A 266,838-nucleotide genomic window follows, 5' to 3' on the forward strand; every position below is an offset into this window, starting at 1 on the left:
ATAACAATACATAACTCAAACAATAACTTTAAATTAAATTATTTAAATTATAATCTAAAGATCTGTGTAATTAACCAAATTGTGTTGTAAAGTTCAAGTAAATACATAATAATAGAAATGTTTACATAAATTCGGTGACAATTTTATTATGTTGGGATCGAACTAAATAAGTGATTAACGTATACCCATAATTAATATAAATATAAATTCAAACGTGAATAGGAACGTTTTTTAAATGATTTAAATGGCAACATTACAAACAAGATGGCGACAGCGCGCCATTTTTAGTAGTTAGAACTTGGATAAATGCAGTTGTCTCTGTCTAACACTTTACTTTTTTAGTAAGGAAGCTAGCGCTATCGCTGTTACGCATGTTAAGTAAATGTATAGACTTATAGAGGCTGGCATTGTAATCTGTGGAAAAACAAAATAAATTTTTAAGTGTGCGGATCGGCCGTGTGTCTGGCTTATTTTATTTTCCTTTCGAAAGCTTACGTTTTTGTGTAATATAATGAATAACAATAAGATAAATGATAATAACAGTAAAATAACTTCAGACAATAAATAATTATGTGCTTAGAACTAAGGCGTTCTAGTATGATTTAATATTTCGAAATTTGACTTCGCTTGAGCTGTGGCAAAAACAAATGAAGATTTAAGTTTCTGGACAAGAAAATAGACAAATTGGACGACACTCAGTTAACTGGTAAGTTAAAATGTTAATTATTTCACATAAAGTCTTAACAAAAAGCGATATCTTTACAAGCAAATTATTAAATACAAATTCACATTGCGAAAAACCTCAAGGAAAACTTAACTTTTGTTGTTAAAATTGCAATGATGCACACCTAATAATTTTAATATTATTTAACAAACGACGCAAGTGTTTTGTTTTTTTTAAAACATGCATTTGAATTTTGAGGAATAAAAATTAAAATAACAAAAAAAAACTCCTGAGACAACTTTATTAGAATTTTATAAACATTATTTCTATGCCTTGTTAATCTCATTAAACTTTATAATTTACACTGAATTCTATACATATTCATGGTATTAAGAACTGCTATTAAATTGTCTCTTGGAAACCATTTACTTAAACTGAACCTCGACTTTTACCAAATTAATGTATCAAAAAGGACTTACAACATGTAATAACTAAAACAATTGCCAAATTGGAAGTAATTCCAGTAGTTACCTTAAGAACTTGTTTTACACTATTGATAACCCCGTATGAAATTAACTATTGCTTGCATGAAAATTGCTGCCCTGATTTATCAGTCTGATTAAATTTTACTTGGTTCTTTGACTTATCAAAGATCACTCTGTTGGCAATAAGTTGACTAACTTCCAATTTATTGTTATAGAACCTTCAATAGCTCAATGGTCAGGAAGTGAACTGATATTCAAGTTCATAGATTCAAAACTCATCCATTGCATTGTTGTTGTATGACCTAACCCATGATGATGATTGAGTCCTTTTACTGGAAGAGAGATGAACTTAAGGCTGAATGCCTGAGAGCTGTCCACAATGTTCTCAAAGGTGTGTGAAGTCTGCTTATCTGTACTTGGCCAGCGTGGCAGACTAAGGCCTTTTCATTCTGAGAGCAGATATGTGTTCAGTAGTGGGCCTGTGATGGGTTGATCATGATGAAAGGGTTTTGATTTACAGCCAAAGACAGGAACATTTTTTTAATTTTAGGAGCAGCTGTGTTAAGAGGCAAATTATTGTCATTTTACCTATTTATAGGTGAGAATAATATATTAAAAAACTGTCACTTATCTTTAAAAGACTTATGCCAGCTGGGCGTTATCACAGCTTGATTCAGAAAATTCTGAATTAGCTTACTGCACATGCACATACAATATACATATTGTAATAGAATTTTGTTGGATCAGATGTTCGCTTCTAACGTTCACAGAATGAGTGTGTCAAAAAGTTTAAATAGAAAATTTCTTATCTTCTACACCAATGACTTTCTAAGCATGGACACATCACGGCATACAACACAAGAGCCCAAACATGGCACACGTTTCTAAATTCACCTTATGTAGCTTCAACTGCTCCATTTATACATTCCCGCTAACATTCAAGTCCTGTAAACTAACCTCAGTGATTAAGCCGCAATGTAAATCGATAAGCACTCGAAGCTGAATAAGGTGATTTTAGAAGCAAACTTGAACAAAAAATGGAATGGAGTAGTGTAGCACTATTAATTTTTGTTATTTCTTTGAGAGATTTTTCGTTTTTGTAAATATGAAACTATTATACTATATCTATACTATATAACTATTATACTATATCTCCTAGTGCTGATTCACTGACTGACTGACTGACTGACTGACTGACTGACTGACTGACTGACTGACTCATTTGATCACCTCTTTGTATGTTTTTTTTTACCGATAGTTTCGTATAGAGGACAAAAAATGATTTGGAGGAAAAATATGGATAGAGCTGATGATTGAGGATTTCGGTGAGGAGCACGGTCAGGGTATTGAAGATAGGTGGGGGGTGCTCGAACAAATGTCACTCAGAACTTCATCCAATAGACAGGGAGCTGAAAAATAAAACCAAAATGGCGGATTCAATATGGCGGCCATACAAATTTCGCCGGTGTCTATCTCGAAGATTATAAAAGATGGAATGAAAAGATGGATGGAAGAGTGGTTTCTTGGCAAAAAATGATCAGGACCCGAAATTCAACTTGATGAGCAGAAAAATTGCGGTCCGCTTGCGGGCCACGAACTCACGCGCCCTACTAGTTATATGTATATGGTTTTACGTGGGATGATTTATATTTAAAAAAAATTAAAAGCCCTAGATTGCAATCACACCTGGTGGAAAGTGATGATACAGTCTACGGTAGTAGCGGGCTAACTTGTAGGGGTGGGGTGAAATCCATACCCGTTATAGATGATTCTATATGGCATCGTACCGTATCGTAGAGTGGTAAGTAGCCACGGCCAAAGGCCTCCCACCAGCCGACCTAAACCAATTAAGAAAATCTCAATCGGCCCAGCCGGGAATCGAACCCGGGACTCTCGTCATACAAATCCACCGCGCTACCACTGCGCACCGGAGGTCGTCAAAAGATAATAAAATAAATGTGATACAATAATGGCCAATAGATTTTACATTGAACAAAAAAAAGCTACTCCACAGTTTTGTTTTTCCGACATTCGTGACGCGCCCTTCCATCTGTCTCTTTCCGATGTGCGTGAGAGAAAGGAATGGGAACATTGTAAATAATTTTAGATATTTCTAGTGTTTTCAATGGTTTTACTAAGTATTTTACACTTTTTCGCATGTTATCTTACGTAAATAAAATTAACTTACCGGTGGTAAGTCACACCATCTCTTTTCTTCGTCGTTAACGTATTATTTCGGCACTTTTTGATCGCGCATTTAGGCATCTTGAAAGCTTAGCAGTCAACATGCGACTAATGAAGAAAGTGTGCTTACACCGAGTATAAGCACACTTACTTGGTCCCTTGTTATGCGCGCCAGTGCGATGTCCTTGCTTAGAAAGTCATTGTTCTACACTAATAAAGAGGTTTAAGTTTTATTGTAATATTTTCATGTATGCTATACAAGTAAAAAAAAAAATTAAGAGGTAAAGTTTTTAAGTTTATTTGTAGGGCGTAATTTCTGGAACTAGGTACTGAGCCGATTTTGAAAATTCCTTCACCAGTAGAAAGTTACATTATTCCTGAGTGACATAGGCTATATTTTATTTCAAAAAAATTAGAGACTCCTACAAAAATTGTAATAAGCTACCTGTGCGAAGCTGGGGTGGGTCGCTAGTAAGTGATATTTTGTACCTAGCAGGGTTTTGGGTATAATATATACAAAATATTACTTATTATTTTAACAGAATATACTTTTTAATTTAATTTATTTAATTTAAATAACGAATACTTACATCTATTTACAGAAAGTAGCTATATGAATAAGCAAGTATAAAAGAAAAGTATTGCTTATTATAAGGTTTTACATGGGTAAAAATTACAGCTCACTTTAACTTTTTTAAATTAAAGCTTTAAAAAAGGGTGGGAGGTATGTGCTACTTTTCTACTGCATTATAGACTTTCACTGTAAAACTGCTAAGATGTCTAACTTTATCTGAGCTTAGAAAGTTTGTATGTATAAAAATCTTATTAAGTAACCCTACTTGAAGCAGTAATGGCCTAGCTAGTTAGTGGCTGTCAAAAAATCGGTCAAGTGTGAGTCGGATTCGTATACGAAAGGTTCCGTACCATTTTACAAGATGTACTTAACTCTTTAGTTTGTTTGCATTTGTATGGCAGCCATTTGGAAATCTTTATTATTTGCTGTTATAGCGGCAATAGAAATACATACTGTGCTACCTATTACGTTTTATGAGATACAGCCTGCTGACAGACAGACGGACGGAATAGGGTCCCGCTGACACCTTTCCGGTCGGAACCCAAAAACCAAAGTCGCGAACATCATGTACATAATAGTATTTTAGGTTACGTTTGCGATTGTTTTGTTTTACGCCAAATAAAATAGGTATAGAATAATAGGAAAAACAATGCAAATTATCCTTGGAATAGAGTGATGAAATATCAATTGGCCGCGCCGCACGTGCGCTCACCCATTAGGTCATGGACCGCATTTTTGTGGTCCGCACTAGGGCTTGAAAATCGGACTATTTTTCAGCTCCAGTTTCGATGGTTAGCTTTCTAAGTCCGGAGTTCCGGAGTTTCATAACTTCATTGAAAAATTTGAATCATCTGATTCAAATGTGATCGTGTGTGCGTAATATTTCTTGAGCTTTAATCACGCTTTAATGAATGTTCAAGTCTGTTAAGCATGAAATAAAACAAATTAGTTAGAGAAATGAAAAGGAAACTTTATTTTACGACTTAGTACAATTAATTATGAACTTAGTCAGATTTTTCTTGTACTTTTTTTTGTATTATTAAAATTTTTTGTGATAGTCTTTTTAACCTACACTTCAATGATTTTTCTAAATAATCTATACTAATAAATAAAATTGGAGTGTCTGTCTGTAATTTCGAAATAACTACCGCATATTAAGGTCATATGGTTATTTGAACGATACTATAACTGAATCACACGTTTTTAAAATTTTTGTCTGTCTGTCTGTCTGTCTGTCTGTTTGAAAAGGCTAATCTTGGGAACGGCTGAACCGATTTTGACGGGATTTTCACAGACAAGTAGAGAATTGACCAGGGAATAACATAGGCTACTTTTTTAACCGACTTTCAAAAAGGGAGTTGTGTTTTTCTACCTATGTACACCGAAATCTCCGAGATTTCTGAACCGATTTGCGTCATTTCTTTTTTAATCGATAGAGGAACTTTGCGACATTGTTTCATAAAAAATTTGGAGTCCAACTCCTCAATCCTGATGCTGCAGCTGATCTGACCAATCCACGCGGGCGAAGCTGCGGGCATCAGCTAGTTTTTAAATAAATATCGAAAATTGCAGAACCGTCAGGACTAGGACCTTACGCAGGACTAGGACCTGCGTAACCCTGGGTGTCGTGCCCGGAACGCCGTAGACCTCTAGACTTTTCACTTCACTTTCACCCACATTCAGTACCGGAGCGACTTTTTATTATGTAGTCCATCGATAAAATTGGATAAGTTTTACCTTATTGCAAATGTACAATTTATGCAGACTGTACTGTATGTATAACCGCTAAAAAAGCTTGAATTTTATCTAAAAATATAAAAATTGAAACTCCGGACAACTCCGGTCTTATAAACAAACATATAAAATCTTTCGAAACTCCGGAGTTAGGTACAACAAAACCGGAATTCCGGAGCTCAAGCCCTAGTTCAGACCGTATAATTTGGTCCATCCTGCTCTCGCTTTAATCACCTTTAATGGCACACGGGCAGGGGCGGTCGCACTTGATTTATTACAACTAACAACTAGATTAATGCCCACCATACACAGCACCATTTATGTACCACCCTCAATAGATATGAGGGATCAGGAGTTAATGGCCGAGAATGCGTTTAGATTGGAATGCGCTAATGGTATGTTTCGTGGTTTGGACTTTGGATGATGTTTTGAAGCTAGACTGCGGCTTTGATTCATCTCATATCGTTATTAGATATTTGGAACTATCGAGTATTTTTTTCTGGGTGCTTCATTCGACTTGATATCACAAATCATTATCAAATGAGGGCTAATTACTTGGTACTTACTCTACCACTAGGAAATGTTACGTAAATTCTACAAAGGGTTGGGGGTGGTACACATTGGCGGTACACAGCTATTGTCGCGCTTCAGAATCGCGTTCGAGATATCTCGGATAGATACAAGAAGTCGCGGCTGTATCGCTACAATGAGGCTAACATACAAAATATAAAAGCCTGTAAATAAAAGGTTAAAAAAAATTCACCGTGGGCGATGCCCAGCCTTTGTTAAAACACATAATTTATTTCTTTTGTTTATTGACAAGAAAACGCTCGAGGATGTTCGCAATGCATTCTGCCTCTGTGTATATGTAACAGAACAACATATATCGACAGACGCACTTTCGCATTTATTATATAAGTATGGATTTCGCTGTCATTTCTGTCGAGCGTCTGGTCTCTGGTAGCCATAACAATATAATTACCTACTTATAAATAAGTATTTATAAGGTCTTAAGGACATAAAGCCAGATGGCAATATAATTTCAGAGCCCTTTACTGACACAGCAAAAGGTAATTAACATAAGCGTCAGGACCAAACGGGTCTCTCGGTCAAGGCGAGCAGCATTCAAGTGCACTTGTATCAGGTTCCCAGCATAACTGATCGGCTGAACTTCGCTGAGCTTAGATTACGTATTATGCACTAATATTGGGTAAGCGTTTATCAGTACTTCGTCTAACGGACTAAGTGCCCGGCATGGGCGGAGCCACGCCAGTCGCTGGTGGAAATTATAGGGTACGACCTCTCATTGCCTGTCGTGGCCAAATCCATGGTGGACAGTGACAGGGTTTGGAAAGCGATGGTCTCCTTCAGCGAAGAAGTAGTGACGTAGAAGAAGGCAGCGGAGAGGTTGGGAGAGGAAACCGAGAACTCTCATCCCATGCGCCTCCATCCATGGAAAATCGGGCGCATGCGAGCGGCGTATAACAGTCGCCTGCTCCCTTGAATAGGACCTCCGGCTAATAAGTACGGGGAGTTTGTTGCCCGCTGGAGAGTAGATCCTTGAGTTGGAAGGCAAGACCTTGTTCCCGGCGAACCTTAAACTGTGTGTTGGGGATCCTTTTAGTCCCAGACCGAGGCCTGCTTTTGCGGGTGCCGTCAGCTGGGTTGCAGTTGAATACGTTCGTGTCCCTCTGCCCAGCTACAAAGAACGAGATGGAAAACCGTGGGGTTTTAGTCGGTAAGAGTCCGACATAACCACCGCGCTTCCCCGAGCGCGGTAGTATCCATAAAGATTTCCCCGCGTTAAAAAAAAAACGTTTTCAGCACAACTGATCGGCTAAACTTCGCTGAGCTTAGACTACGTATTATGCTGTAATATTGGGTAATGGTTTTTCAGCAATTCTTCTAACTTCTTCCTGCGTCGCTCTCTCATTTTTGAGGGTTATGGCTCCACTTTTCAGTATAATAGGATACTATCTTATGTATGTAGTAGTACCGATCCAGACCTACGATAGCAGGCGTCCCCTTCCATACATGCAACCACTATACAACTTCCTTTACGGAGTTTCTGGTTGACGTTTTCTGACTGAGTAAAATCCCTACAAATAGATCCTTCGGGAAAACCCTGTAAAGTAGCTATTTGAAACTAAACTTTTTCCTGAAAGAGAATATATACCTATGGCTAGCAGATGCAATATCTTTTCCAGTTAAGTATATGAATTTCCATTTGCTTTGAATGAATCAGCATTCATCACATTCAAATGAAATTATATCTTCCCTATTACAACTTGTAATCAAGTTAAGGTACATTATGAATTAAGTCACTGAGAACAGCGCAAAGTGCAGAATGTTGTTATTGCCAGAATTTAGGTAACTCTTGCCAAAACTGTGCAATTTGCCGAAAGTAGTTGAGAGCCAATCAAAAAGCATTGCTATGCAGCGGATCTAGATCTGTTCGATAAGTTGTTTTCATAATTGGCTCCAATGAATTCAAATAAAATGCGTTTAACGTTAACTCCAAAAAAAAGCCGTTTATAAAAAACTTTCGCGATTTTGTGGCTAAAATGATCTATAATTCGAAATTTGAATTGGAGCATTTTAGATGACAATGACAATACACTCGACAAATACTATTTTTTTTTAAAGTAAAATGTTACAATGTGTAAGATTATACAATGCAGTTATAAGCCTGTAGTTTTTTTTTGTACCTAGATACTTTTGTGGACTAACTGATCCATTCGGGTGGGATTTCTGAAAATCTTTTTTAGTGGGAGTCTATTTTATAGAGAATTTACATGAAAAATCCAGTCATTTGGACATTTTATCTTTTTATACGTAGAAGCCATGTGAGACAAACCGCAAGCGCAATCACACTAATATTATAAAGGAGAAAGTTTGTATGTGTGTGTGTGTGTGTGTGTGTGTGTGTGTGTGTGTGTGTGTGTGTGTGTGTGTGTGTGTATGTTTGTTACTCCTTCACGCAAAAACTACTCGACGGATTGGGCTGAAATTTAAAATGGAGATAGATTATACCCTGGATTAGCACATAGGCTACTTTTTATCCCGGAAGTTCAAAGAGTTCCCACGGGAATTTAAAAAAAACCTACATCCACGCGAACAAAGGCGCGGGCAACAGCTAGTATACAAATAATTGCATGTTAGGTACCAATAAATATACCGTAAACGCAATTGGAAATAATATTCAAAACAAGATTCGCTTAGTGTCCTCATTAATATTCATAACGCACATAATAAAGCTGATGACGTAAAAGCTTGAATTATATTGCACCTAACTTTAAATTCTGACAAATGATTCTTTAATTGTATGAAATAACAGGAAAATGTTAAATTAAAGATATATCTGAATTACGGGTAGCATTGTAATAATATGTCGTCTTGGTGATTTACCGTAGCGAAGTTACAGTATCCCAGCTAACTAACGAGTTAAGAATGAAAATTGTACGAGGTGTTCCTTCCCCATATAGTTAACTAGCTAATGCCCGCGACTTCGTTCGCGTGGATGTAGGTTTTTTAAAATTCCCGTGGGAACTCTTTGATTTTCCGGGATAAAAAGTAGCCTATGTGCTAATCCAGGGTATAATCTATCTCCATTCTAAATTTCAGCCCAATCCGTCCAGTAGTTTTTGCGTGAAGGAGTAACAAACACACACACACACACACACACACACACACACACACACATACAAACTTTCTCCTTTATAATATTAGTGTGATTTTCTTAGCATAAAAGGAAAAGGTGATTGATTGATTTATCAATGTACAGCTTAAAGTATTGGACGGATCGGGCTAGAATTTGACATGCAGAAAGCTATTATGACGTAGACATCCGCTAAAAAAGGATTTTTGAAATTTGTGTAGTCCACGCGGAAGAAGTCGTGGGCGTAACCTAGGGTTTTTATAAAAAGCCTTCTCAATGCGCTTCTGAAGAGGCAGGTTTCTCTAGAACTTCTATTGAAATAAGCCTATCGCTTCTTATGTTCTGACTGCCATATTTTTTTTATGCTCTCCAATGTTCTGACTGCATCCTTCAATATTGCAGGTTCTTCGTTTATTGGGATTTTTAATGCAATTCTCCTCACAAACAGGTGCTTGAAGATGTCCAGGATATAATTTCGATGACACCAACTTTACTATCAATCCATCAATAATATTTTTTCGTTGATCTTCTATTTAACAAATCAATTTACCCCCTTCCTACTTCTTTTGTCTCCGATTCTGAAGACATATTTTATTCAAACACAAGTGTAAATTAAAAATTTATAACACCCCCGACAAGTGAAGGTTACAGTAATAACTAGAAAAGAGCTGATAACTTTCAAACGGCTGAACCGATTTTCTTGGATGATAGCTAAGAACACTCTCGATCAAACCACCTTTCTAACAAAAAACACTAAATTAAAATCGGTTCATTCGTTTAGGCGCTACGATGCCACAGACAGATACACAGATACACAGATACACACGTCAAACTTATAACACCCCTCTTTTTGGGTCGGGGGTTAAAAATACAACAAACAATCGTGAACGAACTACGAGTATGACTAGATGCAGTTGTCACCTAGTGTTGAAAGTTTTCGTTAGGAATGACATGTATTCATAAACATGTGATGCAGTGTATTATTTGATAACAAAATATGACTCTCTGTTCTTAATTCACAATAATAACTAACCTATGCCCGCGGCTTCGTCCGCGTGGCCTACACAAATTTCAAACCCCTGTTTGACCCCTTTAGAAATTGAATTTTCAAAAATAATTTTTAGCGGATGTCTACGTCATAATAGCTATCTGCATGCCAAATTTGAGCCCGATCAGTCCAGTAGTTTGACCTGAGCGTTGATAGATCAGTCATTCAGTCAGCTTTGCCTATGTATTTTTCCTTCCCATAATCCTAAGTGTATGTTACGTTTTTGAGGACCTCTTATTCATTTTGCGGTCAACCGAATGATTTTGGTTTATTGGTTTTCCTACATATATTGTTTTTTAAGAGGATTTACCTTCTTACATCACTTATTTAGACTTTACTAAAATCTAACTTAACCAGTCATTTTATGAAGCTAAAGCAGTGAGTTATGAAGCGTTTAAAATGGTTTTACTGTTTCATAAATTACTTAACTAAGATTTAACTTGCCTTTGTTGACCTTGTCTTGAAGTTTTTACTTCTTTAATATAGTATTATAAATTGCATAAGTATTCCTACATAAAACCTTCAGCCTCAGCCTCAGTCCGTACGGGTGGGATTTTTAAAAATATTTTCAAGGTGCTCGTTATAAAGCAAACCTATCTAAAGTTTCTAGGCCCAGCAATTTAATTTCTAAATTTCTGGTCTGGTCTGGTGGGAAGCATCCGTTGTGGCTAGTTACCACCTGTGCCTCCAATCGATTTAGCGTTCCGGTACGATGACGTCTATAAACTAAAGGAGTATGGGTTTAATGAAAACTACCATACTCCGTCCAGGTTAGCCCGCTTCAATCTTAGGCTGCATCATCACTTACCACCAGGTGGGATTGCAGTCAAGTACTAACTTGTATCTGAATAAAAAAGCTAATTTTATATACCTAAGTAATTATGTCATGAAATGCCGGCGCATCGCGATTGACCTAGGTTATCCTCAGGAATGGCTTAGTCCAAAGCCAAAACTTCAGCTTCTGCCTAACAAGACGGCCTATCGGCTTTGACGTTTCAGCAGGCTAAAATTCCGCTGTTATAAAAATCTACTTCTTCAAACAATCTACTTCTTTGTCTCGACAAAACAGCATTACAACATTCCACTCTCCTGGAATTTCTTCCAAGTTGTAACATCGCTCCAAGCCCATAAAAACCGTGGATCAAACGCAACACAGATAAATACTCACGTTCCCTGCGGCTGGTTGGTGAATGGCAATTGGGACTGACATGACAATTGGCCAATTTGGGGCGCCCTCACCAACACGAGCCACGAGTCTAGATGTACCGTACTCTAAGGGTCTTTACACACTATGCCTTCATTTATTGTTTCGATGTCGTTGATATAACATTTAAGTACATATAGCGAGCTTCGCGTAACAAACAAAGTACCTAGTAGATTTTTATAGTATTATATCATCTTTTGGATCCCTAGTTTTATAGGTGTTCAATGTAGTCTGTTCATAAAGTCTGAAAATCACAAATGTTAGATTTGCGGAAGTCCAATGATACCAAGAAACAATTTCAGTGTCGGTATAAATCGTACGTTGTTTTACGCGCGGACTTTGACCATACAGATTTGTCTGTTTTGGAGAATTGTAACAATCCTTTTGAAAATTACTGCAAGTTTGGTAAGTTGCAATGATTTTCTAAAAGAATAATAAGCTCAATTTGTTATAGCAAACCACGACGCTATAAAGGTTTATAGATAGCGTCGAGATCTGCTTAGCTTGAGTGCTAAGAACTTGGAATGCTTTAGCAGAAGTTTTGGAAGGAAGTTAACGTGTTTTTTGTCTGGTTCATATTTCCTTTTTTTCCTGGCTAATGGGACTTATATTGTGATTTCTCCTTCGAGAGTCTCGTATTTCCTTTTTAGGTTAATGCAATAATTGAATTTTAGCCAAAACTTTCAAAATTTTTAATCAATTAAGGTGATCTTTATCTAATCTCTGATCGATTTTAGATAGACAAATGAATGAAAGCGGTTTCTTTACGATAATTGATTGGAAAGAGACAAGTGGACAATTTAGGGCACCCTAATCTCCAATAGACGCAGTCAATGGCCAGCGCATCGGTTTCTTGTTACTTCAAATAAATAGATAGATAGATAGATAGTGTTTATCACACTAATATTATAAAGGCGAAAGTTTGTATGTGTGTGTGTGTGTGTGTATGTTTGTTACTCCTTCACGCAAAAACTACTGGACGGATTTGGCTGAAATTTAGAATGGAGATAGATAATATCCTGGATTAGCACATAGGCTACTTTTTATCCCGGAAAATCAAAGAGTTCCCACGGGATTTCGAAAAACCTAAATCCACGCGGGCGAAGTCGCGGGCATCGGCTAGTTGCACAATAGTTACGAAAATCGGTCACGATACTATAACTATTTTAGATTTGCCAGTCCTTACTTTTTCTGCTGACGGCAATTACTTAGGTACACATAGCTACAATATTTTGTAATTAAATATTTGAAAACAGCAATCGTCGATTTTCTAGCTGGTTCTCGGTATTCCGAGATATAGATTCACTTAACAATTCGAAAGCACTAAAAGTATACTTCTGACCTTATTGCCCTATTTACTAGCGAAACACGACCTTCTGGGCTCCTGAATAAGCCGATTAATTTTAAGTTGCATAGAAGCAATCGGCTTATTCGGTCAAGAAATTCGTCGATTGTATAAAAACCTCGACTCGACAATAATGTTGCTTAATATTTTGATAACTTTACTTCAGATTCTATTCCGAGAAGTAGGTATAGACAAGTAATTCTGTTGCAATAACATGCCTACAAAATCAGTTTATTCGCAAAATAACCGGTCAAGTGCGAGGCAGACTTGCACACGAAGGGTTCCGTACCATTCTGCAAGAAATACTGAAAATTTTTATTTATTTTTATTTACATGTCGGGCATTTTGAAATTTTTACTACATAATATTTGTTGTTACAGCGGCAATAGAATATACATTCTGTAGAGATTTTGACTCTCTACCTATTACGGCTCACGAGGTACAGCCAGCTGACTGACAGACAGACAGACTGATGGATAGCGGAAGCTTAGTGATAGGGTTCCGTTGGCACCCTTCGTTACGGAACCTTCAAAAATGACAATTTTCTAAACAGCCCGATTTTTATTGCAATATTAATTTAATTTTTGTACCTAATCGTAATTAAACATCTCAATGTCACATACCGCAGTCAATTGTAAATGGAAATTAATTCATTGATACAATAGCGAAATAAGTAGGTAATTGTACATTTTCCGGGTCATAAATGTATTTTTTGTATTGTAGTTATGTACATAGATTAGTTCTATTGACCTCGGCTGCGTCATCAAACGAGGAAACCGGTATTCGGTACCTTTATGTAGTAGGAAAACAGCTGATCCGATCTGACCATAGGAAATCATAACTAATATTATGTGAGGAAATAGTAGAAATTTATTATTCATATTATTTCTATTATCGTGTTGCAAGGGATCTTCAAGGTTTGCACCCGTACGTAGTCGAAATTCATCGAATTCGACAGACGACAAGATGATCCTATAAAGATTCCGTTTTTCCTTTTGAGGTACGGAACCCTAAAAAAATAACGTCGATCCGTTGCTCCAGGTCTTTAACTATACCCATGCAAAAAATCAAAACGATTCTTGCTCCGATGCGCCATGATTGAAAGAAAAACAACAAACTAATAGACCAATAAACAAACACAGTTTCGGATTTATGATATGGATCCTGACAATATTATTTGTTATATCAACGACCTTAACATGCCATTATTAGAAATATATTTTTAATCGGCGTTTAAAATTTTTCCTTTGCTGTCCCATTGTTCTTATCAAGGCAGGTTTCTGATTGAGGAAACTTAGAACAGATTTATGGTAATACTTAACTACATAATTAAGTTCTTTCTCTTATGGCTTACGCAAATACTTTACGCTGTTGCTTTATCATTGTTTCTCATTGACTTATTGTCTATCTATTATTATAACTTCTTATTATTCTCATCATGATTTGACAGACTAGAAAGAAATCTGTTAAAGCGGTTATGCACTCATCCGATCAAAGTCCGAAAAAAAAACCGACTTCAAAAACCACAAACACTAAAAAGTAAAAAAAAGAAGATTTGTTTTTACACGTGTAATGTACTCGTATATGTATGAAGTCGAGCGAGCATAATAAAATAAACTAGAAATCTAAGTATGAAGCTCACCCGACCCGAAATTATTGTTCTTTGTACCAACAACACTCAACAGAAACTCATAGACTATCTATCAGTAATTAAATCAAACTCCACTTGCAGACAAATTCATTCAACACAGACATTTACTTAGCCTACATACAGATTCAGTTAACAACGGTTAACAGTTAACACATTTCGTCGCCTGTTATAGTAATTGATATTTTCGGTATGCCGGTTGTTCTTTCCACATAAACATCTTGCCTGTCTCATCTAAACCTTGAGTTATCTGTCATTGTTCATTCTTGGCTCCATATTCTTGTGCAATATTTTAGTGCTTTGGGGTTAATTACCTGACTAAGCATAGGATCTATTGTCAAGTTTTTTGTATTGACTATTCTATTAGTGGTTATATCTTACTTCTTTTTGTCTAAAGCTAGGCTAGTTATATAGAAATATTTATAAGAAAGGTTTTCGGCGCTAGATTGTTGCTGATTACGGTCTGTGCTGCTTCCACATCATAGCCTGTGTCATATACACCGTGATATTTTTAACCCCCGACCCAAAAAGAGGGGTGTTATAAGTTTGACGTGTGTATCTGTGTATCTGTGTATCTGTCTGTGGCATCGTAGCGCCTAAACGAATGAACCGATTTTAATTTAGTTTTTTTTTGTTTGAAAGGTCGCTTGATCGAGAGTGTTCTTAGCTATAATCTAAAAAAATTGGTTCAGCCGTTTAAGAGTTATCAGCTCTTTTCCAGTTTTCTTGCAGAAAAGAAGGTTAGATAACCGTTAGGTTCATAATATTATGTCAATAGACAAATGTCAAGCTGTCAAGATGGACGTTGCCTAAATACATAATTAATTATTTATTTGAAAATGATGTTTTGGAAAACTCAGATACTTTGGATCGTCGGGGGTGTTATAAATTTTTAATTTACACTTGTAGTTATTTCATCATTGTTCACTTTTGGCATTGATACTTGTGCAATATTTTAGTGCTTTGAGGTTAAGAGGGCTCTCTCCGTCACTCGTTTCCACTCGTTTCATACAATCGTAGTTCCAATTTCATTTGAATATTAAGCAACCAAAGTCCATGAAATTTTGCACATATATTCTAGAAACTAATATCTATGTCTGTGGTTTTCCAGATTTCTGTTAAAATATTCGGTTTCAAAGTTACGCGGTCTTAAAATTTTCATACAAATCTTTGAGCCCCTGTAATTTTAAAACTACATATTTTTAGAAAAATCTAAAACACCACAGACACAGATATTAGTTTCTAGAATATGTCTGCAAAATTTCATGGACTTTGGTTGCTTAACATTCAAATGAAATTGGAACTACGATTGTATGAAACGAGTGGAAACGAGTGACGGAGAGAGCCCTGTTAATTACCTGTCTGGGCATTGTCAAGTTATTTGTATTGACAATTTCAGGTAGTGGTTCCCTTTTTAGTCTAGAGCTAGGCTATCTATATAGAATCAGTTGGAAAGATAGGTTAATGTTTTCGTCGCTATTGTTGTATTTTGTACATCTGTGAGCTGTGCTGTTTCCTCATCGTCTTGTTTGTCTCATCTAAACCGTGTGATAAATTAGTTATCTGTCATTGTTCACTCTTGAGTTTTAGCTCTATATTGGCACTATATTTTAGTGCTTTGGGGCTAATTATTATTTACTTGTATAAATATAGGTCTATTGACAGGTTATTTATATTGACTATTTAGTGAGTGGTTATTTTCTCTTTTTGGTCTATATAAAATTCAGTTACAATTGACACGGTTGCGTCGCTAGAAATTCTATTTTCGATACGATGCTACTGTTTACACATCGGCACCTGAGCATTTCGTCTGTCTCCAAGTTAACCGTTATAAGTACAGTTAGTGAGTGATATAACATTTGTAACTTGTAGCTCCTTTGTGGCTCTTCGTTTTGCTCCTTATCACTAATGCTATTTTTTAACCCCCGACCCAAAAAGAGGGGTGTTATAAGTTTGACGTGTGTATCTGTGTATCTGTGTATCTGTGTGTCTGTGTATCTGTGTATCTGTGTATCTGTCTGTGGCATCGTAGCGCCTAAACGAATGGACCGATTTTAATTTCGTTTTTTTTGTTTGAAAGCTGGCTTGATCGAGAGTGTTCTTAGCTATAATCTAAAAACATTGGTTCAGCCGTTTAAGAGTTATCAGCTCTTTTCTAGTTTTCTTGTAGAAAAGAAGGTTAGATAACCGTTAGGTTCATAATATTATGTCAATAGACAAATGTCAAGCTGTCAAGATGGACATTGTCTAAATACATAATTATTTATTTGAAAATGATGTTTTGGAAAACTCAAATACTTTGGATCGTCGGGGGTGTTATAAATTTTTAATTTACACTTGTCTATCGATTATTTTGTTGTATTTCATTGTAACAAATCCGAGGCCGTTTTAAAGTTATCAGCTCTTTTCTAGTTTTCTTATAAAGGTTTTTGGGTCGGGGGTTTTTAAATTTTGAGTTATTAATTATCAAAAAACAAATTGAGTTTTTAAATTCTGAGCATGTCATTAATTAGAGTTTCTAGGTCATCAAATTTTTTCATCGGTGTAATTTTGCCTTTGTGCCGAGTGAAACAATGTACTTACTGATTAATTTAGTTAGGTGACACAGTAACACGCTTGCTACCAAAACGGTTTTACATTTCGTCTGTTTTTATTATTATAAATCGCTTTGTGATCTTTCTGGCTTTTGTCACATTGTGTTCGCGTGAATTTTTCATATTCTCTGAAGCAATTTTGTTCAGTACACATGACACTCTCATTTGTTAGCATAGTGGTGATTAAGGTCGGCTTTGTTTAAACTGTCAAAAATTTTCACTGTTCTAAGCATCGATTTTGGAGCGCCATTTATATGGTTCTAAGCATATTACTTTGCTTTCAATTTTTAGATATTAATGGACCTCAGCATTGTTAAATTGCAGTGCATTTCACAAAAGTTGCAATAGTGAACGAGATACCTTAAAATCGACTTCAGTAAGGTCAAGTGTCCAGCTGGGCCTACAGCCATAGAATGACAGATCGTAATAACCTCTGATTGGCCGACACTCTCTTGGCACAGTTCATGGCACTAGGAAACTTGTACCAAAACGTCGAGCTATCCTGCACCGGGTTAGAGCGAGGGCTATGCGGGTATGCAAGGCGTCCCCATCCCGATTGCAATCTCGACCTGTCGCGTATTTTATATACATTGGCAGGCGTCACATGTTACCTACATTTGACACTAGGTAAACTATAAAACGACTAGGTACTTATCTTCGAGATTACTTCACTTCACCTATAGCCTAATATTTGATAGGTCGATTCAGTATCAAAACTAAGTCTCCTCACTCCAGTTTACTGCTCTCGGTATTTGAATTGATATTGATGCAGATTTTCTGGAATCTAGAAAGCTTTGCTAGAGCTGTATCTGTAGTATATCAATAGTTTTATAAACATGAAGCTTTTATGTTATGGGGAGGTCTATTCTTAATATCTTACAGATAACGTAGTGCGTGAACGATTGCAATCGGCTATTGAGCAAGTTGTTTGCACAACTGCACCAATACGCTAAGCTCTAAAGCACCGATCCGTGATACGGCTAAGCACCATCACACGAGTGCTTGTCTTTGTACTCGAGCAGCTTGAGTATTTGAACATTCATGTTACATACTTCAGTAAAGTGTTATGCAAAAGTGTGCAAACTTTTTGTTCGGCTGTTTGGGCCTTTGCCGAGTGTAAATATTGTGAAAAATATATTATGTTCTGTTTATATAAGCAGTAGTAAGGGATTCGCCGGTTCTGCCCCAGGCCCTGGCCCCCTCCCATGCCTCGCTGCCTCAGCCCCCTCCGTGCCTCGGTCAAGATCGAAACCTAAAAAAAAAAAAAAAAAAAAAAAAAAAAAAAAAAAAAAAAAAAAAAAAGGTTTTGGGGTACGCTGAATCGATTGCGCTCACTCCCGACGTCGTATCTCTAACGGTTGCAAAGTTAGCTTTTCGAAAAACTAATCCCTAGTTCGTTATCTAATTGCTTAATCACCTACTAATGACGCTCTATTGTTCGCGAGCTCGTTGCTTCATTGGGTTTTAAAGGAAAGTCGTGAATCATAACTACTCTTTATTAGCCTTCGAATATTGATTTAAATAACTCACATAAAAATATATCATTCTCTACTGTATTTCCATTGAATAAATCTAAAAAATCTGAACTTGTATAGTAACCCGTAAACATGAAATACAAATACATTATACAATATTCTCCACAAACTGATGTGTAATCGTTCTGTATCCGCCTTGTATTGAATTGCCATATTCTTGTATTTCTTTCCAAGAACTGCTTATGATATTTTGGTGGTGCTCGTCCAAATGAATCAAAATATTGTCCAACACCATTTGTATCTATATATATGGCTATCCAATGCGATCCTGGTTTATAATCGGGGTCTAGATTGCTTATTAAATAGGCGGGTGTTTCAACATAAATCGGTAACCGGTTTGCGGCATACACATTGTCTTGCAGACTTGGGTGGATTCTTCTTAAATATGTCTTTATCCCTATTGTATTCATATTACTTCAATACTACTGATCTTATCGCTGCCGAGGATCATACATGAATGGGACGTAAGACCATGTTATTTCAGATATATTATAAATCATCATCATCATGATCAACCCATCGCCGGCTCACTACAGAGCACGGATCTCCTCTCAGAATGAGTCTACCACGCTGGCTGAGTGTGGATTGGCAGACTTCGCACACCTTTAAGAACACTATGGAGAACTCTCAAGCATGCAGGTTCCCTCATGATGTTTTCCTTCACCATTAAAACAGTGTTATTTAATTAAGTACTTGAAACGCACAAGACTTCGAAAAGTTAGAGGTGCGTGCCTGGAAGTGCGTCTTAACCACTAGGCTATCACAGCATAGTCTTATTAAAAATAATGGTCCATAACTTAAATAAAAACAAAAAATATTTCTTGTATCAGTGTTTTATTACAAACCTTAATAATAATGTAGGTACAAATTATAACTTAATCTATTTACAGAAATTAGGTTTCTTAGCTGCTATAGTCCACGCTTACATTACGATTTTTATCAATTTCAATAACATTGTCAAACTCTGCATATACGATGCAGTTTATCGTTTCAGGAATAGCTGAATCAAAGCGAACTTCTAGCCTCACACTACCGTGCTTTATAAGATTCCAATGACTAGAGTGAGCTGATAAATCAGGAGTTAAATCGAATGCTAAGAGACAATAGCCTTTTGCATATTGTTCCCTAGATATTCCGTTCCCTTCATTTAAAAAATGGATTCCCGTGCCTGAGAATAACGTATGATAGGCTGAACTGAAAGTATTATCATCGAATGATGGTTGCAAAGCTTTTGAAGGTATTTGTTGGCCATCAATATATAAACTAAATGTATTCATATGATAATTTTCAAAGTTGAATGGATTTTTCGTAAGAGTTCCATTAAATGCTGCGTTGTTAACAAATCCGACAATACATCTTTTAGGAACTTGACCAAGAAAAATATTATCGAGTGTTTTACCCTGAACCCCTGAAGGAATTGTTAAAACTTTAACTTCCGCTCGAGTTATTGGATATTTTGCAGTAGTAGATGCTAAAACTTTTTGATGTGCAAGTAATACAGTCGGATTGATCCGCGCGCGTCGAACTATAAGGGTTGCATCCGTGATACACACTTTAAGTTTTAAATCATTTGAAGAAGCCATAAGACTGAAAGTTTCCCTTGAGCGAATTAATTTAACACACATCTCAACACCATTAATCAAAAATTTTTCCTGGTTGAATATATCACCATGTAAGTGTCCAATCATTTCTATTTCTTTACTTTCGGCTGCAAGACTCTGTCTTTTAGTAAAACCTGTATTTTTTTCATCTACTGAATCCATATTCCCCGCAGTATCTTCATACCAAAGACCGCAAGTCAGGTGAGATTCTTTTGCTGCTGGCGCATAGTTTAATAATGTCTCAATGTAAGCACGGTAAGCGTATGTATTGTTTGGAGGTGAAATGAGTTTTTGATTCAAGTATACATCCAGCTGACTGAAGACTGAATGTAACCAATTGTTAATTGGAGCTACAACTGCAGATGAACTAAGTTTTGATAAGTCTTGATTCACTATCTTAGCTTTTAAATGGATCAACGTATGAGACAAATCTATGTAGTCTTCGCTCGTTCCAGGTATTTGAAATTCTATCGGTCCATCATCAGCAAGGGATGAAATGGGTTTGTAATGAATCCATAATCCATTTTCTATACTTGTTTGCGTTGATGGCAAAGCAAACAAATCTAACTCTGATTTAATACACTCACATGAATGATTATGTAAAAAAGACATAATTAATTAGAAAATATATCTTTTATTTTATTTTGACTGAGCCTTGATTTTTTAATAGCTTTCACTTTAGCTGTCAGCGGTTGAATGAATGAAGATTGTCGTTTTCTTTTAGTTATATATCCTGAGCCAGACATATTAATTCTGTCTATCTTGTCATGAACTTTCCTTTTTAAGTTTGAACTAGCTTCCTTAAGACGAGTTTTGATAGAATCTTCCAAAGGTCGTGCGCTAACCATATCCGATAGAAGACCAACACCTGCATTTAATGCTTCTTTTCCTACAGCTCGAGCACCACTAGAGAGTAGTGGTAAAATAGACCTAAACAATCCTCCAAGAAAACTCCCAATACCATGACCACGTTGATATGGTACACCTTTATAAATTACTCCAATACCTGACCCAGCCTGATGTGAATAATATTGCTCGTAAGGACAAGTTATCTTTTGATAAGGATCCATTATAATTTTCTAAAGTGAAGTTTAATACACACAGTTCCAAACTGGAATGGGATTTTATTGCCTGTGCTTGACCTTATATCTATTTCAATAGTATCAAACTCCCGCCGCATAACAGGTAAATAGTGAGGTGGTGAGAAAATATGCATTTTATTTGCTCCATATACATATGTTGCCGTATCTAAAGGTACAATTCTGAGAAGAGGAGCCATTACATCCCCCACAATTTGCGGTTCTATTATATCACAATAAACAAACAATTGAGATGGCAACCCTAATTTTAAATTAGAAGGATAGCTCCCAATTTTATTTACTGCAAGATTTTTGTTTGGTTCAAATCCAAGTTGTAAACATAATTTGGTTGACAACTTAAGTGTGTCAATTGAGTTATCCAAAATTGATACTGATACGTGTTTGGTTATTTCATCATAATGAAATACTATTTCTTCAAAAGTATATCTATTTAAAGTTTCTATAACATGTTGAATGCTGTCATAGTTCATGGCCGGAATCCGTCCTTTATAGTGCACTAATGAATGTGTGTCATCATCAGGCATCAAAACCCATTTAGATGTGTTAATAACATTTTCATGTTCTTGAACAGTAAATACCGTACAAGGATATTGAATTTCTACAACTCCAACAAACCATTCACCTTCTAATATAAGGGATTTTGGTAACTTCGTTGAAAACATAGTTGTTTTGTTTTCCGGGAAGTATTCCATTGAACTATTACTAAGTAAAGTCAAATAAAAGTTTTCCTTTATCATATTTGATTTAAATTAGACTCTAAAACCCAACTGTTAAATTTATCAGGATAACCTTTCCACTTCACTAACACTTCTTTTCTGTTGCCGGAGTATCGAGAACTAATGATTTTATCTATTTTATAATTTGAGGAGGGGTCATAAAATACTTTTTGTAATTCTTTTTCATAAAAAGTTCCAACTATAGGTTCGTTTTGTAAATCTTTCAATGTGTAAACTACATGTGGGGATCTATCTATTATTGAAGATATAACAAATATTTCATCACTCCAGTTAGATTCATAACCTTTTTGAAAAATGTGTTTATATTTTGAAATTCTAACATTATCACCAACATGAAATGTAGGTAGTGAATTTTGTGATGATGGTTTGTTAGTTGCTTTTCTATCATATAAATTTCTCCAAACAGTCATTATATTGTTAGAACTAACATCACAAGGACACATCTTAATACTAGAATGAAAACTATGGTTATATGAATATACCAAGTCTTGTAAAATATCTATGTATTTATATGTATTTTTGTATGTAAAATAGCGCCACATTTTAGATTTCAGAGTTCTTTGAAACCTTTCTACAATACTTGCTTTTATATCAGGATTATTTGTAGTGTAATAATTTATATTTTTGCTTTTAAAATACTTTTTAACATCTTTAGAAACAAACTCAGTTCCTTTATCCGATTGTATGTGTGTAGGAGTCGCATTAGATTCATTAAATATACTTTCAAAACATTCGATTATTGTTTTAGAGTTTTTCTTTTTCATCGACCTAGCATAAGCATATTTACTAAAGACATCAATAACACACAATATATAGTTAAAACCATCATTATATTTCGAATAAGTTCTCATATCACTAAGATCAGCCTGCCATAATTCATTGAGATTTGATAATATGTATTTGTTTCGAGAAAACTTTCTGTGAACAGGTTTATGAAGAGTATAGGTTTCTTGTGATTGTAACCATTTCTTTACATCCGTTTTACTCATTTTACCTTTCATGGTCTTTGATAATTTATCAATGCTACTAAACCCAGCTGGGTGTTTTGGATTATAATATATATTATTAATTTCTAATAAGGGGTCCATTTTTCCCAATCAATTTTCTTCCTAATTTTTTTAATATATTTATCACCACTACCTTGTGGAGTATTTAAAGTTCTTTCATCAGATGTAGAGTTCCCTTCGAGTGATTTCATCTGAAGTTGATGAATAAAATCCGACCTCTTAGAATTTCCGATGTAAGTCAATGGTACTTTGATTGCATGTAATGCCTTGGCAAACTTTTCCCAACCTATTGGATCACTTTTTTTTAGTGGTCTCAACGAATCATTAATTAGATCAACAATATTACTTCCAGGGACTTTTTCATTATTAATTATCACTGTACCATCATCATCATCCCAATAAATTGTATTTTTACTCAAAGAAATCAAGTTTAATAACAGCTCACCTTTTTTCAAATATGATTTTGGTATAAGACTTAGTATTTGAGTTGTTGAGTAACGTGGTTGACTATGTTCATTCGAATTTTTATTTTCCTTCACTTCAGCTGTTGGTGACTCGAACGATACTAAGTCTTTATTTTCCATGTTGTTATTTTTATAACTCTTAGCTTCATTTATATTGTCAGTAATGATTGGCAACTCGATAGGTTGTCGTTCTCCTTCGGTAAAATGTAGGTATCTTTGTAGAATTTGTAGATATAAAATACATTTTTTCCGATCTTCGATATTACTATTTAAAATCTTTTGCATTTCTGCATCTAATCGGGACATAGGATTTTCAGTATTGGTATGCTGCTTTAGTTTTTCTATAAAACTAGGCTCAACAAGCAACATTTTTTTAGCATTTTCCATTTTAAACTATAGATGATACTAATCCACTCAAAATAGAACCCAAAATTAAAGGTATAAATGCTCCTCCTTTTTGAATCAATATCTTTTTTCTTAGTTTATTTTTTCCCTTGCGAACCAAAGTGCGAAGTATACTTTTAAATTTTTTTAACTTTTTCTTTCGTCTATCTTCTAGTGGAACTTTACCTTGTAATACGTTGTGAATGCACTCACAAATGCAATTTATCTCTTCTTCTTCACAGGATTTTAATAATGCTTTTTGATATTTAGGTTTAAGTGTATGCAACGCTTGTAGCAGCTCTTTATGTGTCTTTAGGCTTCGATGCATTATTTGTAAATGATAGGAATTTGATGATTCTTTAAATATTTATAATCTTTTGGTGGGATATATACGACGCAACATTCATCAGAGGGAAATATTTTTGACTTAATTCGACACATGTCATTTGTATCTTGTTTCAGATCAATCATCAAATATCCATGTGCTTCTTTTGTCGCATCCTTATAGGCATCCTCAATGAATTTTGAATTTTCTGGTGACACTTGTCTTGATAGGTATCGTATTTGTGTTTTATCACGAGGATTTTTAAAATAAATAATGTAACTTGAATTCAAAGATATATCTCTTTGTCCTTTTCCCTGATGAAATAAATTTTGAGTAATATAAAAAACACTTAAGTTTCTGTGATGACTACCTTTAGTGAAAATATCTACAATACGACCATCAGATTCTCTCATAAGATCATCAATTATAACAAGGTGAGCATCTTTGCCATCAAACATTGTAAGATCAGGAATTCCTTGATGATAGTTAACATTTGATAAATTATATAGTGGTTGCATTTCATCATAACACCAAGTAATTTCAGCAAAGTCTCTACTGCAAATTTCTTTCACATATTTTATGAAATTTGTAACAAAATTTGATTTTCCACAACCACTTGGACCAGCTACGATTGCAGTAAATGGATGAATAAAACACAACATTGTAACGTGTGTTACTTGAAAGGTTTAAAAAAAGACTGAGACATTTCAGTGACAGTATAACATTTTATTTTACTTAATATACATTATATACAATGGAATAAAAGTTCTATGAAACAAAATAAAAATCAAAAAGAAATAAATCACATTAAACATTTTTTTTTTTAAATCTATTTACAAAAATGAACTAGAGGAAAGTTGTAATAAAATACATATAAAGACGAAAGTTAAAATCAATTTCTTAAAACTATATAGTATTTACAAGTAAAAAAAATAAAATAAAAGACACATCAAATTACAATAAAAATTCCTTAAAATATTTACAAGTAAAAAATAAATAAATTAAAGACACATCAAATTACATTAAAAATTCCTTACACTACATTTCTTAAAATATCTCATTATTACTAATTTTATAATGACCCCAAGCTAATGTGTCAATATCATTTTGTAAAATATACCGCTTGGTGTCATTATACGACAGACAAGTTTTATTAATGTTTTGTGTGAAAATCGCATGTTTGATGGATCGAAATCTTAGCATATTACAATACTGAATTTTTTTATCAAGTAGACACGATCTGTAATTTTCCATGGACATATTTTTTGTGACACTTTTATTTACTCCTTTTGCTTTTGCAAAAGTTTTATGGTCCACATCCAGTGCATACATTTTTGATCTTAATCCTACGAATTCTCTTAAAATTTTCCCATTATTTTCATCTTTAAAGAATCCTAACTTTTTTTTATTTATTTTTGGATAGCCGTAAATATTATCTTGTGGATAATCGGATGTATCGAAATAATTAATTAGATCACATTTTATATCTTCATAAAAATTGTCTGTAAAAATTTGATAAATTAAACTATCTGTATCTGTATACAATAACTTAATATTCTTGTTAAATTTTTTTATCATATAATTATAATGGAATTCATACATTAAAGTTTTAGAAATGTCTAAAATACAAAAACCCAAATAAATTGGTTTGTTATAAGTTAATTTGGTTCTGCGCAACTGTATTGCTACCAAGTTATCGTTGAAAACGGCTAAGCTATGGAATTCAGGTTTAGCAATTAAGTCTTGTGCCCCTAAGACTTTACCACGATTTTCCCAATGCGTTAACATTTTAACATTGACTCTCTTTTCGATATTTTCCATAGTCTTGCCGAAAACGGAATTGTTCATTAATTTGTAAAAATCTTTCTCAAAATCTGAAGTAGCCAAAGTTCGCATATTCGTATTTAAATCTATATATGTTTGTAACCAAGGACTTTGGTTAAATTTTAATATTCTATGAATTTTAGTTAACTTTATACCCATACTAAGACATTGTTTTAGATTTCTATAATGAATTTTATATTTCGTTTTATTATTAAGATTGGGTACTAACTTGATATCTTTAGAATTCCCGATACGAAGATTTTCAGGGCATAAAGGTAAGTCGGAATGCAAATCATGAAGTTCATTAGGATACTCCAAATCGACTTCAAGAATAAAGCCAATATCCGATGTGTCTGATACTTTAAAGTTTGTTTCAGTGTTTACCCATTCAAACCCACCTGTTGGAAGATACTGGGACATGGCCCAACCATAAAGATTATTAGCGTCTAAATATGTTAGATACGATTTGGGTTTTTCCTTATCATAATCTTCCATAAACTGATTATTTGCTTTTGCATAACGATTGCTACATTGAGATATGCCTCCTCTGATCCCAGTTTTAATAAAAGCTATTTTATCATAGTCGGTCAATAACTCTAGCTCAATTTGAGTATATTTAAGCATGGCATCCCAACTTAAACCTGGAGCTGTGTAATAATGAGCTGGATCTAATCCATATGTTTTGATGCAAATATCACGAAAATTTTCATATATATCCGTTAATAACAAAACATCCGTTTGCAAATACAGATTCGAATAATCTAACATGTTTTGACAAGAAAAATGACTCCAAATATCTTTTGCATGATTATAGTCATCATCGGAAACATGGGAATTAGACAGCGAATTGTAAAATTGAGGTTGAGATGGGAGTGATGATGATTTTAAACATTCAATGGAAGTCATGTATTCATACGGATAAATACCTTTTCTTCTTAAACGACTAAAGTCATCATTATGAGGAAAGTTTCTTTTTAACGATCTAAATTGATCGTCATTGAGATTTTTTGCTAATTGATCAAGACTGCACGGCAAAAATTTGAAAGAATCTATGAATCTCAAACTTATCTGTTGGTTATTAACATTTAATATTTTTGAAAACGAAATATATCTTTCTTTATTTTGAGGTATTACTTCGATTTCACCTTCCGTAAAATTTAATGAATGAACAATGAAATGTGCGTCATAATTACTAAGATTATGTAAAATTACAGGAATATGACGGGGAGCGCGATATTTTTCCACACATGATTCATGTGCTACACCTCTTAGATTTCCAGTATGCCAGTCAAAGTCCAGAATGGATTCTCCATTCAGTCTTGATTCGCATATGTGACAGTTATGAGAATTTGCAATAGTTATTTCATCATCTTTTGTTAGTGGGTTTGGGCGTTTTTGAAAACTATTTTTTCTGCATATTAGTTTTATGTCCTCATAGAGTCGTTCCATGAATACTTTAGTGCAATCTGGACCGCTGTATGTTTCATATTTTGAAAGGCTATCATCGTATGAATATTTAATATAATATCCAAAACTATACACTTCGTGTTTCTGAATATTCTCAGTAAAAGGTTTAGAGGGATCGTTTGAACATGAATTTATTGGTTTTAAAAACGCTTCGAAATCAGCATATATTACAAATGGTATTCTTAACTTTTTATTAAACTTATCAAACTTTATTTTATTGTTTGATGATGGTTGTCCAAACCAATTTTTTTTAGATAGTTCACTGTTTGGTAATTCTGTAATGATATGAACGCAATCATTTTGTTGGTGGGTTTCTAATCTCTCCTGTGTAGGAAAATGTAAAAGACACCCATCACATAAATAAATGGCATGTTCTTGGTTTGAAATTTGCTTGCTAACTAGTCGTGACATGTTTTTAATATAGCAATAATGCGAGTTTGTTTGATTTGAGATTAATAATAAATTAACATGAGTACTATTTCGAGATTTTGTAAAATAGAGGGGACCTACAATACTATGATTTTTCTTTTCTTTATTATATTCTAAGCCAAAAACATTCACACTTATATTGTTTTGCTTTTCAACTTTAGGTATATCTGTTAATTTGACTGGAAATGATATACCATCAAATTTAAGTTTATCTGAATGCATGCTGTATGACGAGACTCTATCGGTTTTGTTATTAGCAGGAGGATATAAAGCAGAAAGTAATGCCCATTTGAAACACATATAATCAGCATTTTTAACATTTATCACCGCTTTTTTTGCTCTAATATCTTGAGGTAAATCAATATAAGATGTACCACGAAGCGGGTTAAATTTATTTACATTCATATGTAAGCATTTTATGTTTGTTAAACTCCAGCCACTGTCTTTTCTTTCAAAAGAACTAATTTTATTTTTAAAAGTGTCACATAATGATGACAGGAAAATATTTAGATCGTCTCCACGGAAAACTATATAGTTTGATGTTTGAAAGTCAAATGAATTTGTCAATTGTTTGGTTTGTTGTATAAAGTCTGCGTGTAAAATGAAGTTTACCTTAAAAACTGTATGTTCTTTGATCGACTCTTGAACTAGGAATAAAATATCATTTTTTATTGAATTCAAAAATGATTCAGGGGTCTTAAAAATCGATAAATCATCATTTTTACTATTTATCATGTACGTTATTATTCTTTGTCCAAAAGCTGAATCAATAACAGAAACATTCGATAATGATGGGTGCGACTTTAAATGATTATTTTTATGTAAATTACTTTTTAAATGATTAGAAAAATACCTTTTGGTTATAAAAATATTGCAAATATCACACTTCACTTTATTACCTTCTGAATATGCAGATGGTGTAGTGGAGTTATTTTCTGAGTATTGAACAGATGAAGTTGATGCTCCCTCATTATATTTCACTCTTTTCGCAGAGTTGTTCACTGTGGAATCATTGGACCGCTTTAAAGCTCCACCAATTTGAAGTTTCTGTTTAGTTGGGCTAGAAATAAAAAATAGAAGCATATAAAAACAATAAATAATACACATCATATAATTTTAAAAAGAATAATGCTTAAATACTTACATGATTGAATCAATTGCTTCACACATATTATACAATTCATTATCATATGCTGGATCCAGTAAATCACAATAATCCAAAGCCTCAATGAGTTCCTCATCATTAATTGAAGTGTTGAAAAATGAGCTAACACAGCTCTCAATTGTATCTTCCATTGCTAACAGTTTATAAGACCACAGAGGGAGACTTATACATTAACAGCACCAGGTGGCTTACTGACATTACTATAGGATTTACAATGTGTTTTTATACTGCTTGTATAAGTGTTACGTCGAATTAATCTCACAAATTAAATTATGGTAAGTATTTATGTGAGGTAGTTTACTAATGACAGATTAAGTTATTAATTATTAAATGAGTATTTTTTACAACCCTCTGTTTCTGCGATTTCTTTTGTAATATTATAAATTATCTCATTCGTGTTCGCAAAATTTCCATTAGCCTTTTCTGTATAATATTTGATTTTTACATTAGCATGTTTCCAGTGTTGAGACTGAGGTATTTTGGCTAGTTTTTTTAGGTCATACACCTCTAATTTAATGAGATGTGTGGCTGTCGCACCATCGTTGGAGTTCGTAGATATATATGATATACTGCCATCTTTGTTAGCTCGAGCTACTGTTGAACTAGTTTTGTTTTTATTTTTTGGGGATGACTCGAAAAAAATGTCTATATTTTCAGATTTCCTTTTCATTTTCTTTGATGGCATTTCATGATCTATGAGCAAATTTTGTGTTTCTTCTTCTACCAAATTCGCAGGAAAGTAATATTGCTTATATGTATTGTTTTCTTGACTGTTGCAAGGGGAGTACGATATATTCTGTAACAATAAAAATAAACTATCATACTGATATCATAAATATTTACATTAATTTAAAGGGAACTACAAGAAAATAAATTACACACTCACCTCCATTGTTTATCACACGACACTTCTTAATCACACACTGCTAATAAACACTTGTATGAACACAATATAGATTTAAAGTCAAACTGTACTCTCTCAGTACTCTTCAGTAGAAACGAGGTAGTAAATGTGACAGAAATTATTTATTTTGAGCTTATATAGTAAAACCAATGCCATTATCGTTAGTGAAGAATGTATTTGCACCGATAACAACTAGTTAAACAGCATATTATCGAAAAAGGTTTTGTAATCAATATTTCAAAAAGGTGGTTAGTGATTGTAACGATTATTGAACAAAGCCAAAAGTAACGTGATAAGCTAACTACCTAGATAAAGATGTATTGTTGGAATTTTCTAATGACGCACCTACAGAATTTCAAATACCTGGAATGAATAATGACTAATCGACGCGCGCGGATCAATCCGACTGTATTACTTGCACATCAAAAAGTTTTAGCATCTACTACTGCAAAATATCCAATAACTCGAGCGGAAGTTAAAGTTTTAACAATTCCTTCAGGGGTTCAGGGTAAAACACTCGATAATATTTTTCTTGGTCAAGTTCCTAAAAGATGTATTGTCGGATTTGTTAACAACGCAGCATTTAATGGAACTCTTACGAAAAATCCATTCAACTTTGAAAATTATCATATGAATACATTTAGTTTATATATTGATGGCCAACAAATACCTTCAAAAGCTTTGCAACCATCATTCGATGATAATACTTTCAGTTCAGCCTATCATACGTTATTCTCAGGCACGGGAATCCATTTTTTAAATGAAGGGAACGGAATATCTAGGGAACAATATGCAAAAGGCTATTGTCTCTTAGCATTCGATTTAACTCCTGATTTATCAGCTCACTCTAGTCATTGGAATCTTATAAAGCACGGTAGTGTGAGGCTAGAAGTTCGCTTTGATTCAGCTATTCCTGAAACGATAAACTGCATCGTATATGCAGAGTTTGACAATGTTATTGAAATTGATAAAAATCGTAATGTAAGCGTGGACTATAGCAGCTAAGAAACCTAATTTCTGTAAATAGATTAAGTTATAATTTGTACCTACATTATTATTAAGGTTTGTAATAAAACACTGATACAAGAAATATTTTTTGTTTTTATTTAAGTTATGGACCATTATTTTTAATAAGACTATGCTGTGATAGCCTAGTGGTTAAGACGCACTTCCAGGCACGCACCTCTAACTTTTCGAAGTCTTGTGCGTTTCAAGTACTTAATTAAATAACACTGTTTTAATGGTGAAGGAAAACATCATGAGGGAACCTGCATGCTTGAGAGTTCTCCATAGTGTTCTTAAAGGTGTGCGAAGTCTGCCAATCCACACTCAGCCAGCGTGGTAGACTCATTCTGAGAGGAGATCCGTGCTCTGTAGTGAGCCGGCGATGGGTTGATCATGATGATGATGATTTATAATATATCTGAAATAACATGGTCTTACGTCCCATTCATGTATGATCCTCGGCAGCGATAAGATCAGTAGTATTGAAGTAATATGAATACAATAGGGATAAAGACATATTTAAGAAGAATCCACCCAAGTCTGCAAGACAATGTGTATGCCGCAAACCGGTTACCGATTTATGTTGAAACACCCGCCTATTTAATAAGCAATCTAGACCCCGATTATAAACCAGGATCGCATTGGATAGCCATATATATAGATACAAATGGTGTTGGACAATATTTTGATTCATTTGGACGAGCACCACCAAAATATCATAAGCAGTTCTTGGAAAGAAATACAAGAATATGGCAATTCAATACAAGGCGGATACAGAACGATTACACATCAGTTTGTGGAGAATATTGTATAATGTATTTGTATTTCATGTTTACGGGTTACTATACAAGTTCAGATTTTTTAGATTTATTCAATGGAAATACAGTAGAGAATGATATATTTTTATGTGAGTTATTTAAATCAATATTCGAAGGCTAATAAAGAGTAGTTATGATTCACGACTTTCCTTTAAAACCCAATGAAGCAACGAGCTCGCGAACAATAGAGCGTCATTAGTAGGTGATTAAGCAATTAGATAACGAACTAGGGATTAGTTTTTCGAAAAGCTAACTTTGCAACCGTTAGAGATACGACGTCGGGAGTGAGCGCAATCGATTCAGCGTACCCCAAAACCTTTTTTTTTTTTTTTTTTTTTTTTTTTTTTTTTTTTTTTTTTTTTTTTTTTTTTTTTTTAGGTTTCGATCTTGACCGAGGCACGGAGGGGGCTGAGGCAGCGAGGCATGGGAGGGGGCCAGGGCCTGGGGCAGAACCGGCGAATCCCTTACTACTATAAGCATAATCAGCGCTTTCAAATCAGATATCATCACCATTACTTGCCAGCAGGTTTGATTGCAGCCAAGCGCTAGTCTTAATTATTAAAAAAAATTAATTAGTCTTATTAAAAAAAAACCGAGCACTAATATGAAAATGTGGGTGTTCGTCATCATAAATTCAACAACATATCTGAGTCTTTAAAAGCTTTTTGGGATGAATTTCTAAAAATGATTCTTTTGATCTCTAGTAGGTTTTCTACTTTTCATCTTTTGAAAAGCGGTAATCATTTCTAATACATATTGTACAATTTTCCGGTATGATTTCTTATATTCTGCAATCGCAGGTGTAATATTATGAGTTATGACCTATAAAATAAAGCAAACCATTTATAGGCGATAAAAAGTCGTTGACCTGAACTTAAAACATAAACATAAATTCAACTTCACATTTAAGACATAAAAACGATGTATATTTCCTTCTGCAAAAAGCCTAAAAATGGTTTTAAAATTGTTAACAGTTAACCAAAAATAGTATTTGATTGTGTTAAATAAACGTGCAAATGTCCTTCCTTTTGAGTTAGAAACGCTAACATGTAAATTGACCCATCACGATGTTGTTAGCAAAACCTACATACCAATATAGACATCGTGTATTTGACACGTTTCTCTATTGATACCTATAAGTATTGATATAAGGATTACTGAAAATTATATGTGAAAACACAGAAATTATAATGTGATGAATAATTGAGCAAAAATATAGATAGGGTCCAAATAATGTTATGGAAAGATAAAAAATGCATATTATAATCTCTGACGTATATCCCTAAACTCTAAAACCTGATAATTTTAGCACTGAATCTGAAACAGTTGATTTATCAAGGAACTGGATATCGATTATTTATAGTAAAGAAAGTACAAAAAAAGCTTTAGATGTAAGATCGTGCTTAGAAAGCGTTAATTTAGAAATCGCATGAAATCAAATCTTATATTCAGTTAGGCTTTTTTATGTCATTGGTATTTGTCACGTATTTATCGTATTAGCTTATTCTCGCGACATTGTTCGTTTGGATTTACATTTTTAGGGTTTCATCATCGATGGGTTTCATATCTCCAAAGAAAGAAAGGAAACCTTGTAGGATCACTTATTTGTCTGTCTGTTGAGATCTGTCACGGGAATCAAAATCTATAGGGTGTCATGAAATTTGGCAGCTACGATTAGCAATGTCCATTGCATAAGTAAAGGAAACATCCGAAAACCATGAATTTATGGTTACCATTCAATATCAATTGATAGACGCCCACTAGTGGACATAGGTCTTTCTAGTGACTTCCACGCGCCACGGTCTTGTGTCACCTGAATCCAGTGGCGACTCTTGAGGGCTTAGGTTATGTCTACCTGATAGTGAGTGCCTGTACTCGTCGTCACGTCCATTGCTGGACTCTTACAGAGACTTGCTTTGCTTGCCCACGTGCTGCGGTTTTGCGCCGCCTGGCTCTTTGCTTCTCGTTTCGATGTCGTCCATTCACCTAGTGGACGATCTCCTAGTGCTCTGCTTTCCGGCTACAGGTTTCATTCCAGCACCTTGTTACTTTAATGTCGATCGATTCTTCAAACTATGTGCTCTACCAATTGCCACTTCAGCTTTGTAGTATGTTGGGCTATGTCATGTCGGTTACTCTAGTAACTAGTTATTTTACGGGTTTCCTTACTTCTAAATTGTCACGGTACTTCTTCTTCACGGTTCTTTATTCGGTTTGTTCCATACTTGACACAGTTTATTCTGTCGCTTCTTCTGCTTGAGGCATGTTGGCTTTAATTCCCGAATGGACGAGGCGCCGGGACAACCACCACTTAGGTATAACATGTGATGTGTGGTAAACTTTGAGAAGTATGTAAACGCTTTTTTTTTCTTTCTTTTTCAGGGTTCCGTATTTCAAAAGAAAAACGGAACCCTTATAGGATTATTTTGTTTCTCTTCTTACGTACACGGTACGATTGATTGATGACAAGACGATATTGGAATCGCAATTGGTCACTTAAGCACTGATGAGTTCGGGTCTAAGGTGAACTTCAATTGGTTTCAATCTTGCGACACTGTCCGTGGCGGGAATTTAAATTGATTCATTTTGTTCATTGATACAGTTGTACAAAATTTTGGTGATGACCCAGTGATCTTGAAAACATTTAGAAAAGGTTATTAGTAAGTTCAACACGTATCGGTTTAGTTTTCTTGATTCTAGTTTCACATTTGCTTCTTTTTTTTTTAACCCCCGACCCAAAAAGAGGGGTGTTATAAGTTTGACGTGTGTATCTGTGTGTCTGTGTATTTGTGTGTCTGTGTATCTGTGTATCTGTCTGTGGCATCGTAGCGCCTAAACGAATGAACCGATTTTAATTTCGTTTTTTTTGTTTGAAAGCTGGCTTGATCGAGAGTGTTCTTAGCTATAATCTAAAAACATTGGTTCAGCCGTTTAAGAGTTATCAGCTCTTTTCTAGTTTTCTTGTAGAAAAGAAGGTTAGATAACCGTTAGGTTCATAATATTATGTCAATAGACAAATGTCAAGCTGTCAAGATGGACGTTGCCTAAATACATAATTATTTATTTGAAAATGATGTTTTGGAAAACTCAAATACTTTGGATCGTCGGGGGTGTTATAAATTTTTAATTTACACTTGTCTTTGATAGCGCTTTATGAAAACTTGTTCTTTTGACTCAACTAAAACTAGTCTTCTAGTCTAAAAGGTTTCACTCTTGACATTTTGCTGTAGCGCTTTATGCTGCCTCAAAACAACTGTGCTGTTTGGCGGCCATTTTAAATACGAAAGGATTCAACAAGGAAATAATCTGTAGCGCTAATTGCTGATATTACGCGCGAGTTTTTATTTTCTATAGCGCATAACCTCAATTTAGTGGTTTTATATCTCTTTGAAGTAGGTACTTTAGGTGTAAGATAACACTCTTTTACACATTTTTTGCCTTGTCTTTGTGATTTTAACACAATTTGTGACACGCAATATTACTTATAGATATTGATTAATTATTGGATCTATCAATCATTTGCGTGCTATTGATATTTCATCATAAATAATAATTATTATGCTGATGGCTAAGTAGTGCTAAGTAACCATTATTGCCGTTTTAATATTAATTCAGATTTGTTATTTGTAGTTTTTCCCACAGAATAAGCAAGGCCCTTTTTTCTCACGAATAAGCGATGCAAATTACATGTTTTGAATATTAATTAAAATACGGTTTATTGTGAATTTTTCAAAGTGCAACTTTGTATGGAAATTGGTCATTTGCGGGAAATGTCAATTTGTGTAAAGCCGGCTCTACACTCGGACGCGAAGTCGCGCCGTTATTTCACGCCGTGAATGTATGGCGCGATCCACGCGTGAACTGTGTTCCTCCACACTTGCAAGTTTTGTTCGTGACGTTGACGATGCGTTCACGTTCGCGCCGCAAACCCTTTGTCGCGGACTAAAAACCGACACTGAACGGGGAAAGGCGCGAAGGGCGAACGCGAAGGCGTGAACAACATCTACACTCGTGATTCGCAGTTGTCGCGAACTTTCGCGGCCGTTCGCGCCGCGAGTTTTGGGAGTTAAAATGGTTCTATTAGGCGAAAATTGTACCAGGTTTTTAGATTTAAATCCGCCTTACTGATCCGTCTATCGAAGTGAACTAATTCGTCTTTCTATTGTTCCAGATGCCGACGACAATAAACTAGAATATCGCAACGATACATTCCGCGATATCGAATCAATTGAACAAGACTGATTTTAAGTAGTATACGCACATTCCTCAGCAAATAATGTTAAAGTAGGAAAACACAAACATGTTCAAGTTACTCGGAGGCTTGAGCGTTTACTTCAAGTACCAGCCGATCAAGACAGATAATGCTGTGTTCAGACTGCACAATGTATTCACAACAGTTTTACTTCTGACCTGCTCGGTGATTATAACCGCTACGCAGTATGTCGGGCAGCCCATCCAGTGCATTGTTGGAGGAGGGCTCCCAGCGAACGTTGTTAACACTTTCTGTTGGATCACATCTACGTTTACGATGCCGGATGCCTTTGCTAGAGAGGTAAGTTTGTGATTTTTTAATTTTTTATTTAATATTATCATTTATATTCTCTAGGAAAAGTGACTTCACAAAGTCATCAAAAATGGTTACAGCGCGACATTGAACTAAATTAGTACCTATAGAACGGCTATTTCACACAAAAATCGTGTTCTAAAAAGCTGTCAAAATAAGTAAGTTAGAAGCGAAAACAAGTTGCAGCCCGTAAAAATTTTTGTCTGTGAGTAGAAGCGTATTGAATACTATGAAAAAGGACCAAATATAAGATTTGGTCTTCTTGAATCGTGTAAACAATACATAATTTTAGACTTGATAAATGGAAACGGTACAGTGTTACGTTACTTTTCGCAGATGTGGGCGCGGTCTAAATAACTTGCTAAGCAGATATCAAACTTTTTGGTGTTTGTTCTTCCTACGCGAGGTTATTATGTTACTCGGTAGACGTTAGTTATTTTTTAACCTCCGACCCAAAAAGAGGGGTGTTATAAGTTTGACGTGTGTATCTGTGTGTCTGTGTATCTGTGTATCTGTCTGTGGCATCGTAGCGCCTAAACGAATGAACCGATTTTAATTTAGTTTTTTTTGTTTGAAAGGTGGCTTGATCGAGAGTGTTCTTAGCTATCATCCAAAAAAATTGGTTCAGCCGTTTAAGAGTTATCAGCTCTTTTCTAGTTTTCTTGTAGAAAAGAAGGTTACATAACCGTTAGGTTCATAATATTATGTCAATTGACAAATGTCAAGCTGTCAAGATGGACGTTGCCTACATAATTATTTATTTGAAAATGATTTGTCGGGGGTGTTGAAAATTTTTAATTTACACTTGTAGTTTACTTAAGTCTAGTTGCGTTTTAGGCGGTTAAAGTTCCGTTACAGGCAAAGCTTAACCACAATTTGCATGAGTTGGCATTCATAACTTCATGATGAAAGTTAAAGGTTAGTCTTTATTCTTGACTCAAGTCAATGCGAAGAGTCTTGTTTATAGTTTCTAAAAAAAAATTCACCATCAACAAGTAGTTCACGATACAGTTTTGTTGTAGCTGAAAACATCGTAATTTTATTTTTAGAGCTACTTAGAAGAGTAAATATTTAGAATAGCACCTCTTAAGTTTGCTAACCATTTTAAATTATCGATTCATTAAACTTTAACTTATGAGTTAATAACTGTCAAAGCCTCCAACTTTAGATAAAAGTTATTTAACGATTGAAAAATATGACCTTAATTGCCTTAATTATTAAAAAGTACATCAAATTTATCGATGTATAATTGCGTCAAATGTTTATGACGTCACATCTATGTATTTCATACAAGCTCCTTTACTAAGCGAGCGTTTTGACGTTTGATAAAAAGTCGCTGATTTGACTAGTAGTCTTCATCCTTATTACATTATCAACGTCTATTCGTCTGTCGAACGTCAGTCTGACTGTCCAAAAGAAGATGTAAGGAAGACGGCGCATGGCGGCGAGAGTCGAATGACCGCTATAGTCTTTAGAGGAGTCTAGGGAGTAGTAGAGCCACATGTTGATAATGAAAATGATTGTAGTTTTTGCCAGAATAAGGCAGATTTGAACATTAATACGAAGTAATTTAAGTTGATTGTTTTCAAACACAAATGCAAGGGATACAGCTGTCGCAGTAAACAATATTGACAGAGCGAAAGTTTCGCTAAAATAGCCAAGCTCTGGCACGGAGCCAAACGCTGAATTTGAAACGGATGGCATGGTAGTAAACGCCCATTGTGAAGTTATGTTGTTAGGAGATAAAGGTGACTGTCTCTTATGCCTACCTTTGTGAGGACTCCATAGTAAAACAAGATACTTACCCTTTGCGTAGGAGACATCGCCCACGGCGATTTTTAGGGTTCCGTCCCTCTAAGGAAAAACGGAACCCTTATAGGTCTGTCTGTCTGCCTGTCCGCCCGTCCGTCCGTATCTTAGTTAGTTAAGTTATCAAACGATACAATAATCGTAACATGCCACATTTATGTTCACTTAAAACTGTCTGGTCACGCAGATGACGTCATTTAGATCGCCTATTAGCGCTTGATTGTGATTGAAATCACTGGCAATTACCGCTTCAACACTTCCAGATGTGTCATTATGAATCCTGAAGACAACTCAAGTACTTATATAGACACGGAGTTGCATGTATTCACGATAAAGAGTAGGTATATTGATTAGCATTGTGCCAGAAGTCGAGTAATTTGCGATGCATTGTTAAGTTTTATCGTGTGTAACATTGGTTCAAGAATGAGAAATATTTTATTCTTTGTGACTTTGCAATTCCCTTAGTACTTACTTTTATTACTTTACTTTGCAATTAGACATTGTAAGGTCTACATCTTCTGAGGATGCTCCGGTGTCGGGGCGAAACGCGCGTCGAGTGGTGTTGGAATTTGTGTGGTGCTGCGTACCATACAGATTTCGTTGGTTTGGCGGATTATAGCAAATTAAGCTTTTGGTTCCTAGTGTATTATGGACTTCCGCAAAATAACGCCTGCTTCTCGGCTGCGAAGCTTTCAAATACTAAGGGTATACTATAGATACCCTTAGTATTTGAAAGCTTCGCAGCCGAGAATATTTTTCGTGATTTGATTACTCATTACTAGACTTAGTGAGAAATATCACTATTACTTTAATGGCATACATACTCGGAATAGGTAGTGTCTCTAGCGGATAATAATAAAATTTGTGTAACTTTCACGTTTTTGATGTGTTTCTACTGTTAAACTCTTTTGTTTTCTTAAAAATCTCCGTTCGGTCAAACAAATAGAGATTCTAATTTAAAACTTTTTACCAGTTTGAAATTTTGTTCGTATGTCGAAATTGATAACTGATTTTGGGCTTGAAAGGTTCAAATTTTGCACACACTTGTGGACTGTAGTTTAGATGAAAATAGATGATTATGGCACCATTGAACGTGTTTGATAATGAAGGTGAGAAATGGACATATTGGAACTCTTTGATGGCATATAAAAAAGCTCTTTTTTTAGTAATTTTAACTTATTTTCTGGTTCTATGCACAGTTTTGTTTTAACTTAGATTTATTTAAGCGTTAAGTGTAATAAAATGTCCGTCCGATAACATATCAACATGGTTGGGTCAAAGCAATCAAGATAACAACGTAAATCGGGCCATCGGCACCGGCTGATAGTGCAATTGAAGATCAACTGTCCATTTCCTCTTGCATGATCGTTTTTGTTGCTCTGTAGATTATCTTTTTCACTATAGAGACTGGTTTGATCCGAACTGCAATAATTTGTGTGTGATTTAAAAGCTGTTTACTAGAAAAGCGTTTATGCCCAATCTATACACATGTAGAAACCAAAGGGGTAGGGTTGGGTTTGGGTTTAATAACAAGTGTAAATTAAAAATTTATAACACCCCCGACGATCCAAAGTATCTGAGTTTTCCAAAACATCATTTTCAAATAAATAATTATGTATTTAGGCAACGTCCATCTTGACAGCTTGACATTTGTCTATTGACATAATATTATGAACCTAACGGTTATCTAACCTTCTTTTCTACAAGATAACTAGAAAAGAGCTGATAACTCTTAAACGGCTGAACCAATTTTTTTAGATTATAGCTAAGAACACTCTCGATCAAGCCACCTTTCAAACAAAAAAAACTAAATTAAAATCGGTTCATTCGTTTAGGCGCTACGATGCCACAGACAGATACACAGATACACAGATACACAGATACACAGACACACAGATACACAGATACACACGTCAAACTTATAACACCCCTCTTTTTGGGTCGGGGGTTAAAAACTGCAATTCAATCAATACCCAGTCTGAACCGCTGGGGATGGATTTTGACAGTAAGTGACCACTCACAAGTGAATTTTAAAATTTATAACACCCCCGACAAGTGAAGGTTTCAGTAACTAGAAAAGAGCTGATAACTTTCAAACGGCTGAACCGATATTCTTGGATTATATTATTTATTAGCTAAGAACACTCTCGCTCAAGCCACCTTTCAAACAAACAAAACTAAATTAAAATCGGTTCATTAGTTTAGGAGCTACGATGCCACAGACAAATATACAGATACACACGTCAAACTTATAACACCCCTCTTTTTGGGTCGGGGGTTAAAAACGGAGGAGAAGATGTACAACAGGACGAGTGACAGTTCAGCCGTTTGAAAGTTATCAGCTCTTTTCTAGTTACTGTAAGCTTCACTTGTCGTGGGTGTTATAAATTTTTAATTTACACTTGTTGATATTACAATGTTCAGCAATTTTAATTTATTTTTTAAGTTAACTAAGGAAAACGTAAGTAGGCAACAAGGTGTCTGTATTATAAAAGAAAAAAACTGACTGACTGACTGATACCTATATCAAGGTACAGCTCAAACTACTGGACTGATCGTGCTGAAAAGGCATGCAGATAGATGACGTAGAAAGGAAATGGAAAATTCATTAGACATAAGCTAGTTAGGTATTAGGTACCTATTCAAGCAATTTTATTCAATAAGAAATTAATTGATAATATCCTGTTAAAAATTTTCCCGCTCTTATGCAAGACAGAGAGGTCGCAAATCACAATTGCTTAAGAACGTGGAAAAGAGACACTAATAAAATTAATACTTACTTACAAATGTGCACCAAGGTCGGCAAGATCTAAGTCATCTTGCACAAGTATGTCGTCACATGGCGTCACATACCGTTCCTTTACGTAAATGAATAGGTAGATATATCTAATGACCAATGAGATGCTGAGACGCATTGCAATACAATAGTTCATTAGTTAATAATAAGTATAGTTGCGATTGTCAAGAATTCATTTTCTTGTAACACCGTATAAAAATTAGGCTGTCAACAATTCAGTGGCGTGCAACTCATAGAGGCATAGAAACACTGTTTACCCTAGTCGAATAAATCGATGCCTATTTTGTCATCATGACTTGCCAGAAAATAAGTTCATACTTACTTAAATGCATACCTTGGCTTCAAAACCTGTGCACGCCACTGCAATACCCTAACTTTTGAAAAGCGCGATTACCTTTTGAACTCCATAACCATAACTACAATAAGTACATCAGTAGGTTGGTAGGTACCTCGATGTCGTTCGATTTGATTGGAGTTAGACGTGGAATGACACCTATCTAGATAAACTTGAAAAGTAAAACGTATTTCTGCCAGTTCCCTTATTAAATATCTCAAATGCACGTATTACCATTTTTTTCCAATATCTGCCGCTTTACCCTATAGCAAGATCATTAAATTATTGTCACTTGTGGTCTTGGTATTTTTCTTTGCTTTTAAACCAGTGAGTGAGTGATATGAGATTTTTTATGGCATTATTACACATAATAGGTTTGGTGCTCCTTATAGAATAAGGTTACTTTTCTTAAGAATTAATTAAGTTTTGTTCATAGCTCAGAGGTGACCAGGTTTGGGATCCCCGACCTCTTGGTGAATCTTCACTCGTTAACCTTGGCCTTGTAATTATTGTCATATCTCAGTAAAATCTTGAAATGTATACGGATATTATGCAAATGAGTTCGAGATAGAGACTGATTCATTCATTCACAGTGACGTCATCTAACGTTTTATGGCGGATTCCCACTAGAATATGGTGTCTAACGGGTGTTGCACTGACCCATTGATCTACTGACCGTTTTCTTTTATTTCTTTAATTTCAAGATTTAAAAAAAATTATGCTCTTGTTGCAGGGTCCATTTAGATATAATCATTTTCAGATCTTTTTAAATCGATTGTTTGAAAGACGAAATGATTTTTTTAAGAGATTAGGCAAGAGTGAGATATCTAGGCAAGCTCCAATCTAGACATAATTTCTATACTTAACTAGCTTATGCCCACGACTTCGTCCGCATGAACTTAACTTTGAAACCGATCAATACACATTTATAGGTGCATCTAGATATTGTCAGGCATATTTGTCGCAAGTCGACTATCATCACTTATCATCTATTTTACGATAAATGATAATTTATTTCTTGTTAACGCATAACTGATTTTTATCAATGACAAGATTTTCTAAATTGGTCTAACATTGGAACCGGTTATCAAAGTCGTGACCTTTGAGTTTGAGTATAAACACCTATTAAAAGGTTAAAGTCAAGGTCCAAGTCAACGTTCAATGAACTTCTTAATCGTGCCCTCTTGACAGACTGGTCGTGGCTATGAACTCTTCACTTCAGTTATTATCAGATGTTAGTAATATTAACCGAGACCGACGGCTTAACTCGCTCTCTGAGACACGGAGGAAACTGAAAGGCCAAATTCGGACCTCAAATCAAATCAAATCAAATCAAATTATTTTATTTGCTTAAATGCGGGTTAAATAGGTCTTACAAATTCATATTGGTATCACCACATTTGCCATGGAATGGCGTACAAATTTATGGTTAAAATCACTCAAAGTCCATAACATTATCTACTCTATTTTATGTCAAAAAATTCTTTAAGTTCATAAAAGTTGTACATGTTAAGCCATTAAATAGCTCTGTCCTTTAAAGTCGGTCACCCATCTAGTTACCGACTTGGGTCAATGTTGCTAAGCAATAAAAATCGATTGATATGCGTTGTCATAACTAGGCCACACGTCCCTCCAGCGACTTCTGTTGGTGGCATTAGTGATTACGTACAGGATAGCACGGATGACGTGCGGGTGTGCAGGACGTCCCCCGCCCCAGATTGATGCCATGATCATAGATTGCCATGTCGACCTGTCGCGTACTATAATAGGGGTCGCACGTGGACGTGTGCCCTCCATTCGACCTTGTACCATGAGGTATTCATGGTACTAGTCTTCCTCGTGATGTGCCCAAAGAACTTGACGATTCGCAGTTGTTCAAGCAACGAAAGCCTTTGATTTATAAATCAATGAACTAACAGAGTGTTTTATATTGCAGATGGGCAAAGAGGTAGCGCATCCTGGCGTCATGAACGAGTACGACAGCACCCAAGAGAAGAAGTACTACACGTACTACCAGTGGGTGTGCTTCGTGCTTTTCTTCCAGGTTTGTACAACGACGCTTGTTATCATCACGTTGTATCTGTCAAATTTTGGTGCTAGGCCCGCTTGTAATGTCATGCCCACTATCACGATTAAGGCTGGTAACAATCGGAACGTCTCTAACGGTGCCAGTCATGCTAAACAGCTGGGCCGTTGACTGTTATGTCGCCACGGAACTTGACCTACTGAGGAAAATGCGGCGCTAAATGATTAGTGGTAACTTACGTACTGGACGATTAGTCGGAAATAGATTGTTGAGGTCGTTGAACGATAACGACGTAACAGGCCAAAAATAGTGACACCCGACTCGTTTTATACTTTTCGGTGTATATTATTTGCCCTATGTGTAAACCGTCATGTCAAAAAAAAAAAAAAACTCATTCTGGAAGGCTACCCGTTCTCAGTAGTGGGCTGTCGATGGGTTGAAAAGAATTTTACGATTTCGAAGAGCTGATACACGAATTCTGCCACATAGGTCACGTAGTGTGCTGGAGTCTGGCTAATGTGACTTGCAAAAAAGTGTGCATTTAATTATATGAGTATACTGGTTAGTCATTTTAAGTATCCTTTTGGATGCTCAAGTATTCCTACCTGTTTTGCAGTTTTAAATGAATCATTACTTGCTTTGACGATAAAAAAAATACATCGTAAGGAAACCTGCACGCCTGAGAGTTCTCCATAAAGTTTTCAAAGGTGTGTACAGTCTCCCGCAAATTCGTACTTGGCGAGTGTGGTAGATTATAACTAGACCCTTCTCTTTTTGAGTGTCCTACCCGTGCTCAGTAGTAAGCCGGCGATAATTGAAGATGATTGCTAAACAACTACATTCTCTTCCAGGCAATAATGTGCTACACACCCAAATACCTGTGGGACGCCTTCGAAGGCGGCCTCTTGCAAACCATCGTCATGGGGCTGAACGTCGGCATCTGCCACGTCGAAGAGAAGGAGAAGAAGAAAGATGTAATCATTGGATACCTTCTCAGGCACGAAAGGGTGAGTGATGTGTATTAGTTTTGTTTCTTTTCAGTAATTAACTGAAGCCTCAATAGCTCAACGGTTATAGGAGAGGACTGAAAACCGAAAGGTCGGAGATTCAAACCCCACTTGCACTATTGTCGTACCTACTCCTAGCACAAGCTTAACGCTTAGTTGGAGGGGAAAGGGGAATATAAATCATGATTACAATGTCTAATATTCTTTAAAAAAAAAAACAAAGTTTGACGCGTTCGGAGGCGGTTTTCTGTTTGATAGTCAGTTGACTGAATGTCGGCATCTGCCACGTCGAAGAGAAAGAGAAGAAGAAAGATGTTTTCAGGAATGAAAGGGTGAGCTTATAGGCTTGAATAGGTGTGTTATAAATAAAGTTCATTACACTACATTAGACCTACCTACTATCCAAGGGATTTTAAAATTGCACATTTGTTGCAAATCTTAAATGGACAATTCGGTGCTCATGGAGTAACTGGTCACCACTGAGCCAAGCTGAAGCCTCCTCCATACCGTCTGTAGGCTAACTTGAGGTCTATGAGGTTTTATTGAGGTCTATTAAGGTACTCTTTCGGTTCCTTAACGCCTGACTCACTAAAAGTTGTCCCGTGGCTCAGTGGAACGTTTTCTCCCAGATCCTTGCCTCTTTGGAAGAAAACCTGCTTCTTGATATCAGTCCAGATGCTTTCTATCAAGTTATTTCAGACCCGTAACACATTTTACACATTAAGTTTCAGTAAATATACAAGGACTATTTTAGATTATAAGACCTTTGTTAACCACCCATATTTAGCAAATAAATAAATTTCAATTTCAATTTCCATTAATAACTTGCCAAATAAACAAAAAATCAGAACCGCCCATTTTTTTTTGCAAAGGGGCTTTAAGTATATTGTCCATTTTCTAACGCAGCCTTTGTACGATTTAGTTAGAGAAAGGAATATTTATTGTGTTAAAAAAAAAATCATTAACTTCTACCGGTCGGCAGGCAAAAGATGAACAATCGCTAGTTGCGAGCACTAGGGGAATACCAAGCAGCGCTGGAAACGTGAGGCGTGCGCTGCGTCTGTAATGTCGTGAGTTCAACGCTTCTGCTCATTCTTGGACGCTACGAGCGCATTGTGCATTGCAATCACAAACGCATAGGACTTAGGACCGCGACACATTACGCGGCGTCTCTCGCACCACGCACCATCACACGCATGTGCGGTCCATATCTAAAATATTGCTTTCTTCTTCTTCTCAAACGTTCACTCTTGGTAGAGTGGTCGAGGCTAGGAATTCTTCTTCACTGCTTCTCGTGCGATATCCCTCCAGCGACTTCTGTTGGTTGGATTACGTGCACAAACGGAGACAGGCGCGTTCGTTCCGGAACCTATTAACGATAGTCCACCCACCTCGTTGGCAAACGAGAGTTCGATGATACCACTCTTTCTTATAGAAACTGCTTTACATAAGTTAATTTTTTTTTGTATATTTAAAGTATGCTTCTGAAAAAAACATATAATCGAAGATTATGTAAATGATAAAAAAGCATGGATTTGACCCGCAGCTCGCTCCAGCAATGCGTGGGACTGCAATTACTTATATGGCATAATATTGAATTTTTGGAAAGAGCCAAGCTTTATTCATTTGGATTCAAAAGTTTATTTGAATAGAAAATCTTTGTATTTTTTTACTACTGCTTTTATTTCGTCGCAATTAATTGCCTTGGTATATTACCGCACCATGCTACGATGGCGACGACGCGCGACGTCGCGCTGAGATGATGTGTCTTGGCCCTTAGTAAACCTTTTTAAGCTAAGCTAAAGTGACGTGTGCGTTGGCGTATACAACATACATGTCATTGAATATGGAACAGAAACCTCGTGGTTCGAAAAATCCTATCCTGTATACAAAGCGGTTTTCATTAAAGGTAATCGGGCATTTTGGATTCGCCTTGCGAAAAGTTGCGGACATGGACATGATAGTTTTAAATCAATGATAATAATATTGTAAACCTTTCTGTGATCGATGGGAGAAAAAAGTTGAAGAATACTTATAAATCAATAGGGTTTTCTTTCTTGGTACAACAATTATTTGAATTTTTCGTGATTCCCATGACCCACAATAAAGCGACCTATGTCAGTGTATGTAGATTAAAGGCGTATTTGAATACATACTGCTTTTGTTTTTAGTATGTTTGTGGTGCAATAAAGTATATACATTATACATACAAAAATACATACTGTTAATTTCGCATGTGTCCGCCGCCGCGGGTATGGTTTCCATACTAAAGTGCCCATTTACCTTTAATGTACAGAATGTTCCAAACAAATGTCGTGTTTCACAAAGCTGTCAAACCAAACAAGATACTGGTACAGTTCACTCCTTGTTCACTCTGACACTGACCATCAACAGAGTGAAGTGCCATTGAGTTCTAAACCCTAAACAAAGGCATCCATAGATGAAGGCATTGATGGGTCTGAGAAGATATCAAAAACACTTTTTTTTTGAGTGTGTTTAAAGTGGTCAATTATGTGCATAGTAATACATAGAGACCGTTGATTTAATTATCAAGGTTACTTACATCCTCATTAAAAGATTTTTGTTTTTTTTTTTTAATTCACATAAACTTTTACAAGTACATCCTTTTGAATCGTTAAATGGCACCACTGGTTCGGAACACCATTGTTGTCATCCACTGCTTGACTTTGACATTCAAAACGTAAAACGAATTTCGCTTACGTTTGAATGTCATAGGCATAATCAGGAAGTTTAATAGGTCGCTGGTCATAGACCATCCGTAATAGCTTTTCATAGAAAAATATTGTTGAGAAAGCTTGAAAAAGATCCATGCTGAGCTTTTTAATAAACTCTACATAATAAACTTTGACGTCTCTTGTAGGGACTTCCGCACGCAACAGTCTTCGCCGGCGCCGCCTGAATCCAGTCAGAAACCTAGATATTGATTGCGAATGCATTTTCTAAAATTCGTTCATAATCTTGCAGGCTGCGGCAATCCTATGTTTCAAGTTTATAACATAGCAATTGATAGGTATCTACTGGTTTATATAATTTGAGATCATTATAGATTTCGCTTTTCGGTGCGCGTTTTTTCTCAAACGTCTATTGGAGCGTGGCAAAAAGAGATCGGGCTATCAAAATTGCTCCGTGGTTTTTTTTGTATCCGGTCATTGCCCACTGTACGTTCAATGCTCGGTTACGCAACATACGAAGTTAACCATTACCTGTTTACTATGTACCTATGGCTGGGTAACTGAATTTTGTCTGCAGCTGTCTTTCTCCCTTGAAAAATAGTACAATGTGGCTAATTCTGTTGTACACAATCGCTCTTGTCGTACTCAATCGTACTTTTACATATTTATTTTGAGAAAATGAACATGTCCGCAAAGCGGTTCAATTATGACCGATTACCTGAAATGATTAAAATTTATAGCTGCAAAAATTCAAAAGCCCAGCATGAATCTTCAATGTAGCTTTCTCATCAATATTTTTCTATGGAAAGCTATTGCGGATGGTTTATGACCAGCGACCTTTTAAACTTCCTAATGCCATGCCTATGACATTCAAAGTAAGCGAAATTTGTTTTACGTTTTGAATGTCAAAGCTAGTACCACCCCAGAGACTGGATGTAACTTTTAGCGTGAAAATTCGTCATTGAAGTTAACGAGAAATATCAAAAATAAGTGCCATAAGTTGGCAAAAAATTGATACTTTAAATTGATAAAAGCGCCGTGAAATTGCAAAACTTTTGTAATAGAACTCCACACAATCGCTGTTATCATCGTAAATTGTACTTAATCCAGTGACGCGTATATTCACTTGAAACTTACACTCTGAGCTTTACACTATTTACTGCTCGCAACCACAGTTCACGACCGTTATGAAACTTGAAACAAAACCTCGAGACTTCAAATGTAGGCTATGAAACGACTGTGTACGTAACATGGCAAAGAGGTTTAAATCTTTATAAATATAAAAGGAAAAGCTGACTGACTGACTGACTGATCTATCAACGCAAAGCTCAACTACTGCTGGATCGGGCTGAAATTTGGCATGTAGATAGAATCTACATGCAAAATCTTTCAAAGCTTAGGAGTTCAAGCCTTAGATCAAACCGAGAGTTCCCTCATTCTAATTCACTCTGCTTTAGTTCACTCTCTCGTAACTTTTCGGCTTTGAGGTTCTATAGACCGCTCGGTCGGTATACGTCTTCCGGTGTTCAAAGCGTGCTTAGTAGCTTTTGTTGGCTCTCCCGGCTTTTCCGCGTTTATCGATTTCGTGACAGCTGTTTTACTGAGTCACTAAATGAGTTTTGTTTCCCCGAATTTTTCCCCTATCAAGGTTTTCGAAAGTCTTCAATTGATCAAGTTTATATTGAATAGCAGTTGGCTTTGCTGTTGTAATTATATCGCCCATGTTTTAAGGCTTATTTATCAATTTTGTATGTGTAATAGTGGGTCTTCACTCCTCGCTCCGTGAATCAAAAAGACAATGTCTTTATCAACCATTGAACCTCTCGCATCCACTGCTGCACGATCTCTTGCCAGCGGCTCCGTTCGACTCGTTTGATGTCGTCTGGCAACCTAGTGGGGGACCTTCCAACGCTGCGCTTCCCGGTGCGAGGTTGCTACCCCTCCCCCAACCCCCTGTTGGGGTTGGGACCCCAACGTCTATCAGTTTTTCGAACTAAGTTTGTGCCCTGTCCATTGCCACTGTGACTTCGCAACCCGTTGCTATGTCGGTTACTCTGGTTCTCCTACGAATCTCCTTATTTCTGATTTGATCACGTAGGGGAAACTCCAAGCATAGCCTCTCTTCATCGCCCGCTATGTGTCTCTGAGCTTTCTTATGAGGCTCACAGTTAGCGACCATGTCTCGAATCCATATGTCATCACAGGCAAGACAGGCAGGACTGTTTGCACGGGAAGACATCTCGAAGCTTCCCGAACGCTGTCCAGCCAAGTTGGATTCCGCGGCTGACCTCTTTCTCAACACTATAAAGTAGTGATATGGAGAATACAAAGTGCGTCCAACCTGGAAGCCACTAATTTTGAAAAGACAATTCAGTTGAGTTAAAAGATGTTTTTCACGAAAAATTGCTAGTCTTTTAGTGTCTATAAAAGTCTACATTATTTCCATACGCACATTTTACTTTCAAATATTTTTTCGCTGTTGTAACGATGTACTTGCTAACGTCCGGTGTTAGTACACTGTGTTTTTGTCATTCAGCTTTGTTTCTGCATTATGTATTCATATTCATAGTGATAAAATTATTCCGCGCGCTTCCGTAGCCACACAATTTCTCACGTACTTATGTTACTTAGAACTCGACTTACTCGAGCGTGGAGCTTTCATTAGAGAACCATATGTCACTGTGGTTTCTTTCAACTGTAATTGGTTAAAGTTGCCTTTGTCAACCTTTACATCGGTAGAAGATAATGCCTGGTGATTTCGTTGGCGAAGATTTACCTACATTTTTGAAAACTCCGTGGGAGTTCTTTGATTTTCCGGGATTAAAAGTGTCACTCTTCAGGTCTTTAATACTATACCTATGCAAAAATCACTTAGACCCGTTCCTCTGTTGCACTTGCGACGTGATGAATGATAATCCAACAAACGAAACGTTCGCATTTATAATGGTGATCTATGTCTTTGAATATTTAATCGGGTTAGTAAAAAAATCTACTTAGTTAGACGTTCTGCATTAATTTTTGGGTTGCCATTTATAATTAGACTAAATTGAAAATGGTCGTCATTGGACTTCCACTAAAGGTTAGAACAGTAAATAATACCGGTCGGTAATTTTTCTAATCTTAAACATGGACGTACCTACTAATCTATAAAGAACAATTTAATTTTGTTAAATAAGTAATTCAATCATACAAAAGAGCAGTGTTTGGTTTTTCTTTTTTCTTTTTTGATTAACTATGTAGTAGTATTTTCAAGAACAATGGTCTCACATCCACATACTTTGTCATTCATATGTCGCTATTCTATTCTTCACATTCGTGTTTCCTTCGCCGTACGTGCTTACTCGAGCGTGTAATCCATTCAAGTGGCCACGTGTTTTCATGTAATTGTCTCGCCGATCGTTTGTTTTGTGTTTTTTATGCTAATTGTTTCGGCTGCATGCATCTGTGTTCTCAAGTGATACTTGGATTCGTATTTCTCACGTTCCTTCTGGTTTTTATGGATTTGTTTGTATTATTTCTACCGATAGTAATAGTTTTCAGCAAAGCCTACTTTGTCTTACGTATGTACATTATGACCTATGACCGGGACATAGCCATTTATTATGACTTATGAGTGACGTATTGCTTCACTGATACAAAGTACTTTCCTTATTTACATTATAGTACTACGTCGCTGCTTTTGGTAGGTATCTATTATTATAACATTTAATTGTTTTCCGTAAAGCCGGCTCTAACTTTGCGATTTTTTGTTGTTGTATTTTGGATATTGGACTCAAATTGTTATATCGTCCGGTTCACGTTATTCTGTGAGAAGTGAAGTAGCCCTATTATTATCAACTACACTCCACTGTTAGATTAAGTCTTTTTAAGGTGGTGCCAACTATTTCTGTGATCGGCTTTTTGCATTCAAATCCCAATCAGTGCTAAAATATCGTATGTCGTCGATCCACTTGATCTTGGGCGAACTACAGACCCAAAGATATGCCAAGCATAGCTATTTATATAGTACGCTGAGCGACTTGCAAGTCTGCTGACTTAGGACTAGCTTCGCTGTTAGTCTAGTTGTGACTCTTTCCTATGAAGCCCATAGTTAGCGACCATGTCTCAGTCCATTTATCATCATTGGCAACATGCATGGTTGGTGCATGCATGCAATGCTTTGGTCTTCAAGCACCGAGGAAGGCTATAATGTGGCCGTACATTATGTATGACGTTGGCTACAGTCTGAGTGAACTAATACAATGCCACGGTGGCTGGTCGTCGCTACTTTTTGCCTCACTAACGGTACTTCATACATGTCGCTGTGAGTCAATGCACGCCGTGGAATTGATTTAATGACTTGTGTCAATCACTTCCTTGTATTACAAATAATTATGAAAAAAACGTTGGCGCAAATGATTGCGTCGTTAACCAAAAATTTAAAGTAGGTACCCATACAAAAGTATGAACAACACGAAAATAAATCAAAAACCTGACTTTTTGTCTAGTTGGTCACACCAACCCAGAGTGCGCGCGTTTTTCTTATTTTCTCATATAGGTAACGTCTTCCCGGCGTGTTTCCTGCACTTGAACACGTTCAAAGCACGATTGAAAAGGCATCTTCGAGGCAAGAGCGTTCGAACCCAGACTTTCTTAGATTAGGATTGATTTCCACTGCGATCGGAGAGTAGCGGAGACCAATCCAATCTCAATGGCAGGCAGGATTATCATCAAGTGCAAGTTTATCTTGCAAACTAACTTGAAAATTTAACATACAGTGGAGAACGCTACTTCATGGTCATTTGAAATAACTGGAAATTTGACATTTGTTTGTCCTTGATAGCAGTGTAACACAATCAGGCAGTCGTGGTAACAGACGCATCGGCTTACCTTCCATTCAAAACACGATTGAATACCAGTACCGTGTGTAAATTGACCCTCGCTCCGTTCCAAGAATCATTCAACTGAATTAGCTGTGCAAAAGTGGGTTATTTACAGTTATAACACAGAGTACGAATAATATGTTAAAATTGAAAATAGCAACCGCCGAGTTTCTTGCTAGTTCTTCTCGGTAGGAACGGCATTCCGAACCTTGTACGGTCCTGCGATAATTCAGGGGTGCGGGAGGGGTGTGATGACTTGACGCGAGAGCTCAGTAATTGTTCAACCAGTGACAACTGTCACCCTCAATGTCTATATTCTTCGATATATTAATTCCCTATATATTAATTCTTCAGCTTCGAGACTCGTTGAGTTATTCTATTATTTAGTACTACTACTTACCTTAGTATAGTTTCTAAATGTATTCTCGTCCATTAGTTTATCTTTGACTACTTCGTCTTGCTATGTTATCAGTTTTTAACTCAATTATAAACTACATTATTTTACATGTTAGTTTAAGCAAGATTTATATAAGTACTATTTAAGTATTATTTAAAATTACAGATATAAAAAAGTTGATTGTAATGGGTTTCTTATCAATAGCGCTGTTTTAACTGATTTCTGAAGTGTTTCTCAATTCGACGTGCTTTTTCGCATCAGCTTTCGTTTCCCGAATAAAAACCTGTACCGTATTTAAATTGGCTTTCGTTTTATTCCGCGAAGCAACTGTGTCTGAGTTCACTACTTTAATTTGTGTCACAATACCATTTTCATCATTATTGTTACGACTATAAAAGCTAAGTTCCACTGCACACGTCAACAAGTAAATCTGTGCCATGAGATTGTGATCACTTGTTATTTTGAGCAATTGATGATATAATTTTATGTGGATACGGGTTTTCGTAGATAGCAAAAAATTTTGTTTTGTGTGGTAAATGTTACCTACTTATTAATATAACCTGATGCAAACAAGGTGAAACGATATTATGGTCTTCCTTCTATTTTTATACTGCACTCCCCACTACCAATGGCAAGAAAATATTGACCAGGCCTAATAGTGAGGCATCAATGATACAGAGTATAATATAGATATTGGCTGGAACCCGACTACATGATGCAAAAAACGGCACAGCCAACAAAAACTGACCATTGGTTACAGCTGGGCTCGGAAATCAGCTTTCGCAAAAAAGTTTCGAAACTTGTTATTTTTTGTATATCTTAAAGTTAAGTTTTTGCTTCTTTTCATATTTCATAGTTTACATATAGTTCTTTTAGATGTTGGAGAGAAATGATGGTCTTATTTTTTTAACTTTTATTTAAAACAGATATATTTTTAGAGTTTATACAGTTGCGATAAAAGCAAACGACTCCATTTTAATGCATTAGGGAAAAATAGGAAAAATATACTATATAAACTATATAAAAATATAAACTTGAGTAATATAACTTGTATATTAGTAGTACTCTGTAAGTACTCTGAAATATAAATATCAGGGAGGGTGAAAAACAAATTTTTGATGAAAAAACCATTTAAGAAGTTAAAAAATGCCAAAACTAGCACTACTTTCACGAGGCATTTAGTCTACCCTAATCTTCATGGTGAACAGGTATCCATTATTCTTCAGAGGATCAAAGAACCTTAAGTACCTTCCATATCCATACCGCAGTAGATGTAGGTATAACATTCAAATTGGGCACTCTTCAAGTATTCACAGATGCGGGTATAATAGCAGAGACACGGTAAGGGAAAAGCGTGGGTGTCCCACAAGGTACTCTTTCGGCCCCAATCTTTAGAATGTTCATAGCAAGGGCTGGACTGAAGTGACACTTGAATCAAAGAACTTGGGGAGAGGGAGCATATTCGCTTAGCTATTGTAAAGATATGATTTATTAGTACTTTGTGGTAGGTAGACTTTTTGACTCTGACTTTTGCAAAATGATTTGCATAAGTGAAGCTTATATAATATGAATACTTGGATTTTTTTTGCTTCACCGCTTGAGCAAGTGACATTTAAGGCTGGGACACACCAAGCGCGTATGCAGCACGTAAGCGTAGACGTAGCGCGTACCATGACGTTGTAATGTATGGAACTGTATGAGATATGGCATACCGCTTGCGTGACGTGAACGTTCGCGTAGACGTAATGCGTGCTGTCATGTCTATGGATTCACGCGCGTCACTACGCGCGTGGTCACGTGTACGTGCTGCATACGCGTTCGGTGTGGCCCAGCTCTTAATTGCTTTAAATGCAGAACTAATAAACTTTGAAACGTTAAGAGGTAAAGCGCGCTCACCTTAGGCTGGATCATCACTTGCCAGCGGTCTGCTTGCAATCAAAAGATAATCTAGGTATGTTTTAAAAATCTCACCAGTAGGCTAGTACTACATCATTTTTTTCCTTACCTGAACCATCTTAAACTTTCAACGTAGAGGATAGAACTAAATGTTTCTTCAGGTAGACTGTTTAACTTGTCTTTTGGTTGGTCTTCGGTTATAGAATCTTATTACAAATTTTAATTATATAAAACATCCTACGCAAGCGAGGGCAAGTAACAAAAAGGCGTCTCTATTCTGTAACTATTCATTAGTTATTTTACTGCAAAGACGTAGGTAGTTATCAAAGTTTAAGGATGCGTAAAACATGCTTGAAACAATCACACTGACATAATTCTATACTATATGCAAAAGATGATTGTAGGTTCGATTGGTGTCAGCAGTCAACACGCAACAATATCGTGGCTTCTGTTGATGTGGGTGTTTTTACGAGCCTTCTAAATATACCTAGTTTACTGTCATACATAGGAGTCATAGGACATTACGAAGCTTTGTCACAATAACCATTAGGTAATCTATTATCCATTACATTATGTAAGAGGAATTTATTGGCTAAAATCCAGTATTACCAAGTATAAATTCAGGCACTGAAAATATCGACGACAGCGACGCTATAGTTCGAAATGGGTTCCAATTTCCAACTATTTGAATAGTTTTATTATAAACACATCTACTTAATAGATACATTCTTATAAATCTGTAGGGCTCAGGTATTTACCAAAAGATTATATAATACTAGAGGATGCCCGCGACTTCGTCCGCGTGGATTTAGGTTTTTAAAGATCCCGTGGGAACTGTTTGATTTTCCGGTATAAAATGTTACAGGGACGCAAGCTACCAAACGTACAAATCGGTTAAGTGGATGGGTCTTTAGGAATCCCGCGGGAACTCTTTGATTTTCCGGGATAAAAAAGTAGCCTATGTCCTTCCCCGGAATGTATCCTAAGTCTGTACAAAATTTCATTAAAATTGGTTCAGCGGTTGAGCCGTGAAAGCGTAGCAGGCAGACAGACAGACACATTTTCGCATTTATAATATTAGTATGGATGTAGAAGTAACCTTTGTTTCCTATGTTTTGCTTGAACGAATTGAAATTTATTTGTTATGCGTCAGAGTGCAATCTCATTACGCTCCTTTGCATCCTAAGTACACTCGACAACACACGAGGTCCACATTTTATTTTAATGTGATGTTTAGACTGCAACTAAAGCTAAACTTTCGTGCGCTACTGTACGGGAAGTCCATCTATCAATCGTTGCAAGGGTAGCACAAAAAGTGCCAGGTGCAGCCTCGCTACAAAAGGACACGGGCATCTGCCATCCGCCTGCCCTGATTGTGATAATACTGAGCCAAAGAATAGTGGTAGGTCTTTTATTTTTGGGGGCTTGGGGTTCTTTAGTTAATTGTTCAGTTATGATTTTAGCGTACTCTCTTTTGTTACTATTTTTAACAGGCGATAACAGGCGGTTTTTATTTTGTCTGCGTATAGAAATTACTGGATGATGCCTGCGATTTCGTCCACGTGGATTTGGACTTCAAACCCCATCAGATTTCTATCTATGTTTGATTTTCCAGAATCGTATGTAAGATTTATGGGAAACTATAGTTTTCAAGCCAAATAATGGCTAAATATAACTTGTTTGACGTTTTACCTTATTTACAATTCGGTTTAGATTGCGGTTTGTACCCAATGTTTTATTTACATGTTTATGGGGTCCCGTAGTAGTTGCTATAGGAACACTTATAGTTTTGTCTCCCTTAGGAGGACTTATAGTTTCGTCTCCCGTAGGAGGACTTATAGTTTCGTCTCCCGTAGGAGAACTTATAGTTTCGTCTCCCGTAGGAGAACTTATAGTTTCGTCTCCCGTAGGAGGACTTATAGTTTCGTCTCCCGTAGGAGGACTTATAGTTTCGTCTCTCGTAGGAGGACTTATAGTTTCGTCTCCCGTAGGAGGACTTATAGTTACATCTCCCGTAGGAGGACTTATAGTTTTGTCTCTCGTAGGAGGACTTATAGTTTCGTCTCCCGTAGGAGTACTTATAGTTACATCTCCCGTAGGAGGACTTATAGTTTCGTCTCCCGTAGGAGGACTTATAGTTTCGTCTCTCGTAGGAGGACTTATAGTTTCGTCTCCCGTAGGAGGACTTATAGTTACATCTCCCGTAGGAGGACTTATAGTTTTGTCTCTCGTAGGAGGACTTATAGTTTTGTCTCTCGTAGGAGGACTTATAGTTTCGTCTCCCGTAGGAGTACTTATAGTTACATCTCCCGTAGGAGGACTTATAGTTTCGTCAGTTCATCGGTCCGTCTGTCTGTGTCACAGTCATTTAAAATAAAATATAAGGCACACTTGCACGAAATTGCTTAATCTGGTTTAGTTAAATTTTGTAATGCTGTCAGTTTTTGTTAAGCTTCACAGGATTCACAAGAGATTCAGCAGTTAAGTACTTTTACCATACCAACACAGATGAATATTAGAATCTTGAAAAAAAGGTGTATCCTTTCAAGTGATACATTGTGAGGTTTTTTTTTAGAAAGTTTTTAAAAGTAATAACCGCCAAAGTTTTTAGCCACTAGCTACAGAACCCTACTTCTGACACACACTTGACCAGTTTTTGCATTATTTGCTCAAGGGTCTCGGGGCTTTATGTTTTATTCATTCGTGTTGTTGAATTAATGGAGGCTGGGATGTAATGTCGGGTTTCTAGAAAGTACTACGCCATTAGCAATACTAGGAATACAGCTTTCATGTCAACGTTCGTTTTTATTCTATCTTCAATAGCCTTGCCGTTTTCTTGCAGCTTATTTGGACTTCTTTATTTGTATCGCCAAAATATTAGTTTGGATCGTGAACTGAATAATTAGACGTTGTGATAGCAATCACGCTCTAATTAAATTATTTATTTTGCCACTAGTTTTCTTAGATTAATACTCTCATATAACCTCTACGGGTTGAATCTGTGTTCTTCTCGTAGGTTTTGGGAGGACATTCCAATAATTCGATGAAAATATTTAAATAATAGGTACTTGCTTTTTCTGACCGACGACGCTTATATGAGTTTCTGCTGTGTGTTCTGAGAATATCACCAGTTCGGATGTTACTAAGCATTACCTAGTTATACATAATGTACGAATTTTAATTACTATGCAACGGATTTTATCAAGAAACAAAGCAGAATTACCATAATACGGTGTTACACTACGCCTCACCTTGAAGTTTGCATCCATAGCCTAATACCGCTTCCCATATAGATATGCTGCCTTTGTTTAATAAATATGCCTACGAAAGTTCAAATTACAGTTTTTGTTCTCGTCTGCAGTATAAATATTTTTGTTAACAGATTAAACATTTCGGTCTTATGAAACAGAATTTGATATCCAGTTCACAATATTTTCATCTGTATAATATAAAAGTGCGTGATCTACATTATCAAATCCGAAATGAGGAGGTTCGTAAATAGCAAAGTAGAAACCGACTAACCTGTTGCGATGCTGAAGTGGTAATTTTTTCATAAAAGGTAGGTATATAAAGCAGGGACCCAGTACGTTACCACAGTATAAATAAAGAAGATCCTTACTCTGTGACTTTAGCTTGGGTCCGTGCGCTATTTCAGGCAGAAAGAGGCAGAAATTCTGTTATCCTTCAATTTTACCTAGCCGAATGCAGAGAACTATCTGATGTTCTGGGAAAACAAAAAGATCCTACTATTCCCATCTAAAGAGTAGGTACTTACATAATTAAGAGGGCTCTCTTCGTCACTCGCTTCATACAAACGTAGTTCCAATTTCATTTGAATATTAAGCAACCAAAGTTCATGAAATATTGCAGAAATATTCTAGAAACTAATATCTATGTCTGTGGTTTTCCAGATTTCTGTTAAAATATTCGGTTTCAAAGTTACGCGGTCTTAAAAATTTACATACAAATCTTTGAGCCCCTGTAATTTTAAAACTACATATTTTTAGAAAAATCTAAAACACCACAGACACAGATATTAGTTTCTAGAATACGTCTGTAAAATTTCATGGACTTTGGTTGCTTAATATTCAAATGAAATTGGAACTACGATTGTATGAAGCGAGTGACGGAGAGAGCCCTGTTAATACTCTTGATAAGCTAGGTCGTAGTTCAGTCTCACGTAGCAACGCATCTTAGTGGGCGGTAAGACCCGCATGTTTGCGTTATCTGATGACAGACATTCGATGTGTGCACCATTATGTTCTGAAGGTGCCATTGTTACAGGACTTATCAGAGAAGCTTCCAATTGCGGTCAACCGTCAACCATCCGATACTGTTTCCGACACCAATTACTCGAATGATCTTATAGCTGAATGAAGTTCTTATTAACTCTAGTGTCTAATTGAGGGACGTGTGGCCTAGTTGCGTTTCGACTAATCGATTGCCTTGGTAACGTTAACCCAAGACGGTAACTGATTAAACTTTGGAGATCAGAATTAATAGCTTCCGCTTCGGCCCTTTCTTCCCGGTTATAATCACCAAAATATTTGGTTTGGTTAGTGATTGCTGACCTATTACATAATGATGTAATAAGTCAGCCAATCACTACCTCCTGATACCTATTTTATAAGATTTCTTATGTCTCTCGAAAGTCAAATTCGACGATCAGATTTGACGTGATAACTTCATTGACTTAGCTGAGCATGGGTGTGAGGGTACAGGAATCTTTCACACCTATCCAGCTCATCGCTGAGGGTCATGATCCATGGTCATTAATCACATAATGTCAGCGGTTTTCTTGGGATAATAATGCTGTGGGCTCCCAAATCCTTCTGCATACTCGATCTACGAAAAAATACTAATTGAATGTTCACTTTCAGACGCACAAACTGTACGCGCTGAGGTATTGGGGCTGCGAGCTGCTCTGCCTCATCAACATCGTGCTGCAGCTGTGGATGATGGACGCCTTCTTCAACGGCGAGTTCTTCTCCTACGGCACCAGGGTTCTGGGCTACAGCGAAGTTCCGCAAGAGGAAAGGTATAAACAAATTTGTAGATCGCTATTCGCTACTAGATGGCTTTAACAGTTGCTAAGTACTGAATTAAAAAAAACATACCTAAAATTTGGCACTTTTGGAATTTTGCACACTTGGCACACACAAAAAACCCTGGCACTAGGCCACTGTCAAAGGCGCCTAGGACGCGAGGATATGCAGGTTTAAATCTATGAGAGACAAACCGCAAAACCTCATCGATTCATGGCCAGTTAAACAACTTTGAATTCGTGGTGTAGGCCAGCTCTCTTTGTCCACAATTTTGCTCCACTGGGAACTATTCTGACACTGACATGGAGCTTTAGTTTATGGATTTATTTATCAGCCACTGTTTTAGTAATTAAGCCTTAAGCTTTAACAAACTGCGGTACCAAATCTTTTAACTTTTGTTGTCTTGTGTTCCCATTTCAGATATGATCCGATGATCTACGTGTTCCCGAGAGTTACCAAGTGTACGTTCCATAAGTACGGAGCGTCGGGCACCATCCAGACTCATGATTCGCTCTGCATCCTACCGCTCAACATAGTTAACGAGAAGACCTACATCTTCCTGTGGTTCTGGTACATCATACTCGCATTCATCCTAGCCCTACTCGTCCTCTACAGGTAAGTCCACTAAGTATTTGGCGCTCGCTTCTCTTGCGCTTTTTGGTTCACCTTCGAATAAAAAACTATAGAGGCGCTAGTCTTACTTTGCGCAAAAACTTTACGCCAAGCGGCCCTGTACTTGTTAGCCAAGTCCAGTAGCAAAGCTTTGGATCAATGTATTACACAATAGATTTCAAAAATTAGTCATAGATTTCGCGATGTCCTGTACAAGTAGAAAATATTGCGCTCTTCATTTTTAAAGCAATCCATACTAATATTATAAATGCGAAAGTGTCTGTCTGTCTGTCTGTCTGTCTGTCTGTCTGTCTGTCTGTCTGCTCCGTTTTCACGGCCCAACCGCTGAACCGATTTTAATGTTTGGTACAGACATGGGATACATCCCGGGGAAGGACATACGCTTTTTATCCCGGAAAATCAAAGAGTTCCTACGGAATTTTAAAATGCCGCGGGCATCCTCTAGTACCATATAATTATTGCAAATTGTGATTATTCTTATCGTTTGCGATAATTTATTCACTAACGATTACATAATGTTACCACGATAAGAAGCACGTCATTCACCTCAGCAGATCAAACATTTCACTTTGTTCTCTTATCGCTGACTGGTTGTCCTTAATTACTGTTTACTGTCTACGACACCAGCTCACAGTTAAACCTAATGAGGGGTTATTGATTACATACCCTGAGTCACAAGTGCACTGTCTATATTTGAATGCTCGAGATCGAAATATGTAAAGAATCTTCTAGTCAATAATGGATTCATTGAGTTAATCTTTTATACATAACTTTTATGGATTGTGGATTCTTAGTAGTCTTGTTGTTTTAATTTGAGAATAGTGTTAGTATAGTAGCCCCTAATTAATGTTTACTATGTATGAATTAACTTACAGTTAACAGAATTAGTACATCTAACGAGGGGTTATTGATTCCCTGAGTCACAAGTGCACTGTCAACATATGAATACTCTAGAGTCTAGATCGAGATATATAAAGAATCTTCTAATCAAGAATGGTTTATTGAGTTTACCGTTCACATGACTTTTATAGGTTGCGGATTCTTAGTAACCTGTGTATCGGTTGTTTTAATTTGAATAGTGTAGAATAAGAATTTAGTTATCCTATCCCACTTCCTGGCTATAATGGCCAGAAGTATTCTTGAGTATCTCAAATGACTTACCACAATTCCTAGAATTTCTCTTAAGATTTACTCTGATTTTCCTTCCTTGTTTTTGCGTTAATATTTTTTTTTAAAAGCTCTGTTCCATCTTAAATTTGACCAGACCACAATGAATCCTATGTCCTAATCCTATAATCCAGGATGTATTTCCTGAATAAGATTCCATCCATCCATCTGACAGATCAAAATAGAGATAGCCTAACTACTTGATAAAAAAACTGATTACAGCAAGGCAATTACGATAAAATGAAAAGTCATCCTAGATATTGGAATTGTTCTTTGGACCTTATAACCTTATTTCCTGATTGTTGTATGTTGCAGACTGATTATAATCTTCGTGCCATCAGTCCGGCCGCGTCTGCTGCACGCGCGGTCGCGGACGATCGCCATGGAGACCGCAGTGATCGTGTCGCGGCGGACCGACGTCGGCGACTGGTGGCTTCTGTACATGCTCGCTAGGAACATGGACCCTCTTATATACAGGTGAGTAATATATGCCTGCTAGAAACAATGACCCTCTTATATACAGATGAGTTCCATAAAAACCCTCGCGCCATCAGTCCGGCCGCGCCTCCTGCACGCGCTGTCGCAAACTATCGCCCTTTATGCAATATCCGTATTTGATTCTGACAAATACTTCGAACGAAAAAGCGCACTTTGTCTCATTATCTTGCAATGTGTTCCTGGTATGAGACTTTCTCACAAATCTCACCAACGTTGATAGAATTCAAAGGTTGAAATACATTAATCTCGTAATTCTACTATTGGGACCACGAGTCACGAGTACATGGTGGTAACTGGGATCCCTTAAAGTTTAGACTCACCAGTGAGAATACGTGTACGCGTGGTGATATATCGTAGACCCGTACGTAGTGTGACCACGTATACTGACTGGTATACCGGTATACCGTAGACTCATCAGTACGACAAAGTGATGGGCCCACGGACTTGAGACGATATGGTGGTATACAGTAGACCCATCATTGGGACCATGGGTACGTAGTGGTATACCAAAGACACACCAGCGGGACAAAATGGTGGTAACACGGACCCGGCACCGAATTAAAATCTTTCTATTACTGCTTGTTTCAGAGAGTTAATATCGGAGCTGATAAAGCGTATGGGTGAAAAGAGTGGCCCTCGCGCGTGACGAGCAGCCAAGCCGGAGACGAGCGTTGCCATCGTCGGGGACTGACCGCGGCCTTCTCGCAACTCTGTATATAGCAAGAGTATTACTGTAATTATACGAAACGTATTTAATTGTTACTTTTCAGTTGCATGAGACAACACGCTTAAGGCTGTTTTGCGCCGGAGCAATGTGACAATGCGGCATGCTATAAATGGAAATATCAATTTTGCGGCCTTAAGCAGCATGCGACAGTCATTTCGGTTCAACATCGTGCTGTAGAATAGGAATATTATGATTCTACAGTGCCAGATTCATGCTTATTAAATTTTATTGTAGCCTGTGACATGCCGCAATGTCGCTCTTTATGGCGTAAAACGACCTTAAGGTATCATCCAGAGCCTCACTCACTTTGATAATACTATTTTATTGTTTGGTGATTAGCTAGCTCCAAATCGATTTTACAAATCATTAGTTCCAAATAGACGAAATATGGTATATCGACAGTGAACTGGCAACACGGTACTATCTCCGTTTTAACAAGTTTACAGTAACTTATTTCCTTCAGCTAAATCATTATTGTCATCGTCAATCGATATAGTCCACCGCTGGACATAGGTCTCTTGCAGGGATGACCACACTTGCGCCGCCTGAATCTAGCAGCTCCCCGTGACTCATTTGATACCCTCTGTCTGAACTGTCTGTGGAGTTCAAAATAGCATGAAGTGAAATTGTCAATTTAAGATAGGACATGTTGCCAGTTCTTTCACAATCGTTAGACCCAGTAAATTATTTGGAGCTCAAAAATGTTTTTACGAATCGTCATATAAACAACATTACAGAAATGAGTTTTTGTTATGTTGGTAGAACTGTAAGCATCTATTCATACCGACGCAGAGAAGCGTAGCGTCTTTTTTTCCTCGGTAAAAAGTGCATTATGTCAATAGTGATAAATAAGTGATAAGTGATAGAGGTCAATATCATACCACTTCCACTCCGTATAAAGGAACTGATTTAATTACGTTTTCCTACTACCGGAACACCTACCTGTCTGCACACGAACTGTTTGTCTGGGTTTGCAGCTAAGCCGCTTCGTCAGTGTGAATCGATCCTAAAAGATGTGACGTAACAATAAAGCAATGTTTAGAATTAGCAAAACTAATATTCCTAAGTTGCCGTCACCTCGTTTTCTATATTGATTGGTTTATAGAAACGGTGACAGAGGCGACAAAAAAATCGTAGATCTTTAAAAAACTAATTTAAGTAATTTTTGAAAACCAAGTGATGCTACTAAATTCTTATACTAAAATCACAGACTAAAGAAAAAAAATGACGATAAAATGTGAAGAAGTCGATATTACAAAAAGAAGCCAATTTTGCTGAGACATCGTTCTTTGTGACTTACCTACATGTGACCTTTTTTACCTGACCAAATCTCGCCGAAACGATCCGAATTTTGATGGAAAGAATAGAACGAATGAGTGAACACGCGCTAACTTGGCCTATAATCATTGTTTCGTTTTAACTCTGAGATAAGTCAAAGTACCTTCTATAGATCTAAGCCTTAAACGGCGCGCGTTGTCATAATATCAGACAAAGATTCTCACTTCTCACCGTTTCAAGTCGACCAGTGTTGGTTAAAATCGGTGTCTGACGAAAACTTCAAACGAGAAAGTTCAGTGCGTAAAGTGCCTTACTCAAAGCGCATACGTATAATTATTTACTATCGACCTGATAAAAAATCGGTGCGAAATAGACACAGACACTCTACAAAGGAAGCAATTTTAAAAATTTTGAGTAGGTATGATCAAAAATTGGAGTATGATCAACTCTTGCCAATCAAATCCGATTTTTGACAGAGGGATAGAACAAAGAACAAGTTGACTGTATTAGGCCTTAAAACACGTTTAATCCGAGAGGGCTCCGTCGCATCGTTTTTCTTTAGTCTGTGGCAAATCTTCAGGCCATGATTACTCTGTAAAGTAGGTTATAGTATAGGATAAATTGACTTGCACTGCCAATTTTAATATTTAAACTTTTACCGTGAATGACCGTTTTGAGGCTAGACGCGCATGAGGATTTTTGCTATGCGCCGATTTTAAAATCGGTCGATCGTAAAATCGGTCATGCCGTGTACCTATGCCTGTATTTATAAGGGAAACGGACTAGTGATTTTGGCCTTTTCATATTATTTCAGTTTACTTTTCTTATGAAATTCGCTACATCATTTTTTAACTAAAAGGAGAATGCCATAATTCTTAGAAAAACATCAAAATTTTATACGTAGTTTGATATGGTATACTATGTATAAAAACACATTATACTATTTATAATATATTATGTATGATAGTAATAATTGATTTTTTAGGAATCCTCATTTCAACTCGTCTCGAATATTGAGTCTCAAAAAAAAACTACCTATCTCGAATATACCTACCTATACAATATAATTTATTTATTTATACTGATGTTTGAAAAATGGTTGTAATATTAATGTGACAGTTAATTTTATTCAAGTTAGTAGACTCGGAATTTTGAGGGACCTGATGTTTTATTCAAATTAATAATTTGTATATTGTAATCATTTTGTATGGTACGTTCGCGTCACGAAAGTTGATACTGCTTCGGTGTATTCATTTTTGTGATACCGCGTACTGTAATATAGTTTCAGTGTTGCCATTATGTATGAATTCTACTTTTGAATGTAATATTTAGCAGAATTTTTAGAGGGTATATTGATTCTGAATTTCGTTATATTAAGTATGTAATTATGTAAGCCTATGCAAATAGGTTTAAGACTTAAGTATCATGTTTTGTATGTTAGTAAAAATATGCCTAATTAAAGTGGCATCACACGTAGGCCATAGCTGAATATTGAATGGCTTCTTAATATTTGAGGGTAGTTTAAATATTGAGCATATTTTTAACACATAAGAAACAAGCTCAATTTGCTACGCCCTACCACCGGATTTAAGCAGCTTTTCATTATTTACGGGCTAAACATTTTTTTATCTGTTTTTGTACAAAAAGAACTCAAAATAAATATAAGTTGTACTTTTTCCATAGTTATGTAATAGCGAGTGCCAATAATAAAAATAAACTGATTTTTGAATAGACATTTTATAAAGACATTTTGACTTTAGGCTATGGATATCGTCTTTTAAATGAATTTTATTTCGTTTATTGCTGTATTTCAAGTAATTTATCATTGGCCGATTCTAAAGATCTTAAAAATATCATGAGCGCTTATTTTCGGCGCAATAGTACATTACGACGCGTGTGACTTAAGTAATCCATTATTGCACTTTCATACGAGCGGCTATACCGCACCTTGCAGTAATAGACTTGGATTTGCTTAAGTCACGAATATCATATATTATTTTATAGCTCTGTGCGACCTAAACCGGCGTAAAGATTATCCGTGACTTAACTAAACCATTTTTGCATACTGTAAAAATGACCTCCTTTTAAGTCATGGACCTGAGACCAGGCGGATTTGTACTGTAGCTTTAGTTTTAAGTTTAAGTAATTAATTATTACCATTACATCAAATTCAATATTTGATAAATACGGCTTTGACTTTGACGGATAAGCGCTACTTAAGTCACGAAAAAGCACTACGTAAGTCACGGATAAGCGCTACTTAAGTCACTGATAAGTGTTACTTAACTGGGCTTAGGTCACGCGGTGCTATAAACACAGCTATTTAGGTTTGTATTGTAAAAATTTCAAAATTAAATTGGGATAGACTGAGAATGCCTTAAACGTACGAGGTAGTTCGTGAGTGAAGTATGATATGGATTCCATACAATTGTATGGAAGATGAATATGCATGAATACATAATTTAGTAACCGGCAAGAAAGATTACATATTAAACTTGAGAAAGAAATAATCATCAAGTTGGCTCGTAGAGCGTCGTCTCTGTCACTATTTGACGTTTTGTCTCAAAGAAAGAGACAACGCTCTACTAAACAAAACTACGTATGAGTGACAGAGACAACGCTCTACGAAGCCGAAGCTGCTCATTATATGTATTAGGTATCTATGTCCAAAGTTCGACTGTAATCTTTCTCGGATCCTGTATGTAAGATGAGTGGGTAGAGTTCTAGAAAGTTGACATGAATATTATGTAAAGTGTAGAATTTTTAGACTTAATTTGAACTTGGATTGGCATCCTTTATGTCATAAGCGTGATTTATTGGGATCTCAGAATTAAAAATAAGGTAATAGAAATGGTCTGCTGTCTTTATTTGTGGTTAATACAGTTGTACCTACTTTTCTCCAATATAAATAATTCTAAATATATTATTATCTCTTTCATAATGCTCCTTACGGAAAAGGAAAGCGCTAGATTTAGGCCTATCGTTTTAGTTTAGAGCCATTATTCAGTTGATGGCGACCGTTAGCATCTGTAATATATATGCAAGTCGTCCTGTGTATTAGAGATTGGTACAACAGAATTGCCCATAATATCGGTGATTCTTAGCAACTCACTATCATACAGCATAATTTGAAAGTTTGAAAATGTATAGCAATTCCAAACAATGTAAAATATGCAAACTCGGCAGTTTTTACAATGTCGCGCACTTGATGTTTCCTTAAGGTACGTTTACCACTTCATACCTGTTTTGAATTCTGTGATCGGGGCTATATTGTGTAATAGTATTAATTGTAGTGTGTAAAAGTAAATATCGGCCTGATACGTGTTCATTTTTGAAATGCGCCTCCCATTTTGAGGTCTTTTTGATATATTTTACAAAATTTAAAAGCAGTTTTAAGCGTTGATAGTTGACTGAGAACTTGTTAAGTTTTCTCATGTGTTGTCATTTCATCGTTCACTTAATGCAGCGAGATTTTTGTAACCTTAGATAAAATTTAAAAAAAAAAACATTCTTCGTCCCTTCTAACTAAGGCTCAATACACACAGAGACGGCAGCAGCGCGGCGAGCACTGTCAGTATAAAAACGCGGCTGCGCGCGTCTTTTTAGTGGCCTTGTAAAAGCGAGGCCGCTCGCGACACGTCATGGACCCACACATCTCTTTTTCTTTTTTCCTTTTTTTGTTTCTTTCTTTCTTCTCAGAAAAATCATCATTTTCAATCCAAACACACGAGATAGATAGATGGATGGATGGATAGAAAACTTTATAGTACACCAAACAAGAGAGAAAAAATCGAGTACACGAGTATTCCTTGCCGAATTTAGGAACTATACCCTATCTCTCTCTGTTACCTAATCCCATACATATGATAGAGCAAAACAGAGAGAGCGCTGTACTAACTTCATTTAATGGATTGGGTATAGACTGGTCAAGAGGAGACTAGGCAATTAGTGACGTGGCGCTGCGCACGGCCGCTTGTGGTGACGTGAGCCCTGCCTATTGGCAACGTCGCGTTGCTGCTGGCCGCTGCCATCGCGGTGTGAGTTGAGCCTAAGCTTAAATATCTAAAATTCAAGCTTAATAGCTCGTTCACACAGACTGCGTAAGCGTATACGTAAGCCATTGGTAATGTATCAAACTGTATGAAACATGGCACACCGCTCGCGTAAAGCATGGACGTAGGCGTAACCACCGGGTTACGCCTACGTCCACGCGCGTAAATCCCTAACACACCGGTGTTAGGGATTTACGCGCGTCACTACGTACGTGTCACGTGTACGTGCTTGGTGTGAATCGGCCTTAAATATTAAAAATTCATTGTAAAAAATAAAAAGTTCCATAATATATGTAATTCCATAATATATATAATATATAAATTCTCGCTGCTTTCTCATCTCATTTGTTGTGTGCTTGTCGATTGTTTCTTATGATGTGCGAAAACTTTGATACTGAGCGTGTTTATCGTGCTGAATGTAAGCTGAATTTGTGGCCCAAGCATGATCAGTGCGACTGTGCGATAACTTTGTCACTGATTCTGCTTCGGCTACTGGTATGTACATTGCACAACTTATAAGTAATTCTCGCTGCTGAACTCAGCGTGAGGGAGATAGTAAAACATTTATTGTAAGCGTGTGACAGAAATAAACAATACTCTTTCGTTGCGACTGCAAATGAACTGTAGCCATGAAAAGTTGTCACAAATCTGTTCTTGAATATAACATAGACGTCCATAATTCTTTATCTTCATAACTTGTATATATTATGCTATGTTTTACTGACTTGGTTAGGTCGAATTGGCACCAGAGATATCAAATAAGTACCTAACTACTAATTATTATTTATTGTTTATATCATTGAAAGAGATTTTTTAACATATTCTTCTGAATTCGACTTAGGTACGTACGTTAAAAATCTAGCAAAACAAACTCTGTAATGAGCTTTTAAAAGATTGTTTTCAAAAAGCAATAAGAGAATCATTCCAGTGTCAACAATCTTGATGCCTGTATTCTGTTTTCTATTTTGCACTTTTATTTCATTTACGTCTCGTTTTGTGTATATTGCTCAAATGTATGTTGAATTTATGGTACCGTTTTTTAAAGGGGGCCTTTTTATGTGGCGTAAAAGTGTCCATAGAATTGTCATAAAAGAAATCGCGATTAGATGATGTTTGGTGAAAAAGGTAAAACATCCATTCGCTCACTATGTTTTATTAATTTTTAAGTTAGTTAAATGAAAGCTCGCATTTATTTAATTTAAGGAATGGGCTCTCGAAAACGTGTGAAATCTCACCTGTTAAGAAGTGATCTGTATAAATTACGTCAATTCGAATATTTTAATCGTTTTCCAGCGGTTTTATTAATAAAGGTATAGCAGGGGATTATTCACACCTTAGTTAGTCATGAAGTAGCGATAAAATGTGAAGGCTTTACTTTTTTTTGTGTAAAAGAGCCTCATTTTCAATAAGGGGCCTCATCAAAAATGAGGCGTATACCTACCTAAAATAATTTTAAGAGGGCTTCGTGTTTACAATTTACATGATAGTTCCACACACACATACATACACAGTACATGGTAGTTAGATGTTTTTATCAAAACATTCATAAACTTAATCTCACGTTATTTACTGGCCCCCCTGCAGAAAATGAGGCCCTCACAAAATTATGTAGTAGAAAAATCGCAGTGTTTTCAATGATACAATTCAAACTTTTCCGTCAAAAGAATCGTCTGGGCCTGCGTTTATTAATAAAACCGTGATTATAATTTTAAAGCGTTAGTGACTTTGTAATACTTTATTTATTGTGACAGAGCTATTATCTGTATGTATTAGGTAATTAAAATGATATTTTTAAACTTATATAAGGTTTTCAGTTGAAAGCGAATTATATAACATTGATTTTTTTACTCTGTCGTTTTATTCCCGTCTTGTCATACCTAAAGAACCTTTATTTCTTATACTACATTAGGTACAGAAATAAATCATGTAAGAGCAAACGAATCGAACTCGTACGAAGCGTTTTATTCAACGACTCTGATGTAGGTAGAGGTACTAAACACCTCTTCTATGCTTCAGCCATATTGGATAAAGAACTGCAAACTTGACCGGTAAACTTGATCGTGTATGGCCAGCGTAACAAAGCTGCAAAGTTGCCTCTCAACGTTTGGTAGACATGATACCTTATTTTGGCAAAAATCGGTTTTTGACTAGGTACCTTGAATATCGGCTGCATTGCCGCGCTGGACAGCCAGGCTGATTATTTACACGCAAAAGATGAGCCAGCCCTTTTGTCACCAGAATCTAGATGAGGTTATCAACCACGGTGAAATGTATTAAGGTAAGTACTATAAGTATCTATAGTTCTGGTAGTAGTAGGAACTTTTCAATCTTGTCCCACTTTTTACCACCGAACCACAAGATGTCGGGCAAGTTTCCATCCTCACATCGTCGACATTCCATCTAGATGCGCGAAACTAACAAAACGGGCCACGAAACGTTATGCGTTATCATTCCTCAAACGCATGCCTAAGGCTAAGAGCAACCGCCGAGTTTCTTGCTGGTTCTTCTCGGTAGGAACGGCATTCCGAACCAGTGGTAGATTATTTTGACGATTCAAAAGCACTTGTAAAAAGTTTATTTGAATAAAAAATAATTCTATTCTAAAGTTTGAAATAGGTACTTTTACGTGATCTGTGTTTCCTGCCAATTACATGCAATACAATATAAGTAAAAATTCCTGTACAATATAAGTAAACGAGTGCAAATAGGCATTAGGCATCTTCTAGGTAAACGTGTCCTATCTTAGGCCACAAAGACACTTTCCATTAGGTGTGATTGTGGTCAAGCGTGAGCATATCGTGCATTAAAAAAAAGATAAATACAAGAAGCAAGAGCCAAACAAAAATGTGCAGTTTCATTTTTCATTGATCGAAAACGTCCACGATATCACAATAATTTGGCCGTTTGGCAAAGAAGCGCGTTCGAGCTAACTCAATTATTGGATCGCAGAACTGGGCCAGACACGTCCGCTCTTTTTATTCTGATAACAACATTTACAAGTATTTACTACTGACTGCATGCTTTTATCTTCCGCGTAGGCAAAATAGTGCTATAAAGTAGGGGAGTGACAATTTTTTTATCTTTAGCAAACTTTTTAGCTTCGATTGGTCCTTTTGGGTACGGAACTTTATGCTTTTTCTTGTAAGTATAAGTAAGTAATGCGTGGACTTTCACGATCCTTCAACAAGTTCAAACTGTTATTTTATTATATTAAACGTAAACTTATTGAAAAATTCTTATATAGTGTTAATAAAGGATTATTTAAATGATAAGAAAGCTTGGGAATAAGTTGCTTAACAGCTTTGATTTAGAATACCCGGCTGAGTTTTTTGTGGGCTCTTCTCAGACCTGGGCGCGTTAGCAACCCTCGTAGCTTTTGTTTAGTTTAAATTACGTAATTAATTATTCATCACTATACTTACTATCATCTTACAATTCCAATAATTGTGTAAGTAAAACAAAAGGAGTAGGTAGAAATAGTAACCTCCATCCATCCATCCATCCATCAGCCTGTAAGCGTCCACTGCTGGACATAGGCCTTTCCAAGAGCGCGCCACCAAACACGGTCCTCCGCCTTCCTCATCCACCTGCTCCCCTATTAATAATAATAAATAGTAACCTAATTTGAATAAATTATTTGAGTTTGAGTTTTGAGTTCTCCTGCGCAGTCAATCTAGCAAGTCAATCAAGATAACTTGCATGATCTAGCAAATCAATCAAGATAACTTGGTAATTATCATTATTATCAACCGATAGTGACCACATCTGGGCATAGGTCTCTTGTAGAGACTTGCACACGCCACGGACTTATGCCATCTGAATCCAACAGCTCCATGAGACTCATTTAACGTCGTCGCCATTACAGCATCTTGGGACCCCAACGACTACTTATTGGTTTTTCGAACTATGTGCCCTGCCCATTACCACTTCAGCTTCGTAACCCACTGGGTTAAATGTCGGTTACTTTGTTTCTCTTATGGATAATCTTATTTCTAGTTTGTTTTGGTTTGACTTTAGAATAAAAGAAATTAAAGTAGGATATTTTTATTAAAATTATCTTCAACCGAGTATCATAAATATAGTACTAAGATAGCTGTTAAGGGTGCATTAGTGCCTGTTACCACAACGCATTTGGGGACAGCACTCGGGGTACGGCTTGCTCAGGTCTTGCACCGTGTAGCATGGCGGTGTCACCACTACGGTGCCGCAACTGAAATGAATAGATATAGAATAGAATAGATTTTTATACAAATAAACTTTTGACAAGTGCTTTTGAATTATCAAAATAATCTACCACTGGTTCGGAATGCCGTTCCTACCGAAAAGAACCAGCAAGAAACTCGGCGGTTGCTCTTTTCAAGAGTTCGATTTACAATTTACAATAATATGCCACAATGTACCTACTATACAAGCAATGGCAGCCCCGCGCATTGCTGGAGCGAGTCGAATCCATGCTTTATTCACAAGAGCATATTCTTTGAGCTTTCGTAGAACTTTACTTAGAAAAACCGAGACGGGCCAACAAGAATCCCGCTTACTTATATTTTTAGTTTCTTTTATTATGCTCGCCCGATGTTTATAGACGTTTAGAAACAAAAAATATTTTTTTTTACTCTGTAGTGGTTTTGGAAGTCGATTTTTTGATATTTTTTAACCCCCGACCCAAAAAGAGGGGTGTTATAAGTTCGACGTGTGTATCTGTGTATCTGTGTGTCTGTGTATCTGTGTATCTGTCTGTGGCATCGTAGCGCCTAAACGAATGAACCGATTTTAATTTACTTTTTTTTGTTTGAAAGGTGGCTTGATCGAGAGTGTTCTTAGCTATAATCCAAAAAAATTGGTTCAGCCGTTTAAGAGTTATCAGCTCTTTTCTAGTTTTCTTGTAGAAAAGAAGGTTAGATAACCGTTAGGTTCATAATATTATGTGGATTGACAAATGTCAAGCTGTCAAGATGGACGTTGCCTAAATACATAATTATTTATTTGAAAATGATGTTTTGGAAAACTCAGATACTTTAGATCGTAGGAGCGGAATAGTCCAAGAAAATCAGTTCAGCCGTTTGAAAGTTATCAGGTCTTTTCGGTCTTTTCTAGTAACTGTAACCTTCACTTGTCGGGGGTGTTATAAATTTTTAATTTACGCTTGTTTAATTTTTAGATAGTTATAGGGAAAGAAAACTTACGTGACAAGCCGCACACGCGTCTTGCCGCAACGGTACTCCATACAGCTGTCCTTAGAGGGCGCCGCTTTACCGAACGGTATCACCGCGTCCAGTTTCGAGATGTAACATCCTTCTGTGCCCTTTGGAATTGGAACAATTCAACATAACAAGCACTAAAAAAATAAGTGAAGCGAGTTGGACTCGCGAAGAGTTTTTTTTTAAATTTAATTTGCATGGCCAGCCATTTTGAATTTTTAGGGTTCCCTACCTAAAAAGGAAAAACGGAACCCTTTACATTTTGTTGTCTATCTGTGTGTCTGTCTGTATGTCTGTCCGTCCGTCGTGTCTGTCAATAAAACCTTTAAGGTAGGTACTTCCTGTTGACCTAGAATCATAAAAGGCAGGTAGGGAGGTCATAATATAGCACAAGTAAAGGAATAAATCCGAAAACCGTGAATTTGTGGTTACATCAAAAAATAATAATTTTCAAAGTAAGATAACTGTACCAAGTTGGGTATCATATAAAAGGGCTTTACTGTACATTCTTAAATAGATTTTTATTTATTTTCAAGCATAATAGTTTTTGATTTATAGTGCAAAATGTCGGTAAAATACCCGAGTACGGAACCCTCGGTGCGCGAGTTTGACTCGCACTTGGCCGGTATATCTATCTAGCGTATTGCGAATCTCCTTGAACTATACTAATCTGTCTTGACTTTTGACTTGTTTTGAGGACTTTGACTTGTCTTATAATATGTAGAGCATGTAGAGATGCCTATTGATTGAGTAAATAAAATATTATCTAAGTAGTTAGGTAACATGAAACTTACTTAAAAATGATATTTTACATTTTACCGTTACTAGTTAATTTAATTATTATAATTATTTTCGTCCACAAACTAAAAGTCGCTCAGCGCGCTATGGAGCGAGCTATGTTGGGTATTACTCTCAGGGATAAAATCCGGAACGAGGAAATTCGCAGAAGAACAAAAGCGACCGACATAGCTCAAAGGATTAGCAAGCTGAAGTGGCAATGGGCAGGCCATGTCTGTCGCAGAACCGACGGCCGATGGTGCAGACGTGTTCTGGAGTGGAGACCGCGTACCGGTAAGCGCAGTGTGGGACGACCTCCAGCCCGCTGGACCGATGACCTGAAGAAGGTGGCGGGGAGCGGGTGGATGAGGAACGCGGAGGACCGTGTTTGGTGGCGCGCTCTTGGAAAGGCCTATGTCCAGCAGTGGACGCTTACAGGCTGATGGATGGATGGAATTATTTTCGCTCAAGCATGTCCTGATGAATAGGTAGGTTAGTAATTAATAATAATTAGGTACGTACGTTACGTACTAGCTACGTATTAGCTACGTAGGTTAGGTTAGGTTAGGTAGGTACGGCTATTTAGCGATTAGACTGCCTTTTTATATCTACATTTACGTTTTCTTTTTTGTAACCTGCCATTTGTGGTACATTAAAGTACTAAGTACTCAGTATAGAGCGCGGAGAACCTTCGGTCAAAATAATCCAAAGACCTTACATTTACTAACTAGACTGTGTACCAAAAATTTTTGTTAGGCTAAAATGAGATCTATTACATTATCTTAGGGTAGCTATTTCCATTATGATCGGTAGCTATCTAAAAGCGGTCCTGGTGAGAAGGCTTCCGGGGGTAGTGTGTCCTTGTCTGACGTCTTGCCAGCTCAACTAATTTATTGGGTTTGGTAGTAATGGTAGAAAATTTTATATTTAGTATTTTTATGATTTACCAAAACGAACAATCCATAAACTTTGCAACTCAATTTTAATATTTCTACAGTTTATATGAATAATAATTATCTCGTTGTATTTAGAAAATAATCTAATAATACTGAGTAAAAGTAGTACTTAAATGTTTGGGACTGGTAATACTAAATGCAATATGGTGGTTTGTTTACTTGGTTGTTTGGTTGATTTTCGTACTTCGATTTGCGATTGTGTACATTTTCATAATAAACCTGTTTGTTTTTCATGAAAAATGGTGAATTCAAGTTGTGTGACAGGTGCAAAAATGAGTTTTATCCTGGTAGCAGCTTTTCTTTCCACAGGTAAGTAAAAACAACAATCATATTCTTTAGGTTAACCATGAATTATGTGGATCAAAGATTTTTCTAGTTTCGTAAAAGTAGGCAGATACGTCCCGACTGACTTAAATTGGAGATTTATACTAATAATCTACTATTATAATAAAAATGAATCTCTGAAATGTTTGTACGCGCATAGCTTCCGATCGACGGCACCAAATTGGATATTTCATTTTTTATTGTGTTTGTTAGTATCAGGAGATGGTTTTATAAAAAATATTATTCGAAATTCCCGGGCGAAGCTGGGTCGGGCAGCTAGTTTTTAATATAGAAAAATCTTAGTTCGAAGTTGGAAATACTGTCCGACGAACGGCGAAGCTCTTGACTTGCACACTATTACTTACGGGTCCTAAACATAGCTGGTGTAATGTGGGTGATATTCACCTCTGCATACACCTTTGGGTAGGTACCTACATAACATGGTTACACTATGTTATGTTAACTTAAGTTGACTCGAAGTTTTGTTAGTAACAGAAACTTAATCTATGTTAGTCATCATATTTCTTGTATTGTAGGTTTCCGAAGAATGAAAATCAGAAATTGATGTGGGGAAATGCAGTGCCTGGAAAAATCTCAAAATCGTCTGTTATTTGCAGTGCGCATTTTAAATGTGACGACTTTATTCCTGGTTATATTAGGAAAATGCAATGTATAAAAACAAATCATTAAATAATTATTGCAATTTTAGTCTTTTTTTTCGTCTAGAATATGCATGACGTTCATTTGACATATCAATCATTTAATAATAATATTATGTAGCTTTTTTGTACGGACTCAATACGGAGTGAAAAGTTAGTAAGGTTGTTGTCAAATTAACGGTATGTCAGATGATGCCTATTGTACAGAGAAGAAAAAAGTACTTCTGACCCTTATGAGTATGCAATAAGCTCGACCAAAGCTCAGCCGTGGCTCGCGCTGACTATTGGACCTCGCGCGCTCGTATATTTTTTGTTGCGATGGTACTTTAAGAATTTAAGTATAAATCTACCCACTAGTGTAATATTATAATATTATTATGTATTAGAAGTTAGAAATTGAAATAACATATCTTAATTGTCTACTAACACATCTATAATAATTGTGCGCTCTAAAATGTAATTTTGAACTCTGTAACCATAGCCTGTAAGTTTCATATAAGTGGAAATTCCTTTATGGAACTAATAAAAGTCTTAAACCAGAAAGTTGCCGGCGCACGTGGGTAACGGTGTAACCTGCTTGCTATTTCACCTAACCTAATATTGTGTGAGAAACAGATAGACTCAGTGTAGCGAGTACATGCGTACATAATATTTTCAGTTATTTAGGTGTAAAATAGGAGATTTATTGGAGTTTAGTAAAAAACGAAATGTCATTTTACTGCATCTAGTTAAAAGTCGGAGTATACAAAACAATATGTCCTGTGTTCTGTTTTATCATGGTCACCTAATTAGAAAGGGACACACTACCAACGGGAGCCCTCTCATGCGGACCGGCTTTTTCGCCATGGTGCACAGTCTAGTTAGTAGTGTAAGGTCTTTGAAATAATCACGAGGCATAGACATGACTGCGCAAAAATTACGCTGATCTCTGTAACTAAATAACCAACAAACAAACACACTTTCGCATTTAGAACATTAGTATCTAAAGAAAGAAAAAGAAAATTCACAAGCTGTGCCTTCCTTTTCCATCTTACCCGAGAAAGTTAGAACGCGGCTGCTCCACCACCTAAACAATGGTCTAAGAAGCCAGAATGACACAAGCACAAAATACCTAGGATTTATTTTTAACCCCCGACCCAAAAAGAGGGGTGTTATAAGTTTGACGTGTGTATCTGTCTGTGGCATCGTAGCTCCGAAACTAATGAACTGATTTTAATTTAGTTTCTTTTGTTTGAAAGGTGGCTTGATCGAGAGTGTTCTTAGCTATAATCCAAGAAAATCGGTTATGCCGTTTGAAAGTTACCAGCTCTTTTCTAGTTACTGTAACCTTCACTAATTGTCGGGGGTGTTATAAATTTTTAATTTGTACACTTGTTTGAGTACTTAAGTAGTTAAGTTGAGTACTTATATAAATTACTTACCGAACCTCTTAGGCTTTTCCTCCAAGGGCGCGAATGCAAGGGCCGCGAAAGCGACGCAAAACAACGACAACAAGACAACTGTTTCCCTCAACATGTTTTTTAATATTGATAAAATATTTAATAGCTTCTCTATAAATGCGCCTATTTAGAACTACGATACGATTACTGGCTTTACTGACCTTACTATCAGAAATATGTATTTATATTATCAAGAAGATATTTGAATTTGTTTTTGCTAAGTAATTATGCTTTTACGATGCAACTATGTAGGTACTTACTACATTATATGTTATGTGTTCGTAAATAGGTAAGTGTCATAATTTAAGAAGAGTTCCAAACTGCTTGAAATAAAATTTCTTAATTAAGTATAAGTACTTAATCATTATTTTTATGAAAACAATGATAGATAGGTAACACATCTAGGCCTTGAAATATACTTACGTACCTAGTACGAGGACTCACTTCGCTCGCCATAATAATTACTAGCCGATGCCCGCGACTTCGCCCGCGTGGATTTAGGTTTTTCGAAATCCCGTGGGAACTCTTTGATTTTCCGAGATAAAAAGTAGCCTATGTGCTAATCCAGGATATTATCTATCTCCATTCCAAATTTCAGCCAACCCCGTCCAGTCGTTTTTGCGTGAAGGAGTAACAAACATACACACACACTCACACACACACACACATACATACAAACTTTCGCTTTTATAATATTAGTGTGATGACTCTTATTTAGACGCCAACTCGCACAGCGCTGTGGCCTAAAATTAACTAAACGCCTTTCGTTCTATCTTCTCTTTTTTCTCACTCAAACCTAATACACAGCTACTTTGGATTAGTACTACAGCTATTGTTAGATTCGGATCGGATGCAGTGAGTATAGAACCTGGAGTAGGTCCAGTGGTCGGTCTGAGGTAGTCGTAGTAGTCTGTAAATTAAAAAAAAAAATCTGCCCAGAAAAGGGAGAAAGACACAAGGGACAAGGACAGATATAGTGAGCTTGTAAGGAATCAACGCGCGCCCGGGAAACACACCAAGAGCAAGTATACCGGGAGGGCTCTCCTGCCATTCTGCCCAAACCAAGAGTTTGGTGGGGCCATGGGCGGTTTAGGGTTAGTCGGGCATTACCACATAGTCCCATAAAAACATGAATATATTTTTATATTTATATAATGATAGGTATAATCATATGTACATAATACATATATTTACATACTAACAACAAAAGTATGGAAACAAAATAATTATTATATATTCTGAGATAAGGAACTATTATATATGCTGTGGCCTGGATCACTGCTTCTAGTCACATCGTATAGATGCACAGCAGGCAGGGTACGTCTTGGTCTCGTCTCGCACCTTATAGCATGGGGGAAGCACCATTACAGTGCCGCAACTGAAACAAGTAGGTATTTTACAAGATAAAGTCAAACAGCACTAAATCCCAACTACTACCCGCGAACTGTCGATAGATACCTAGCGATAAATATAGTAAAATAGTTTTTCTGTCGCTTGGTATATTATAATGTTGTAATTGTAGTACATTTGTATTTGTGAACTCAGAATTTTCTCCTCTTTCATTTGACACCCCACTCGATACAATAGCAAAACAAAATTTTGGAGACCCCCACTTTTTTTCATAACATTTCCTAACATCCGTTAGGTCAGGTTTTTTCGTATAAAATGTAGCCTATGTCACCCGGACCTTTACGACGAATCGATTGACACCTCATTCATCAAAATCGGCCCAGTAGTTTAGGTGCTACGGTGGAACACACAGAATCTGGATACAAACATACACACACACACACATATATACATACATATACTGCTAAAATTATAATTTTGCCGCAGTCGGGTAAAAAGGGCGATAATGGCTAGTAGTAAAAAACTTACGTGACAAACTCCACCATGGTCTTTCCGCAACGATACTCCATACATCCCGTCTTCGAGGGCGCCGCTTTACCGAACGGCACCACGGCGTCCAGCTCCTTGATGTAACATCCTTCTATACCCTCTGGAATTAAACAAAAATAAAAAAGATTCCGACGAATTGAGTACCTCCTCCTTTTTTGGAAGTCGGTTAATGAATCGGTTATTGTTCAAAAAACCGGTCAAGTGTAAGTCGGACTCGTACACGAAGGGTTCCGTACCATCGTACAAGATATACCTAACGCCTTTATGTAGTACTCTGCAAGTTAATAACGCTCTGCGCCATCTATATGTGATTTAGTGAATTAAATTTATCGTGAACGTTTTAATTTTTTCAATTCACCGTTTGAATTCAACACACAACCTCGAGGCCCCAAGCCAAGGAGGCAGGCCTTAGCCGACAACGGCTTAAAGAACATTACCGGGGAAGTGTTTTTCCTCGCGCCACACCCGGGCAAGAAGGCCATGCCTCGAGGCCCGTACCCCGTCAAACCTACCTACCTAGGTCAAACGGAGAAGACCCCGCTGCTGTTTAATTATTTTTTTGTGATATAACCACAAATTCACGGTTTTCAGATTTTTTCCTTTACTTGTGCATTAAGACCTTGGTCTCGGAAAATCAAAGAGTCCCACGGGATTTTTAAAAAACCTAAATCCACATGGACGATGTTTGTACGGACATTCTCGGGAAATTAAAGTTCCTACGGATTTTTTAAGGATTAAATTCATGCGAGCTGAGTCCCGGGAATCATTAGGTATTTAACAATTAAATGTTTGTTAATATGTCTAAATAATAATATAAAAGAGAAAGCTGGCTGACTGACTGATCTATCAACCCACACCTCAAAGTATAGGACGGTCCATCGGGCTGAAATTTGGCATGCAGATAGCTATTATGACATAGCCATCCGCTAACAAAGTATTTTTGAAAATTCAACCCCTAAACGGGTAAAATAGGGGTTTGAAATTTGTGTAGTTCACGCGGATGAAGTCGCTGGCATAAGCTAGTAATTTTAAGAATTACTTACCAAATCTCTTAGGCTTTTCCTCCAAGGGTGCCAAGCCAACGGCAGCGAAAGCGACGCAAACCAACGACAACAAGACGACTGTTTCCTTCAACATGTCTAATATTAATAAAATATAATTAATAACTTATGCATAATATAGGTATTAGGTAGGTATATAATATATGTATTGCAGATATGATACGAATTTACTGGTCATTCTGACCTAGTTATCACTAATATTTACGTAATAAAGAAGATGACGACTTTCCTGGCGCAGTGGTGAGCGTTGTAGTCTTATAAGTCCCTGATTCGATTCCTGGCAGGGTACTTTGGTAACTTATAATGTCTAATTGTCTCTCATCCTGTCTGACAGGAGGTTTCGGCCGGGGCTAGTTACCAGCCTAGCGGCAAAGTAGTGTATTAAGTATTGAAGTCAAATCCATACTTAACAATTATAAATGTAACTGTCTGTCTGTCCTTAAGCTTTTCACAGCCCAACAGTTTAACGGATTTTGATGTAATTTGGAGTTAGCTTACATACCGGGGACGGACATAGGCTACTTTTTATCCCGGAAAATCAAAGAGTTCCCAAGGGATTCTAGAGGCCCATCCATATAACCGAAATTAGGTACAGAGGTAGCTTGCGTCTATGCTATTTACATAGGCTACTTTTTGTCCCGGAAAATCAATCAGTTCCTACGGGATCTTTAAAAACCTTAATCCACGCGGACGAAGTCGCGGTCATCATCTAGTCACATATAGCGGAATTAAGAACTAGGCATGTTTGGGTGGGTATGCATTATTGATCGAGAATGTCCACGATATCACAATAATTTGAATGTTTGGCAGAGAAGCGCGATCGAGCCAACTCAATTTTTAAATTCTGTAGAACTGAGCCAGGCACGTACTTTGGTATGACTCTGGTCTTTTCATTCTTACATAGGTATTATTTATTCACGAGCGCAGGCTTCAGAATCTTGGTAATTTAAGGTTTTATCTGTATAGGTAAGGTATATATGTAATTTAAGGGTATATTTACCCTATAGGTTTTCTTGACAGACACGACTGACAGACAGACAACGAAGTGATCCTATAAGGGATTGCTTTTTACCTTTTGAGGTAAGTAGGGAAGTGGGAACCTTAAAAATATCGCAATAAAATAATTAACATGTTTATTAAAAGTTTCTAAAACAAGAGCATAATGAATATCGATTACTGATGGTTAGTTCAACGTTGTTCATCACATTCGACGGTGGGTGTGCAGCAATCTGGGTACAGCTTAGTGTTGTCATAAACTGCACGGCACGGAGACTTCACCGCAACGGCCCCACACCTGTAACGAAGAGAAATAAAATTGCCACTTGCTCAAAAATTGTTTGTTTGGTGAGACGCTTCGGTCGTGGCTAGTTACTACCCTATCCGCAAAGCCGTGCCGCCAAGCAATTTAGCGTCTCGGTGCGATGCCGTGTAGAAACCAAAGGAGTTTGGGTTTAAGGAAAACTGCCATACCCCCTCCAGATTAGCCCGCTTGCATATTAGACTGCATCATCACTTACCACAAGGTGAGATTGCAGTCTAGGGCTAACTTTTATCTGAATATAAAAAAAGGATATAATTCATTCTTAATAGTTATTAACGTTCACACAGGCTGCGTAAGCGTTACGTAAGTGTAGACGTAGTGAGTACCATTGCGTTAATATAATGTATGGAACTCTATGAAATATGGCACACCGCTTGCGTAAAACGTGGATGTATGCGTAACCCGGTGTGTTAGGGGTTTACGCGCGTCACTACGTACGTGTCACGTATACGCAATTGGTGTGAATCGCGGGCCTAAGGCCCATCCGCTTAACCGATTTATATGAAAAGTACAGAGCTAGCTTGTATCCCGGAAACTGACACAGGCAACTTTTTATCCCGGAAAATCAAAGAGTTCCCACGGGATTTTTAAAAACCTAAATCCACGCGGACGAAGTCGCGGGCATCATCTAGTTAAAATATAATTTATACATACTCCAATATCTGCACCATGGTTTCTTCGCAGACGTACTCCTGGCACGAACTCTGTGAGGGTCGTCTTTCACCGACTGGTATCATGATGCCCAGCTCTGATATGTAACATCCTTTGACACCTTCTACAAAAAAAGCGTTCATACAGGCAATGAGGCGCTGTCCAGCCAATAGTAGGCAAGTTTCCATCCTTATGTTGTCGACATTCAAATGATCTACATTCTACACGCACGAAACGTTTTGCGTCATCATTCCTCATACGTATGCCTAAGGTTTGGAATACTCTTCCGCGATCTGTGTTTCCTACCAATTACAGTCCGGGTATCTTAAATACAAGAGAGAATCTTCTAGGTAAACGCGTCCCATCTTAGGCCACATCATCACTTTCCATCAGGTGTGATTGTGGTGGTGGCCTATAATGAATAAAAAAAAGAAAGTTAGGTACCTCGTACCAACTGATTTGGATGGCAATGGAGTATTCGCATTTTTTGGCTTATGAATGTAATAAGAACAGAACAGACAAACTTAATTTAGTTAAGAACTGTCAAACCTTGTGACTTTATGAACTAAGAGCCCGTGAGGTCAAACCCCTCAAACTTTTATAAAAGCTGAAAGTTTAGTATGCGCATTCCAAGTGCAGACTGGCAAACTGAACTGGAAATATTATCAATTCCAGTAATAAGGGGAAAAATCTTACCGAATTCCTTAGGTATCGGTTCTAGAGGTACCCTAGTGACAGCTGCGCAGGCGACGCCAACCAGCGCTAAGAGGACGACTGCTTGTTTCAACATCTTTAATTATACTTACAAGTAATTAAGTATGTTGAAAAATACATTTATAGTTCAAGCAAGTGACAAATCCAGTCAAGAGCGAGTCGGACTCGCACACGAAGCGTTCCGTATATTATACAAGATATAGTTAACACTTTTTTTTAATATGCATGACAGGCATTTTGAAATTTGTATTTGGTGTTATAACAATACCATACTGTGTGAAATCTACCTATAACCTATTTATGAGATAAGTAGGTACAGCCCGCTAACAGACAGACAGACGGACAGACAGATGAATGGTCAGTGGAGGCTCAATAATAGGGGCCAATTGGCACCCTTGAGTACGGAACCCTAAAACTGTGTTTTACTTTCCGTATGGCCTTGTAGTGCTAAGTAAATTATTTAAATTATTTTCTTTTTGATTGCTGTTTGAACAGTCTGCACCGATATTATATGGGTAGGTAGTAGGTAACTACCTACTCCTTTATACTTAGGTTAGGCGCACATTGGCTTATCCGTGAATTAATTTTCAGCAATTTTGACCCCTTATATTTTGTTAATCCCTACATCTACTTAAAAACTTATTTATGCTATATCGTAGAAAATTTTCTGTTTTATTAAATTGGAAGACAACATTTTGCAATTTCTTGATAGTTTTTTTCTTATTGCCTAAAATACCAAAGGCGATTATTGAATTTTGGGTTTTGTGTAATCTTTGACGGTGAAGGAAAACATCACGAGGAAACCTGCATGTCTGAGAATTCTCCAAATTGTTCTCAAATGTGTGGGAATTATATATACTATATTATATACCCTTCTCATTCTGAGAGGAGAACCGTGTTGATCATTATGATGATCGTGTTCTTAGTATCAGCACATCGGTCTGGACGCAGCGCGCGTAGCACATTTTTCTACGAAAAATATGAATCTTCTACTCGCACATTATTCGTCTTTTTAGGTCTGTCTCAAAAAACAACAGTAGGTACCTACCTTTAGTAGAAGTCTGTACATCGCGACGCGTTGATAGACTTCGAGTGTCAAAACGATATAACTGGAAACTAAAATGGATCTAAGCTACATCGTTTTAATGTTCAAGTTCGTTCATACACCTACAGCCAAGCGCCCCATGCGAAAAGTTTGCGACATCAATAAATCACGGTGTGAATCCGTGAAAATCCGTTCCGAAGTAGTCATAGAACTATTTGTATGGTAGCTTACGCACTAGTTCCGACTTCCATCATCCGTGAGAATATCTTGGATTCAAATCGGACATAATATGACGTAGATCTATGACGTAAAAGATAGATTTGGATCAGAGATCGGATTAGCAGGGACAGTCTACCTAAAAGCATGTACTTTTCTGTAAAAGTTCTGTAAAAATAGTAGGTAGGTACTTGGGGCGCCAGCCAGGTAACCTCCCAGTGTGCCTGGATGCTGCTGGTCCCTTTTGGATGCGTCCGAGGGGAAGAGCAGTGTTCGGGCCGGTGCGCCCCGGTAGCATTAGTAGTACCCACTAAGCCCCGCTGGGGTTTAGTGGGTATTCCGGTCGCCTCTCGGCCGGCGAGTCCCACATACCCTCCCTCAGCTGGCTGGCTAGCTTCCGGGGGGGATGCGTAAATGCATTCCCCAGCGTCAACAAAAAAAAAAAAAAAAAAGGTAGGTACTTACTTAGAAAGCAAAAAAAAATCGTAATAAAATCAATATAATGTTTATTTAATTTTCCTATCAAGAGTAAAATTAAAATTGATCACAGTTCGATCACAGCAGATCCTTTCTTCAATCACAAATCACATCCGGGTCGCAGCATCGCGGGTACGGCCTAGTATTGTTAAATACTAATTGACATCCCTCTATCGCTGGTACGAGTTTGCATCTGGAAGGAAGTAGAATAGAATAGAATAGAAATATTCTTAAAAGAAATAAACTTTTACAAGTACATACTTTTGAATCGTCAAATGCATCTACAACTGGTTCGGAATGTTTTTCCACCGAGAAAAACTACCAAGAAACTTGACGGTAGCAGTTTTCAAAGGTTTGATTATGTATGATACAGGGTGTAATACTAATGATTACTGATAGGATACTGAAAACCAACTACGACAATTAAAAAAAATCCTCTATTTTTAATAGTTCACAATATGTTGCTAATAAAACATCTGACTGATACTAGAGGTCAACGAACGTTTCGTAAATAGGCTACTCGTAGTCAATGCCTACAAGTCAAATCAGCAACTTTTTACCAAACGTCAAAACGCTCGCTTAGTAACCAGCTTGTATGAAATGCATACATGTGACGTCATAAGCATTAGACGTACTTTTTTAGTCCAATCGACAATTCCAAATGGTTAGCAAACTTAAAACTAGCAGCGAATGTGGATTTTATAATTTTAAAAGACCCTCTATTTAAAAAATAATTATTTTTTGACATAAGTAGGCTCCCTAAGACCGTCTCAGCTCCCTTACCACACCCTTACTACACTTGGTAGGTAATAACATACTATCCTTAACAAACTACTCCGCCTGGACAGAGGTAAACTTAGGAAGGTGATGGTACTCATAACAGCAACATCAAACAAACACCTTTTCGTTATAGGTGTCACCGAAAGTCCTCTGTGCAGGGCCTGCATGGAGGTCGATGGAACACCGACGCACGTGCGTCTGGAGTGCACGGGCGTGGCAGAACAACGAGAACGCCATTTTGGATCCCCAACATCACTTAATGAAGCCCTCAGTAACCTGGACGGGCTACTAGGTTTCTGGAGCGAGCTTGGATGGCTGGAGTGAAGACTTCGGCGGGGAGGGGTAACGCACTCACAACACAGAAACGTTTAACAGGGCTCTCTCCGTCACTTACTCCATACAATCATAGCCCCAATTTGAATATTTTACAGACATATTTTAGAAACTAATATTTGTGCCTGTGGTGTTTTAGATTTTTCTAAAAATATGTAGTTTTAAAATTACAGGGTCTCAAAGATTTGGATGTGTGAATTTTTAAGACCGTGTAACTTTGAAACCGAATATTTTAACGGAAATCTGGAAAACCACAGACATAGATAAAATTATTAGCTCTTGGAACGTTTCTACAAAATTCCATTGAGTATGATTGGTTAGTATTCCAATGAGACACGAACTACGTTTGTATGGAGCGAGTGACGGAGGGCCCTCTTAGGTGCGGAAACCAGCCCAGAAAGAAGAACATACTATTCTTACTCTCTGGTAAGGTGAAACATACCCGGCTATCTGCAGCGAGTCTTCTTGGCAGGTGTACTCGGCGCAGAGCTTCTCAGATCGTCTCGTTTCGCCGACGGGTATAATGTCCTCTATCTCTGCGACGTAACATCCGGGGACACATTCTGGAAATCGAACATTAGAGTCAGGGCGTTTGTGCACTCATTCGTATTCAATTCGAATTTCTCGAAGACTTTTAAATATTATATTTTTTGTGATGCAATCATAAATTCACGGTTTTCGGATTTTTCCTGTTACTTGTGATATAAGACCTGCCTTTCATGATTCTAGGTCATCTAAGACTTTTGAACTAGAATCATGAAATTTGGCTGGTAGGTATAGCATAAGTAATAGAAAAATCAGGAAGCCTTGAATTTGTGGTTACATCACAAAAAAAAATGTGTTCACGAAGAAATAGTTCACTAAATCACATATAGATTGCGCTGCATGTCATTAATTTACAGTGTTGCATGTGTTTTTATCTGGTGGGAGGCTTCGGCCGTGGCTAGTTACCACCGTACCGGCAAAGCCGTGCCGCCAAACGATTTTGCGTTCCGGTACGATGTTGTGTAAAAACCAAAGGAGTATGGGTTTAATGAAAAACTGCCATATCCCTACCAGGTTCCAGGCTTCCATCTTAGACTGGATCATCACTTACCACCAGGTGAAATTGCAGTCAAGGGCTACCTTGTACCTGAATTTAAAAAAAATGTTATATCTTGTACGATATGGTACAGAAGTGATAATATTTCCTTACTGAGTAAATTAGGCTTCTGTTCCAAAGGTAAAGTTGTGATAAAGCCTCCGCCGGCGACGAGTCCAACCAACGCCAAAACTACGACCGTTGCTTTCAACATCTTTAGCACTTAATATTACATTAAACAATAAATTGTAAGCTCCATATAGGCAGTATTTATATGGAAATCTCGCTGCTCGTTTGACCTTGTGACTATAGAAATAATATTTGCGAAAATGTTTTCATTATTTTTCTTTGCAGTGTTTGTGCAGTCTGGTATAAGTACGCACCTACGTATGCACTCCTTTATACTTAGGTTAGCGCCACATTGCGCCGAAATTCCGCCGCCGTTTTTCCGCGCCTGAATGTGACTGCTTTGTATTACATACTATTATCGGACATAATTTTTTTTGTTCGAACCCAGGACCTCTGATAAGACCACCAGCCAGGGAGGTCGTCGACATTTTGCAGATTACCCAGTGTGCCCCAGTAAATTATAACAGTAAATTATAACAGTGTGTAACAGTAAATTATATGTAGGTACTTAGCTAATCAAATGTAGCAGCGTTCTGCGAAAAATTGGCGACGGAATTTCCACGCAATGTAGAGCCGGCCTTAGGGTGCGTTTCGATTGAAGTGAAGACAAGCAAAGCGTTGAAAGATGTTTGTATATCAATTTTCAGCCAATCAGATTATTGAAAAATGAAAAGAAAAAATTGTCATCTAACGATAACCTGATTGATCGAAACACTTTCTAATGTATACGTCTCCGCCCTGCTTCGCTTCAGTGCAATACAAGCTTAGGATGCATTTCCATTGAAGCAAAGCGGAGCGGAAAAGTGTCATTTCGATCAATCAGATATGAAACGTGTTACGTCATCCTCTCACTCGTTACGTGACCGGAGTAATTCGCTAACTCGGTGTTCATGAAACAATCAAACTCATTTGATATTGGTTGGTTCTACATTGCTGCTTTACTGAGCGATATAAAAGTAGTATTTCGTAGCAAACCTTCAATGGATTATAAATAAATGTCAAATGAATTCACTGTTGATCACTGAGTTAGCGAATCATCTCACTGTTAGCCAATTATATTTAACACGTCACCGCTCCGCTCCGCTTCAGTGGAAACGCAGGTTTCCCTTGGGTTATGCCTAGGTTAATTTAATTTTATGTAAATAACCTAGGCATAAAATATGAAAACGGTAGATCTAGATACTTGAAACTAAGTACCATTGAGGTGCAATGAGAAAGTATTTTGGGACCGTAGTTCTACGCAGACAAAGTCGCAGGAATGCGTTAGACGAAAAATTCTGATAGGTTACGGCTGGTTACGGACGTCATTATTAGGAAATACTGTTGAAATAATATCATCGAAACAAAGAACTACCGAGATATAATAAGCGAAAAACATGTTGTATCTATATTTATTTAGGTGTCACATAAATAAATAAGATACAAAATATCCAATTAAGAACCTATTATAATTTCGATCTTATCATCATTATAATCAATACTTTTTTTCCTGACTACTCTAGTCAGAGCAAAATGATACCCAATATTTTGTCATAATAGTGGATAGTGAGTTTGACTGTATTTCTGTCTTTCAAACGATTCGAAATAATCGATTTGATTTAAACAAGTGTAAATTAAAAATTTATAACACCCCCGACAAGTGAAAGTTACAGTAACTAGAAAAGAGCTGATAACTTTCAAACGGCTGAACCGATTTTCTTGGATTATAGCTAAGAACACTTTTGATCAAGCCACCTTTCAAACAAAAAAAAAAAACTTAATTAAAATCGGTTCATTAGTTTAGGAGCTACGATGCCACAGACAGATACACACGTCAAACTTATAGCACCCCTCTTTTTGGGTCGGGGGTTAATAAAAATACTGAAAATATTTTTCATAATTTATTTCTTCCTTGGTAACCTTCTTTTCCATTACAAAGTCGTTCTTCACTATTACGAGTATTTTATTATTAGGTATATTAGAACTTTGGCACAATATTTGGCGTTTAACATGTCGCTACGATACAATACTGATTTGCTTTCCTTTTGGCATTATAAGGCCTCGAGGGCTCCTTCACATTATAAGAAACCTCTCATTAGTCTCGACAAACTACAAACTTTTGTTCGGCAGATTTGAGTAGCAAGTTAGGGTTCAAAATGACATAAAGTAAAGAGAATCGAAAAGAGAATGCACTTACTGAGAAAAACGGCGAAAAATTCACACATTCGCGTTCGTTTTGTCTTGTTTCGATTTCAATCTAAAAATTTTAGATGTCATTTTGTCGCTAAGGGTACCTATCCACTGAAGGGGCGAGGAGTGGATATGTGTTCAGCAGACCAATTATCTGTTTGGTCTACTCCACTTAAATGAACAAGCACCCTTAGGACCACATCCACCAGATAAGCTTTATCTAATGGATAAATTTAACATTATGACAGATTCCCAATACAAAGTGTCTTAACGTCTAATTTCGTTAGATAAAGTTTATCTATAGTTCTGTCTACTAAACTAATAAGGCCTTATACGACTGGCTTAATCGATCTTGATGTATGCCAAATACTAACAGCCGATCAAAGGTCTGGTTTGTCGGGGCCTGGACATAACTCATCTATTGAGTAAACTAAGTAGAGATTTTCACATTTTAACCACGATATCCGAACTAGACAAGCATTATTTACAACTCCCTGGCAGTGGTGAATGCTGTGGTATTTTAAATGGGAGGCCTCAGGTTCGGTTCTCTACAGTAGCAATTTGGAAATTTATAATTTCTAAGTACTTAGTAGAATGGGACTGATTAAGATTATGGGGTTTCTTAAACTGCCATTCCCCTTCTAATTTAGCCTTCTTCCATCTTAGACTGCATCGTTACTTCACTACTAGATAAGTGAGACAAGAAGAGATCGCAGTGACTTCACTGCGATTATTAAAATCTTACTACTAGTACTTACTTTATCGATAAAAGTTGTTATTTAAGTAATTCATTTTATGAAGGAGCCCTTATGATGCCTGTTCACTGGAGCGGAGCGGAGTGGAGATATTGTGTTCAACAGGCTATTATTAAAATACAAAGCGTTATTGAAAGGTGACGTGATGAAATTACCACGTGATCTATCAATAATCTGATTGATCCGGTGAACATGTTATCGTTTCGCTCAGCTTCGGTTGACAGGTAACCTTAATGATTTGTTTTGGCGAAAACAAAACTTACCACTACAGTTAAAATCTACTGTTGCTGTTAGAATAAAAAACTCTACCCATTGAAGAATCATTTTAAAGGATGATCCACACCTGCGAGCTGAGTGGCTCATTGTACGTGGATAAAGTTGAACATCTCGTTCCACGCTGCGCAAACGAAGCGGCAACTTCAACTTGATCCCCGTACATACCATATCATGAGCAGCTCAGTTCGCAGATGTGAATCTTCTTTATATCGTTTCGTTAGCTACAAACTGGCAGCACCAACTCTAGTGGTAAGTTTTCTTTATCGTCATCTAATTAAAACATACACTCGAGGCTCAGTTCAGCAATTTTATTTGTCGCTTAAGAAACATCATCGTTTATCAGTAATGACTATATTACATTAAGGTACAAAAAAAGGCTAGATCCCAGAGCCATAAAGCCAGATGAAAAAAGTACATTACATTAGTAGACATGCAATCAAATAGCGACTTAAAAATGTTGCTATTTGTTGAATTAAATATCTTGTTATAACTGAATTTTGACAGTAAAAGAGTGCACATAAATTGCTTTACTTTGCTCACTAGGTTTTGGTTTGACCGACAGAGCGCGCTGCGCTACCTCGATTAAAGGATATTTTTTTGCCTTAATCAAGACTGGCTACGCTACCACGCAAACCAATGCCTCGTTAGGCTTCCAGTATCTATCAACTGAAGCGGAGCGGGGTGGGCATGTGCTTCGTCGACCGATCAGATCTTTGAGAGATAGATTGTTATAATTTAACGGTTCATAACACATCTCCGCTCCAATCCACTCCGCTTCATTGGACAGGCACCCTAAGGGTAATGCGGACTGGAATAGAACCATTTGAGCGACGACGTGATAAAATTATCATTTGACAATACTTGATTGATCGAACACGTCTCCGTTCCATTCAGTCTCAGTGGAAACGCACCCTTAGCGGCGAGCTACCTAATAATGTGTGTTATGCAAGTGAAAGGCATAGATTACGTCATCATAGCTAAACGAACATTTTATTTTAAAAACTCTTAAAAGTTAAAACAATAGGTTAAGTAACAATATATTTTTAAACATCATATTTCTCAGGTAGGTACAATTTGAATAAACAAAACAAGCTTTTACAATAAAAAATTCAACCAGTATGAATACCAGCGTTTAAAAATAATAAAGTAAAAATAAAATAACATTATAAAAAACCGTTAATCAATGGTTTAAAACCTAATGAATATTTTAATCCATAGAATAAACAGAATAAAATATCCGGTGATGTTTCTTAGGCGATGATTTACTTCGGATCTAAAAGGCAATGAATGTAAACAACTAATCATAAAACGATTCGAACGTTATTTATTTCATATTTATTTAAGGCCTTAGCACACTCGATATTTTCAGCAAAGGCGGAGGGACATCGAGAGATTTAGAAACTTTTTGCAGCCATAGTCAAAGTGTGTAGTAGACTGTAGACAATCAAAAGAAGGTGCAGAACGCAATATTAGCAGCCACAGCTAAATAAACTTTATACAAGTAAAAAAGTTCACCTCTATCAGTAAATATAAAAGAAAAGACTGACTGATTATCAACGCATATCTCAAACTGGTCTAAAAACGTGTCTAAAAATTTGTAATCACCACTAAGGATTATGAGAAATTTTCACCCGAACGAATGGCATCTAAAAGTCATAGCTAAACCAAAATTTTGAATTGAGAAGAGTCGCCAAAATGAAAATTTTCATTTTAGCAACTTGGAAATAAATTTCTAAATAAATCACGCACAACGCAACCGTGTTATATCTAACATCAAAGTTTCATTAATATGCTTTCTAGAGTAAAACGTTCAGTCGCTGCTTATAGCGACTAAATCGTCAACCGCTCTTGCTAAAGTATCGTGTTTGCTTAGGCCCTTAGACAATCGTTTGCATTCATGCCATTATTTTAATGACTAGATAAATGGGTGATTATTTTAGCCGCGTAGACAAGAGTCAATCACCGTGGAATTAAATAAATGCAATCATAAAAGCTTACGTCTTAAAGATATTACGATAAAATTGGGTTATTTAGAGAAATAACATCAGAATTTTAATCTCTTAGCGTTTGAATTGTTGTGCCCTGAAATGTAACGTGTGTTGAAATTTTTTAATCGAGACAGTGGATGGATGTTGCGTTGCCCCCAGTTAAGCGTGGAAACGTTTTAATACCAAGAAAATACCATCGTCTTCGAATTCGTTTTTTATATCATTTGATATTTTTTTTGTCTTTATTATAGCCTCCTTTATTTGCTATGTTTTATTGATATGACTGATTGAGAGTGATTTATTAATATTCTTTTCCTAAAAGTCACATTTATTTACCATTTCATTATGAAATTCTGATGTTACTTCATTGATTATACCAATTTGTACGACATTAAAGTCTCATAAATAAGTATTGACTGTTGTCTACTGGCTATCATTATATTTAGCAACAATTTATCTTATCGGAACATATAATATTATAATATATAAAATAAATAATAATTATAATTTACCTATGCTGAATAAATAATTAAAAACAATTTATTCAGTGAACACGTTATTGCTATTAACAATAATTTATATTTTAAGTATCATACATCATCATACGAGGACCATGTTTTCTATGGATGTATTACAATTTTAGATACAGTTTACTTAATTCTGCACTTGCTGATTCAAATGGTTTTGAAGATCATAAATAAGATGATTAATTAGATGAATAAAAATAAAAAATAAAATTTTTGGTCTGAAGAATGCAAATAAAACCGGGCTAACTTCGCTGGCTTAGACACAAAATGAGAAAGAAGAGATATCATTCAGTGAGAATCACATACAGATGCTTTATGTATGACTGAATTAACGTAGAGACTAGAGCTATGTAAGATACAAGCCCTCGGAAGAGCTGATTGGCGTAAAGTTATTGCCGGCTCTGCTCAGTAGAAACTGCTTTCAAAACCGGCGGCAGAGCCTGAGATACATGAAATAAGTTTTTCATTTTTGAAAGTAGTACAAGACAGGCGAGAGGCAGGTTCTTGTAATGGAAGCCAAGATCCTCTCTTGGTCACTGAACCAGCGAAGCAGGTAAATAATAATTATATTACTGTTTAATTTGTTTCAGACAAGCAACCGACACAGGAATTTTCTCTACCAATAAACACAACAGTTTTCCAACAACTTTACATTTCCTAATACGATCCAATGTATTACTCACAACTAATCTCTCTTCAGGTTTGCGTCTAAATTCTAAATCATTTCGGAATAGTTGCCATACATTTTAGTTCCGAAATTAGATGATTTAAATTCCATTAAATTGTTATCATTAGTATTACTTTCGATGACGTAGAAATTATAATTTTTAAAGCGTCAACGTACTTATTCTAATTCATTTTTATTGCTGCATTTCTGATGTTATTAGTCATCATTCATCCTCTTTCACTAAACGATCCACTACCGATGAATCATCTAATTCCAGCACTAAACGATCCAAAATAAATCTAAGAGTGATAGCTTTGAGTTACGTTTAATTTTTTACAATTTATTGTTACAATTTCCAAAATTTCAGTCGTTTATCAAAACGTACTTACTACACTGAACACGTATGTTAAACTTTAAAGGAACTTATTTCAATAGTAAATTATATCTATCATATTATTGATGCTGATAATATTGCATTACAAGTACAACTATGTTCATTTATTTGTCTAGAGTTTAACGTAAAATGTCTTTTGGCGCGCAAAAGGTAAGTACGTCAGTGATGCATGCCCAATAGGAACGCCCGATTTGTAGGCACTCGCTTTGGATAACGTATCTAGGTATATTATGTAAGTAATTATTATTGTATTTAAACCCCAATTACGATTACTAAGCCTACATTACTTATTAGTTCCTTTAATTATTGCTTTATTTTCCTTTTTGGTCTGTCAAATCCTTGCAAGTGAGAAATCGTGTAAAAGATAAACGATGTGCCATCTGTGCTTTTTCTCGAATATTAGCTAGAGTAGAAAAAAACGAAGCGGTCCTGACAAACATTACTACGAGCAGCGAAACTATAAGTAAAAATACTTCTAAAAGTTGAACACTAGATATTTCTAACGGGATAGCCGTCACTGTCGACTTCGATAAGGCTTTCGATAGGATTCATCCTGAGATCACATTCTTAAACATTAAGTACAATCTATTATTGCATATTTAGAATTGCACTGTAACGATTACATTATCGTCAATTCAAGTCTTTGACATGTATCTTACACTCCGCGTAGCAGTCCGGCCGGCGGCATCGGAGCGCCGCAAAGCAGCTGACTTGGCCCGATTTATTTTCTTACGTACGAACAATGAGATTGTTCCCGTTGAAGTCTGCAGACTTCTGATGAGTTTCAGCGCTGTTTAGACGGGCGGGTCCATGTCGCGCTGCAACGACGTCAGTCACGTGTGGAACACCCAACCCGGGATCGGAGGTCACGCGTCTGGAACTCCGTGAATGTGGTGCTGGTAGTTGTGATTCAGCTTGTTAGCGAACTCGTGCATTATATCTCTGAATATCACGGAGTCTAGATTCTCTCCGAGGATGTAGAGTAGGTACCAGTCACCCATTTTGCTTCTTCTGACGATCGTGTCGACGTTGTCCCGCCGCACTAGCCTGAAGCGCATCCTCATCATATACACGCGCATACGTGGCGAGAAGATGATAACTATCCGGTATATTAGGGTGATGAATGTGAGGAACCCGAGTATGACGAACCAGAACCAGAGAAAGACGTAGATCTTCTCGTTGACGACGTTAAGTGGCAAGATGCAGAGTGCGTCGTGTCGCTCCACCTCGCCTGATGACCCGAATTTGTTGAAAAGTGTGCATTTGACCATCCTATAAACAAAACAGAAAGTTCAGTTAGTTCATTCCATATTAAACATGAAATATTATTTTATATTAGGTAAAGAGAGAAGCAACATAATTACGTAATTTTCAAGTTTTATAAACCTGATAGTTTTAATTTTTTTTTACTAGTCATGCTAATCGTGACTAACACTCCCCTTTCCCCTCCAATTAAGCGTAAAGCTTGTGCCAGGAGTGGGTACGACAATAGGGTGTGAACCGCCGACCTTTCGGAATTCAGTCCGCTTCTCAACCGTTGAGCTATCGAGGCTCGAATTTCACTCTAATCTCTTATAGCAAATAGCTACCTGCCTTGGCGCCTGCACGGGTTTACAATTATTATTATTTACATTGTAGAAACCGTCATCGAGAGTATGTATCAATAAGTGTAACGGATGTGAGTCTTGGCCTCCTCCACAACCTTCTTCCACTTATCACAGCCATTCTTTAGTTTGTTTACCCATTATCCTACACTCCTCCATTTTTCTTCTACGCATTCTATCCAATGCTTTTTGGCTTGCTTTTTGCTCTTTTCCGCTCAGGCATTCACCTGCTCTTAATCTTATGATAAGGTATTATAAAAATGTTGGTTACCTTGGAAATATATAGATCATCGGATCGATCCGGTCCTCCTGGTCAGACTCCATGTACGCGATGACGTCCAGCCCGAACGTCATGAACTCACCGTCGAAGAAGCGGTTCATGAGGAACATTTGCCCTGTAGTACAGATAACATTAAATAAGTAATTAATTTAAGACACATATCAATTAGTGGTTTTTTCGTTGTGTCAAAAGCAGACTTGCTAAGCATTTCCTATAATTATGATAATTTAAAAAAAAAAATTGAATTTCTAGTCCGCTCTTCTCAGTAGGGTAATAAGTACCAAAAATCGGTGGTAGAGTTTTGACAACTAACATAATGATTATTTATCTTATGAGCCATAAGATGACTTACATAAACATTTCAATTTTCAACTCTCTACCTATTAGGTAAGGTTCATGAGATACCGTACCGCCCATTGACAAACAGACGGACATATGGACAGAAAGCAAAGACTTCGTCATAGGGCCCCATTTACCCATCAGGTACGGGACCCTAATAAGATCTCAAACAAACAGCTCCTGTCATGACGTAGCCATATGCCAATATAAGTGCATTTAATATCGGGAGAGGTGTTCCGAAAGGCCTTCAAGATTATTATTCCATGTATGTATGCCTCTGAAGCCAACTTCCGCTGTTCCAATAACAAATACGACCCCCTGCGGTGGGGCCGAATTTGCTGGCCATGCAATCCCTAGACAATTGGAGCCATGAACGTAGCGATTGATAAATACACGAAAATTGAAAAATATTTTTATATTGTTTTTTCAACCCTGTTAACGGAACGTCATTTTTTGGAAGCATGGTCGTCTGAAAAGATTCATAAACAACATAAATATCTAGATATTGGCACAAAATACCTAGGTATTTGTACGAAGTATAGGTATATGCGCGTATGTTTCACACACGCACAAGCGTACGAATTTGTCTTAATTTTTTTAAATACAATCGTATGAGCTTTGCTTATCTGGATTTTCATAGAATTTAATATTTTAAATTGTAAAGATAAACAAGTATATTTTTAGAACAAAAAAGTATGTATCACCGTAAGTCGTAAGGTTTGAGAGTTGACACTACTATGAAATCAATACCAATATTAAAAATGCGAAAATGTGTTTATTTGTTGATTTACTGATTTGTTTTCCATCATGCCGCAACTGAACAACGGGTCGACGAGATTTTTTTGCATGGGTACAGTGAAAATCCTTGAAATAAGATATAGGCTACTTTTTATGGTGGAAAATCAAAAGATTCTGCGGGATTTGTCCAGAATAACCACTCTATCTAATTTTTAATTCAATGACTAATTTGAACCATTTTGTCCAAGGTTATTTCCCGCTAGTTTCGTGGTCGTATGTTTTCACAAAGTGAAATATCAGCGTAGCATCTGCCGCGTGCGTTGCTCTGAATCGTCAACTAGACGCGCGATTGTAAATCAAAACAATATCTTGATATTAGAAGACAGTCTGCCCTTAGCCTTACCTTCCAAGAGACACAAGGCCATTAACGTACTGTTTGAGTTTTGAGATTTATGAAATTAGTCTCTCTCTCTTTCATTATTTCCCTCATTGCTGAGGGTAATACTATAAGAAAACTCCTATATATTATTTAAAAAACCGCCCAAGTAATCGGGTATTTTTTCGACATTTTGCACCATAAATCAAAAACTATTATGCATAAAAATAAATAAAAATCTGTTTTAGAATGTACAGGTAAAACCTTTTCATATAATATCATGTCACTTGGTATAGCTATCTTACTTTGGAAATTGAAAACATTAATTAATTGTTCATGAACACATTTTAACTTTTTTTTTTGTGTATGTAACCACAAATTCACAGTTTTCGGTTTTTTTTTACTTGTGCTATACGACCTACATACCTGCCAAATTTCATGACTAGGTCAACGGGAAGTACCCTATAGATTTTCTTGAGAGACAGACAGACAACTCAGTGATCCTATAGGGGTTCCGTTTGTTCTTTTGAGGTACGGAACCCTAAAAAAGCGGGTATTTTTTGAAAATATCCTGTTACTTCTTAGTCTTCTTCTCTAACTGTCTTCTGTTCAGAAGTGGGTTATACGCTATAATAGGACTCACCTATAACGTTAATAAGAGCGAGCCCCTCACACAGGTAGTAGCGGTAGGCCCACCAGTTGTGGTACCGCAGGTTCTCCCACAGGTAGTCCAGAATGAGCTTCTTCTTCGTCTTCTTCTCTATCTCGGTGCAGACGCCCACGTCCAGGTCCATCATGAGCGCGCGGATCTTCCCTCCTTCCCACGACTTCCACAGCCACCGCGGCGCGTAGAATAACATCGCCTGGAGAAAAAAATACGATTTTCATCCCATCTATTCGAAAAGGACGACTTGGTTCGCCTTTAAGTGTACCCAAAGGTGGTGTTTTCTTTAGGGAGTAATAAGTGCGCGGAAAAGATAATTCCCGCGCACTCGTAAGTGCGCCACAATGCCGCGCACTTTTTGAATTTGAAACATCTTAGTGTTATATCTCAGTGTTATATATATATTTTTTTATTATTTGTTTAGTAATAGACTTAATTTAAAGAGAAACATTTTTCACCATTTTTTATAGACCAAAGCACTAGATAAAGAACAGACTGGTGTTTGGAATTTTGCAGTCCAAATAGACCGTAGTCTGTGCTAGGGCTGACAAAAAAGAAAAAAAGAAAAATTTATTTTATGATTTTACGATTAAAAAAAAAAAAAAGAGTTAAGCCTATATTTCCATTTTTTACAAACAAAAGAATAAAAAATATATATATGGTTAATAATATGGTTGTTTATTAATATTAATTAACTCGTATACAACTGAGAACAACAACGATTCTTGTCTCCTGTATGTTTTATTTTAATACAACTCATTGAGTGGAGTAAATAAAGTCGAATCAAAAATGATGCTGCACTTCCATCCCACAGTCCAGGAGTTGAATGTCATAACGGAATAGACATAATATAATAGGTATGCAAATGCGACTTGTATTGTGGAATTTCTTTTTGGATCTTTAATCTAATCCGAAAACTGATCCAAATATCGGTATTAAATTTTTTGTGTAATTTTTCCATTATGAGGTTAATTACAATTTCCAAAAATAAAATCTACTTAAATGTTTTTTTGATTAACCACTAATTAATTTATTTTAAAACTTTATAATTCGACGTTTTGTTTTCGTGGCGGCTTATTATATATTCTCATGCCAAATGCCGGCCGCCATGCTATTGCATTTCTCGATAAAACACAGTGAATAAATCTATCCTTCTTACACTTTTGGCTTAGTTCGGGAGACCTCAATATTACATTTTCCATAAATAAAAATCGTCGAGAATTCTTCAATTGATACTATGGAAACAAAGTAGGCTACAAACTACAAACTAACTCGGGGATCAGACAACGTATCCCTGACTCATCCGTACTGTGAAAGAGCTGTCGAACCGATATGAGGTGGCGTGGAAATCTTTATGGCTTCATCCCCACTAGTTGCGTGTGAGTGTCGCGGCACACTCGGCGGAATAGCTATCTATATCTGAAATTCCTTTCTTAGGCCCAATATCCACCTAAGCTCTTAGCAGGGTCTATGTTATAAAGAAAACATAGACGAAAATCTGAATGTTTGAATAAAAGCAGGTGTTACTTTGCGGAAGTTCATAATATACAAAGAACCAAATGCTTAATTTGCTATAATCCGCTAAATCAGACAAATCTGTACGGTGCAACTTTGCAATTGTGAACTGTAAGGTTTACACCTCCTGAGGATACTCCGGTGTAGAACGTGCGTCGAGTGGTTTTGGGATGTGTGTGGTGCTGCGTGGTGGTGGTGCGTACTGCTTGCTTGGTGGCTGGCTTTTACCTGCATCTTTAGCAGTGGGAGGACGGGCAGTGCATATCGCATGCTGCATGTTGCACCATACAGATTTGTCTGGTTTGGCGGATTATAACAAATTAAGCTTTTGTGGTTCCTTGAAAAATCTGAAGTTTTTAGGCTTAGTATTTAAGAGGTGGGAATAAATAAAAAAATAATATACCTTGGTAGAGACAAGTGAAACAGGCCAATATGGTCAGTCAGTTGTCCGTTAGTGACGACACAATATCGCCTGCTTATCGATCTTTTATCGGATAAATTTTGGTACAGCAAGAAACCGTGAACGTTGGCATCCTAAGCAACATAATCCGCCAAGTAACACCTCTATTCAACATTTGAAACTTATTCTCATTTCAGGATAAATGTGGATATACCTCTACCCTAAACGCGGTATTGAGCACAAGTTGTCGTATTGGCGAATGCAACAAGTGAATCACTGGGACGGAACACGCAGCCGAGCGGAAAGATAACAGATATCATGAAAATGCTACGTTCAAGCTTTCACGAAAAGATGCTTTAGTTGCTTGCGAGTGAACAATGAATTTTTACCATTTCACCCAAGAAGCAAAAGATTAGTTATTATATTTTTAGAATTAGGTACTTATACTTATTTATTAATTGCAAAATTAGTTCCATATGCCTGGACTACGGTGACGGTGCCAGCGACCAAGATCTGCATTTATGTAGATTACTCTGGTTCTTCGACGGATCTGATCCATACTAATATTATAAATATAAAAGTGTGTCTATCTGTTTGTCTGTCTGCTAGCTTTTTACAGCTCAACTGTTTAACGGATTTTGATGAAAGGTACAGAGTTAGCTTAAATCCCGGGCACGGACATAAACTACTTTTTATCCCGGAAAATCAAACTGTTCCCACGGGATTCTTAAAGGTCCACCCGTTTAACCGATTAATATGAAATTTAGTTCAAAGGTGACTTGAATCCCGGAAATTAACATAATCGCGGAAAATCAATGAATCCCCAAGCGATTTTTAAAAAGCCTTAATCCACGTGGACATCATCTAGTAGTAAATATACTGTACTGTAATCACAACTGTAATGTAAGAGGAGTAGTAAACACCATCGCACACCAGCGGAAGTCGAATTTGAATAGTACTTAATATCCGCGCTAGAATATATCTCGCGCCGTCAATCGAGGCAGGGCGCAATAAATCTGCACTACTAATAAACGACGACTGCTCATAATTTACTGCAACATTCGCGAGTTACTACTGTACGCCGCTTTATGACTGTATGACCGTGAAAAGTCACGATTTAGATATCAAATTCAAGCCAAAATACCATTAAGTACCCACTTACTTTAAGTAGGTAGGAACTAACTGAAAATCCTGAGTCCTAGCCAACTATATTTAAAAAAAATCGTAATTAAAAAAACTGGACAAGTGCGAGTCAGACTTGCGTACCGAGGGTTCCGTTTTCGAATATTTTTTTCGATATTTTGCTCTATAATGCCACTTACGTATAGGTATTGTAAGGTTATTTTTAAAAACCATCTGAGATTCGGACCGATATCGTATATTTTCGGTATTTCGATTGTGAACTGGATAATTAGATGTTGTGATAGCAATCACGCTCGCGCTCTAATTAAATTATTTATTTTGCCACCAGAGTTTTCAGATTAAAACTCTCGGATAACCTCTACGCATTGAACCTGTGTTTTTGCGTAGGTTTTGGGAGGACATTCCAATAATTCGATAAAAATATTTAAATAATACCAGCTTTTCTGAGCGACGCTTATAGTATACACACTATTGTATTGTATTGTAACTTGAACAATTATCATCATATTTCAACAAATTAACACGAAAAAATATTAAACTACAAGTATAAACCTTCCTCTTCATTCTATCTAATTGATCAAAACCGCATTGAAATCCGTAAGATCCAAGCCTACAGAGGGCCAGACGACGGGATGAGACTGTTATACTATGTAGAAATTAATGTGGACTGTGTTAGTAACTCGAGTTGTGTCGCAGTCATAACTCTGGCAGTCGGAAGCGTTGGCACTAGTGGCACGAGCGATATGTTGCTGAAGTTCGCGTATGATGGATACGTCCGTCCGTTTCACGTTCGACTAATGTTAAGCCGGCACCACACATGATAAGAGCTTCAATGGTTTCAACACGTGTTCACTTTGAGAGGGTATAGTAAAAACTTTACACACGAAAATCTATTTTTAGGGTTCCGTACATCAAAAAGAAAAGCGGAACCGTTATAAACACAGGATTTAAAACACAGGATTTTTATTATTATTTTTTTTGCATTTTTTTGTGGTGTCTTATCAGTAATCATCAGTATTATGACCTGTCTTCGTTTTTGCTAGCGTTCTAGTTACACCCTTTTTCCACCACAATTCTCATATTTTCACACGACATAATATGGATGGAATATTCAAAAAAAAATTCAAGTAAGTATTCTTACGGTAAATAAAAGCTTGTTAAAAGTTTCCAGGAATTTTCTCAATAAATTTCATGCAACGAAGCACGGGGGCTTCTTCATCACGTCTCCGCCGCAGCGCAAGAGCCCTCCGGAACGAGTGGAAGCAAAGTGAACCGTGTTCACAGCGTGGCCTGCTTGCTTAATAGATTTGAACTGTAGTGCATTTGAGCAATTCTTTGACCTGAGCTTTTTTGGGTTTCGTACCTCAAAAGGAAAAAGGGAACCCTTATAGGAGCTTTACGTTGTCTGTCTGTCTGTACGTTTGTCGTGTTTGTCCAGAAAACCTATAGGGTACAACGGGAAGTACCCATTGACCAAGAATCATGAAATATGGTAGGTAGGTCTTAAGCACAAGTAAAGCAAAAAATCCGAAAACCGTAAATTTGTTGTTACTTACATAACTAAAAAAAATGTGTTCATGAACAAATAATTCGTATTTATAATTTTCCAAGTAATATAACTATAGGTATATACCAAAAATTAACATGTGTTCATAAAACAAATAATTAATATTTTCAGTTTTAAATGTAAGATTATACCAAGTAGAATATCATATGAAAGCTTTAGCTGTACATTCTAAAACAAATTTTTATTTATTTTTACGCAATAGTGACTTTATCGTGCAAAATGTAGAAAAAAATACCCGAGTACGGAACCCGCGGTGCGCGAGTCTGACTCGCACTTGACCGGTTTTTTTTTATAGGAAACTAGCTGACGCCCGCGACTTCGTCCGCGTGGATTTAGGTTTTTCGAAATCCCGTGGGAACTCTTTGGTTTTCCCGGATAAAAAGTAGCCATGTGCTAATCCAGGATATTATCTATCTCCATTCCGAATTTCAGCCAAATCCGTCCAGTAGTTTTTGCGTGAAGGAGTAACAAACATACACACACACACACACACATACAAATTTCGCCTTTATAATATTAGTGTGAAGTGTGATAGTGTGATCTGTCAAAACGTCTTTATTCCTCAGATTAAAGTTATTTGACGATTGAAAAATCGGCCCTAAAATAAAGAAAGTTACTCTGCGCTGCCCATACGAAATTACATATACCTATCTAGTACTAGTTCTACATTCCCGCTCTTGAACAAGTAGCCCATGGTAGCAGAGCACTCGCGAGGCGACGCGACGTGGACGTGATGAAGTTGCGGCGCACCTCAAGGATGTCGTGTCGGATTGAGGGGGTTGAAAGTGAAACCCTGGAAAATCCCTTTGAAATTCTTTAACTTACATTGGTAACACGGTTCACTACCCTTTTTTTATTCAGACACAAGTTAGCCCTTGATTGCAATCCTGGAAGGGGAATGGCAGTTTTTATTAAATACCCTTTTGGTTTCTACAAGGCATCGTGCCGGAACGCTGAATCGCTTGGTGGCACGGCTTTGCCCATAGGGTGGTAACTAGCCAGAGCCAAAGCCTCCATCCAGACCAGACCAGAGATTTAGATAGTCTATAAAATTCCAAACTCCTACCGGGAATCGAACTCGTGACCTGCAACTAATACGACCACAGCGCTTACCACTATACCAGGGAGGTCGTTAAAACCTAGTTTTTTTCCTAGATAGAAAACACTAGTCTAAAGATGTACCTACACGACTTCGTCAAATTTCTCGCTACGCGCAGGGTTCTATTTTTGAACAAATTTTTCAACTTTAGAATTTCTCACTTGGTCGGAATTCAAAAATCACTTGTAAAAGTTTAATTGAATAAAAATATTTAGAGTTTTTGAATTTTGAATACAAATGTTCGCGCCAAATATCAAATCTTTGAAAAGAGCAACCGCCGAGTTTCTTGCTGGTTCTTCTCGGTAGGAAAGGCATTCCGAACCAGTGGTAGATGCTTTTGACGATTCAAAAGAACTTGTAAAAGTCTAATTGAATAAAAATATTTTAGAATTTTTGAATTTTTTAAATAGTAACAACTTTGCAGTCTTGTATTACAAGTAAGTATTCTAGGTTACAAATTAACCCAGTAAACTTTGTCAGATCACCAAATAGCATTGAAAATAGAATCAATGCGAAAGCCTCTATTTCACGTTTCCCACGCCCATTAAGTACTGTACAAAATAAACTATACGAATCGCAAATTATTTACCGCTTCATTATCGAGCCAGTGACTTGGGAGCCAATACCTCATCGTTTACAGTGCTAAGATTGTAAACGTTATGTGGGAATACAATGTACGAGTATGTATTGCATTATTTATACCTACAAGTCCTACAATGTTGCATAATTTTGCTTCAAATAGGTAGAATATGTGGACCGGATATCCACGTGGAAAAACTTGCACGAAAAGCTAGTTTTCTAATAAAACATAATCTTTGTGAATGTAAATTAAAAATTTATAACACCCCCGACAACTGAAGGTTACAGTAACTAGAAAAGAGTTGATAACTTTCAAACAGCTGAACCGATTTTTTTGGATTATAGCTAAGAACACGTTCGATCAAGCCACCTTTGAAACAAAAAAAAAACTAAATTAAAATCGGTTCATTAGTTTAGAAGCTACGATGCCACAGACAGATACACAGATACGTAGATACACAGATACACACGTTAAACTTATAACACCCCTCTTTTTGGGTCGGGGGTTAAAAATATAAAAGAAGAAACTGAGTGGGTGACATTTATATCAACAAATCTACAGCTCAAAATGCTGGACCTAGTTACATTAACTTTTGCTGCTTAGGTTTTCTTTATAACGTAGATCTCCACATGGTTTATACACACTTTAAAATCTCTATCCATTAACACCCCCACCATGAGATAGACGAAAATCCTCCTCACTTCACATGTAGGAGGATGATCTACGTACACAAAAAATTTTTTTTGGTTACCTCCCTAAAAAGATTTGAATATACTTACCACCGTCGAATATCGGGATGATTAACAGGTAGGTATACCCATGCCAAGTTACAGCTTTCTAGTACTAAGTCCCTGTGGCCGGACGGACGGACGGATAAACGGACAGACATGGCGAAACTACATATAAGGATTTCCTTGTTGACTACGTAACTCTTAAAAGAAATTCCAACGGTGCAAAGCCGGAGTGTTTTAGCTAGTATTCATATTATATCTACGGCAATAACACTTAGCTATTATTGAGGCTATCAAATCCAGGCCTCGCATATCCCTCACCGGCGCGCGCGCATTGATCTAATTCACGTAAGCGCATCTCACGCTATCACGAGAATATCCCGGCTTTATCTGAGCTGGAGCAGATGCAGTGTAGTGGCCATCCTCAAGATAAAACCAATATTGGGTTTAATAATATTTTACTGAATTTATATCGTAGACTAGCAACTGCCCGCTGCATCGTTCGAAGAAAATATAAATTCTTTTTATTCCCTATTAACCTACCGTGGGAATTTCAAAAATTCCTGCCCTATTGTAAGAGGTTGGCTAAAAATGATTTTTTATCGAACACGATATGCCCATTGATTTCATCCGCGTAAAAGTAGGTTTTTTAAAAATCCGTGGATTTGTGTGTTCTATATGCCCACGACTTCGTCCGCGTGAAAGGAGGTTTGAGGAGGGAGGGAACGAGGAGCAAACAAAAGATTTATGATTTTCTAAAACATTACACATTACTTTCATTGTTCGACGTAAAAAAAACGGGTCAACGTTGTAAAGCAGTAAAAATATTGACGTTCGACGTACGCGCGTTTTGTTCCGTACGTCCTGAATGTTTGGACGAGCCGTGATTTACTCTCCGTAATTATAAACAGACTGACAATAAAAACAGACACAAACAAACATGTCCGAACATCAATACCTACGTTAATATGAAAATAAACGGGTGCGCGAATTGGAGAAAGATTGCATTTATTTCGTATATATTTTAAATCGCTTCGTCCACAAGTGAAAAAATCCCATAAAGCTTCACAGCTTCTTATTTTTTATCCGACTTCCAAAAAAGGAGGAGGTTCTCAATTCGTCGGAGTTTTTTTTTTATTAGATCGATAGTTATTTTACTTTGAAAATTGAAAATACTAATTATTTGTTCGTGAACATATTTTAATATTTTCTTTGTGATGTTTTAACCACAAATTCACGGTTTTCGGAATTTTTTCCTTTATTTGTGTTAAGACCTAGCTACCTGCCGAATTTCATGATTCTAGGTCATCGGAAAATACCATATAGGTTTTCTTGAAAGACACGACAGACGGACAGACAGACAACAAAGTGATCCTATAAGGGTTCCGCTTTGTACGGAATCCGAAAACGAAAGAAAAGACGCGGACTTCAACTTGTTCCTAAAACTTAATAAAACCTATTAGTTCCAAACACCGACAGCCTAGATAATATCGTAGCCAAAATACGTGTAGTAAATTGCTATGATATAGCACCAGGCTTTGTCTGTAGCCAATTTGGCGAAGCAGCGCCTAGTGCCCTCAAGGGGATCCCTCGTATTTCGGTGCTTATTGACTTTTGTATTATACGGAGAGAAACATATTTCATTAAGCGAATTTATCTAGGCTGTGTTTCCATGTTTTCTAGGAATTTTTCAGTCCTTTTTGGGGAAATAAAATTGACTGACACGTAGCTCCCAAAATTCGTTAGCTTTTTGTTGAAAGTTTCTTTCTATTGCACCGATTCGGTGAAGGTCAGAGTTACAATATATCGGATGGGCGGTTCGATCTAATTTGAAACATTTCTCGTGAATCCATCTATCCATATTCCCCATACTAATATTATGCATAAATGCAAATATACATAAATGCAAAAGTGTGTCTGTCTGCCTGCCTGTCTGCGAGCTTTTCACGGCCCAACAATTTGAGCCAAGTTATATGAAATTTGGTACAGAGTTAGCTTACATCCCGGGGAAGGACATAGGCTACTTTTTATCCCGGAAAATCAAAGAGTTCCCACGGGCTTTGAATAAAACTAAATCCACGTGGATGAAGTCGCGGGCATCATGTAGTGTGCCATAAATTATTGAAAAAAACCGAAAAAATGATTATTTACATAAAGAATAATTGTAGATTGTCGGTCACATGGTTTAACGTGAATAAGCCCTTAATACAGGATCCAGGAAAAATGTAAATAGAACGAAAATAGAACAAATGAGATACGGGATCTCTTAGTTAAGGGACCAGGATTTTATGTAAGCTTATGAAACCAACTATTGTTGATCAATAATAATGTTCATTCATATTCATTCATTTACATTTTTAAAGACCCTACGCGATCTAATGTTACAAAAATAAGCGCGATCGATCTAGGGTTAAATGTAAACCTTATTTTCAGTCGATACTTCCTGGCAAGAAAAATATTAAAAAAACTGCTCGTCCTTATTAGGTTAGGTACACACTCGAAGCTGCACACGTCTCAATACAAGTGGCAGGACGTGCGTGCTGCTCGTGTGACGTGAATAGCTAATTTGGATTGGCTTGTCTCTTAACGAGAGGCCGTTTTATAAAAGAATGCGTTACTTGAGAGCGAGACCGTTTTATTTCACTATTAGGTAATTTAGACCTTTTTTCCGTTGGTAAAACTGCAGTTACGCATCCCGCACTTAAGCGGGTATGTGGGACTCACTGGCTATGCTCCAGCATAATACAGCATAGCCACTAAAATCCCAGTGCTACCATCCGCGTCAGGTATGTAGTCAGGTTTACACCAAATTCCTAGTGCGGGAGAAGGTGAGCAATTTAGACCTCCTTCAGCTCATAGTTCAGGGGGAAATATCCGGCAGAAGACCACTTGACCGAAGAAAAGCAATCGTGGCTCAAGAATTTACGCCAATGGTACGGGAAGTTCCACCTTGAGCACTTGAAAAAGCAACCGCCGAGTTTCTTGCTGGTTCTTCTCGTTAGGAACGGCATTCCGAATCAGTGCTAAATCATTTTGACGATTCAAAAGCATTTGTAAAAGTTGAATAAAAATATATTTTACTCTATTGTATTCCATTCTATCCGATCTTTAAAGACCGCTTTAACCTAATGGTTGCCAACCTCCGTTAGGAGACGGTACTAGAAGAAGAAGATTGGATAAATTTGTCATAACGTACGTAACACGAGAGATTTCAAACGCATGAAAGTAATGAACCTGCCAACAAGGCAATACAACTAGTTCTCCAGTAAAATTAGCAAGAAGAAGTAAAATTCTAATGATAAAAAAACAAACGAGTTCTAGTTAGCATGTTCACACAATTGGATTGGATGTGAAATTATTATAGTACTTGGTCTAGTTTGTGTAAGCAATTAGACGATTTTATAATAGGACTAAGAGCCAGCGCGTGTCAGACCTTCGTTGATTTGTAAAAGCTGATTATAAATCTGCGTATTGTCCAGAACACACTGAGGAACGATCAGAGACTCGGACTTTGGATCATGGTGGCTTTAGGGCCTTAAAGTTTAAAAGTTTAAAGGTGGCTGGCAGGGGATTGCCACGATACTAACTGGTAATGCATGACGTTATTTCTAATACTATTCCGAACAAAATAAAAAAAAATGACTTTATACTTTGACGTAAGATGTCTATATATAAACGGGCTTTACCTACCTTTTAGAATTAAAAAAGAGCTTTAAAATAATAATTCTAAACGGTACCTTATTAGAAATTCGGACCACTAAAAATATGATGGCCTGCCATTCTTGGTCTTGCAGCTGAAAGCGCTCCTTTCGGAAGTTTGAAAATAAAGGAGCTTATTATGGGAAGGAATAATGCGAAAATTAGGTCGTACTTGTAGTCAAGGAGCTGACGGTTCAAGTTACGCGTTTTCTTTAAGAAGTTTTTCAAGCATGATTTTTAATATAATTTTAATAAAAGATACAAGTTTTTTAAAATAAATAAATTTAAAAAAAAAATAAAAAAATGTATTTTTGTTAGTAAAAAATTTATTTGCGTTAAGAATTGAAAAAGAGACTTGACCTTAGGTAGTACTAATTATAACAATGAGAATTTTAGGCACATTTCGTGATTTAACGATTATTAATAATTAATTTTATTAATTTGTTCGAATGGGCTCGAAACTAATCGGGCTTACGTTGACTTACCAAGTGAGTACAGCCGGGAACTTGTACTCGTATATTTATAATTGAAATCCTGAAAATCACTCACGCTAGTTTAAACGTTAAATGTCTGTTTTTAACCCCCGACCCAAAAAGAGGGGTGTTATAAGTTTGACGTGTGTATCTGTGTATCTGTGTGTCTGTGTATCTGTGTATCTGTGTATCTGTGTATCTGTCTGTGGCATCGTAGCGCCTAAACGAATGAACCGATTTTAATTTAGTTTTTTTTGTTTGAAAGGTGGCTTGATCGAGAGTGTTCTTAGCTATAATCTAAAAAAAATGGTTCAGCCGTTTAAGAGTTATCAGCTCTTTTCTAGTTTTCTTGTAGAAAAGAAGGTTAGATAACCGTTAGGTTCATAATATTATGTCAATAGACAAATGTCAAGCTGTCAAGATGGACGTTGCCTAAATACATAATTATTTATTTGAAAATGATGTTTTGGAAAACTCAAATACTTTGGATCGTCGGGGGTGTTATAAATTTTTAATTTACACTTGTTATAATAATTCTTATTCTGAATAAAGGCAAAAGCAGAAAGGACTTGTCTAACTTTCTAAAGTTTTTCTAAACTTTTTTTCAAACTGTTTCAAGACACTAGAAAGGCGTATGGATATAGTAGTTTCGACGAAATTATAATGGTTTTTTTTTGCGAAAACAATATATTTCACGGAAAAAACTTAGTACGGAAAACATAGGCTCATTTGTGATTAGTTGGTCACTCAAACTAATCTAAACCACTGATTACTGACTGGTGGGTTAACGCCCACTGATTTTTGTCTTTGTCATTAGTATGGGATTACGTAACAGAGAGAGCCCTACATTAACTTCTCTCCGCGGATAGAGTATACGCTATCACAGCTCTAACTTTAAGCTTTTTGCCAGCAGCTCTCTGTGTATTGTATTTGTTCAGGGGCGGGCGGCGTCTGTTGGTCGAATGCAAAGCGCGGTATTAAGGTGATTTTCGCTTAATTTACGCACATTTTTATACTGATGGTCGTTCGCTTAAGGTGGCATTCGCTTAACCCGAATTTCTATGCTACAGTTCAAATTAGTTAATGTCTTTTATGCTCCATTTTGTTCTCGAAGTTAACGATAATAGTTAGTGCTTACTAAAATATTACTGACAATTTGGGAAATAAAATATGAATGACTTTTGAGATTTTTGAGATGGTTAACTTAAGAGTTAAATAAATTTGACATGTTGACAGATTTCCTATACAAAAACTGTCAAACCTTCAAATTTTTGTTATAACTAGTTGATGCCCACGACTTCGTTCGTGTGGATATAGGTTTATTAAAATCTCTATGATTTTCCAGGACAAAAAGTAGCCTATTTGTGATTCCAGGGTATAATCTATCTCCATTCCAAATTTAAGTCAAATTCATCGAGTGGTTAGTAACAAACATACACACACATACACACAAACTTTCGGCTTTATAATGTAGTGTGATAAAATCTCTGTGACATACACACAGATAGAGGAACAGACAGAAATGAAATCAAATAATCATAATTTTAATATGATTTTTGCCAAATTATTGATGTAGGTACCAAACATTGAGTTTGATTGACAAATCTATAGAGCGCACTTTGACTTTGCTTAGACTTAAGTTTCAGGTAAAATGAGACAGATTTATGCCAGCGGTATAACGCTGTCTCGTTTTAACAGTGTCTTAAGTCTGAGGAAAGTCCAAGTGCGCTCTATACAACTCAGCCTTAATTTGTCTTTTTTAGAAATATCTATCTTCTAAGGTATGACCTACTTACAAAACATAGTTCAAGAACCGGCCGCGGCAGTCTACAGGTCAGTGTGATTTAATTAGCACAATACATTGATAAGCAAATCCTTAAGTGTGCTCACCACCTCACTCTAATAAGAGCGACCTGGTTTTAAACTGATCCAAGAGTTATCTTGTATGATGCATCAACGTGACACCACGCGGTGTTGCTACGGAGTCCACTAGACTAAGCTCTGTCCACGGAGATAATTTAATATAGCTTTCTCTGTTACGTAATCCGATACAAATGACAAAGACAACAAACTGGTCAAGTGCAAGTAAGACTCGCGCAACGAGGGTACCGTATTCGGGTATTTTTTCCGATATTTTGCACGATAAATCCAAAAATGTTATGCATAACAAGTGTAAATTACTCCTGACATTTGAAGGTTACAGTAACTAGAAAAGAGCTGATAACTTTCAAATGGCTGAACCGATTTTCTTGGATTATACCATTAACACTCTCGATCAAGCCCCCTTTCAAACAAAAAAAAAACTAAACAACTAAACTAAAAATCGGTTCATTAGTTTAGGAGCTACGATGCCACAGACAGACACACAGATACACACGTCAAACTTATAACATCCCTCTTTTTGGGTCGGGGTTTAAAAATAAATAAAAATCTGCTTTAGAATATACAGGTCAAGCCCTTTCATATTATGATACCACACTTGGTACAGTTATCTTACTTTGAAAATTGAAAATACTAATATTTGTGCATGAACATGAAAAATAAAGAATAGAATAACAGGCGTAATATACGTTTGTATGGAGAAGCGCGTAAGAAGAGTGTAACGACCTAGATTAAAATGTTTAACGAATCGTCACTGAAAACTGAACGGATAGTAAAAATATTTGAGCTGGTTTTGATGTAAACAGTCCTGCCTTTGTTATAGTTAAGGCCTCAGCTGATCTTGCGACATCAGCTACCTGCCTCATCGAGCTAATCTCGCGTTGACCTGAATTTCTCCTTTCCCTATATCTGGTACGTGTTTGAAAATAGATTTGTCTAATCACTACCCATATAATCAATACGAAAGTTTGTTGTTTGTTGGTCTGTCCTTCAATAACGCTGCAACCGAGCAACGGATCGACGTGAATTTTTGCATGGATACAGTTAAAGCACAGTAACACCACAGTGCTCTCGAATACACAGTGTAGGTTCCATCAATCAGATGACTGTGTCACGTCAATTTACAATGATATTGGTGGAACCTACACTATGCGTTCGAGCGCACTGTGAGACCTCATAGTAATGACTGTGAATACGGCCGTTAAAGTCCTGGGGTATGACTGGAATATGAATGAATTAAAAAGTTCCCACTGGATTTTTGAAAAATTAAATCCGCGCGGACGAAGTCGCGGTTATCATCTAGTATGATAAAGAGTTTCAGAAGTGGTTACAGCCTAGTAGTAAAACGACAACCTCCTATCCCAGGACTCCCGGGTTCGATGCCAGGTACGCACTTCTAACTTGTGTTAGTTATGTGCGTTGTAAGCAATTAAAAATATCAGTTGCTTCAAAAGTGAAAGTTGACAGGGTGAGGAAGCCTCTATGCCAGGAGAGCTCTCTATAACGTTTTCAAAAGGGTGTGAACTGTGAAGTCTGCCCAATCCACACTTAGTGAGTAAGTATATAGGCTAAACTTTTCTCATTCTGAGAAGAGACCCTTGCCGAGTGAATAAAACCAACTTAACATCTAGAGGTATTCTGTTTTAGTTAACCTTTGGTAATAGGGACAGGATAATAAAAACAGTGCGTAGACAGAGTGAATGAAGTAAAAGAAAAAAGAAACATACTGAGGGAGATCTGTGGTTATAGATCTTTTAATAGAGTTTCCCTAAAATCATATTTGCATTAGTCACGATCATGAATCGGACTGAGTCGAATTCCAATAAGTTATTTCTGTTCTAACAGAGATTACATCCAGGTGCTTAACGGAATTGATCCGTCATCTTAATGGATCTCCTCGGACACGTACCGCCTCTGTTTATTCATTCATCCGATAAAACAAACCGCACTGAGCCATTTCTATGGAAAACCGGCGGAAATGCTCAATGTATTAGAAGATAATGATTGAGTCTAGTACTTAAGACTTTTTTTACGAGAAACTAATATACACGCACGCACCTCTGACTTTTCGGAGCTGTCGACGCTGCGCATGCAAATTCTGTTATGTGGAAAATGAAAAAGTATTCAGAAGAAACTACTAAAAATTAAAAAAAAAAAAAACAGATTTATTGTTACGTCAAAATTAAAAATGTTATCTTTTCAATTAACACACATAAACAAAGAATAGGTATTACAGGCGCGGACGCCTTTTAAAATTGAACTAAATGGCATGAAAAACGAAAATATTAAAAAGTCACATAGCGGATTTTGCATTTGCAGGACGATGTGCGTTCTAAGCATATATAAAAGTTTCATGCAATCACTTGCTTCTTTCTTCACCGTTGTGAAAGAAAACCTCGTGAGAAAAGAAATGGAAACAATGGGCATGATAGATAGGTACGTAACACAGCTAAAAATATATTTCAAAAATCTAGGTAGATAGATAAGTAGAAGTACATAGGTAATCTGTGTTTGTGTGTGTCTAGCAAGAAATAGAGATCCTTAGTACATACAAATCATACATAACCGAGTTATGCACTTATAATGTAATGCTTTGTTGTGTGCACTGGTAAGCGAATAATTTGCTCGAGTGTACCTACTATAATAAGTATATAAGATAAAAAAAGGACTTACCTGAAAGAACAGGCAAAAGCAGACCCATTGGTAGTACTTGTAAATCTTCCTGTCACTCATATCTTCCTTCCCTTTCTCACGGCTGTTCCCGATCCCAGGGTACGGCACCTCCACACCCACCTTCTTGCTGAAGAAGCTCTTCAGGGTATACGTGGAGTGGATCCAGCAATACGTGTTCAACACGTCCTCGGGGATGTCTTTAGTGTGGATGCAGTCTATCGGGTTCCCGACGTATTGCCTCGTGGTCACGATCAAGCTGAAGGCTATCAGCAGGATAACGGTTATAGAGTAGTGCAGCCTAAACACTGGAGAATCGATGTGTACATAGTTCACCTTGATAAGATTCTTTAACCCACGGAAAACGTCTAACATCTTAAACGCTTCGGTCCAAACTCACACAGTTTTTGTTCAGTCTCCTTCACTAACATTATTTCGATAGTCTATTTATTGTTTTGAAGCACCAGTTATTTTTTTAATTAATTAACATTTTTTTTAGTTCACATTTGTTTGAATTTTTAAGTTTTTCAGTTCGTTGTTTGTAAGGCACTTTTAATAATGGCAGTGTGACGTTCGTTCATCATAGGCTTCGTTTGTGCTGGTTTACTTTTTTTGGTATTTTTATGAACTTGAGAAACGATACCATTGTGTCATATTTTCTACGTTTCATAATTGTTATTGTTTTTCATTTGTCGGGCGTGTGCATTTTGGTCTTATCTCGACGAACGGTGCTTAGGCATCGGGCGATCTTATGTTAATTTATTCAAACTGTAAGATAATATTGACCATAAGACTTCAGAAAAAGAAAAATGGTTAAGTTTACTCAACTTTTTCTTAAGACTTTGTCTATGATTTATATTTATGTGTTGAATATCTCGAATTGTTATTGTTTACCGGAGCACGGTAGGCAATGTTGGAACTTGGACGTATTATTATGTAGCGAATAGATCGGTCAGTCGTGAAGAGCTAACTTTAATTACACGTAGTTAAATATAAGGTTATGTTGGTCAGAATTTTAATATTTGTAAGCTTATGAGGAATGCCCTACATTTTACAAAGTATGAAGCTCTGGTAAATATGATGAATAAGGCCCTATCGAACTATGTAAATAGGAAAGAATCTATGTATAAGTTATTGATGGATTTGCAATTTTTGTCTGCTTTTTCAAATTTGAAAAACCATTTTTAAACGCTCTAAAATATTGCACTTCGACGGTATAATACCGTCAGCTTATTTAGGGCCGACTTTCAAATCGACAAATAACTTTTATATAAGGAATAAATTTGACGTTTTGACAGATTTTCTATAGAAAAAATGTGAAACCTCAAATTTATTCCTCGGATAAAAGTTATTTGACGAAGGATAAATAATTTCTTTAAATATCACAAAACTTGTTTATATTCTGCCTATCAACACAAACAATTGTCCACAAACGGTATTATTCCAGGATATTTCTCGTGTTTATTCATCCAGACTATCGAATCAGAATGACCTAAAACCACGATTACTCCGATTTATTTAGTAGAGATTTACTAGTATGCTGGCTATTGTCTAAATGTTTGTTAGTAATTATGTCCGGCTAAAATGGTATATTCCACTTTGTTCACCTACCTAGGTATACCTATCACCTTTTACGCTAATCTCTATCTATACTAATAAATAAAATTGGAGTGTCTGTCTGTAATTTCGAAATAACTACCGCATATTAAGGTCATATGGTTATTTGAACGATACTATAACTGAATCACACGTTTTTAAAATTTTTGTCTGTCTGTCTGTCTGTCTGTCTGTCTGTCTGTCTGTCTGTCTGTCTGTCTGTTTGAAAAGGCTAATCTTGGGAACGGCTGAACCGATTTTGACGGGATTTTCACAGACAAGTAGAGAATTGACCAGGGAGTAACATAAGCTACTTTTTTAACCGACTTTCAAAAAGGGAGTTGTGTTTTTCTACCTATGTACACCGAAATCTCCGAGATTTCTGAACCGATTTGCGTCATTTCTTTTTTAATCGATAGAGGAACTTTGCGATATTGTTTCATAAAAAATTTGGAGTCCAACTCCTCAATCCTGATGCTGCAGGGGATCTGACCAATCCACGCGGGCGAAGCTGCGGGTATCAGCTAGTATTACATATAACATGGAGATGAAGTGGATGAAGTGGTTACAAAAATGAAGTGGAATCATAATTCCACTTTTTATTTCACTGATCACCCAAATGATATGACCCAGGTGACCCAAGTGGAATATACCGCGGAAATAGTGTATGGTCCATTTACTTTATCACTATTCACTTACTTATTCAAAAATCTTCCCCCAACTGAGCAGAAAGCAGTACAATCATACGAGTGAGCTATTCAGGTCCGTGAATAGTTATAAGCCCAGCTCGGCTTTATTCGCGATGTAAAGCACCACTTGAACATACAGACTTCAGTTACCCACGTGCTGTTCGGTTAATGTTGAGTATTTTTCATGAAAAATAATGTAATTAACAGTGCTTATGATACATATTGTTCCTAAAACTATTTTTTCTTCTTGTGCGGTTCGTATCAGAGCAAAGGGAAGACTACGTGCAAAATGTTTTAAATTAATGGTTTGTTTTTGCGTTAAAAAAATATAACGTCTCTTTTGTTCAACATAAAAAATATATTGGCAAATGGTACTGAACCCTTCCGTGTGCGAGTCTGACTCGCACTTGTTTGAGTTTTTGAAAACACCGCTGAAATGGGTATACTGAAAACCAGTAGGTTTAGGTCTACTGATTCAAAAACTATGACATTATTTTCAATTTAAAAATGAATTAAAGATTAAAAAAAAAATTAATAGCACGGGAGGTCAACAAAATTTTATGAACGAATTCACAAAAAAAAAAAAATCAATGAAAAGGTAAGTAAATATTTCAGGTCATATCGAAAAATCCTCGGGCGGATTATAACGGTTCAGACAAAAGATCAAAGAAGTGTGTCCGTTCGTAAATAAAATAAAGCGGCGAATGGCTGTATGTGACAGGGACTTAATTGGTGGAATTTATTACAATTCCACCACTGTTAGTGTACCGCGACTCTCGTCTTCAGCGGTAAAAACTAAAAACTCTACAAAATCAAACTTAACAATAATAGTTACTACTTAGGTATATCATAATAAATGAAATGGGTTAATCGTGTTGAATTTTGCAGCATAATCTCTTCAGTAATCTATTCATAACATTATGGAGATCTTTCAGACATGCAAGTATTCTCACTATGTTTTCCTTCACCGGTAAAGCAAGTGATATTTTAATTGCTTAAAACGCACATAACTTCGAAAAGTTAAAGGTGCGTGGCCGGAATCGAACCGCGCCCCCGAATACGAGGCCAACATCTCAACTACTAGACGATCACCACTTCTTAATCGTTACCTAATCCGGTGTTTGACAACTAGTCAAATCAATATCTTTTTATCGAACTTCAAAACGCGCTTAGCATGCAAGCTTCTATGAAATACTGGCATGTGACGTCACTATGATTTAACGTGCTTTTTTACTTTAATCGATAAGTCAAAATGGTTAATAGACTTAAAACTTAAAAGTGTGAATTTTACGTATTTTGACCTCTAATCCCTGAGAAATATTTTTTTGACATAGGTAGGCAAATACCGTATTCTGGTGGCGGTTCCAATAAAATAAATATAGAGTACTAGCCAACTCTACCTTCCAGCTTTATTGAAATATTCTCATAGGATTTTTTCATAAAACGCTTACGAAATTTATCCTTTATTTAAGAGGCCCTTATAAAATACGAGTGGTTAGGAACGCTACTTAACGATGACGCATTATGGTAGCCCTGATGAGAGTCACAACTCACTTTAGACACGAATTTCCTTTGATTTTATAGAGGTTGCCGACCATGTAAAATATGACGGTGTTTTCATGGCGTTTTAGAGTAAAATTTTTAACATTATTTATGTGAATATGTATTAGACAAATATTTTTTTTATTTTTTCAAGCACAATTATTAGGCTATTAAAAAGGCGCTTTTATTTATGTCAATAAATCGTGACCCAAGAGTAGCTTTAAATTCGTTAGAAAACGATTGTTGAAATTAAATATTTCTTGAAGTTTTCACAGTCGGCAATCACGCTCTGATTCATGATATTATGACAGCGCCGATTTGTCATATTATTTACGTGTTCAAGAAACTTTTCGAGCTATTCTACATTATGAAAGTCTAGCAATACGACTCATGCTGAAAGACGTAACGTAACAGATGAGATCGCAGCAAAGCAAAACTGTTGAAAAAAGTATTGAAAATCACTAATTAATTATTATTTATTACACATTTGACTTCACATCTGTTTGCCCGTTTACCCGTTTTTCTTTTACATTTAAGAGAAGACACTACGTCAATATACGAGAACCTTGACCCAAGTGTCAAGATGTAAACTTGTTAGAAAACGATTGTCGAAATGATGCTGAAATTAAATATTTTTTGAAGTTTTTGACAGTCAGCTATCACGGTTTGATTCATGGTATTATGACAGCGCCGATTTATCATATTATTTACGTGTTCAACAAGCTCTTTGAGCTTCGAAGCGTTTCGCAGAAGAGATGCAAGTCACCTGCTCCCGTCTCGTTGTGTTACGACGCGACGTCCACTTTGAAGTTTGAATACAAATAAAATTATGATTTGATGAGTCGGAAAGCGTTCGACATTTTTAGTTTAGTTGGGACAGCCTCCGCTGTCCGTCTGTCTGTCTGTCTGTCTGTCTGTCTGTCTGTCTGTCTGTCTGTCTGTCTGTCAGCGGCCTGTATCTCGTGAACCGTAATAGGTAGAACGTTTAAATTTTCACAGAATGTGTATTTCTATTACCGCTAAAAAATAATAAAATTTCAAAACAGCCGCCATGAAAATTAAAAAGTGTTATTTCTTATACAATGTTCCCAAGTGTTAATTACTTATTAATTTGTTTCAATTAATGGTACGGAACCCTTCGTGTGCGAGTCCAACTTGCACTTGACCGTTTTTTTCACAATATTACGCTAAAATATTAGCAGTAATTTCTTTTACTCTACAATTTCTCGCATCGTTTCGCCCGATTTTTGTTTTTCTTTGAAGTGAAAATGATAAAATAGACCAATAACGGCTCATTCAACACCAGTGTATCATCATTATTATAATGTTTATTGTTTATTACATTTATATATAACATACCTATCTCGTGTTTTAATAAAAACGACATAAATGTGACATTTTTAAATTTAATTTGTAAACTGTGGCATTTACGAGTACAATATGTCAGTTTACAAATTAAATTGGAAAATGTTGCCTGCATTATATTATATTATTACATATATTATTTATATTGGCACTCAGGCTGTGAATGCAAATGTTGACACACTGTCAATACAGCATATATAATTTTATCACGAAATATTTTCACACAGGATTTGAAAATTAATGATTTTCGAATTCTTAGGGTTCCGTCCTCAAAAGGAAAAAGGAACCCTTATTCGTTGTCTGTCTGTCTTTCAAAAAAATCTACCCCAAAGGAAAGTAGGTACGCCTATGGTACCAACCAACTTCCCTTTGACCTAGAATTATGAAATTTTGCTGGTAGCAATGTCTTATAGCACTAGTCAGTAAGTGCTTTAAGTTATAATGATGGCCAGTGAGTGAGACTTTTCTCATGAAATTAGGAAAATGCTACACTCACTAAACTCCTACACTCTGAAAATCTGTGCTTACTTTACACGACTTTTAGCTCTAGTATCTACTAATTTGTGAGTTATAGTCGATACTAGAGCTAATTACTTAAACTGGACCCTTTCAACTAAAGATTTTTATATAAACCTGTGAGGATGATACTGCCATTGGCATAATTAAAGTGCTATAAGCCTACTTTGTCGTATTAGTTTACAAATTGCGAAAAACCAAATTAAATTTGAATTTCGCGGGCAGACCCTTCGCATCCACCTTTTTAAGGAAAGATTTACGTTCCGTACAGAAATAACGAATGTGTGATGCGACTCGTACAAAATATATGGAAAAGTTGCGTCCGGAATGGCTTTTTTCCGTACGGGATTCCGAGCACACAAGCTTCATTGCGGAATTTCGAATCAGAAAAAAATCTTACGGAAAACTACTGTATGTATGTGGTTGGTCCATAGATTTGTATGGATTTACTGCGTTCGATATCCCAAATCGATATTTCGAATCGAAATTTCCAAACGGAATTCCGACTGTATGTGACCGGCCTGAGGTACGGAACCCTGAAAAAGAGACAACCGGGGTTGATCATATTTATACATAGTACAGGAGCCCACCCGTATAGCTCCCAAGTTTGCCCGGGTGCCAAAAGTTTGTCGGAGGTGGACTTAACAACTTTTTGCGGTATTCGTTTTAAGGCTGCTCGGCCGTTTGGCGCGCCGCCACAGTCTGTACTAAAGTCCACCATTTCTCGTTCTTTTTACGGTGATTTATTTCTAAATAGCACTTATATTATTTATATCTCTGGCTTATACCCGTCGTTCTGTTTACGGAAGTCAGATGACAATCGCGCCGCATCACTGACCTGTTAATTCAAGTATGTACGCTGGACTTGCTATTGCCGACCTGTTTTGAAACACCAAGGTTTGCACCCGTACGTGGTCAAAATGCCATGGATACGAACGAAGCGATTTGCCTCCTCGTTCTTAAGATTCTCTAATATTTTTTGTTTTGAACCTACTTTCCTAATGTAAATTGGGTTCCTAACTCTAGGTACCTACTTACTTAACACGCAAGAGTCCTTATTCGCAACATTTTAACCGCAGTTTATTTATAATCCCATTTCACGCACCAAACGAGAAGAACGCAAACTAATTATTTCACCAAAGGAAATTACACAATTTATGCTAAACCATAATACATAATAATTTAATTTGTAACCTTCCACACAAAATTGAACTTTATTTTAAAGCTTTAGAGCTATAATTAGTTTGTGTATTAGAGAGCAGAGGGTAATCACCTCTTCTGGAATACTCATTTGTAGGTACAATGTATCATTCTTAATCTGATGCATTTTTGTTACATTGTGCTATGTACCTACCTATACATAACAAAATATACAAAATCACTAGTATCTACTTCACAAGTAAATCCTCAGTCTTAGCCCTGCCTAGATACCTAGATTTAAATAATGCCTAATGAGTCTTAAAATTTTTACCACTGAAAGTGTTTTAGTAGTACATAGAGAGTTTGGTGTTAGGACCACGTGGATCCCGATCATGATCTAAGAGTGATAATGTTTCTAAAGGTGTGTCAAGTCTGCCAATTCGTACCTACCTGTAGTTCGCGACAGGTCGAGATGGCAATCGCGGTATGAGGCGGGGAGACGCCCCGCACACCCGCACGTCACACGTGCTATCCCGCACAGGGCTAGCGCGGGTGTGCGGGCCGTCTCGACCTGTCGCGTACTATAGGTGCTTGGATTACTTAGGCGTGACTAAGCTATGCCCTAAGCCCTTCTCCTTTTACCCGACTGCGGCAAAGCCAAAAGGAAGGGTTATGATTTTATTAACAGGAGAACCATGCTCGATGTGGGCAGGCGATGTGTTGTGATGATCATGATGAAACACAGGGCAAAATTGATGTTAATTTTTACTCACTTAAATTTTTTTTTACTCATTGTTTCACACTTAAAAATGTGTTGTATTCAAATTCAAATTCAAATTCAAAATGTTTTTATTCAATTAGACTTTTACAAGTTCTTTCGAATCGTCAAAAGCATCTACCACTGGTTCGGAATGCCTTTCCTACCGAGAAGAACCAGCAAGAAACTCGGCGGTTGCTCTTTTCAAAGATTTGATATACAATATTATGCCATGTATAAAAGCAATTGAAGTCCTGCGCATTGCTGGAGCGAATCGAAGTTCAAATCCACGCTTTTTTATCATTTACATAATCTTCGATAGTATAATATGCTTTTCTCAAGAGCATATTTTTAATAGATTTTTTGAACCTGTGTAAAGGCAAGTCCAAAATTGACTGAGGAATTTTGTTATAGAAGATTATACCCATTCCCACAAATGACTTTTGGACCTTCCTGAGACGGAGCGTAGGAGTCGCAAGCCTGTTACGGTGTCTAGTCAGCCTGTTGTGTAGATCGCCAACCTTCTTGTAACTAAGAATATTTTGTCTTACAAAAATTATGTTGTTGTAAATATATTGAGAGGCTACGGTAAGGATACCTATTTCCTTAAATTTTTCTCGAAGTGAATCGCGTGGTTTTAAGTTATAAATTGCGCGTATTGCCCTTTTTTGTAATACAAAAATTCTCCCAATATCTGCCGCTCTACCCCATATTAAGATTCCATAAGACTTAATACTATGAAAATAAGCAAAATATACTATCTTTGCGGTCTCCACGTCAGTTAATTGTCGAATCTTTCTAACCGCGTAAGCAGCAGAGCTTAGTTTGCCAGCAAGAGTTGATATATGGGTGCCCCATTGCAGCTTCGCATCTAAGGTTATCCCCAAAAATGTAGTAGTCTCTTCTATTTTCAAAATATCATTATTTATCCTTAAATTAATGTTACTTGTGTTCTTGGTATTGGGCAGTGCGAATTCAATACACTTAGTTTTTTTTGCATTTAAAAGTAGATTATTTACAGTAAACCAGTGAGTTACCTGAGATATGGCACCATTTATATCGTCAAAATTGTCCTTATTTCTATCGACTTTAAAAATCAAAGACGTATCGTCAGCAAATAGTACGATATCGCAAATATTTTGGACTACATATGGTAAATCGTTTATGTATACTAAGAACATGAAAGGACCTAGAATAGAGCCTTGAGGAACACCCATTAGTGAGGCTGATCCGGATGACTTCACATCATTCACACATACTGTTTGAATACGATCACTAAGATAGGACGCAATGAAACCAAGCGCAGTGTCTTTGATTCCATAGTATGCTACGTAATCCATACTAATATTATAAATGCGAAAGTGTGTCTGTCTGTTTGTCTGTCTGTCTATCTGTCTGTCTGTCTGTCTGTCTGCTACCTTTTCACGCCCCAACAGTGTAATCGATGCTGACGAAATTTGGTACAAGGTTAGCTTATATCCCGGGGACGAACATAGACAACTTTTTATTCCGGAAAATCAAAGAGTTCCCACGGGATCTATAAAAATCTAAATCCACGCGAACGAAGTTGCGGGCATCCTCTAATTCTTAATAAATGAGCTTTTAAAAAATAGTCCATTTCTCACAAATAGTGGCAAATGTTCGTGGCAAATGTATCGTAAACAAAATGAACCGGCTGACTGCAACACCCACCGCATGCGAAAAGGCCCAGTGACGAACTTTGTGAATGAATAACGCGTGCTAATTAAAGATTTTCGGGAGGATGCCAACTTGGCCGAACGGGTGACAGCCGAAAAATTATTTAACTGGAGATTCTTCGTCACTCGCTCCATACATACTAAGTTTGGTTCTCATTTGAATATTTACCAATCAAAGTCAATGTCATTTTATAGACACGTTCTAATCTAGACTATTTACACTAAATAAAGGCAAAAGTTTGTGTGTGTGTATGTTTGTTAGTCCTTCTCGCAAAAACTGCTGAACGGATTTGGCTGAAATTTGAAATTTAGATAGATAATATCCTGGATTAGCACACAGGCTATTTTTTATCCCGGAAAATCAAAGACGAAGTAGAAAGAAGTACAAAGAATTAGTATCTTTACAGTTTTCCGTAAAAAAAATTGCACTCCTCTTGAACTGACTTCTCACGTGCCATTTAACTTTATATGTCAAATATCAAGTCAAAAGTACGATTTTAGTCCTTGACAGTTGACCCATAGATTCAAAAAAAGATTCTGACGAATAGGGAACCTCCTCCCTTTTTGAAGTCGGTTAAAAATGGCGCGTGAGAAGTCATTTCGTACGGACTATAATATGTAAATTCTTGAGACCGTGTAACGATGAAACTGAATAATTACACCACAGCCACAGACATAGATTAGTTCTTAAAACGTAATATGTACCTACCTACCTATTTACAAAACATTGAGTTTGATTAGTTAGATTAATGTCTATATAATATTAAAAACAAGTGTAAACTAAAAATTTATAAAACCCCCGACAAGTGAAGGTTACAGTAACTAGAAAAGAGCTGATAACTTTCAAACGGCTGAACCGATTTTCTGGGATTATAGCTAAGAACACTCTCGATCAAGCCACCTTTCGAACAAAAAAAACTAAATTAAAATCGGTTCATTAGTTTAGGCGCTATGGTGCCACAGACAGATACACAGATACACAGACACACAGATACACAGATACACACGTCAAACTTATAACACCCCTCTTTTTGGGTCGGGGGCTAATTAAAAAAAAACGGACCGAGTTGAGAATCACCTCCTTTTTGAAAGTCGGTTAAAATAGAAAAGGTGACTGACTGACTAACTGACTGACTGTAAAAACAACACTCAAGCTATTGGACAGATCGGACTAAAAGGCATGCAGATAGCCTATTTTGACGAAGAAATCCTCTAAGAACTAATTTTTGAAAATTCAACCCCTAGCCTAAGGGGTAAAATAGAGGTTTGAAATTTGTGTAGTCCACGCGAACGAGATCGCGGGCATAAGCTATTTCAAAATAAAATGAGGACCAAACTACGTTTGTATGTAGCGAACCACGAATAAAAGCCTCATAATAACGGTGATTTGTTGTGTTATTAGTTAAAAGATACAACACTATTGTTTTCAGCGGCCTTGGCCTACATGCCGGGATGCTAATCGTGTTTAAAGCATGCTTTATCATCTGCGATTCGGAGTAATGGTATTTTTATCCTTAATTCTCGTCTATTAAAATGAGGAATGAACGACTGAATAAAATGTTTGTTACATTTGTTCAGCTTCATGAATATATTCGTTTTGTGTTTTTACGCAATTATACGAATCCTCCTAAAAGTACACCATTACAACGATTCTGTTACAAATTCAACAATTGACAATCTAAAAGTGTAAATTAAAAATTTATAACACCCCCGACAAGTGTAGGTTACAGTAACTAGAAAAGAGCTGATAACTTTCAAACGGCTGAACCGATTTTCTTGGATTTTAGCTAAGAACACTCTCGATCAAGCCACCTTTCAAACATAAAAAATTAAAATCAGTTAATTAGTTTAGGAGATACGATGCCACAGACAGATACACAGATACACACGTCAAACTTATAACACCCCTCTTTTTGGGTCGGGGGTTAAAAAGGAAAAGCTGACTGACTGATTATTATCTATCAAATTTAGCAAGCAGATAGCTAGTATGATGTAGACATTCTCTAATAAAGGATTTTTGAAAATTTAATTCCTTAGGAAGTAAAATAGGGGTTAGAAATTCGTATAGTCCAGGCGGACGAAGTAATCACTAGTGAAGTCGCGACTCGCGAGTCACTGAAATCGGCTTTACTCAGCTTGCCGCGTCGCTCGCCGCGCCGCTAAGCTTCATGGACAGGTGGTAACAGATCTACAAGCGTCTGTTTTATGTATTGCGGAGAGATACAGATTTAATTGATAAATGAAATAATGCCGCCATTACCAGTACGTGCAACGCAACTGTTTTCTGTCAGGATAACCTTCGCGGCCAATTGAGACGGACTTTCGATAATGTTTTAAAATATTACGAACTAGCATAAGCCTACGACTTCGTATTTTGAATTTCCAAAAATCCTTTACTAGCGGATGTCTACGTGATGATAGCTATTTGCATGCCATAGCCCGATCCGTCCTGTAGTTTGAGCTGTGCGTTGATAGATCAGTCAGTCAGTCAGTCAGTCAGTCAGCCAGCCAGCCAGTCAGTCAGTCAGTCAGCCAGCCAGCCAGTCAGCCAGTCAGTCAGCCAGCCAGTCAGTCAGCCAGTCAATCAATCAATCAATCAATCCTTCAGTCACCTTTCCCTTTCATATGTTTAGAAGACTAGATGATTCCCGCAACTTCGTTCGCGTGGATTTTTTTAAAATGAAATCTCCTTTGGAGCCGGTGTGATTTGAAATTCGATGAAACGAAAAAGCGATACTAACAAGTGTAAATTAAAAATTTATAAAACCCCCGACGATCCAAAGTATTTGAGTTTTCCAAAACATCATTTTCAAATAAATAATTATGTATTTAGGCAACGTCCATCTTGACAGCTTGACATTTGTCTATTGACATAATATTATGAACCTAACGGTTATCTAACTTTCTTTTCTACAAGAAAACTAGAAAAGAGCTGATAACTCTTAAACGGCTGAACCAATTTTTTTAGATTATAGCTAAGAACACTCTCGATCAAGCCACCTTTCAAACAAAAAAAACTAAATTAAAATCGGTTCATTCGTTTAGGCGCTACGATGCCACAGACAGATACACAGATACACAGATACACAGACACACAGATACACAGATACACACGTCAAACTTCTAACACGCCTCTTTTTGGGTCGGGGGTTAAAAAAAGACAAACACCTCCAAACAACTGTCTGTGTATCTGTGTATCTGTCTGTGGCACCGTAGCGCCTAAACGAATGAACCGATTTTAATTTACTTTTTTTTGTTTGAAAGGTGGCTTGATCGAGAGTGTTCTTAGCTATAATCCAAAAAAATTGGTTCAGCCGTTTAAAAGTTATCAGCTCTTTTCTAGTTTTCTTGTAGAAAAGAAGGTTAGATAACCGTTAGGTTCATAATATTATGTCAATTGACAAATGTCAAGCTGTCAAGATGGACGTTGCCTAGATAGATAATTATTTATTTGAAAATGATGTTTTGGAAAACTCAGATACTTTGGATCGTAGGCGCGGAATAGTCCAAGAAAATCGGTTCAGCCGTTTGAAAGTTATCAGCTCTTTTCTAGTTACATGTAGTTACTGTAACCTTCACTTGTCGGGGGTGTTATAAATTTTTAATTTACACTTGTATACATTAAGGGTGAGATCAAAGAGCGCACTTTGACTTTGCTCAGACCTAAGACAGAATTTAAACGAGATAGATATATATCACTAAATAAATACCGAAATTTCATATTGCTAACGACAGAATAATAAAAGCGAAAACAGAGAAACGCGGATATCGAATTTGTTTCATACCTACTCATTAGACTAATGAGTAGATATGTATGAAACTCTAATGACTAGAGATTAGAAGTTAATAATAAATTTAATTATTAGTAAGTACCTAGCCAAAAATTATACTGTTGTTTATCATGTACCTACCTAATATTGGTACAAATGAGCTTTTTATTTCTTTATCAGGAATCTAAAACATTTAAATTTGAATGAATATTATGCCTTAGTAACATTATTTTATACAATTTAGTTATTCATTTAAATACAAATTATGATAAGCACATGCAATAGATAATACATTGTCTAAGTAAATAATTTGAATGCAGCAATAAAACTATTACCATAATGTTTTATTTAAGAAAGTTTAAGTATTAATGTATTAATTAAAAAAAAAACTATTGTAAAAGACATGATAAAATATATAGCATAAGACGGGTCTGCCCGCGAAATTTAAATTTAATTTGGTTTTTCGCAATTTGTAAATTAATAGGTATTTTCTGAGGTAAAGTGAAAAGTTGATAGTTCTACACGATTTTATCATATTATGTTTTTTCTATGTTCATGCAATTTGTAGACCGAAATACTTAGACGTCGGACGGACATTCAAAGTCTCTTACTTGAAGTGTTTAAGAACAGGACTTTACAATTTGGCAATGGTTTGTACCTAAAGTATTACCTACCATTTAATTTAAAATCACTACCAAGATAACAAATGCAAAAGTGTGTTCATTTGTTGGTTTGTCCTTCAATCACGTCACAACAGAGTAACGGATAGACGTGATTTTTTTCATGGGTATAATTAAAGACCTAGGCTAAGTAAGCATAGACTACTTAGATTTTCCATGGAATCTTGAAAAACCTAAATCCAAGTGGATTAATTCGCAGGTATCATCTTATTTGTAGCGAGATAGCTTGCATCCTAGACCCAGATATGGCCTAGGTTTTTGTCCCGGAAAATCTAAGACATGCTACGAGGTATTTAAACGCGGATGAAGTTGTGGACATCATCTAGTAATATTTTTTGCAATAGGTACATAAATCATTATTTATGTTAAAAAAATCATAATATTTTGCATAAGATTAACTAGTGAGCAATAAAAAACAATAATAAAATATAGAAGAATCACATAAAAATATGGAAAATTTATCTGAACTGCATTTTGCAATGAAAACGCAAAATTCATGCGAATGCCCAGTGTTCCGGAAATCTATATGACGACATAAATCTTGGATTTTACAATTATACGTATTTTATTTGTTCGGACTTCTAAAATCTGTGTAGACTAATATTTATTGTGAAAAATTACTTTCACGCTAAAATTCAACATTACGGCCTACTACTGAACACATAATATTGTCTCCTCTCTGAACGAGAAAGATTTTAACGTATGAGTACTAACTGATTCTTTTGACTTCGTTCCGTGGAAGCTTTGATTTTCCGGAATAAAAGTAGCCGAGTCACTCGTCTTTAAAATATAATTTACCCAAACAAAAAACCCATCAATCCATTACTCGTTGCGACGTGATTGAAGGACTAACCAACCAATAAACCAATAAATTAACAAACAATATAAGTAGTGATAGTGCAAATCTATACTAATATTATAAAGAGGAAACCTTTGTATTTTTGTATGTTTGTATTGAATAGGCTCAAAAACTACTGGACCAATTTCAAAATTTGTTTTAAGTACCATTACTTAGAGGGATTCTTCCGAATCCATATAGGCTATATTTTATCCCGGAAAATAGAAAAAATAAATGTCCACCCGTGCGAAGCCGGGGCGGGTCGCTAGTCTATTATATTGTAATCTAGTATCATATAGTCATACCGCAGACCGCAAGGCATCGTCAACTCTGCAGTCTGCTCCCGTAGGTATTACGGGACAGGCCGAGATGGCAATCGGTGTATAAGGTGGGGGGAAGCCCCGCACACCCGCACGTCACTCGCTCTATCCCGCACCGGGTTAGCCCGGGGGCTGTGGTTGCGGTGGACCCGATTGCCATCTCGTCTTGTCGCGTACTATATACGTGATCAAAATTATACAGACACGTACGAGCGATTTGCTTCCTCGTTTCTGATTCGAACCGCTATGGTTCCGGCATCAATTTTGCCCCTCCATTTTTAATATAGTATACAAGTCAAGAGTGAATAGCCATTTTCTTGCTTCATCTTAGGCTGCATCACCACTTGCCAGCAGGTCCGATTGCAGCCAAGCGCTAGTTACGTACATAAATTAAGAAAAAACTTTGCAGCTTTGTTGAGTTTTAGTGAGAGAGCTAATTTGGAAGTAATTTCGATAATTGCTGGAACACCAAAGTCATTTCCCAAAATTTTCTTTGGATTTCCAAAGCGACGCCGAAACGGAGATTTAGTAATTTCTTAGTTTAGCTATTTATGAACTTCTTATTTATTTGAATGAACCATAATATTTTGAATTCAAAGATGATTATAATAATTCATAACCATTTATTTTGAATGGGGCGCGAGATAAAAGAGCTAAGATATAGGATAATCGTAAACACTCTGTAGATATTGCGATTATTACAATCCGCGATGTGCTTCCATCGACGAACGATAGCCTGCGTTCGGTTCCAAAACAGGCAAATTAAACTTACCTTGTTTTGATCCGTGCAATGATCACGATAGCTATACTAGCAAGGTACAAAGGCACCATATTAGAGAGAACTACCGTCAGAGCTAGCTTTGTTTGTGGATAGATGAAAGGAAACCATGAACTCACATAGATGTCCGCTAAAAGACCAACATAGTGTTTTATGTGGACATTTCGAACGCTTCCTAACATATTGCTTTCTATATAGAGGAATGTGGTGACTAGTTGTTCCGGAAGTCAAGGTATTTGGGAGACAAGATGGAAATAGCTCAGTGAATATTTGAATTGGTTTTAGTCTTTTGATCTAATTATACCTACTTTGAAAATGCTTTTACCTACACTCGACTGCGTACGCGTAGTTTTTAAATGTATTATAGTAGCAGACGTTATTTTGCGGAAGTCCATGATATACAAGGATGATATAAAAGCTTAATTTGCTATAATCCGCCAAACCAACGAAATCTGTATGGTACGCAGAACCACACAAATTCCAACACACTCGACGCGCGTTTCGCTCCGACATCGGAGCATGCTCAGGAGATGTAGACCTTACAATGTCTAATTGCAAAGTCAAACAATTACAATTTTTTTCTCCTTTATTAGGATTTTCCTCTTTTATTTTTCGATGATAAATTAGCACTGCTATCTCACCTGATGGTAAATGACGTTGTAGTCTAGGCCAGTTGCAAGGTTTAAGATAAAGAACCTCATAAAAAAGCAAAGTGGGTTGCACAAGTCAGTACCGGTAGGTACTGACTTGTGCAACCCACTTTGCATTTGTATTTCGATTTAAGGGTAACATTTTGCGTGCCTACTTCGAGACGAAGGTCTAATTTTAATCAAAAGTTAACAAATCCTGTTTTGAAAGTGTCCAGGTTGAAATGGATATGGGCAGGGCATGTCTGTAGGACTACAGACGAGCGATGGACTCGTTTGCTGCTGGAATGGAGGCCACGTACCGGAAGGAGGAACGTTGGAAGACAGCCCTCCCGTTGGTCAGACGACATTACCAAGTTGGCGGGAAAAACTTGGAGGAGGCTCGCACAACACCGAGAGGAATGGCGTGCACGTGAGGAGGCCTATGTCCAACAATGGATTAACAAGGGCTAAGAAAGAAGAAGAAGTAACAAATCCTGACTCGTAACCAAAAGCTGCTTTTGTAGTGTAAAATGTAATCGATGCACACAAAAAGTAAAAAGTTTTATTTCATTTTAAAAAGCTGCAAATTGTTCAAGTTACCCTGTTGTGTAATAAGCCTACCGTAAGACCTGTGTGAGACAAAGACGTTCATTGTTTGTAATAAAACGGAACAAACGGAGCTGAAGTCTTGAAGTTTTGACAGCGAGTCAGTTATGCGAGTAAAAATGGATCAGAATCGAAATGTTTGTATATTACACACACTGGCGAAATTCGCGGAATTTGAGAACAAAAAACCTACATAAATATTTAGTTAGGCCTGATTTTTCAATCTCGAAATATTCAGCAATAACAGACAAAAAAAATTGACATATTTTCAGTTAGCTTATCGGTGCAAAAATTATAAAATATTTGAAATATCCACACAATTTTGGTAGGCTTACTCTGGTTTCACGTTTTTTTTAAATGAAAACACTTATTTCAAAGCTAAAAAATTTTTTTTTTTGTAACATTTCTCAAGTACTCATTAGAATAGATTGGAAAACATTTTGCTTGCAAAGTAATTCAGTACCTACGTATTCCCGTCTCAGAAAATTTAACATAAAAGTGTATTTATCTTTCACCGTTACGTTCCCGTTAGATGTGGACCGTTTCTAAATTATTGTAGGATATCATCATTAGCATCATGAACTCATCACCGCCCCACTTTGGACTTGTCTCCTCTAGAATGAGAACCATCACGCTGGCCATGCATACTGACAGACTAGAGAACATTATGAAAAACTCTCAATAATCAATTTTCCAGACAATTTTTCTTTCACCGTGAAAGGAAGTGATATTTGATTGATTAAAACGCGCATAATTCGGCGCATAATTAAATCGTAACAAGTTATCGAACACCTGACCCTCTGAATAGGAAACTAACGTCACTAAATTATCACCACTTTTGATGGTTGACGTGGTATGAAGTAATTCATGCTAGATCGTCCAACATCCCGACATTTTCCGGTAGCGGTACAATCCGGCAAGTACTCAGCGTAACATAAATCATTCCTTAGAGTGCAAGACCTTAGATAAGTCCTAAGTCCCCGTACTTACCCGGAAGGATAAAAAGTCATATCGCGTGTCCGCTTAGAATGTTCTACCGTAAGACACTAATAGCATTACAGGGCTTGAATCTTGTGTGTAATTATAGAGAAACATGTGTCTTTATGCCTCAATAGTTCAATGGTTAAAGGGCGGATTGTTGAGTCAAGGTACGTTCGAACTTCACTTGTTAGACGGATGATTTTTCGATCATAGAATGCTTTTCAAACTTTTCAAGTCTCAATGGTAAATCGGCGGAATAAAAATAAACGACAATTTCGAACCTCGCGCATTGAGTTAGCACCAAGCACTGGCTCTGATAAAACACTTCTAGAATTAAGAACAAGAACAAGTAAGTGCAATATAATAAGTATTTTGAAAGTAGGTATTCCGCACCCGAAGGATGCCAACCGGACCCTGTTACTAAGCCTCCAATGTCCATCTGTCCCTTCCATCCATTCGTCTGTCAGCGAGCTGTATCTCGTGAACCGTAATAGGTAACAAGTTGAAATGTTTACAGATGTGTGTGTGTGTTTTACTACAGCTATAACAACAAATAATAATAAAAAATTAAATGGCCGCCATGATTATTTAAAAAATTAAATTGTTATATCTTGTATGATGGTACGGAACTCTTCGTGTGCGACTCGACTCGCACTTGACCGATTTTATTATGAACATCTTCATTCAAAACTCCCTAACAAAAATGTTGAATTGCGCCAGATTATATTTCCTCAAAGTCAACAAAGAAATCAAACTTGCGACCTTTGCTTGCATCGCTCCTCGTAGGTACCTGCCTTCTTAGGTAGGTATAGTTAGTATTTTCTTGTAATACCTAAGATGCCCTACCAGTGCGGCTTAGTATCGGTTACTTGTCAATGACAGTGCTCCTGCATCTTGAAACTCAGGGTCTAAAGGATTAACGGCGGTCGCTCCGTCACTTGCCACATACAAACGTAATTTTTTTCTCATTTGAATTAACCAATCAACCTGGATGTAATTTTGTACACATCTAGAAACTAATATCTATCTCTATGGCTTGCCAGATGTTCATAAAAATAACTAGTGTTAAAATTACACAGGTTTAAAGATTTGTATGTAATACCTACGTGAAACCGTTTAACTTTGAAACTAAATATTTTAACGGAAATCTGAACAACCACAAATATAGATATTAGTTCATAGAACGTATGTACATTTCATTGAGTTATAGTATTCAAATGAGAGTCAAGCTACGTTTATATGGAGCGAGTGACGGAGAGACCCCTCTCGATCTAGAATAATCGTATTGACAACTCAGCGAGACCCTGGATTATCTTAACTTTAGATTACCCTCTAGAGACTGGAATAAGCGAATTTCATCGAATGTCATTTTACTTTAATGATATAATACTTTCCAAAGGTCGCTTGTTAGAATCTTGACCTTTAGATGTTTACACTAGAAAAATGTTAGGTAGGTATTAGAGGAAAATTACAAAGAATATCACTTGTAACCTAATGATGAGATTAGGTTACCCGTGCATGATATTTGTTGTTTTAGGATTTCGTAGTAAAACTAGGAACCTTTATAATTTCCTTTTAATGACATGAACGGAACACCGTCCTTACTCTTCTCGAAAGCTAAAAACTCGTAGATGTGTCTGTATCTCTTTTTAGTGTCGGTTTTTCGTTTCAGCGAGTTTCAAATCACAACGGACACTGAAGAAGTTTTCACTCCAAAAATATTTTGCAGTTTTTTTGCAAATATGCAGGCGGTTCACCCGATGTTTAGTGATTACTACCGCCTATGAACATTTGCAGCACCAGAGGAACCGCCAATTCGTTGCCGGCCTTCCAGAAAGTTGATCCGCCCCTTGAATAACCCCAAGTTGTAATCTGTATCATATGGATGAGCTGTTCAAAATCAATATTTTATTTGCGCGAAATAGGTACAAAAGGAGCCGCTTATCAGTGGAACGGACAACAAAGGCGATCTGACAGCTTATGATGGATTTGGCAGATGCTCTCGTCAGATCGCGTGCCAAGATGCGCACACGCAGCTGACACTGATCCGCACTGACGCCAAGATGTACCCACATCCAGTTGAGGTTGTATTTACTGTCTACCTAGTCATATAGAACTCAAATCTAAATATCACCTGTTTGCGACTACGTATTATTTCAAAAAACTTGATTAAACAAAAAGGTTTGCAAAAAGATATACATACTCGTATAGGTACACAAAGGAAAAAGTGGCTGATTGGCTGACTGACTGATCAACGCATTGGGTTAGGTAGTGATTGGGCTGGGAATTGGCATACATAGTTATTATACGTAGACATCCTCTAAAAAATAATTTTTGAAAATGCAACGCCTAAGGGGGTAAAATAGGGGCTTGCAATTTATTTAGTCCATGCGGTAGAAAGCTAGTCTTTCTAATTCTAAAAAAAGGAAAAAGTGCCTGACTGATCTATCAATGCACAGCTCAATCTTCTCATCGGATCGGGCTGAAAGGCATGCAGATAGCTGTTATGATGTAGACATCGGCTAAGAAAGGATATTTTAAAATTCAACATTTAATGGGGTATTTATAGGGGTTCGTTTGTGTCTAGGAAATAAAATGGCGTAATCAAAAAACTAAAAAACTCTAGCTAAGCTAAGCTAATAAATAGTGCCTGGTAACTGAAAAGCAATAAGCAAGCTTTGTATTCTATACATATAATAGAAATTGATAAGGTACTAATCATAATGTTTGAAAATGTATGATAGGCTAACTAAGTATGCCATCTATGACTAATAGCTTGTCTTTACAGGGCTCTCTCCGTCACTCGTTTCATACAATCGTAGTTCCAATTTCATTTGAATATTAAGCAACCAAAGTCCATGAAATTTTGCAGACATATTCTAGAAACTAATATCTGTGTCTGTGGTGTTTTAGATTTTTCTAAAAATATGTAGTTTTAAAATTACAGGGGCTCAAAGATTAGTATGTAAATTTTTAAGACCGCGTAACTTTGAATCCGAATATTTTAACAAAAATCTGGAAAACCACAGACATAGATATTAGTTTCTAGAATATGTCTGCAAAATTTCATGGACTTTGGTTGCTTAATATTCAAATGAAATTGGAACTACGTTTGTATGAAACGAGTGACGGAGAAAGCCCTCTTAATCGGGTTTTTGGTTTTTTAATTACATTATTTTCATTCAGTCATTTTTTTTCAATGTATGTATATATCTTCAATATATCTAAGAGAAGAATATAAAATCGACACCGCTAATATTAACTCCCAGCGGGCTCACGTTCGAAAAGTTAATAATGCAGGAATTAGCTCATTGTGCCGCGAAAACTTTAACAATGGCCCAATAAAACTGCGAGTTCCTTTATTACCTAGTTATTACATTACTTTTAGCTACATGTATGACTAATAGAATAAAAGATCGGAGGAAAGAGACCCAACGAACTTAGCCCGAGACATCAGACCAGATAAGAGAGCCACGCTCTTGCGCCATCTGAATCCAGAGGCTCTCTGTCGTTTGATGGTTGTCTGTCTAAAAGTTTCCTGAAAATCCGGCGACGCATTGGTAGACCTTTGGTGCTGCAAATGATCATGGGCGGCGGTAATCACTTAACATCAGGTGATCCGCCTAATCGTTTGCTCGTTTTTGAAAAAAAAAACACCGGATACGGACGTACTGTCACTTTTGATTCTGGAAAATCAAAGAGTTCTCACGGGATTCCTAAAAAGCTTTAATTCACGCGGACGAAGTCGCTTCAACTAGTAACACTTATGAAACAACTTATGAAACGCCAACTGTCCCCATAAAGTGACTGTCCAAACTAAGTTACTTTTTCAAAATAGCAACTTCTCATTAGGAATACAATGCGCTCATGAAAGTTTTTTCGGGAACGAGTTCAAGACTATCAAACTTTTATGAAATAAAGTTGTAACAAAAAGTTTCGGACAAAATGGGTAAGTATAGCAGAGCTGCTAGGCATACACGTTTTTATTTGATCATTTAAAACTTCAGTTCCTAATTGAATGTAAAATGATTATCATCGTGACGCACTAGAAATAGTGTTTGGCGGTCATCACGCGAATATCTTTTCTATCTAAAGCCGCACTCTTTTAATTTCGTGTAGGTAATTTTAAATGTAGGGTACAAGATTCTTAGAGTTTTATACTTAGTAAAACTCAGCAAGCGATGGAGGATACCAACAAAATTTCACACTCCGTAGAACTCAGCAGAGAGCTAAGTTACCTAGCTTGGAGTTTCTCTACGTGATCAAATCAGAAATGAGGAGATCCGTAGGAGAACCAGAGTAACCGACACAACTCAATTGGCAATTGGCATGTGGAAGTCCCTACAAGAGACCTATGTCCAGCCGTAGACCTCTATCGGTTGACGATGATGATGATGATGATGATGATGAGTGAAACAAGGATTCCTCGTAGTACTGTCATGTCCGTATCTGTCCTTCTGGTGTCTTTATACAAATACAATACAAATACAAATACTTTATTTGCATAATGTGTGTTACAAGATGTTGGTAATTATTACAGAATTCAAACACATTAGCCGTAGCGGCGTACAAATATTTTGAATGTTAATTATAAATGAAGTGATATAATCATTATTTCATAAATGATTTTATGTAGATTTCACATTGTGTCACATTTTTCGATGCCTTTTTCCTGCTATGTAAAGCGTCTTAAAAACGTCTACTTCAGTACTCGGCAGGAAATATGGCACATGGAACTTTAGAAAGAGATTTCTGCTTCGTAGAGCGTCGTCTCTGTCCCTCATTTCAGCTTAATCTAAGCTCTCATATTATCTACGTTACGTTTCGTCGGTCCCAACAACAGAGACAACGCTCTACGAAAAAGTTGTCTCTTTCTAAAGTTCGATGTGCATGTACTGCCTGGTATTGATTGTACTAATATTAGGAAACTGGGATCGCCCACCTTCATGACTGTACATAACACAAAAACATTACAAGTCTGGCGTGGCGCAAAAAAAAAGCCGTCGGGTATTAACCCAGATAGCTATTTATGCTCACGCGCATAATGCGAGCCCGATACATCATCGTTTGTATCGATGTATCGCAAATGGATCGCTCGGCTTTATCTCGATGGAATAAATCGATCGTTTTATTGCGAACGATGTCTGGTTTTGGATGTTTCCGACAACTTTGGCTGAGAGGAATCGATGAAGAGTTTTTAGCCCTTTATGCGTTGGGGGAATAAGGAAATCGATTTATAAATCGATAAATGGCGTTTGGATGATGGCTTTAAGCATTTTGCAAAAGCATTTCCTGTGGTTATTTTCATATTTACATAATGGTTACGAATGAATGAAAATGAACCAAAATATGCTTTATTGTAGGTAAACCATTATAAAAAAGAAAGACACACAATTATAATCATTATTCAGAAACTGTTCTAAATTGCACTTAGAAAGTTTGAATCGTTTATTTTTACTCTATCAAATAATTTACTCCACTTAAAATAAATACAGCTCAATTGTATATCTACGCGTCATTTGATAACTTAATACTATAATCACGACGCAAGGGAGCAACGAAACGTACGTTAATAAACCTAAATCCACGCAGAGAAGTCCCGAGCATCATCTAATATAAAACATAAATAATAATAAGTACTTGAGTTAAATACTAAAACTACTAAAAACTAGAATATAGAGATTAATCTAAACTAAGCTTCCATATTTAAAACTTCTTTGATAATTAATTTTTCTAAGAAATTCCACAAGGTAAATACTAATTTATATTTTCGCATAAGCCAACAGTTTACTTAAGATATTTACAAAATCTAGATATTTCAATTTATCTAGATAATTCTGTACAATTTTAGACCACTTTAATAAAAAAGACTTCAAACAAAAAAATAAGGTTTGAATAGATCATTCTTTGTTCGAACCCGTAAGAACCTACTATGTTTTTTCTGTAAACTCCACTTTAATACGACTCAATTGCCACTAAATAGTTTATGTATAAGCTAACAGTTTACGTTATAAATCTGTATTGCCTGGATTCCGAGTGCTCTATAAATAATAAACGTGCAGTCATACGCGCGCCGGTCTGGATTGGACCGTTGGACCAATAGCCGATGTACACATTTCATAATACGTTTATATTTATTGCTTAAAATCGAGTAATGTCTCGATGAATATCTCGATTATTATTAGCAATAAAATTAGTTTAATGTAAATAAGTTTTACTGGGGACTTCGTCTGTGTTGGTGTTTGCTGGCGCGCGTGCTCTGCCTTTTTGAAGTGTTTTTTTTTTGTCAAAAGTGGCCGGGATTTGTGTTTTACTGGTGTTTTTGGTGGTGGAACTGACTGGGAAGCGCTCTATCTAAAGGGGTGCCGCGCGTGTGTCAGCGAGCGCCGACACAGACGTAGTTCATACTTACACAGTTTCCCTAACTTGTAAATAACTACAAATAAAAGTTGACATCGGCTAATCTTTGTAAAGCCAGACGAGAGAGAAAAAAAAAAAAGTATTACTTGTAATATTGCAAATTGAACAAAAGCGAACGAGACTCGAGAATAGAAGATTGAAAATGGTGGAAAAATTAGACAAATATGTGTCTCCAAACGACGAAATAAGTAATTTTCTATTTTCCTTAAAGGGATACCATACATATTATCATCACCATATTCACTTTATGCAAAGCTCAAGGTATAGTCCAGTAATATAATATGAAACTAGCTAATGCCCGCGACTTTGTCCAACACACAACAAGTATTTATAACACAGACAGTGAATAGTGATGTTTCAAAATGTACTTTTATTTTTTATAATTTTATAATTCTTTTTCATTGTACTTCACACGACATTTATGCATTACAAAATAAGTAATGTAGACATTTTGGAAACCGCCTCATTTTAATTACAATCTGAGCCAAAATATCACGAGATTTTATATTAAAATAAAATTTTGTCCAATACCTTTAATGAATACGTTTATTTCAATATTTTTTTGATTTTGATCCAATTCAATTCTGTAAGATTAGTAACACTTGGTTGGCATAATTCTCAGGTAGGCATGGGTAAGTAATATTATGAAATTCTTTGCGCATATTAATAATTCTTCCCTGCCTTTAATTATTCCAATATTTCACAGATTTGCGTTGCACCGTCATTTGAATGCCTTCGATAACTCATGGCGGTGCCGAATTTTCGTTTTTGTTAATCGTTAATTAGCATAAATCAGGGAATTTAATCAATTCTTTTAAGCACGCCAATATTGTTCGAGGACAAAGAATTTTCATTTATATTGCTTCCATTTGACCCTGAAAGCCTTATTATTTATTAGGGTGAGCGCACACGAACAACTTTTTTCACTACGAAAATTTCGCCACCCACACCGCGAAGTCTTTTTCTCAGCTGTCGCTTTGCAACTCGAACTGTTAATAAAATAACAATAATTGATACAAGGTGTAAATAAACTTTATTTAACGAATAAGTTTCTTATTTTGACAGATTTCCAATACAAAAACTATTGAAATGTTATTCCAAAAACTTTATTCTACTTATTTATTTGTTTGTAATATTTATATGAAAGTTTGGATGTTTAGGTATTTGTTACTCCTTCAAGCAGAATGTATGAACTGATTTTGCTGGAATCTAGAATAGAGTATATAGCTTAATATAAGTACCACCAATCAACACATAGGCTACTTTACAAAGCTTAATTTGCTGTAGTCCGCTAAATACAGAGGGTTATAACTTATAACACTATGTTTTTTTTACCACTTTAACACTACCAAACTGAGTTACTAAGCAACATCATTATTATAAGTGCCGAAAATGTAAGCAAACTCGACCTACATACCAAATAAACCGACGAAAACTGTGTTGAAAAAAATAATTAAATTAGGTGTTAAATTGACTCACAGTTGATGGTTAGCACACTGAAATAAACACAGTTTACAAAATTGTAAACTATTACAACATCGAAAGCACTCCAAGTTCGATCTGGACATATATCTTTGCTGCACTGACGTATTCTATTCAATGTTAACAGGGCTCTCTCCGTCACTCGCTTCATACAAACGTACTTCCAATTTCATTTGAATATTAAGCAACCAAAGTCCATGAAATTTTGCAGACATATTCTAGAAACTAATATCTGTGTCTGTGGTGTTTTAGATTTTTCTAAAAATATGAAGTTTTAAAATTACAGGGGCTCAAAGATTTGTATGTAAATTTTTAAGACCGCGTAACTTTGACACCGAATATTTTAACAGAAATCTGGAAAACCACAGACATAGATATTAGTTTCTAGAATATGTCTGCAAAATTTCATGGACTTTGGTTGCTTAATATTCAAATGAAATTGGAACTACGTTTGTATGAAGCTAGTGACGGAGAGACCCCTCTTAAGCACTTATTTATTTACACTCGATTCCTATATTTATCATTATTTATTTGGTAGTGGCTATTCTCAACTTGTTTGAACGGTTTAGCGGAAAAATGGTGTTCCTATATTTAAAATAATGGAAACAAACGTTTCCCGATTTATTTGCCGCTATATTTATAAACTCGGTGAGTCTGTTGCGGGCAAACTTCGAAATGTGGGCAATGTTAATTTTTCCTATGTTCATGAAGTGCTGCCGTAAACTGAGCCGTTGGTGGTAATCACTAGTGGCCGCCATAAGTTGCGAAGGAGATTTTTCATACGAGGTTTGAACGAGGTTTTCAAAATGTTGTGCGAACTCTTTGATTTTTCTGGGCAAAAAGTAACCTATGTCACTCTTCAGGTATTCAACTATACCTATCGATGTATAAAATCAGGTCAATCCGTTGCGGCATGATTGAAAGACAAATCAACAAACCAATAAACCAATAAAGAAACACACTTTTGAATTAATACTATGGGTAGCGATAGATTTTCAAATATAGATGATAATATTATGTAGAAAAGTCGCAGTGATTTCTATTTCGCCTAATTAAAACCAAAAACTCTGACAAAGAAAAACGAAATTGAAAGAAATCATTCTATGCATCGTGGATAAATCTTGAATTCTTTAGACCTAATAAATTTCTTACTTCTTTTAGATTTTTAATTTAAATGTATTGCATAAGATAAAAGATTTACAGTAAAGTTGGCCCTGAGGCATAAAAAGGCTAAAATAAATCTTGTATCTAAACAAAAATGTAGAGCTGTAAGGTTTTTCCGTGAAACTAAGATTTAATTAAAACTCAACAGAGAAAGAAAGAAAAATCTTTATTCGAGGCATTACATCAAACTACACGAATCAATTTAAATTATGTCTGTCTGTTACCTTTTTTCACCCCACCTGCATAACCAATTTTGTGAAAATTTAGTATACGGTGAGTGGCATCCTGGAGATAGACATAATGATTATGCTACTTTTTATCCCAGAAAATCAAAGAGTCCGCGCGGGACTTTCAAAATTATTCCACGCGGATGAAAAGTATTTATTTCTTTTTATAAGTGTTTTTATTTCCCAAAAGATTTTGATATTCATTCATACAATATTTCATAGTTTTATTTCAATTTAATTTCGAGCGTCGCCAGTTGGGCATTACAAATTGTCATAATAAAATAACTTTAAGAGATAAATAATTACTCATGCTAGACACTAACCACGGTACAAATGGCAAACCTAAGTTTAATTCACTATAAATATAAACAATACACTAATTTTAGCCCGCTAATCTTAGAGTTGGCATCTTCATTGTCACTTCAGCCTATTACGAAGACTTTCTTATTTATATTTATTTGTTCTATCGAAACCTAAACTCTGTTTGGGGACCTAAATAAGATAGTAAATCTATCTGTAATCCGTTGATAAATTATTATAGAAACGTTGTTATTTGTCCAATGTGGTATTTTTGATTGCGGTATTTAGCTAACTTGTTTCTAAATAACTTTTGACACATTCGGCCGTTAACCAAAACATTTGATTATGTATTATGATTGATTTATGGTTTAATTTAATTTTGTATTATGGCTTGTTTCAGAACCGCCTGATAAATTGTATTTGACGAATAATTTTAATATTGGGAATCTGTCAAAATCAAATTCATCAGTTTATTTGACGATTGTGAAACCGACCCTTACTCTTTACATCATCTTCTTCCCAACCTCTGTCTTGAGACAGAAGCTGTTCTTAGCTTTCACTTAGCTTTTTAATAATAAAATTAATTTTAGTTTAAAATTGAAATAAGATTTTTCTCATGGTCTTAGATACGATCAACAGAAATAATTTAGCCAAGATTTCTCTATTGTCAAAAGAAACATCGAAAACAAAATGACAGACACACTGTGGCGAAACTTTTAACTTGTAACTTTTAACTTTTAACTTCAGAATGTTATAGAATAATAGAAATATGCAATTACAACCTATTACAACTTTATAAAAATGGGAAAGATATTTTTAGAATATCTATCATGTAATGTGCCCGAACATTAAAATATGAAAATAGAAAACTGAAAGCTTTATTGAACATCTGTATCAGTACATCTAAAAAAATGTTTTGGTGACAATGGAAAGAAATACAAGCTTTAACAATAAATATTTTTGTATACACAATCGAACAAAAAAATGTTCGTCAAATAGAAAGGTCCCATTGAAACAAAGCTGCGGATATGAACGATTTTCATCCGAATTTTCATTTGCACCATCAGAATAGTGATATTTCATGTTAAAATCAACCTAAATCTCAAATTTTATGCATCACTTTTTGTTCTAACATTTTGAATTTCACACAAAAATACTTTTTAACATCCGCCCTGAATAGCCGTAACATGGAGGTAATAACTTATATCGGAAATCAAACATTGGCACAGTTTTGATGCTTCAATAGCTCAAAGGTAATAAGGGGTGAAATGAAATTCGAAAAATCTTATGGTCAAATCTTCCCCGCTGTAGTTCCAAGTCTATACAGGTCACGGTCTGCATTTGGACTGCAAACCTGCAAAATTGCAGTCGGGATGCAGTTGACTGCACACGGGCTGCGCAATCGGTCGGCAGTTGCAATTATGTCAACTGCAATAAAACTGTTTTCCAACTGCACTTTTGGAGTTAATTAAAATAACAATTAATAATTTATCTTTGACAAGCTCTCCTCTAAAAGTCGAATTTTGCTGAAGGTTTAGCTATAGAGTCAAAAAAATTAAGTTAAGTACATACGTCTTGAAATGTCTTGAAGAGATTACACCTACAACTCTTGTCTCTCAATGTCACTTTATTTATTTAAAACCTTATTAACGTACATTGAAGGCTTAGAAAACATTAAATCACCCTTAAGAGCGCGCTAGAAATAAGTTCCTAAAATACATGGAGAAGTCGAGAACCCTACCCCCATTTCAGAAATAACCTCCAATATCCAATATCGAATGTTACATTGATACTTCCCGACACTTCCTAGACTGCAAATAGACCGTCTGCCGATATGTTTTCATCAACATAGAGCACCTACTCGTATCTTCTCCATTTGATTTCGAACTCGATGAATGTTACTCGCTAAAAGAATAAACATCGCCTCGCCAAATGTAGGGGTAATTTACGATTGTAAATAATTGGGAATGTCAAAAATAAGTTCTTAAATAGAGGGTATATAGATAATTATTAAATAGAGGGTCTTCCAAAATTCTTAAAATCCACGTCCGCTGATAGTTTTGAAAGGTTTTGAGTTGGTAACCATTTTTAACCCCCGACCCAAAAAGAGGGGTGTTATAAGTTTGACGTGTGTATCTGTGTATCTGTGTGTCTGTGTATCTGTGTATCTGTGTATCTGTGTATCTGTCTGTGGCATCGTAGCGCCTAAACGAATGAACCGATTTTAATTTACTTTTTTTTGTTTGAAAGGTGGCTTGATCGAGAGTGTTCTTAGCTATAATCCAAAAAAATTGGTTCAGCCGTTTAAAAGTTATCAGCTATTTTCTAGTTTTCTTGTAGAAAAGAAGGTTAGATAACCCTTAGGTTCATAATATTCAAGTGTCAATTGACAAATGTCAAGCTGTCAAGATGGACGTTGCCTAGATATACATAATTATTTATTTGAAAATGATTTGTCGGGGGTGTTGAAAATTTTTAATTTACACTTGTTAATTATCGGTTTAACTAAAAAAGTACTCAAATTATGTCAAATATGTATGCCGTCACATCCGTGAATTTCATACAAGCTCCCCTAAGCAAGGGTTTTGATGTTTGATAAAAAGTCACTAATTTGATTAGTAGTCATCATCCCTATTGTAATACTCATAACAGGTTTCTGTTACTACCATACCAAGGCTTTCGGAAAATTCAAGGTCTTGTCGTAATCTGATGGGTTGATTTGATTAGACGGTCAAGCTATGTACCAACTATTTATCAACAGACAGGCCGACAGAGAGACACATTTAGCATAGCATGGATATGTTATATTTTATTTATTCATTTATTTATATTTATTTATAATATTAGTGCATAACATTTGCCTATAAATAAACTGAGCGCAAGCTATTTAATTATTTTCGTAATTTGGCGTTGATCGTGAGTTCATTCATGATTTAAAAAGTCCTTAATTTTCAGGCATTGTTTCCCATTGCTCAGAACTCGACATTTCCCGTTACTTGGCAATTTTATTATACAACTATGTTGTGTTTAAGTGTATGTGTGTTATTTGTGCTTTAGTAATTGATATGAATTAAAAAAGAAATATGAAACCATAAAGAAAATACTAATTAAATTATGTATAGAAACATGTAGGTAGGTATATTATGGTATCACTACACATCTAAAATTGTTTAAATTAAATAGGTAAGATTGTAATATTGTAAAATATTTTCAGTAATAAAAGGCATTGTTATTATTAATTGGTATGCACTTTAAGTGTGTATGTATCAGCTTAGATAGGCACAAAATGTTATACTTAATAAACCATATTTAGTCATTTTTTATTCCCTTGGCTTCGATCTCACTTGATGGTAAGTGATGATCTAACACTCATCGGTTTTTATACGGCGTCGTATCGCCTAGTCCTATACGGATTTGCCGGTAGCTAGCCACAGCAGAAGTCTCCCACCATAATATAAATTATAAACCTTTGTAAATTTGACCCCAAAAGGGGTAAAATAGGGTTTTTGAGTTTCTGTATTCGAAGCGGACGAAGACGCGGGCATATGCTAGTTATTAGAAAGGAAAATTCACGTTATAATATTAACAAACTGGCACATAATAAAGTTCCAGGCAACAGTTCAGGACCTCAGTTGCAACTAAAAATAAACATAACGGAAGTACAATTTCTCTTTGTTTCGAGTTTGAATAAACAGTGTCGACTGTAATGGAGTATTTTACTCCTTTTTTAAACATTTAAGCTCCAGTTTACGTCATTCGGACGAAATTTAAAACTAGAGCTCTGTGTTGGCGAATATTCACGCATTGTGTACAAGACTGGACTTTGTAGGCGCAGTGGCAGAGTGAACCAGAGTGTGGGAACTCTCGGTTTGATGAATCGACGATATGTCAAATATATTTTTTTTTCTCTCTCGTCTCGCTTTACAAAGATTAGCCAATGTCAAGTTTGTAGTTATTTGTAACAAGTTAAACTATACAAGTATGGACCCTGTCTGTGCCGGCGCGGCGCTCGCCGACACACGCACGGCACCCCTTTAGAGTGCTTTCCAGTCAGTTTTAAGAAAAAAAAACCACTCCAAAAAGGCAGAGCACGGCCGCCAGCTAACACCAACACAGACGAAGTCCGTTAAATATCTGCCTATTGATTTATATTCTTTTTAACCCCCGACCCAAAAAGAGGAGTGTTATAAGTTTGACGTGTGTATCTGTGTATCTGTCCGATTTTAATCTAGTTGTTTTTGTTTGAAAGGTGGCTTGATCGAGAGTGTTCTTAGCTATAATCCAAGAAAATCGGTTCAGCCGTTTAAAAGTTATCAGCTCTTTTCTAGTTTTCTTGTAGAAAAGAAGGTTAGATAACCGATAAATTTTTAATTTACACTTGTCAAGGTTTAATAACTTTTTCCCCCGTCGATTTTGAATGAAATATTTATATACATATACAGAAAGGTTACAAGACAATTAATTATCTTTGATCTAAAACTATTTTGGTTCGTATCTGCAAAACGGGTCAATTATGCCCGATTACCTTTCAGTCAGATCAGTACAGTAGTTTGATCTGAGCGTTGATAGATCAGTCAGTCAGTAAGCTTTTCGTATTATATATTTAGACTACATAGTTTTCTAAACACATAGTAACAATAGATCACTGTGCAAATTAACGGATCAAAGTACTTCAAGACTTCAATGGTGTAGTCCTTCGACACCCGGTCTACAAAGCCTAGGCAAGCTAATTTGACCGTGTGCCTTCAAACAAAAGACGCTCGCCGACAGTATGAGATAGGACACGGAATATTGCCTCCTACGACGTGACCTCGTTTGGATTTTCCATCCTTATGCATCATGTTACTAGGCTTTAGCAATTTTAACTTTGAGAAAAGAATAATATCGGTTAGAACTTAGAAAAGGAATACACGTATTGGGTAGGTAGGTACACAGAAATCCTAATAAGAAGGCATTATATTATTCCTAATTCTATGGGTAGGTAATAGGGGAATCGGAAAAATAGGACAAGTGCGAATTGGACTCCCACACGATGGGTTCAGTACCATCGTACGAGAAATAAAACTTTTTAATTTATTTTTTCTAATTTTCATGGTAACCATTTTGAAATTCTTAGGCCTCATTCACACGAGAGCTTTTTTAAAGCCCGTTCAAAAGCGTCCAAATAGAACAAATGTTAACACACACGTCCACGCTTTTTTACGTGTGAACAGATACTTAGGAATACATTTTTGTTCTATTTGCTCTCGTGTAAATGACTCCTTATCATTTGTACTTTTGACATCACAGTTGTCACATAGAGCTAAAATGACGAGTGAGATCTCAAAATGTGTGCATTATAGAAGCTACGACACTGTACGACTATCTGTCGTCACGATAGAGTGGAAACGCGCCCTAAAGCCGCAGGAAAGAGCTAATAATCCATTACAAAGTATATGCCAATACCGCCTCAAAGCCGCCCGCCCACGAAACAGGTTCTAAAACTGCAAGTATACATCTTGACATTCAAGGAAATCCAGTGGCTCTCAAACCGTGATACCGTTCACTTCGATAACACGAGTACCCTCCAGATCTTACACCGTCCCTTATTAGATATCACCCTTATTACGTACAGAGCAAGGGTGAGAATGCAATGGGGGGTAAAATGCGCCCACCGTACTGAAACGTGCCTCGCGGGCAAAACTGTATGCGTGATTCCAATTAGGTATTCGAAAGGTTTATTATTAGTGTATATTCGGTCTAATTGGGTATTTTAATAGTCTAGGAATTTGGGAAAAATTGGTTGTATTACCTACTATTATTTACATTTCCAATCATTCTAAGATAACCACTGAATATTCCGAGAACACCTGGTGTCACAGACGTGACAATGAGGAATACCACGTAGAAACAGAAGATTAATTCCTTATGGCTTCCAGGCTACATTCTAGCAGAGCTAGTGAACATTCTAGTCAGTTTAAAAAAGTCAGTTTAGCACCTAGCCTAGCATTCATTTTTAGTTACCTAAATAGAGTAAAACATGGCTAGCACTCACGGAAGCTTAAATGTCTAAAGATTTCATAGTATATGTTCAGTTTTAGTGATTCTATTTTTCATCGTATCCTGGTCGGTGGCGAAACAGCACATAAATCAGCTGCTGGTCAACGCGCCAAAAAGACACCATAACTGCGGCTTCCAGATAGTTCCGACGTTCCAGCTATAAAATATAGCGCAAATTGTTAAACTGACGGAGACATTTTAACAATGTTTTACGCGACAATATTGGATAAATAGATAAACTCTTTATTGCCACCGCAAAACATTACCTACTTACAAGTAAACAAATAGTACAAGTGTAAATTAAAAATTTATAACACCCCCGACGATCCAAAGTATCTGAGATTTCCAACACATCATTTTCAAATAAATGTGTATTTAAATAATTATGTATTTAGGCAACGTCCATCTTGACAGCTTGACATTTGTCTATTGACATAATATTATGAACCTAACGGTTATTTAACCTTCTTTTCTACAAGAAAACTAGAAAAGAGCTGATAACTCTTAAACGGCTGAACCAATTTTTTTAGATTATAGCTAAGAACACTCTCGATCAAGTCACCTTTCAAACAAAAAAAACTAAATTAAAATCGATTCATTCGTTTAGGCGCTACGATGCCACAGACAGATACACAGATACACAGACACACAGACACACAGATACACAGATACACACGTCAAACTTATAACACCCCTCTTTTTGGGTCGGGGGTTAAAAATACACAAAGTACACAAAAGTGGTGTAGGAATTAGGAACAAATAAGATTTTATTGAAGTGAAAACTACTTTAGGTCCGTTGGGCGGTTTGAAGTAGGAAAATAAATTAATTTCATTCCAATTCACTTATTGATTCTAACCAGCTTGAAAAACCTATCTAAAGAGTGAATAGTTACATGATTTCCAATATCACTAGTTACTTTTACAAGGGTTTTACTAGATCGTGAAAATTTCAGTCCGAGTTGCAGTAAATCTTCCCGGGAGATCTTATAGCATTGTTCATGCTCATAATTCAGCCGGCGGGCTATAAAAGATACAAAATCCGGCTAATACCCACGGCCGCCCTGAGCCGGCTGGAGCATTCTCCGCCTTAATTGTGCAAGAGTCAATTACTTCGTCGTTTCCCTTTATAGAATCTTCGACCAAAAGACCAAATCGATGGAGTGCCGATTGTGTAAGAATTAATACTTATTCTGAGACTAGAGAGGGGCCATTTCGCAAATAGCATGTGAAAAATCACATGAAAAACCTTTTTGTATGAAACACTTGGTACCGTTGCCTTTGGAAAATCATGAAGCGAAATCTCACAAAGTTTGCGAATGATTACACGTTTGTTTTCCGTGAAAAACCACCTGTGAAATATCAGTGTATCTTGATCATAAAATAGCAAACTATTGTAGGTACGAAAATTGAAAAATCACTTTCCGTCAAAAATCAGCTGTGAAATCACTGTGAAGTAAAATAATGATTTCACCAAATGAAAATTATTCAAAAGTAAAAATAATGCTCATCCCTATCTGAGACTTTAGGTCATATTTAATCGGTCAGTAAAAGTCGTAGAGTAGGCAGTAGGACTGCGTTTACATATTTTTATCCATTGTAGCTCTTTTTAACCCCCGACCCAAAAAGAGGGGTGTTATAAGTTTGACGTGTGTATCTGTGTGTCTGTGTATCTGTGTATCTGTCTGTGGCATCGTAGCGCCTAAACGAATGAACCGATTTTAATTTAGTTTTTTTTGTTTGAAAGGTGGCTTGATCGAGAGTGTTCTTAGCTATAATCCAAAAAAATTGGTTCAGCCGTTTAAAAGTTATCAGCTCTTTTCTAGTTTTCTTGTAGAAAATAAGGTTAGATAACCGTTAGGTTCATAATATTATATCAATTGACAAATGTCAAGCTATCAAGATGGACGTTGCCTAGATACATAATTATTTATTTGAAAATGATGTTTTGGAAAACTCGGATACTCGGATACTTTGGATCGTAGGCGCGGAATAGTCCAAGTCGGGGGTGTTATAAATTTTTAATTTACACTTGTTCGTTTTCAAAACGTCGTATAAAAACAAAAAAAAAACCCCTTATAGGACACTCGTGTGCCTGCTTGTCTGTCTATTCGTCTGTCACATCCAATTTGTTCCTAATCTACTAGACCGTTCACAGACCGCTAGACATACCTAGTTCTCTTGTAGGGACTTCCGCACGCCACGACTTGTTTTAAAAGAAATCATTCGATATTCAATGAAATTCCCTTCACACTTTGCAACCTATTTTAAAACTGAGCTAATCGTCGCGCCATTGATTTGGTCTTTCGGTGGAAGATACCGCCACAAAAGGGAAACGCCAAGTAATTGACTCTACAATTAAGATGAAGGGCACTTCAGCCGGATCAAAACGGCGACAGGGGAGCCATCAACCGGCTCAAACTCAACACTGTACCAGACATTGTATTGTACGGATTTTGTGTGTTTTATGTCTCTTATATTATTAGGTATCTTGTTCGCTCTAAAAATTAGATGGTGCTTGCGATTTCATACGCGTGGATGTAGGTTTTCCGGGATAATAAGAAGCCTATTTATATTTTTTTATTAAGGTGCTTTTACATACACTTCAAGGCAATTTCTGTATAATTATACATACATATTAAAAAATGCGGTACCGGCAGTAGGTACGTAGTGAACAATATAGTACCATGGCATAGCGGTCAGGACGTCGGGCGCGAATCCCAGAAAACGCAGGTTCGAATCCTGTTGGTTCCGCAATGTGTATGTAAAAACTATATAAGAAGAAGCCTTATCCGTTACCAAATAAATGAGCTCGCGACTTTAATCTATGTGGAATTAAGGTATTTAAAAATTCCATGGAAACTCTTTGATTTTCTGAGCAGTAAGCCCGTGGAATGCAAGCTTTCTCTGTACCGAATTTCGTTAAATCGGTTAAATAGATGGGGCCGCGAAAAGTCAGACAGGTAAATAGACAGACACACAGTTGGTATTTATAATATTCGTATGTAAGTATGGATTGAATTTGTCAATAAAGCTTTAAAAGGTGATGAGGAAAATTGCACGTGTTTTACGGAATAGTAATCAAAGTAGGCTTATAAAATCATAAAAAGTTAGCTATAACATATTGATTTTATGGCAGCTGACGTCCCACAGGCGAGGCAAGCAGTGGATTAAAATGTAAGCTGTTAAGCTGTACCATGTTCGGGACAAAGTTGTAGCTATGCGCTGTTCACAAACGGGTGTCTATTTTTGTTTTTATTGTCTCTAAAAGTTGTCACTTTGGCTTTTGTATGCTGATAAATATAATTAATGAATTTTATACTGTGACAGACAGCCTAGTCTAAAAGTTCTCGGGAAGCTCTCTCGGTCTCTTCTCATTCTGAGACCTCAACCCACCCAGTTAAGTGCGAGTCTGATTCTCACACAAGGGTTATAACACTAGTTTTTAATTTATACTTAATTTTCATGGCGGCCATTTTGAAATTCTTATTATTTGTTGTTAGAATGGCAATAGAAATTCGACTCTCTAAGTCTCTACCTATTACGGTACATGTGATACAGCCGCTGACAGACAGACGGACAGACGAACGGACAGCGGAGCCTTAGCGAACCTTACTTAGTTTCTGAGAAACAAAATGTACAAGTGTAAATAAAAAAAAAAATAACACCCCCGACCAGTGAAGGTTACAGTAACTAGAAAAGAGCTGATAACTTTCAAACGGCTGAACCGATTTTCTTGGATTATAGCTAATAACACTCTCGATCAAGCCACTTTTCAAACAAAAAAAACTAAATTAAAATCGGTTCATTAGTTTAGGCGCTACGGTGCCACAGACAGATACACAGATACACACGTCAAACTTATAACACCCCTCTTTTTGGTTCGGGGATTAAAAATGACCGTTAACAATAGGCTCCCGTAGGCAACCTTCGGATACGGAACCCTAAAAATATGAATCATCAATTATGCACTTAAACTCAAAAATTCGTAAAACAGATTAAAGGACTGGGAATGAACTTTTTCGCGGAAAACGTTGAAAGTATGCCAAACGGTATAATTCATAGCACACGTAATTATTATTCCGCTCCTGTGTAGCAGTTACGATAAATCAAACCCCAGTCGCTTCGCCAAAAGGCACTATAACTGCTTTGGGGCTCTTCACACTTGTCAGAATCATTCCGTAATTATACTTTACTAGCTTTACTGGCTAACCCGCCCTGGCTTAGCTCGAATGAATTGTTGGACGATCGTTGTGGGTGTGCACTAAAATCCTGAAACGTGCACTTTTTTATTTCTCTTAAAAACCCCAAATATAAATTTTCATACGGGTATGAATTTCATATGGGTATTTTGAAAAATGACGGACTTTCACACTAATTTTCATCCCCTATTTAACCGCCTTGGGGGTTAAACTAAAGTTCTTTATTTTAATATTTTACTTTACTTTACTTCTTTCTTAATGAGCGTTTGTTATAAAATGTCAAAAATTCTAGTTTATGACTCTCTGCTACTTCTCATTGTGTTGCTTTAAAAAAAATATCACAATGTAGCAACGGTGGTCAGGTATTACACATCCACCCATGAACATTTGCAGCACCAGAGGTATCGCCGATGCATTGTTGGTCCGCCTATTCAATCTGCACGGAATGGAACAACTATACCAACGAATAAGTGCAACTAGACCATTTTACTACGAGCACTGCGGAGATAAAATCTGCCGAAGCTGGCGGTACTTTATTTTACGCTTATCTGTAGGCTAAAAAATTTCTGCCCCATTGGCATATGCAAATTGCCCGAAGACGACCACAAGGGCTGGATTAGCATAAAATATTTGACCTATTCGCCACGGGTCACCGGCTACGAATATTCATGACTTCGCTATTTCTATCGCGATATTGGTAACTATTTCTAGTAAACTTGACATATTTTTGAATATTAGCCGCATTATATTCTGTTTTGTCTTGTTCTTGTTCTTGCATCACTACACGTAGGGGAAAGTATGGTGTAAATTGAACCACGCTTATATCTCGAAAAGTAACTAACTTTAATATTTTTAACCCCCGACCCAAAAAGAGGGCTGTTATAAGTTTGACGTGTGTATCTGTCTGTGGCATCGTAGCTCCTAAACTAATGAACCGATTTTAATTTAGTTTTTTTTTTGTTTGAAAGGTGGCTTGATCGAGAGTGTTCTTAGCTATAATCTAAGAAAATCGGATCAGCCGTTTGAAAGTTATCAGCTCTTTTCTAGTTATTACTGTAACCTTCACTTGTCGGGGGTGTTTTAAATTTTTAATTTACACTTGTCAATAGCAACATCGTACAATACGCACCTAACTTCATTGCATATCAGCCATATTATTTTACTAGATCAATTGACTCACTACACGTACCCATTATGGACTAGCTGATGCCAGCGATTTCGACCGCGTGGATACAAGTTATTGAAATTTTTTGGGAGCTCTTTAATTTTCCGGGATAAAAAGTAGCCTATGTTGCTCTTGAGGTACTTAGCTATTTCCATGCAAAAAATCAATCTGATACGTTACACTGTTGCGGCGTGACTGAAGGACAACCACCAAACCAATAAACCAACTAACACACTTTCACTATGGGTAGTGTTAATATGGGTAGTGCTAATAATATGGGTAGTGATTAAAAAAATGGGTAGTGATGCGAAAATGTGATTGGTTTGTCCTCCAATCATGTCAACGGAGCCACGGATCGACGTGATTTTTTGCATGGGTATAGTTAAAGACCTGGAGAGTGACATAGGCTACTTTCTATCCCGAAAAATCAAAGAGTTCCCACGGGATTTTTGAATACATAAATCCACGCGGACAAAGTCGTGAGCATCATTAAGAAGCTTTGAATTAAAAAGGGTTTTTTGTATGTAATTTTTTAAATAAAATAAAATCGTTTAAAAAGATAGGTATTATTTATGTCCGTTTGCAGGAGGCTAATTTGTGCCAAAACTGGCGCACATTAGTCAAATGACGGGACGCTGTGTACTACATAAGCACCATCAAAACAACATTACTGAAGTCATTACCTACTCGTAACTTGCGAATCGATTTATAGATTCGATAAATAGTTATTGTACGAGATATTTTCTATTTATTAAGAAAATATGAAAAAAAAACATTGAAAATATGAAAATATCGTAAGAAAATCTGCATGCCTCGAAGCTCTCCGTAATGTTCTCAAAGGTGTGTGAAGTCAGCCAATCCACACTTAGTCAGCGTGGTTGACTAAGACCCATGGCTCCGTGAGAGAGAGATGAAGATGCCATGTTGAGGTCGCGAATTAAGTTTTCTTTTGTCGAAATCCATCCATACTAATATTGTAAATGCGAAAGTGTATCTGTCTGTCCGTCTATCTGTCTGCTACCTTTTCACGGCCCAACTGTTTAACCAATTCTGACGAAAGGTACAGGGTTAGCTTAGGTATATCCCGGGGACGGACATAGGCTACTTTTTTCCCGGAAAATCAAAGATTTCCCACAGGATTCCTAAAACCCATCCGTTTAACCGATTTAGGTAGCTTGCGTCCCTGTAAATTGACATAGGCATTCATCTAGGCCCGGACGAAGTCGCGGGCATCCTCTAGTATGACGATAATTGTTCAAGATATCGAATGACAACAAGCCGACTGAGCGCTTTCATCGACAAGTGTAAATTAAAAATTTATAACACCCCCGACAAGTGAAGGTTACAGTAACTAGAAAAAAGCTGATAACTTTCAAACGGCTGAACCGATTTTCTTGGATGATAGCTAAGAACACTCTCGATCAAGCCACCTTTCAAACAAAAAAAACTAAATTAAAATCGGTTCATTCGTTTAGGCGCTACGATGCCACAGACAGATACACAGATACACAGATACACACGTCAAACTTATAACACCCCTCTTTTTAGGTCGGGGGTTAAAAATACTGTCTATTATTTTGAAATGTAACAAAATGCCCACACTGACACCGAGTAGTATCTATGTAGGTACATTGTACCCGTGCGAAGCCGGGGCGAGACACTATAGTTACAAATAAACAAAAGATAAAGGAGGAAACCTTGCCAAGTTTACCTAGGAGTCTTATCTAAACTTGACAAGTTGAACTGGTGAGCAAAACTATCTATTTATATCCAAAATATGGTGCAGGTAAACTGAAATGAAGTTAAATTAATTGTATGCTTAACTTTTTGGCGACCATTTTCTATAAAGTACTTATTTACTGTTTTTTTTTTTGAAGCTGTATCGTCGGAGATAGAACCTGAAGTGGCAATGGGCCGGGCAAAGAGCCGGTAGAGGTTAGGTTTACATGGGTAAATAAATTAAAACATATTTTAAGAAAAAATATTGTGACATGTTATTATTTAAAAAAAAAACGAATTTGAATTTTAATTGATGTATAATGTATATTATGAATATTAAATGACTATGACTATGGCTAATACTCAGAGTTAAAAAAAAACTTATACCTACCCATAGTTTAAAAACCACTTAATCAAAAATTTCACGAACTACTAGTTCAAGTAGTATTACTATGCAAGTTAGAGGTTACTGACTTCCAGTTTGTTCAAACAAGAGTCCTTCTTTGAGCCTGCGAGCTTAATATTTAATGTCTCGCAGAAAACATCACGAGGAAGCTTAAATATGTAGGAGCTAGGCCGCGACGCCAAACCGCAGCGCTGTGTCCTTATCGAAAAATTCCTACAGACAGCACTTGGCCCTCTTGCCTTAGTCTATTTTGGAAACATTTATCTATTTACATGCATAAAGCCTTTTCAATAGGGTCACGTTACCTCGAACCTACATTTTATACACTCGGTAGGTAGGTATAGAATAAATACTACGTTTTGCGTTTTTAGGGTTCCGTATCTCAAAAGGAAAAACCGAACCCTTATAGGATCACTTTGTTGTCTGTCTGTCTGTCTGTCCGTCCGTCCGTCCATCGTCTGGAAATCTATAGGGTACTTCCCGTTGACCTAGAATCATGAAATTTGGCAGATAGGTACGTCTTATAGTACAAGTACCGGAATAAATCTGAAAACCGCAAATTTGTGGTTATATCATTTAAAAAAAAAATGTGTTTCAATTTTCAAAGTAAGATAACTATACCAAGTGGGGTACCTATCATATGAAAGGGCTCTACCTGTACATTCTAAAACAGATTTTTATTTATTTTTATGCATAATATTTTTTAATTTATCGTGCAAAATGTTGGAAAAAATACACGAGTACGGAACCCTCAGTGCGTGAGTCTGACTCGCACTTGGCCGGTTTTTTAAAGTGTTTTCCTACACTTGAAGGAAATTTCGAAATACAGTAAGAATTTAGAGGTAAAGAAAAACATCGAGGAAACCTGCATGCTTGAAAGTTCTTTACAATGTTCTTGGCCAGCGTGGTAGACTGTGGCCAAACCTTTCTTATTCTCCGAGGAGAACGTTCTCGGTTGTGATTCGACTTTGGGTTAATCATGATCAAGCGTGACGGTCTTAGACATACCAATAATGTTTAATGCAAAACAGACGAATCTCAGATGGACTAAAAATCACAAGAAATCTAATTACTTAACACACGTTTTATTTCCATGCGCTGTTTAATCTATCATTTCCTCTCAATTTGCTCTAAATGTAATTTTATGAGTAACATCCGCTTACTGCATTCTAAAATATTTACGTGATTACTACCCTACCTACTATTTTCTCTATGCCTGCATATTTCATTAGTTTCAAAGATTTTTTTAGTTGATAGACTTATCCTGACTGACTGACTGACGGCACACAGCCTAAGTAACTGGGAAACATAGAGCTATTAATAAATTATTAACTTATTGCTCTATGAACTTAAAGTGTTGATAGTAAATTCCCTTTATAACATAAGTAGGTGATCAATGAGAAAAGATTTTTAGAAATTTCACATATGGGATGAAAGTTTGTATGAAAATCTGTCAGTTTTCAAGTTTTATCAATCAAAATTGGTATTTAAACTTTTTGTTAACAAGTGTAAATTAAAAATTTATAACACCCCCGACGATCCAAAGTATTTGAGTTTTCCAAAACATCATTTTCAAATAAATAATTATGTATTTAGGCAACGTCCATCTTGACAGCTTGACATTTGTCAATTGACATAATATTATGAACCTAACGGTTATCTAACCTTCTTTTCTACAAGAAAACTAGAAAAGAACTGATAACTCTTAAACGGCTGAACCGATTTTTTTAGATTATAGCTAAGAACACTCTCGATCAAGCCACCTTTCAAACAAAAAAAACTAAATTAAAATCGGTTCATTCGTTTAGGCGCTACGATGCCACAGACAGATACACAGATACACAGATACACAGATACACAGACACACAGATACACAGATACACAGATACACACGTCAAACTTATAACACCCCTCTTTTTGGGTCGGGGGTTAAAAATAAGGAACTCTGTGTTTCAGAATTTTTAGAAATTCTACCCCCTCAATGATTTTCAAAAATTCCACTCATGCTGAACCGTGGTGGATTAGCAAATGTCTTTTACTAGATGATGCCCGGGAACGAAGTCGATTTAGGTTCAAAATCCCGTGGGAACTCTTTGATTTTCCGGGATAAAAAGTAGCCTATGTGCTAATCCTGGATATTATCTATCTCCATTCCGCATTTCAGCCAAATCCGTCCAGTAGTTTTTGCGTGATGGAGTAACAAACACGCACACATACACACAAACTTTCACCTTTATAATATTAGTGTGATAGTCGCGGTAAAAGCAAGTATTAATATAATATGCATGTCTTTGATATTAAAATGTCCGTATAGAGTAAGTAGGTGGCACCTGCATGAGGTCACAAGGGTCATAAAATCCGTTCCGAGCCTTTACTGCCGGTACATCGATTGATTTATGGGATTCCAATCGCATCTTTACCTACCGCGGTATTTTTGTTACCATGAACCTTGGTTGTAACCTTGTATTATGTAAAGGTATAAAGCTTGAGTCTAAGAAGTTCTATTCTATCTAGTTCCTCAATTCATGACTCTTTCCGGTCCCGATTCCGATTGCCACAGTGTCAATGTCAATCAATCCAGGTGTATTTGAATAGAAACAACAATCTACAGTTTTATATAGCACTAGCTTATGCCCACGACTTCGTTCCCGTGGGAACTCATTGATTTTCCGGGATAAAAATTATCCTATGTGTTCAGCCAAATCCGTACAGTAGTTATTGGTTGAAAGAGTAACAAATATCCATCCATACAAACTTTCGCCTTTATAATATCAGTAGGATACTGTAAGTACTGAGCTCTGTTTCCACAACTTATTCGTCACTTGGTTTCGCTTCGACTCTTTGTCAATGTGAAATTACCCTTAGATTACTATGAATTGATGTGGATGTGTGTATACTGTAAATTTTAGTCAATAATGGTTAAAAATTGAGATTGTTACATTAATTGCATTGAAGATTGGTACTAGAAGTGCTGAGTGCGGCTCAGAAAGTCTAAACAATACCAGTTGCGCATTAGCGCATGATTCTATCAAGAATAGAAACTATTTATTTCCAAATAAACTTATCGTCAAATAACCCATCTACCAGAGATATCAACAAGACGATTCAATATTCAGACCCTCAAATAAATTAAAGCTGAGGTACCCCAAGGAATTGTTTTGGGTCTTAGGTCCGATCCTGTACTTAATCTATACTACTGTATTTCTCATAAAAAATCTTGGCTATCTCTAAACAAAATAAATAAAATATTTTTGAATAGTTAAATGACCTCCCTACCAGAAAATATTCCCTATTCAGACCCTTGAATAATTAATTATAGCTAGGGTACCCCAGGGAATTATTTTAGATCCGAACCTGTACTTACTTTTCACAACTGTACTTCTCATGAAAATAAATCTTGGCTATCTCTAAACAAAATAAATAAAATATTTTCGAATAGTCAAATGACCTCCCTACCAGAAGATATTCCCTATTCAGACCCTTGAATAATTAATTATAGCTAGGGTACCCCAGGGAATTGTTTTAGGTCCGAACCTGTACTTACTTTATACAACTGTACTTCTTATGAAAAGAAATCTTGGCTATCTCTAAACAAAAGAAATAAAATATTAATATGTTTAGAGGAACATAAAAGCAATCCCAGACGTTTACAGCGCGGTACATCAGCTGATTTATGTGCTTCTAATCGCATCTACGCGGACCGTGGGCCGTATGCCCTGTACACTGTGGGATTGAGCTATTTCGAGAGTTCTGCTCGTATTTTATGCTCTTAGGATTTCGCTCGTAAATATTGATACATATCTATATCCATTAATAAATTTTATATTTATAAATGTAAATAATAGAACCGTTCAAATGAAGATATTTTGTTTTGTATTTAATCACTTATTAATCATTGAAATTATTTATTTTTCAATGGTATTAGGAAATGAGATATTGTTTATTTTTTAGGATTTAGAACACTGCCACAGTTTCTTTAAAAAAATTACCAGTTTATATTTACTTATTTAAGTATATTTATATGGTACAAACATGGGTTTTAAACTAAACTAGTAGGTATGTATTATAACACTTACCATGATCAACGCTTCCTAATTAATTTCTGGGTATAGAATAAAAGTTATGCTCTCAAATTTTAACTTTTTAAGTGATTAAAATAATGTTTTTTTTTTCTGTTTAAATTTTGTGTACTTATAAAAGAAACTGTTCTATTGCATTTAAAAATTTACATTTTTCCACAGTTAAAAATAAACGCTAAAATTCTCCTATTCTTGTTGTAAATGACCAAAACATGGACAGTAAACTTCCCAAAGCCCAGTTGTAGGAAACGTTATAAAAACAAAACTGTAATAAAATCCGCTAGATAACCGATTCATTCCGTTGTATCAACCCGTTCTCAGAACATTATGTCTAGTGATGAACCTGAGCAGTGCAAAGTATCGATACTAATAATAATTAAAATAAAATAATTAATAGACTATTACAATTGTAGCAGGAATATTTGCAATTCTGTATTTTCGTAAACTAAAAATATAACATATTTTATTACTGATTTAAGATTTATCTCGTGGATTACAAAACCTAATGTAATGTAAATACCAAGCATGTGCATTGTACAACGATAAATACGATTTTTGTTAAATTATCGATATTTCTGCTCTACGCTCATCCAAATCAAAGATGTCGCTTGTTTTAAAAGAGCAACCGCCGAGTTTCTTGCTGGTTCTTCTCGGTAGGAAAGGCATTCCAAACCAGTGGTGGATGCTTTTGACGATTCAAAAGAACTTGTAAAAGTCTAATTGAATAAAATATTTTGAATTTTGAAATTTTTGAATTTAAAATCTCTAGAGTCTAGACAAATTAAAATACCTATACTCGCCGTGATAAGTTAGAGCTTATAAATATTTTAATTTGATTAACTTTATTAGAACCACAAATACCCACTACGAACATAAAAAATTATATGATTTGAACTCATAAAGTTAAATTTTAAAAATTGAATTTATATTTTATCGAGACAAAAATATATTTCGGTATTTTCTCAATATCGATACTTTATAGCAAGCTCTATTAGACAGTACGAGACGGAAAAATATTGATGGTATTTACGAATCATATATCGGGATAACGTTCGGGACATGTAAAAACAAAGGCCTTTGGTGCATTTGTTTTCATATTTATCTAATGACCAAGCATTCAGATATATTTTTCTGCAATCATCGTTAAAATTAATAACAATACTAGATGATGCCCGCGATTTCGTTTGCGTGGATTTAGGTTTAAAAATCCTGTGGAATATTTTCTATTTTCTGGGATAAAAAGTGTATGTGCTAATCCATATGATAATCTCTATTCTAAATTTCTGCCCAATTTGTTCAGTAGTTTTTGCGTGAAGGAGTAACAAACATATACAAACACACACACACACAAACTTTCGCCTTTATAATATTAGTGTGATAGTGTGAAGTGTGATAGTGTGAAGTGTGATACGAGTAGTGATTACTAACTTTAACAATGGCTCCAAGGCTCGGCGATGCAGTCGGAGTAAATTATGCATGGCTCTCCCCGACAGCAGCGAACTAATGCCCAGGCCAAGGAATTGAATCGGAGTTAAATTATTGGCAATAATTCAAATGCAGGAGCGCTAAGTAATCTGTAAGTACCGCTGGCCGGGGCGGGCTGCTTCCGCCTAATTGATCCGAATCTTTGGGGCATTGATATGTTACCGCTCCACTCAAATACGGAATACGTTAATACTTCAATCACACTGCAACGGATCAAGAGATCGAAGTGATTTTTTGCATGGAAGGAATGAATGAATGAATATACTTTTATTGTACACCACAAAATTAGTACAGAAAAACACATACAAAGCTCAACAAAATATAGGTACAATTTTATTACATGGAGATAGTTAAAGACCTGGAGAGTGATAAAAGCTACTTTTTATCCTGGAAAATTAAAGAATTCCCACAGAACTTGAACGCCAGCGACTTCTCCCAGGCCAAAGAATTCAATCGGAGTTAAATTATTGGCAATAACTCAAAGACCTGGAAGTGACAAAGGCAACTTTTTAACCCCCGACCCAAAAAGAGGGGTGTTATAAGTTTGACCTGTGTATCTGTGTATCTATCTGTGGCATCGTAGCTCCTAAACTAGTGAACCGATTATAATTAGTTTTTTTGTTTGAAAGGTGGCTTGATCGAGAGTGTTCTTAGCTATAATCCAAGAAAATCGGTTCAGCCGTTTGAAAGTTATCAGCTCCTTTCTAGTTACTGTAACCTTCTCTTGTCGGGGTGTTATAAATTTTTAATTTACACTTGTTATTCAGGAATATCAAAGAGTTTTCATGTGATTTTTAAAAATCTAAAATTTACGCAGTCGAAGTCGCGGACATCATCCTGTAAATTTTACTGTTAAAAAGTCTAATGGTCTCTTTCACAGCCGCTGGATAAACTTTATCTGACGGATAAATTTGACAATTTGACAAATTCCCAATATTTAAACTGACAATTAATGTCAAACGAATAATCGTTAGATAAAGAATACCTGGAAGTTGCGTAACGCGAGTAGATATCGCTATCTGATATAGATAGATAGATATAGAATTTCGTAGATATAGCATTTTCTCACGATTTCATCCGCATGATAATATAATTGTAGCCTAGGGGATAATGTAGCTACTTAGCTCTTTATCAGATTATTGGTTTCGGAGGCTACACCCTACATACAAACTTACAAACTTTACCTCTTTATAATATTAGTGTAAATGTAAACAAATACTAAAAAACACGAAAGTAATAAAGTGTAGCGTATAAAGAAAGCTTTGTGGGTTTCTCTGACGTATGAAGTTTCATTCAAGTTGAGGGGGTGGAAAACACTACGGGAACTGATTCGACGATATTGTATGAACATAGTGTATAGTTCACAAAGAAATGTGTCTCAACTGCTGCTATCTTGGGAGAAGTGGGAAGATGGATGGAACATGTTATTGTGACATATTGTATACCTAAATAATAATTTAATTTTATAAAGTAAGTAAATGAGAACAAAAATTATAATCACTAATCACTAATCACTAATATTATAAAGGCCAAACTTCGTGTGTGTTTATGTCTGTCTGTGTAGGTGTGTGTGCGTGTATGTGTATGTGTGTGCGTGTATGTGTGTGTTTGTGTGTGTGTCTGTAATCTTTTTACTAGTACTAGTAGATACCCGCGACTTCCTCCGAGTGGATCAGGTTTTTGAAATCCCGTGGAAACTCTTTGTGAAAGCTAGCAGATATACAGACACACTTTCTAGTCATAACAAAGTCAAAGTCAAAGTAGATTTCTATTGTAGACACGTACACTTTTAGACTGTCAATTGTTGGATTTGTAAGATGATGTAATGGTGATAATTAATTACGTAAACTTAAAACTAAAGCTACGAGTAATATCGGTTTAGCTATCTATTTGATCAGAATATTCTCGAATACCGGACCCCAAACAGCCGAACGAGGACATAAAGTTGACAGATAACATCAAGGAGGTCCTTAACAACATTTTAAACAATTTTATAACCCATAAATAAAATACGAGAGAAAAGATTAGTGACTAATTCCGTCCACATTTCCCCACTGCGCGTGGAAAATAGCGAGGAAAACACTTCCGATGAGTGACTCCGCAATAAAATATTTCGAGAATGGGTTGATACATTACTGTAAAGTTTTATAAACACGTCACAAAATGGTATATATACGAATTTTTTTCTCTATATCGGGTGCTGTAATACATTTGGATATATTTTATATTATGTTGTATAATATAAAATTAAGCTATAAATGCATAACACCTAATGACCGATATGCTTTTCAGAACAACTTGTGTATACGTTGATGCTACGAAATCGGAAACCTTCACGCAAGTGCTGACAACAACTATACAAAGTTAAACGCACAAATAACGAGCAGATATACAACCAATTTAATATCGCCATAAATAAAATACGAGAGCAAAGATTAGTGACTAATTCCGTCCACATTTTCCCACTGCGCGTGAAAAATAGTGAGGAAACAGTTCCGATGAGGGACTCCGCAATAAAATATTTCGTTTAGCAGTCTTTTACGTCAGGGAGAATGGGTTAATACATTTTAATAAAATTTTATAAACAGTTGAGGTATATACGATTTAAAATAAGTACTTTCAGCAGCTTTCCCCCCGTTGCTTTTCAAAAAGAAAGAAAAATTATTTTGTTCTTGTAATGGTAAGTTAGCTATATTAACATTATTGTTCGACGTAAGTACCTGTTGGAAATGCATTTAATGGATACATGCTTGCACCCCATAAGGTAGTTAATTATGTCAGAAATCTTCACGCAAGCGCCGACAACAAGTCCATCAATTGAACACTGCCTGAATGTGGATAGGTATGAATACGAATAAGTAAGATCACCACTATCTAAATTGGTAATAGTATATTTCTTTTAGCAGTCTTTAATGTCAGGAAGAATGGTTTGATGCATTATAATAAAGTCTAATAAACGCGTCGAGTTATTTACTACAGCCGCGACTAGCTGTTTCCTGCTATTTCGTGCGTGAAATTTCAGTTAAAAACTAAGAGTTCCTATTAATAAATAATTAAGTACATTCTGTGCTGACACTAAGGTATTTTCTCGCAGGCTAAAGTAGCTTTTGCCTTTCTAGATTAAAAATTAGCGTATATAATGGTTAAGCCTAGGCTCTTTTGAAATGTCTAGTAGTTTATAGTGACTCTATGTCAGGTCTGATGTTAGGTGTGGAAAGCAAACTCTACTGAAAAAGTTATCGAAAAACTGTGCATTTATACCATACGGCCCTGTGGCCTGCCCCAACGTCCCACTAAGTTGCGCTGGCGTAAATGAAACTTTTTTAATCGTATTAACAACAGATTTTTTTGAAAACTGACAGTTTGCCCGGAAAATTAATGTAATTAATAAAATAACTGTACAGATGTAATCGTCCAACAAGCCCTGTTTGTGTTCATAAGCAAAGACAATTCGGACGGCCGGACGTCGCCGTAGCCTGAAAAACATGATTAGTGAGTGTTTAATGTAGTACATTGTAATTCGGCCGTTCTACTCCGCCGATATGGGTCAACATTGTCCAAACGCCCCGTGCGATGAACTATGGAGCATTATCGCGGTACGACGATGTACGTTTCGCAACACCACGTAAATTACGTACCAACCTGGCTCCCGCGTTCGTCGAAATCAGAACTTTTCTCCACGCAACCGTGAACCGTGAAGACAGATTATATGACGGTTAAGGAATAGGGTTATAAAATATGTTTTCATTGTTCAAAGTAGGTGCTTTACCCTGTTTTATAGCCCATAGACGAGTTTACGTGACGGTAGTCGACTCGAACGAAATCGACTATGATTTCGAGATTTCGGTATTTGATTCGAATAGCTTCTTTACGACTGACCGATATATTGGCTGTTAATTTCGAATATTTGAACCGGAACATCACAACAAACCTGTAGTAGTAACGTACAGAAATACGCCTGACAATACACTCACGTGGCCGCGACGCAGATCGCCTCACATCCAGTGACGACCGCTCGGACACACAATTTAATGCACGCTTTTTATTTTGTCATTAACCTTCGAGGTGCTCCGGTTTCGAATCGGCAACGTTTTATTTTTGAAACACGGTTACGCGCCGCGGTGATTACTGAGCGTTTAACACGTTCGGTTTTGTCTGCACTCACTAGGGTGTCGCGCGCGTCGCCGGCCCGCGCGCTGGCCCACTGTCGGATGCGATCCGTCGAAAACTTTCGCGTGTCAAAAAGTTGAATCGAAAAAAAAAGTTCGCGGCTCGTTTCGGCGGGAGTGCGAGCGGCCGGGCGGCGCGGCGAGGTGTTCGCGTCGACTGGCCGATCGCCATTCGCCGGCTCCACTGAAAAAGCTCCTTACACTAAACACATAGAAGCGATGTGCAATCTATTTATAAACTTAAGTTGGAGTGCGGCGCGTGCAGTACACGTCGCCTGAAACATTAACATCATAATATTTGAAGTTATTGGGTCGGCTGCCGCTGAAACGTGCGCTGTTTATATTCTGTACAATAAAGATAATTGCAATCGCCCCCCTAAATCCCTCGTCGGCTAGGGACTTGATAAGGAGGTCGATGTTCTACACCTATCTACCTATGCTACTTCAAACTCAAACTCAAAACTTTATAAGTACACCTTTTGATAGTTAGAATTGTTAGATTTGTAAGATGATATAGTGGTAATAATTAATTACATAGAAAAACTAAAGCTACGAGGGTTACTGAGAATAGCCCCATAACAAACTCAGCCGGGTATTCTTCTTACCAGTTACCAGCATAATATACCTTAAGAAGTAGCATGTTCTTATGCCAGCGGCGTGCTAAGCTTGTCGGAGGCCTGGTGCAGCATCACTCAATGAGCCTCCCGTTCTCTATTATACACCATCATGATCAACCTATCCTTTCAAATCCATGGTCAAACCCGTATCAAAATGAGAAAATCAAAGAGTTCCCATGGGATTCCTAAATACCCATCCGCTTAACAGATTTGTTACCTAGGTACCTGTCCCTGTAATTGAAATAGGTATTTTATCCCGGAAAATCAAACAGTTCCCACGGGATCTTTAAAAACCTAAATCCACGCGGACCATAAGTCGCGGGCATCCTTTAGTAGATGATAGATGGTAGAGTATATACACTCCTTTTTGAGAACATTATTAGTACCATAGCAGGTTGCACGTTTACTTTAGCGGTGATAGTTCGATCGACACGTAGGTAGGTAGGTACCTCTAACTTTTTAGGCCAGAGTCCACCATGATGGCCAAATGTGCATTTACATACTCTACACAGATGATAGGTGGTAGACTCTACACTCCTTTTTGAGAACGTTATTAGAACCATCAGGTTGCAGGTTTACTTTATGTTGTTACTAGCCGATGCCCACGACTTCGTCCGCGTGGATTTAGGTTTTTCGAAATCCCGTGGGAACTCTTTGATTTTCCGGGATAAAAAGTAGCCTATGTGCTAATCCAGGATATTATCTATCTCTATTCCAACAGCCAAATCCATCTAGTAGTTTTTGCGTGAAGGAGTAACAAACATACACACACACACACACACAAACTTTCGCTTTTATAATATTAGTGTAATAGTGTGATTTCTATTCGACATTTTTTTTATTTTGTTAAAGTAGATAGGTTACTTTTCACTTTTTTTGGGAGAACTCCAAACATAATATCGACATAATACGTGTAAAGGTGTTAACTTTATTGTCGAGAACAGTTTTGACACCCCATTTAATTCTATTTACAAAAATAACAGCCATGAAACCCTGCGCCTATCAAAGCGTCGATAAATATTGAATCCGCCAGGGACTGAATTTATGGATTGTTTGATGTATGGCCAATAAAAGTTAACAGTTTTTATGTGAGGAGTGTATTCACTAAATGCCGCCTGTGTTAATCATGGCCGTCTGTCAAAAGCTGTCATATTTTCATTTTTATACTTTATCCTTCATAGATTAATCATAGTAGGTTTTCAAGCATGAAAGCACCTAACCTTAATAGTCTAGTCACTAGTGGTTAAGACATCCGCTTCTTACTCAGGAAGTTGGGTCCCAGGCACGTAGGAACCTCTAACTTTTCGGAGTTATGTGCGCCTTGAGCAAATAAAAAACCTAGGCATATTATACCTAGTATGTTTCCCTTTAACCTACAATTATGAAAAGTAAGAAGCAAGATCTCACATAAAATAAAATAAATTGTTAATTTGTAATTATATGACATAAAAGAATATTTTATTCCTGTTACAGAGTTATAAGAATTATATTTTCAGGTGGAGATAACAAAATCATCAAAATAATAATTACACGTATCCTTTTAAGATACGGAACCCTCGGTGCGCGGATCCAACTCACACTTGACTGGTCTTTAATCCGAAAACAGTAGGTAACGCATGACTGCAGTGATCTCATCTGGTTGTAAGTGACAAGCCGAGATGGAAACTCACAATCTGGAAGATATAATTACGAGTATAATATGACAGTTTTAATCTGAATACCTAACTCAGCTTCAATGCGCAATCATACTGGAATGCTAGAAATCGTTCGAAGGCTATGTGAAAATGAATACCAGCTATCTACCGAGCCGCCTCTCAAACAAAAAAAAAACTAAATAACAATCGGTTCATTCGTTTAGGAGCTACGATGCCACAGACAGATACACAGGTCAAACTTATAACACCCCTCTTTTTGGGTTGGGGGTTAAAAAGAAACTCGATCAATCGTCATAGCTTAGCGGAAAAGTTGCCAATGCAAATACCGGCCCGAACTTTTGAGCCAACGACCGTGCAAAGTTAAAAGTATTAAAGTATTTGATTTCATTTGTACGCGATTGCAGATTGCAGAACATTTTCATTCTCTGTTAATTTCAAACGTGAAAATTTCTCTTTTACCTGTCTGTAATAACTATTGAGTTTTGAGCCACCCCTAAGTGTTATATCCTTTTAAACTTTTATTCAAGTTAACTTTTACAATTGCTTTTGAATCGCCAAAATATTTATTAGAGACACCGCTCTAACAAATACCTCTCGAAACCGTACCTTACGCTAAACGCTATTTTCAAAAACTCTGACTAGCCTAATACTCGTGAATAGATACTTTGACACAGAAATATTTAAAAGGTGCATTAGAGTATTGAATTCGTATACATTTCAGTGTGCTTAGTATGAGATTTTACATCACACCAACGTTGGTCGAATTCGAGGATCTAAACACTTCAGCTTTAAAGTAAAATAGACCTTAACTGTCTTGTTTTAACGCTTAAATTTGTCCATACATTTACAACGAGTGCTCCAAGCGAAAAAATCGCAAAATTAAAATCGGTAGAACGGGATTTTTAAAAACCTATATCCACGGGAACCAAGTCGTGGGCATCAGGTAGTATTGGACATAATTATGTCGATTCAGCATCAAACCGAGAGTTTCCCCACTCTAGTTTATTCTGACATCGTTATTTTTTTTCGACGGTCGATTTAAATCAACGATGGGTGAAATGTTAGATCTCATACTAAGCATGTAGTTCACTTGGAATACCTACATTGAACATCGATCTCGGCGCATCCCCAGAGGAAAGAGCACTTAATAAAATGCCTAAAGGTATTTTTAACTTTGCCAGACCCAACTTGCATTTTATTTTCACATCGCCTTCTATTAACGAACTAATTTCTTGCAATGAAGACACTTATTATTCAAAATAATTTTATTCATTCAGTGAATTTTTGAGACTAGCAACGAGTTAGCAAGCAACACGAATTGAAGAAAAGTTGGGATAATTTTTGTCGCTGGGCTATTAGCAAAAAATATTTTTACTTACATAAAATTACTAATGTTTATAGAATGCAATAAAAATATATTTATATTCACTTAACTAACCATTAACTTTCACAAGTGCTTTTGACTTGAGCGTGTTTGGAACCCTTTAAGTTACGTAATTAATTATCACCACTATATCGTACAAATTTAACAATTTCGACCATCAAAAGGAGTACAATTGTACCTATTTTGAATAAATGATTTTGACTTTGACTTTCACTTTGAATCGTCAAAAGAATTTACCATGTTATGTGAATATTACCTATTATGCAAATTGAACAAAACTTTTGCTTCTGTAAATTATTCACTCATTAGTACACATCTATCTAATCTAATTCCAGCGATCTGAATCTGTTCCCAAATTGGAATTGCACAAAAGTTACACTCGATAATCTGAATAAGTATTTCTGAGAATTGACGTTAATTAGCTAAAATCTCTGTGTATGATGAATTCTCATTCCCACAAGTGAATCATCGGAAGTCCGTAAGCACTCAAGGCCTGTTCGCATAAAGGTCATAGCACACACATCAACTCAGAAAGGGATCGTCACCGTATCAACTCGGGCCATCCAGTGTTTTTTTATTCAGATACAAGCCCTTGACTGCAATCTCACCTGGTGGTAAGTGATGATGGAAGCGGGCTAACCTGGAATGGCAGTTTTTGTCAAACCCATTCCACTTTGGTTTCTACACGGCGTCGTAACGGAACGCTAAATCGCTTGGTGACACGGCTTTTGCCAGAAGGGTGGTAACTAGCCATGTTCAAAGCCTCCCAACAAACCAGACCACTTTAGAAATTATAAAATTCTAAACCCATGCCAGGAATCGAACCTGGACCTTCCACTAATACCTTACACAGCGCTTACCGTATGGGTGGTCGTATTCTATGTATGAAACTCCTCAGAACGCATAATAATCGGAATCGTATCGTAATCGCCTCGCCTCGGGACAAGCTTACGGACCGTGGTGCGGTACGTGGTCAACTTGCATCCCCGCATTTACGTCTCTCCATAGTCCATACCCGAGTACGTCTCTTCGTCCACCCTTGCACGTATGCGCGCGGTCGGCAACCTGTAAGCGCGACGTCGCCTAGCCTTAGATGAACCGGTTGCTTCTGCTTTTACATTAGGTTGACGGCAAGACGAAAGAAGATACGGTGACGATACCTTTCCAAGTTGATATGTGTGCTATGACCTTAAGGCCGCGTTCACACATGCTTTCAACACCTAACAATAGAGGCGAGTGCACACGATATGTCATATTCACGGTAATCGACCTAAATAAACAGGTGGACTTTTTGGTAAAATGGTTTGGAACAAGAAAAAGACTGAGCGTGAAATTCACACCACGGAATCGAACCCGGGACCTGCAAGTATAAGCACTAAGCAGGGCTGTGTTAAAAATCTCGACAAATATTCAAATGAGCCGTTCTATAAAAAGCAGCCAATTTCAACAATTTGGATGTTTCAATTTTCATACATTTCATATGAACTTATTAATATAGGGTTGTCAATTTTACTTTTTATAAAGTAGGTAACCCTTTAAATAAGTACCTACCTAATATTTTTAAAGTTATTCTTGTCTTATCTAACAAGGTAAATCTAAATTTATATTTATTTAAAATAAGGGTACACAGAATGACTGACACAATATCAACATACAGCATAAAATGCGGAGTCTACACACTTGAGATTTTTCAAAAAGGTTTCTGTTACAATAACTAGAAAAGAGCTGATAACTTTCAAACGGCTGAATCGATTTTCTTGGATTATAGCTAAGAACACTCTCGCTCAAGCCACCTTTCAAACAAAAAAAGAACTAAATTGAAATCGGTTCATTAGTAAAGGAGCTACGTTGCCACAGACAGATACACAGATACTCACGTCAAACTTATAACACCCCTTTTTGGGTCGGGGGTTAAAAATACGTGGACAACCCTAAAGGAACTATACTATTATCTACTACAACTGGACAGAATGGGTCGCAATGTTGACTGCAAATTGTTTCAGTAATTTTACATGAGTTACATCAGGAAGGCTATCCCACAACAAGGATTAATTAAGTACTTCTTCCTTTTTTAAAGTCATGTAATTAATATTCAAGAAGTCAATGCATTAATGTCCTGAGTACACTTTAAAATGTTTTAGAATGGAATAAAATAGAAAAGTATATATTTTATTCATATTTTTATTCGGTAAACTTTTACAAGTGCTTTTGAATCGTCCAAATAATTTACCACTAGTTCGGAATGCCGTTCCTACCGAGAAAAACCAGGAAAAAACTCCACGGTTTAAACGTGATACACAATGCCATTTGCGTAGATTTCGGGTTTTTGAAAATCCCGTGAGAATTGGTTGATTTTTTGTGATAAAAAGTAGATAAGCTACTATACATCATTTCCATCTCCAGAGTGCAAGATATCTTTGTACCAAATAGATGATGTACAACGAGGATTTAGGTTTTTTAAGAGTCCCGTAGTAACTCTTTGATTTTCCAGCACGTAAAGTAGCCTTGGCATGCAAGCTATCTCTGTAACACGCGACAAACGATTGAACAGATGGGCCGTGAAAAGGTAGCAGACAGATAGACATACTTTTGCATTTATAATATTAGTATGGATTATCAAACAATCGCTTGTAGTTGTCTAGACACTTTCTTTACAAGTGTAAATTAAAAATTTATAACACCCCCGACAAGTGAAGGTTACAGTAACTAGAAAAAAGCTGATAACTTTCAAACGGCTGAACCGATTTTCTTGGATGATAGCTAAGAACATTCTCGATCAAGCCACCTTTCAAACAAAAAAAAATAAATTAAAATCGGTTCATTCGTTTAGGCGCTACGATGCCACAGACAGATACACAGATATACACGTCAAACTTATAACACCCCTCTTTTTGGGTCGGGGGTTAATTAAATTTAATTAAATAGATTCACGATGACCTCAGTCTATACTTCTCCATAGATAGATTTGTACTTACACAAGTAACGCCGATACAGAAATCTATGAATAGATATCTAGGGCAACTTCTTTTCTTTTAACTTCAGAGAGATTATATCCAAGTGGTGATAAGTCCCGGCACCTTAGGAGCTTAAACTTAAAAGAAAGGTGAATTGGGTGCCATTTCAATGATAAAGCGCTGTGGATTTGAAACCCACCCGGATTCCCGGAGTCAATAGAAAATGAAATTTTGTATGTAGGCACTCGTAATTTGTTAGCGAGTAGGTACTTTTTCTTTAATTTTGGTTGAAAGTGTTATCTTATTTTACTTCAGCTTTTTTTTAGGTTGCTTAAAAGATATAGTATAGAAGCAGGCGTTATTTTGTGGAAGTCCATGATATACAAAGAACCAAAAGCTTAATTAAGATTTTGGAAACGCGTAAGCGACGTGATTTCCGGTGTTTTATACCTTTTGGAGTTACGTTTTTTACTCATACTATGATTTCATTGTCAGTTAACCAATCAATCAAGAGAACCAGTGACGTCAATTGCTAAACATAGATCTCTCGTAAAGACTTCCGCATGGCACGGTCTTGTGCAGCCGCCATTCAGCGGCTCCCTACGACTCGATTGATGTCGTCTGTGCTACAATCAAATGCTACAAAGTTCAGCTCAGTTACTGCTTATGTCGGACCTTAAGGCCTCTCTGATTTGAGATCAGCATGGCTGTTAAGGCTCGTCTCCGGTATGCTAGGTGTCCCAACAATGACTTTAAGTTATTGCTTACTAAGAAAATTCTTCTAGTCTATTTCGTAAACCCTGTCCACCCAAATCTCAATTATCTGTCAATAGTCTGACTATACTTAATACAATGACTATATGTCAAGACTATACTTAAACTTGCACTTGGCTGGGACAGACTTACCAAACGTAAAAGTTATGAAGTGTCACGATCACGGAATGGAAATGGAATCGGGAATCTTGGGATCACGGAAATCTCTTTCAGTTTATCCTTTAAACCCTGATGCTCTCCCAACTCCCAGTTGTCACCACGTGTGCGAAGACTATTTAAAGCTTGTATTGCCGAGGCAGACTTGCCAAACGCAAAAGTTATGAGGTGTCACGATCACGGAATGGAGATGGAATCGGGAATCTTGGGATCACGGAAATCTTTTTCAGTTTATACTTTAAACCCTGATGCTCTCCCAACTCCCAGTTGTCACCAAGTGCGCGACGACTATTTAAAGCTTGTATTGCCGAGGCAGACTTGCCAAACGTAAAAATTATAAAGTATCACGATCACGGAATGGAGATGGAATCAAGAATCTTGGGATCACGGAATTTTTTTTCAGTTTATCCTTTAAACCCTGCTCTCCCAACTCCCAGTTGTCACCACGTGTGCGAAGACTATTTAAAGCTTGTATTGCCGAGGCAGACTTGCCAAACGTAAAAGTTATGGAGTGTCACGATCACGGAATGGAGATGGAATCAAGAATCTTGGGATCACGGAAATCTCTTCCAGTTTATCCTTTAAACCCTGCTCTACCAACTCCCAGTTGTCACCACGTGTGCGAAGACTATTTAAAGCTTGTATTGCCGAGGCAGACTTGCCAAACGTAAAAGTTATGAGGTGTCACGATCACGGAATGGAGATGGAATTGGGAATCTTGGGATCACGGAAATCTCTTCCAGTTTATCCTTTAAACCCTGCTCTACCAACTCCCAGTTGTCACCACGTGTGCGAAGACTATTTAAAGCTTGTATTGCCGAGGCAAACTTGCCAAACGCAAAAGTTATGAGGTGTCACGATCACGGAATGGAGATGGAATTAGGAATCTTGGGATCACGGAAATCTCTTTCAGTTTATCCTTTAAACCCTGCTCTCCCAACTCCCAGTTGTCACCAAGTGCGCGACGACTATTTAAAGCTTGTATTGCCGAGGCAAACTTGCCAAACGTTAAAGTTATGAGGTGTCACGATCACGGAATGGAGATGGAATCGGGAATCTTGGGATCACGGAAATCTCTTTCAGTTTATCCTTTAAACCCTGCTCTCCCAACTCCCAGTTGTCACCACGTGTGCGAAGACTATAAACTTGTACTCGGCCGGGACAGACTTACCAAACGTAAACCATTAACATAGTTTCGTTTCCGCGCCTTACGCACATCATAACGATTTGCAGTGGCCATTACGTGTTTATTGTATTTATAGCTCACAAATTAATTATCATCGAAACTGAAGCCAGATTTTCATCAATTTGTGACGATTTAATGGTTAGAAACTTAAAACGCGAGTTCAAGCATTACATTTTATAATTTAACGGCCTAGTTACAAAGGGACCTCATATAGATTTTTATAGTGAAAAAAAACCGGCCAGGTGCGAGTCAGACTCGGCAAATTTTTTCGACATTTTGCACGATAAATCAAAAACTATTATGCATAAAAAAGACTGTTTTAGAATATACAGGTTTAAAGCCCTTTCATATGATACCCCACTTGGTATAGTTATCTATTATGATGTAACCACAAATTCACGGTTTTCTGATTTATTCCTTTATTTGTGCTGTAAAACCTCTTATCTTCAAACTAGATATAGCTGTGATTTCAAATACTAATCACAATTTACGTCACTATCCACATTATAAATGAGAAAGTGTATTTAATTCTTGTAAAAAAAAGATTTTTTTATAATTGCTATTTGTTTTTTCTAAGCATTCTGAAATTAACCTTTAACGTACTCTAAAAAAAAGATTACACTGATAAATCTATTCTGCTTAAGTTAAGTAGTGCCTCTTATTTGCAATGTAACCAAGATTCTAAAGAGCCCTACAGATTATCACTCATGCACAGACTACTTTGTTGCAATTTGCAAGGATGTGAGAACTCTCTTAGGGCGAGAGTATCTGCGATAGTCTCGCCGTGCCACCAAATTCAATCCAACTCTTATGGGCCTATCTCCACAGGGCGATATTATCGCGGCGATACGACGAGTGACTCTGAACGAGTATCACATCACACTAATCACACTAATATTATAAAGGCGAAAGTTTGTGTGTATGTGTGTATGTGTGTGTGTGTGTGTGTGTGTGTGTGTGTGTGTGTGTGTGTGTGTGTATGTTTGTGTGTGTATATTTGTTACTCTTTCACGCAAAAACCGCTGGACGGATTTGGCTGAAATTCGGAATTGAGATAAATAATATCCTGGATTAGCACATAGGCTATTTTTTATACCGGAAAATCAAAGAGTTCCCACGGGATTTCGAAAAACCTAAATCCGAAAGTCGCAGGCGTCGGCTAGTTTGCAATAAATTGATGATTGATTGATAGTAGAACGGACTCGTTGCGATACTCTCGTCCGTGTAGACGGTGCCTTAGATCTAAAATAGAAAGCCAACAAAGGGCTACTAAGGTAGGTTAAGGCCCGGAGCTGATTAAGCAAGATGTTGCTGCATAATAATGCACAGTTAAATGGGTCACGACCCCATCCGGTATCGAGAGTCTCCACCTGTCCTCAGAACTCTGATGATGCGGCTTTAGCATGTTCTTTCTTTGCGACACACATTCTCTAGTAAGGATCTTAAAAATTAATTACCACACGTAGTTTGGTCCTCACTTGAATATTAACCAATTAAACCCAATAAAAGTTTGTAGATAAGTTCTATAAATTAAGAAATATATATATGTGTGTGTGTGTGTGTGGTTTTCCAGATTTTCGTTAAAATATTTTGTTTTAAATTTAAAACTTAGGGTAGCTGTGGCCGTCAGGCGACTAGAGTTACGGTACCACGGTAGTCTACTTTATTTACTTTGTACTAACATAATTATAAGGAATTATTGTTATTGACACACTAACTTTCTACATGGACTAATCTGTATAACAAACATATCTTTCAATCTGTTTTTTACGGAAATCTGGCAAACCACAAACAAAGATATTATTACTTTCTAAAACATGTCTACAAAATTACATTGACTTTGGTTGCTTAGTATTCGAATGAGAATGAAACTACGTATGTACTGAGCGAGTGACGGGAGTCTTCATTTCAATCGTCTAATAGTGTTTAAATTTGAAAGTGTGGGAATGAATGTAAATAATAAAATTACACATTCAATTTTAAACCGGTCTTTACAACGCATAAAATTACAGTAGGAGATTATGTACCTAAATAATAAAAAAGTATAGATTTGACTACCTAACCTTAGCTACCAAATCCTGTCAAGATCGGAACAGACAAACAAACATATTTTTATTCAATTTGTAGAACTGGGAGGGTTACGTGCAGGGGAAGCCAGGTAAGCACCGCAGTGTGGTTTACTGGAAGCCAAGTGATTTTGCTATCATCTGCCAATTCGCCACTTATCTATGGAATGGTACAGTCAGAATGGTTACTATTGGTTGTTTTAACTTTACCTTTCATTTTTTATAGAAAAATAAAATACATAAATACCTAGGTAAGTATTTAGAACTGCCATCATGCTGGCTTACTACTGGGCACGAGTTTCTCAGAATGGAAAGTGTTAGGGCCATAGTCCGCTGGCCAATTGCAGATTGGCAGACTTCACACACCTTTGAGAACATTAGTAAAGAGGTTGACATCTTCCACAACACACTACCAAAATTCAAAAAACAAATAATAGGATTGTTAAGTTCAGAAATTGATTCATATTACATATTACCTACTTATTACCTGTAGTCACTATTCACCTTTTTTCTTTTAGTATTTTTATTTAATTTTAAGACATTTTTATACATTGTAAACTTTTTTTATTGTTTAATAATTATTATTTTTAATTTCTTTTGGCACAAGTTGTGACACCTAATTAATAAGTTATGTATCTAATAATGTGTGTATATATAGATTTAAGAATGTATCGATATCATAATTTTCTGGTGTCCTAATAAATAAATAAATAAACATTATGGAGAACTTTCGGGCATGCAGGTTTCCTCACGATGTAATCCTTTATTTAATTGATCAAAATGCATTGACTCGAAAAAGTTAGAAATAGGAGCCCGAGATCGAACCCCCGACTTCTCAAACACTATTACTTCCACAGCTCTCCGTGTTATCATGTTTTCCCTTTTACTTGTAAAGTTTGCTTCAAATTACCATGAAATTATCAAAGAAACTAAATATAAGAATAAAAGTGTACTAGAAAGAAGCAAATGTCTAGAAAAAAAATCACAATAAATTAATAACAATTTCGATTTATTTCTTTGTAACGTTCGATGTGGTCGTCCCTTGTAGCAAAACGCTACGCCGTAGTGCGTAGCAGTCAATGTAGACGGTCACAGTAGACTTTTCAATTTGTTTTGTACTAATCATACTATGCAATTTTATTTTTAACCCCGTAATCATACTATGCAATTTTATTTTTTAACCCCTGGCCCAAAAAGAGGGGTGTTATAAGTTTGACGTCTGTATCTGTGTATCTGTCTGTGGCATCGTAGCTCCTAAACTAATGAACCGATTTTAATTTAGTTTTTTTTTGTTTGAAAGGTGACTTGATCGAGAGTGTTCTTAGCTATAATCCAAGAAAATCGGTCCATCCGTTTGAAATTTATCAGCTCTTTTCTAGTTACTGTAACCTTCACTTGTCAGGGGTGTTATAAATTTTTAATTTACACTTGTACACCACTGCACTCTCCAAAAAAGTAATGTTTGAATGTATGTATGTAATGTACATTTGTATGTACGAGTATGTATGTGAGGTACCACCATCTTTCTATCAGCAGTAATTTGACATTGGAAAAAGGTAAACAGAGCATCGTTCATTTATTCAAACGACCGTTAAACAACGTTTATTACTTACTAGCTGATACCCGCGACTTCGTCCGCGTGGATGTAGGTTTTTTAAAATTCCCGTGGGAACTCTTTGATTTTCCGGGATAAAAAGTAGCCTATGTGCTAATCCAGGGTATAATCTATCTCCATTCTAAATTTCAGCCCAATCCGTCCAGTAGTTTTTGCGTGAAGGAGTAACAAACATACACACACACACACACACACACATACAAACTTTCTCCTTTATAATATTAGTGTGATGGAGTAGATCGCGAGCCAACACAAGAGAGTCCCACTATACCTTCAGTAGCGTGATCTATAACCAAGAGGCCAATCAAAAGACGTGTATTCCGCAAACGCACGGTAATAATGCCCTTTTTATTATGTTACAATCAGTCCCAATCGAAACTAGCATCTATTCCCCTACAATACAACTTAAAATTGAACGAGGAGTTATAAAACTAGTTTATGGTATAAGATTAAAGGGGTAAGTGATTGCTTATCATCCAATAGCGCGTATCAATCATAAATAGTGGTCAATGAATCATAATCAAATGTGTTTTAGAGGAACTCTATCACATTATTTGATTGCTAGGTACACACCAAAACGTACAGATTTCATTCCTAAACAGAAATGAAAAAGCTATTTATTTACTCTCATCATCATCGCCCTCATAAACCCATCGCTGACTTACCACTGATATCTGGCCACATTAACGGCTAATAACGGCGTTCCCCGTTAGACGTAGATGTAGCCACGATCAACATAGATGATTTTAACCCCAATTCAATTGGTATTAGACGTTAAAACGCATATCAGTCCGAAAATCGGAGATGAATGCCCAGGATTGAACCCCGAACCCCCCGATTAGGAGGCCGACCTCTTAACAAACGTGCTCTGCCTTGAACGGGATATTATGTTCTTTTGCCTCGGTCGAGGAGTGTTGGTATAGGACTGCCTCGCGAGGCATTATTGATGTAGGCTAGTAGTTCTGTCACCAATCAAATAATCCTTCACCCCGATAATAAATATATAAGTAGAACAATCTATTTTTAAGGAAAAAATATGAGAGCCCAATCAGTGGAGGTTTTTTAGAAAACATCGAAATTAGCGCGAAAGACAAACGCCCGCATGGTTGTAGTTAGTTCTCGATTGTTTCTTGAAGGTTTGAATTAATGGAGTATTACAAAAAAAAATTACAGCTAATGTTGCTTGTGTTGAGCTTAGGTAAGTTTCATTTCTTTCAATACATTTTTTGTTTAAATGCATGCTGGTTTGCAAGTTTGACACGCAAATATTTTTCTCTTTGCATTGTATTTTCTATTTTACTTAGGTACTATATGTTGTCAAACCAATAAAATAAAATATATTTTAGCTGTATTTAGATTAGATACTAACTCAAAATATTTTTCTCAAAAAAACTAAATATTTCCATTTTAAGCTGAGTAGGTACTTAAAAAGAAAGCGGCACAAAATATGCACCACTCCACTCATTCGATAGCGGGGAGCTATAAAGAGTTGTACCTACAAAGTTTCTAAATGTGCTACGAGAAAGACTCCAGTCATGAAGTAGGTACGAATATTTTCAGCTCTTGACCTTAGTTTACAAAAATACGACAACCCTCCACCTCACATGGCCTCACCTACCTCTCAGTTAGGTATAAACGAATACGGTATTTACCTATGTCAAAAATAAATTATGTCCCAGTGATTATTAAATAGAAGGGTCTTCCAAAATACGTAAAATCCACGTCCTTTGTTAGTTTTAAGTGTATCAACCATTTAAAATTACCGATTACACTAAAAAAAGCACGTCAAATCACTGTGACGTCACATGCCAGTATTTCATAGAAGCTCGCATGCTAAGCGCGTGCTTTGACGTTTGATAAAAAGATACTGATTTGACTAGCTTTCAAACACCTAATTGCGTTAGAGCTCCCATGTACTTCCCCTGGGGCGCCTTCTTGACTCCCTACAAATTATACTTATCTCTATTCTCTATCCTTGTCCCTTGTGTCTTTCTTCCCTTTCTCTCACGTTAACTTGAAGTAGACCCTCAAGTACTCAGCGGTCTGGATCCTCTCTCAAACACTGATCACGGTGCCAAGCTGTTCTGTCACTAAAGTTACACTAAAGTTGCAATTTCCGCGATAAAAAGGAACAAAGCATAAATTGGCCATAAAGACCGATAGTATATTATAAAAATATGATAACTTACTCCGATAAATGGTCAATCCATGCTTTGACCATTTTGTCTTCAAGTAAGAACCCTATAAAATAGACAAAGTCTCCGACCGCAATATCGGACGGCCTTTCAATATAAATAAATAAATAAAACTGTTCCGTCTATTGTGAAATCGATGCGCAAACTCCCGTAGCTTCCGACGAGATTCTGCTAGGGAAAAAGTAGGACACACTGACTGACTGACTGACCTGCAGGAACAGCATGAAGGCCACCCACTGGTAGTACTTGCCGTAGCGGCGCGGGGAGGTGCCGGCGCCGCGGACGCCCGGGTAAGCGCCCGCTTCGCCCGCCACCGTGAACGTGGAGTGGATCCAGCAGTATGTGTTGAGAACGTCTTCCGGGATGTCCCTGGGGTGCAAGAACATAGGAATTAGGGACTTGATATAACAACGCTTTGGACGGAACTTAAAAATTAAAGTTTGAACCCAGAACATTGCAGGAGTCAAATGCTACGAAAACATCGACTAAACCGCAAACTTAATATTCTGTGTTTTTGGTATATTCCTATTTCTATTGATTCCTACTATAACAATTGATAATAAGAAACAAAATCCTGAAATTTAATAATTTATTTAGTTATCTATCATCTCATTTTAGTAGAGTAGTAAAAGAAGATTGCATATAAACTAAAAAAAATACCTCTTTATAATGTTAGTATAGAAAAATTACAGAAGAAAAATTCCACTATCCCTTCTAGTTGTAGTAGTTAGTATGTAGGTAACAAAAACTAGACACGTAAACGTAATCTCTCAAAAATGGCATGAAGATATCTTTTTCTCGGCCAAACTAAACGATAGAAATAATATATTATATAGGTATAGTTTCAACTTCTAGAGTTCAAATTTAAGAACCTCTGAACTGTTTTTGGACGCCGAAATGACTAATGTGCTGAACTATGTTTCTTAAATATAACACCTTAATTATGCAAATAAAGAATTATATTGTATTTTCTATCAATTTGTAAAGTTTAGAACCTCTGAAAATCGGATTTTCAGCGCCATGAAAAAAAGTGGAATTATGGTGAACTTTTATATGACCCTTTTAGCGCCATCTATGTAAAAACTGTCGCAGCACGACGCAAGCTACAAGCTGCTATATAACCTAATAGCTGCTGCATACGACACCTGTATGCAGTCTACCAGGTTGCCCACCAGGTGGCGCGTGGCAAGTCGGTGCCTCCTTTCGGAGAGTCGGGGGTTCGATCCTGGGCACGCACCTCTAACTTTTCGGAGCTAAATTAAATATCACGTGCTTTAACGATGAAATAAATATCGTGAGGAAACCTGCGTGCCTGAAAGTTCTCTATAATGTTCTCAAAGGTGTGTGAAATCTGAAATTTCTCACTTTGCCAGCACTATGCCCAAACTCAAACATTCTGAGCGGTGACCCGTTCTCAGTAGTGAGCCGACGAAGGATTGATGATGATGATGTAAACACTGTTACATTAGGTCGCAAGCAGCAAGCCACCCGGATGCGTGGGTGGGGCGCACGGTATCTTAGTGCCCTAGTGGTCTTCTAGCCGGGATTTTGCCGGCTAGGGCCTGCCAAAGTGCCAGCCACCAACCTGGTGTGTATGCAGTCTATCGGGTTGCCCACCAGGTGGCGCGTGGTGAGCGCCGCGCTCGCCGCCAGCAGCGCCGCGGTCGTGGCCCCGCAGTGCAGCCGGAACGCGACGGAGTCTATCTTCGGGTTAACACCTTGCTGTGGAAAGTTTCTGATTTAGACTTTTATTCTACGCTATCTAATACTCGCATCTCTTTCATCAATTGTATCAAGTTTATTAGGGATTTTTCACAATCCGTTCTTAGTTTGCATTACAGAGATAATCTACATGCAAAATTTCAAGATTCGAGATCCACAGGTGGATGCACTAAATGACAGCTACAGTTTGAAGATCGCCCCTGATTAGCCAATACTCAATCACTATTGACTAAAATGCATTATTGCAGTAAAAAATACCACAATTTCAGACATTCACTTTGTAGCAATGATTAATATTTGATGATGATGAATGATTATATACAGCTTTTCCACAATCTACCAACCGATTTAGGAAATGCGTTGTCTGCTAGACAATCAGATAAGAGTCTACGATAGAAAGGAGATATTTGTTCAATTTGGTTTCCCAGTGTTGTGCAAGCTGAAATGCATTTTATAGCGTCGTTTAAGAGTCGCTTTTTATTTAAATGTCTTTGTGGAGCAGAACCAGCGTGGTGAACATCGATGTAGGTTTTCGTGAACTCACCCCGCCAGACAGCAGCGCATAGAGGCTGGTGAGGATCTCCATGGGCCTGCGAGACTGCGCGAGGCGCTCGCGCCGCCGCCACGCGCTCGCGCCGCTCGCGCCGCGCGCCCCGCCGACCCCGCGCCCGCGCCGACCCCACGACACGCCCGACTCCCTGACCACAGAGGAACACATAATAGCCTCAATAGCCCAACGGTTGAGGAGCGCACTGAATTCCGAAAGGTCAGCGGTTCAAACCCCACCCGTTGCACTATTGTCGTACCCACTCCTGGCACAAGCTTGGCTTGGCTCATGATTAAGCTTGGCTTGGCTCCTTGGCATGGCTAATTACATTCATCCAAAAAGACAAGCAGGAACTCCATGATACACGAGGAACCAAATACGCTAAACCAGACGAATCTATATGGCGCAACATGCAGCACGAGATATGCACCACCCGCCCTCTCACTGCTAAACATGCAGGAAAAGCCAGCCATCAAGCAAGCAATACGCACCACCACGCAACACCACACAGATCCCAAAACCACTCGACGCACGTTTCGCCCCGACACCGGAGCATCCTCAGGAGTCAGGAGATGTAGACCTTACAATGCACAATTGCAAGGATTTGCCATACAGATTTGTCTGGTTAAGCGGATTATAGCAAATTAAGCTTTTGGTCCCTTGTGTAACAGAGGAACATTATTGTCATTAGTTGTTTAATGACCTAGATAGGTACCTACTGCTTGGTAAAGCAGATAGATAATACGGAGCTGCCTCAGTGATTGTAAGTCCATTTTAGACCTATGGCCCTGGTGACGGTGAAGAAAAACATCGTGAGGAAACCTGCATGCTTGAGAGTTCTGCATAATGTTCGCAAAGGTGTGTGAAGTCTGACAATTTGCATTTGGACAACGTGGTAGACTATGACCAAACCCTTTCTCACTCGCCCTAAATGCGCGAAGAAGAAAACACAATATCTTTTGACTTCACAAACTTAATGGTGTGTAGGCACACATCTATACAGACTTAAAATAGTTAACAGTTAACACTAAAATATGGCCTGGTGGTTTTCTTAAAAATCCAATAACAAATCAATTATAGCAGAACATGTTATATATCCAGCGGTAGTAAATCGTAATAATAGTTTATGATCAGAGCAGATAGTTCGGTCATTCCTATAATTCCATACTTCAAAGACATTCCTCTACATCAACTAGGTATATTGACGTAGAAAAGAACTTATCAAAACTGTAACGTACCTATCTATCTATAGTACGAGCGGAGGTGTGCGGCCCTCCCCCCTCCCGCCTAATACCCCGATTGCCATCTTGACCTGTCGCGTACTATAAGTTTGTTTGGAGCGCACTACTAATAACCTCCTCTTAACATACATTCGATAGCAAAATCCTTGCATTTAAAAGAAGATTATGCCAGCAACATAAAACGATACATAAACCATGTAAATAATAAAACAGCAATACAAAACCAAGCAATATTAAACACAGAAACTTACCAATGGAGTGGAAATCTACGTTTACTAGCAAACCGCTAAAAGTACACTAGACAACGCCGTGGGAAGTTGGAAACCGAAAATAAATGTACGCATCCAACGTCCGCGGCGATGCTTTTACAGCTTGCTATTAACTAAACCTAATTTTGAATGAAAACGCAAACCGGTCAAGTGCGAGTCTGGCCTCGCTCTTTTAGGGTTCCGTACATAATTATTGATACGATACTCTTTTATCATCGGTGCCTATTGAATAGTGTCAATATTGGTATCAACGGCATTCATTATTATTGTGAAAAGTCGTACATATATAATTTTAGGAAAAGCAATGTTTTGCGGTATTCTTTGTATTATTTCAATTATTATGAAAATTATATTTCAGATGTATGAATTTTTTTCCGAGCTAGAACATCGCAAAAAACCATGAAAAAAAACCAAAAATATTCGTTTGTTTTGGTCTCAGCTTACTAACTATTTTTAAATCATTGTTTTCAGTATTAATTGTTGTTTAAATACAGTAGGTATAATGGTTTATAATATACCGAAATTTCATATTTTTAATTAGTTTAGTATTTGAGATAGCCCCTGGCTTAAAATGGCTTAAAACTGACAACTTTGATGGACCCCCATTTCTTTATTTTTTAAGATAAAAAAATATAAATTCACACTTTCAAAATAATGATACCCCACATGCTAGGGTAGGAAAAAAAATTTTTCTCGGCTCCTTTTTCATGTTTGGGAGCCCCCCTGAAAAATAATTGAATTGAATTACTAATTCAATATTTGGTTTTGAGTCAACGTACCAAATTAAATCCCAAAATCAATTTTTGAATCAAATACAGACAACAGAGTGACATTAATAGGGCTCCGTTTTTACCCTTTCGGTACGGAACTCTAAAACGCTAGGCACATAAAAGATCGAAGACGTATAAATTTTCAGTAATCACTGACGGTGAAATGTTGATGGTGGTCAACTGCTTTTATGAGAAATAACACGCGATAAAAAACCGCTCTTGTCACCAAATACATAAATGTTTGTGAAGCTATTGATAGAACTATTATACGGTGACATAGTGTTAGGTAGATGGAAACACACTGAACTGGTAGGTGTATAAAACAAAATAAAAATTGTTTTTATTGGAACAAAAATAACAAATCTCTGCTGACTATTTTAGTTATCCTGTTTCTTTATTTCTAAATAACAATATCTTAGAATTGCAATATGAACTCAATCTATTTATTACGAGTAATGTAAAAACTAAATTGTATAAGTTACTTAATGATGATATCTTTAGTTATCACTGTTTAGTGCTTAAAATCTAGATATGTGTATTTCTGTAAAACTGGTGGTCAAATGCGAATTAGACATACACGAAGATTCCATACCATCGTTCAAGGTATAAAACACTAGGTAACACTTTTTAATTTTTATTTGATTTGCATGGCAGCTGTTTTCAAATTTTTATTTTTGGTTTAAAGAGGCAACAGATATACACACTCCGTGAAAATTTCCAGTCTCTACCTATTACGGTTCATGAGATGCAGCCCTGTGACAGACGGACGGACGGACGGAAGCAGAGGTTTTGTAATAGGGTCCTGTTGCGTTGCATCCTTTGGGAACGGAACCCTAAAAGTATACTAACGACACAATTGTCGCAAAAAGACCTTCACTCAGTATGTAGAGAAAAAAAGTAAAGCTCAAAATCTACCACGCTAGCTCGATACAGGGTACTGGGTACCGAACAATAAAAATACTTGGGTGAAGATATTTGACCTTAAGGGTCAATATAAAAAATTGCAGCTCTACAACTTCTAACTGATTGTAATCGTTCATTTCTACTACTATTTATTAAAGAAATCGTTAACGTACCGTACCTAAACTTTAAACATGAAATCTATGTAAATCTACAAATTACTCATGATTTATGGAAATGAAACTTTCATGTCAGATTACCATAAATTTGCCGTCGTAAGTCGTAACTTATTGAGTTTTGTCTCGTTAACTGACTTCAAGAAATGATAAATGCGACAAACCTAAAGCTCAAGTCACATTGGCGCTGACAAAAAACGAGCAAAAATTTTTGGACACCCTCCAAATGGTCCGTTGAGCGTTAATAAATGGACTTTTGAGTGGCCTTACACATAATCCTAGTTAACATAAATCGTCCAATTAAATAAATTCACCTAACTGTCCAATTGTTTTAAAATATTAACACGATAGAAGCGGAGCACCAAGTTTTTGAAGATGAAATTTCAGGAAAATTAAAACTCTCAATTTTTTTCTTCTCAATTTACTGCCACTTTTCTACTATGCTAGTAAAAAATATTAAGTCACGGTCGTATAGTACGTCCTTGAGGTACTCTCTTTACCTCATTAATCTTATAAACATAAGTAGATGATGATAGAAACCTAAATCCACGCGGACGAAGTCGCGGGAACTTCGTCCACGTGGATTTAGGTTTTTGAGATCCCAATGAAACTCTTCGGTTTTCGTGATAAAAAGTACCATATTATATCCCATAGATACATGGTATCTCTGTAATAATATATGTAATAGATGGTAATGCCGTTAATTTTGGAAATCCCGTTGGAATTCTTTGATTCACCGAGACAAAAGTAGCCATATCCATTCCCAGCCGACTGTGCATTCGTCAAAATTGGTTAAACAGATGGACTATGAAAAGCTAATAGACAAATAAAAGACAGTTTCGCATTTATAATATTGGAATGGAAGTACGGATAATGTTCTGTCCACCAAATTTTTTGCCGATTTCCAAAGAGATTCGTCATTAGTGCGAGAGATATTTATTATATGTACACTGGTGTGTACCCATGTTCACTTTATAATATTAGTATCTAGGGATATTAAGTTATTAGTATACTTAACTGAAAAGAGATATAGAAGTAAAATTATGGGACCTAAAATTACTCCTTGTACCATTCAATATCAGAGATATAATATGAAACTGATGGTTGACTCTGTCAAACGCTGCCAACATGTCAGCGAATGAATAAGATTGACGCATACTGTGGTGTCTAGCAACTGTGGTCGTTGTTCAGGAAAGTCGTTGTTTGCGACAATAATATAAATCAGCACCTATGCTTAGTATAATCATTTACAGCTCACCAACGTTGATAGAATTCGAGCATCGAAACAGAATAACGTGAGACTAAAACAAACCTTAAAAATAGATAGAGTTACGTCATTGTCCTACGTACTTTAGTAAAAAATTTAACAAAGGTGCCCTGTTACAAACTAAAAACAAGGAATACTTATTAGGAAGATGCTTGTGAAAATGCTAAAAAATTTAGTATAATCTTGTTACTGTCTATTTTATTTTAACACAAATTTTTTCACATTCAATATATTATTTCAAAATACTTTTTTGTGCTCTATGTCGATCATAATTATCGATATAGAGCCCAAAAAAGTATTTTTTTAATGTTTGTCTGTCTGTCTGTTTGACTGCGAAGCCGGGGCAAGTCAACTACAGAAAAATGTTTCCATTTTACCTTACCTTTTAGACGGTATTGTAATTTCTTTTTTAATTTCGTCATACTATTTATAGTTATACCAGATTCACCCTGAATAGATTCAGTTTAAAGTAAACACTCGTCAACTTATACTAGGCCTTGAACTAGAAATAATTCGCTAATGAACAACGTGCTAAAAATAAAAGGAACTCTATTTCAGTCATCGGAACTAACAGCATTATCTACGTCATAACAATCTTAGCGAGTTACCTCTTTTATATAAGAAATGTGTTCATAATATCCTTGACAGGCGGCCTTACTGTATTGATTTTAAAAATGTTTATAACACGTACAATCTAAGAAAGGACCGCCGTGGCCGCCATATTGTGGCGTTATAGCTGTGTTTACGATCAAACCAGGTGCTCAATTACGTTAAATGTACAGCTCTACAGAGGGACTTCGTCTGTGTTGGTGTTTGCTGGCGCGCGTGCTCTGCCTTTTTGGAGTGTTTTTTTTTTCGTCAAAAGTTGCCGGGATTTGTGTTTTACTGGTGTTCTTGGTGGTGGAACTGACTGGGAAGCGTTTTACTTGGTGAACAGTGAATATTTAACCGGTTGTTTAAACGACGGTTTCAAAATAACCAGCCGATTTAGCAACCGTTGTTTATGTAGCTTTCGGCGAATTCCAGCCTAAAGGGGTGCCGCGCGTGTGTCGGCGAGCGCCGGCACAGTCGAAATCCATACTTACATAGTTTCCCTAACTTGTAAATAACTACAAACTTGACATTGGCTAATCTTTGTAAAGCCAAACGAGAGAAAAAAAAGCTCTAAAGAGTCACGAACGCAATCACCTCTGATCGTTTCAAAATACTTTCCTTGCAAACCATACTTACTTTTCAAACAACAGCTGTTAATAGATAGAGCAATTATGGCGAATCCATTGTCACTTTGTACGAGCTATAGATCATTTTCAAGATCAAGCGAACTCATAAATGCACTTAGATAAGTACTATTTGTTAGAATATCAAGTATCAAGTGTATTTTTACCTCAGTGAAATTTACTCTACAATCGTTAAAGTAATAGGGAAAAGTAGTAGGAACTAGTGAGGTTATAGGTACTCAGACAAACAAGTGAGCTTAACTGATCTTGCATAATATAGACATATTTAAAACAAGTTGACCAATGACCCACTCTATTTCCTAGTAATTGTAGGGAACTTATATAACTTTTTTAATAACTAAATGGGCTTGCGCTTGACTAGAACCATACCAAGCTGAAGATAATGCAACCTAACGCGCTTGGCCAGAAGGTGCCTGTTCACTCTTCCTTTGAAGGTGCCAATATTATGTTGGGCAAATCTTTCTTTTAATATTGTTCACCGTAAATTGATTCATATGTGAATTAATTACTGATTTGCACAAAGTGCACCAAACAATTTGGTGCACTTTGAAGCAGGTTAACAGCATTATATAATTTTATATTCATATTTACACATTAAGTGTAACAGCGAATAATAAATGAATTGATAAGCGTGAAACAAATACAACTCGCTACGACTGTGGTACCGCGAAAGCAATAGCACGGTACGTAGTACGTTTTATCATAAAAAAAGGGTTATTAATACAAGGAACAGACGCCTCAGTGCAGTTTTTTAACCATGCGTAAATAAAGTATGAGTGGAAAAGGGACAGAAAACTTTCCACCTCATTTCCGTGTAGAATAGAATAGATTTTTATTCAAATAAACTTTTACAAGTGCTTTTGAATCGTCAAAATAATTTACCACTGGTTCGTATACCTACCCGGAGGGTTCCCACGAGTTCCTGAGAAAAAAAGTTTGACAGACACACAGAATCTGTGTTGACCATCGATTTAGGAGCGCGTGTAGACAGACAAATGGATGGTCTTATAAGTGTTCCTTTTTTCCTTTCGAAGTACCTACGGAACTCTAAAAAGTTTCAGTTCCTTTCAAGTTAGTTAAGAGCTAACTTCGCATCGAATAAAAAAAATGACAAGCCTTTCATCCAGTTCCTTGTATTACTTACTTAGAAGTGCTGCATTGGGTACGCTGGCGTTACGCGTTCTGTTTGTTTCAATTTTTATTCAACAAACAATCAGGTATTGTAGAGTCTACATACTTGGCCATTAATTTAATTTTCCGCCATGTTGTAATCTGCGTATAATACCTATAAAGTTGCAATTACCGCTCTTCAGTACATTTCATTAGCCGTGAGACTTTAATTAAAAAGCGTATAATTATGTTTACGATCTACCTCTACAAATGAATTTGTTTTGTTTATTATTTAATTAAAGAATCATTTTGTTGCCCGTCCTTTTATTTGCCACTTTTTTTTAAGGCAACCTATACTGCGGCATTACTTAATAATTAGTAATTACTATTTTCAAGCGCGAGCCTATCAAATCATTGCATCAATAAAATAAAATCTAGGTACCTACTTTAACAAGTGTAAATTAAAAATTTATAACACCCCCGACGATCCAAAGTATTTGAATTTTCCAAAACATCATTTTCAAATAAATAATTATGTATTTAGGCAACGTCCATCTTGACAGCTTGACATTTGTCTATTGACATAATATTATGAACCTAACGGTTATCTAACCTTCTTTATCACAAGAAAACTAGAAAAGAGCTGATAACTCTTAAACGGCTGAACCAATTTTTTTAGATTATAGCTAAGAACACTCTCGATCAAGCCACCTTTCAAACAAAAAAAACTAAATTAAAATCGGTTCATTCGTTTAGGCGCTACGATGCCACAGACAGATACACAGATACACAGATACACAGATACACAGATACACAGATACACAGATACACAGATACACAGACACACAGATACACAGATACACACGTCAAACTTATAACACCCCTCTTTTTGGGTCGGGGGTTAAAAAGAGTTAAGCTGTCTTAAATCTCGCAACGTTGTTTTAATAATAGAAATGGAATAAACTTTTACAAATGCTTTGGAATCGTACAAAGAATTTACAACTGAATTAAAAGCGTAATTACAGGATTATATTGTAAGTTAAATTGTAGAAAAATCAAAAGAATTATGCATAAATCAGTAAAAGCCGAAAGCAGTATCCGATTTCAACTTTTTACATACAAATAGGTCAGTATTATGCGAAAATTAGTAGCAGCTGGAAAAGCTGGAAAGCAATTTGCTATGCGTGCAGTTCAGAAAGCTGCCAATACTTTATTTTACATAAAAAATGGTTAAATAGCTTTAATGCGTCATGCCCGTTTATAATAATCGAAATCACCTGCGATTATTTATTCTGTGCGAGTGTGAGCGTACTGCTGGCTCTGGCCGACCACCAGACGTCTTTCCCATCGGACGGTCGTCGCACTACTGTCAGCTTAGCGCCTACCTACGTTATCCGGACAGCGCCATCTAACGTGAACCTACGACAACTGGACAAGAGAGATCGATCAATTTGAGGGTAATCTTACATCTTCCTGTAGGTGGATAAGTAAGTAGGTAAGATAAAGTTAAGAGATCATTGGGTTTAAAGGTCCTTGGGTCCAGTATTTCCTTCCAATTATAATCCGGGTATGTGTAAAACAAGAGTGAATAGGTACCTTCTACGCAAACGCGTCCCATCTTAAACCACATCATCACTTCCCATCAAGTGTGATCGTGGTCAAACGTGTGCTTATAGTGCCTGCTTCTATACAACATGCTTATAGTGAATTAAAACAAGGACCGACCCTGGCCAAGGATATCTTTTACTCACACATCGTCGTATAAAGTTTCTTACAGAGGACTACAAGGACATTCTTTTGATTTTTCCATACATTTTCTAAATTTCCACTGAGATTGATAAATATTTTTTAGACAATTTTATCCATTGCAATATTATAACAATGTTCTCTCCACCGAATTTCGGCCACGGCGGCCAATCTCTGTAGATATTTAGCCAACTGTGCGATAAATGTATGCGCAAACACAGTCTCTCTTCCCTTACTCTCGTAGTCCGATGGGACAATAAACCGACACGACCCGAAACAGATCAGGCGCAGTCTTTCCGTGCCCTCTGAGGTACTGGTTTGGACCCTGGACCTTGTCAACCATAGTTGAACAGGCTAACGACCAGATCAACCATCCAGTTAAAATTTTAACAAGGCGGTACAATGCAATATATTTTGTAGTTAGCTAATAGGCTTCATGAATTGTAGTCCAACTTGGCAGACGGTTGGTATATCTACTTAGAATCACAAAGATAGTAAGTACCTAAGGTGGTTTACAAGTGTAAAAGTATTGCTTTCTTTTTTCCTTAGGAAACATTATAAAAAAAGAGATGGACTCTATTTTTATTCTTACGAAACCACAGTCTACGTTTAGGCCTGCCTGTCAATTATTTTAGAGAAAAATGAAAATTTCTTTATAAATATTATAGGTTTAGAGCCTCAATAGCTCAACCGGTAAAGGAGTGGACTGAAAACCGAAAGGTCGACGGTTCAAACCCCGCCCGTTGCACTATTGTCGTACCTACTCCTAGCCTGACGCTTAGTTGGAGAGGAAAGGGGAATATTAGTCATTTAATATGGCTAATATTCTTTTTTTTTTTAAAAAGGTTTCAAAAGGTTTCAGAAGAAGATAGAGTTGAGTTAAATGTCGAAAGAAAGAAAGAAAACTTTTTATTTGGACACATACATAACTACCTACCTTTGCACGACGTAAACCAAAACAATTTTGTCAAAATTTGGCCTAGACAAAGACATGGGCAACTTTTTGCCCCGGAAAATCGAAGAGTTCCTACAGGAACTTTTCAAGACACACGGTCGTGTGTCGAAGCCAAGTTCGTATAAGAATCTTATAAGAACGGCGACAGACGGCCAGTGTGTATATTACACGAACCATCTCAAGCCACTTTTGACCCCCCCATAACTCAGAAACTATTAAACCTAAACATTTGTGATTTTGCATATCTATTAAGATCCATTTGAACGTTTAGAATACCAAATTTCATGACAAAATCTTTTGTAGTTATTGAGTTATCAAGGTCTGAAAAGTGCCATTTTTAACACTCACTCACTCACTCATCACTCACTCATCAAAAACCTAACCTACTTCCAGCTGAGTTAGAAACTTGAAATTTGGTATAGTAATAGGTAATTAGGTGTAAACAAAGGAAAAAATCAGAAAATAGCAAATTATGTTTTAATATGTCATATATTATACGACAAAGTTATTCGTGGAGCTGGTAGAGAACAGCAAGTATGGGTGAGGTGCACATTTTAACTTTGTAAAACTTAACTTTGTAAAACTGTGTAATTACCTACTTTCACAATGAATAGTAACGCATTTGTTTATGCTCATCTTTATAGATCCTTAACCTTAGACCAAAGCCATAAGTGCTTTGGTCGCAGGTTCGAATCCAGAAATTATGAATTAATCGTTAATTGAAGGCAAAGTTATTTCATATTGTACCTACCTACTTGAAAACAAACAATAATAGACCATATCACAGGTATGTGTTGTATAATATATACTAGCTGATGCCCGTGACTTCGTCCACGTGGATTTAAATTTTTAAAAATCCCGTGGGAGCTTTGATTTTCCGGGACAAAAAGTAGCCTATATCACTTGATCCGTTGCTCCATTGCGACGTGAATGAAGGACAAACCAACAAAAAAATATTCGCTTTTTAACATGGGTAGTGATGGGTGATTTACTTCCAAAGGAAATAACATAATATTATAACTACATAATATTATAATATACTGACGACCTGCCCCAGTTTTGCTCGGCTTCGACAGGTAGAATAATAAGAATACAAACTATTCACAGAATTGAATTTCTGTTGTATGTTTTTGTAAGGGGTTATCTCAGAAGATAAAAGTTATGTACCTACCTAAAGGTAGTAAGTAGTAGTCGTATTGAAAGTGAAACCAAACCATTTAAATGAGCAGTCAGACATATTATAGGTAATAAAAAACCAGGAATTTGAATCAGAATAGTGCACATGTTGCACTCCCATGACGGTACAGAAAAAACCAGCCAAGTGAGAGTCAGACTCGCGCACCGAGGGTTCCGTACTACAGAAGTAAAACGGTAAGAATCACTTTTGTTATCAAACCGCAAAACTAACTTTGTTTATACAGGTTTATCGTTAATATCAAAAACTATACAAGCTAGAGCATTGGTTTTATTTTTCCTGTAAAACATACATAAACCTTTATTAAGCATAATTATTTTTTACCATTTGGTACGGACCCTTAAAAAAAATTATTTTGAAAGAAAATGGAGACGGCATAGATTTCATACATATTTTAGGGTTCCGTACTCGAAGGGTACCTACGGCACCCTATTACTAGGCCTTCACTGTCCATCCGTCTGTTCGCACATCCACGTCTGTCTATCAACGTTTCTCATGAATTGCAATAGGTAATATTTCTATTGCCATTATAATAACAAATAACAAAAGCCTAGCTAACCTCTATGAAAATTAAAAAATTTAAAAAGTACATAGTATTGTACCGTACGTACCATAGTACGATGGTACGGAACCCTTCGTATGCAAATCTGACTGGCACTTGACCGGTTTTTAAAAGCGCCTTTGAAATTAGAAATGTACAGTTAGATATGTTAGTCAGTCAAAAGGTTTAGATGCCCGGGGTGCGGGGGGTAGTAGCCCATCGTAAAAGACTTGAGCAGGTAGCCGACCCGTCGCGGGCGATCTTATTACTTGACAGTTGACACAGTACTGTCCACCCACAGAATACTTTGTAAATATAGAAAAGTACTGTCATTAAGCTCTGACAGCTCTTACGTGTGATTTTGGCTTGTATTTCACTCCGTATTCTGAGTATTATCGCGTAATAAATCCAGCCAAGTGATAGGGCTTACTATTTATTTTAATCATCGTGTTACATTGGCGCCATTCTGGGCTTTTAGATATATGTTGTTCTTTTCGTGGTTTGTTCCATCATCATGTTGTTTCAAAGTTTTATTCTGTGACTAGCTTATGTCTGAGACCTCGCCTATGTGTACTACACAAATTTTAAACCTCTATTTTACCTCTCAGGGGTTGAATTTTCAAAAATTATTTCTGAGCTGATGTCTGCGTTATAATATTATCTACCTGTACCTACCCTTAGTATAAGATTTTACTTATCCCCAACGTTGATAGTATTTGAGAGTCGAAACACTTTAACGTTAAAGTAAAATGGCCCTTAACTACCTTGTATTAATGCTCAAGTTTGTACATATATTTACAGCCAGCGCTCCAAGCGGTCACGTTGTGAAATTAAAATCAATGGTACTGAATTTTTGACTTTAATCAAGAATGTTTAGGTTTATTTTACTTTGACGCTATTTTGTTTCGACTCTCGAATACTATCAAAATTGGTGAGAAGTAAAATCTCATGCTGAGGGTACTGTATGCCTTTTAGCCCGACTCATTCAGTAGTACGACTTGAGCGTTGATAGATCAGTCAGTCAGTCACCTTTTCATTTATATGCTTAGATTGTGATTCAGAAATATTTGTTTGATAATTTTAATACTTACATGAAATAAAGTCAACTGTACAAAAAATTATGATATCCCACCAAAAACATAAATGTAAAAATGGAGCCAAGTTCGGAATTGAGGAATATATTAGTTTATAAATAATTAAGAGAAATCAACTTTACAAAAATTTATGATATCCCACCAAAAACATAAATGTGAAAAAGAAGCCAAATTCTCTAAAAAGCGATGGGTTTAAGCTTCGCCGATAAAAGCATTGATATCTAGATAGGTGCCAAGTTATATATAAGGTCTTTGTATAGTTCCTACAAGAATGTACAAGGAGCTTTGATTGCTTTCAAATATTTTTTATGTTATTAAATACATATAACTTGGCAAGTTTGAATATTCAGTTAATCACATTTAACGTTAATATGAAATATAGGTCAAGCTTAATAATGTACTTGGCAAGTTTTCATCTACATATACATCAATTATTCATGGGGAAAAAACTTGCCAAGTGCATTATTAAGCTTGAACTATGTTTCATATTAAATGTTAAATGTGATTAACTGAATATTCAAACTTGCCAAGTTATATGTATTTAATAACATAAAAAATATTTGAAAGCAATCAAAGCTCCTTGTACATTCTTGTAGGAACTATACAAAGACCTTATATATAACTTGGCACCTATCTAGATATCAATGCTTTTATCGGCGAAGCTTAAACCCATCGCTTTTTAGAGAATTTGGCTTCTTTTTCACATTTATGTTTTTGGTGGGATATCATAAATTTTTGTAAAGTTGATTTCTCTTAATTATTTATAAACTAATATATTCCTCAATTCCGAACTTGGCTCCATTTTTACATTTATGTTTTTGGTGGGATAAGAACTTCACGCTGAAGAAGTCACTTAGCATGTAGTTTTTTTATAAATTAATTGACTAAGATTTATCATACTTAATCGATATCAGAAATGAAATGAATGAAATGAAATTTGAGAAATGCGTGTTGACATCAATAATGTGGGTAAAATAGGAAATCTGGAGCAAATAGGGGTAATTCCTGTGAACTTGTCCCACTGGCTGCGCTAGATATAAGCCAATTACGTCACATAGTCGCTGCACGTGGCTTCACATACATTCACGTTTTATTTTTTACGAACAGCGATAGTAGAAATTCTAAAAATACTTCTTTGAAACAGATGTGAGCTGTCGCTTGCCAACAATAGGTCAGTCGATTTGAGAAATAACACACGTATAGATTTTCATTTTTATTGCGTGGAAATCTGTGGAAAGTTGAAAATTCGATTTTGTTTCTGCATTATGCAGTTTCTAGTTTGATAGGCAATTCAAATCTAAACATAGTAGTTTACTAAGTAGGTCATCATCATCATCATAATCAACCCATTCGTCGGCTCACTACTAAAAAACTAAATTAAAATCGGTTCATTAGTTTAGGAGCTACGATGCCGCAGACACATACACAGATACACACGTCAAACTTATAATACCCCTCTTTTTGGGTCGGGGGTTAAAAAAGGGTTTGGCCATAATCTAGCACGCTGTCCAAGTGACATTGTGCAGGGTGTAACTTGAACCCTAGCAAAAATGAAGGCAGGTGATAGTACTGTAATCCTGTATTTTTTGAAAGTTCAAGTTCACGTCAGTTAAATGTTTTATTCGCAATATGTAAATAAAACATCTGTCTGACGCTAGAGTTCAACGAACGTTCCGTAAATATGTCATTCCAAGTCAATACCGTGTCATAGGTGAGGCATTGATCCGAGTTCTGCACGCTATACCTACCATGCAAATTTGAAAAATACTTAATCACTAAAAATACAAGATAAGGCAAATGGTTATTGCCATTAGATTGTGTTAAGGCACTTAGAAAGTCATTGTGTTAAGGTAGTATAATAATAACGCTAAGTTTTTGGTAGCGTTCTGGTTACATACATCCTGTATTATGTCTGTTGCCACGTTTCAGCCATTCTCGTCGTCACTGCTACTATCACTCTCTTATGCCTCAATGAACTTAAGATTTATATCGTCATGTCAAGCTTAATATAGACAGAAATCCAGCTTACAAACATACAGCTAGTGCAAAAATTATGATACTAATATTAGGCACTTGTCCGAGCGCCGACGATTAGCGATAAACGATTTGACCCAAAAACTAGAAACGATAGGTGGCGAGCAACGGGAAGTGATTGTGTAGTTTGGACAGTTTTATCGCTGCGCTATGAGCGAGTGTGCGAGTGCGAAAAGCAATTACAAACATTGCGCAAACTGCGCAAGTATTATGAACGCCAAGAAAGTATCTATCTAGTTAAAATAAAATAAATAAATAAATCGCTGAGAGAATTTTTTCTTTTTTGTGCACAAATTAGTGCAGAGCGAATTCTCGCTGACAGTATGCACAGTCAACGCTCAATTATTATTAAAGTATTTATCTCTTTCATTGATGCCCGCGACTTCGTCCGCGTGGATTTAGATCTCTAAACATCGTGGGAACTCGATTTTCAGGGATAGCATATATATCGGTCTCTAGGTCTTTAATTATTATTATTGTATCCATGCAAAAAATGTCGCCAATCCGTTGTTCCGTTGCGGCGTTATTAAAAGTCAAACCAATAAACCCACTCCATATGGGAACACTCCGAGAAAATAGTCTAGGTCGCTTTCTCGTCAGCGGTGGGACAAGTGCCTTAGTTACATTTAGCGAATCGTCTATAGTTGAAGCTGTAGAAATGACGTTTGCACAATTAGCTTAGCCGGTGCGGTTACTGACTATTGCAGCCAATGATCCCATATCATACAAACAAAGTTACAGGCTAAATATAATAAAAAAACCGGCCAAGTGCGAGTCAGACTCGCGCACCGAGGGTTGCGCACTCGGGTATTTTTTCCGACATTTTGCACGATAAATCAAAAACTATTATAAATAAAAATAATTAAAAATCTGTTTTAGATTGTACAGGTAAAGCCCTTTCATATGATACCCTATTTGGTATAGTTATCTTCCTTTGAAAATTAAAATACATTTTAATTTTTTTTTTAAATGATGTAACCACAAATTCGGGGTTTTCAGATTTATTCCTGTACTTGTGCTATAAGACCTACCTACATGCCAAATTTCATGATTCTAGGTCAACGGGAAGTAGCCTAAAGGTTTCTTGACAGACAAACAGACAGACAAACAGACAACAAAGTGATCCTATAAGGGTTCCCTTTTTCCTTTTGAGGTACGAAACCCTAATTAGCATTTTTAAAAGCTCGCATCGCAAACGGATCTCTGAATCGAAAAATGGTTTTCACCTCAGAATATAGGGGTGGCTCTTAATGATTAAAGTACAAATTCAAATTCAAAATGTTTTTATTCAATTAGACTTTTACAAGTACTTTTGAATCGTCAAAAAGAATCTAACACTGGTTCGGAATGCCTTTCCTACCGAGAAGAACCAGCAAAAATCTCGGCGGATGCTCGTTTCAAAGATTTGATATACAAATTATGCCATATGTATAAAAGTAATTGAAGTGATTGAGCGTTTTCACAGAATTGCCCCATTCTTGAAAGACCCGTCCAACGACAGCCCACATAGGTACCCTTAAAATTATTATTATACGAGCTAATAAGTAGAAATGATTTTAAGCCTTAGCTAGTTAACCTTTTACAGGTGCGTCAGGTGTCATCGGGTCGATTTAGAACATTTAAACAATTAGTCGCTTGAATGAAATTACAGATTACGCTTATTAAATCCGTATTATTTACCTATAATACTATAAAAAACACGCCAAAACAAAAAAAATTGTATGGAACGCTGATAAAACGTATAAATGACAGAACACAGTGACTAAATGACACATTTTACACAAAATGTGTAAAAGATTTCGCCGAGTTCTGGCAAAGAACTAAAGCGTTGAGTAATTCATGTCTTCCAATTGGGTTAATGGCCTTATAAATAACAACAATTATAGCGAACAATCGTCTCCAAATATACTACAAAATATTGCCAATGATGATCCAATACGATGCTTTAGAAACCATTAATTTTTGGGCAATATTATTAGCCAGAGCCGTAATAGCCTAGTGGTTAATACGTCCGGCTCCTATTCGGCAGGTCGCGGGTTCTATTCCGGACATGCATCCCTAACTTTTCGGAGTTACCTATGTGCGTTTTTAAACATATTCTTAGATGTCATTTGCTTTAACAGTGAAGGAAAACTGCATGCCAGAGATAGAATTAATTGGTGTGCGAAATCTGCAAATCCGCACTTGGCCAGCGTGGTAGACTATGACCTACCCCCTTCTCAATCTTAGTGGGCCGGGGATGGGTTGGTGATGATGATTGATGAGTAAGCCCCTGAACGTGCCTGTGAAGAAACAGAAACAGCAGGAACAGCACCATAGCGCACACCAACATATCGCACTAGCCCACGCAATACACACTCGCACCGACACACATCGCCGACACCAAATATTATTCGCATCATTTTCCCGACACTCACCGACATGGCCGACTGACCGACACGCGGCGACTAATAAACAGCTATCGATTGAAAAATCTTGTAGCTAATGCAACTGCTGAGTTTCTTGCTGGCTCTTCTAAGTAGAATCTACATTCCGAACCGGTGGTAGAGTCACAGATGTTATTTTCTTATTCTAAAAGAAGTCAGCCCTTGCGATCTCACCTAGTGGTAAGTGATGATACAGTCTAAGATGGAAGCCGGCCAACTTGGCAGGGGTATGGTAGTTTCTGTTGAACCCATACCCCTGTTGGTTTTTCGCGCTATCGTTTCGGAACGCTAAATCGCTTGGCGGCACGACTTTGCTTGTAGGATGGTAACTAGCCACGGCCGAAGCCTCCTACCACACAAATATCACAAGACTAACTGTCCTATATGAAATAAATTTTGATTTTGATTTGGAAAGGCTAGTAACTAGTAAGTACCTGAAGCTATGTCTCCATGCAAGCCCCTGAATGTGCCCGGAAAGAAACAGAAACAGCAGGAACAGCACCATAGCCCACACCAACATGTCGCACTAGCCCACACAGCACACACTCGCACCGACACACATCGCCGACACCAAATATTATTCGCATCATTTTCCCGACACTCACCGACACGGCCGACTGACCGACACGCGGCGGCTAATAAACAGCTATCGATTGAAAAATCTTGTACCTACGGCCGTGTAAGAACATTAGGTATGCGGATTTACTTACGAGTATTATAACCACTGTATGTAGTTGTACAGTAAGTAGGTAACCTCTAAACTGCGTTACATAGGATAACTTGAAGCCTCAATATGGTATAAGTGTCAAAAGGTCATAAGCCAAGTACATAATGTAGGTAGAGAAATTCCAAGGTAATATTCCGTGCTATTCTTGTATATCTTCTACCTTTATCTTAATAAATCCGGTCAAGAGCGAGTCACACTCACACACTGAGGGTTCCGTACCTTGGAAGGATCCGGGGTGGCTCTCACATGTAATCGTTTTGTTGCTTAAATTATCTCCAAGTGTCAAAAAGTCATTAGCCAAGTCCATAATGCAAGTAGAGAAATTTCAATTTAATATTCCGTGCTATTCTTTTACATCTACTATCATATCTAAAAAACCGTAGTCTAAAAGTGAACAGATTTAAAAAATCACTATTTACTAAAAAATCAATCATTCCCAAACTGGGTCAGATACAGTTAATCTGATTCAATATTTGATAGCATGAATTATTGTTGTACCAAATAAAATATAGATCATTCGTATTGAAAGTTTTGTGCTCGTAAAAACTATGTTATAGGTACCCAAAGTGTGTGATAACTGCGCCACAAATATCAAGTTTTACTACTTTACGAACACCAAGTATAGCCGTATGCTAAGTCACTACTTATGTAGTACTAGCTGTGCCCGCGACTTCGTTCGCGTGGAATAGTGACTTTTCGGGCAGCATATACTCTGTACGTTAAAAATGTTCGCCGTGATTCTTTAAATTGACATAACTTTTTTATTTATCTACAATATATTATTGAAAACCGTATCTAAATCGAATAAGCCGTTTCTGATATTAGCGTGCACAAACACACAGACAAACAGACAAAAAAAATTAATTACAATTTCGGGTTCGGCATCGATATAATAACAACCCCTGCTACTTTTTTTTATATATTTCCATTGTACAGACACCACTTTTCTACAATTTTATTATATGTATAGATATAGATGAAAATATTTTATGACTCTATATTTTATGAGTTACAAAGTAGGTACGAGTACCTTGAATCCTCAACTCTTCATAGTTGTATTGTTATATTTCTACAACTCACTACAACATGGATAATTAATTGATCACACTAACCACTCAACTTACATTTTGTTACAACCTATGCTTAATTTATGATGAAAAGGCTCTGAAAGGGTTGAAAGTTATTTCTGCTTGAAGCCTTTTGACAATGCTCAAATATTAAAAGCGTCGGGATAACCAAAGCCTTATAGCTTTAAAAAACCTTTTTTGTTAATAAAAAAACCGACCAAGTGCGAGTCAGACTCGCGTACTGAGGGTTTCGTACTCGGGTATTTTTTCCAACATTTTGCACGATAAATTGAAAACTATTATGCATGAAAATAAATAATATCTGTTTTAGAATGTTTAAAGCCCTTTCATATTACGAGACCCCACTTGGTATCTTACTTTGAAAATTGAAACACATTTTAATTTATTTTTAATGATGTAACCACAAATTCGGGGTTTTCAGATTTATTCCTGTACTTGTACTATAAGACCTACCTACCTTCTAAATTTCATGATTCTAGGTCAACGAGAAGTACGCTATAAGTTTCTTGACGACACGACAGACAGACAGACAGACAACAAAGTGATCCTATAAGGGTTCCGTTTGTCCTTTTGAGGTACGGGACCCTAAAAGTAGCGAACAAACGAGCGAGCAGGCAGGTCACCTGATGTTAAGTGTTTACCGCCGCCCACGAACATTTGAAGGCCCAAGAGTCCAAAGAAACCGTCGATGTGTGGCCAGCCTTTCAGGAAAATGTTGGCCCGCCCCTTGAATAACTCCATGTTGTGTAGTGGGAACTAGATCACAACATGAAGTGGGTACACAACATGGGTGTGTGTAGTGGGAACTAGATCACAACATGGAGATGGCTAGAGACCTGTGACATGCGGACAGACAGACAGACAGCAGAGTGGTATTAAACCTTTGGGTACGGAACTCTGAAAAGAACAACATCCAGAATCGACATTGGTATCAAAATATGTGAAACCTCACAACGACGTAGTAGTTATCGCATCTCCGCGCCCAACCCGATTCAATTTCCGCCTCTTTTCCGCCACAACGAATTCGTTTCCACAAGTTTATATGTCGACGCGGAAAAAGGCGAAAGAAGTTCTGTTAAAATGTCTCATTATAGCTGTCTGCTTTCGCTTCTTGTTATTCTTGTTGTTCTTGTTATTTTTGAAAACCACTATTTCAAAATATTTAAGGGAAGATTGTTTTTTTATTTTTATAGAAAGGCTAATATGGAGCGTGCTTGCCTAGAAAATGCTTATTTACTTTTGAATTGTTGTTTATAAGTAAGAGTCATTTATAACAATTGTATCATCCACCCACAATTAGAAGGTCCCGAGTTCGATTTCCAGTAGAGTTAATTTGGTAATTTTTAGTTTCTAAATTGTCTCTGATCTGGTCTGGTGGGAAGCGTAGGCTCTGGCTAATTACCATTTTGCCTTTAGACCCGACATGTTTTTTTTTTTTTCGAAAAACTAGCAGCCAAGAAAACGTCAATTTTCTGTGTATAAAAATTCAAAATTTGATATAGTGATAATATCATAGTGTTCTTCTCTTTTTCTGCAAGGAGCGTGATAGCAATACATTCATATTGTCCATACTAATATTATAAATGCGAAAGTGTGTCTGTCTGTCTGTCTATCTGTCTGTCTGTCTGTTTGCTACGTTTTCACGGCCCAACCACTAAACCGATTTTAATGTAATTTGGTACAGACATGGGATACATCCCGGGGAAGGACATAGGCTACTTTTTATCCTGGAAAATCAAAGAGTTCCAATGGGATTTTATAAAAACCAAAATCCACGCGGGCGTAGCCGCGGGCATCCTCTAGTTACAAATAAATTAGCCACACTGTCTTAATCGGCAGTTGCCACGTTAAAGCAAAAAATCAAATTCCCACAGTAGAAAATGGAAACAGTAGGTACCTACCTAAGTAATAGTTCTCCAATTAAGTGCTTTTTACCAGAAATATAATTCTAATAGATATGCTGTTACTATGCTGTATTTACCTTTAAAGAATTGAAAGACAGAGAGATTGTCTTTTTATTCTCAAGTAATGTAGGGCGAGCTGGATCCATAGAAGCATCAAGGCATTATCGCAACGACTGCGGTTGAAGTTGATTTATACCTAAGTTTTCTTTTGTCTGATTGTTTCTCTTAGGTGCTAATAATAATAGAGTTCTTAAGCATTTAGGCTTTGGAAGTTTCTTGCAATAGATTGCAATGTTATATTAATAATTACCAAAAATTTAAAAGGACCTTACAAGAATACTTAGTAGACAAGGCGTACTACACCATTCAAGAATACGCCAATAGACATAAAGCATAATAAGTGTTACGTTTCTCTTTATTTTTATTTTTCTCTCCTTTGTTACAATAATAATTTCCAATTTCCATTTATTGTCATTCATGTTATCAATATAATTATGAAATATGTTGCATATTGCACACCACTATAATGGTAAATACACTGTAACCTTAAACTTTTGTACCACCTATTGTAAAACGTGTATTTGCAATAAATTAATTATTATTATGATTATGATTATGTTTTGTTGACAAAATCATCGATAATGTCCTCGTAAATATTTTTTTTTGTTAAACATACCACTTTATGCACAAAAAAGGTTAGGCATTTCATTTTTCTTCCCAAATATATTCATATGCATAGTCCTTATTTTGCATATCACTTAACGGTACCTTACACATGAGACCCTGTAAGGGTATGGCAATAAATATAGATATGTTAGAAAATTGCTACATTAAAATTCACATAGGTTAGCAGGTAGATAGGTATAGTTTTTGTCCAGAACATATTATGGAATATACCGTTATAGGTATATACCGGTATATTTACACCAAATAAATCTATACACTTGAGAATAAGAAAAACATAAAACCAAGCGTTAAAACTACATTTCGAAACAATCTTTACTAGTCGATTCAATAAGAATTGAAACCAACATCGATTGAATGTCCCCGTATTTGCCGCCCTAAAATCTGCCGCCCTAGGCTGAAGCCTATACTCAGCCTGTTTCTATTTTTAATTCAGATACAAGTTAGCCCTTGACTAGTTAGCAATCTCACCTGGTGGTAAGTGATGGTGCAGTCTAAAATGGAAGCGGGCTAACCTGGAAGGGGGAGGGCAGTTTTTATTAAACCCATACCCCTTGGTTTTCTACACGCCCCCATACCAGAACGCTAAATCGCTTGGCGGCACGGCTTTACCAGTAGGATGGTAACTAGCCACGGCCGAAGCCTCCCACCAGACCAGACCAGAGTTTTTTAGAAATTATAAAATTCCAAATTTGCCCTGCCGGGAATCGAACCTAGGACCTCCCACTAATAAGACCACAGCGCCAGGGAGTTCGACGCCTGTTGGTAAATCCGCATAAACATAATTATTATTAATTATAATAAATAATTATTATTAATTATAATTGATAATAATTAAGGTAATAAATAATAATTAAGGTTAATTAAGGTAAGGCAGGTTATTTATGCAGTGCAGTTGGATAAAAAGATAACTAACGCTCAATTACAAATCGTGGAGTCAATATTTACAGTATCAAAAGCCGAAATATTTGTACAATAAAACAAACAGATTTACCCGCGCCGCGGAAACATAAACTGCTCCATCCAAACCGTCATAACACGGCCGCGAAACAAAATGGCGACATCAAACAATCTCGTTTTATTACTCGCCGACCTAACCTGAAATTTTGTTTTACACCACTTTCATATTGTACTAGGTTTGATTCTAAGGCTGTGCTTGGATAGAAGGGATCAAGGAAAAATGAAGGTATATTCAAAAACTGCACTAAGATTTCAGCGGTTAATAGATAGTAGAGATGAGCATGGGGCATGGCATGCTATTGTTTGCGACAGGTCGACATGGCAATTAGGGTATGAGGCGGTGAGATGAATCGAGTTTAAAAAGATTTAAACTTAACCTTAAGCTAGAAAAGAAATCTTAAGTAAGTATATAACTTTAGAGGACAGACCAACAATTAGATTAGATTAGATTTTCTATATATACATTCTATTTTCTACATTATTAAATTCAGACATTCAATTTACAGAATGTAGAATAGTCGTGTAGTTTCGGAAACTATTTCGAAACGAGAGGTAACTGAAACACGTTTTCAAATTTTTGGCTCCATTTACGAGTATGTGCAAGAGCTATCCAAGTGGAATTTTAAAGTGGAATTTGTCGGAACTGCTGTAAAGCGTCTATAGACGTGCCAACTTAAAATTTCAATGTAAATTGGCAACTGACCTTTTCGTACTTTTATTTCGTATTAGGCTTCTACAGTTGCATATAGCTGAGCTAATTTGAACAAAATCTATTTTTATATTCACGGTAATTTAAAAATGTAAATGTTTTGAAGTGTAAATATTTTATAGCAAGTTGCAGCTAAATTTTACGCACCGATACACATTATAAAAACAATCAACCCTACTCTGCCTAACTTGATAATTAATTAATTAGTAGGCAGTCTCACTTAATTTTTTTGTTAGCGTCTATCGGGATAAAATTTGAGTCGAACATTCAAGTATTTCAGACTAGCTGATGACCGCGACTTCTTCGTTTAGGTTTTAAAAAATCCCGTGGAAACTCTGATTTTCTGCGATGAAAAGTAGTCTGTCACTCTCGAGGTCTTTAATTCAAAAAATCACATCACGTTGCTCTGTTGCAACGCGATTGAAGGACAAAACCAATATACAAACACACTTTCGCAAAATGTAGAGAAGATCAAAAGACCTGTAACGTGTCAGCAACAAACTTATTGGCACGTCTGTAGACGCTTTAAGTATACGTGTTACGGAAATAACATGGATATAGGCTGTTAATGTGGACATTTTGCAAAATGAGTGTGTTCAAAAAGGTGTTGACACTTTGTGTTTTTTGTGTAATTTTTGCATACGGAGATGAGGTAATTACGGTTTTAGCTTGAAGGTGTATTTTTTTGTACAATCTGCGTAAAATGACCTTTTTAACTTTACTCCATTGAAATAACAATTCAAGCAAAGCATACGCTTTAGAAGTGTAAATACATATAATATTAAACTCAAAATCACCCTCGGCATGTGACTTCAACATAAATTCCGAAACCACTTTCCTAACCCTGATGATCAGACCCTGGTTACTAGGTATCTGAAACACTGGTCAAAGGGCTCTGTATCCCTCAACATACTCGTATACTCGTTTGAGTGCTGTTGGGATTTGTGTGGTGCTGCGTGGTGGTGGTACGTGTGGCTTGCTTGGTAGCTGGCTTTTCCTGCATGTTAACAGTAGGAGGGCGGGGGGTGCATGTCGCATGCTGCATGTTGCACCATACTATTGGCGTCACTCAGAAAAGCAGGTATTATTTAAATATTTTTATCGAATTATTGGAATGTCCTCTCCAAAACCAACACAAAAAAACACAAGTTTAATGTGCAAGGTTATTCGAGAGTTTTAATCTAAACAAACTAATGCCAAAATAAATAATTTAATTAGAGCGTGATTGCTATCACAACATCTAATTATCCAGTTCACAACCCAAATACCGAAAATATGCGATATCGCTCCGAATCTCAGAAGGAGACTGAACTAAAACCTTTGAAACACCCGTATTTATGCAAGTTCAATCTTGTTGGCCTCCTAGCAACAGATTGTATGACATCGAATGAGCCAAATATCGATTTTATCAAACTACCTGCATTAGATAAATTAATAATTTTATATTATTTTTGACAACTCAAATCAATTTTTTTAAAAATAACCTTACAATACAGATTTTGTTGGTTGGCGGATTATAGCAAATTAAGCTTTTGGTTCCTTATATATCATGGACTTCCGCAAAATAACGGCTGCTTCTATAATATACTCGTATTATTTTCACAACTGAAAAGAAACGTGTAGTAGAATTTATTTGTCCGTAGAACGTAACCGGTACTGGAAATAGTAGTGTCTGAGCCGGCGTCTCGAAGTGTCAATGGGGCATAAGTGGCTGACGGGCCACTTCGGGTCACGTTCATAATGCGCTGCGAGTACGAATTATGACATGTGATTATGCTAGGGTTCCCATCACGTTACCTTTTTTTTGTTGATGGGGAGAAAATCTGCTCAAGATACCCGATTTCATTGAGGAGAAATCAGGTTATGTGGGGTTTCTACTCACTAAAACCCCCTCGGTGGCCTTAGCACATATTAAGAGGCTCCGGGAACTCTTACGAGCGTTTGTCGGTGCCTCTCTTACGCGACGCCCAGTGCTAAATTATCACCGCTAGGTCCTATTCAGAAGGTCAGGGGTTCAATCCCGGGCACGCACCTCTAATTTCCGCGAGCTGTTTGCAGGGTTGTCACATTGGGGTTTGGATATCACGCTACGCGGTTCATTATTTTTTAACCCCCGACCCAAAAAGAGGGGTGTTATAAGTTTGACGTGTGTATCTGTGTATCGGTGTATCTGTGTATCTGCCTGTGGCATCGTAGCTCCTAAACTAATGAACCGATTTTAATTTAGTTTTTTTTGTTTGAAAGGTGGCTTGATCGAGAGTGTTCTTAGCTATAATTCAAGAAAATCGGTTCAGCCGTTTGAAAGTTATCAGCTCTTTTCTAGTTACTGTAACCTTCACTTGTCGGGGGTGTTATAAATTTTTAATTTACACTTGTCGGTACATCTACACATCGGTCCTAACTTGCAGGGATGTTACGGACATTAGGTATATTTTAACGTCTTGTAAAGATCGCAACCTTGGATAATTCATCTTAGCACATTTATGTGGATCATGGATTGTAATTTTATAAAAAAATAAAAAAAAATATTTTGTAACTTTTACCAATATTAAATTACAATAATTTTTTTTTCGAAGGATATCTTCCAAAAAAACCGCCGCCTATCAAAAACCATCGTAGAGGCGTTACAAGATACCAACTTTGACCAGGAACTGCTCTTCGACCTGAAGAAGGAAAACCAGGTGTACCTTAATCGCACCATGTCTCTGCTCATCAAGTATATTGTGAAACGGTAAAGATCTTGAAAACGAAAGTCTTTGAACAGTCCGTGTTGCCAGTATTGACATATGGATCCGAGACATGGTCACTAATTAATTATGGACCTCATAAAAAAGCTCAGAGTCACTCAGCGGGCGATGGAGAGAGCTATGCTTGGAGTTTCTCTACGTGATCAAATCTGAAACGAGGAGATCCGTAGGAGAACCAGAGTAACCGACATAGCTCAATGGGTTGCGAAGCTGAAGTTATAATGGGCAGGGCACATAATTCGAAAAATCGATAGATGTTGGGGTCTCAAGGAGCTAGAAAGCGCCGGAAAGCGTAGCGTTGGAACACCAAGTGGACAGACGACATCAAACGACTCGCAGGGAGCCGCTGGATTCAGGCGGCGAAGTACCGTGGTATGTAGAAGTCCCTACAAGAGACCTATATCCAACAGTGGACGTCTATTGGTTGACAATGATGATGATGATGATGAAAGATCCAATTTATTTATTTTTGAAAATAAAAAATTAGCCAAGTTTATCATGCTGACTGATATTCCCCTTTCCCTTCAACTAAGCGTAAAGCTTGTGTTAGGAGTAGATACGACAATAGTGCAACGGGTGGGGTTTGAACCGGCGACCTTCGGATTTCAGTCCGCTCCTTCAACCGATGAGCTATCGAGGCTGTCAATTATTCCAATGTGATTATCCATCGTGGTAACTTTTGTTATACTTATGTTAGCGGGGAAAACGTAATCTGGAGAGGTTTACATATTCTAGCAGTGCATATAGAATCGAGGAAGAGAATCGATATGTACGAGTATATTGAACAGTTGGAAACTTTTTATCGGCCCTAACATTTTTTATTGGTTTTGTTTGTATTCAATAAGAACAGGCACTGTATAGGTGTTAGTCACAATATTCTATTACTTTTCTCATGCTCTTCAATCCAACATTTCCAGGGAAGTTGACAATTACCGGTCAAGGCGTACAGATGCGATCAGCCGCCGGGTCTACTCCTCACTCATCATGAAATTGATAGACATAGCCAAGGTATGTTTAACTGTATGTCTGCAATTATTGGTAAGAAAAAAAAGAGACGAGGCCTTTCTTGCTTTCCTTGTTTCCACTAAACGGTTTTATTATTAATTCCACCCTTTTCCTGTTGACCAATCGATCTGAAAAAGTTCTTAGTATTTCTAGACATTAGATGTAGTTGGACTAGTATAGTAGAAGGGTAAGACAAGAATGACGTGGGTAACACCACAAAACGTATACGATTTATCCCAAACTATTGTTCTTACAGGATCTACCCCGCAACTCCACCGCAGCGAGCCGTATAGACACAGCGTATCGCTACTACATGTCGGTAGAGTCACGTGACATGCACGACCAAATGGCCGACGTGCAGGTCTTCCACGCGTGTTCACGCCTCTATGACGTCATGTTTACTGTAAGATGATAATAATAACGTAAAATCACATCGTCGCAACACACCCCTACTACTTATTGGTGTGGACGCTAGACATGCACGACCAAATGGCCGACGTGCAGGTCTTCCACGCTAATTCACGCCTTATGCCGTCATATTTACTGTCAGATACTAATTAATAATGCAAAATCGCATTGACACGCCACACCGCCACTACATATCGGTGGAGACGCTCGACAAATGTTATGATGTACGACCAGATGAATGAATCTGAATGAGATGGGTTCCCAACGAGTCACAATGATGGACGCAACGTGCTTTGATACGTGTTCACGCCTCTATGAAATCACTGTAAGATATGATTGTGTCTCTGCCCACTCAGCACATATAAGTTTTATTGGGGTTTCGCACAAGATCCGAATTTAATTTTTCAAAGCGAACGAAATTCGGATTTAGTGCGTCTAGCCCCTAACACAAATAGTACCTACCTACTTTAGCTATTTCGGAGCGAAAATTTAAATTCGAATCGGATGCAGTGTGTGTGCGGAAGCTTGATTGACAAAAATGCTATGTATGTCCACCTTTTTGTCCTCCGGCATTATGATCGGAGACCTTTTATAGCTGACATGGCTTGCTTTCCTTTTTTTTTTTTGCCTTGCTCTGTTGGACGAGAATGTACAGCTATTTTTTTTTTGTTTTAGCTTCTCGTTCATTATTATGTGTTGCATGCTATTTATTTCTATTTTTTTTATTTGAGTGTTTGATGATATAGATAATATTAACTAACAAAGGATTATCACACGGACTAATAATTGCAAATTACGTGATTCAGTAGATTAAAGTTACGAAACGGGGATCAGTATAAAAAAGGTTGCATAAGGCTTCGTACATTCATGGCTAAAGGTTAGTCAAAAGTTAACGAACCCAGCACAACAACAAACCAGATTTCGTTACTGCGACCTAACTTTAGCCGACTAAAAGCTAGTCTAAAGCTCTGTCAGAGCTGAGGATTACTTAGTCGAACCTAGGAAAGCGGCTAGCCTAGCTTTACCTATTGGTTTTGTCATAGACAACGAAATCTCTATTCATATTAAGCCTTTGACCAAAGACATTTAATAATCTTTTGACTTATTTGACTGTCTCGTTCACAGACCTAGTATAACTATAATCTATATCTATGGTCTCGTACACTTCTATATTATATTAGTGCACGACTCTTGTATTTTGGTTCCAGGCTCCGCGAATAATAGCAGATCTAGGCAACTTAGACGACTTAACGCCCAGAATTCTTGTGAAGAAACTAAATGCCATGGAAATCAAACCGGTGCATCTTGGTGTAGCCTTACTAATTCAGGTAAAAGATTTTTTTAGGGTTCCGTATCTCATATAAAGTGAATTTGAGATTACGCACAAAAAATAATGTACCTATTATTTCCTGTGCGAACGGTAGGTACGGAACCCTTCGTGTGCGAGTCCGACTCGCATTTGATTCGATATTTTTAATTCCGATACAATTCCTTGCGATTCACAGTGTTCCTACTTGTTACACGCCGTGATCTCACCTGGTGATAAGTGACGGTGCAGTCTAAGATGGAAACGGATTAATTCGGTGTATAGCAGTTTCTTAAAGCCCCATACCCCAGATCGGTTTCTACGTGGCATAGTACTGGAATGCTTAATTGATTGGTGGCACGGCACGGCTTTGTCGGTACGGCTGAAGTTTACCACCAGACGAGATCAAAGCCAAGTAGAAATTTCCAAGTTGCTCCTACCAGAAATCTAGCCCAGGACTGTCCACTTATAAGACCTCTGCGTTCATCACTGCCCCAGGGAAGTCGTTAATATAATAATATGATTGAATGAAACAAAAGTATTACAAGTAAGTATAGCCAAATAAAAAAACAGCAAACAGGGACAGCCATGTACTTATAAGTCAGGCCATATTTAGTAAACAAAATAATTAATTTAAATATATCATACGCTGTTGCTAGAAGCACTTTCAACTGCACTCTACTTTGCTCATATGTTAATTTTCTTGCATATTCTTCCCATATATTATGTTAATTATTACATCAAAGGTGCATCTTAGTTTAGATGCATTTACGATTGGGTACATTTTTTTTTTAAATTACCAGGCAAGTGATAATGCATTTAGCTGCTTTTTTGGCAAACGAATTTACACTTTGAATATAAAAAATAGTTTAACCTGTAAGAAAATGTCGGTAGTAAAAACATTAAGCAGAAATCTTCATAAAATCATAAGATAAATCCAATTTTTTTTAGGATATGTAGTTTCAGGATATGGAACGTGAAAAAGTATCTACCAAGTACCAACCTATTAAGAGGATCATTGTCAACGATCCCCCGTCGATTTCCTACGTATGATATTATTGTTCTCATCTCTATCTGCCCTGGTTCGTGCATTCTCGGTTCCTAGATCGGTGCATTTGTGATAACCAATTCTAATTGCTGTGATTGGCTGAATTTACCATGTTCTTGCTGCGACAGTGAGTTTGAGCCACTAGCGGAACAATGTTAGCCGGTCAGAAATGATTGCAATTAGTCAACCTGTATGACGTCCGTGTTCTGTTTTTGATTACAAAAAAGAAAAAATTGTTGTTGCAATCATCAATTTTAGCAAATAGTGAAAGAGAGTCGGCCAATCAGAGGTCACAACTACCGTCACACTTTCTGTCAAACTATGGCAGTAGGCTTACCGAGTAATGAAAACAATTTTTCATTCTGTAATGTCATGTGGCAAGTAGGGTTGCCACCTGCCTCTTTTTGATTTACAGGCTACCACCATCAAAAATACGGGGTTTAGATTTGAAGAAATTTAAAAATTTGAAGTATTTGAAGAAATAGACGGTGGTTCTCTCTGAAATGCATGGAAAGCCTATTTAGATATTTCAGTTTATTTGTAAGTTTTGTATTTTTTCTCTGTATGTTGCCGTGTCTTGATTAGTGAACTGTGTTTGCAATGTGATTTTAAATAAAAGATTTATTTATTTAAATAGCTTTTAAAAACTCTAGTTTTGTAAAGCAAAATGTTATACATTTCATGCATACAATCTTTGCATTTTAACTTAAATTTACATTTAACTTGTAATTCCACCTTCACAGTATCAATACTATGGCCGTAGCCAGGAATCGATTTCGGGAGAGGTTTTATCAGGGCCGGAACTGAATCCTGTCATGAGGAAAAAAACATTCGCTCAACTTTATGGGCTAATTACCTGGTTAGTGGAATTTCGCCTTTCAATTTGACAGTGAGATAAAATACAACAATAAAAAAGCGCGAGCGCAGTGAGCGTAAGTGTTTTTGGTTCAATACAGAAAGAATTAAAGTGAAAGGGAAACGAGTTTAGCCATAGCAAGATTTTATTTTTAAAGCTCCCTATCCATACTAATATTACAAATACGACAGTATATCTATTTGCCTATCTATTTGTTACCCTTTCACGGCCCATCTTCTTTACCAAAATTTTGGTACTTACTATTCAGAGGTAACTTGCATCCCAGACATAAACTTTTTAGCCCGGAAAATCCCCCACGGAATTTTTAAAACTCTAAATTCATGCAAACGAAATTGCGGGGCTTACACCAAGTAATACAAATTCAAAGCGCGAGTGAAGTGAGCGCGAAATGTTTGATATATTTCCAAAAAAAAATTGGTAAGCAAATGCAAGAAATAGTGTAAGTATTATTTTAGGCTTAGGTTTTTGACGGCTTCCCAGGCGCAGTCGCCATTTCTAAATTTCTGGTCTGGTGGGAGGCTTCAGTCATGGCTAGTTATATGGTTAGTATGGCCCTAACGGCCAAGAAATTAGACTGCATCATCACTTACCACTAGAAAAGATTAAAGTCACGGGCTAACTTGTATAAAAAAAGGCTTACATCCTCAAATCAAGTCCCGCCGCCTTGGCTACGACCATGATCAATATCGAGTGGGTTTCGGCTACGCATTGCCGCAAAAGGAAAATATTCTTTCTACTGGACATAACGTCAGTGTTCGGTTTCGCCAGCCAAGTGCGAGTCAGACTCACGCACCGAGGGTTCCGATTCGGGTATTTTTTCGACATTTTACACGAGAAATCAAAAACTGTTATGCATTAAAAAAATTATGCATAAAAATAAATAAAAATCTGTTTTAGAATGAACAGGTAAAGCCCTTTCATATGATAACCCACTTGATATATGTTATCTTACTTTGAAAATTGAAAATACTAATATTTGTTCATGAACACATGACAGACGGATAGAAGGACAGATGGACAGACGGACAGACGGAAAGACAGACAGACTGATAGACAACGAAGTGATCCTATAAGAGTTCTTTTTGCTTTTGAGTTACGGAACCCTAAAAATATTTAGTTTTATTTGCCCCGTATTTTATTTTCATAATTACCGGTTTCTCTATCCTGACATTCGGGGTAACCAGTAAAATACGGGGCCTCTGGCAACCCTATTCGGAAAACACTGTCACATTCAAGTTAATGTCAAATATTTTGTTTTCAATTACAGAAAGCTGCATCAATCATTATTACAATATTTTCTTTGTTGTGATTGGCTGATTTTTTGAGTTTCAGCCAATAAACAGACTGTTTGCCAATTAAACGTCATAACAATATAAATGCCAGAAAGTTTAACCAAATAAAACAAACTTAATGAGAACCTAGTGAGAATGCAAACGGCACACAATTTATAATACATATTATATTAGTCGTATATAATAGATATTATAGTAGTCATTCACTTTGGTAATAGTCAGATTGTCATCAGTAAAATTGATATTGGTTGATGTATCGTAAATTATTGTTTCGGTGACAAATATTTTTATTTTCTATTTATCTTTGAACAGAATGGAATAGAATGAAATGGAATGGAATACAATGATTAATTTTTATTCCTGTAAACTTTTAGGTAAACTTCAAAGTGTTTTTGAATGGTCAGAAAAATTTACCACTGGTTCGGAATGCCGTTCCTACGTTTTCTAGGATTTCGTACCTTAAAACGAAAAACTAAACTCTTATAGGATCACTTTGTTGTCTATCTGTCTGTCTGTCGTGTGTGTCAAGAAAACCTCTAGGGTACTTCCCGTTGACTCAAAACCATGAAATTTGGCAGGTAACCTAACTGCGTAATTTTGGGTAGTTTTTTGCGACATTTTTCAATAAAAAATTTTGGTTCCAACTCCTCAATCCTGATGTTGCAGGAGACCTGACTACTAAAGCTAATGTCGATTATTAATTGATATTGAAGGTATCTATACCAAGTAAATACTTTGTCGTTGACCTCAACCCTGATGCTGTAAGAAATTGCATTCCTAAATCCTGGTGATCCCTCGGGATTTGAAAAGGATCATTCGATTAAATGTTTTTACGTGGTACAGAAACAAGTTGCATTCCGGGGACGGGTTATTATGGAGAGGCAACTTTTGTTCTGGGAAATGAAAGGACCCCACAGGATTTTTAAAAACCTAAATCCACGCGAGCGAAGCTGCGGGCATTAGCTAGTTGTAAATATATTTAGAAGCTACTATAAGAATAGGTACCTATTTCCTTATGTTTTCTTGTATGGCAGCGCGCGGTTTTAAATTATAAATTGCACGTCCTGTCCTTTTTTGCAATACAATTTTTTCTCAATATCTACCGCTTTATCTCATAGCAAGATTCCGTAAGACATAGTACAGTGAAAATAGGCAATATATACAATTTTTGCAGTTTCCACGTCAGTATCCGTCGAATAACAGCGTAAGCAGCAGAGCTGAGTTTACCATCCAGTGTTGATATATGGGTGTTCCATAGAAGCTTTGCATCTAACGTTATCCCGAAAAACACAGGGTTCTCCTTTATTTTCAACATATGATTATTTGAATGAATTTATGTCATTTAAGGTCCTGGTATTGGGCAGTGTGAACACACTTAGATTTCTTTGCATTTGGAAGTAAATTGTTAGCAATAAATCAGAGAGTGACCTGTGATATGGCATTATACTATACATTGTCAAAAATTATAATATTTAAGCTGTGCGTGTTGCGTGAGGAAGAGGTTGCAAGAGAGTTGCAGGGTTTGATGTGCGCTATTGCCAGCGAACATGAGACATATTATTACCTACAGGCATACGTCTGAGTAGGTAACGTATACGTCTAACGCAAGTTGAAATGTACCAGTGTATTTAGGTCTAGATAGTAGACCTATCCACAAGTTTAGAGTCTGGTGCAGTTTCAATGTGGCCCGTGTGTTTAGACCAGTTTAGATTGTCAGTTTCCGCCCCCCGTCACCGTCGGGGGTTGGTCGTCCCCCGCACCTCACCACCCCGCTTGCACAAATCGAGACAGCACGAAATTTTCAAGATTTCTGGGTGTAATTTCTGGTTTTCGTAGTTCCCACATAATTATAACAATATAAAATATATAACGATAATTTTTTTACTACATAATATTCATTAAATTTTCTAGGTCTGTGGTTTTTCCAAATTTCATTAAATTGCTTCGTTGTCTAGAAAAACGAGCACAAAGTTGGGCCTTTTTTTAAAGAAAAATACAAATCTTTGAGCCCCTGTAATTTTAAAACTATATATTTTTAGAAAAATCTAAAACACCACAGACACAGATATTAGTTTCTAGACTATGTCTGCAAAATTTCACGGACTTTGGTTGCTTAATATTCAAATGAAATGGGAACTACGATTGTATGGAGTAAGTGACGGAGAGAGCTCTGTTAATACACGTACCTAAATATAGTACGCGACAGGTTCAGATGGCAATGGAGATTTCAGCACAACTGAAAAAGCACTAAAGGTTTATTTCAATTACAGTACCACCTGCGAAACACAGCAAACTTCGCAATCCGAGCCAAGGCATTAGAAGTGCTAGCCACTAAACCGCAAATGGTTGGTCCTCAAGTCATCGACATGCTGAAAGCCTTGGCGTCCAGGCTGCTGCCGGTCGCCGAGTTGCTGGATATACACTTAGCACATTCCAGCCCTGCTTTTAAGGACACGTGTCCATCGACTTGGCTAGGTATTGTTAATAATAAACAGCCTTGAAATAAGACGACTTTTTACTATAAGTATGCATATAGAGGGGTTTCTCCGTCACCCACTCCATACAAACGTAGTTCGTCTCTCATTGGAATAGTAACCAATCATGTTGGTTGGCTCAATGGATTTTGTGGAAACGTTCCGGGAACTAATATCTATGCCTGTACTTTTTCCAGATTTCCGTTAAAATATTCGGTTTCAAAGTTACGCGGTCTTAAAATTCACATACAAATCTTTGAGCCCCTGTAATTTTAAAACTACATATTTTTAGAAAAATCTAAAACACCACAGGCACAGATATTTGTTTTTAGAATATGTCTGCAAAATTTCATGGAGTTTGGTTGCTTAAGGGACTACGATTGTATGGAATAAGTGACGGGGAGAGCCCTGTTAATCATAATTCTTCCTAAAAAATTCGCGGCCACTCTTCAGTTAAAAGTTAAAACCAAAATCATCATGAACTCATCACTGGCCCACTACTGAGAACGTATCATGCGTTTAAAAAAAGTTGAGACCCATGCGTTTGAAAAAAGTTGCGGAGAACTCTCAGGCATGCAGGTTTCCTCACGATGTTTTCCTGAACCGGTTAATCAAGTAGGCATTACTAAATTGATTTAAACGCACTAAACCTAAGTAATTCCAAATAGTTAGAGATGCGTGTCCGGGATCGAACCTCCGACCTCCTGAATATCTTAACCACTAGGCTATCCAGGTTTTAAAGTGGGTTGAAAATATTGTTATTCTGTTCACAACTCTGCAACAAATTCCTGAAAGGCCGGCAACGCATCGGCGTGCGGTTCCTTTGGTGCTGCAAATCTTCATGGGCGGCGGTAATCACTTAACATTGAATGTAATCACTTAACACAGGTGAATCGCCTGCTCGCTTGCTCGTTATTTAATATTTTAAAAAAACTCTCCTTACACGCTCGCTATATTTTATCAAAAAAATATATTTTTGGACACTTTTTAAACAAATATTTGAACACATTTTTTAAAGAAAAGGAACCCCCGACTAAGAAGCCAACCTCTTAAACCACTAGGCTATCACTGCTTCACCATTTCCCTACTAGCTATAACTATAATATATAAGCTATAGCTTTGATTGCAAGCTCTCGGTTTACAAAACTAGGAAACCACTCAGATTTACATATTAAACCAAAAATTCTCTTTGCCATTCCCAAATGTTGAAAATGCGCAATCTACAGCACAATAAACGTATTTGAAAGCCAGTTTAATATTATATTCGGCGTTTCGTCGAGCCGGGCAAAGTAGGGGGCATACAATATGCAAATTTGATATTCCCAGCGATATAAATGTTCCACTAGATGCGGCACTTCATAGTAACAACATGTTCCAAAGTGTCCGAACTCCTGTCAATCGAAATCCGCTTCAGTCCGTTTCTATGAATATAGACAAGTTAGAACAGACTTATCACACTTCACACTAATATTATAAAGGCAAAAGTTTATGTGGGTATGTGTGCGTGCGTGTTTATGTATGTGTGCGTGTGTGTATGTTTGTTACTCTTTCACGTAAAAATAACTGAACGGATTTGGGTGAAATTTAGAATGGAGATAGATTATACCTTGAATTAACACATATAAACATAAATTCACGGTTTAACCATATGGTTATACATAATATATCCACGCGAATGAAATCGTGGGCATCAGCTAGTAGGTACCAAAGCTACCTAATACCTAGTCTATGATTCTAGTCTAGTGAGGTCTAGTATTATGATGGCGTGAATAATAATTTAGAATTATCGGCCAAGTATGATTTTTGCAAACGAACTGCGTCTAAAGCGAAGCACGAATGTCAAGAGTGTGGTCATCGATATTCGTTGGAACACGTTGTTACTATGAAGCGCCACATCTAGCGGAACATTTATATCGCCGGATATTCCCAATGTTTGGCGAGCGCCCAGCTACTAGAAAACTGCAAGGAGTCAAAGGCTTTTGAGGTCGACCTCCCTTTGAAAGTTAGCTCTGCGATTGCCTGGTGCTGTTCAACTGATCAACTTATGCAGATTTGTGAAATACTCGACATGCACTGCTTGGATGGAAGACATTTCCTTTATTTTTAGGGTTCCGTACGTCAAAAGGAAAAACGGAACCCTTATAAAAATCTGTTTTAGAATGTACAGGTAAAGTCCTTTCTTAGGATACTCCACTATCTTATATATTTATCTTACTTTGAAAATTGAAACACGTTTTAATTTTTTTTCTGTGATGTAGTCACAAATTTACGGTTTTCGGATTTATTCCCTTACTTGTGCTATAAGACCTACTTACCTGCCTTTCATGATTCTAGGTCAACGGGAAGTACCCTATAGGTTTTCTTGACAGACTCGACGGATGGACGGACGGACGGAGCCCTAAAAACGGTTTTTTACCTAAGTATTTTGCCTACTTCGCTGTAAATAGGTACGAATATAAATACTTTCATAAAAAGGTAAAGTTTGTAAGTTTGATTGCAAGTTAATTTCTGAAACTACTAACCCGATTTTGAACATTCATTCACCAGTAGAATGTTACATAGTGTCAAAGGCTATGTTTTATAATCAAAAAAATTAGAAATCCCTACGAAATTGCAATAAACTACCCGTGCGAATCCGGCGCGGGTCGCTATTTATATATGTCTATGACAAAAAGGTTATACCTACTAGTACGTAGGTATAACCTTGCGTGCGTGCACGCATAACTTTTTATTAGACAAACCAGATTTATAGACTATAAAACGTGAATTGCTGTTAGGCTTGATATTCATATTTGTAGGGCTATGAAATAAGCGGCCGGAAATATTATTTTTTAAACTTTTTCGGCCGCGTCTAGTACACACCTCCACTAGAATACAATATTAGGTTATTCAAAGGGGAAAGATTCAGTGTTGCACACTGAAACTATGAAACCACTGGTGTGCGGGGCATCCCCCCCTGCACGACTCACCTCATACCTCGGATGCCATGTCAACCTGTGTGACAATATCTACCTATATTGCATTCTCTTGTAAAAAATGAGTTATTTTCAAAACGTAGGTATGCTTATCAAATAGTACGTGATAGAGCAAATAGATTTCTTTTATTCGCAAGGATCTATTATAGAATCTTATAAACTTCAATAGACTTAAAAAGAGGTGCAAAGCTTTGATAAATTCTTCTAGACCTTGTAACAATTATGACCAAATACTTAGCTGATGTCTGCTACTTAGTATTTAAGTTTTAAAAAATTCTCTCTCTCTCCCGATCTTAAACTATTGCATAATCTGTAGTTCCGTTACAACATGATTGAAGGAGAAACCAATAAAAAACACACTTACGCATTTATAATAGGTATGGGCAGTGATTAACAGAATAGAATAGATTTAAAGAATTAATAGCCTGTAGCCAGACATTTTTCTAGCCCGCTAGTTTGATGGCCCCTTCTCGTATACAATCTTAATAGAGGCGCACGCGCATTACGCTGTGCGGAATTTACGACTCGCATTACGACCGCACTGATTTCTTACAATATAAAATTTCGTGCTACCAACTTTTGTGTACAAAAATACTAAGCAAGGTTTTCTTTAATTTAACAAATAAAAATACTCAGTTTTTTGGGCAGTTGTGTAAAAAGGGGGCTGCAAAAAAAACTGGTCAAGTGCGAGTCAGACTCGCAAACGAAAGGTTCTGTAACTCTAACCTGTAATTTCTTTTTAATTTTTATGGCGGCTATTTTGAAATTTTTATTAGGTATTTATTATTACTTAAAGCGGCAATAGAAATACACATTATGTGAAAATTTCAACTTTCTACCTATATTACGGTTCACAATATATGGCAAGCTGACAGACGGACGGACGGACGGATGATATGTAATTGTTTACTGCCCCAAATAAATAAAAATAATAAAAAATAAAAAATATTATAAGTACCAATATTATATAATTAAAAGTAAGTATTACAAGTATGTACCTATTACTTATAGACATTCAAAACTTTCTCATCAGAAATGGGACTAATCGAAAGGACAAATGAGCACAACATCCCAGTGATACAAAACTCCGTAGAGCAACTAATGAAGCAGCCGGACCATAAATCAGTTCAGTGTCACGATCGATTGCGCACCGAGTATCTGGGCTAAACCTTTTCCACCTGAGAAGCCCTTGCCGATACTATTGTTACTATGACATACAAACTGATCGATAGCTCGCCACAACATAGTTATAACCGCAACTTCATCCACGTGGATTTAGGTTTTTTAAATCCTTGGGCGCGTTTGGAACCCTCGTTGCTTTAGTTTTAAGTTTACGTAATTAATTATCACCATTATCTTACAAATTACAAAAAAAAACAAAATTATACAATGTTATCTATTTTAATAAATGATTTGACTTTGACTTTGAACCTCGTGGGAACTTTTTGAATTTTTCATGTTAAGTTTTTAAAATGCTCTATGTTTTTCCGTGATTGAAAGTATATCACTCTCCAGGTCTTTAACTGTACCCATGAAAAAAATCACGTTGATCCGTTGCTCCGTTGTGGCGTGATTGAAGAACAAACAAACAAACCAACAAATAACCACGCCTTCGCGTTTATAGTAGTGATGTTTGGTTAAATACCTAAGTAGTACTTTTTCACTGGTCCTCTTATACAAAAGGCAACAACAGATACAGTAGACTATGGTTTTATTGTTAAGGAATGATAATTGCCAGACATAACTTCCAAGCCTATTTGCCTCAACAAACATACTCGTAAATTGACTCGTAGGTACTTTCTCAAATACAAACATTATTTGCTCCCTATATCCCGTATACCATAGATCTCCAAAGTCCGACCAGCCATTCGCAGGCATATTTTAATTCCCTCAGTGCATTTGTAAGGCGCGGACCTGTGAGCCGACCATTTCTCTTGATAAGAGCTCACACACACTGCGGACGTGCCCGGCGGACAAAACAGACTAGCGACCTAAGTCCTGACAAACCAAACCAACCCCTCACAACGGTCGCAAATACAAACGGAGTATGGGTAGTAGATGTGAGATTTTACATCTCCAAAAAATTGATAAAGTTTTTGCATCGGAACTCAATAATAGCAAAGCAAAATATTTTTTATTGACCTTGAAAAAAAAATGAACCTGAAAGTGAGGCGTATAACATCTTCCATACAAAGATGTTACTTAGTGACGACCATGAACGCTCTGCCAACAGTGTTACGAAGAAGAAAATGGACTTAAAAATCGTTGATTTACAGTCACGCATTCAGTACTACTGATTTCGCAATGTTTTTGCTCTTAGACGCTGGCAGAAATGTATGGATGAGCTTGAGCTTTAAAACAAAGTAGTTTAAGTCCATTTAACTTTAACGTGTAGTGTTTTGGCGCTCAAATTCTGTCAACGTTATTGGGATGTAAAATCTCCTCATACTAACCCTACAGAATAAAACATGAGCGAGCCTCTATCGAACACCTATCCACGGAGAAAAATTAATATAGGGCTCTCAAAAAATGTTTCAAAAAACATTTGAAATTCAATTCGAAAACACTTTCTTTTGTGGTTGGTTGGAGACTCAAAACAGAACCCTATTGAGTTTTTATCTCTGTCATTTGTATGGGATTACGTAACAGAGAGAGCTCTATACTGAGTAACTTCTCTCCATGGATAGAGTATAGTAGTGTGTTCATAATGTTATGCGAGGATAAAACGTCGCGGGACGTTTTATAGTCTGTGGGAGGTCTAAATAAGATCCCGGAATTTATGCTGCTGAGTCCGCTAGCCGGGATCGCTGAGGGCGGATAAACTCGCCTGTTTGTCATTGTTGGCCACCGCTGTAAATCTATCCAGGATATCAATAAAAGAGTTCTTTAACTGACTGATCTATGCACGCTGATTCCAAATAAATAGGCATATTTTTCTCATCTGTTTTTTTTTTGTCAAACTTATAGAAAATACATGACATTATTTCTGCTACATTCAGTGCCACAAAAACATATTCTTAGGGATCCATAGTAAAACAAGGAGACTTTATATTTTGTTCATTCGTCTTTCCGTTTGTCTGTCACAGCCATTTAAAAAAAAATTCGATTTTAGATTTAGATTGTTTATCCCAGCCTAAATCTTAAAAAAAGGCTGTTGATATATTTTTTAATTTACCTGTTTAAGCTGCTGTAAATTGTAATGCCGTGTGAAAAACACATTAGAGAAGCCTACGAAAAATTACACAGCTTTAAAACCATTTAGAGAAATTAAGGCAACATAATTAATGGGGATTTCTTTCATAAGGTTGTGCTAAACTGTGGACGTAACCTAAAAACCTTTTTTTTGTACCTGCCTAAACATGTTAAGTTATTCTGGGTCCCTACGATGTTTAATCCGCAAGATAAACAAGCTTGGTAGAGAAGGAAAAGTTCAAAGAAAAGAAGAAAGAAGGTTCGAAAACCAATAGACATTGGGGTCCCAAGGTGCTGAAAAATGGCGACCTGGGAAGTGAAGAAGAAGAAGCGACAACGTTAGAAGACCCCCACTAGGTGGATAGACCGGGAGGACGTGAATGGCCAAAATCTTATGGCGCGCATGCTGTCGAGCGAAGACGCCTGGCTAAGATATAGCCAAATGCTGAGAGCTACCATGATGCGAAGGGAAGAGAAAGAAAAAGAAGAAAAGAAGAGGATAGAGATTTAGGAGGTCAGCAAGATGTAATGCGACGCAGTTCCGTGCTCACCTTGGCAGACATGGGGAGGTTATTTAGTCCGTGCAAGTCGGACACACCATGCCGGCAGGCAGAAGTCCGTAGGGATTTTTTCCTCCCCCGAAGAAAAAAAAAAAAAAGGTGGATGGACTGTACGACATCAAACGTGTCGCAGGGAGCCGCTGGATTCAGGCGGCGGCGTGCAGCACAAGACCGTGGCGTGTGGAAGTCCATTTAAGAAACCTAGGTCCTGCTGTGGATGACGATTTGAACTTGAACTAACTTAAAATCGTCAGCATAACGACCTTTTTCTTCTTTTTTAGCCCTTATTTATCCATTGTTGAATATAGACCCCTCCCGTTGGTCCTACGACATCACCAAGTTTGCGGGGGAAACAGAAAGCATGTCGACCTACGAGAGAACTATACTTTAGTTTTGTGAAATGTCCTTGTTACCACGCATTGACAATGAAATTGATACCATGAAAAACCTACGAGTAACACCAGCTGGTCTACGTCGCGTCGCTTCCACCTTTTTTCGGATCTTCTAAGTCAGGTAAGGAAATCCATACTATCCATACTTAATATTATAAATGCGAAAGTGTGTCTGTCTGTCTGTCTATCTGCTTCATTTTCACGGCCCAACAGTGTAACGGATTCTGACGTTTGGTACAGGGTTAGCTTATATCCCGGGGACGGACATAGGCTACTTTTATCCCGGAAAATCAAAGAGTTCCCGCGGGATTCCTAAGGATCCATCCACTTAACCGATTTGTATGTTTGGTACCGGTCCCTGTAATCGAAATAGGCAACTTTTTATCCCGGAAAAATCAAACAGTTCCCACGGGATCTATAAAAATCTAAATCCACGCGGACGAAGTCGCGGGCATCCTCTAGGAAAGTATAAAACACATTGTAAAACACCTGCTCGTACGTTATTTATATCAGAACGAATGGATTTTTATCACAGCAAGTTGTCCCGTCACACAATGCGATTGCTACAATGAAGTTTTCAGTTTGGTCAAGCGCGCTTTGTTGCGATGAGCACAAAAGGTACTCGCGCGATTGAAACGTACGAGTGTGAACACCGTGAAAAATCAGCTACCAGTCCATAGCAACGATTAAAAATATTTTTTTTGTTAGGGGCTTTTGTTTATTTTTAGCTATTTATTATATTTTATTTGCTCCTGCAAACCTTTTTGTTCGAAATGATCTTTCTTGTGGTGGTGGTGTACTACACATAAAATACAGAACATTTATTTTATCAAAATGAATTTCTGTGGCACTATCAGAACAGTGCACAATGCAAGACGTATGAAGTGAATCGAAATATGAAGCTGTCAGTTTGGTCAACTGTGTACCTGCTGATAGAGTGGACATTGTAAGCTTCTGGATATTATGTATTTAACATTTCAAACATATGAAGGTTGATTTGTTATAATAGGTATTGTGTTTAAAAAAACCGACCAAGTGCGAGTCAGACTCGCGCACTGAGGGTTCCATATTTATCGAGGAATTTTCTCAACATTTTGGACGAGAAATCAAAAACTATCTAATACAGTCTATAATAAAGACAGACAGATAGACAGACAGAAGGGTTCTGTTTTTCCTTTTGAGGTACGGAACCCTAAAAATGTATTTTATCGTGAATTATGTTTTAGTTTTTTAATTTTTTTCTTGTCTCTTGATAATCATCATAATCAACCAATCACAGGCCCATTACTTTTTCTTGATTTCTGGAATATCTTGATTTTCCAGGATAAAAATCAGGTAGTAACTATGTCAAAATCAGTTAAACGAATGGGCCGTGAAAAGCTAGCAAACAAATAAACATACTTTCGTATAGTTAGAAATAATCTAATAGTGCCATAGTCTGCCAATCCACACTGGGCTAGCGTGGCAGCCTATGGCTTATCATTTTGAGAGGAGACTCGTACTTAGTAGTGAGCCGGAGTAGCGATGGGTTAGTCATGATGATGAGTTATAATTATAGGAAATTCCTTATACAGTTTTAGGAATCAGGATTAGGTTTACCAAATAATAAAATACAACTGAAATCGACTTCATGTATCCCGTTACTAATAGGATAGACCGGTACATCGTTTGCGGCGGCCATCTTGCGGGTGATTTTGGCGCGTCCCGTCACGTCAGTTTGACAGATTGGGTGCGTTCGTGAGATAAGGAAATACTAATGTATGCAGTGGCCACATTTAATCACTGTCACTTGTCTAACTTGTGTGCAAAATGTTAACTTGTGTTTCAAAGCTGTCACAGTTTAACTGGTAGATGGTTTTATATTATTATTTATAACTAACTGACCCGACCCGGCTTCACTCGAGTGAATTTTTGAAAATTAGTGATGGGGTAGAATTTCCAAAAATCCTGAAACACAATTTTCTCGAATAACCAATACCAATTTTCATAAATATAACTTAAAAAATGACGGACTTTAATACAAATTTTCATCCCCTATATTTAACCACCTTGAGAGTAGAATTTCTACAAACCCTGCAACACGTATTTTTCATTTTTAACCAAAAGTCCAAATACGAATTTTCATGGTTGCAAAATGACGAATTTTCAAACTCATCCCTATTTAACCCCTTTACGGATGCCAAAAAACCTTTCAATGGGCGCCTACGTCATAAAAGATACATACCTACTACCAAAATTTCATGTTTATAAACCCTAGCGGTTTAGGCTGTGTGTTGGTGTATCAGTCAATCAGTCAAGATAAGTATTTTTCAAGATATGATTGCATTTAATTAAACAAGAGATACGATAATGTACAGTTTAAAAGAAAAATTAAAAATACTACCTAACTTGTAATAACTTAAGACTACTTACCTACGAATATCAAAATATTCATCCAAAAACTTTGCAAGAGTACCTAATTCCAAACTAAATCCCCACTCTCAGCTACATCAAGATAACGAGGTGGAAGTTTATTCCTTATCATAAAAGTTATACGAGGCTGTAAATGTAGTATTTAATTACAATTTCGGTTCATATAAGCCCGGTGACTTCCGCTCGATTAGGGTTACCATATTCTAAAAACCGGCCAAGTGCGAGTCAGACTCGCGCACCAAGGGTTCCGTACTCGGGCATTTTTTCCGATATTTTGCACAATAAATCACAAACCGTTATGCATAAAAATAAATAAAAATCTGTTTTAGAATGTACAAGTAAAGCCCTTTCATATGATACCCCACTAGGTATAGTTATCTTACTTTGAAAATTTAAACACTTTTTTTTAAAAGATTTGACCACAAATTCACGGTTTTCTGATTTATTCCTACACTTGTGCTATAAGACCTACCTACCTGCCAAATTTCATGATTCTAGGTCAACGGGAAGTACCCTATAGGTTTTCTTGACAGACACGACGGATGGACGGACGGACAGACGGACGGACAGACAGACAGACAACAAAGTGATCTTATATTGGTTCCGTTTTTCCTTTTGAGGTACGGAACCCTAAAAATTATCCTCCCATCATCATGCCCGTCATCATCTACCAAAAATCTGCACTGGGACAGTGGTGGCAGCTTGGGAATGAGTTGCTTAACAGCTTTGATAGTTCTAATAAGTTAAGTGATTTTGTGAAGTGGTGATAATAAAAAGAATACCCGGATGAGCTTGTTGTGGGCTCTTCTCAGACGTGGGCGCGTTTGAAACCCTCGTAGCTTTAGTTTTAAGTTTACGTAATTAATTATCCCCACTATATCATCTTACAAAGCTAACAATTTTGTCAGCCAAAACATGTACTACATCTATTCTGAATTAACTCTAATCTACTTTGAATCAATGATTTTGAGTTTGAGTTTGGATAGAGATCTCTTAACAGTGCTCTCCATGCAACTTATTACTGCTACAATTTTTTGATACGAATAAACAAATAAAAAATGTACTCTGTGTGTATGTCCTCCTTTTTCTTCTGAATTCCTTTCTTTTACGAGCAGCTCTTTGTTTCTTTTTTCCTCTACGTCCAATAACAAGTAGTTCGTTTTGGTGGCAACCCTACACTCTCGAAGAACTTTAATGGTTAATTTAAGCGACTCGAAATTGCTTTGATAAATTGCTTTATAACACACAGATTTCAATGCAATGGTAATTACATTGACACAAATAAATACCAAATTGCAATATGATTTTTTGGCTAGCTTTAATTTGACCTACTTGAATATTTTACAAGGTTCTTTCTTTACCTATTGTAAGCGCCCTCTAGTTACTTAAGTTATTATTATATATTTAATTACGCTATCATACATACACACATACAAACACTCACGCACACATAAAATTCCATCCTATTACCCGCTCTCACACCCCGCTCCTGTCAGTTACCTTTGGACCTGCGTTTACGCACGTCGAGTCTGAAACCCGCTAACTGCGTGACGCCCGCTGTACAAACGCCACGCGCCGCTTGTGTAAAAAACTCATATAACGCTAAATTAATCACGCAAAAACCCGCTATTAAACTTTAAAAACGCTACGCTAAGTACATAAGTTAAAATCACATAAACTTTAAAATTAAGTGAAGTGTTCTGCGAATCTGTGCTTCGAAGAAACTATCCACGGAATACGAGAAAGGGAAGACTCCAAACCACCGGTGACCTATCCTGCCTAAATCCAGGTATTTATCCTACAATTTCTCTGGTCCTATCGCACCGGATCCTATTTCTCTTCCTAGAATCGTATTCATATATAATTCAACACTAAACACGCTATTTATTGTATATTTCAATATTCATTGCAATAGAATTACGTTCGGAACATAGGTACCGCCGCTAACAAAAATATACAAAAATCTTGTATAATTACGCATATTTATGTTTAGATCCACGCATTACATTATATTAACGCATTATATATAATTATTTATGTATATTTTTCAATATTTAAAGATTAAAACTTTTTATATCTACCTACAACTAACTCATTATAAAAATTATATCGAAATAATTATTCGCCTGTATTGAGTCTTATTCGCTTGAAATAACGTTTATTATCGCATATCAGAAATCAGAATGTCGAAATCTAACGAAACTATTGTTAGATTAGAGGCTAAGAAAGAATTCTTGTTTTTATCAATTCAACAAATATATGATTTAAGTCTGAAGGTGAGTGATTCTGTGAACAGAACGAATTTCTTGTCTCGCGTTCAAAGTTTAGAAAAATTACGTCAAGATTTCGCGATAGTCATAGACGATTTAATTTCAGCCTATTTGAAACATGACCCTCTTTATACGCCGAACTATGCCCCGCTAGGCGCATTTGACACATTATACTGTCAAATTCAATATACTCTAAATGAAATTAAAAGTGAATCCGCTGTGTCACAGTTTGACAACCAATACAGTTTGTTAAATAAAAAATTACCTCCACTGAATTTAAAAACATTTGATGGCTGTCCGTCAAAATGGACTGTCTTTTACGAAAACTTTTTGAACTTAATACATAACAACAATAGACTCACTGATGTACAGAAAGTCCAATACTTAGTTAGTTGCTTAACTGATAAGGCGCTTTTGGTTTGTTCTGGTATACCACCCACCTCTGAGAATTATCTTATTATATGGAACGCATTATTAGAGAAATATCAAGATACTAGAGTGCAAGCTACTCAATACATAGATACGATTTTAAATTGCAAACAAAATCAACCGCTCGAATCTTTTGTTGATCAATTTTGCTCCGCGCAAGCGGCACTGCGACGCCTAGAAATACCAGATTTATCAGACTTTATGATTACACACATTGCACTCTCAAAGTTAAGTAAAGATGTTGTCTCGTTATTTGAACAAAATCATAAACACATTAAAATACCTACTTTTTCCGATTTAAATAACTTTCTAAAAGAACAATTAAAAATACAAACATTACGCTCCGTTCAAGTTAACACTCAAACTCCAAATAAAAAACCTAATTCATATAAACCTAAATCGCAAACTCAGACTTATACTAGTACAGTCAGCAACAACAATAATTATAATTTAAATTCTCAAAATACTCAACGTAAGTGCATAATCTGTAAAAATCAAGACGCTCATCCGCTTTACAAGTGTGAGGTTTTTAAAAACCAAGACGCTAAAACTAAGCTAGACATAGTGAGAAAAAATAGATTTTGTGAGTTCTGCCTAGGATTTCATTTAAAATTCCGCTGTAAGAGCCAAGGTCGATGTGGGAACTGTGCATCTAGCTCACATCACAGTCTGTTATGTAGCTCTTTTTCTAAGCCTAGGTATGAACCCGGGACCTCACAGTCACATGCCACCGCTTACTCACCGAACCGCTATGGTGCTAACAACAATAACACTCCGATACAGATGCCACCGCAGAATGATAAATCTAATGATTTGCCAAAGATTACAGCACCACCTCCCGCACTTCACGCTCCGCCAAGTAATCCTACAGAATTAGCACTTTCGGTGACTACCTCTTCACGCAATTATTCGAAAGATACAACTGTACTTTTACCTACCGCCAAAGTAAATGTATGTAGTAACAATACGCAATACGCTATCCGTTTATTTTTAGATACCGGTTCAATGACTAATTTTATATCAAAAGAATGTTGCCAACGCTTAAATATGAAAATTAAATTCGCTCCGTCAGTTGTAAAAGGCATTGGTCAAACAGAAAGCACATCCCTGGGATTCGTAACATTTAAAATTTACTCTCGCTTTGACTCACGCTGTTCTTATACTATTACCGCTAGGGTGATAGACACAATTACCGACCACTTACCAAACGCTCGTATCGATGTTTCCCAGTTAACTCATTTACACGCATTGCCATTGGCTGACGACGATTATCATACTCCAGGGCCGATCGATTGCCTAATCGGTAATGAACTGTTCCCCTTCTTGCTTGGGTGTGACAGAGTGGTCTCGCCTCGTTCGTCTGTAGTCGCAGTTCAAAGCACGCTAGGCTACATACTGATGGGGAGAGCAGACTGCGCAGCTCACAACTCGACTCACCGCTCAAACGATTTTAAAACTTTTTTATGTCACACAGACTCTCCGTCACTTGATGAAATTACTGAACGCTTTTGGTCATTAGAAAATGTACCTAATAAAATTCACATAAGCCCTGATGATGAAGCATGTGAACGCATCTTTAAAGATACTTACTCACGCGATGAAACAGGCCGATATACTGTTCACTTACCCTTTAAAGATGATCCCGCTAAACTCGGTGACTCATACTCGATCGCCAAACTCCGCTTTCTTCAATTAGAGAAGAAGTTAAACGCTAATCCCGCTCTTCGTAAAGATTATAACGCAACCATTCAGTCATACATAGACAAAGGTTATCTCACGAAAGTAGACAACCCTTCACGCGACATTAATTGTTATTATATACCGCACAGAGCTGTTTATCGCCCTGATAAGCAGACTTCTAAAACTCGCATCGTTCTAAACGCTTCAAGTCGAACTACCTCCGGAAAATCGCTTAACGATTTATTATATGTAGGTCCTAACTTACAAAATAATATATTCGAACTCTTAATAAATTTACGCTTATTCTCAATTGCAGTATCCGCAGATATTGAAAAACATTATTTTCAATTAAATTTAACGCCCGCGCATCACGCTTTTCAAAGAATTCTTTTTAGATTTGACACTGAGCAATCTATTGACACTTATAACTTCACCGTAGTATCATTTGGAGTATCTAGTTCACCTTATCTCGCTATGAGAGTCGTGCGTCAGCTAGCTGAAGACAGCATTGACAGGTACCCGCTCGCAGCTAATGAAGCTACTCATCACATGTACATGGACGATTACATAAACTCAATCGATGGTTTTGAGAAAGCCAAAGAAACTTATCATGAAATGGTCGATATGTTCAACTCGGGTGGTTTCAATTTAACCAAATGGATCTCCAATGACACTAAAATTCTAAATGAAGTTCCTAACTCTCATAAAAATCCGCACGCAATTAATTTTGATTCAGATGCTCAAGATGTTACAAAAATAGTAGGAATGCAGTGGCATCCTAAACTCGATACTTTTACTTTTAAAATCAACGCTAATGAAAGTCCACGCGATTATACAAACCGCTTAATTCTTTCGATTAACGCTCATAATGAAAATTTTGAAGAAGCAAAAATTACTGTTCTAGCAGTTGAAACTTCTGTTTCCGACACTCAACATCCGATTGATATTTTAGCCGAACGCTCTTCTAGCTGGTCTAAATTATTGCGCACCATTGTTTACATGTTAAGATTCTCCAAACGCTTAAAATCACGCGGTTCTATTACAGTTTCAGATCTAGATTTTGCAGAAACTTACATAATTCGCTATGTTCAAAATAAACATTTTTCTCAAGATATTCACGCTCTCAAAAATAATAAACCTTGCTCGAAATCGATCTTAAAACTTAACCCATTTCTCGCAGACGACATCATCAGAGTTGGTGGTCGTTTAAGCAATTCGCAATTAAATTTTGGTCAAAAACATCCAATAATCTTACCTTCTAAAGACCGCATCACTCAACTAATAGTTGATTATTATCATATCACTAATTTGCATACAGGACCCGCGTTATTACTCGCTTTACTCAGACAGAAGTTCTGGATCATTGCTGCCAGAAACTTGGTTCGACAACGTGTACACAAATGCAATATTTGTTTTCGCACCAACCCTCAATCTACTTTTCCACAAATGGGAGAGTTACCCGCTTTTAGAGTAGCGCAAGTTAAAGCCTTCGTTCACACCGCTGTGGACTACATGGGACCTTTCTTTGTAACTCACATTCGCCGCCGAGGTATTAAAAGTCATAAAGCGTACGTCTGCATATTTACATGCATGACTACCAAGGCAGTACACCTAGAATTAGTCTCAGATCTTAGTTCTGACTTATTTCTTGCAGCTTTTTTGAGACTAAGCGCACGCAAAGGCCCTGTAAGTCTAATATACAGCGATGGAGCTACTACATTTTTTGGAGCTAAACGTAAATTAGATGAACTTTACACTCTCATACAGTCCAATGCTCATAAAAATTTCATTGAAAATCGCCTCGCAGAACATCGTATTCAATTTAAACATAGCCCGCCTTACGGCCCGCATTTTAATGGTCTTAGCGAAATTAACGTTCGCTGTGTAAAAACGCATTTATACAAGGTAGTAGGGACACAAATCCTTACTTATGAAGAATTAAATACAATTATAATTCAAATCGAAAACTTATTAAATAGTAGACCATTATGTATTTTAAGCTCTGATCCGTCAGATCTTTCCGCACTTACGCCCAATCATTTTCTTAATCTCACTCCCGCAAAATATTTACCTGTCGAGGATTTAACGGATATTCCCGACAGCCGCTTATCCCGCTATCAATTGTTAACTAAAATTACTTGTTCTTTCTGGAAACGCTGGAGCCAAGAATATTTGACTTCTTTACAACACAGACAAAAGTGGAATACTCCATCCAACCCTGTGAGTCTTGGAGCTGTTGTTGTAATCAAAGACTCCAACGTTCATCCTCTTTGCTGGCCTCTAGGAGTTATAGAAGAACTCTATCCAGGGAAAGACAGTATAATTCGAGCAGTCAAAGTTAGAACGCGTTCCGGAAGCTACATCAGACCTGTAGTTCGGATATGCCCTCTACCTTCTCAATAGGCTGCTATTAACTCTATTTAAACGCTTTTAACGCTATAATTTTTATCTCTCTGTCTTGCAATTCGTTCTGTTTAGAGGATTACCTCTAGGCGGGGGAAGTTGTAAGCGCCCTCTAGTTACTTAAGTTATTATTATATATTTAATTACGCTATCATACATACACACATACAAACACTCACGCACACATAAAATTCCATCCTATTACCCGCTCTCACACCCCGCTCCTGTCAGTTACCTTTGGACCTGCGTTTACGCACGTCGAGTCTGAAACCCGCTAACTGCGTGACGCCCGCTGTACAAACGCCACGCGCCGCTTGTGTAAAAAACTCATATAACGCTAAATTAATCACGCAAAAACCCGCTATTAAACTTTAAAAACGCTACGCTAAGTACATAAGTTAAAATCACATAAACTTTAAAATTAAGTGAAGTGTTCTGCGAATCTGTGCTTCGAAGAAACTATCCACGGAATACGAGAAAGGGAAGACTCCAAACCACCGGTGACCTATCCTGCCTAAATCCAGGTATTTATCCTACACCTATGCTAATCAAGTTTTCACGTAAAATCCGATCCAATAAAAAAATACTATTTCTGTACATTTCAGAATTCATATTCTGTTCGATTAAGATCTTATCAACGTTAGATTTTGTCTTGTTTGTAATTATAAGTAAGCATTACGCTGACGGACATAAGTCATGGTATAAGTGCACGAAATAAAATTTTACAGGAGGAGAAAAAAACTGAATGAAAGCTCTTGAAACATTACTGTAATTGTACCATTTCAATCGAAATCACCAACTTTGGACTCAATTTTAACACAATTAGGCTGTTTTGTTTGAAAATTAGTAGAAGTTCGTGTTTTGTTAGTATGCTAAAAACCTCTGGTTAAAAATAAAAGAATTTGTATCACAAGGGTTATTTTGTTCGCCAGATCTATATTCCTAAATATAGATAATTAGATAATATGTAATATTTATGTGTATTTTCGTGTTTTGTTGCACAACTTTTCATTTGACCTGGAAAATCATATTTTTATTTATGTTAATTTTCAAACTTTTCATGTAAATCAATCAAATGAAACAAATCCGTCACGCAAGTTTTAAGTAAATAACTGAAGTTTGATTGAATGCATTGGCAAGCAGACACGCGAACATAGTTATTGTATGAAGTTTGCGAAACCATTCATGCAAAATAGTTATTCAATGAAGTTTTACCATAGTTCATTTGCGAGTTCTGACTGAAAGAGTTCAGCACTTCTGAGTGAAAGCCATTGTGAAAATAATAGTCTTCATTAAGCCCCTTAATCTCTTATCACTACTCATATTTTAACACGAAAGTGTGTTTGTTTGTTGTTCTGTTTGTTTATTGGTCTGTTGGCTTGTTCTTCAATCACGTCGCAACAGAGCAACGTATTGACATGATTTTTTTTCACAGGTTTCATTAAGACCTGTAGTTCGACTGCGGTAGAGTGATATCTACAATGTCAGGATCGCAATCACCTCTGATTAGTTGACGCTCGCTCACAATGCATTGTTGCAACAAGAATACCATAAATTCAGCCAATCACAACAATTGCGATTGTAATAATGATTGATGCAGGTTTTCGAGAATTGACCAACAAGAGCGTGACTGCGGTAGAGTGATATCTACAATGTCAGGATCGCAATCACCTCTGATTAGTTGACGCTCGCTCACAATGCATTGTTGCAACAAGAATACCATAAATTCAGCCAATCACAACAATTGCGATTGTAATAATGATTGATGCAGGTTTTCGAGAATTGACCAACAAGAGCGTGACTGCGGTAGAGTGATATCTACAATGTCAGGATCGCAATCACCTCTGATTAGTTGACGCTCGCTCACAATGCATTGTTGCAACAAGAATACCATAAATTCAGCCAATCACAACAATTGCGATTGTAATAATGATTGATGCAGGTTTTCGAGAATTGACCAACAAGAGCGTGACTGCGGTAGAGTGATATCTACAATGTCAGGATCGCAATCACCTCTGATTAGTTGACGCTCGCTCACAATGCATTGTTGCAACAAGAATACCATAAATTCAGCCAATCACAACAATTGCGATTGTAATAATGATTGATGCAGGTTTTCGAGAATTGACCAACAAGAGCGTGACTGCGGTAGAGTGATATCTACAATGTCAGGATCGCAATCACCTCTGATTAGTTGACGCTCGCTCACAATGCATTGTTGCAACAAGAATACCATAAATTCAGCCAATCACAACAATTGCGATTGTAATAATGATTGATGCAGGTTTTCGAGAATTGACCAACAAGAGCGTGACATCTAAGACTAATTTAATTCATGGAAACCAAATAGTAAGAAAACCTGCTTGCCTGAAAGTTCTCCACAATGTTCTCTGAAAATTTGCCAATCCGCACTCGGTCAACGTGGCGGACTCTGGCCTAAGCCCTTCTCATTCTGAGAGAAACCCCATTCTTAGTCATATGGGTTGATCATAATGATAATGATAACGTAGTCTGAGTTTGTTGTGGGCTCTTCTCAGACCTGAGCGCGTTTGGAGCCCTCGTAGCTTTAATTTTAAGTTTACGTAATCAATTATCACCACTAATCATCTTATAAAGCTAACAATAATTTTACCATTTTTATAATACTACTTTGAATAAATGATTTTCAGTTTGAGTCTAATGGAGTTAGGCACTACCCGCGACCGAAGTCATCGATCGTCATTCATTGACACAATATCAGACATTAGATAACACGTCTGTCCGTATAACCTAAAAAGTAGACGCGTGTCCGGACATAATGAAAAATAAGATTTCTCCCGGGTTCACGCGCCGGGCGCATGTCTTCGCTTAACGAACGTGAATTTGTACACCAGGTAATTATTTATCATTTAAAACAACATATTTTTAAACCAAACAGCCCTAGCACAGACTACGGTCTGTTTGTGCTGCAAATTGCAAACACCAGTCTCAGTTTTTATCTAGTGCTTTGGTCTACAAAGTTTGGCGTACAACGTTCACTTTTCGTTAAGTCCTTAAATACATGAAATAAAGTAATTAAATAAAAATAAATTAAGGAGGTTTTAAGTGCGGATACCACAGAACTCCTAAGAAGTGGCAAATACAGTACAGCGCGGCGGTATTAGGCTAGTGGTTAAAAAAGACGTGGGCCATTCCGAAGGTCAGGTTACAAGCGTTTTAAACACTAGGAAAACATCATGGCAACCTGCATGCCTAAGAGTTTTCCATAATGTTCTAAAAAAAATAAGAAATCTGCAAATCTGCACTTAGCCAGCGTGGTGGACTAACCTAGCAATTGATCGTTAGGCTAGCTGTTGAGCTAAATAAGCGCCAGCTATCATGTCCGATAACCATGGGCCAGACTCTTATACACATGGACATTATGTAATGTAATTACATTATTTATGAACTGTATATTTACATATTGGAAAAATTGCTCTTTAAAAAGGGTACCTCTACCTAACTGCTGAGAGTCTTGCCGGCTTTTCTCAGTAGAATCTAGAAGCTGCTTTCCAAACCCGTGGTAAAGTCCTAATATCCGAGGCCTGATAAGCATAAATTGTCTTACATGAAATATTTCCTACATTTCGTTTAATTTTATAAGCTAATTTCGAACGTTGAAGATGTTCTTCGCTAAATAATGAACCACTGGCTCGGAATATTCATGAATTATATTAAATTATTGTTTAATGAATTTTCAGAGATTAATTTATACAACCTTGGTTGAATCTGTTTTCATTAGAATGACTAATAGAAAGGCCAGTTTGTTATTTAAAATATTCATTGGCACTATTTGGGTACCATAAAAATTACTTACCTAAGTGTTATTAGTAACTTTAACACTTCTTTCATTCTTTCTTATTTTTGGTTGCAGAAAAAGTTTTATAGTTCGAACTGTTCTGTTTAAATATTGATATATAAACCCGTAGAGATGAATTTCCGTTGAATTATTTACCCACAGGCTAAATATAACGACCATAACTTCTCCGAATTGGCGTAAAAACTAAGTTGTAACAAATAAAGCCCACATCCCATAATGGGCCGTTAATTTTAAAGATTCAGTAATACTTTTTCATCTTTACGCGTTACGGGAGTAGAGCCAAAATGTCTTTGGTTTATCTTACACTGGGGTGATGAAGGGGGGTGTAGGAAGTTTGCGAGCATAAACAGTACTCGCCTTTACAGACATGCCAATTTACAATGACTGCCTTATGTCGGCAGTTGACTTTCCCACGTTTTTAGATTGGTTGGCTTTACTTTTGGTCTGGTAGCTAGTACCACCCTACTGGCAAAGCCGTGCAACCAAGTAAATAAAAGTAAAAAAACTGACATACCTACCCCTTCCAGGTTAGCCCGCTTTCATCTTAGGCTGCCTCATCACTTACAATCAGGTGAGATTGCAGTCAAGGGCTAACTTGTATATGAATTTTTAAAAATTTATGACCTAAAATTTTGTCGGTAACATTGTATTTTGTTGGACTGGATTGTAAATTGTTGGATCCGTAAGGTACCTTAATTATGTAATGGTGATGATTAATTACGTAAACTTGAAACGAAAGCTACGAGGGTTCCAAACGCGCCCTGGTCTGAGAAGATACCACAACAAACTCAGTCGAGTATTCTTTTTATTATCAACTAATCCTGCGCCCTGAATCACAAGCGAACCAGTATATTACTCAGGGAGGTCGCCGAAGTTAGGTCGGTGGCCAGCCAATTTGGACCAATCAAGTTGGGTCGTCTGTAAACGCCGTATATTAACTTCTCATCCAGTTTCGCGTCTTATCTAGATCTTGCGTTACTGGCTCATGATGATAACGGAAACATAAACGGTGTGTTTGGCAGCCTGATGCGATTGGTAATTAGTCGACAGTCGATGGAATAAGTAGGTATACATACACCATCATGATCAAAGTCAAAGTCAAAGTCAAAATCATTTATTCAAAGTAAGTTCAATTGTACTCTTTTTGATGGTCGAAATTGTTAAATTTGTACGATATAGTGGTGATAATTAATTACGTAACTTAAAACTAAAGCTACAAGGGTTCCAAACGCGCCCAAGTCTGAGAAGAGCCCACAACAACTCAATCGACCGACTCGATCAACCCTACACCGGCTCACTACAGAGTACGGGTCTCTTCTCAGAATGAGAAGGGGTTTGAATGTCTACCACGCTGGCCTAGTGCGGATTGAAAGACTTCACACACCTATGAGAACATTATGGAGAACGTTCAAGTGTGCAGGTTTCCTTCACCGTTAAAGCCATGTAAGCGTTAAGCGATAACATCCCTGGCACAGTGGTAAGCGCTGTGGTCTTATCAGTGGGAGGTTCCGGGTTCGATTCCCGGCAGAGGTTTGGAATTTTATAATTTCTATATTTCCGGTCTGGTCTGGTGGGAGGCTTCGGCCGTTCCTAGTTACCACCCTACCGGCAAAGTCGTGCCGCCAAGCGATTTAACATTCCGGTTCGATACCCTGTAGAAACCCAAAAGAGGTTTAGTTAAAACTGCCATACCCATTCCAGGTAGCCCGCTTTCATCTTAGACTGCATCATCACTTACCACCAGGTGAGACTGCAGTCACGGGCTATCTTGTATCTGAATAAAAAACTTTGAAGGTGTATAAAAAACAGTAAATCTTTAGCACCAAACCACAAGTAGTCATAAAGAATATCATAACATCAGAATAAAGTGTCAATGAAAACGAATACGGGCATCAATAAAGACAAAACGCCGGTGAAACAGCTGATAGAGCTAACGAACCTTATAATGAGGTGACAACACCGGGGGTCGTTACCACCCACCCCAATATAAAAAAGTTGCCACAGTTAAAGCGTCTACACACGTGCGAACATATCAGCCACCAGGTAAACAAATACAAAATCGATTTACTTTTTTATACTACTTTATTTTATTCTATATTATATTCAACTTTACGTCATCGGCCTTCTATTCAGGAAGTCGGGCTGGGGGTTCGATACTGGATAGGCAACTCTAACATTTAAGTAAATACCTAAGTAATTAAGAATTACTTGCTTTAACGGTGAAGGAAAAAATTGTGAAGGAATCTGCATGCCTGAGAGTTTTCCATAATGTTCTCGAAGGCGTTTGAAGTCTGTCAATTTGCACTTGGCCAGTGTAGCGGGCTACGGCCTTAACCCCTCTCACTTTGAAAGAATACCCGTGTTCAGTAATGTGGCCTGGTGAAGGGTAGACCATAATGATGAAAACAATATCATATTAATGTTTATTCCAAAAAACAAAACAACACATAGGCATTAAAAAACAATAAATGCCCAAATAAACACCACTACACCGGATGTGTCATGAAGATAGAACATCACGGGAATTGAAAAGATGATAGAGTTATCGACACTTATAATGACACATAACAACACAGGGGTCGTTAATACCCCCAAACACCTTAGTATCATAAAAAAAGTTAGAACAGTATAAGCGTCTTCCGACGTGCTAACATATTAACTGTCCAATCTCTCCTGATGACGTAGATACTAAGTATAGAGTCAGCTGTTTGAAAAGAGATTCACTATCGAACTATGATATTTCAGAAGCGCTTTAAAAAGTATTTTTTTTAGTTTTTGAACCGTCACCGAAGCCACCAAATTAACCTGTGCCTATTTGGAAAACATTTTTAAACTAAGTAGACTAAATTCGAAGTTTCTGAGGCAGATTTGATTAATTTTATGTAATGAAAAGCGCTTTTGAATTTAGATTACTTTGCATGTGAATCTTTTTCAAATTGGCACAAGATTAGTATAGTTTGTGACTTCAGTCACGTTTGTTATAATTCTACTCCTTCCGCTGTTCTATGTAACATCCGCCATATTGATTTTGTTCCTATAAAATGACAATGGTTTACAATAACGGATCGGTCGACATGTCTTTCATCAAAATCGGCTCAGTAATTTAGGCGCTACGGTGAAAATTACATGAACACAAACACACATAAATAATGTATAGCCTGCTAAAATCATAACCATTCTTTTTGGCATTGACAGAGTCGGGTAAGAAATATCGATTGCCGGCAAAAGTTGGAGTAGGAAGTTGGCATGTCTGTGGATGCTAATTAAAAAATAATATGAAATTGTATCGCATAATGAACCGTATGTAAATAGCAATAAGAACGCACATAGATTGCTAGAGTACACGTATTACTATTCTAGTATAAGTAATTTGATTATATTGGCTGACCTACGATTACGAACGTGTATCTAGAATAAATATAAAAAATTACCATGAAACCTCTTTACTGCATTCAAAAATTAAGTTTTCTGTAGGCTTCCTCATAGACCAGGGCGCTTTTGGAACCCTTAAAATTTTATTTTTTACGAATAAGACCTACAAATTTAAATGCCATCATTCATGAATAATTTTTATATATGTAAAAGTTTTTAATAGTTACTCAGAAGATAAATAGAAAAAATTATGGCACTATAAATAAAAAAATGGAGGCAAAGATGTTAATGGTTTCAGCTTATTGCCAGATTACTTACCAGATCTTAGACGAAAGCAGTAACTCAGTCATCCATCCGTTTTCGCTACAATTGGTCTAATAAACGTCTTTTCCTAGTGAATTTCTTTACTAAAATCATTGCGAAAGTTTTAAAACTATACGATTTAAAGTCGAAAATTGATTAAACACTGATAAAAAGTTGAAAGCCGAAACGTATAAAATTTTGTATCGCGCATCGCTATAAATATATTCATCACAAATAGTAAATACACATAAAAGCACGTAAAATGAGACGTCAATATTAGATGTCACAGAAATACACAAATACACACATTTCAGTAGACAGCGACAGCCACGTGTGGTCTCGGCACTAAACCAATCATAACTAACGCAAAAAAACCACTCCATACAAAATAATACAGTTTTTGACAAGACATACCGACTTCAATCCTTATGTAATGTAGTATATAACATCATCAACCCATCGCCGGCCCACTACAGAGCACGAGTCAGAACTAGAAGGGTTTAAGCTACAGCTCACCACAGTAGCCTAGTGCTCAGACTTCACACACCTTTGAGAACATAATAGGGAACTCTCAGGCATACAGTTTCCTAAATGTTTTCCCTGACCTTTAAAGCAAGTGATGTTTTAATTATTTAAAACGTATATAAAAGTTAGAGATGCGTGCCGAATAGTAATATGAAGTTAACCACCAGCTATCGTGCAATATGGTTGAAAAATACAGTATGGTTATTGGTCACTTACTATTATTTGCGAGTGATTTACTACTGAAGAATTCCGTTCACCATATCTAAATGGCACATTCTAACAAAAAAATAAATTCGATTTTTTTTTAAACCTGTGATAGAGTAGGTACGTAGTGCCACTATGGTCTATGAGACAGACTGGATAGATGACAAAGCAAATTCCTCGGCACTTAGAGAGGTGAGGTTGCAGTCAAGGGCTAACTTGTATCTGAATTAAAAAAAAAAAATTCAAGATTTTACTCTATTACTTTGTCTGCGTGATTAATATGTATACCCATGCCAAATTACAGTTTTCCAGCACTAAATTAATAGTTTCTGAACTAAGTCGCGGATGGACGGATAGACAGACAGACGGACATGGCGAGACTATACGGGGTTTCTGCTACGGAACCCTAAAAACGTGTTAGTAATGACATCGTCTGTTTTTTGTTACATTGTGTCGTTACAAAAAATAAACTCCGCCGACCTGGATTCCATGGGTAGGTAGTAGGTACGGTAAATTATACGTAAGTGTTTGGCATAAAAGATCAAAGCGTTGGCACTCCAGGCTCCAGGGGTCATTCAACTCGGATTACGTGAAAAAAGCGCAGGTGCCTAATATCTACTGGATTGGGATACTTTTCGAGAGTCCCCTCTCGGAAGTGGAAGGGAAAGCCAATAGACCTCCACGCTGGCTCATAGTGTTATTTCATACGGAATATTATTGTAGGGTAGGGCTTCTGATATCCAGACTATTTACCCGACTGCAGTGAAGCCGAAAAGAAAGGTTAGGTATGTGTTTGGCATGTATGTATGTATGTATGTACCTATGTATGTCTGTTCTTATGTCCACTCGTAACTACTCAACGGCTCAACCAATTCTGATAAATAATACGACATATTAAATTCGTCATGGTAGCGCGAGTGTCACTGGGTACTGGGTAAGTCTACATAAAATTCTTAAAAATCAAAATGGCGGATTTTAGAACACGTGACAAAGTTGCGTGGAATCAACCGGTTGAGCTTTAGTTTATCAGTTGCCTACAAGATGGTATAGTTTTATGGTTACATATTATTGTTAACTTTTTAAGATTTGAAAAGAGCAACTGCTGAGTTTCTTGACGGCTCTTTTCAGTAGAATTACGTTCCGAACAGGTGCTAGTAACAGACGTAACATAATAGGTACTTAGTTGGCCAACATGAATAAAGAAATTTTGATTCTGGCCAAATGCGGATTGGCAGACTTCACATATTACATCTAAGAACATGGACAGTCAAAAAAATTTTTGATTCTGATTTTAACAAATTCACGTTCGTAGCACGCTCGTAGCATTTTTTGAATAGCCCGTGCTACAAATAATGGCGGCCTGTTGCCAGGGTTCCATTCCATGTCATCAGTCTGTATGCGTCCACAGCTGGGTAAGGCCTTTGCAAGAGCGCGCCACCAGACACGGTAAACCGCTTTCCTATATAATATACCTATGTATAGTAGGTGAAGATCCAAGCCATCACACGTATTACAGTGAATTCTGAACGCTGAAAAACCTCTAGCAGTGCGACCGGGGCCTAACTAACATAGATCACAAAGTTAACAAGCAATCAATTTTGACCGGGTTTCAAAAACGTCAATCATCGTTCAAAAAGCAATAGCCTATTAACCACCCACTGGATAGAGCCTCCTCTAGAGATAAAAAAAAAACTGATAAGTGCATTTCGTTAAACGCAAAAGAAAGAGTACCCACCGTAACCGTGCTACAAGTAGTTGTTAATTGGCGATTTGGCGATCATTATATTTTCTTAAACGGTAGTTTTTTCTAAAAGTTGTGTACAAAATCCTAGTGATTTTGGAATAAGTACTTACCTTTCTACCAAGTCATCAATCATCAAAATCAAAATTTATTTATTCCATTCTGTGACGACTCTATGACCGCGGAATTGAAGGGTAAATCAATTTTTTTTCAACTCATGCTTTTCAAGTTTAGGAGGTAACTACACTGAAAGGAGATCATTATTTTTGGGCCTTTTCTGAAAGTGCCGGCCAACGAAAAAAAATGGTACGGATCGTTAGAACTAGCCATTTAGAGTAATAGTTAATATGGCAGAAAAGTTGTAGGATTGCTCTGAACCAAGTTATACAAGGTCGAAGATTCGTCATTTTCATACATTTTATTGATTTCTAAAAGTGCTGGGAAACATAAAATAATGTTAGATATTGCTAAAACTAATGATTTGAAGCAATTGTCATTATGACCCGAAGGCTGTGGGGCCATTATATGTCGTGTTATACAAGTTATACAAAAAATTAATATACTTTGTATAATTGATTGTAACCAATTTTATGATTTTGCTACTGTTCTGATTGTTTTATACGAATTTGAATACACGTACAATTATTTTGACTCCCATGAAGTGCTGGATCAGCTGCAATGTGGACAAAATTCGTTTATACATACCTGGATTGTATGCGGCCTTGTAATACTAGGTGATCTCATCCAGCCATCTCCCAAACTTCTGCCACTGGGATATCTCCGGCGAGCTCTGTGATGAATGCACCATTTGGTTATAAGTACTGTTCACCATAGTAACTACGGGCTTGCTTCAGTCGATAGCTGCCCAAAGCAACCTGCGTCAATTCTTCTGTGAATCTAGGAAAGTCATTGAACGGAGGATGTCGGTTTCCATAGCCTGGAAATGAGCTCTTCTTCTATTATAATTATTGTGTGTGATAACAAGTTCTGCTGAACTGTTTTGCGCATTGACCAGTTCATGGATTTTGTCAAGGAAATCACGTCTGTAGTACACGTTATTGTCTATCAGAACATGATGGCTGTTTAGCGATGTTACCGCGATCCTGAAATAATCGATCACGTTACTTAATGCCCGGTCACTCTGATCAATCCTGAGCAAACGAAAATCTCTTTTAAAGCAATTGTTCATCACTTCCACCATCCAGCGGCAAATGGTAACAAGCTTAGATTTATTGGTTTGGTCAGTAATTAGCTGGGTTTCATTTAAATGTTTTGTTTCTAGCATTTGTGTCACATAACCGCATGCCTCAAGAAAGAAAGGCTATCTATAAAGGGCATGTACAGACAGATACAGGCATGTACATATATCTTCAGAAAAGCACTAAGTAATTACTTTTTTCAGTGAAAATCATACCCTAACCACAAGTTCCGAAACCACTAAAAGCCTTTATATTTGTTGTGATGGAACAATAATCTACACCCTGCAGCAACTTACAATGCCTAGATTTTAAATGATACCTTAAATGATATAGAAGATTTTTACTGGATTTTTATCTTAGTCCATGGTTTTAGAGATACCATAAACAATCTTGAGGTAATCTTTCTTTCTTGAGGTGTGCGGTTATGTGGCACAAATGCCAGTAACAAAACATCAGTAAAAACCCAGCTAACTACTGACGAAGCCAATAAATCTAGACTTTTTACCATTTGCTGCTGGATAATGTTAATGATTAACGACCGCTTTGGAAGAGATTTTTGTTTACTCAGGGTTATTCAGGATTTGTAACCGGACATTAAGTAACATGATCGATTATTTCAGGATTTTGTCAGGATTGCTGAACGGCTATCATGTTCTGATAGACAACAACGTGCATGCACGTGATTTTCTTGACGTAATCCATGAACGGCCAGTGAGCAAAACAGTTCAGCAGAACTTGTTATCACAAACAATATGTAATTATAATAGAAGGAGAGCTCATTTCCAGGCTATGGAAGCCAACATCCTCCGTTCAATGACTTTCCTAGATTCACAGAAGAATTGACGCAGGTTGCTTTGGGCAGCTATCGACTGAAGCAAGCCCGTAGTTACTATGGTGAACAGTACGTATAACCAAATGGTGCATTCATCACAGAGCTCGCCGGAGATATCCCAGTGGCAGAAGTTTGGGAGATGGCTGGAAGAGATCACCTAGTATTACAAGGCCGCATACAATTCAGGTATGTATAAACGAATTTTGTCCACATTGCAGCTGATCCAGCACTTCGTGGGAGTCAAAATAATTGTACGTGTATTCAAATTCGTATAAAACAATCAGAACAGTAACAAAACCATAAAATCGGTTGCAATTAATTATACAAAGTATATTAATTTTTTGTATAACTTGTATAACACGACATATAATGACCCCACATCCTTCGGGTCATAATGACAATTGCTTCAAATCATTAGTTCTAGCAATATCTAACATTATTTTATGTTTCCCAGCACTTTTAGAAATCAATAAAATGTATGAAAATGACGAATCTTCGACCTTGTATAACTTGGTTCAGAGCAATCCTACAACTTTTCTGCCATATTAACTATTACTTCAAATGGCTAGTTCTAGCGATCCGTACCATTTTTTTTCGTTGGCCGGCACTTTCAGAAAAGGCCCAAAAATGTATGGAGCTAGAATGATCTCCTTTATAAATTTTCATCCCCTAGGCCGTAGACTAAAAATTTATATGAAATTCTGTCATTTTTCAAGTTATTTCTTTGAAAATTGGTATTTAGGCTGTTGCTTGGATAAATAAACACATATATAGATACATGTTTCACAAGTTTCGGAAAACTCGTTTAAATAGGGGATGAAAATTCGTATGAACGTCCGTCATTTTTCAAGTTAGGTATATCTATAAAATTGAATTCCATTTGAGCAAAGCCGGGGCGTGTCGTGTAGTATCTATGATTTATAGAGAAATCAAAGAAGCCAGAGTTGAAAAGGTTGAAATAATTTTAAAAACTAAAGTTCCCAGGTACAATGGGAGCAGTCATTAATCAAAAGTGTTTGTTATCTGTGTTACTTGAACGCACCTGCTGAAGAGAAAGCGCGCGAAGCTCATCTGTCAATTTCGATGACGTCTCAGTTTGCCGCCAAAACCCTCCATTCAGTAGACACCATTCACACGTGAGCATTGTTCTTGAGACACAAATCACCAAAATCCTGAACGTATGTCTTTGTTTTTTAAATAAGGTTATTATAATGTCGATTTTTTGCAAAAAAAATCGTGTACAGATTTTTTATCATGTTAGGTTAGGCTACTTTTTTCAAATTGGAATCTTTTTACGTTCAGTTTAATTTAATTAAAAAGGGTTGTTCAACGATGTAAAAAGGTGTTTTCATTTTAGGTCATGTTATGTTAGTGTGTTTTATTTTTGTAATTAGGTTATTATTGTGTTCTGTTCGGTAATTTAATTAACAAAAGGTTATTTATCATGTCGGGTTCGAACTGCGCGTAAAGGCCGACTAACGCGCGAAATGTTGTAAGGGCGACTGAAGGAGTGTAGGTGTCGCTGCGAATTTTCGTATTTCACAGTTTTTCTTGTAAATCGAATCATGTAATCGGTGGACAGTATAGTAGGTCAGCTATTAATAAATCGCCCTACACATGATTTCGTTGTTTTTCATTCTTGTTTTATTGTTCGTTTTATTACCCGTGATTTGCACGTTGTTTTTTGCTGAAAGCATCCTGGAAATGTTAGGGCGCATATATTTTTTTAATAGATACTAGAGGATGCCCGCGGCTTCTCCCGCCTGGATTTCGGTTTTTTAAATCCCGCAGGAACTCTTTGATTTTCCGGGATAAAAAGTAGCCTATGTCCTTCCCCGAGATGTAGCCCATGTCTGTACCAAATTTCATCAAAATCGGTTCAGCGGTTGGGCCGTGAAAACGTAGCAGACAGACAGACACACTTTCGCATTTATAATATTAGTATGGATGTATCCAAATAAACTTTTACAAGTGCTTTTGAACTGTCAAAAGAATTTACCACTGTTCGGAATTCCGTTCCTACCGGGAAGAATTATCAAGAAACTCGGCGGTTGCTCTTTTCGAAAAGAGCAACATTGTAGCATTGTTTTCTCTCGTAGGGAATCGCGCTTAAGAATTCCGTGAGAACTCTTTGATTTTCTTATAAACTAGCCTATGTTACTCTCCAGGTCTTTAAACAAGGAATCATATAGATCAGATGTTGCTCTGTAGTGACGTGATTGAAGGACAGACCAATAAACCGACAAACAAACACACTTCCGCATTTATATTAATATGGATAGGTAGTGATTTACGCTGTACCTAATTACGCCATGATAATAAATACTCCACATTACCATTAATGAAGGCCATCAAATAAATCATAACGCGCAAAGAATATGCAAATATTGTTCGATATTATTTATCTGTGCAGAGAGTTATGGCGCACGTTTTTCAATATTATCTGTTACGCGTAGCACAGGTATAAATATACGCATGTGTCTATCATTTTACGAGCAATAGTACTATAGAATTATAGTACGTATATAATGAACTCTCAGACATAATATGTAGGTACACCTGGAGGGGAATTTTGTAAGAATGCTTGGGGAGATTTAGAATCTCGAGTGTTTTTACTTGAGTTTGTGCAAATCTTCGAATATTTCAGATTTTAAATTAAATGGCTCCACCCGCAGTTTTCTTATACGCATTTTATATATTATTATTTTCTGATAGCTGACGCCCTCGACTTTCCACGTCGGCTTAGATTTTTAAAAATTCCTTGGGAACTCTTTGATATTCCGGAATAAAAGTCTATGCTCCAGGAATTTAACTAATATATCCATACAAAAAAGCATGTCGATCCGTTGCTCCATTGTGGCTTGATTTATAGACAAAACAACAAGCAAATCCGTTTTCGCATTAATTTTATATATTTTTTTGATATTGAAAATAATAATTATTATAATTTTATGTGTAGTGATTTTGTTTGTACAAAAAAAACTTACACGTAAACATTAAAAGCTGATAATTCTCCAACCCCCTTCTTTTTTCACGATTTTATTTGTTACATTTATTTTTTTGTTTCATTTTTTTCGACATTTTGCACGATAAACCAAAAACAACACATTACATACAACAATCGATACATTAAACAAATGAAAATCTGTTTTAGAATGAACAGGTAAAGCCCTTTCCAAATAGACAGACGGACAGACAGAGAGACACACATATACAGACAACAAAGTGATCGTATAAGGGTTCCGTTTTTCCTTTTGAGGTACGAAACTCTAAAAAGTAAAATTTAAAAGATACGGACCCCTTAAAAGTGTACCCTCGTATCCCCTGTGACTGTAGAGCAATACCACGCTATCGCTGAGCGTAAATCTACCACAACACACCGCCGCAACCGCGTTACGCACTCGAATAAAAAGATAACGACTTGGCATACTTCCTCGAACAAATATTAAGGCATATTTAGAATATCTTTTTTTTTTTTTTTAACTATCAAATATTGAACGTTTTACAAATGCTTTTAACACAACAAAAAAAAAAAACACTAAGGTTTAGTATTGTTGCTTATCATTCCGTCCATTAAAAGATTTTAGGTATAGTGCTTCCATAAATAATATATACATTATTTATAGAAGCACTAGGGAACATTACAAGATAATAATTTGTTATATTTAATTTTTCAAAAATGGGAATTGTTAATATTTGTTTTGAAAGTATGATTTTAACTTGTGTTTAAGGTTAAATTCGGTAAGTCCTGATCTAAAACTATTATCTAAACTATTTATTCTACTTATTAAAGTTTATATATATATATTATTATCTACTTATTAAAGTACAAGATTGCCCAAAAATAGGAGTGTAATGTTTTCAAGTTTATATGTTATCTATATGTGAGTTTTTTATTCCACCGTAACTTCTAAATGTCCAAACAGATTTGGGTATATGAGATATTCTTAGACTCCTCCTATCATCCCGAGTGACAAAAATCTGAAAGGCTGTATGAAGCGAGCGTGGAAATTGTGATTTTTTTTTTAATTTTTAGTTCGTTTTTGGCAGGCCAGTCGGGTTTTTAATTTCTTTAATTATGACTTCTTATATATTCATCATCATTAACCTATCATTTCATCATGACCAACCCATCGCCGGCGCACTACTGAACGCGGGTCTACTCTCAGAACATTGTGAAGAACTCTTAGGCATACTAGTTTCCTCAAGATATTTTCTTCACTGTTTAAAAAACAAGTGATATTTAATTGCTTGAAACGCATATAACTCCAAAAAGTGACGGTTGCGCGCTTAGGATCAACCCTCGGGCCGCGACCTCAACATATTCCTGAGATTTTGTTCAAAAATAGCAGGAATAGTCATTAAAAGGAACAGAGCCAGAAAATGAAGGTCCAATGTTGTTTAGTATAATTGTTGAATACAAAAATTAACATGATCAAAAATTAAAATGTTCTGTTCCTTTTAAAATTTACAAATTTTTACGATAAAAATTATAACAAAATTTAAAATTTAAAAACGTCTCTGACATCATGTAAGGGGTTTTTCGTATATTAGGTCATAAAAAAAAATAAAAAACCCTCAACCTCTAGCCACTATGTATGGACTGGGTGGTGACAATAAGTTTTTGCTTAATAGGTGCGATTGCACTGGATAGCGCATGGGTACAGTTAAACGGAACGGTTGTTAAGAAACGATACGAATATTTTCAAGAGTTTGGCGCGCAGTGCACCGCCGCGAGCATTAAAACCCGGAAATGCTGTTATAGTGCACAGTTTTTATTGTATGACCCATAATCTTCTTATGGCTCAAAGAGTTTTGCGCTACATCCAGTTTTGATGTCTTAAATTGTTAGGATAAGTTGGGCGATAGATCTTCCCTGACACCAGATGTTAGCTAGAAGGCAATAGAGGGTGTTGGCAGCTTAGCAGAACTTAGAAGCTAAACTGTGTAACTGCGGAACCAACTCCCTTCGGCGATGTTCCCACTATATTTCGACATGGGGTTATTAAAAAAGGCAAATCAATAAATAACTCATTGGCGTTTCCTCTGCTGCTCAAATGTACTGAGCGGTGGTAATCGCTTAACATCAGGTCACCTGCATGTCCGTTTGCTCGCTATTTTTACCCGACTACGCGGCAAAGCCGAAAGGAAAGGTTATGATTTTAGCAGTCTTTGTATGTATGTATGTATGTATATATGTGCGTATGTGTGTATGTTTGTATCCAGATTCTGTGGGTTCCATTAAATAATGTATGTAGTTGTTTAATTTTGTTCTGCCCACTTCTGCCGGTTTCCTTCCTTGTCTCAATCCTATGACCCTTTAGCATTGTGTAGATAAACGACTCTGTTGATCATTGTATTATTTAGTTTAGCCTGTATCTTAGCCTTATAAATGACGTATAATATAGTTGGAACTGATTAGGCTTTTTATACACCATCTGACTATCTCATTTGTGTCGCTTGTTAGTTTCATAAAGTTTCAAATCACAAGAAGTTTTTCTTCAAAAAGGAGCAGTTTATCACTTTATGAGGAATGGAAAATATAATAGGCCTATAGGAAAATTGGGACAGCGCTTCTTCCCTTTCCCGTCCCGCCAATAGTGTTCGGAGACAATACCACCATTTCTTGCCTTCACTTTAGTCTGCGTCCGTACTCCGTATTAATTGCAATATTGACTTACATACTACATAGAAGAAAAAGTTTTAGTCAGGTTTAATTTTTCGAGATTCTTTAAATCTATTCTATTCTATTTTATTCTATTCTAATGCGGTGGATTTCCTGGTACATCCGCAATTTGCATACGACTCGACTGAGAATTCAGCTCATCTTCTTATAAAATCACACTAATATTATAAAGGCGAAAGTTTGTATGTGTATGTGTGTGTGTGTGTGTGTGTGTGTTTGTGTATGTTTGTTACTCCTTCACGCAGAAACTACTGGACGGATTGGGCTGAAATTTAGAATGGAGATAGATTATACTCTGGATTAGCACATAGGCTACTTTTTATCCCGGAAAATCAAAGAGTTTCCACGGGATTTTTAAAAAACTACATCCACGCGAACGAAGTCGCGGGCATCAGCTAGTTACAAATAGCACTGTCTATTTGTACAGAAAATGGACAGCGCTTTTTATTATTAACAAGGATTTTGTCAATTCATGTAAAATAGTCTCAGGCTTGATTGGTTCTTGGGAAGCTAGTTTACGAGGTACAATCCTCGGCACGAAAAAAGGACAGACACATAAATAATGGTGATATAAAGCCACTCCGGCTTTCCGCAGCCAACGCTCGGGTGCCAAGAGACAATAGCATCAAACTCTTAATGGCTTTCATTTGTTTTACTTCGTTCAGTTTTCTTCAAAGGGTCCCGTTGGCACCCTTCGTGTAGGTACGGAACCCTAATTATATTTTATAATATAAAAATATATTTTTGTCTGTCACAAGCACTGACGCGTATTATTTTTATTTTTCTAGGGTTCCGTATCTCCAGATAAAAAAGGAGCCCTTATAGGATCATTTCGTTTTCTGTCTGTCTGTCTCTCTGTCCGTCGTGTCTGTCAAAACCCAACAAGGGAATCAAATCTATAGGGTTCTTCCCGTTGACCTAGAATAGTGAAATATGGCAGGTAGCTTATAGCACAAGTATCTAAAGGGAAATATCCAAAACCGTGAATTTGTGGTTACACTTGACAAAAAAAATTACAGAGTGTCATCTCTTGTACGATAGCATGGAACCCTTAGTGTGTGAGTCCGACTCGCACTTGGCCGGTTTTTAGTAGATTAAGGATCGAGGTCACCAATAATAAATAAGATACAAGGAAACAGATGAACGTGCAAAGTTGCAATGGACTAAGAGCCAGCGCGTGCCAGACCTTCGTTATTTTATAAAAGCTGAAAGTTTATCTGCGTGTTGTCCCCAACACAGGGAGGAAAGATCAGTGACTATGAAGTTTGGATCATGATGTTTGTTTGGTGTAAAAAATCTTACCTCAAAGTATAAAGTGTAATTTTTTTATATTTTCTTCGGAATAGTGTTAGAAATCACGTCATACCTACATTGCCAGACAACCCTCAGTTACAGTGGCAACCCTCTGCCAGGCACCCTCTTACTTAACCAGAGTTAACTTTTAAGGGCATCTGGAGGGGGTTGCCACAGCACTAAGACTGTCTGGCAATGCACGACGTGATTTGGAATACAATTCCGATCAAAATTAAAATTCATAGTCACTGATCGTTCCTCCCTTTGTTGGGGACTACGCAGTGATAAAATAACGGAGGCCGGCACTCGCTGACTCTCTCTAAACATAGACTACTAAAATAATAACCTCGTTTTTCGTATTCCTGTGAAAGATAAGTTAAGTTCTTTCTAGCTATTGCAAAAATGGACGCAGCTAAACGGAAGCGCGTCATTAAGAGAAGAAATGCCTATTGTTAGTTGGCACGCCAGCATCACGGGTCTTCGGAGTTTATTGTCCGCATTGTGATCCCCCTGGCGCAGTGGTGAAAGGGCTTGGGTTCGATTTGCAAGTTAAACAAGTAATTCAAAAAGTGTTTAACATACCCGACTCCAATTTGGTATGTTTGTCATGTGTTTATAAAATACATATTATGACCAAATAGTTGAAGAAAGTTATTTTTTCTGAAAATGGTACCATACGCTCGCCATATTGAATTTTTTCAAAAAATTTATAGCCAGTGCCACTTGGGTTAGTGTTAAAATACCAGCTGGACTTCGTCTGTGGTGGCGTTTGCTGGCGCGCGTGCGGTGATTTTTTGGAGTGTTTTTTTTTGTGAGAAGTGGCCGGTTTTTGTGTTCTGCTGGTGTTTATTGGTGGTGGGACTGACTGGGAAGCCCTCTAAAGGGGCGCCGCGTGTATGTCGGCGGGCACCGGCACAGACGAAGTCCATACTTATACATATAGTTTCCCTAACTTGTAACTATAAACTTGACATTGGCTCAATCATTGTAAAGCCAGACGAGAGAGAAAAAAAAAATACTAGCTACACGCTCCGTCTTACCTGTGAGCCTACCTTTGCCGTGCGTGTGGCAAGGCGGTAATCAATCCCGCGCAGTTTCAGAACTCTATAGATACTCCATAAATCCAAATCTGTTCAAGTTAATTATGGTTGAATAAAGCTTGCGTACTTACATAGGTTACATACATAGACCCTGAAAACGTTGGGCAAAAATACTTCAGTCAAAGTTACTTTACATAGGATACCTACATACATAGACCCTGAAAACGTTGGGCAAAAATACTTCAGTCAAAATTACTAGAAAAACTCATCTCATCAAAACAAATATCCTAAAATACAAACTTAGATTCTTCAACAGTTTCAAAAAGTGGCAAAAAGCTTTCAAAAAGCTTCAAAACGATAATTAGGGTGACGTCACGTGTTAAAGGGCAAAAGCTACCAGGCTAGCAGAAATCAGCCAGAGCTCATCTGCTTATCACTCTTTTGTATTCTAAACCCTATGTAACAGAGCTAGACCTTAGATTCCTTTAACTCGTTAGCCAAAAAGATACTGCACCCACGATATTACAAAGGAAAATACATCTTATGTCTCCAGTTTAAGATTCAAATTCGGCTAATCTATTGGCCCCTACAAATTTTAAACCCGATCGCGGTAACCACACTCCACAGGCGGTAACATTATATCCCCAATCCCATACTTAATATTAGATTAAGAAAAAGCAATTTTATGTTGAATGTGTTAGAGATCCGTTTTAAATGTCTCATCACGTGTGACTTGATTCTATTTGGACGTAAATATTTTTATTACATTCCAGGCAATTCCAGGGGTTGAAGTGGAAATGTGTTTGCGCAAAAGAGATAGACTGATTCAAGTTTCATGGAGGTAGAAAAGGTAAAATACTATCTGATTTGCCTATAACCCATTGAAAATGGTACAAATGTATGCTCTGGGTCTCGTTATTTTGTTGTACCTACGCGTATCTGTATTTTGTAAACGGCAACATCTTCCTCTTAGCCTGAATCCTATAACTACAGTAAGAAGATTTAGGTCCAATGGGTCTTGTTTATTATACATATTATCTACTGCTAAATAGACCGCAACTTTTTAATTTATGCGCTCAGCTCAGCTCCACTCCGCCCTCTCCACTTTCATGGAAACACGTGTCACTTTTCACTGCTCTTCTCCGCTCCGATTCGCCCAGCTACGCGTCAGTGGGAACGCACCCTTACGAATTATGTACATATTTCGACCATTACGAATTATTACGAAATGTTCATTTTCCTATTTAACAATTTTTGAAAAGCACATTCATTTCAGTGTCAACTTCTAATTACAAAATTAACTTTACGGAAAATACTTGTTCTCGAGGTACTTTGCAGAGTCGATAACAATAAACGCATTTCAAATTATCTACTTGATGTATAGTGAAATTACATAAGTAGGTACTGTAGAGTCACTGTAGAGTCGATGAACTTCAAGTAAACAAATTACTTCCAATTATTATTACGCGCGATAATCCGCGCGTGAGATAAAATTACTTGAGAGTAGCTCAGATCTTTTTCGGACGTAAGCTGTACTGTTCATATGTCACTTCCGCCGAAAACGGCCGCCAAACAGAACAGCTATTTTCAGGCCGCCAACTTTTATCGAAGTTGTGTCAAGTAGTTAAATGGCCGTGAAGTTTTTATTGAATCGCTAAACAAAGGAAATCAGAACAGAATTTTCACTCGACTGCAAACGGAGCGTATTTTTTTTTAAAGAAAGAACTTTGGGATAGAAAGAAGCAAGCTCTGGCAAGTGGCAAATCAGCAACGCTGTCGTGGCGGTGAAGCAACCTTACTTAAGACACGTGTATCTTGCGGTACATGTACCAGGCAATCACCACCTTAGAGAAGCTCCTTTGTTCTTTGTTGAAATAAATCAAAGAAAATGTAGGCTTTTGCGAATACAGATGCTAAACTTGAGGCACTTTTTAAGACCTTCGGAAATCGACGTGTTTTCTTACTAAGAAGAATAAGCAAAATCTCTACCGTTTCTTACTTTTTTTAAAACGAATTTTTGAATATCACGGAATTTGGCAAAACGCACGGAAATAGCTACTGCTTACAGTTACTTATAACTTAGACTTTTACCCCGGAAAATCAAAAAAAACCACAGGATTTTTAAAAACACAAATCGCATGCATCATCTATCTAGTATTTGTGTAACAATGTAAAATATCCAACATACAACCATTGATTTTTAATTTCTGTTACAATAATTCATCAATCAACATCAGTTAAATTTACATATTAGGAATGTTATATAAAAAATACCGTGTGAATTTACGTAAAGTTTAAAAAAACAGTCAAACGACCGTTTTTAACGGTAATCTATCGTGAGAACCTAACTAAAAACCACGTGTATTCAGTGATACACGTACTAGGCGATCATATCCATACAGAAGTTTCAATGAGTAGTCTCGACTCGAGAGCAGCACAGCAGCTGCTTTACGGCTAGGCAGAGTTTCCAAATCATATCGACCCTGGGTGGGGGGACACCGACAGTTTTAAGTGCGTGAAGCTGTGATTCAAACACGTGAGTTGGTGTCCCTCGTACCAGGCATCCAAAACGAGATAGGAGATCCAGCGATGAATGTGTGAACACCACCTGTTGAGTCGTAACTCGTGACAATGGAAACTACACTCTACTGACGGAATGATACGTAGTTGACCTGACTACGAAAGGGTTAAATATTTTAACCGTCACTTGTCATTGATTTTTTATGTTTATTTGTAATGTAAGTACGTTCAATATATCATTATCAATCAATATCAATATCATTAATTCAATTGCTAATTCTAATTTTGGGTCAACGTTCTACACCAAATAGCAAAATTTCATATTTGTAACTCATTTCGTCTACGAGCTAGACCCGTGACACGCGGACAGACAGACAGACAGACAGACAGACAGACAGACAGCAGAGTGGCATTAACAGGGCTTCGTTTTTACCCTTTGGGGGTTTAAAAATTAAAGATGTCTATAAATACGTAGATATTTTACGATTGCAATCCTGTAAAATTCCTACCTAACCTAGAAAAACCAGACAAATGTTTTATTCAAACTAACACCTTAAACAGCCATACAGTGAATAGTTAAAGCCAGTAACCGCAATGCACCAAACTGTGGGTTTATGGTTGCACTTACATTTTAAACTCTACACTTTATTGTACAGTGCACTGTATACGTTGGTTAATGCAGCTTGGAGTTATTCTTAACATTGTATTCGTCGTTGAATTCGCCGTTGAAGGAAATGAACACAGCTGACGGACGCAGCGGTACACATTGATAAGATACTGTACAGGAGCCTGTAATGTGCGGCCACTCTAACATTAGGTGTAACAAACAATACATAACAAAGAAAGAAAGCCTACCTGTGCTATACTACCATGAGATAAATCTTATATCTATAATCTCGATATCCATATTTATTATTATAATCACGAAAATGTGTGACATCTACTACGTTTTCACGGTCTATCCGTCAAACTAATTTTGACGTTTGGTACATAGCTAGATTTGGCACAGACAAAAATTAGCTAATTCCAAGAGGGCAAAGTCGCTGGGTATGACATCAACTATTAGGTAAAGAGATATTTGTATCCCGGAGACTGATATATAGGCTAATTTTTATCTCGGGAAATCAGAGTTCCCACGTGACTAAAAACCTAAAATCATAACGCTTAGAAAAATTAAAGAATTTCATTATACTTTGGTCAGCGTTGATGGCAAGGCTGCACCTACGGTTAGCGAATAGCACTGCAGTACGAATCACGTTGGCGGTATATTTTGTGTGCAGCTTACAACCTTTTTCAAATTCAAATTCAAATGTTTTATTCAAAGTAGGTACAAATGTACACTTTTTGAACGTCATAAATAAAATAATTCAATCATAAAACATAAAATATAAATTAATTGTACAATTTTAAGCTAGGTAAATAAATTTCAGTACGAATACAATGTTAATAGCTATAAAATTAACATATAACATAATTAACAATATTATTATCAATAATGATGAGATGTAACATTAGGTACTTCATTGTGTTAGAGGAGCTGTCCAAGCGTTCTTATCCGATATATAATCGTTTAAATTGTAATAACCTTTCTTGCACAGGTTTTTTTTAATGTACCGTTTAAACCTCCCTTCTGGTAAACTTTGAACTTCGAACGGAATTTTATTGTAATAGCGAACACCGCTGCCCAAAAACGACTCGCTTACTTTTTGTAGTCGAAACTTCTGGGTTTCCAATTTATTTTTATATCGTGTGTTAATATTATGCCGTTCATAATTAGTTCTAAGATTTCCTATATTTTTACGAACATACATAATATTTTCATATATATATTGACTCGCTACTGTCAATATATTGCTCTCTTTAAATATTTCTCTTAGCGATTCACGTGGACTTAAGTTGTAAATGGCGCGAACTGCTCGTTTTTGTAATAGGAATATGGTTTTAATATCGGCAGCTCGGCCCCACAACAAGATACCATATGCCATTAGACTATGGAAGTAACTAAAATAAACAATTTTAGCTGTGGACACATCAGTCAGCTGTCTAATTTTTCGTATAGCATAAGCAGCAGAACTCAATTTTTTTGATAGTTTACGGATATGACTTCCCCATTGAAGCTTACAGTCGATACCTATGCCAAGAAACACTGTATCTTCCACTAACTTTAACTTGTCATGGCCTAAAAAAATGTCAGTGTCTATCTGCCGGACATTAGGAAGGGTAAATTTAATGCATTTAGTTTTTTTGGAGTTTAACAGCAGATTGTTCGCTGTGAACCAGTTCAAGACCTTGGACAGAGCAATGTTTACTTCTTCCATGTTAGTGAGCTGTCTTTTTACTTTAAAAATAAGCGAAGTATCATCAGCAAACAATACTATATCTGAAATGTTCTGAACCATATGAGGTAAATCATTGACATACACCAAGAACAAAAATGGGCCCAAAATAGAACCCTGTGGAACCCCCATTTTAACCAAGGATCCCTCCGATTTGACACCACCTATATCTACCTTTTGCAATCTATTGAGAAGATATGATTGTACTAGGTCACGGGCTTTATTTTTGATTCCATAGAACTGGAGTTTACGCAAGAGAATCTGATGATCAACACAATCAAATGCTTTGGAGAGATCACAAAAGACACCAATTGCATCTTGTGACCTCTCCCATGCCTCGAATATATGCTTAATTAAAGCAATTCCAGCATCAGTAGTGGATTTGCCTTTAGTGAATCCAAATTGTTGGCTGTGTAGAATATTATTGGTGTTAAAATATAGAAGCATCTGATTCAGCATAATCTTTTCAAACACCTTACTGAGCACTGGCAAGACAGACACTGGTCTAAAGCATGACGGATCCTCATAATCACCGGATTTAAATAACGGTACTAAACGACTAATCTTCATCCAATCCGGAAATCTACCTTCGTCAACGCATTTATTAAATAATATTGTTAGATGCGGGGCCAAAACCTGTATCACAGAACTTAAAACGTACACTGACATACCTGATATATCTTGCGTTTTTTTGATATTCAATGATTTAAACGTTTTAACTAAGGTAGTAGCATCTATGTGCTCAAATTCAAAATTATCTTGGCATGCAATAACATTAGAACGCAGTAGCTCAAAAGCCTGTTTAGGGGAGGATTGAAGGTGAGCTGTCGTTTCTATAGGTATATTAGTAAAATACTTCTCAAATATATTAGCTATTTCGTCCTTACTTTCAATTGAGCTGCCATCTATTTTCAAGACTAGATCCTTTTTTATACGTTTAGTCTTGCCAGTTTCAGTGTTTACAATATCCCAAACTGTTTTAGACTTATTAGTAGAGTTCTTTATTTTTTCACGAATCATATTTGATTTGGCATCCTGACATGCCTTTTTGAACATTTTTGAGTAATTTCTTACATATTCTACAAAATTTTCTGCAAAATTCCAGGTCTTTTCATCATAAAGACTGTACAGGATATCTCTATTTTTGCGGATTTCACTAGTTGCCCATTCATTAAATCCATTTTTCTTATTGCAATTTACAGTTTTAATTGGAAATGCTAAATTAAATTCATCTTGAATAATGTCGAACAATTTATAACAATCATTAGGATCATCTAATAGGTCAATAGTGATACGAGATGTTAAATTTTGTTTGAATTTCTCTATCTGTTTTTGTGTTATGGGCCTGCAAACTATCCTTTCTTTTAACCGTCTTTCTTCCACTAATAGCGTTATAAATTGACCACTGTGATCCGATTTAAGACAATTCACTATTGCCTCATTAAAATATTCACAATCACAATAAATATTGTCGAGGCAAGTGGCAGAATATGAAGTAATTCGCGTGGGCTCATTAAAGACATTAGTTAAATTAAAGCATTTAAGTAAATTAATTAATCTATTTTTAAGTGGACTTTCTATTAAAATGTCTATGTTAAAGTCACCACTTATTATAATATTTTTAGATCCACGTGATGCTAATCTAAGACTTTCCTCCAAAACCGTTTCAAAAATATCTAAGTCGCCAGAGGGAGGACGGTACACACAGATTATTAAATGTTTAATTAGTTCCACGCTGGACAACTCCACATGTCTTTCAACTGAAAGATTTTCAATATCCTTTCTTGTTTTAAATTTAATACTATTTTTTAGCAATATCATTGAACCTCCGTGGATTGCAATCTTTCTGATGAAACAACTTCCTACTTGATAATTATTTATATTAAAACCTAGTTCTGATTCTTTCAACCAATGTTCCGTCAAACAGATAATATCAATATTATATTTTTGTAGAAATAACTCTATTTCGAGTATTTTGCAGGAAAAGCTTTGAATATTTTGATGAAATAAATTTATACCATTGCGCTTTTCCTTTGTCTCTATGTTTAGTTTAAAATACTTTTGTCATTGTTGTTACAGTGAATAGGGTTAAGATTATTTTCCTTATTACAATTGCTATTCAAGGTATCAGTATAATCACGCGATAAATCAATAATGTTGTTTCTATTCGATATTGACATATTTACAATTTTGTTTGCTACTAATGTAGCTATCTTGCGGATTGAGTTTTTCGGCATATACAATTTATAGTTTGTCAATCTGCAGCCATCTACAAATTCATTGATGTCAAACAGTGTTACCGTCTTGCTACATAAGTGTGACAATTTGTATATAAAATCATTTAAGTAATGTATGTATTTATTTTGTTTGCCAGTCAATGAATTTGAATACGGCAATGTACATATGATTACTTTTTGCACATCAACTTTACTTATTGTTTCAAATAGATAAGAAATGTCATGCTTGTTAATGGCTAAACTATTACCGAACAATATCACGATAGAATTTTGTTTATGTAATGTCATTCGATCAATGCAATTTATCAGATTGGGAAGCGATGCATTGGGCATACAATAATTAATCACATTATGGGATAGCTTTTCATTCAAAAGTGCTCCAAAGCCTTGACCCAACTTATCGGATAAAACTATAGTACTTGGCTCTATGTTACTATTAACCGCTGTATTGCTTAAGCATGATTCTAGATTAGATTGTCTATAATTCGGGGGAGATTTATCTTCAGTATAGGTCACAGCACCATCACAGCAGTATTGCCTATTACTCAAAAATTCCAACCTTGCCATATTATAATTAGATAGTTCAATACTATTGTCCGCGGCTAAAATATGCTCACGCGATTGATTTTGATATGTCTCATAGCTCTTATTTACAGCGGTAGCACTGTCATAGCTTAGTGATTGCTCTAGTGTTCTTATTTTAAGATTAAGTCTTTCGATATTTTCGTCGTAATTTAATTTACATTCATGTAGAGTCTGGATATAATTATTAACTTCGTGAATCAAATCTATATTTTGTCTTCGTAATTTTGTGGATTGACGTGACAGTTTTTGTTTTTTTATCAGCTTTTGTGTCTTCCTAATATATCTATTAATTTTTATATATTTCTTTAATTTTTTGTGACTAAACCCTTGTATTTTATCTGATTTGGCATGGGAAAGCGACTCATCTTTTGTGAGATCAATGATGATCCCTTGTGGAGGCGGCGATAAACTTTTACCCACTAAATCCTGAAATAAACTGTCCGAATTGTTATTCTGAATGGCGTCGTATTTGTCTTTAAGAGATTGTATTTCTTGATTGGCATTATAAAGTTCTCTTTCCACATCCCTGCTTCGGACAATCTCTTCCTCATATGTTTTTATACATCCTTGTAATGTTGCTGCTGCGTACTCATACAGATTTTTTTGCTCAACAATATCTTCATATTTAACATGTAGTTCAGCTAATTCACTTTTTAGTTCAGTGTTCTTTTTAATGATATTTTGAATCTCAATTTCACTATCTTCCCGTTCTTTGAGTAATTGTTCAGTTAATTTCTTATTTTTTTTGAGCTCCTGAAGAGTTAGTTTCAATTTATTTTGGTCTTCTAAAGCAGCAGTAGCTCTTCTGGTAAGCATCATTATTTAAAAAGAATGTCAAATGAAAGATAAAAAAATAAAAAATAAAAAATAAAATCAAAAAAAAACAACAACTTGGAGTCGGCAGTGATTTGAACTCGGACGTTACGATTCGAAGGCGAGCGCTACTCTGAATCGGCCAGCGAGCGTGTTACGTGCTGCTCGAAATGTAGACATCATACTAATTGTGGCTGTGAAGTGTGTACACTGGGCATTGACCTTGAATACCGGTCACTCCACAGTTCACGATTGCACTGACACATCACAACTGCTGTTTGAATTTGTTTACTACCTGCACTTTTGAGTTTAAAACTGATTATTTTAAAACAGATTTTCGACTTGATTTTTGGTTTATTTTCTTGTATTACTTGTTCGTTTTAGTTTATAAATTAACACAGCTTATGTTATTCATTTGGCTTACAGTCGATTTAGTGAGTTTGCAAAATTGCAAATTGTTTTAGTCATATTTATAAAATTACAGTTTTTGCACTATCTACTATAAAAATCTTTACACATACACTTTTACACAATAATTGGACATTAAATTACATAATTCACAATATAGAACATTAAAAAGATTACTTTAAACATTTTTTAAAGGCTTAAATATGAGATCACGCCTTCACATGGCGACTCGAGCGCCGCGACTCAACAAGTGCAATTTGCAAATCTGTTGCAACTTTATGTGCTCTTGGTAACTCGGCTACAATAGCACGTGTTTTACGTCGCCTGTTTGAACATGTTTGGACTTCGTCTGTGGTGGCGTTTGCTGGCGCGCGTGTTGTGACTTTTTGGAGTGTTTTTTTTGTTAAAACTGACTGAAAACTGTATGTCGGCGAGCGGCGACACAGACGGGGTCCATACTTGTATAGTTTAGCTAACTTGTTACAAATAACAACAAACTTGACATTGGCTAATCATTGTAAAAGCCAGACGAGAGAGAAAAAAAAAAAAGATGTTTGGAGGTTGATAAAGTGACACTAGGCAGCTTCAGGAATGATGGTAATGTAAGCACTTCGCCTAACTGTGATGATGTCAGCAAGCCGTTTCATAGCCTACTTTTGTCACTTGCCCTGCCAGTACATGAGCAGAGTGAACTAGAGTGAGACAACTCTCGGTCTGATCCTGAATCGACGATAATATGTCAAATATAAGCTATGGTGACGTAAAATCTGAGCGTAAAATAAAAGAAAAATAGGGCCTCTTTAGAGTTACCGCGTCAAATGTACCAGAACATTTGACGCCTGCCAGTAAAGAAACTGTGACATGAGTCTGTGCCTGTGTCTGTGAAATCTGTGCTCTACTAACCATGCCAACCTGTGTTTGAGCATTAGGTCCACCAAGGACGAGAGAACCGCGACGATAGTCTCGCCGTGCCACCAAATTCTATCCAATTCAAGCCAATCTCCTGCGATACAGGATACTATCGCGGACGATATAATATGGTGGGACTCGTTGCAATTCTCTCGTCCGTGGAAATGACGCCTTTCAGCCGACACTTGTACAGTACTTTTCCATTTGCAAGGAAACAATAAACAAAATTAATTCCAGAAAAAATTACATTGCAGTTTGTGAAACTTTTTAAAATTCGCATTAATCCTAAATATTCAAACACGTGCTTTCGTGAATCGTGAAGTATATAACCAGGCTGACACAACCATATTTATTCAATAAAATGTCTGAAACTCTCAAAACTAGCCTGGCAGTTGATAAGTAAAATTTTTTTTTTTTCATCGATTAGGTATGAATGTTGTAAATCATCATTTCGTGTTTCATGTTGTATCATCATGAAAGTTGTAAAGGTATCTTTTCAAAGTGATAATATAATAGTAATTATACTTACTTCAGAAATAAGCGACATCTTTATTCGTGCCTGCGTACTTACACGTGGTCTCCTTGAGTAGGGCCATCTCTCGTCGATTTTAAAAATTATTTCGCAGTTTACAGGGTGTTACCTCTATTTAAACCTCTGAACTCAAAAATAAACGGCATCTTTTAGTAAATTATAGCATTATAGAGTGCGATACCTGGAACTCTGCACCCTCTATGGGTTTATATTTTGTGGGTGTGTGCATATCGTACAGGGACGCCATATTGTAACTACCATCCATATTTAAACTGAAAAGGCATCCATGTAATTCAGAAAGTTTTAAAGGTATCCTAAGTACGAATATTTTTCAAAGTGAAGATAATATACTTACTTGAGAGGAATTAAGCGACATCTTTATTCCTACCTGCGTATTCACCTCACACGTGTTCTTCTTAAAGTAATGCCATCTCTCGTCGATTTTAAAAATTATTTCGCAGTCTACAGGGTGTTGCAAAACCTCTGAACTCAAATATAAACGGCATCTTTCAATAAACTATAGCATTACTGAGTGCGATACCTGGAACTCTGCACCCTCCATGGGTTCACATTTTGTGGGTGTACATTATCGTACAAGAACGCCATCTGTTGTAAATACCATCTATGTAAGCTGAAGCCGTAAGATGGCATGGTCATACCGTATAATATCTTAAAAATTTAGATTCAATAGACTTTTTCACAGATTTCATTTTTTTATCGTCAATTATCAAAGTAACTCTCAAAAATATGAAACAGTTTATTTATTATTTTGGGCGCCAATTTACATTTTGTCCCATTTCGGGCGCCAAATTAATATCAACCACTTACATAAATTACTTATTTTGTGTGCAAAATGCAAAACAAAATCTGATTCAAAACTAGTTTATTACCGCGACTTCATACGCATGGATTTAGTTTTTCAGATACCCGCGAAAATTCTTTGATTTTCCGGCGTAATAAGTATCCTATGTCCAACTTTAGGATGCAAAATATCTCTTTTTTGACCTTTGAGGTCAAGACAAACGTCCTCGAACGTGTGTACAAAGGGGTTTGAATATTTTAGTACGAAATCTGGCTTTAATAGTCCGCACTTTTCTTTTTATTTCCAAACTAGCCGATGCCCGCGACTTCGCCCGCGTGGATTTAGGTTTTTCGAAATCCCGTGGGAACTCTTTAATTTTCCGGGATAAAAAGTAGCCTATGTGCTAATCCAAGATATTATCTATCTCCATTCCAAATTTCAGCCAAATCCGTCCAGTAGTTTTTGCGTGAAGGAGTAACAAACATACACACACACACACACACACACACACACACACACATACAAACTTTCGCCTTTATAATATTAGTTTCCAAATAGCGGCATAATCTTTCAAAGTGTTAAGTTAACGATAAATAAGCTATCAAATTTGTACTGGGTGGCTAGATTTGTTTTACTGATGACGCTACCAGTACAACTTTTATTAGCGTCTATCTCGGAAACTTAATATATTGGTAGATTTTACAAAATAAGAAGAGATTCATAAGACCGACGCCGCTTGTGGTTGCTTTATGCAATGAAGGAAAACATCATGAGTAAACATGCATTGCTGAGAGTTATCAACGGTATGTAAAGTCTGCCAATCTGCACTATCAAAACATGAACTATGGCCTAGACTATTTTCTTTCTGAGACAAGATCCATGCTGCAGTGAATTATTATCGATGGGTTGAGATAATGATGATGATGAAATAAAGGTTAGTTAGAGTTATTATTAAGAAAGATGCCGCGTTTCAACTCCTTTCCAGTATGTCGGCGTGCTTGGTCACTCTAAGCTCCTCCATTCCAGTGTAGCTTCACACACAACGTCATAAGACCGTAAAGTGTCTAATTCTAGTTGTATAACCTCAACTTCATCCGGACAAACACCTGCATTGAAGTCCTGAGTTTCATCGTAGTATTCTACAGAACTGAACTGGTATTCGCTTCGCCTTTGATCAGTCATAATATTTGCAACACTATCTTCAAGATCTTTAACGCTTACGGTTGCTGGTTTGATATCATCGCTGGTATTAACAGATTTCTCTTTGACACCAATATCAGTAAAGCTATTGACCGTATTTTCCTTCTTGCTTTTTAAATTACTTATGCATTTATCTTTTTCTAAATCTTGTTTATTAACAGGTATAGCATCTGCGGACACAAATTCTACTAACGCCCCGTCATTTTTTAAAGTTTTACGATACCTTTTCACTTTATCGCTAAAAGTTTCCTCTTCACAATTTGTTTCAAAATCCATGCCTTTTAAATGGGACACATGCCATTCTTTATCATCTATAGCATCTAAAACTCTACGTTGATGTTCATTTAAATATATTTCTTCGTTGTTTTCGTGCCTGTGTTCTTCCTTTTTACTATCTTTAAGTTCCCCATTCACGTTATCAAATATTAATACTAATAATAAAATTGTTAAGAGGAAATAAGTTACATAAACTAAGTTACAAAATAACATTTTAGACAACAATTGGTTGCAACATTCATCTACCTAAGTAAACTACTACTTTAAGTAAAATCAAATCACCTAAATGAGAAAATGTTTATTTAGGGCTCAAAAAGCGTGAATTAAACACGTAATATTAATTAACAATGGAAGAAAATGGTATGCATGTATGTAAGTTTTGTCGATGCCTGAAAAACGTCCTATCAGAAACAAATTATAGTGTTTATAAATGAAATTTTTTGGGTTTATGATTTCATACAATTTTGAACCTTTATTGTTCGGTTTAATAATGGATAAACGTCGAAATGTAAATAAACAAAACTATATCACAATTTAGAACCAAATATTTATTTAGCAAGCTGAAAATAACGGATGTTTTAAAGACAAATTAGTTTATTAATGCCATAACAAAGGTAGAATTATATACCTACCGTAAATAACAATCATCCGACAACAAGTGAAGTAAATTAAATCAGCGCAGCGCGCAACGATAACAACATAATAACACGACTTACGAGAAGAATAACCGCCCACCACAGCCTCACAGATCGTTATCTACCATCTAACTAATCCATTCATCTCGAACCACCCCTCAAACACTAGAAAATACTTCAATTAGGCCCCCACACGATCAAAACAGCCCAATTACCTCGCAGCGACCCCTTTAATACACCCTCGTTTGCTCAAAACTGAAATAAAGTCGGATAAATAATCACAATTTGCGAGCGCCCTGAAATTAGCATCTCTTTTGAATAAATTGACAGATAATTTGACATCGAGACCCGCGCAAACTTCTCTATGTCCCCAACCCAGCGAAAACATCGCTTACTAAAATCTCAAAGTTCAGTAAACAAAAAAAAAACAGCTAAGTGCGAATCGGGCCTTGCTCTTTTAGCGTTCCGTACATAATTACGTACAACATATTACGGATCTATGAATTATTTTATTTTCGAGCTAGACATCGCAATAAACCGTAAAAGAAAAACCCAAAAAAAAACATTTGTTTTGTTCACAACACGTACAAACTACTTTATCATTTGTTGTTTTCAATTTGTTACATAATATACTGAAATTTCACTACTGGCTATTAAGTTTTCGAGATAGATCCGGTAACAAAAATGGTCTAAAACTGACAAGTCTGACAGCCTCCCATTTACGAATTGCATTAAAAAGATAAAAAAATATACACTTACTCTATTAGTTCTACATAATGATACTCCACGTGAAAGGATAAGAAAAAAACTGGCTCCTCTTTTATGTCTCGGAGCCACCCCGAAAACAAAATTAATTGAATTTCTAATTCAATATTCAGTTTTGAGTCAATGCTCTACACTAAATACCTAAATTTCAGGTTTGTAACTCATTTCGTCTACGAGCTAGAGACAGTGACGTGCGGACAGACGGACAGACAGACAAGAGTGACATTAATAGGGCTCTTCTCAGACCTGGGCGCGTTTGGAACCCTCGTAGTTTTAGTTTTAAGTCTGCGTACTCGATTAACACCACCATATCATCTTAAAAATCTAACATCATCAAAAGGTGTACAATAGTACCTACTTTGAATAAATAAGTTTCAGTTTGAGTTAGGACTCCGATTTTATTAGGGTTCCTTACCTATAAGTAGGGAACCCTAATAAATGGGTAAAAAGTAAAGCGCTGCGAGCGCTGCTCGCTCGTCACAGATGTTAACAACTCACTAAAAGATGCAAATTGACAGCGGTTCGCAGCGGTGATTCGAAATGGCGCCAAAATATTTGCATAATTTGTTGCGAATGGAAATGTTCAGTTTCAATTCAAAGGATCGGGTGGTTGATTGGAACGCTGCGTAATTTTCTATCGTCGTTTTGCTGGGACTCGGCTCTAATGGCTTTCGATTTTTATGGTTCCGTCCCTCGATGGAAAAAAGGAGCCCTTATAGGATCACTTTGTTGTCTGTCTGTCCGTCTGTTTGTCCGTCTGTCTGTCTGTGTGCCGTGTCTGTCTTCCAGTGGACCTAGAATCATAAAATTTGGCAGGTATGTAGCTCTTATAGTAAAAGTAAAGGAATAGATCCGGAATCCGTGAATTTGTGGTCATCACAAAAAAAAATGTGTTAGGTATATCTTGTACGATGGTGCGGAACCCTTCGCGTGCGAGTTCGACTTACACTTGATTCGTGGTTCTATTACAACAAACCAAGTTCAAAGTTCGTTAAATATCACTTACTTCAACGGTGAAGGGAAACATCGTGAGGAAACATGCCCGGAGAGTTCTATTATAATCTCTCACTTACCAACCATTTGTAGATGACTAATAGGTTTTTTTTATACTAAAACAAAAGAATAAAAATCAAGGTGGATTTTATTGAACAAAAAAACAATTATTATAATTACTTACAATCTTAGTAGTTACAGTAACTGATATAAATAAATCAATAGTTTACAGTAAACAATGTGGCTAAATGCATTATTTACAAAGCGATTCATATATTATCCATTGCACTCTACACAGTTTACAGTTAAGTAGGCCTATATCGTTAGGTGCTAACAAAATGATTAAGTACATTAAAGTATTAATTAGTTATTGCACGT

At 36.8% G+C, this 266,838-nt stretch overlaps 7 protein-coding genes and 2 long non-coding RNA genes across 22 annotated transcripts; 4 read left to right on the plus strand and 5 right to left on the minus strand.

The window, feature by feature from the left end:
• Positions 1-389: 389 nt before the first annotated feature.
• LOC123864146 (innexin inx1) lies at positions 390-62,900 on the plus strand. Its single transcript, XM_045904422.1, has 8 exons — positions 390-706; positions 36,075-36,455; positions 43,344-43,451; positions 44,285-44,440; positions 59,169-59,326; positions 59,754-59,948; positions 61,449-61,610; positions 62,220-62,900. The coding sequence occupies exons 2-8, from the start codon at positions 36,204-36,206 to the stop codon at positions 62,275-62,277; spliced, it is 1,089 nt and encodes a 362-aa protein (XP_045760378.1). The 5' UTR covers positions 390-706; positions 36,075-36,203; the 3' UTR covers positions 62,278-62,900.
• Positions 17,923-29,491, minus strand: LOC123864747. The gene is made up of 3 exons (XM_045905373.1): positions 29,156-29,491; positions 28,622-29,071; positions 17,923-17,947 (listed from the first exon to the last, which is right to left on the minus strand). Exons 1-3 carry the CDS (start codon positions 29,305-29,307, stop codon positions 17,923-17,925), a joined length of 627 nt encoding a protein of 208 aa, XP_045761329.1. The 5' UTR covers positions 29,308-29,491.
• Positions 62,901-71,716: 8,816 nt separating the features above from the next.
• On the minus strand, positions 71,717-80,134 carry LOC123864177 (venom toxin OcyC11). 3 transcript variants are annotated; one of them, XM_045904464.1, is made up of 3 exons: positions 79,984-80,113; positions 72,872-72,992; positions 71,717-71,898 (listed from the first exon to the last, which is right to left on the minus strand). In XM_045904464.1, the coding sequence occupies exons 1-3, from the start codon at positions 80,075-80,077 to the stop codon at positions 71,796-71,798; spliced, it is 318 nt and encodes a 105-aa protein (XP_045760420.1). In that variant the 5' UTR covers positions 80,078-80,113; the 3' UTR covers positions 71,717-71,795. The 3 variants fall into 3 exon arrangements, with proteins under 3 accessions (XP_045760420.1, XP_045760419.1, XP_045760422.1); XM_045904463.1 differs by lacking the exon at positions 79,984-80,113 and adding an exon at positions 77,024-77,267; XM_045904466.1 differs by lacking the exons at positions 71,717-71,898; positions 72,872-72,992 and adding exons at positions 78,209-78,419; positions 78,920-79,040 and having other exon boundaries at positions 79,984-80,134.
• On the plus strand, positions 74,375-75,646 carry LOC123864183. Its single transcript, XR_006795714.1, has 2 exons — positions 74,375-74,928; positions 75,480-75,646. It is a non-coding gene; the product is annotated as an uncharacterized LOC123864183 (long non-coding RNA).
• LOC123864192 lies at positions 75,867-104,252 on the plus strand. The gene is made up of 5 exons (XR_006795722.1): positions 75,867-76,145; positions 80,774-80,776; positions 81,631-81,640; positions 94,725-94,731; positions 104,241-104,252. It is a non-coding gene; the product is annotated as an uncharacterized LOC123864192 (long non-coding RNA).
• LOC123864145 (innexin shaking-B-like) lies at positions 88,616-164,198 on the minus strand. 3 transcript variants are annotated; one of them, XM_045904420.1, is made up of 6 exons: positions 163,931-164,198; positions 113,287-114,051; positions 97,505-97,724; positions 95,400-95,523; positions 91,063-94,796; positions 88,616-91,006 (listed from the first exon to the last, which is right to left on the minus strand). In XM_045904420.1, exons 2-5 carry the CDS (start codon positions 113,656-113,658, stop codon positions 94,391-94,393), a joined length of 1,122 nt encoding a protein of 373 aa, XP_045760376.1. In that variant the 5' UTR covers positions 113,659-114,051; positions 163,931-164,198; the 3' UTR covers positions 88,616-91,006; positions 91,063-94,390. The 3 variants fall into 3 exon arrangements, with proteins under 3 accessions (XP_045760376.1, XP_045760375.1, XP_045760377.1); XM_045904419.1 differs by having other exon boundaries at positions 163,804-164,198; XM_045904421.1 differs by lacking the exon at positions 163,931-164,198 and having other exon boundaries at positions 113,287-114,140.
• Positions 164,199-178,331: 14,133 nt separating this feature from the next.
• Positions 178,332-198,586, minus strand: LOC123864748. Its single transcript, XM_045905374.1, has 5 exons — positions 198,309-198,586; positions 180,910-181,063; positions 180,229-180,365; positions 178,853-179,012; positions 178,332-178,391 (listed from the first exon to the last, which is right to left on the minus strand). The coding sequence occupies exons 1-5, from the start codon at positions 198,392-198,394 to the stop codon at positions 178,332-178,334; spliced, it is 597 nt and encodes a 198-aa protein (XP_045761330.1). The 5' UTR covers positions 198,395-198,586.
• A 5,149-nt stretch (positions 198,587-203,735) lies between these two features.
• LOC123864159 lies at positions 203,736-215,137 on the plus strand. 10 transcript variants are annotated; one of them, XM_045904438.1, is made up of 7 exons: positions 203,736-203,789; positions 204,441-204,598; positions 206,523-206,677; positions 207,611-207,701; positions 207,955-208,101; positions 209,315-209,434; positions 214,900-215,137. In XM_045904438.1, the coding sequence occupies exons 2-7, from the start codon at positions 204,515-204,517 to the stop codon at positions 215,128-215,130; spliced, it is 828 nt and encodes a 275-aa protein (XP_045760394.1). In that variant the 5' UTR covers positions 203,736-203,789; positions 204,441-204,514; the 3' UTR covers positions 215,131-215,137. The 10 variants fall into 10 exon arrangements, with proteins under 10 accessions (XP_045760394.1, XP_045760399.1, XP_045760400.1 ...); XM_045904443.1 differs by having other exon boundaries at positions 203,750-203,789; positions 204,477-204,598; XM_045904444.1 differs by having other exon boundaries at positions 203,750-203,789; positions 204,508-204,598.
• Positions 215,138-263,526: 48,389 nt separating this feature from the next.
• Positions 263,527-264,309, minus strand: LOC123864358. Its single transcript, XM_045904722.1, has one exon. The coding sequence runs from the start codon at positions 264,278-264,280 to the stop codon at positions 263,594-263,596; it is 687 nt and encodes a 228-aa protein (XP_045760678.1). The 5' UTR covers positions 264,281-264,309; the 3' UTR covers positions 263,527-263,593.
• Between the last annotated feature and the right edge of the window lie 2,529 nt (positions 264,310-266,838).

The sequence above is a fragment of the Maniola jurtina genome, chromosome 4, assembly GCF_905333055.1.
Source record: "Maniola jurtina chromosome 4, ilManJurt1.1, whole genome shotgun sequence".
Lineage (NCBI taxonomy): Eukaryota > Metazoa > Arthropoda > Insecta > Lepidoptera > Nymphalidae > Maniola > Maniola jurtina.

Bases quoted from the DNA above. Each gene is read 5' to 3' on its own strand.
- LOC123864747 (XM_045905373.1), bottom strand. From the start codon at position 29,307: ATGGAAGATACAATTGAGAGCTGTGTTAGCTCATTTTTCAACACTTCA. The intron at 29,072-29,155 runs GTAAGTATTTAA...TTTTATTTCTAG, and splicing joins GAAGCAATTGATTCAATCAT to CCCAACTAAACAGAAACTTC. The intron at 17,948-28,621 runs AAACTTCATTTT...GATATACTACAG, and splicing joins GAACATACAGTTTTTAAGGT to ATACAGCTCTAGCAAAGCTT.
- LOC123864146 (XM_045904422.1), top strand. From the start codon at position 36,204: ATGTTCAAGTTACTCGGAGGCTTGAGCGTTTACTTCAAGTACCAGCCG. The intron at 43,452-44,284 runs GTTTGTACAACG...ATTCTCTTCCAG, and splicing joins GCTTCGTGCTTTTCTTCCAG to GCAATAATGTGCTACACACC. The intron at 44,441-59,168 runs GTGAGTGATGTG...GTTCACTTTCAG, and splicing joins ACCTTCTCAGGCACGAAAGG to ACGCACAAACTGTACGCGCT.
- LOC123864177 (XM_045904464.1), bottom strand. From the start codon at position 80,077: ATGTTGAAGGAAACAGTCGTCTTGTTGTCGTTGGTTTGCGTCGCTTTC. The intron at 72,993-79,983 runs GTAAGTAATTCT...TTCCAATTCCAA, and splicing joins GGAAAAGCCTAAGAGATTTG to AGGGCACAGAAGGATGTTAC. The intron at 71,899-72,871 runs GTAAGTTTTCTT...TATTCATTTCAG, and splicing joins ACGCGTGTGCGGCTTGTCAC to TTGCGGCACCGTAGTGGTGA.
- LOC123864145 (XM_045904420.1), bottom strand. From the start codon at position 113,658: ATGTTAGACGTTTTCCGTGGGTTAAAGAATCTTATCAAGGTGAACTAT. The intron at 97,725-113,286 runs GTAAGTCCTTTT...TTTTTTCTCCAG, and splicing joins GCTTTTGCCTGTTCTTTCAG to GCGATGTTATTCTACGCGCC. The intron at 94,797-95,399 runs GTAACCAACATT...TTTTGTTTATAG, and splicing joins ATGATCTATATATTTCCAAG to GATGGTCAAATGCACACTTT.
- LOC123864748 (XM_045905374.1), bottom strand. From the start codon at position 198,394: ATGTTGGTGTGGGCTATGGTGCTGTTCCTGCTGTTTCTGTTTCTTTCC. The intron at 180,366-180,909 runs GTGAGTTCACGA...AACTTTCCACAG, and splicing joins ATGCGCTGCTGTCTGGCGGG to CAAGGTGTTAACCCGAAGAT. The intron at 179,013-180,228 runs GTTGGTGGCTGG...CTTGCACCCCAG, and splicing joins ATAGACTGCATACACACCAG to GGACATCCCGGAAGACGTTC.
- LOC123864159 (XM_045904438.1), top strand. From the start codon at position 204,515: ATGTGGACATTTTGCAAAATGAGTGTGTTCAAAAAGGTGTTGACACTT. The intron at 206,678-207,610 runs GTAAAGATCTTG...CAACATTTCCAG, and splicing joins ATCAAGTATATTGTGAAACG to GGAAGTTGACAATTACCGGT. The intron at 207,702-207,954 runs GTATGTTTAACT...TTGTTCTTACAG, and splicing joins AATTGATAGACATAGCCAAG to GATCTACCCCGCAACTCCAC.
- LOC123864358 (XM_045904722.1), bottom strand. From the start codon at position 264,280: ATGTTATTTTGTAACTTAGTTTATGTAACTTATTTCCTCTTAACAATT.